The sequence below is a fragment of the Crocodylus siamensis genome, chromosome 5 (genome assembly GCF_052110815.1).
Source record: "Crocodylus siamensis isolate JL-2025a chromosome 5, ASM5211081v1, whole genome shotgun sequence".
NCBI classification, from domain to species: domain Eukaryota; kingdom Metazoa; phylum Chordata; order Crocodylia; family Crocodylidae; genus Crocodylus; species Crocodylus siamensis.
The window spans coordinates 37844446-38116935 of NC_143399.1; the positions used below are offsets into that span (position 1 = coordinate 37844446).

General features: G+C 55.1%; 19 protein-coding genes, 1 non-coding gene and 1 pseudogene across 45 annotated transcripts in view; 13 read left to right on the forward strand and 8 right to left on the reverse strand.

Moving 5' to 3' along the window:
* Positions 1 to 4678: 4678 nt before the first annotated feature.
* On the reverse strand, positions 4679 to 33199 carry GRIN2D (glutamate ionotropic receptor NMDA type subunit 2D). The gene is given in 14 exon segments (XM_090047460.1): positions 4679 to 8397; positions 8399 to 8715; positions 10667 to 10899; positions 11808 to 11995; positions 12363 to 12523; positions 16342 to 16571; positions 16844 to 16969; positions 17148 to 17301; positions 17817 to 17985; positions 18257 to 18468; positions 18725 to 18839; positions 19163 to 19755; positions 21839 to 30874; positions 32306 to 33199. Coding segments are annotated over 13 exon segments (4122 nt in total). The 5' UTR covers positions 22214 to 30874; positions 32306 to 33199; the 3' UTR covers positions 4679 to 7148.
* A 4649-nt stretch (positions 33200 to 37848) lies between these two features.
* On the reverse strand, positions 37849 to 38038 carry LOC149863758 (U2 spliceosomal RNA). The gene has a single exon (XR_016442782.1). It is a non-coding gene; the product is annotated as a U2 spliceosomal RNA (small nuclear RNA).
* A 216-nt stretch (positions 38039 to 38254) lies between these two features.
* On the forward strand, positions 38255 to 44070 carry KDELR1 (KDEL endoplasmic reticulum protein retention receptor 1). Its single transcript, XM_090047700.1, has 5 exons — positions 38255 to 38496; positions 40119 to 40219; positions 40934 to 41092; positions 41887 to 42139; positions 43109 to 44070. Exons 1-5 carry the CDS (start codon positions 38406 to 38408, stop codon positions 43141 to 43143), a joined length of 639 nt encoding a protein of 212 aa, XP_089903826.1. The 5' UTR covers positions 38255 to 38405; the 3' UTR covers positions 43144 to 44070.
* Positions 44071 to 44206: 136 nt separating this feature from the next.
* Positions 44207 to 60108, forward strand: TMEM143 (transmembrane protein 143). 5 transcript variants are annotated; one of them, XM_090047697.1, is made up of 8 exons: positions 44207 to 44679; positions 54812 to 55007; positions 55319 to 55426; positions 56079 to 56273; positions 56733 to 56863; positions 57457 to 57736; positions 58199 to 58388; positions 58802 to 60108. In XM_090047697.1, the coding sequence occupies exons 2-8, from the start codon at positions 54813 to 54815 to the stop codon at positions 58981 to 58983; spliced, it is 1281 nt and encodes a 426-aa protein (XP_089903823.1). In that variant the 5' UTR covers positions 44207 to 44679; position 54812; the 3' UTR covers positions 58984 to 60108. The 5 variants fall into 5 exon arrangements, with proteins under 5 accessions (XP_089903823.1, XP_089903822.1, XP_089903820.1 ...); XM_090047696.1 differs by lacking the exon at positions 44207 to 44679 and adding an exon at positions 53840 to 53913; XM_090047694.1 differs by lacking the exon at positions 44207 to 44679 and adding an exon at positions 53921 to 54477.
* SYNGR4 (synaptogyrin 4) lies at positions 45280 to 52338 on the reverse strand. Its single transcript, XM_090047699.1, has 4 exons — positions 51914 to 52338; positions 49501 to 49738; positions 48229 to 48365; positions 45280 to 45600 (listed from the first exon to the last, which is right to left on the reverse strand). The coding sequence occupies exons 1-4, from the start codon at positions 52007 to 52009 to the stop codon at positions 45370 to 45372; spliced, it is 702 nt and encodes a 233-aa protein (XP_089903825.1). The 5' UTR covers positions 52010 to 52338; the 3' UTR covers positions 45280 to 45369.
* Positions 60109 to 60357: 249 nt separating the features above from the next.
* On the reverse strand, positions 60358 to 67483 carry EMP3 (epithelial membrane protein 3 (MAM blood group)). 2 transcript variants are annotated; one of them, XM_090047701.1, is made up of 5 exons: positions 67341 to 67483; positions 62626 to 62711; positions 62273 to 62375; positions 61602 to 61742; positions 60358 to 61371 (listed from the first exon to the last, which is right to left on the reverse strand). In XM_090047701.1, the coding sequence occupies exons 1-5, from the start codon at positions 67363 to 67365 to the stop codon at positions 61202 to 61204; spliced, it is 525 nt and encodes a 174-aa protein (XP_089903827.1). In that variant the 5' UTR covers positions 67366 to 67483; the 3' UTR covers positions 60358 to 61201. The 2 variants fall into 2 exon arrangements, with proteins under 2 accessions (XP_089903827.1, XP_089903828.1); XM_090047702.1 differs by lacking the exon at positions 67341 to 67483 and adding an exon at positions 65240 to 65353.
* Positions 66661 to 66815, forward strand: LOC149863763 (U2 spliceosomal RNA; annotated as a pseudogene).
* A 1198-nt stretch (positions 67484 to 68681) lies between the features above and the next one.
* ODAD1 (outer dynein arm docking complex subunit 1) lies at positions 68682 to 79410 on the forward strand. Of its 3 annotated transcripts, none has more exons than XM_090049248.1 (18): positions 68682 to 68804; positions 69317 to 69448; positions 69931 to 69958; positions 70097 to 70138; positions 70720 to 70799; positions 71751 to 71850; positions 73083 to 73272; positions 73748 to 73870; positions 74400 to 74513; positions 75062 to 75129; positions 75386 to 75573; positions 75803 to 75937; positions 77038 to 77120; positions 77203 to 77371; positions 77669 to 77832; positions 78134 to 78237; positions 78524 to 78620; positions 78769 to 79410. In XM_090049248.1, the coding sequence occupies exons 2-18, from the start codon at positions 69388 to 69390 to the stop codon at positions 78856 to 78858; spliced, it is 1836 nt and encodes a 611-aa protein (XP_089905374.1). In that variant the 5' UTR covers positions 68682 to 68804; positions 69317 to 69387; the 3' UTR covers positions 78859 to 79410. The 3 variants fall into 3 exon arrangements, with proteins under 3 accessions (XP_089905374.1, XP_089905376.1, XP_089905375.1); XM_090049249.1 differs by having other exon boundaries at positions 68749 to 68804; positions 69386 to 69448; XM_090049250.1 differs by lacking the exons at positions 78524 to 78620; positions 78769 to 79410 and having other exon boundaries at positions 77203 to 77367; positions 78134 to 78242.
* A 2138-nt stretch (positions 79411 to 81548) lies between these two features.
* On the forward strand, positions 81549 to 87403 carry MYADM (myeloid associated differentiation marker). 3 transcript variants are annotated; one of them, XM_090049205.1, is made up of 2 exons: positions 81549 to 81685; positions 85395 to 87403. In XM_090049205.1, the coding sequence occupies exon 2, from the start codon at positions 85406 to 85408 to the stop codon at positions 86306 to 86308; it is 903 nt and encodes a 300-aa protein (XP_089905331.1). In that variant the 5' UTR covers positions 81549 to 81685; positions 85395 to 85405; the 3' UTR covers positions 86309 to 87403. The 3 variants fall into 3 exon arrangements, with proteins under 3 accessions (XP_089905331.1, XP_089905328.1, XP_089905330.1); XM_090049202.1 differs by lacking the exon at positions 81549 to 81685 and adding an exon at positions 81994 to 82147; XM_090049204.1 differs by lacking the exon at positions 81549 to 81685 and adding an exon at positions 83610 to 84594.
* A 2711-nt stretch (positions 87404 to 90114) lies between these two features.
* Positions 90115 to 97286, reverse strand: LOC149863766 (beta-2-glycoprotein 1-like). Its single transcript, XM_090049432.1, has 8 exons — positions 97171 to 97286; positions 95734 to 95895; positions 95436 to 95621; positions 93260 to 93368; positions 93105 to 93181; positions 91407 to 91586; positions 91070 to 91267; positions 90115 to 90909 (listed from the first exon to the last, which is right to left on the reverse strand). Exons 1-8 carry the CDS (start codon positions 97241 to 97243, stop codon positions 90845 to 90847), a joined length of 1050 nt encoding a protein of 349 aa, XP_089905558.1. The 5' UTR covers positions 97244 to 97286; the 3' UTR covers positions 90115 to 90844.
* A 653-nt stretch (positions 97287 to 97939) lies between these two features.
* Positions 97940 to 114193, forward strand: PRKCG (protein kinase C gamma). 2 transcript variants are annotated; one of them, XM_090048789.1, is made up of 18 exons: positions 97940 to 98631; positions 100225 to 100256; positions 102746 to 102828; positions 103987 to 104098; positions 104590 to 104721; positions 106111 to 106267; positions 107489 to 107623; positions 108213 to 108300; positions 109079 to 109108; positions 109422 to 109565; positions 109935 to 110108; positions 110298 to 110389; positions 110618 to 110680; positions 110834 to 110972; positions 111283 to 111363; positions 111642 to 111749; positions 111889 to 112029; positions 113022 to 114193. In XM_090048789.1, exons 1-18 carry the CDS (start codon positions 98465 to 98467, stop codon positions 113211 to 113213), a joined length of 2070 nt encoding a protein of 689 aa, XP_089904915.1. In that variant the 5' UTR covers positions 97940 to 98464; the 3' UTR covers positions 113214 to 114193. The 2 variants fall into 2 exon arrangements, with proteins under 2 accessions (XP_089904915.1, XP_089904916.1); XM_090048790.1 differs by having other exon boundaries at positions 111889 to 112162; positions 112194 to 113153.
* Positions 114194 to 116777: 2584 nt separating this feature from the next.
* On the forward strand, positions 116778 to 129015 carry CACNG7 (calcium voltage-gated channel auxiliary subunit gamma 7). 2 transcript variants are annotated; one of them, XM_090048823.1, is made up of 6 exons: positions 116778 to 116852; positions 121126 to 121358; positions 121854 to 121940; positions 123149 to 123289; positions 123767 to 123912; positions 124783 to 129015. In XM_090048823.1, exons 1-6 carry the CDS (start codon positions 116824 to 116826, stop codon positions 125038 to 125040), a joined length of 894 nt encoding a protein of 297 aa, XP_089904949.1. In that variant the 5' UTR covers positions 116778 to 116823; the 3' UTR covers positions 125041 to 129015. The 2 variants fall into 2 exon arrangements, with proteins under 2 accessions (XP_089904949.1, XP_089904950.1); XM_090048824.1 differs by lacking the exon at positions 116778 to 116852 and adding an exon at positions 117041 to 117336.
* A 6313-nt stretch (positions 129016 to 135328) lies between these two features.
* Positions 135329 to 151351, forward strand: CACNG8 (calcium voltage-gated channel auxiliary subunit gamma 8). Its single transcript, XM_090048840.1, has 5 exons — positions 135329 to 135614; positions 140880 to 141564; positions 141939 to 142022; positions 146009 to 146149; positions 146814 to 151351. Exons 2-5 carry the CDS (start codon positions 141342 to 141344, stop codon positions 147440 to 147442), a joined length of 1077 nt encoding a protein of 358 aa, XP_089904966.1. The 5' UTR covers positions 135329 to 135614; positions 140880 to 141341; the 3' UTR covers positions 147443 to 151351.
* Positions 151352 to 152490: 1139 nt separating this feature from the next.
* CACNG6 (calcium voltage-gated channel auxiliary subunit gamma 6) lies at positions 152491 to 162573 on the forward strand. Its single transcript, XM_090049563.1, has 4 exons — positions 152491 to 152997; positions 155937 to 156011; positions 156255 to 156392; positions 157672 to 162573. Exons 1-4 carry the CDS (start codon positions 152670 to 152672, stop codon positions 157899 to 157901), a joined length of 771 nt encoding a protein of 256 aa, XP_089905689.1. The 5' UTR covers positions 152491 to 152669; the 3' UTR covers positions 157902 to 162573.
* An 11637-nt stretch (positions 162574 to 174210) lies between these two features.
* LOC149863771 (suppressor of cytokine signaling 3-like) lies at positions 174211 to 205879 on the forward strand. Of its 6 annotated transcripts, none has more exons than XM_090048468.1 (2): positions 174211 to 174338; positions 204547 to 205879. In XM_090048468.1, exon 2 carries the CDS (start codon positions 204623 to 204625, stop codon positions 205247 to 205249), a length of 627 nt encoding a protein of 208 aa, XP_089904594.1. In that variant the 5' UTR covers positions 174211 to 174338; positions 204547 to 204622; the 3' UTR covers positions 205250 to 205879. The 6 variants fall into 6 exon arrangements, with proteins under 6 accessions (XP_089904594.1, XP_089904592.1, XP_089904593.1 ...); XM_090048466.1 differs by lacking the exon at positions 174211 to 174338 and adding an exon at positions 202259 to 202413; XM_090048467.1 differs by lacking the exon at positions 174211 to 174338 and adding an exon at positions 202265 to 202413 and having other exon boundaries at positions 204544 to 205879.
* Positions 205880 to 210007: 4128 nt separating this feature from the next.
* RPS9 (ribosomal protein S9) lies at positions 210008 to 213787 on the reverse strand. Its single transcript, XM_090049299.1, has 5 exons — positions 213763 to 213787; positions 212115 to 212231; positions 211748 to 211870; positions 211313 to 211499; positions 210008 to 210259 (listed from the first exon to the last, which is right to left on the reverse strand). The coding sequence occupies exons 2-5, from the start codon at positions 212209 to 212211 to the stop codon at positions 210082 to 210084; spliced, it is 585 nt and encodes a 194-aa protein (XP_089905425.1). The 5' UTR covers positions 212212 to 212231; positions 213763 to 213787; the 3' UTR covers positions 210008 to 210081.
* A 7344-nt stretch (positions 213788 to 221131) lies between these two features.
* On the forward strand, positions 221132 to 237887 carry LMTK3 (lemur tail kinase 3). The gene is made up of 15 exons (XM_090049719.1): positions 221132 to 221841; positions 222958 to 223088; positions 223328 to 223478; positions 225800 to 225876; positions 226310 to 226428; positions 227170 to 227257; positions 228127 to 228275; positions 228672 to 228756; positions 228838 to 228959; positions 229279 to 229428; positions 230732 to 233602; positions 234062 to 234422; positions 234683 to 234851; positions 235408 to 235641; positions 235975 to 237887. The coding sequence occupies exons 1-15, from the start codon at positions 221754 to 221756 to the stop codon at positions 235989 to 235991; spliced, it is 4812 nt and encodes a 1603-aa protein (XP_089905845.1). The 5' UTR covers positions 221132 to 221753; the 3' UTR covers positions 235992 to 237887.
* Positions 237888 to 238261: 374 nt separating this feature from the next.
* On the reverse strand, positions 238262 to 254353 carry LOC149863774 (BAR/IMD domain-containing adapter protein 2-like). 9 transcript variants are annotated; one of them, XM_090050180.1, is made up of 14 exons: positions 253196 to 254353; positions 249533 to 249608; positions 249329 to 249415; positions 247357 to 247418; positions 246812 to 246883; positions 245586 to 245723; positions 243421 to 243573; positions 242376 to 242588; positions 241962 to 242205; positions 241192 to 241393; positions 240724 to 240795; positions 240319 to 240493; positions 239959 to 239999; positions 238262 to 239544 (listed from the first exon to the last, which is right to left on the reverse strand). In XM_090050180.1, exons 2-14 carry the CDS (start codon positions 249561 to 249563, stop codon positions 239472 to 239474), a joined length of 1563 nt encoding a protein of 520 aa, XP_089906306.1. In that variant the 5' UTR covers positions 249564 to 249608; positions 253196 to 254353; the 3' UTR covers positions 238262 to 239471. The 9 variants fall into 9 exon arrangements, with proteins under 9 accessions (XP_089906306.1, XP_089906304.1, XP_089906311.1 ...); XM_090050178.1 differs by lacking the exon at positions 253196 to 254353 and adding an exon at positions 252756 to 252912 and having other exon boundaries at positions 242430 to 242588; XM_090050185.1 differs by lacking the exon at positions 253196 to 254353 and adding an exon at positions 252756 to 252911.
* On the forward strand, positions 254353 to 261181 carry LOC149863775 (uncharacterized). The gene is made up of 4 exons (XM_090050176.1): positions 254353 to 254872; positions 256098 to 256171; positions 257336 to 259767; positions 259981 to 261181. The coding sequence occupies exons 2-4, from the start codon at positions 256121 to 256123 to the stop codon at positions 260141 to 260143; spliced, it is 2646 nt and encodes an 881-aa protein (XP_089906302.1). The 5' UTR covers positions 254353 to 254872; positions 256098 to 256120; the 3' UTR covers positions 260144 to 261181.
* Positions 261182 to 261350: 169 nt separating this feature from the next.
* Positions 261351 to 268030, forward strand: LOC149863776 (neuronal pentraxin-2-like). The gene is made up of 5 exons (XM_090050186.1): positions 261351 to 262323; positions 264828 to 264972; positions 265662 to 265909; positions 266358 to 266537; positions 266658 to 268030. The coding sequence occupies exons 1-5, from the start codon at positions 261517 to 261519 to the stop codon at positions 266865 to 266867; spliced, it is 1590 nt and encodes a 529-aa protein (XP_089906312.1). The 5' UTR covers positions 261351 to 261516; the 3' UTR covers positions 266868 to 268030.
* Positions 268031 to 268920: 890 nt separating this feature from the next.
* CYTH2 (cytohesin 2) overlaps positions 268921 to 272490 on the reverse strand; it is a 14223-nt gene continuing 10653 nt past the window's right edge. The window contains exons 10-11 of one of the 2 annotated variants that reach the window (XM_090048523.1): positions 272027 to 272181; positions 268921 to 271601 (exon numbers count right to left, since the gene is read on the reverse strand). In XM_090048523.1, coding sequence (XP_089904649.1) covers positions 271514 to 271601; positions 272027 to 272181 — 243 coding nt within the window. In that variant the 3' untranslated portion in view covers positions 268921 to 271513. The remainder of the gene's footprint in view (positions 271602 to 272026; positions 272182 to 272490) is intronic. The other variant, XM_090048522.1, reaches the window with a different exon arrangement.

Sequence of the window (272490 nt, forward strand, 5' to 3'; positions counted from 1 at the left end):
CATATACACAACCATACACAGGCATGCATGCACACAGACAGATATATGTGCCTAAAACCTGCTGGACACTCCTGGCAGCTATGATCTGGGCAGCACTAGCTCACCCCTCTGGCCCCTGACATGCCGCAGCACAGGGCACAGGGCCAGGGCCCCGGAGCGACTCGGTCTGCCAGCTGCCAGGCAGTGAGGAGCGCTGACAGCGGAGGTCAAAAGGGAGGGAAGGGATAAAATGAAGCTGGGCTGGAAAAGGGAACAGCCAAGGGTGTGGCGCACCCAGCACTGGTGGTGGCTACTTCTGGGGTGGGGTCTCTGGGGTGGGCAGGGTTGAGTAGGGGGACCAGGACTCTGGGATTCTGTCCTGGTCCCTGCATATCACCCCAGTTCTCGACTTGGGCATGTGCCAGTCATCTGCCCCCCCACACCTACCTCCACTCCATCCCTTCTTCACTCCATCTGGGCTCCAAGGAGAATTGTCCACTGGGTCTAATCAACCCCCTGGCCCCTCAGTGCTCCCCGCACCACTGACCCAAGGGCCCCGCTTCCTGAAGCTTCATGCTTTGCCTGGACATGACGGCAGACCTTAGGCACTGGGGAAAAAGGGGGAGGGGGTACATACACAGACAGACCCATGGTCATGGACAAACTGACACAGGGATGGATTCACTGATACAGAGAAACAGACTCATGCATGCAGACACACCTGGACACAGACATGCTACAATGGACAGAACCACAGATGCATGTCCAGAGGATGATAAAAAGGCAAAATATGTGTATACTGAGCGTCTGACATCCTCTCCCCCCCAACATGTGCTGAGGGGCACATGCATATGCGCTGGCATGGATACGGGCATACCCCTGCACTGACTGACACCTGCACTGACTGACACATTGCCATAGAGGCACATGTGCTATGGTGAAGTGTGTGTGTGCGCGCGCGCGCACACAGGTACACACACACACACATGCCTCTCAGAAGAAAGCAGCTGGACAGTCACACATGGACCTGGACATCCACATGCTGTTTCCAAATAGGCCTGAAGCCATGGTCCAGCCTCAGGGGGCACTGGCAGGGGCAGGGAGTAGCCTTCCTCTCTTGGTGCTAAGGCATCTCTCCTTGACTCTGGGGGCGGGGAGCATTTGGCAGGGCTGACAATCCCTGTGAAATGGGATTAAAGGCTTCACATCCTGTGATTTCTATTAGGTTTGAGTGGGGAGAAGGTGCGGGGTGGCCATGCAGGAGGATGGTATTGTACTGGGCATCACATCCTGGCTGCTGCAGCCCCAGCAGGGGGTGCTGTGGAGGCCCTTGGGGCAGGAGTAGTGGTTGGGGGTGGGGGGGACAGGAAGAGCCCCTAGCTTAGTGCTTCCCAAACTTTTCCTCAGTATAACCCCATTTCCTCAGCATGGCCCCTCACTCCCAACCCACACCCCCGCAGCCCCATCCGCTGATGTTGTGACCCCATTTGGGGTGGCAACCCACAGTTTGAGAACCACTGCCCTAGCTACTCCTGGCCCACCTCCCAGCAGTGGCTGGATCCCAGCCCTGGGGCTGACTTTGAGGAGGGTGAATGAAAGGAGCTGCCTGGGCGAGAAGGCTTTGCTACATCCCAGCAGAGCCTGGCTCATGCCGCTGCCCAGACGATCATGGTGGGGGGCCGGGTGCCGCGCCCAGAAAGGTGTTGTAATGAAGACATCAGTGACCTAGTTGGCCAGAGCAAGCAGGGCTGGGAGCCAGGATGCCTGGGTACTATCCCAGCTCTGGGAGGGCCGTGGGGCCTGGTTAGAGCCAGGGGGGCTGGTAGCCAGGATGCCTGAACACTATCCCAGCTCTGAGAGGGCAATTGGAGGCCTGGTTAGAACATGGGGACCAGGCTCCAGGACGCCTGGGTTCTAGCCCTCATTGCCACTCCTGCCCTGCTCCATCTCGTGCCCTAGTGTGCAGTGGTGGGGGCTGAGTGAATGTCCCAGAGGGCAGAGAGTGAGCTGGTGGCAGACTGTGAGAAAGGGGCTGCACAGATGGGGGCAAGAGGGCAGCCACCCTCCACCTCAGGGGACCCCCTTCTGCCCCCCGCAGCTGCACTCTGAGGACCCTGCCTCCTGTCTGCTGTGTAATGCCTCAGACTCAGCATTACCCCCAAGGCAGCTGGGATAGGACTGCTTCCTCCAGCTGATGGGGCCAGGCCTGGGGCTGGGGGCCAGGGAGAAAGCTGGTGCCAGTGCCCAGAGCGGTCAATGTGCTATTTACACACCCGTTGCGGTGTGGGCATCAGGCTGGAGCCGGCAGAGCCATGCCATATGGTCTGGCCCACACTGCCGCCTGGAGAACAGCTTGCGTTTACTAACAGCCGCATGGTGCTCACTCTGTGTGTGTGTGTGTGTGTGTGTGTGTGTGTGTGTGTGTGTGTGTGTGTGTGTGTGTGTGTGTGTGTGTTCCTGCCACTCCCTTGCTGGAGGGGACAGGGCCTATGCTTGCTGTCTGTGTGTACCTGTGTGTGATGCATGTGCCTTTCCATGTATGTGCGTCCCTACCGCCCCCTGCTGGAGAAGATGGGGGCCTGTGCTCTGCTAATGCGCCCGTGTACATGTGTGTCTATGTCCATGCATGAGTGGGAACATGTAAATCCCCACTTCTCTCTGCTGGAGGGGTCTGCCCTGGCCCAGGCTCTGTGGTGAGGCTGGGTCCCTTCCCCCACTCCCCAGTCCAGTTGTGTTTGCTCAGGACCAGTGTGGAGTTCAGGGGCAGGTGATGCTGCAGATAAGGAGATGGAGACAACAGAACTGGCAAGTGAGGACCTGGAGCTGGAGCACAGCACCCCCACTCCGACTAGGCTGCTGCCCTTCACTGCCTGCCTGCAGCCCCTTGCCAGCCTAACCTGCAGCCCCCTGCCAGCTCCCCTCCTCTGCTAGCCCTGCTGCTGCCAGTTTGCAGCTGCCGAGTCACCCAGTCCAAATCAGCCAGAGATGTGGCTTGGCACTGATGAGCATATGATTAAAGAACAGCCAGGCCTCAGCTGGCAGGGGGCTGGGGGGGAGGGGGGGCACTGGTAGTCCCCTTCCCTCTCACTGTGTGCGCTGAATTGCAGAGGTAACCAGCACCCTCTTGAGGCATGTCCTAGGCACCTGCCTGCTGCAGGGGCATGGCCCTGCTGGTTCCCTCCCAGCAGGTTATGGGGGTGGGGGGGGGTGTCTCTGGCTGTCCTCTGTGTGGCTGTAGAGCTGCAGGGGTGCAGAGCAGCTGTGTGAATGAGCTTCTGCATCCGCAGGCACCACTGGATGACTGTCTGGGTGTGCATCTGTGCTCTTCTGGGTGTTGTCGGGGGTCTGACTGTAGCTGGGGATAAGAAGGGGTTGTTTGGGTGGCTGTGCACTTGGAGGGTGAGCTCAGGACATATCTCCATTTGTGTAGGTACAGCCCTCCACAAGCTTGTACTCTGGGAAGATGTATTACAGGTGTTGGTTAGCTTGTGGGGTTGTGATGCAGTTGTAGGTTTAGGTGGCACATGGACTGTAAGCATAGGGTTGTGCTTCTGTGCAGGGGTGAAGTTGGTGCTGCTGTGCAAATCTGTGTGTGTGTGTGTGTGTTGCTGTCTGGTACTGCAATGTGGTTGTCCGGTGCTGGTGTGATATATACATAGGCTTCTGTCGTTGTGTAGCTGTACTATAGCCATGCTTACAAAAATGTGTACAAATGTGAAGCTGTGATGTTTTTTACATGCTGTTGTGCAAGTGTTGACAACGTGTGTGTTTCTAGGCTGATGGCAGAGCTGTGCTGTTCTGGAAAGGTGTCACAATATGTAAAGCTGCATGCTTCTGTGGGTGTGGACTTTATCTTGTTTGTGACTATACCGTGTGTACATGTCCTTTGCAGGTGTTGGTTATGTATGTGTGCACACTCTCTGAGGAGCAGCACGTGTGTATCATGGGTGGTTGCATGTCCACGTGTGTCTCCAGAACAGGGCTGTGTTTGTGCGTATATGTGCCTGTGTGCATGTGGCAGAGGGTGCAGAGCTAAATGTGTCCCCAGTGCTCTCCCCAGCACGGCTCCAGGTCCTGCTTTAATTACATTTTCTGTCTGAATTACAGATTTCCGCACTAATTTAATTTTTAATTTCTATGTAAATGAACTTTTGCCCAAAGCGCCAACAAATCGCAACTGCTCCGAAACTACTAGAGTCCTGGTTCCCAGCCCCCCTCCCACTGTAACTACCAGACCCCACTCCCCTCCTGGAGCAGGGAGAGAACCCAGGTGTCCTGGCTCCCAGCCCTCACTTGAACCATCAGTTCTCACTCTCAACCCAGAGCTGGGCTAAAACACAAGACTGGGTTAGAGCAGGGGTGGGGGATGGGGAGGTGAGCCAGGACCCTTGTTCTAGCCCAGCTCTGGGAAGGGAGTAACTTCTGGTGGCCTTGAACAGGTTGGGGGCTGGGAACCAAGATGCCTGGGTCCCATTTCTGCCAGGATGGGCGGTGGGAGGGTGGTATGAGAGCTGGAGGACACGGCCTGGCTCCTATTCCAGCTTTAGCACATAAGAGGTTGCTCCGAGGTGTTCCAGCCCCGGCAGTGCTGGCTGTAGGGCCTTGCACAATGCCCTGGTCCTGCTTGGCTGCACGTCTGTCTGTGTGTGCATCAGGAGGATAGCAACATGAACCACACAGTGAGGTGGGATTAGAAAAGCCTTTATTGGGAATGCACCAACTGTATTGGAAAAGCCCTAAGAGCCCCAGCCCCCGTCTGGGGCACACAGGGGCCCCTTTGTCCCCAGAACTCCTGGGTTTTATGGCCCCTGCTGCTCCAGTGGTCACCCCCCTGAGCTGCCCCCTTTCCCATGGCACCCAGACCATCGGAGCCCTCCCACCTCCCCCTCCATGGCTATAACTTAGAAATAGCAGTTCCCCACAGTGGGCACCAGGCCCCACCCCTCCTGCTAGGCCCTGCCCCTTTCCATATCCAAGGCCCACCCCTATCCCAGTGCAGGGGTACTTTGTGTCACGGCCCCCCCCAGGCCCTAAATCACGCAGCGCCCTCCTCCTCCCCCCTGAATCCCAGAACTGCTGAGAAAGCAATGGAGGGAGCAGAGACAGAAGGACAGATATGAGGACAGGGAGGAGACTGACAGAAAGGGGCACTGAGAGGGGACAGAGAGGAGAGATGTTTGGACAGATGGGAGAAGGGCAGACAGACAGACAAGGGGTGGAGGAGAAACTGGGAAGGATGGGAAAGAGACATGGGGGAGACGTGTGCACGCACACACATACACACACACACAGTGGAAGGACAGAGACACAAGGAGAAGGGATGGACATGGACTGAAGAGGGGAAAAGACAAACTAATAGGGGGAGGAGGCTGGGCAGATGGACGTCGGGGGCAGGGGAGCACATGAAGGAGGGAAGGAGAAAGAAAAGAGAGAAACCCGAGGAAAGGGCAGCACATAGGAGGTGAAGCGGGGCACAGGGCTGCAGGGGCAGGTGCCACGTGTGAGCGGATGGGCTACAGGGGCATTGGGGGTGAAGGTGGAGGCCGCGGGGGCAGGCACAGTGGGCGAGAGCCATGGGGGCTTCAGGTGAGGAGTTGCTGGGGGTGGGCACGGTGGGCAAGGTGCCACGGAGATCACAGTATCAGTTCCGTCGTGTGGATCACAGTTTCGTCTCCCTTTCCCCTCCCTCCCCCCATCCCCAAAAAATAAAGTTTAAAAAGTCTGAACAGCTACGACCGGTTTGGGTGTGTGAAGGGGGCTGGGAGGGGCAAGCCCTCCAGCGCCCCCTGCCGTCTGAACACAAGAGATGCCCCCTCTCCACCCCCCAGGGCTTGTGGGTGTGTCCTGCCCTCCCCTCCCCAAAGCAGGCTGACCCTTCAGGGCTCTGGGGGTAAGAGTCCTACTACTGTCCCCACCAGTGGGGATACCCCCTTGCCCCTATTTGCCATGTGCTTGTGGGTCCCACGCACCTCCTCCCCACCTCATGCTGCATGGAAAAGCCCTTTGGAGAAAAAAAATCACAGCCTAGCCATGGGACTGCTAATAGCCCTCCCCTCTTCCCCAGCTGCCACTGCTATGTGCTGGAGCAGCTGTTGGCCAGCGGATGGTGCCAGCCCATCCTGTCTGTTGGACTGGGTTCAGTGTCAGCTGGAAGGCAGTGACTAGGCTGGGCTATGGCCCATGTCCGTGGTCTCACGCCTCCTCTTGCACCCAGCTCAGCCTGTGGCCTCAGTGGTGGAGGGTTCTGTGGTATCAGTGATGCTGGCTATGTTGTTTGCCCCTGGTCCATGGTACCTGTGGCGGCCCCTCCTACGGCAAGTCTGTGGGTTTGGGGGTCAGTGACACCTTGGCAGGATCCGTGGCCCTGTAGTGGCTCCCATGACCCTTTAGCTTAGCTACAAGGTCAGTGGAGGGCCACTTCTTGCTGGCTCTGTGCTATTGCTGTCACGGCTCCATAGTATTAAAGGTGCTGACGAAAACCACCCTCCCCAGGCTGGAGTGCCAATGATGGTGATGGCCAACTCTGCTGGCTGTGGTTGTGAAGCCTTAATTTTCCTTGTCCTATGTCCATGGCTTCAGTGGCAGTCACCTCAGACACTGGTCCGTGACATAGATGTCCCATATGGGTTGGTCCACAGTGATTTTGTGCCTATTGTGTCCATGGTATCAGTGACTGTGCCCCGCAGGTCCACAGGATTGGCATTTGTGGTACCATCCCCCCCCCCGCCTCAAGTCTGCAGCACAAACCGCCATGACTGTATCCCTCTCTGGCATCTGGGTCAGCAGCCACAGCATCCCCCTGCTTCTGTTATCAATCTGTGGCAAAAGGCCCTTCTCCCCAGGGTAGTGGCATCATTAGCTGCCATGTCCTCCAGGCCTGTGGCATTCATGAATGTGGTGCTGCTCTTCTTGCCTATAATCTATCCCTCTCTTGACAGGATTGTGGCAGTAGCAGCCACGGTATCAATCCACTTATCCCTGGGTCCACGGTATCAGCAGCTATGGCACTGTCCACCCATCCCTGGGTCCCTCCCTCTCCTTGGATCCATGGTATCACCAGCCGTGGTGCCCCCTTGGTCTGTGGCATCAACACTCCTGACATTCCTCCCTGCAGGTCCATGGCATCAGCACCCCCACCCCCTGTCCCTTCCCCCAGGTCCACGGCTGCGTCATACCTCCGACTCCAGGCTGGAGAAGTGTGCGGAGCCGTGCCGGGTGAAGAGCTCGCCACTGCGGCTGACACGGCGTGGGAGCCACTCAGAGGGGGAGAAGCCGAAGCGGTGGGGTGTTACACCACAGCGCACCAGGTGGCAGGAGCTGAGGTCCTCCAGGCTGCGGGAAGTTGGGTGCAGGATGGAGCTGGCAGGGCCCAGCTCACAGGAGTGGTGGTGATGGCAGCGCCGGTAGAGGCCATGGTGGTGCCGAGGAGCCAGGCAGCTGTAGTGCCCACAGCGCCGGTGCTCCCAATCTAGCCGGCGCTCCAGACGCTCCTCTGAGCAGCTGAAGTAGCGGAGAGCCTCCTTGCGGCACGGTGGGGTGGGAGGTGGCAGCAGCTCCAGGCTGGCACAGTGCTGGCACAGCCCATGGCAGGAATGGCAGGGGCCCAGTTTGTCGGCAGACCAATAGCGCAAAGGCTTGTGGGTGCTGAAGAGCTGGCGCTCTCGGGACGGGTAAGTACAGAAGTAATCAGGGGGAGAGTACCAGCAGCTGTGCCCATCGCCTGGGGGCGGGGCCGGGGGTGTCGGGGGTGAGGCCTCGGGGCAGGGTACCTCTCGCTCACACACCTCCGAGTCTGAGTCTGAGAACTCCACGTAGCGGCTCTGGCTGGGAAAGCTGGCACTCACGGCCAGTGGGTGTGAATGGCTGCGGCAGATGTGGGCACGCCCCCCACTGCCACTGCTGCCCCCTGCTCCTGGGCATGTGGGGTGCAGCAGGGGCTGGGTCTCCCCGTCGGCACCACTCCGGGCCTCCTCAGTGTGGCGGTAACGGCGCTCACGCCCACAGGGGGCTGGGGCCAGCGGTGGGGTGCGCTCATCTTCATAGGACAGGCGGGTGTAGCCGTAGCGCCCCGTCTCCTTGCTTGGGCGCCCACGCTCCAGCTCACGGGGACCCTTGGGGGCATAGGCCCCACTCACGCCAACCCCGTGCTTCTTGGGTTCTGGTGTCCGGCTCCCAGTTTTGCCTGCCTGGAAACTCTCATATAGGCCCCGCAGGGACTTACGATGCCAGGCTGAGGCAGGCGGTTCCGGCCCTTCCTTCTCCCGCACAATGGCAAAGTAGGATGGGGGGTTCTCTAGACCTCTGGCGGGAGGTGGTGGGGAAAGCTGGCAGGACGCCATCTTCTTTGCCTGCCCTGGTGCAGCCATCCCCACTCCAGCACCTGCACCCAGGTGATCTGACAGCCCCTCGGGTTCAATGGGGGCCATAGAATCGGTGGAAACCATCGGTGAAAGTGCTCTGGAGGCCGTGGCGGGAGCTAGCTTTGGCCCCGGAGGGCTCAGGGGGACCAGATGGTGCATACAGGTCCTTGTAGCAGTTGGGGCTGCGGGCGTGACGCCAGCGTTCCACGATGCGGCGCTCCCGGGGCAGGAAACTGCTGCAGGGCAGGGGCGGGGCGGGGGGGCTGGGTAGGGCTGGTGCCCCACCGCGTTGTGGCCCATAGCTATGGTTCAGGATGGGCAGCTGCTGCTGGTCCTTGGCCTTTGGATCCTCACTGCTGCAGCAGCTGTACATGCCCTGGTGGGGAGACAAGGAGGACACAGGTTTGTAGGGGGGGTAGAACTAAAATGCATGAGGGAGACACCCTTATGACAACACCAGCCCCAACACTGTGGCATGGGGTAGGGGGAATATTACTGCCCCAGAGAGCTGCTGGGGGGTTACTGTTCATGGGGGTAGAACCAAATATACCCCCACCTCTACACAGAGGGGATCTCTACAGCAGAGACACCATCCCACTGTGCAGCAGGACAGACCTATGTGAAGGGAGGCTATTGCAGTGACACAGCTGCACTGAGTGTTCAGCAGGGGGAACATTATTGTTGTGACACCACTGCAGCAAGTACTAAACGGGGAGGGGAAGGTTATCACTGTGACACCACTGCAGCAAGGACTACACGGGAGTGGGGGAAAGTTATTGTTGGGACTCCGCTGCAGTGAGCAGCTTTTATATTGGGCATGGTCCATGTGGTGAGACTGGCTTCTAAGTGGGCTACAGGGTCTTCCTGCTCCTTGTCTCCAGACCTCCTTCCCCCCCCCCCACTGACCCTGGGCTGCCACATACTTTGAGGGGGTCTATGTCTGTGTGGGGGTCCATCCTTGAGCTTCCCCATTAACTCCCTCCCAGTGCCTTTGTCACAAGCATTTGATTCCTAAGAGACAGCAATACAACATGCTGCAGGGAGGCGGGGACAGACAGACAGACATGCAGGGGATGGAGAGAGCTGCAAAGGGGAGAACAAGGAAAGGGAGGATAGGACAGAGTGTGTGTGTGAAGCAGCCAGAGGAGCCCAGGAATTGTGTGCATGTGGGAGATGGGGAGGGAGGGCAGTGCTGGGAACAGTGAGGGGGAGAGGTGGGGAGAAGAGAGGGCAGGGAAGCCAGTGGGACCAGGAGGGCTGGGAGGGGATGTGGTGGGTATCAGGTTGGGGAGGGTGTTTCCTGGTGGTAGGGGAGGCTGGGAAGACTGGGGAGAATGCAGGCTGAGGCACTTTGTGAAGGGGCAGGTTAGGGATGGAAGATGGTGGGGTTGTTGGTGAGGTGGGGAGTGTGACAGGGATCAGGGGACACTGGGCTATGGGGAAGGCCAGGAGCACTGGCAGAGTAGGGCCTCAGGCTGGGTGGACAAGTTGGGCAGGTTTGAAGGGCACCAGGTTGGGAGCAGGGGGAGGCCAAGAGCTCAGCCAGGGAGAATGGGACTGAGGGAGGGGCAGGACAGGGGGCCAGGCTGGGATGGGGGCGGCTAAAAGTGGGTTTGGGGCACCAGGATGGGAGGGAATTTGAGAGTGCCGCAGGGTGGGAACCTCTGGGAATGTTGGGTGGGTCATGCTGAGAGTCTGGAGGTAGCAGGATAGGGCTGAGGGCTGCCCGTGAGCTGGGCCCCCTTTTCCAGGCTCCCTCCAGGCTGATGTGGTGCTTGGGGCTGCCCTCTCTGACCTGTCACTCACCCTGAGGGGCCCAGGGAACAGCAGGAGCCAACTGAGCTGGAGGTATGGCCAGAAGGGGCCTCAGGGGGTGTCCTGGGGTGACTGCAAAGGTGTCTGCAAGGGCAGAGATGGGGGAAGGGAATCCTGAAAAGGGGAGACAACTGAGGGAATGAAAGATAGAGGAAGGCGAAGAGGAGTTGCTTTCTGGGAGAAGGGTAGGAAGGCAGGAGGGGCAGTGCTGGGGTTGGGGGTGTTGTGAGAGAAAAGGGCATGGGACTGGGGACTGTCTGTGCTGTATGGGGCTTCCAGGATCACTCTCAATGTCAGCCTGCCTATGGTATCTAGCATGTGCAGAGCAAGGTCAGGCGGGAGGCAGAGGGAGGATGTGTGAAGGATGGAGGTGTGTGGGGGTGAAGAAGGGGCATGTGGGATGGACATATGAAGGGGCCAGGATGGAGGAAGGAGGGTGGATGGAAGGAGGTGTGTGGGGATGGACAAATGCCTAGGGACAGATGGCTGGCTGGGCAGGCATGAGTGCTCACCCTGCTGAAGGCCAGGAGGAAGTCAAGGCGGCCGGCATGGCTCATGCAGTGGCGCAGCTTCCAGTAGATGAGGTGCTCCCAAGCAAAGACCAGCAGGCTCAACCCCATGGCCACCAACAACATGTAGAAGACACCCGCCATGTTGTCAATGTCCAGCTTGCTGCTCATCACCTCGATCTTGTCGTTGTGGCATATTCCCGATAGCCACAGCCGTTCCAGCATCTCGATCTCATCTACAAGGGACAGGGGCTTTGTTGGACCCAGGTGTCCAGGCAAACAGCAGCAGGCCCTGTTCCCCACTACTAGACACCTATACCCTGCCGCACAGCTGGGGATGGAACCCAGGAGGCCTGGCTCCCAGCAATCCCGTGCCCTAAATCGCCAATCTCCACTCACCTCCTGCACCTGAAGGATAGCACTCAGATGTCCCAGCCCCTCCCACTAGACCCAACTCACTTCTCTAAGCTGGGATAGAACCCAGCAGTCCTGTCCAGGTTGGGGAATGTCTTTGTCTCTCATGGCTGAGTCCCTAAAGGAGGGACCTGCACTGAAATACCCTCACCAGGTACATTGTGTCTGCAAAGCTGGATCTCACACAGCCTTGGATTGTTAATTACACAACACTGGAACACAAGCCCAGGTGGTGGTGCTAATCACACACACACACACACGCCAATTGTGATGCTGATCACACACACCCAAGCTGGCTGTGAAGCCAACCAAACATCCCCGCAGGCAGCGATGCCCATCACACAGATGGGCGCATTGTGATGCACATCACATGCCCATACACCAGTTGTGATGCCAGTCACATGCCCCTTTGGGTTGTGATGCAGGTCACACATGCCCTTGGTTTCTGAGCAGGCCCCACTCCCTGCTTCCCAGCTGGGAAGGCTGTGCTGGCAGCACCTGATCCTGGGCGTCAGTCCCAGCCCTTGCCAGGAACCGAGATCAGAACCACCCCCAGAGCAAACCCCACTGCACCCCACAGCCATGCTCTGGGGCTGAATCAGGACCAGGCAGGATGCCAGACCAGGATCCAGAACTGTGATGGAACCCAGATGTCCTGGCTCTCAGCCCAGTGTCTCTACCCCCTCCCGCATCTGGGATAAGACCTAGGCATCCAGGATGGGTCACGTACCGTCACCCAGAAACTGAAGTAGGGCCAGGTCGATGGGACGCTTCCATTTGGAGCCCTTCTGCAGGGCAATGCCATAGCCAGTGGTGGCAAACACCTTGCCACTGCCAATGGTGACAAGCTTGCAGCCCTCGTCCTTCCGTGCCATGTAGTTGAGCACCGCTGCATCATAGATGAAGGCATCCAGCTTCCTGAACCACACATGGAGCCAGGACCCAGGGGGAGGGGAAGGGAGCAGAAGGGAGAGTCAAATCAGCCCTGATCCCTGGCCCTAATCCTGCCACCCAGAACAATCCACTCCATCCGGGCCCTGCCTCCTGTTTCCTCCACCTCACCTGCTTCGTCCTGGCCCCACCTCCTATTCCTCTGGCCCCTCCCACTCTGGCCCACCCCACCGCTTCCAACCCTGCCATGCTCCATTTACCCAGCCCTGCCCTCTCCCTTGGTCACCTCCCTCCCCCTGTAACCCTACCCCATTCCCCATGTCCCCTGCCCCGACCCTGTCTCCCCTGGGCCACCCTCTCCCAAGGGCTTGCCCCATTCCCTGCCCCCACTCACCCTGACTTGAGGTGCTGCAGAGCATCCTCCACACTGCGCTGATTGTACTTCACCATGTAGGTGTGCATGTCGGGGTAGTTGCTGCGGATGTTCTTCTCAGTGCTGCCATTGGGCACAGTGCCAAATTTGAGCGGGGGGTACTGGTCCTGAGGCTTCTGGAACTGTGGGGCATGGGTGTCACCTAACATTCCAGGGGGCCAGGTGATGCCAAACACCCCACAGGAAATCACCTACTAGTCCATGGGGACAGATACCACCAGAACACCCGACAAGGCAACACTCATAGGCCCCACAGGGCCATATTCCCTACACTCCCATCAAACTATTGTCAACCTCACTTTGCCAGGGGGATCAAAGCAGTGGAAAGAGTTGGGGCTGCCCCTCAGGTGTCGAGAAGAAAGGGGGAGGAAGGAGAAATGACTAGAAATGGAGAAAGGGGACAGACTGAGAGTGGTGGTGGATGGGTCCTATGCGACCGGGAGGGATGTGGGCAGTGGGGTCCCCCAGGGGTTGGTACTTGGGCCTGCACTGTTCAACATCTTCATCAGTGACTTGGACGAGGGGGTAAACACCCTGTTCAAATTGGCAAACGACACTAAGATGTGGGGGGAAGTGGGCATGCTAGAAGGGAAGAATAGGCTGCAATCGGACCTAGACAGGTTACAGGGGTGGGCGGATGAGAACAGGATGGGTTTCAACACTGACAAGTACAAGGTGATGCACCAGGGGAGGAACAACCGGCGCCATACCTACAGGCTGAGGAACTCCCTTCTCATCAGTGCAGAGGCAGAAAAGGATCTTGGAGTCAACATTGATGCCAAGATGAACATGGGCTGGCAGTGTGGGGATGCAGTCAGGAAGGCCAACCATACCTTGTCATGCATCCACAGATGCATCTTGAGCAGGTCCAAGATCCTCCCCCTCTGTGTGACACTGGTCAGGTCGCAGCTGGAGTACTGCGTCCAGTTCTGGGCACCGCACTTCAGAAGCGATGTGGACAGCATGGAGAGGGTCCAGAAGAGGCCACTCGCATGATCGGGGGCAGCAGGGCAGGCCCTACGAGGAGAGGCTACGGGACCTGAACCTGTTCAGCTTCCACAAGAGAAGGCTGAGGGGGGATCTAGTGGCCTGTTACAAACTAGTCAGAGGGGACCAGCAGGCACTGGGGGAGTCCCTGTTCCCCCGAGCACTGCCAGGAGTGACTAGAAATAATGGTCACAAGCTGGCAGAGGATAAATTCAGATTAGACATCCGGAGGCGCTACTTCATGGTCAGGGCGGCTAGGATCCGGAACCAACTTCCAAGAGAAGTGGTGCTGGCTCCTACCCTGCGAGTCTTTAAGTGGAGGCTAGATAAACACCTTGCCAGGGTTGTTTGACCCCAGTACTCTTTCCTGCCATGGCAGGGGGTTGGACTTGATGATCTGTTCAGGTCCCTTCCAACCCTACAAACTATGAAACTATGACTGAAGGGACGAGAAGAGCCAGGAACTCATTGGATCCATCTAAATCTGTGGATCTTGCCTGACTGAATCTGGTTCAATCCACTAACTGGATCACCCAGGACAGGGTCTGCTTGGATTCACTGCTGGGAACCACCCATCTACAACACAGGAAAATGGGACTGGAAAGGGTCTCCTGGGCCAGCAAGTTCAGTCCTCTGTGTCCCAAATCCCCACTGTGAATGCCCCTCCCCACAATCACAAGGCCTCAAGCCCCAAGCACCAGCACTACCCTGTAAATGCCCTGGGGAGACAAGGGCAGACAAGGTTCTTTGGGTGAATCTGATATCTTTTATTAGACCAACTTTAATAGTTGGAGAACAATTTTTAAGCTGCCAGTGGCCTCCCTGCAGCTACAGGGAAGGCATCTCTTTATATGTGCTTAGAAGATCCTAGGAAAGGACCATGACCTGCACAACGGACAAGGCAAACCACCCACAGCTTGGCCCAGTCTGACATGGCGGGGAACAACCCGTTCTTGACCCCGACCTTGGTGACTGGTGAGACCCTGAGTAGCAAAGCAAAACTCATTAGCCAGCAGCCTCTGGCTATCTAGTCCCAGCAGGAGTATCAGTGCACCTCAGCCAGCCCTCCATCCTGAGCTGTGGCCAATGTCTCAGAGGAAGAGAAACCTTCCTCCACCTCCCCCTCCAACAAAGCCAGTAGCCATGAGCCTCTATATGAGATCAGCCACAGCCCTGAGTCAGGGGCCTACCAGATGCTTTCCATGCTACACAAGTTACTTCCACTCCCCAACCTGGGGATGGTGGATGATGCATGACTTTGTATCACACCCACTGCTTGTTGAGCCAGAGGTGCCCTGTCCCACCACACCCTCCATCCTGAAACTTAGCCAGTTCAATCCCAAAGTGATTCGGGGTCCTTGCCCCATGACCAGGCTTAGACCTGGCTCAGACTTCACTCTTCTCCTCAGTAGAAATCTTCTAGTTTTCCATCTAGATGTATCCCTAGCTAGTCTGGAGCCATCTGACTTTGTTGCCTAGCCTGAGAAGTTCTCTCCTCCGCTGATATTTGCCCCACTTGTGTGCTTGAGCAAAGGGATCACACCCTTCTTGGTCCCAGTCTGGCCTGGGTCAGTCCAGATCGACCAATTCCTAGCCACACAGCAAAGCCTTGATATGGCCAAGGGCCACAGAACACAACACCCTGGTAATGCAGGTTGAGTCCACATCCCACCCCCAGCACCTATAATGTTGTAGTGGTGAATGGCTTTCCTGTGAGACACAAAAGAAAATCAAAATCGAAAGTGAGAGACACGTGTCTTATCCAATGACTTCTCCTTCCTCAGGACCTGCCTGCTCTATGCCAACTGGCAATGACCAGACCAGGCATTCCTGGCTGTGCTGACTGGCTTTGCATCCATGGCTGGTTTGAGTCTCTGTGGCCCAGCTCTGTCCAGCCAGGTGAAGGGCCCATATTAACTCCAGCTGCCTCTCTGCACCCCCAGGCGCTGCCCTGGATCTGGCCCTGATAGCCATTCAGCCAGCTCTTCCAGGCTAAGCCTCTCCCCAGCCCAGTGCCATGGAAGGCCCTTCTCCTCTATCCTGGCATGGTGGCACAGCCATCCAGAGACCAGGGGCCCATGTGGGCACGTGTTGAGGATGGGGTCAACCAACACCCAGCCTAGACACGTCCAGAGATAGTGAAGACAATGTTAAGTCGACAGGACCCAGATGGGAGGAAGAGCACAGTGGATTTCCCCAGGCTCACAGTGCTAGAAAACCACAAGTTTTCTAGAACTTTCCAGACAGATGACCCAGGTTTCTGGAGCTTTCTACACCGGGAACCCAGCACATTTCTCAAGCTTTGCAGACAGAGAATCCAGGAGATTTCTAGAGCTTTCCTGACCTAACTAGAGCCAAAATCAGCAAAGCTTTCTAGAACTTTCTAGGCTGATGCAGACTGAGGGCAAGCAAGACTTCTAGAGGTTTCTAGACCCAGAATGCAGCTAGATATTAGATTTCTAGACCTCACAAAAGCAAAGCGAGGAGACAAGCTTTCTAGTCCTCTTGACAGAGGTTATGAGGAACTAGCAGATTTAATGTGGTTTCGTAGGTAGTGACCAAGGCAGAACGCTCCACAGATAGAAACAGACCCTGCTAGAAAGGATGAGATCTCTAGAGCTTTCTGAAGGGAGATGCAGCTGGGGTCAACCAAAGAGAAACCTTCAGGTCCATAGACAGGTCTGGAAAGAGACAGGTTGAGCTTTGGGAGCTCACTGAGAAGCCTCTCAGCTCCTTTCTAGATGTCCAGATGCAAACACCTTGAGGCAAGGACAACCGGGGGCAGGAACCTGCCATAGCACGGCCATCCCGGGCAGACAGATGGATGGATGGGGGGAGGTGACTGAGATGCTGGAGGAGGGGTGCAGGTGGGGGTGATGCTGGCAGTGGAGGGCTTGTTGAGGGGGGGGCAAAGCTGGCAGTGATGGGTTCCCCAGCCCCTGCTACCCCTCACCTTACGATCACTGAGCCCCGAGACGGTGTCCACGTACTCCTCTTGGATCATGAAGGCAGCCAGGTTGGCCGTGTAGCTTGCCAGGAAGATGACAGCGAAGAATGCCCAGATGAGCACCATGATCTTGCTGGTGGTACCCTTGGGGTTCTCCACAGGCACCGAGTTGTTGAACACCAGGGCCCAAAGCAGCCAGATCGACTTCCCGATGGTGAACTTTGACCCCCCCGCACCTGCAAAACATCATGGGATGGCGTCAGTCCCCAGCACCACAGGGACAGGTGCCGCACAGTTGCCATAAGCCAAAGGGACTGGTTGGCTCAGGAAGAGTTGGGTACAGGGGTGCCTTGACCCCAGCTCTGCTGGTGCTCCTTGGTCCTGCCCCACAGCCCCCTTGCCCCTGCCTGGGCTCCCCCCAGCCCTGCTGATGCCTCTTACTCCTGCCCCACAGACCTCTGTTCCCCCGCGCCCCAAGGTGGAGCCAAGTCAAGGGGCTGGGACTCACGTTTACCAGCAGCAAGACTGCGGTTGTAGCCCACAGGGCTGAAATACTCGAAGATGAAGACAGTGACGGCGACAACAGTGAGGCACATGACGAACATCATTACCCAGACGGCCGGGCTGTAGGGCTCTGTGCGGGAGGGGATAAGAAATCAGCCCCAGGATGCCTGGGTCCCCTCCCCAGCTCTGGGAGCGGGCCAGAGGTGAAAGACAGGGGCTGGGATGGGCGCCATGCCCAACAGCACCTTAACCCTAACCCTACCCCTCCCCACATGGTGCCCCTGCTGCATTGCCCCATCCCCACTCACCAAGGAAGGCGGAGGGGGAGACGGTGCCGTTGCTGCGGGACACCATGACGCTGATGCCAGTTTCCACGAAGGGCACAGAGAAGTCAATGATCTCAGAGCGCTCCTCATTGATGGTCAGCGACCCGATGGCCATGTCCGCTCGCTCATAGAACACCTGCACCACGGGGAGGGGTTAGTGCTGGGCAGGGCTGGTGGCAGCAGCGCTGGGGGCAGGATTAAGAGTGAAGAGGTATGGGGCTAGCGCAGAGGGGGACTGGGACTGGACTAGAGCTACTGGGAGGAAAGGAGGAGCTAGGGTAGAGTTCGGGGCAGGGCTAGTAGGGGAGGATGGGGCTAGGCCAAGTCAGTGCTCTGGGGGGTCACTAAAGGAAAGCACTTGCAGAGCAGGCAGCAAGGGAAAGATGCCCTGGCAGATATGAGGTGTCCAGGGATTATTACTGGAGCTCTGCACCCCCGACTCTCCTGCAAAGCTGTGGGGGCCTCGAGAAGGCTGGTTCCTCCACCCCCGTACTGCCACTTTAGGAGTACTTGTGGGCTAGAGCAGGCAGTATGGAGCCAGGATCCTAGCTTTGGGAACAAGGTGGAATCTAGCGTTTAACTGAAGGAGCAGGGCTAGGAGCCCAAACTCCTGAATTAAGGGTTTTGCTTGGGGGGGTGGTGAGCTCTCACCTCCCCAATCATGCCATTCCACACCCCATCAATCTTCTTGCCATGCTTGCCATTGGTGACCAGGTAGAGGTCGTAGGTGAAGCCCACTGTCTTGGCCAGGCGCTTGAGGATGTCAATGCAGAAGCCCTTGCAGCACTTCTTCTCGAAGAGCACTGGGTCCAGGGAGTAGCTGTGATGGGGGAGCAGAGCAGAGACTGTGTTGGATAGGGAGAACAAGTAGGCCCCACCCTGGGGTGTAGCTCTGAAGGAAGCTCATGATACATGATCCCCTGCCTGGGGTGGGTGGCACTGTCATGGCAAAGCTTAGAGCCCTGGGGAATCCCAAGGTGAGGGCACTGCTGGGGGAAACTCACAGCAGGTGGGGACAGCACACGTTGGTGGGGGGGTAGCTGAGGGTGAGGGGAGGGCACTGCTTGAGGGGAAGCTGGCAGCACACTCACCTCTCGGTGTGGTTGAGCTGCTTGCGGCAGGGTACAGAGTCACGGATGCACGTGCCAGTGGCTGGGTCGATGTTTTCCACGATGACAAATGGGCGCTCCTCCAATGTGGCCACTGTCAGGTGCTGGTCGTCGTCCACTGGCTGCAGGAATTTGCCGTAGCGCGACCACACTGGGTACTTCATTCGCAGGATCTGGTGCTCCCAGCTCCCCACCTAAGCCGGGTGCAGACACGTCACTCCCACCCCCTAGTAAGGGCTTCACTATCCCCCGGCCCCCTGGGGAGTCATTCATCGCCAGCAATCCATGACATAGCACTGACCTTAGAGGTGTCATTGTGGTCTGTGATGTCTGACCCTGGACCCACAATCCTAGCTGCCAGTTTTGCCCTCCCCAGACTGGCCCCATACTCCTGTGGATTGTACTGGGTGGGACTCTGTCAGGGGTTAGGACAAGGAGACATGCACTCACCACCTCCCAGGTACGTTCTTTGTTGAGGGAGATGACGACAAGCGAAGGGTTAATGAGGTAGCCATCCTCATTAAAGGAGAAATCCTTCTGCCCCCATGTGATGTTCATGAAATACCTGGTTTGGGGAGGGAGGCAGACACATTAGTGGGAACCCAGGCCCCCCATCCTAGCTCTGCCCCTCCCCTCTGCCACTCCTGACCCATAGCACCCTGCCAAGCCAGCCCAGGGATCCTTCGCCCACCCTGCTGAGACCTGCACCTCCAACATGATGCTCTCATGCCTCATTCCCACCCCCTGAGTTAGCCAGTGTCCCCTACCACCACCTCATCAGCTGCTCTCTAATCCATAAGTGGTCCTGACCTGATTTCCTCACACCTGCTCCATCCCCCTGCCTCCCCCACAGGTCAAGCCCTGTTCTCCCCTGAAACCCCTGCTGACCGGTGAAGGTTGTCATGGATCTGGGTCATGTTGGGAGCCCGGCAGTCATTGTTGAACTCAGGGATGAAGCCGTAGTCCCGGAAGAGCGCCTCAGACCCCTTGGCAATGATGGCCACCCCATTGTGGACCCGGCGATGGAGATCATCCCTCCAGCCAGCTGACAGCACTGTGAACAGCCCCACCGGCAGGTGCTCAGGCAGGTAGTCAGTGCCCCCCAGGTTGGTCCCCACCATGAACCAGATGTAGCCGGGCCCGGTGAGTCCTGCCTCCCGGGCAGCCCGGAAGATGCTCTCAGCCTCCTCCCGGGAGCAGTAGAGCAGGCGGATCTGGGCGCTGATCTCTCGCAGCTGGCGCTTGAGGCGGGAGCCGTCAGGATCATCAGTGAGGTTCAGGGTGATAACGCCCCGGTGCTCCCAGCCAATGAAGCTGCTGTCGGTCAGGACCTCAATGTAGTCGATGAAATCCTCATAGCCGGGGAAGAGTGTGGTGAGAACAGCAAAGGCTGTCCAGTCATACTCCTCCAGCACCTCAAAAATCACCTGAAGCTGCTGCTCCGTTGAGGACCCCAGCTGCAGGAAGGTGGAACCTTTCTCCTAGGGAGGGGCGGGAAAGATGGAATCACAGAGACATTGGGCTGGAAGGGACCTCCAGAGGTGATCTAGTTCAACCCCTGCCTGAGGCAGGGGACAGTGACCTGGTGCCACTCACCCCTGCCCTGCAGCCCCCTCCCACCATGAATATAGAGGGTGCCCAGCAAAACCAACCCCATTGCCCTACTGCCTTCCTCACCCTCATTTCCCTGCTGCCTTTCAAGTCTGGGTTGTGTTGGGCTGAAACTGGTTTAAGTGGGTGTTGGGTTGGACTCAGGGTAAGTGGTGACTGGGTGAGTTGAGCAAAGACTAGATTTGGTAGGATCAGAGCTATGTTGGAATTGTGATTTGGGATGAGCTGGTTCAGTAGGTATGAGAGGCGTCTGGCCTGGGTGAAGACCAAGATGGGTTCAGATGGAGTTGGGTTGGAATTTGGTTGTGTGGAGCTGGGGCTTGGGCTGAGGCCATGGTGATTTTAGATCCTGATGAGTTTGAGTCAGGTTGGTTATCCAGTGGTTGGGTTGTCGTTTGCTTGGGCTCGGTCGGGGTCTGCCAGGGGTGCTGACAGGGAGCCTGGTTTGGACTAATTGCCCAGCTGGCCAAACCTGCCTGAGGCTGTAACAGGTCCTCACCCTGTCTGAGGAACCAGATGGTCACAGCTAAGGCTTAGCTGCTGGGGAGAGCAGGCTCCCTATTTAAGCCCACCTTTGGCAGCAGGCTAGAGGCCAGGCAGCAATTCTCCCTGATGGCTTGCTGTGGGAAGCCTCCCTGGATCGTGTGCTCTCTGGCTTTCTGGCCCCTGGACTGTAGCTTCTGGGAACTCTGCTCAGCTTTAGTGATCTGGTCTCTGCCTCCTGGCAGCCTGTGACTTGGACTCTGCCTCTGCATTTCCCCCTTGGATCTGGTAACTTGGTCCCTGACTCCTGACCCCTGACCCCTGATTTGGCCAGTGATTTGGACTCTGCTCCTGGCTCCTGTTCTCCCTTAGTGGCCCAATCATTAGGCCAGACTGCCTATGATCCAGTCCTTATTGCGTTGGATGGCACTAGGATGGAGCTGTCTTTGGATCATACTAAATTTAGGCTGACATGTATTTTGCTGAGCTACACTTGGGTTGAGATGCATCAGGTAGAGGAAGAGCTTGAATCACAGTGAGTTTAGGTTGGCTTTAATTGAGTTTGGGTTATGATGAATATTTGGGTTTGACTGGAAATAGTTTGGCTGCGTCAGTTGGATGTGGACATCATGGTGAGTCAGGGTTGGGTTGAGTTGGGTTAGGATGAGATTGGGTTTGGTTGAGAGGACACAGGCTGGGTTGCATTTGATTTGATGATTTGAGTCCATTGGGTCAGATGAAGGATGGGTTTAGCTTGTGATGAAATCAGGTTGAGTTTGGGTCCGGGATGGATTGGGATTGTGGCAAATGGGGGCTGGGCTGAGATGAGCTTAGGTATTGCTGTGAAGGGATAAGATAGAACCAGGGCTGTGGTGACAGTGTAAATCTCCTACAGCCTGGATCAGCTCTGTAAAGCTCAGCCAGGTTCCTGCCCTACAGCTTTGTTAAGTGCAGCTGACCCACTTGATTAGCTAATCAACACCAACTGACCCCCAGCCCCTTCCCCCTGAATGGCTTTGGGGCTGACTTAAGGATCTCCTCCAGCACCTGAACCTTACTGTACAACACACTAGTCTCCAGTCTCTGAGCACCTCCTGTCCTAGCAACACCTCTGGCTGTCCTGGTTCCAGACTCTGTTTTTGGCTTTGGATTTCCCTGCAGATCTGTTTCCTGGCTCCTACCCCCAGACTGGCTTGTTCTTGGACCTCGCTCTGTGGATTGTCCTTCGGATTTGGTAACTAGGCTTCTGATCCCCAGCTTCTGACCCTGGCTTGGTATTTGGCTCCTGACTTCCTGACCCCTACTGCAACCATCCCTGATCACACTCCTGGCTCTAACTACTAGGCTGCCTGGCCTGGTGGACCCTAACAGACAGGAATAGGGTTGGGTTGGGTTTGGCTGAACTGGAGCTGTTCTGGGTTGTGACTGGAGCACGTAGGGCAGGAGAGGTGCCAGGGCCCCACCACTCACCTTGGGTGTGAGAACAATAGCAGATCCCCCGTTGATGCCAATGATGGGCACAGAGGTCTGGGCTGAGATGAAATCGAGGATCTGGGCCACAGCCTCAGCCCTTGTGTCATCCTCAAAGACCACACCATGGATGCGCAGGGAGGAGAGCACGTCACACAGGCGCACGATCAGGCTTCGCGGATTGGTGTCATTCAGCAGCACTGAGACAGGGTTCACCTCCAGTGAGAAGTTGCGGAAGGCGGTGGGTGATAAGCGGGCACTCTCGGGGGCATAGGAGGAGCCACTGAAGATGATGGCCACGTTGAGCGAGCGTGGCCCATCTGGGCGCAGGTCCAGGAAGGGGCTGGCACAGGCCAAGGCCAGAACAAAGAGCATCCTAGCGGCAGCGGGGAGGCCGGAAGACAGGCTCATCTCGTAGGGACTCACAGACCCCCCTGCAATGGGGCAGGGGGTGGAAATAGCCATGGGAGAGGGGAAAGGGAAGAAAGGAAGGTTGCAGGGGGTGGGAGAGGAAGTGGGGAAGGAGATGAGAGGCAAGAGAGTTGGGAGAGAGAAGGGAAGAGAGAGAGAAATTGAAGCCCAGGTGACTCTGCCCAGCTCCATACCAGCCCTGAGGCCTGTGAGACCCGCTAACACCTCTGCTCATGGGCCCAAAATGGCCAAGATGCAGGCCTCGGTCCCCTGTAAGGAGGCCTGGCTGTGAGGAGAAGCGTGCAAGGAGGCATCTGGTTCCCAGGGAATGAGAAACAAGGCTCTTGGATCCTTCCCCTGCTCCACCTGATATCATGAAGAGACTGGGCCAGGTGGTCCTGGGGGCTGGTTCAGGGCAGGGCAGGGGAGCAGTCCAGGTAGATGGGCCCATTGGACTACTCTGGCCAGGGGTCTGGTCAGGCCCATGGCTGCCCTGGGCAAGGAGCCCGTGGCACCGGGCAGGAGGAGAATGCTGTCCAACCTTGACGAAAATGCAGGCAGCTGAGCTGGGGCCAGTGCTGATGCATGCAGTCCCAGCTTGGCAGGGCCCCAACGTAGGGAGGGCCAGCCCCACCCTGCCACTGCACCCCAACCCCCACAGGCCCTCGCTTCCACCTGACCCTGACCCTGACAGTTCTGCCCCATTTCCTCTGGGGACATCCCTCAGGTCCCCGATGCAGCCTCGTCCCCCAGGAGAGGTACTGGGGGAGGGGACCTGGCCACCCAAATCCCACCAGCCCCTTCCTCTTTGCCTGCAGCCTTGTCTCAGCTGCCATCTGTCCAGGGTGTGAGTCAGGACTCCTGGGTTCTCTCCCTGATTTGGGAGGAGGGTGGGGTCTGGTGGACTAGAGCAGAGCAGGTGCTGGCAGCCAGGGTACCTGGGTTCTGTCCTGGCTCTGAGAGGGGCATGGAGCCTGTTGGGGCATGCCAGTCATGTGGTATAACACAAGTTTCTCTGATGTTTGGGGCTGAGGGAGGGAGGCAGAACCCAGGTGTCTGGGATCCCTCCCACCCAGGGAAGCCCCCTCCCTTATTCCCTCACTCCCATAAGCCAGTCAGTCCCCATTGCTCCTAGAGGGGAAAGCCACTCCCCCTCACCCAGTCAGACCCCCCTGCCCCACTACAGCCCTACAGAGGGAGAAGACCTCAAGCCACATCCCAGGGGTGTGGCACAGAGCTGAGGCTTACGCAGGGGCCAGCGCTGCTCCAGCCCACACTGTGCCTGCTGGGCAGGGGCCAGGCTCAGTGTCCTGCCTGGGCTGCTGGCACGTTCCTGGGGCGCCGCAGCTGGTTGGGCTGGGGAGGGGGGCTCGCTCACACAAGGTCCTCATTAGCAAAGTAAACTGCTGGGCCTGATTACACACCCGGGAATAGAAACACTTCTGCTGATTGTCAGCTCCGGAAATTACTGCTCGGAAAGACAGTGCGCTCCATCCCCCTTGCTTAACCCCTCCACTGCCACCACCTGACACACTCCCCCCTCCCTCCTGGACAGCCCACAGCCCAGCCAGCCTTGTATGGATCAGCACCATGGACTGGTACCCTGGTCCTGCCCTGCCCTCACCCAACCCACAGGCCCACTTAGCCCTGTGCCCATTATGGACATGCCTACAAATATTATCAGGTCTCCCCAAACTTCTGAAAAGACCAACCTCCAGTCCCATAAATTCTGCCCAAGCAAACACATTGTTTGTCTCATGCATGTGTGCATGTGTACATACCCATACACACACATGCATACCCGCGTGCACACGCACACACTCACCCATCCACCCACCCTCAAATATTTTATTTTCTCTACAAGATACTTTTCACCCCATACAAACACCCCTGAAAACTGTAAATTGAAACAGACAGAAAACTATATACAAACACTCCTCACCTCAGAAATCCTCTACATACAGCTGTTTCAACACCAGTGAACCTCCCAGACACACCATCACTACACACAACCAGTTCCCCACAATGTTAGACTGATGCATATGCACGCATACAACTACACACAAATGCACCCCCTGTACTTCCCCACCCACACACCAAACTACCTTAAAGATGGATAGACAGATATATATAATTAATACAGCATTCAAAGGTACAAATGTCCTCCACAATGCAGCCTGACACAAGATCGAATATACTACACAAACACATGTACACCATCCCTTTAATACAAAAACACACACACATGTTCTTCTGGACACACACCCTGAAAAAACATGCACAGAGATCACATTAAAACCTTAAGGATGAATATATATCCCATGGGAATAACACACAGAACCAAAACTCCCACCATGCACAGACATCCACTCACTGCTACACCCCACCCCACAAGATGACCCTCAAAGAATACCCACACCCACTGAAAACAATACACCAACACTCTGCACCCCCCCCACCCCACACACACACTCAGAATTCAGATACCCCGTAAATAACACTGACATGAAACACTCTCGTGAGACATGCACAGCTGCCCAAACAGCACACAGCCACACCATAAAAGCAACTCCCCATTCAGGGACACTCCTGTGCCCCTCTCCACACTGAGCCTCCACAGCAAACCAGACAGCTTCCCCAAAAACAGCACATGCTGGACAGAACAACACAAGGAGCAACAGGAACACAGCTACCCTGCACAGCCAGCCCCTCCACCCACAGTCCCCAAGGGGTGGGGGCCACTTTCCAAATGGGAAGCTGATGCTGGGAGAAGGGTAGGGACATGAGCATGGTTACCCGGTAGGGTGGTAGCAGAGCTGGGGATTGAGTCCAGAGCCTCAGAAAAGTGTTTTGCCTAGTAGGCCATGCTGACTTCCCACAGCTTGAAAACCCATCAACCTGCCAGGACATGTGACAGGCCCCAGCACCAAGGTTTGCTCCTTCCAGATATACGACAGTGCACATGGAAAACATATGTGTGTGCATGCAAGCAAACATCCACAGACCTCACACCCCTCAGTGAGTTGGGACAGAGACCAGGTGCTTGGCCTCCACCCCCTGCTCTAGCCCACTTGACACTATTTCCATTGCTGGGATAAACCCCAGTGACCTCCTGCCCAGAACCCTTTTCACTGCCTTGCTAGGCAGCCTGCCCCTCTTCTTGATTCCTCATTCATCTCCCCATACTCCCTGCTCCTGCCCCCTCCCTGCCCCCCTGCTCCTGCCTGTCTCTCCACTTCCCGCTCCTGCCAGAGCGTATTGATTTCTCTGCCTTTTCGAGCTCTACCCCCTGGGGCCGCGTCGCCTCTTTGTCCTTCCTCCCTTTCATTTTTCCCTGTCTCGTTCTCTCTCTTGCGCATGTCTCAGCGGTGGAGAACATGGAAATGTACACGGCCCTGGGGTGATGGGGCAGCCTGCCCCCCCCAGCCCCTGTGCCCTGCACTGGAGGCAGCTGCATCTCAGTGCCCAGTGAGAAGGTCCCTGTATAACCAGTCCCCTGATGTGCCCCACCTCAGAGGCAGTTGCGGCTCAGTGCTGAGTGGGGGTCCTAGGGACAGGCATGTGCCTTGCTCATGGTTGTGCAGTGAGGGGTCTCACAGCCTCCCCTTTACCCTCCCTCCCCATTTCCTGGACCCCACTCAAGAGGCTGGTGCAGCAGCTGCAGCTGGTTCAGCCACAGCCCCCTGCTGCCGCTCCCAGCAAGTCACCACTCACGCCTCCTCCCCCAGGGCCACTGGAACCTTTTTGTAAATGCCTATTAAAGGGTTATTCTGGGAAATGCCTATTAGAGGGTTATTCTGCAAAGGGGCGGAGGGCAGAGTCCATGGGGAAGAGGAGAACACACCCATAGGCACCCTGAGAATATGAGATGGATGGGGAGACATGCAGTGGAGGGAGGGCAAACAGGTGGTGGGAAAGACAGGCAGAACATCAAAGGGTTGGATAGGGTAACAGGTACAGGGGATAGGTGAGAAGAAGCTACTATGTGCTGAGCTGTCTGTGGGGTGTTGCTAGATGGTGAACATGTACGATGGGTCTAGGAATGGCCCATAGTGTCACTGTGGGCCCAATCTGAAGATGAGTATCTACACATGAAAGCACATTTAGGAGGGTTGTAGGCACAGTCTGTGGGGGATCAAGTTACTATGTGAAAGTGAATTACACCTTTATGCAGATCCAGTCTTAAGAGGCATAGAAAGTGAAGATACAATGTAAAAGCATGTTTAGGAGGGTGTTTGAGCACAGTTGGAGAGGGTGCTCCTACAAGCTTAAGAGGTGTGTATACACTGTGAAGTATATTTATGTTGTGTAGATAGGGTGAAAGTATGTAGCTTTACACTGTAGATGTGCTGCTACAGTCTGCAGGCAAGTTTACAAAGTGGGACTACAGTGTGGAAACATCAGTACAGCATGAATGACTGAGCATGAGGGTGCAAAAGCACTGCCTGAGCTTGTCTGATTGCAGCCTGACATGCATTTATTATGGTGTGTAGATATTATGGAAAAAAGGGTGTAACTACACAATAAGAATATGTTGGTCCAGGCTGGATATGTAGCTACACCTTGGACAGTTGTTGGTACAGCTGAAGGGTATTTATAATGGGATGTAGGTGCATGACAAAAGGTTGTTGCTACACTGAAAATGCACAGGCACAGCCTGAGAGTGTATTTGGGTGTGCAGCTGCACTGTGAAGGTATATTAATGAATATCAGTAGGTATTGACTAAGGCTATGAAAGTGTGCATGTGTATGTATATGACCAGACAGGATATGTATAAGGGTGTGTAGGTACAGTTTGTCAGCACATCAGTACAACCTGAGAGTTTAGTTACAAAAGAAAGCTGCAACAGCATGCAGGTGTGTAGGCATAGTTGAAAAATAGCTTTATAAGCATGTGTAGCTACAGTATGTCAGTGGGTAGGTACCACTCAAACATATATTTTAAGAAGTGTGCAGCCACAGCATGGCAGTGTGTAGCTACCGGCTGAGAATGTATTAATGAAGGTGTGCAGATACAGTCTGAACATGCATATCCCTTTCACAGCACATGGAGTATCTGCTTCTAAAGACCCCCTTTCTGTATACAAGTGTAATAGGAGCATCATGCTGCAGGTGGAGCTGTGATATATTGAGTGGAGTGGATTCAGGGAGTGGATTACACACCATGTTGGCGATGTGTACACTCCCATTGTACTGTGCAAGCACAGTTATACTTTGCTGTCAGCTACAGGTGACTCTGACTGACATCCCTGACTGAAGCATGCCAAAACCTCCCAAGCTTTCTGGTGTGACAGCCTTCCTTCCATGAGGCAGTAATGCCCTGGTAGGAATCTTACACTGGTAGGAAGGAAGTGGCTGTTGTGTTCTCACCTGGATACAGTTGAACTAGGAGGAAACACAGGCCACTGTGATGTTCATTATCCCACCTTGGGGTAGAAGCTGCAAATTCCAATTCAGGTCCCAGAGTTTAAATTCAAGTAGGTTCAAGTCTGACTGTGCATGTAACAGTGCCTGTTTCTGGACTTCCAGGCATGCGTGGGGATATATTCCACCCAACAATGCCCCTCACGTCTCCTGTCCTTCTTGCTAGGACAGTGGGGGAACAGTAAGAACCAGGAATCCAGGTGTCTTAGGACAGGGCCAACCTTAGAGACTGTAGAACCCAGGAGTCCAGGTGTCTTGAGAAGAGGGAGAGATGAACTTAAGGATAAGTGTGGGTGTGGTCACAGGACCCAGGAGTCCATGTGACCTCAGAGGATGGTGTTGGAAATTTTCCTGGGGTGAGGCAGGGAGCAAGGGAAAAGGAATTAAAGAAAGTCCTTAGAGAAGGAGGAATGGGGACCAGATTCTAGCTGAAGACAGCTGTTCAATCATATCTAGTCAGCCTTTTCCCCCACCCCACAGGTCCTTGGATAAGAACAGTCTGGAGACAGACCACAGCAGCCCTTGACAGTTAGATCGTAGACTGGTATGTGTGTGCAAGCACATGCACACACTCACACATAGAGCAGGGCTTGTCCCCTCCAGCAGGGGGCAATAGGGACACATGCACACATGCGCGTGTGCACACACACACCATTACGTGCACACACACATATGCACACAGCCAGAATTCTCCTACCCTGGAATACCAAAACTCTGCAACAGTCGGGGCAAATATTAGATAAAGGCAGACAGACCGGCAGAGACACACAGATCCCCAGATAAAGCATTGCTCAGAACACCCTGACAGAGACAGTCAAAACCACCATGATCACCTGCATGGACAAGCAGACAGACATAGGTACAGAGACCCACTGCCAAACCAATGTTGAAACAACCCTGGCTAGACACTCCCACTCTACCCCTGCCACTAGAGGCAGTTAGCTCCAACACACCCAGACAGATAACCCCTCGCTCATACAATTACCCAGACCTGAACAGCACCAATCCCAAAACAGACACACATGCTCAAGCACACACAAAAGATGCATGGACACACCTTGCACACGCCTTCAGTCCACTTCAGTGCATGCATAAAATCACGTCCAGCACCCTACCACACACACGGACTCCCATGAAAACAGTCAGCTCCTATTTCCCACTCCACAATCAGCATCGACATACACAGACAGATAGTTGGACCCAAAACTCACTTGCTTACACCCACAGCAGGGCAACTCTCAGTCCAGAAGGGGCAATGCAGTGAGCACTGGCACATGTGTGCATACACACTCATGCAGAGTGGGGACAGTTCTGATCTCACCAGCAGGGGCAGCATCTCCCCTCCCCCCCCACCTCCACAAAACACAAACTGTGATACAGTGTCTCCCCACCCACCCTGAGTTTAAATCCTCTCCATACAACAATCTCATCCCCTCCACCCCACCAAGGTGCTGAATTCCAGAATCCTCCCCGTGGGGTTAGGCAGGAAGAGGACCTGGACACCGCCCATCCATGCTGCTGGGTAGGGCTGTGTGTTTGCAGTGGAGGGTGGGAAGTGGTATCTTCCTTCCCAGCAGCAGCAGTTACTCCTTTGTCCATCTAGACCCAACAGGGAATAGTAGAAAGGGACCCACAAACCATGATGCAGACCTCTGTGATCTCCCCTACCCAGGGAAAGATCTGCCTACTCCCACCCCTGGGGCTGGTTGTTCCCTTTACCCCGCCCACAGTGTATAATGCTGTCTGCAGGCTTTCTAACCTTCCCCCACCACACCAGGGGGCCTGAGACAAGGAGGGCACATGTGATGGGAAGCTGGGAGCCAGGACTCTTACATTCCAGCTCTGCTCTGGGAGGGGAATGGGGTATAGTGGGTTAGAGAAGAGGAGGACTTCTGGGTTCTGTCTCTAGGTTGTTTGGGTCTTTGTGTCTTTCTCCTCTCTGTGCCTCAGTTTCCCTCTTGTAAAGTGGGCACCGTGCTGCCACCTTGAAGGAGCCTCCTTTCCCCACCTGATGAGCAGTGATCAGGTGACAAACTGTTCCTGTTTTTTCTACTGCCATTCAAATCCCTCACATATGCACACTTACCTATAATGACCAGTAATATGGACCCCCTCCCCAAGCTCTCAAGGTCTTGGTAGGGGCTGCCTCTCTATACAGACTGGCTTCTCAGTACCAGGTCCCCAACCCAAACCCCTTCCAGGTTCAGGGCTGGGTATATTGACTGCTGCTTTTTGTATGGGCCACTCCAGCCCCATGGAGCCCATAGGACCCAATTATACAGACTGTTCAAATGGACCATTCCACCCACCTCTTCTGAGGGAACCTTCTTGCTTAGAGACCAGTTATATGGACTACTTTTATGAACACTTGTTTCTGCTTCCGTAGGGACCAGTTATACAGACTGCTCATACAGGTGGTTCCACCACTTCAGCACTCCCTTTCACTCAGCGACCAATTATATGGACTGACCCATCTCCATAGCACCCCCACTCATAGTGAGACCCATTACATGGACTGATCCATCCCCAGTGACTCTTCCTGTGTAAAACATGGGTTATATGGACTAGTTTCATGCTATCCACCTTGGAAATCCCAGCTGATGCTAAGGGTTGGTTTCTCCCTTTGCTCATTGGCACATGACAGCCTGCCTGCATAGTCTTCTTCTATATGCACTGGAGTAGATATAAGGACTGCTGTGCAGATCTGAAAGAAGCCCTGCTTGTCTCTCTCATATGCACTGAGCCCCCAGTCCCCTCCAAAGGCCATGTCCCTTGCAGAGCTATTCTTCAGCTCCTCTGCAGTTTGCTAGAAAGATCACCAAGGGTACATGGACCAGCTGAGTCTAGAGACTGTTCCTCTGGGTGCTTGGGCAGTTGAGTCAGTGTGGGAAGGAGAGGGACCTTCCCACACACCCCTGGGCATTAAACAACCATGCAGCCCTAGAATACAGACCAGACCACAGTGTGGGGTCAGCTAGGCTTGTTTCCCCACAATCCTTCACCTCTGTAATGCCCCCATGCTTTGGTGCTGCCTACAGGGATCCCCAAGTCTCAGTGCTACCCTGGCTAGCATGTTGGGGAGACTGTGCCCAGCCTTGAGCCTGCCTCTGGGGAGGGGATGGGGCCAGGGAGAGCTGGGAGAGAATCTGAGACCCCTAGGGGGAATTGAGATAGAGTGGGGACAAAGAAATCGTATGTGGCCTGGGGGTGGGGTGGAAAGAGCATCATGGAAGAAACCATGAATGGACAGATGGATGGAGGAATAAAGGGAGAGATGGATGGCAAGATTGGGGGTTTAGATAGATCAGAGGGATGGAAGAGGTACATGGCGGATGGCAGGGAAGAGAGGCGAATGGATAGGTGGGTGTGTAGGGGGATGGATGGGGGGTGGACAGATGGACAGATGATAGGAGGGTGTGGGGATGGAGAGATCAAGAGAGGAGGAGACAAGGGGAAGCTTTGCTGGAGGAGAGACATTCTTGGAGCTCCCTGGGAGCCAAATCGCTTCATCACAGCCGCGGACACCCCCCCCCCCGGGGCAATGCCCAGCCAGTGCTCTGGGCTAGTCCACCTGCAGAATACTAACAACAGCCGGGTGTGCGTGTGCCTTTGTGTCTCTGTCTGCTGGGGGAGGGTGCATGGGGGGGGGGTCTGTAAAGGGGTCTCTGGGGGGCTCTGTCTGTCTGTGAGGGGGTCTTCTGGGGTCTCTGTGAGTCTGGGGGGTATCCCTGTGCCCTATGGGGGGCTGTGTATGTCAGGGGCTGGGTCTGTATCTCTGTCTCTGTCTGTAAGGCGGTCTCCTGAGGTCTCCTGTGAGTCTGGGTGAGGCATCTCTGTGCTGTGTCTGTTGGGGAGGCAGGTCTGTGTCGGTGGGGGGAGTCTCTGTGTGTCAGTGGGGGGGCTGGCTGTGTGTGCTGGGATCTGTGTGGGGCTGCGTATATCGGGGCGGGTCTGTGTGTCTGTGAGGGGGGCTGCGTGTGCATGGACTCTGTGTGGGGCTGTGTGTGTTGGGGGTGTGTGTCTATGGTGGGGGTCGCTGCCTCAGTCTGGGAGTCTCTGTGTGTGTAGGGGCTGTGTCCAGGACTGTGTCCGAGGGGGCTGTGTGTGCGAAGGGGACAATGTCTGGGGGGGCTGTCTGCGTATACAGGGGCTGGTTGTGTTGGGGTGCACACACTGATCTACTGGCACACACACTGATCTGTGGGGCTGGTACCTGTGAGGCGGGGGTCTTTGTGGGGATTGTCTCTATATGTGGGGCTGTGTGTATTGGGGATGTCCATCTACAGGGAGGTCTCTGTGTGGGGCTGTGTGCCTAGGAGGGGGTCTCCATGTGTGAGTGGGGGGCTCTGTGAGGGGCTGTGACTGTCGGGGGAGGGGGGGCCAGGACTGTGTGCATGTAGGGGGGGCATCCTCGTGTGCGCTGGGGCTGTCTGGGCGCAGGGGGGTCCCCTGGGGCCGCGCTGGAGTCTGCCTGCCTCCGTGCGTGGGAGGGTCTCCCCTGGGTCAGCGTGTGCTGGGGGGTGTCTCGGTGCCTGTGAGCAGGGGTTGCTGTGCCGTGTCAGCGCGGGCCGGGGGTCTCCCCGGTCTCTGCTCGGGGCTGGTCCCGGCGGGCGGAACAACAGCGTCTCTTACCTTCTCATCACATCTCCGGATCCGGCTGCTCCGCGACCGCCACCGCCACTGGTGGGGGGGCGGGGGGAGACCGGGAGGCCCCCTCCTCCCTCCTGTCCGGGGCTCCCCCTTCCTCCGCCTCTTCCTGCCCGGATCCAGCCGAGTCTAAATCCCCCGGCGGGGCGAGCGCGGAGGCGGCGGCATCGCCCCCCAGCCCTGCCGCGTCCGCCCCCCTGGGCCGGCCCGGCCCGGCCTGGCCCGGCCCGGCCCCGGCCCCGGCCCCCGCCGCGCAGCCTGCGCCGCTTCACATGTTGCTTTCAAAGTTGGGCTGCGAGCGCCGCGGTCCCGGGCGCCGGGCTGGGGGCCGAGCCGGGCCGGGCGGCGGGGGCGAGGGGGGGCCGGGCCGGCTCCTGCCTCCTTCCAGAATCGCCGACGTGCGGAGGCTGTTGTCTCTCCCCGCTCTTCTCTGCGTCTCCGCGTCGCTCCCGGACACGCGGCGGCGGCGGCGGCGGCGGCTGGGTTTTTCCCTCTGCCTTTCTCTGGGTCACCTTTCGGTGGGTGGGCTGGCGCGCTAGCCGGCGCACACACACACCGCCCGATCAGGACACACGCGCGGCGGGTGTAGACATACACACGCGCAGAACCAGACACACACACACCGATCAGGACACACACACAGCCCCACACACACCCCGAGCCCGATCAGGGCACATGAGCGGCCGGTGTAGACATGCATATGCACAGAAAGAGACACACACGCAGCCGTCAGGACACAGGCGCCTCCTTACACAGACACACACACACGCACGCACACGGCGAGCAGGACACACACATGCAGACAGCCGGGAACACGCGCCTGTACGCGCACACACCGCCCGATCGGGGCACACACGCGCCCGCTACACACATTGAGACCGGGACACGCGCGCGCGCACACACTCACCCGGCGCGGGTCATTAGCATTCCGAGCCAGCAGCCGCTCATCCCCATTCCCGCACCCGCCCGGAGCGGGGTTGCGAGGCGCCGCCAGGCGCGCTGCAGTCCCGGCAGCTGGACGCCAGCCCAGAGCACGGCAGAAGCCCTACGGGTCGCCTCCCCATAAATTGGGGGGGGGGGCGGAAACAGAGAAGAGAAATCGCCCCTCCCCCCAACGGAGACGGGGGTCCCTCCGGGGAGAGGAGGAGGGCGGTCCTGGAGGAGGAAATGTGGGTGAGGAGCACTGGCCCCCCCCGACCACTAGCGCGTCTCCCCCGGGTGTAACTCAGCTCCGGGTTTTCCCTGCACCCGCGGATGCAGAGCTGGGACAGAGAGAGAAGACACCTAGGAGAGCCTCCCCCCAGCATCCTAGGGGAGGAGGAAAAGCCTACTGTTTTGACCCTGTTGAGCTGCTGTTTGCTCTTGGAAACTAAACAGAGCTCAAGCAGGTTTGGCATGTGGATGGGTGACTGGCAAGCAGTAAACATGGGGGAAAGTCACTCCTGTCTGGAGCCGATGGGGGGCTCAGTAGGGGGCGTTCTCTCCCAGTCCCAGTCAGTGCTGCAAACCGTGTGTTGGCGGATGCTCACAGGCAGTGCTGACTCCTAGCCCTTTGTAATGGAGTCCCTCAGTCAGCAACAGTAGGGAGCTGTTATCTTCTGGATAAATGCAGCAGGGGGTGCTGTGCTGTTCTGTGCTGTGATGAAAGCCCTCCTGGGACCCTGCTAAGGAAAACCAGTGGCAGTGTGGGGGGTCACCTACTTGATGGGGCTGAACGGGTGAATAAGCCTGGGCAGGAAGGAAGTCATAATGATACAGGGCTTAGAGGCAGAGTTTCCTCTGCAGGTCTGCCCCCACCTCCAGTCTGAGAGGCCTGGACTGCAGCCCTCTGAGATAACAATTAGCAGTAATAGATTCTTATCTTACAGGCAGTGATTTGAACCACAAGATCTAAGGCACAGCAGCCTGGGCCTCTGACTTCTCAGCTGGGGTTCTTATCTTCCCAGGTGCTGCCTCAAAGCCAGCGGTCCACAGCAGGAGCAGTTGTAGACTGTTATATTTTCCTAGGAAGAACCCACTATTGAGAACAATTTGTTCCTAGGGCCTCCTATGCTTTAGAAGTTTTTTTTCCCCAGGTGTTTGCCCACAGCACCATCACATTTGCATCTTTAAGATGACAGGGAAAGTTAACAACCACACCCAGCTTCATACAGTACCTGTGCACATGCATGCGTGCGTACACACACACAAACAGACAGATGCTCAAATACACACAGAGATTCACATAACACATTTACACAATCATACATGTGCACAATTTATACAACACACATTTATACACAGAACCGACTACATAGATTTGCACAATAGACTTGCATAGATACACAGCCACACAACACACCCAAACATGCAGACTTATACCAACTCAGGAGATAGGAAAAGAATCCAGGTGCCCTGGCTCCCAGCACATCTCCTCTAACTCATGAGACCCCATTCCCTTTCTAAAGTGGAAACAGAACCCAGGAGTCCAGATACAGTAGGTTTTAGCACATGTATCGCCCTATCCTTTAACCCAATCAACCCCTGCAGCTCCCTCCCTGAGGCACAGCTTGCCTTGTCAAGACCTCTGCCCCACTGCACAGCACAGTGTACCCCATCTAGACCCTGCACCACTGCCCATAACATGGTCTCTACTGTATCTGCCTCACTCCTGCCAGCATGGTGCCCCCAAAGTCCCTCCACTCCCTGCAACATGGTACCCCCTATCACCCCTCCTTACTCCCCACAGCAGGGGGCCCCCAGGACCTCTGTCCAGCAGTGCTTGCTCTCAGAGGTGCTCCAGACAGTCCTCACACCACCATGGGCGTAGGCATGGGCATGAGCAGAAGACTGCGGCTGAGGCTGGTGGGCAGCGGCAGGGAGCACAGCAGCACAGAGGAACAAAGGCCCTGTTCCTGCTTGTGATGCTCATCCTCCTGTCAGAGGATAAGAGGAATAAAGAAGAAAGGAGGAAAAAATAGACATGACAGGGGGAAAGTCCAATGACAGAGCAGCAATGGGGCCCAGGAGCAGCATATGGAGCACAGGATGAGGGAGACAGAAGATCTACTTGTTAGAACAGGGGCTGGGACCCAGGTTTCATGCCAGCTGTGGGAGAAGAGTGGGGTCTGGTGGGTTAGAATGGAAGACGGGATTCCTGAGTTCTGTCCCAACCCTGGGATAGAAGGCAGCATGGAGTCCCTGGCACCCCCTAGTGGCTGCATGCCACAGGCTCCTGCACCTGTGAGGACTCCTTGGTCTCCAATCTCTGCCTTGTTAAGCCCTCCCTTCCTCCACAGGCAACTGGTTTAAGAGAAGAGGCAACTGCATTTCAGTTTCAGATCTGGTGAGAGATCCTATATAACAAGCCCCTGACATGCCTCACCCCAGAGACAGCTGCATTTAACAAAACCAATAAAAGATGCACAGTTAAGAACATATCTCCAGCCTGTTTAGACTCTCTCTGAAAGCCTCTTAAAAACATCTTGGATTTATTCATTCAGTACCCCCAAATACTGACTTCCAACCTCCCAGCTCTAACCCAACAGAGCTCACTCCCCTCCAAGCACTGGGTATGGAACCCTGGTGTCCATTTCTCTTGTTCTAAACCACGAGATCCCACTCCATTCCCAGCGCTGGTGATGGAACCCAGGAGTCCTGGCTTCCTCCTTCTTTCCCTGCCCCTCCCCACCCCCTGCACTCCACCAGCTGGCTCACTTGTTTGCCATTCCACTCATGTGGATCTGAGTGCATCAGGGAGAGCAGTTAACATCATAATTAAAAAGCGGGGACCCCGGATTGCAAGAAGATCAGCTGCATGATGCACAGAATGGGTAAGGGAGGGTGGAAATGCCCCTGCTGCAGGCCCTCTCCTCAGCATGAATACCCCGCTCCCACCAACCAGTTCCCAGCACCAACCATCCTTGGGCACCACCAGCCTCCTTTACCATCCAAACCCCTGGGCCCACTGTGCTCTAGGGTGTTCATTAATGCCAGTCAAAGGAAAGACAAGAGAGACTGGGTTGTTACTGCAATGGCAGGATGGGAGTCAGACACCTGGGTTCCACCTTGGTTCTGGAGGAGGAGCAGGCTGCCATGGCGGGGAGGGGGGAGGGAGGGAGAGGGACAGGATTCCTGTGACCCCACTTTGGTACGGCAGTGCAGTCAGGTGGCCGAATTTGGGGGGGTGGGCTTGGAGCCCTGCTGCCCGGCATCTCTGGCATGTGCTGTGGGTGAGGTGACCCATCCTGCACTCAGGACCTCAGTTTCCCTAGGCAGACAAGGTTCTTTGGGTATGCGCCCCCTGACGGGGCCCCTGGAAAGGAGTCTCCAGCTAGACTGCCAGCCGGGCCAGGACGGCTGCTGTACCCATTGCTGAGCATGTGCTGCCCTCTGCTGGCCGCCAGGGGTATTGCCGCGTGGCTGACAACCAAAGCTGTGTCCTTTCCCCAGGACAGGGAGCTGAGGCTAGTTAGTGTCTGGAAGACATGTCATGCAGTAGGGTCTTGTTGACTTCAGTTCCTGGGGGCCTGCATGGGCAGGCTTTTCCCTCACTTCCTGTCCCTAACTTTCTACACAGGTATTACACAGGGGGCAGCAGCCACACGTCAGCACTGGGTACATTTGCTGGGTATAGGAGTAGGATATCAGATTTCTTTCAGGGAGTCTGGGAGCAAGGACTCCTGGCTTCTATCCTGGCCCTGGGAGGAGAGGGGATCTGGTGGATTAGAACAAGAGGGAGCCAGGACTCCTGGCTTGTAGCCCACATCTATGAGGGGAGTGGAGTCTGGTGGGTTGTGAGGGGGAGGCCTGGGAGCCAGGGCTGCTCAGACAGGTCCTTCCTTGCTAATGGCTCCCAGTCACAGTGTGGGGTAGGGCAGGGTGACTCAGGACACTGAACACCCCTGCCTGACTGTGGACTCTGCCCTTGCTCAGTCCAAGGGTACAGGGCTGGGCAAGCAGCCTGAGCTCAGAGCTGAGTACAAGGGTAGTAGTACCCCAAGAAGCCTGTGTTGGAAAGGGTGATCTCTTTGCCCCTAGTTGAGATCAGGCACACTTGCTGCATTTCATGTTCTCTCCCCTGTCTGCTGTACCCTTGGGGGGGCTCTGCTCTGCTCTGGGCTGGCAAGGCCCTGCTGGGCAGCTCTCAGGATAAGACCCTGCTGCTATCACCTCCCCAGGCAGGAGGTGGATGGGGGACATAGGGGTCTATCCCCACCTGGGAAGCTGGGATGGGCAGGAGATCTGAGTGCCAGCTCTCTACCAGAACCCAAGTGTCCTCTCTTCCAGCTCCTCTGCTCTATCGCCCTACACCCCCACCCCTTTTCAGGGCTGGGCTACAACCCAGGCCTCCTCTTTTCCAGCCCCGCTGCTCTAAACACCAGCCCCAGCTCCCCTCCCCGAACTGGGATAGATCCCAGGTGTCCGGGCCGCCCCTCCCCTGCTCTATCACTGCACCTCTTCTCCCTTCTCCGAGCAGGGACGGGACCCAGGGATCTGGGCTCCCGCTGGATCCTCTGCTCCAGGGAATATTTTTTTTTTTTTCTGTTTTTTTTTGCACCGGTCCTGGAAGCACTGCAATACCAGGTCAATGCATGGAGTGGATGGAGCACGCTCCGGTTCCACCACCCAATACCAAAAAGAATATGCTCAATATAGACCTCCTATGGAGGACATATCAGAGACAATTACCCTGGGGAGCTCGCCTACGTGGTCACGCTGCTTCCCCCAGGGAATAACCTGATTGACCCAAGCAAGCCCCTTCCTCTGGGCCGCAGGGGCAGGCACAGCTCGCAGCCGGACGCCTGGATTCCCTCCCCGCTCTGGAAAGGGAGTGGGACTTGACATGTAAACCGGGGAGGGAAGCGGCTGGGAGCTCCGCCGCCTGGGTCCCCTCCCCGCGCTGGGAGTGGCTCTCGGCCCGGCGGTGGCCCGGCCCAGCCGGGGGAGGGTCCTACTGTCCCCGCCCCTCGCTGCCGGGCTGGGTCTCGTTCCGCGTTGCCTTTTCCAGGCTGGACAATAAGGGACCCCCCCGCCCCTCCCCGGCCCGGCTCCAGCGCCTGCACTAGCGCCGCCGTCTCCCCTGGGGCCTGCTCTGCTCGGGGCCATGAATATCTTCAGGTTCCTGGGGGACATCTCCCACCTACTGGCCATCATCATCCTGCTGCTCAAGATCTGGAAGTCCCGGTCCTGCGCGGGTGAGAGCGCCTCACGCCCCCTCTGGGACCCCGTGGAGCCCCGCACGGAGCCCTACGCCCCCATGGACACCCCCCCCCCGAGCTTCCCATGGAGCCCTGCACCACCATGGGCCTCTGCTAGCTCAGCCCAGCCCCTGGGTCAGCAGGAGTGGAGTCTGGGGAAAGGCAGGGGGTGCTGGATATTGGGGTTCAGGTTCCTGGGAGCTGGAGGCTGCTCCCTCCGGGGCAGAAGGGACTTCTTCCCAGGACCTGTGAGGCTCCCAGGCAGATTTGTGGTGTAGGCTGGGGAGCCCAGATCAGCTCTCTCCCAATAGACTGCCCCATCGTGGAGCAGGGTCAGTCACCCAGTAAGATGGAGTTGGGGAGGAAGGGGCTGGGGCTGGGCCCTGGGGTGTGGGGGGCAGTGGTTGTGTTTTGGAGTATAGTTGAAACCTTAGGGGGAGTATTAGAGCCCTGATCCCTCTCCCTGGGAGGGGACACCCTGTGAAGTAAATGCCAGCCTCATACCCCTGCCCCTTTGAGATAGGAGCCCTCTGATTCTGAGATCTCAAATAAGTGGGGCTCCTTGGGGGAGCAGGGCTGAGGGTCTTGGGCTGCAATGAGGATTTCTCAGGCAGTGTGATGGGTGATCTCTGGTGCTATGATGGGGCTCCCAAAGCCTGGCATGAATTGAGGAGCTCCCCCCTGTAGTGTTGGGGTACTGGGCAGAGGAGGTGTCTCTGACCCCTGAGGGCTCTGGGCTGTGGGGAACTGGGGTGTCCCTGGGGTATCTGTGCTGTGGGGGGAGGGGAGGAAGGTGGTGACGTGGAACCCGGCAAGGGGCAGGGCTTTGGAGCCTGCTTGGCTCCCTCTTCCCCCCCACATCCTCTGTATTGGGGATCCCCCACCCTGGGTGATGTTCCCTGGACTCACACTCCCCCTCACACACCCTGGGTGGGGACCCCTCAAAGGGCTGGGCATGGGGAAGGTAGAGGCCTGTGGTGTGTGGAGCAGCATGGGGCTGGATTTGGTGGCTTCCCCTGAGCTGTGGCATGATCTCTGGGTAGGAGAACTGGGAAAGGCCCTGGACGGGGTAGGCCTGGAGCAGCCTGCTGTGCCCCCTCACTTTGCAACACAAGCAGCTTTGTTCTTCCCCAGCCCTGCTTGTGCCTTGTACCCCTGGCTCCCACCCTGCTCTCTTCCCCAGCCCTGCCGGTGCCCCTCATTCCCCCCTGCTAGACCTGAGTGGGCTTCCCTCCCAGCTCTGATGGTCCTGAATTCCTGCTTGTTTCCAGCCCCCGTCTCTTCTGCCCTGGGGTTCCCCCTCACTCTGGGATTCCTGATGCCCCACAACCCCTTGGGTGCCCCCATGTTTGTGCCCCCCATAGTCTCAGTTCCCTTCTCCATGCCCTAGCCCCCTCCCACTTCAGTCCCATTCAGGATTTCCAAACACCCCAGACTCTCCTGTGATTCTTTGCATGTCCTAGGGCTTCCCTTCCTGCTCCTCATCCCTCAAAGGCTGCTCCTGGTCCCCTTATAGCCCCTGGGGCTCCCCCCTTGTTCCAGACCCCCCAGGCACCCCAGTCTCTTCTTGGGTCCCCATCTATCTGCCTGTCCCTGTCAGGCATCTCTTCCTCTCGCAGGTATTTCTGGGAAGAGCCAAGTTCTGTTTGCTGTTGTCTTCACTACGCGGTACCTGGACCTGTTCACTAACTTTATCTCCCTGTACAACACCTCCATGAAGGTAATGGCCTGTAGCCTCAGGGCGCTGAACCCCCTCCTAACTCTGGGGTCCCTCTTGGTACCTCTGAGCCCAGATTCTCCCTCTACCTAAGGCTTTTTCCTGCTCCAAGCCCCTGAACCTCTGGAGCTCCAGCACTGCCTTTAGCCCCTCAACATCCTAAGTGTCCCTATGCCCCCCACCCCGCAAAGCTATGCTCCCCTTGAAGCTGTGGGGTCATCTAAGCAAGGATATCCTGGGGGGTATTAAAAGGAAGCATTGAGGGGAAGTACTGTGGGAAGTTACTAAGCTGGATGAACCTGTGGGACAGAATGAGGGTGGGATACTGGGCTGGATGGGCCCTGGGAATGATTTTGGGTAGGGATGGCATAAGATCCTGGGTTGCATGGGCCTGTGGGGCTTATTTGGGGTGCCTGGGAGATGGGCTGCATGTGCCCTTCAGAAGGGGGTGGGCCATGAAGCAGTGGAGAGTGTTCTTCCTCGCTGACCCCCCACTTCCTTTTGTATGTAGGATTTTTCACTGCCAGCCCTAAAAGATGGTGCATTTTTTCCTATGTGGTTTTTAGACCTTCCCAGCTCCCAAAGGCAACTGCACCTCAGCACTGGGCTCTGTGGGGCAGGGTGGTCTGTCTGTGCAGACCCAGGGCTGTGCCAGGGCAGTACTTATGCAGCGGTGGTGACTTCCAGTCCTGAATGCCAGGTTTATCCCTTCTCCAGGTAGTGTACATTGCCTGCTCCTATGCCACAGTCTGGATGATCTACAGCAAATTCAAGGCCACATATGATGGGAATCATGACACTTTCCGGGTGGAGTTCCTAGTAATCCCCACAGCTGTGCTTGCCTTCCTGGTGAACCATGACTTCACTCCCTTGGAGGTAACCCACAGGTGTTCTGGGGGGTGGGGTGGGCATTGCATGACATTCCAGGGGTGGGGCAGCTGTGGAGGGATACTCCCTACCCCAAGGGGCATAGCTAGTGTGTGCCTGCCACATGTGGCTGTCTGTTTCCCCTACAATCTTGTGGCCAGACCACAGCTAGCATGTTGTTCATGTGTGTGGCCTCTGTTAATAGGCTGGGTCTCCCCTCTGGTAACCAGGCCACAGCTGTGGCACTGTTCTACATTGGTGCTTCATGGGTCCTCCTCCTGTTTGGTAGTTGGGTCACGGCTGGGTCATTGTCTAGAATGGTGGGCCACACTAATGCACTGCCCTATCCACTTTATGGTAGCTGGGTCACAGCTGGGGCATTGTTCCAAGTTAGTGCACTGTGGCTTCTGTCCCCTGTCCAGTTGCCAGGCTATGAGGCACCTTGTCAGCAAAGGTGCCCCACCCTAAGGTGGGGTGTCCTTCCTTCTGGTAGCCAGGCCATGGCTGGGGTACTGCCTGCTAGTGTGCCTTATACTAATGTCCTATGGCATCTTTGTCCCTGTACGAGTCAGGATATGTCTTGGCCATTCACCTGCTTTGATGTGCAGTGGCTCCTCTGCTATCTTGCCAGTGGCCACGTGATGTGCTGGTGTCTTTTTTTTGTGGCCCCTGATGTTGAGCATCCCAGGTCTGGTCCCTACAGTGGACCTGTGCCTGGGTTCTGCTTTAACTTGTTTTCTCCATCTCCATCCTCCCCTTCTCCTGCCCCTACCTTGGCTCGTGTGTGCCATGGCTGCCCCAAGATCCTCTGGACCTTCTCCATCTACCTGGAGTCGGTGGCCATCCTGCCACAGCTGTTCATGGTGAGCAAGACAGGTGAAGCAGAGACCATCACCAGCCACTATCTTTTCGCTCTGGGTGTCTACCGTGCCCTGTACCTCTTCAACTGGATCTGGCGTTACCAGTTTGAGGGCTTCTTCGACCTCATTGCCATCGTGGCCGGGCTGGTGCAGACCATCCTCTACTGCGACTTCTTCTACCTCTACATCACAAAGGGTGCGTGCCAGCTGCCAGAGTGGGGTGTGTAGTGCTTGGAGCAGAGGTGACTGAGGACTAGATGTATCCTGGCTCTGGGAGGAGAGTGGGGTCTAGTGGTGAGAGGGGATGGTTAGGGAGTTGGGACTTCTTGGTTCTATCCCAGCTCTGAAAAGGGAGTGGGGTTTGGTGGGTTAGAGCAGTAGTGGAGAGGCTGAAAGGCAGGACTCTTGGGTTCTCTTTTCACCCTGATATTATCTTGCTGACCCAATTTGATTACTCCGCTCTGTGCTTTCATGAGTTATCCTGCACAAGGAAAATGCTAAACTTGTTGCTTGGACTTGTCTGGGTAGTTGGGGCTTCTGGGTTACTTGGGGATCATCTCTTGCAGACATGACCATGGTTGCATTTTGGCCCCAGGGGGCGCTATGCTATTGGAAATGGTGCCTTTCCTGTGAGGCACAGACTTGCTGTGCAGTGCCAGCCTCCATTCCTCCTCCCTGACTCACCTGCTCTGCTCCAGGTGGTTACAACAACCAGTGTTTTTCAACCATGGGTGCCCAAATGAGTGGGCTGTTTTTTAGAGGCGGCTGGTACTTGTAACTGGGTACAGTGAACAGGGCCTCCATTGCCTCTGGTAATCAGGTACCTACATTTTAGGCCTTTGATTCCCTTAATACTTTTCTAGAGCTGTCCTGCTCCACCCCAGAGGTAGCTGTACTGAGTAAAGACTTCTGTTACATATAGGTGCCATGTCCCACCACAGAGGTGGCTGCATCTCGCTACCCTGTACAACCAGTTGCCCTGTCCCCATGTGGGAGGTGACCACATCTTGGTTCAACTGGATCTTGGTGCTGGATGAATGATTTCTACATACACAGCCGGTGTGTCCCGCCCCAGAGGCGGCTGCACATCAGCAGAGAGTGAATATGTAAAATACCTCACTGATATCAGAGAAACTGAAAACCTTTTCTTCCTTCCTTCCTGCAGTTCTGAAGGGAAAGAAGCTCAGTTTGCCAGCATAGTGCTGACCCAGTATCACTGCCCTCCTTTGACACGTGAGGAGGAAGAGGAGGGGAGACTGATCTTACAAACTACAGACACGTACCATTTCTGACACTTTTTTCAGTTTTAGTTTTGTTTTTTGTTTGTTTGTTTTTTTACCAACAAAACCAGCTACAAGCCGAACTGAGCTCTTGTCTTTTCTGTCACCAGGAACTTTTAGCTACTTGAGCAAGAGACCACAGTGATTTGGGTTGAAATAGCGGACGCATCTTTTCTTTTCTTTTTTTTTTTTTTTTATTGTCAAGAAACTGGTCTCTGGGTTTGAGAGTTTGTAGTTTCTGCCTTTTGGATAAAACAGTCCCATCCCATCTCAACCCCTCTCCCTTCTCTTATTTTCCTCTTTTGTTATTTTTATAAAGCGGCCAGGGATATTTTAAATGGGCATCTCCTCTTCCTCTTGGTGAATTCCACTTCTAATACTCCTCCCTGCACCCACTCCTCGGCTGGGTAGATAAAGACAGACAACCTGAGGACACCACTGCCATGAAGAGAGGTTCACCAGCCTGCTGTGCTGATTGCGTGTTCAGAGGTTTGCCAGGTGCTGAAGTGCTGTGTGCTAGCAACATAGGGTGGGGTGGGGGTGTATTTTTTTTAATTCTAAGGGGAAGGCATTAAGCCTCTGGTTCCTTTTGTTATAGATCAGTTTGGGGTTTTTTATTTTGCTTTGAGGTGGGAATTGAAACTCCTGGTTAGTTTATTCCTTTTTTTAATGGCAAAGTGGGTGCGATAATATTAAAAACTCAGATCTCCTCGTTTTGTACATAATTGATGGTTAAGTCCTTGTTCACTTTAAATAAACAGAAAAAACAAATTTCTCTCTTTTTTTTTTATTTTAATTGATTAGTGCCTTTTTGGAAATTTTCAATAAAATAAACTCCTGCTTTGTTTTCCTGTTCTATGTGTATTCACCTCTTTCTGTTTCCCCCTTTGTTTTAATTGGATGCAGAGCTTCTCTTCGCTTCCTGTCCTAAGCTGTTGTGTGGTTTCGTTGCATGCTAAAGAGCTGTTTTATACCATGGAAGATTTTAGACATTAACTATGTTTTGATGGAATTTTTTAAATGGAAAATTGGCCTGATTCAAGAAGTCTTCTGTGAAAAATGTCATTTTCCAGGGAAAATCCAAATTGTTTTTGTTTTTCATTCAAAAAATGAATGCACAAAACCTGAAATGTTTTGATCTGGAATCCACTTACATAGTGCTTCCTGGGCCCCATTTGCCTGTGTGAGCTGGGCTCCCTAGAGGCACATCATATTCCCTTATGCACTGCAAGAAACCAAGATGCATTGTGACAAAGCATAACCAAGACCCAAAGAAGAGAATAGGAGCATGAGACTCTGTAGCAGCATTTCAAATATGAAATAATTTGTGTGGGTTTTTTTGTATTTTTCAAAATGAAGAGCTGAACTCTTCCATGGAGAACAGAAATTAATTTTTGTCCCTTGTAACCCTGGAATCACAGAGGAAGGCCTGTTGTGGGGATGACAGATACACAAGGTAAGGTCACTTTGTCTGCATCGAGCATGACACATTTAGACTCTACGATCACAGCTTTTGGTTTTGTTCAAAAGAAAAGGGAAGCTTCCAGCCCTCAGGGTTGCGAGGAGAAACTTTGTGTGATCTGAATGTAAGACACAGCGATGCTTAGCTGAGTCTGCAGGCAGCTTGATGTGACAGCTCAGAGAGCTTTAATTCTTTGTCCATTAACCTCCTTGAACTGTCAGCTGTTCCTTGCCACAGGTTGTTGTTGATTGTTTTTGCAGAAAGTGTGGGTGCATGAAAGGGAACGCAGAGAAAAGAGCTGAGCTAGGGAGGAGCAGGAAGGAAATGCAAGGAGAGAAATAGCACAGGTCCCAGTGGAGTAGTGCATTCTCCCAGCGACTGATTTTTATCATGAATATAAAGAACCACAACAAATAGTTACTATGTAAAGATAGATTCTGTCTGTTTCCTTGGTGTAAACCTCTCTCTGCCATCAGTGAAGTCGGGGCATGCCCCTTTCCCTGCTGAAAAAATGGGAGCTGTTCCCTCCCCTGGGCATTTGGCAGCCATGCCTGCTGGCTTTCATCTCCTCTCTGCTCCTCTGGGCCTCAAGTCACCCTCCCTCTTGCCTTGTGACTTGAATTAAATCACATTCTGGTTCAGAAAAAAGCCTCTTTATTTACTACAGCAAGAAAAATAATTTCCCTAATTGTCATTGCTGAAACTGAGTCGGTGTGTAGGGGGAGTCTTTGGGTTATGGGGAGGGTCAGTAGGGGGAACCTCAGTGGGGCTGTAATGCTCCCCACTAATGGGAATGGAAGTGGTGGTGACAGAGGAGAGAGTGGTCAGTGCCACAGCTCCCTCATCAAAGGATCGTTGGTAGGGAACAGGTGGCTCAGCCCACAGCTCCTTCAGGGCCCGATAGCCCAGGTACACCTGTATGAGAGAGAGGAGAGACATGTTGGATATGCATGATTTCTGGAAAGCATTTTGTGTATTTCCAGATAGAACAAATGTACTGCAAAATAATGATTGTATAGAATTATAGAAAATGAGGGTTGGAAGGAACCTCAGGAGGTCATCTAGTCTACCCACCTGTTCAAATCGGACCATCCCCAACTATATCATCCCAGTTAAGGCTGTCTAGCCTGGTCTTAAAAACCTCTAAGGAGATTCCATAACTTCTTTGGGTAACGTGTGCCAGTGCTTAACTACCCTTCTGGTGAGAGAGTTTTTCCTTATATCCAACCTAAGCTTCCCTTGTTGCAACTTGAGACCATTGTTCCTTGTTCTGTTCTCTTCCACTGCTGACAACAGTACAGCTCCATCCTCTTTGGAACTCCCCTTCAGGTAGTTGAAGGCTGGTATTAAATGCCCCCTGGGTCTTCTCTTCTGCAGATTAAATATACCCAGTTTCCTCAGCTTCAGACCAGTTTCCTCAGCCAAAAATCATGGGCCCCAGCCTCCTAACCATTTTTGTTGCCCTCTGCTGGATTCTCTCCAACTTGTTCACATTCTTTCTGCAGTGGGGAGCCCAAAACTGGACACAGTACTCCAGATGTGGCCTCACCAGTGCTGAATAGAGGGGAAGAATCACTTCCCTTGATCTTCTGGTAATGCTCCTACCAATGCAGCCCAGTATGTCATTAGCCTTCACAACAAGGGCATGCTGCTGGCTCATATTCAGCTTATTGTCTGGTGCAACCCCCAGGTCCTTTTCTGCAGAGCTGCTGCATAGCTAATCGGTCCCCCACCTGTACCAGCACATGGGGTTCTTCTGTCCTAAGTGCAGGACTTTGCACTTGTCCTTGTTGAACCTCATGAGATTTCTTTTGGTCCAATCCTCTAGTTTGTCGAGGTTTCTCTGAATCCTAGCCCTACCCTCCAGCATATCTATTACTCCTCACAGCTTGGTGTCATCTGCAAGCTTGCTGAGGGTATGTTCTATCCCATCTTCTAGGCTTTTGATGATGAGTCCATGTCCATGCTCATGTACTGCCCAAGGTTTTGAGGATGTCCCCCATGGTTCTTGGTGATGTAGCAAGCTGAGTTGCTCTATGATTTTTTCCCTAGGAAATTAAAAAAAAACTTGTCTGTCCTTTCTGGGCATATGGGGGGGGGGAACTATGGGAAGACACTAGAGGACTATGGGTTTTGGCAGGAGCTAGCTAACATCCATGCTATTAGATGGCTAAACCATGCTTACTTGGGTTATAGCTTATAACCTCTCTCAAGCCAGCACTATCAAATTAAAAACCCTGTTGCAGCTGAGCTAAATTATTTTGTGTGTGAACAGGATTTGATTTGGAGACATGCTCAAGTAATAAATGAAGTTAACTTTGCAGTGAATACAAAGCCAGAGAATGGCCTCTACAGCTAGCTCCCCAGGCAGTGGAAATCCATGGAGCTCTGGTGACCTCAGTGGAGTGATGCTGAATTGGCACCAGCTGGGGAACTGGCCCAGGCTTTAGAAAATGGTCAGATTTTACTGACTCACCCTTTCCTATGGCTCCTGAGCATTTCTCTGGTTCCCAGATGTAGCATAACTCTATGGATGGCTAAGCCCTGACTCATTCATCTGGGCTGTGCCAGGGCTAAACGAGTGAGCCGGAGAAGGGCTGTCACCCTTGTGTGAGAAGGTATTTCCTAGTAGAGTCAGGGACTGTTCTGACCTTCTGCAGCACATGGGCCAGAGGACTGCCCCGAATGAGATTTTGCCTGAGCTAAAAGCAGGGGTTCTTGAAAAACCTCCATTGCAAGCAACTAGATCTGCAGCTCTCTGTGGAAAGTGTGAGTCACCCATTTGTGGTGAGTGAACAGATGGTCTGTTTTGTGGCCTGATCCCAGAAGGGCCCAACAGCAGAACTCCCTGTGAAGTCAACAGTTTCAGAGGTGTTTCAGGATTCAAGGCAAAAGTGAATAAGGTCTGAGCCCTTTGCCCTGTCTTTGTGTAAGCACCTTGTAAACTCCTGTGCCTATTTCACAAGGTCTCTCCTTTGGTGCATGATCAGAAACTGTCCAAAGATACTGGGATCCATTACAGCAGAATGTGAAAGGAGGAGCTTAGTCTGAGAGGTTGTTGGGTCAGGGTGGGAAGTCAGCTGTGGTCAGTATCCAGGTGGACAAGTGAATTGAACACGGATTCTGTCAGCAAAAGAACAAGGAACTCTTGGTTTAAAATCATAGTTCTGTACCTAAAATGCCTCACATGCCTCAGTTTCCCCAAATACCTGCTCGTGTGTGTTAAAAGGGTTAACTGCTTTAGAAATGTAAAGTGATGCCTTCCTTTTAAATTGTTAGAAGGATAAGCCCTTACTGTAAATGAAACAATCAAGCAGGGAGATCCCAGAAATGCTCCCAGCCCACTATACTTTCTCAACTAGAGCTCAGTTTCCTGGGAAGGGCTTGGTTAGAACTAGGAAATGACCCCTTGCTCTCTCTCTGGCAATGAGGTACACCTGGCATGAGGCAATGCAGTGGAAGTTTAACTGCAATTGCCAAATCAAGTGGTTTGTTTTTTTCTGAAAGGACTGGAGCTAAGAGAAAGTGTGGAAAATTTCTTACCCAGCATGGGATGGAGAAGAAAGCAAAAGAGATGCTAGTACGGGCGGAGCTGCTTCCCACCAGGTAGTGATGAACAGACTTGTTCCACTGATTGGCCAAGAAAGAGAAGGCGACAAACCATACGCAGGACCAGATGACTAGAAGGGTGGGGAGAGGAACGTGAGGAGGCAATTCAAACAGGAGTAGGAAGGTCATGAGGTGAGAGCAGAGCTGTATTGCACAGGTCAAACCTCCTCAAAGCAAGTAACTGAGGCAATGGAACTTGGCTGGGAAGGATAAAATAGCAGAAAAATATTGCAGCAGTGGTAAGGATATAAACCAAAGGAGCAGCACACATGGCAGGAGCTCCTACTCCAAGGGGTGAACCAATTGCCTGAGGAGTTTGGGTAGTATAGCTTTCAAAGTGCAGCAAAAATGCAAGAAGCACCACTTGTCTGTTTTTATTGGTCCAAATTTATAGCTGGGAAAGATGTTAGATAAGCTTTTGGGTACAATATGCCTTCCTTCAGGTTACCCAAAAGCCTGTCTAACATATAACAGCTTTCCCAACTACAAAGTTGCCCCAGTACAACATATCATCAGGAAACTCATGCACCTCACAGGGACTGGGGTGGATTTTTTTCTCTGGTGGACATCTCTGGACAATTGGCACAATGTGTAAAGAGGTGCTTTGCCTTCTGGGTGTCTTCAACTGAACCTGAGAGGGAGAGAAGACACCAGACGGATTAATGGTCCGATCCAGTGTGGAAGGGACATTTGATGAAATGGGCTAGCAGGGTGGCCTACCATGACAACATACTAGCCTAGATGGATCATTAGACTAATCAGAGGAGCCAGGGATATGACTAAATGAACCACCTGTCTGATCTGGAGCAGTGGGGCAACTGGCAGGGGTAGCTCTTCACTGAGAATGCTTGGCAACCTGTGGATTCATTGTATTATTGGCAGAGGATCTGTTCAGGGTAGGCAAAAAGTGGGACAGCAGATGAGATGTCTCAATGCCAAGATTTCCAGCCCTCTGGCTCTGGCCAAGATGAATGGGCATGAAAATCTATGAGCATAGCTGTTTTTAAGGATAAACAGCTAGGCCATTTTTCAGAGCTACACTTGGTCAAGTTAGTGCCAATCACCCAGGTGGGAGCAGGGGGCTCATGACTTAGGTCTACCTCAGATCCCTCCATGAGGGAAGAGGGATGGGTCATACTGCAGGGCTGGGCAGTGGTACCATTCTGTCAAGGGAGAGGAATTTGGATTGGTAGGGAGGTTACTCACTGGAGAAGATCACGTCCAGGATCAGGATGGCGGATTTGACCCTGTGACTAATGCTGACAATGTCAAAAGCATCGAGGCCAAGGAACAAGAAGGACTGCAGGAATGCCAGGACCCCAGCCACAATGGCATAGCTGCAGGCTGCCCCATTGTCGTTCAGCACGCAGCGCAGCTGGGACGAAGCTGTCAGGTTCTCATAGCCATCAGTCATCAGGGAAGCAAAGATAATCAGAGAAAAGAGCTGTGACAGTAGAGGTCAAAATTGTTAATGATGTTTAGGCAATGCCAATTATGCACAGCTGAGGCATGAGCTGATTAAAATGGCTGCCTTGCCAGCTCCTCTGCTCGCCTGTAAGATCTCTGGGACAACTCTGTACTGCACTCAACACAATGGGGCCCCAACTCTTAGGAGGGTATTTCAGTAACTTGCCTGATTAATTTCATAGGGCATGTCCAGATGTACATGGATGTTTGGTTCCCTGGGGACAAATAGTGGCGGTATACCTTGTGCTGCTGCTACTTGTCTCCAGGGAACACCCATGCCACACATGTTTTGGCGCACAGCTAATTACCTGGGGTAGGGTAGGGTAGGGTAGGGGAGGCTTGGGCCAGCTGACCCCAGGAGTCTTACCTGAGGTCTTCCAGGGGCTACAGCTGTATCAATTCTGCTGAGTGGAACCTGGCCTACAGCAGAGCACAGCTCCAGCTGGCCCAGCTCTGCTTTTCAGCAGCACATGCTGGCTGAGTGTGTGTTGTTCTGTTCCCCAACACGCCCCCCCCCCCCCACACACACAGGTTTTTTGGGGGTTTTTTTGACCCCTGGGCATCCAGGGGTCAAAAATATTGTGGAAAAAACCCCGGGTTCAGTTCACACTCAGTCAGCACAACCTTGCCGCATGGAAAACACCAGACTGAGTGGTATTGCCACACACTGCACAACTGTGCCCACAACTGTGCTTGTGTAGATGCACCCATAAGGTGCAGAGTACTCAATCTGTCTGGGGCAGAGACTGCTTTGTTCCCAGATGTAGCATAACTTTTGAAAAGTGTTAACGAGCACCCCATTTTGGACAAGCACAGAACATAAAAGCAGCCTTCAGCATAAGTTCAGAGTGAGACCTGAATTCATGCCTCTGGAAACTGTTACAAAATACCTTATCTGATCAGCCACAGCCACCTGATAAACGGTAATAATCAACTCTGATTTACTTCAGCTTACTCAGGCCATGTATGAGGCCAAAAGACTGTTCCCTGGGCAGGAAAATCTGTTTCCTCTATAAATCAGGTACCCTTGGGGTACCTGCACTCTGTAGCAGTAAAGACCAGGCCATGCTATCATGAATGAGAGTTTAGGGCAGCAGACTGGAAAACGGTAGGTTTAAGATTAGTTCCAGGCTCTGGGAGACTTAGGGCAAGCTGGTATGTATAGCTAACCTGGAAGATGAGGATAATGATCCTGTCTTGTCTGTTTAAAGACTGAGAAACAGTTCCCACCTCCCAAAAGCTTTGCAGCGTGTTTTAAGGCCTCAAGGCCCTTTTGTGGTACAAACAATGAATGATGATAATAATAATTTCCAGCCCTGAGTACTTGCAGTGATATTTGCATCACTGGGAGTGAGAAAAGATTAATGAGGCTGGGGGAATAAATTGCTAGCTGATAAATCAATGGGGAAAAAAAATGTAATTATGGCAACAGGTGGGCTGGGCTGCCTTGGATGAAATATGGAGAGACCAGATGCTCTGCCCTGAGCTTGAACCAAACTCTGAACAGGTTCATTACTCTGTAGTATTTATATTCTCTGGCGCCTTGTTTCCTACAGAACAGGAAAGCAAGGGCGGGGGGTGTAATTTGTTCATACATGTCCTGTGAATAGAGGACATCACTTTGTCAGCTCTCCAGGGCTCTATCTGAGCATGTACAGTGCCCAGCACAAAGTGGCTAAACCTTTACTGGGGGTTTTGGTCCTTATTGTCAGGTCAATGTTTATGTTTTTTGCTTATATCACACACTTTTTATCAGCACTAGTTTTCCTCCATCTAGTGCTAGTACCAAGGTGGCCTCTGCCTATGTAATGCAGATGACTTAGAGCAGGTGTAGCCAACCTGTTCCATGTGTGTCACAAGTGGCACAGGCAGCTTCTGTGTGTTGGACATGGTAGATCAGGGAGGGGACAAGCAGCATAGCAGCAGATAGGGCATGGAAAAGAAAGCAGAGCAGCAGACTGGGCATGGGACAGGGAGTAGGAAACAGATCAGCCTAGGGCAGGGGCAGAAAGCATAGCAGTAGGTGAGGCAGGGGAAAGGAATCAAAGTGGCACTCAGGGAGGGCATGAGGCTTAATTTGTGACATGCCTGCCAAAAAGGTTGGCCCCACTGACTTAGGAGTAAGTGGCTTATTTCTCTTGGTTTCTCTCACCCCAGCAAGTATCCTAGCAATGGCCTGAGGTTTTTTCAGGAACTGGACCACATTGTTCTCCAAAAGATTCTGCAGAAAGGAGCCCCCTTGCTTCATCCTGCTGTTGTCCTTTTACCACGTCCCCAGGGGAAAACAGAGACTTTAGAGTGCTTGAGGGAAGGAAAGAAACAGGCAAGAAATTAGAAGCAGTCAGGTCTGGACAGAGGCTGAGGTTTGGCAAGGCAGCCATGCGAGGCATGCTGCAAGCCTACTTAAAGGGAACAGGGCTCAGAACAGAGAGGCTGGTTTTCAGAGGAGTGCATCCAGTTGCCTGGTGTTACCATAAGGTGTGCTTCGGTCCCCCTGCTCAACTCTATCCTACAGAGGGCTCATTGCTGAAACCCACTCCCCATCTTACCAGCCCCACTTCCCCTAAGGCAGAGCAGGTTGCCACCTTAGAGACTTACTGGTTCAGAGAAGCAAAAGTTTTCAAAGGTGACAACCTCCTTTGCCAGATGGTCCATTCATGATAGGCTGCTTTGTCAGATTGTATCTACAAAAGCTCATTATTGCCAGCGCTCAAGATTTACGGTGTTGTTCTGAAAGCCTATGCTTTGGGAATATGAAAAACTTAGCTTTTTCTTTTTTATAGATCTATATTTATATTTAAAAAAAGCTAAGTTTTTCACATTCCTGAAGCACAGACTTTAAGATCAATGCCAAAAATCACAAGAGTTGTCAACACTGAAACTTATGCTTTTCCAGTTAGTCTCCAAGATGTCACCCTGCCTTGCCTTATGCCTGACATCAGACGAACACTGCTAACTACTTTTCCTCAGTTCACTGGGAAGGAGTTAATGTAATCCTGGCTTTCCCCTCACCCACATCTGAATAACCCTGCCGTGGATTTGATACTACGCAGACTCTAGGCCTTCACATCCAGGCGTTACTGCAGTGGAGTTAATACGACATGAATTTCACCCTCCAGGAAGGGTATCCCTGATTCCTGTGACTGGTTGCAGGCAGGGAACTGTGACTATGTTAAGGTTCATGTGCAGAAAAAGATAGTTGACTGTGTTAGTCTGAAGTCTAGTCTGAAGATTTGCACTTCATAGACTGATTACATCAGAGATGTACAGCATAAGCTTTTGTGAACCTCAGCTTACTTCGGAGTCTCAGGCTCATGAAAGCTTAGACTGAGGTTCATGTGACCATCTCAGCTTGGCTAGCTCTGATAGCAGTAGAAAGGGGGCACTTTCCTCAGACCTCTCCCACCATCATTAGTGGGGCTGATGTGACTAGTTCAATCCCAGGACAATTCTCTGACACTGAAGGGGCATTTGGCATGACTTCCTCATCTCCTAGCACTGACACTAGGGGGACTGACGTGACCCCAACTGAGCCTTTTGATCCCTCATGACCATAAAGGGCTCAGCACAACCATAAAAAGCCAGCACAACTCCAGCTGTGCTTCCTCCTCACACTCTCTCCAGAGGGCCCCTGGAGGAGGTTTAATTGGAGCTCAGGAAGGCTTCTGGTCCTCACCCTCCCGTATTCCCCTTCATAGACCAGCTCCCTCCTCACCTCCCTTTAACCCCCGCTCAGTCTCTCCTCAGCTCCCTTTTCCCTTCACGAGCGCGCCACACCCCCACATCCCAGATGGGAGGGGGAAGCGAGGACAGAGAGAGTGAGAAGCTCGACGCCTGATTCGCTAGGGTCAGGCCACGCCCACGCGACGGTTAGCTTAGCCTGTCGCCAGGGTGGGGGGAGGGCGGCGGTGCTGGGTGGCAGCGCGCGCAACATTTAAATCAACCGCGCAGGCTGACAAACCACACGGAGTGGGGAGTGGAAGGGGTGGAAAAAAACCCTACTGCTCACGCGCCGCTTGAGCCGGGTGTGCGTTGGAAAGGGTGGGGGTTAGAGCGCGGCGACTGCGCATGTGCAAACTAGAAAGGGAAGGCGGGTGGAAGAGGGTCCTACTGCGCATGCGCAGGTGCTCGACGTCAACAGCTTTGCTTAAGGTTAGGATTTTTTTTACACGGAAGTTTCTTTCAGTTTGGGCCGTTGTAACCCCCGATTCCAGACAGATCTGTCATTTCGTTAAGAAGTCCCACAAGATTGTTATTGATGGGCGTGTCATGCTGAAGAGGCCCACGCTTTGGGGTCCAGAGGCCCATATAATGGCAAGTCTGGATGAGGGCAACACGGAGTGACCTTGACCTTTGCACTGCAGTCAAGCCATCTTTACTGCTCACTCTGGTGCACTCTGACCTCTGCCCTGCTGTCAAGACACTTTGACTGCTGCCATGGTGTGGCTGGTGACCTTTGAACTCTGCACTGCAGCCAGAACAATTTTACCTTTGCCAAGCCATGACCAGTGAACTCTGAGGAAGCCGCATCACAGCCATTAGCTTCCTCCCTTGCTGTTTAGGGGAACGGATTGGATTAATGGTGCCATGGAGAAATCTTAAGTGTCTCCCAAGAGCTGAGGCTTGGGGATGGATGCAGCAAAGAAACATGCTCTTACTGGTGGGGAAAATGGCTACCAAGGGGCAGGGGACCGGATATGGGATCTCTCCCTCTAGGTGACCCTGGGTTCAGTCTGGCCCTGGGGAGGAGGAACTGACTGGCTTGGGGTGCAGGGTTGGGGCAAGGGTCTTTCTCCTTTGAGGAGTGCTAGCCTGGATCTGGCCAGGTCAGGGGCACTGGCTGGTTCAGAAGGTGGGACTAAGACAGGGGCTTTTCCCCTGTAAGAAACTCGATGCCATATGGATGTGCGTATGTATGATTCTTAATGGCAATAGGGCAGTCACTCCAGGAGTGGCCCTGTGGTGGCCACAGAGCAGCCATGGATGTGGGGCTCCCTGTTTCTTTCTACAGGGCATGGCAGCTGACGCTTCTCTTTCTGCCCCTTTGCAGGATGTTGTGCATGGGACGGGCTGCTTTGTGCATGGGTGTACTGGGGCCACCCTCCCGTGGTGTGGCTTCCCTGGCTACCAAGATGGCAGAATACCGAAGGATGAGGAAGCCCACAGAGCCCCAGGGATGGGCAGAGCAATATCAAGAGCGTTTCATCCCTTTCTCGAAGGGGCATCTGGTCAGCACACTGCTTAAGGTATAGATTAATCCAACCTCAGGCTGGGTTTGGAGAACATGCAGGAGGGGCAGTGGAAGCAGAGACTGGCAGGAAACAGGGGAAGGAGTCAGTACAGGGATAGTCCCTTAGGAGTCATGGTGTGCTTCACCCCCAAAACAGCTGCATCTCAGCAAGGGGGTTCTTGTATAAACGTCCTCCCCAACCAGGAGTGGTTGCAATATAGTAGAAGGCCGTTGCACCTGGTAGGGCGTAGAAGTGTATGGAGCTCCAGGGTAGGGCACGTGGCTGAGTTGTATCACACTGAACACCTGTCTGTCCTTATCCCTCAGGAATTCCACTCTACTTCTGATGCTGATCGTGCCTCATTCCTGTCCTTTGTGGCTCGTGTGGACTCCTCTCTGCTGCATCACTACCACTCTGTCATGGGGCATTTGCAGGTAATGTGGCCCTCCCTCCCACATCTTTTCCTTTCCTGGGGGTGCCCCTGGGCACTGGGTGCCTTAGGGAGGTTGGGAATATTAGCCAGGCTGAGTCTGGATTGTGAGATGGACTAAACCCATTGCGCTGCCAGGGGACCATGGCAAGCATGGTAGGGGCTCAGCAGGGTAGCCATGCTTCAGGAAGAGGACTGGGGTTTGGCAGAAGGGGCTGTGCTGCAGGGAGTGGGGTATGGGGCACAGCAGGGGTACTGTGCTTCCAGGAGGGGAATGGGGCCTGGTAAGGCTTGCTTAGCAGCAGATCACTTGCCACATCTTATCCTCTGGCTCTTTCCCTAGGAGCTGGATGTTTGCCCAGTGCTGGCATGGGCCATGTCTCAGCCTTGGAGGCTCCATATTTCCTCCTTTGCTTTCCCTTTCATGCCACGCTTTCCTTTATTTAAGTGTAATGCAGTATCCCTGTGCGGTGTTAACGGTGTCACTGCATACTGTATTGTCACTGTGTGTGGTTAACCGTGTCTGCTCTACTCCAGAGGTGGCTGCATCTTGATGCTGGGGGAGGATCCCTTCCCAGGCATGGTGCCCTGGGACTCTGTGGCTGGGTGTGCTAATGGTTGTTCACCCATGGATATGGCCTTCTCCTCCTGCCCAGGCTCTGTATGACCCCATTAATCCAGACCGGGACACACTGCAGGAATGGTCGTTGACAGATGCCCAGCGCCTGGAGAACGAGCAGCAGGTGTTGGCTGCCCTGGAGCCTATTTTGGAGCAGGCCAACTTCAACAGCCTGTCAGAGGATGCACTGGCCTATGCCCTTGTGGTCCATCATCCTCAGGATGAGGTCCAGGTGTGGCCACCTTTTGGGAGGGGAGCATCAGTCCAGTAACCCCCTGTTGTAATGTGGGGAAAGGGAGCTCTTAGACTTCCCTTATTCCATGTCCCATCCCATCTCAGGGCTCCACCTCAGATCAGCTCCTCTGGTCCCCTCAGCTGTATATTGTAACTGGGGGCAATAGAACTTCTCATGTCCCACCCCAGAGGCAGCTGCATCTCAGTACCAAGTGAGAGGTCCCTGCATAAACAGTCCCTACACCCCGCCCCAGAAGAGCTGCATCTCAGCACTGGGCAAGGGGTCCATTCAGAAACAGCTCCCCAGTGCACTTTAACCTGTAAGTGGCTCCATCTTAGCATTGGGTGTGTGGTCCCTGTATAACCAGCCCCTACATCACACCCCAGCAGCAACCCCAGGTCTCACTGTGTTAGCAGGCAATGGTCTGGAGTTGCAGGTTCTGTTTTGCTTCCCCAGGTGTTGGTAAACCTGGACCAGTATGAATACATCCGGTTCTGGGCCCTCGGTCAGCGCATTGGGCCTCTTCCAGTGAAATCCACCCTGCGGACCCAGCAAGGATTTTTTGGCACAGCCCCCCTCATGCCAAGGCAAGGAAACCTCGGTCTTCTCTGTCTTCTCTTCCTGGTCCATCTGTGACCATTACCTTATCAGGCCAGAACACCAGAGGACAGAGCAGCTTGGGCATGAGAGGGTGTTGTGGGACAGGAAGCTTAGTACTGAGCATGGCGACGCTGGGATCTGGGTGCTTTTCTCTTGAGAGGCCATACTACCTACTGGGAACGTTCCATTTAGGCCTGTAGCGTTGGTCACCCTGCTCTTTAACAAAGATGTAGCAAATGCAGTTAACCCCTAACCTGTTCCTGGTGTGAGGTGCTCTGTGGCTGTGGTTTCAGATGACCCAGGACTGGGTAGAGGCAATGCGGAGCCCACATCTTGACCTGGCCACCCTCTGGCTCTGGCACCATCCTCATGCTTTGAGAACCAAGCTAGTGACATGGGACCTGCTCTTTGCCTCCTTTGCCCCCCCCTCCCCATCCCGAAGACAGGTTGCCAGGAAGATGCATCTAGTATAGTGTAAGATGCTCATGACTCTAGGAGCTACAGTTTTGCCCCTTTTTCCTTCTTGGCCCTCCCCCCTCTCCTTGTCCTATTGACAAGCCCCCTCCTCTGTCCTCGGCAGGCGCTATTTCAAGCGGATGGTAGTGGCGGCGCGGCCCAAGAATGCTCACCTTGTGCTGAAGTGCTTTAAGGACATCCCACTGGAGGCACTGGAGCACCTGCTGCCCTTGGTGAAGATCCGCACCTCTATCTTCTACCGGGCTCTACTCAACGCCATGCTGGTGGTCAGCGGGCTGGCCCTTTTTGTCAATGTGGGCATGGTGGTGCTGTCTGACCTCAAGGTCGGCACCACCTTCCTGCTTCTCTGCTTTGCCGCTTTCATGAGCTTCCGTGCCTGGAAGGTATGTCTTGGGGGCAGGCGTGCTGGTTGCTTTGGGAACCGCACAGATCCCACCACCCATGCTGAGGCCTTGATTGCCCTGGGTTCTCTCCGTGGCCCTCCCCTGACCAGTTCAGGGCCTTCACTGTGTTCTGAACTGTACAGAACCTGATGGAATGGAATCGCTGTTGTGCTGGGCACAGCACAAGCTGAGTGGGAGGAGGAGGATAGGCCTTGCCCTGAGGAGCTCATGGTTTCCAGACAGGAGACTCATAATGCAGGGGGAAGAAACTGAGGCACAGATAGGAGAAATGGATTGACAAAGGTCAGCAGCAGAGCTGGGCTAGAACCCAGGAGTCCTCCTCCCTGCTCTAGCCCACTGCATCTCCTCTCCCAGTGCTTGGAGGGAACCCAGGAGTCTGGGCTGCCAGCCTTTCTTTGAGCTGGAGTGAGACCCCAGTTCCTGATTGCCTTTCTCACACAGGTATTTGGGCGGCGCCGCAACGTGCACTCACTGGAGCTGGTGCACATGCTCTACTACCGCAGCACCTCCAACAACTCGGAACTGCTTGGAGCACTAGCTCTGCGGGCACTGGAGGAGCATGCCAAGGAGCTCATCCTGGCAGACAGCTTCCTGCGGCGCCAGTCAGGCCTGCCTCAGCACCGCCCTATAGGTAGGGCCAGCAGGGAGTGCTGTCTCACAGGCAGGGCCCAGGCTGAGTGAGGGCTGGCCAGCAGGGGGCGCTCTCACATTGGCAGGGCCCAGGTTGGACAGGGTCATCTCAGAGGGGGCCCTGTCACAGGGAGGGACCATAGGGTAGAGACTGAGGAATGTTGCTCTTCCTAGGATGGGGGGGAAAGGCCCCCAGGTCTGGGACTGTGTTAGGGGTTCCTAGAGGTAGGTACTCCCAGTGGACTAGGAGATCCTGGGCTAGAAGCAGGGTGGGCAGGAGTGGGGGCTTGGCAGGGCTTCAGAGCTGGGGGTACTTTCTGTGGAGTGAGGGGGGAAAGGGCACTTCAGAGCCCAGAGGTTGGGGGGGCTCAGAGCAGGGGGTGCCCTTGGCTCTGTCTTCTCTTGTCTCTGCAGATGCCCAAACAGTGGCCCGGCTTCAGGAGCAGATCCAGGCATGGCTGCATCTCCATTCAGGGCTGCACATCTCCTTCTGTGCTGAACGTGCCTGCCAACACCTGCAGAGTTTTGAGGGGGCCAGCCCATGCCCCACGGGGGTGCCCAGTCCTAACCCCACTGTGATGTGGGGGTCACACTGACCCCTGGGACTCTACCTGCACTATGGTAGGAGCACCCTTCCCTCCAGGATGCTGCACTAGCACTTATATCTTAGTTGGGGGTGAAAGAGGAGGGCGTGCCCAATCCCACTTGGCCAGGACTGTGCTGGGGATCCCCCCCTTACATGCTTGTTGATTTTTGTTCCCAGTGCATTCTGGGAGTCCTGCCAAGCTCTGTGTATGGTATTGCTCTGCAGCTGCCTGGGGATTTGCTTGCTGCCTCTGGAGCTTTGTCAACCCCAGCCCTCCCTCTGAGCATCCTACAGCCCCTCGTGTAAGTGCTGGGGTCCACAGTGATGAGGGGACACAGAGCTCTTGGGGGCTATGAGGAGAAGGATGAGGTGAGAGAACATACACAGCAGGAGATGCCAGGAGTACCACCACCTTTTGCTTACCAAGGGGAAGGTGCCCAGCCCCCAACCCTGCCTCGCCAGGCCCTGCTCATTTCTTGGAGTTGGGTTAGAGCCCAGGAGTCCTGGCTCCAAGCCTGCCTGGCTCAAGAAACAGGAATTCAGTCCTTCCTGGAGGGTCCCCGCTCTGACAAATGAGTAGCTATGAGTTTGAAGGGCTGTGGCTGTAGCCAAATGGGTCCAGTCACCAGTCTTCTGCTGGGGGTTGCTGGTTGGCCGTCTTCGGCTGGGGGCTGTCAGGGCACAATCCTGTCCAGCAGTGCTGTGCTCAGACCTGCTGGCCTGCCTGTTCCCTGGGCTGGGCCAGTGCCCTGCCTAGCTACTTTGCCCAGTCTTATGCTAAGGAGAGCCCCATGTTATTTCTCTGGCGACCTTCACCCCTTGGTCTGAAAGCACTTTACAAAGGGAGGACAGCAGATTTTATAGATGTGGAAATGAGCCCAGATGGAGCTGCAGCCAGTCTACAGCAGTTGAGCTTCTGGTCCCACTCCCCTCCCTGAAGTGGGCAAGAGCCCAGGACTCCTAGCTCCCTGGTCTGACCCTTAGCCCATGCTTTGCCCCAGAGCTCAGGTCCCTGCCCAGGCTGGTTATGGTTTGCTGTTGCAGTGCAAGGAGCTTCGTTCTGGCATGAATGTCTTAGGGGGTGGGGTGAATTTCTACTGTATTTTCAGCGCAATAAAGATGTTTCTGTCTTTGATCCCTGTTCCCTGCTATTGCCTTGCCCACAAAATGAGCTCTTATGGCAGATCGGGTGTCCCACGCCCAGTGGTGCCACAAAGAGCGAGTGTGATGCCAGAAAGCCAACCACCCTCTCATTGGGCCCCACCTTACCCACAAGCCTGGTGTGGGAAAGTCACACATGGGCAGCTGTATCCCAACCATGAGTCTCACGCCTAGACCTACCCACAAGCCCCTTGGGCCTGTAATGAGCACCATCAAACCTATGGCATTGCCAGATCAGCTCTTTTATTATTCAAATGTATAAAATATATAGTTCAGGTGGGGGAAGTGGGGATGGGGCCAGAGCATGCTGGGACGTAACATTGATGAGGACCTGGAAGGAGCCACCCGTCACCCCCAACCACACGGAAGCCCGGCTGCAGGGGAAGAAAAGGCATTGTCCTCCCATGAGCTCTCTCCCACGTGGGATAAGAAGGTGCTACAGCTAGGAGTCCTCATGTGGACAAAAATCAAAAGACATAAGGGGGCATGGCCTGGCATAGGTCCCCACAGTTTGCAAAGCAAAAGGAAAGAGGTGAAGCTTGGCTAAGGCCCTCCCTTTCCCTTTCCAGGCTAGGCCACGTCAGCGAGGCTGTGGTCATATGTGAAACACCTTAGCTGACAGGCCAAATTGTATGGGGTGGGGCTTGATTAAGTCCCTCTCTCCTTGATTAGATGGTTATATTGCTTTCTGGGTAGAGTATCAGCAGGCTCCTCCCTGTCATGTGGCATGTCTCTGGTGCCACTTCCTTCTTATGTTATGTGGCAAGGTAGGGCCAGGCACCCAAATAGTGAAGGTTGGTGACAGCCATGGACCTTGGTGAAGGGGCAGCGTCCTGACATTGGGGTTAGCCCAATCCACCCACAGGGACTCCCCTGACACAGGCAGCGCAGTGGGAATGCCCTGACACTGTGGTATGGTGGTGCCACAAGGTCCCAGGGGTGGGGCAGGGCTGGTGGAGGGAATGAGCCCAGCTTGGCAGTGTCCTGTTGGTGGGCAAGAGGGAGAGGGACTGCCTCATTTCAAGGACTTCCCTCAGGCTCCCGGCATCCCATGCAAGGGGCGTGGGTCACTCCCGCTTCCGGAGGTGGATGTACATGATGCTGCTGATGAGAGACAGGGGGAAGGTGAGCCAAGCCAGCACGAAGCAGTACCCAAATCGCCCACCTGGTGCCCGTTTCTGGTGGAACTCGCTGACGTGGACAGTATAGATCATGGCAGCCGTGAACACGGAGAGACCTATGTCAGTTGGGGGAGTAGAGGGAGCAGGGGATGAGAGCAGCCCAAATCCACAGAGAACCCAGGAGTTCTGGCTCCTAGAAACCCCCCCCCACTTCTAAGAAGTAAACCCCACCCCCCTTCAGGGCTGGGGTAGAACCCAGGCATCTTGGCTCCCAGCCCTCTCCTCCTCCCTGCTGTAGCCCAGCAGGCCCCCACCAACTTCCCCTAGTGCTGAGTTGGGCACTCACAGGCAAAGATCTGGAAGATGCCAGTGGCATAAAAGAGCCCTCCCCGCTCCATGGTGTAGAGCTGGCACATGAAGAGGATGAAGGAGAAGCTAGAGAAGAGCAGGGCCAGGACCATGAGGGCCTGGACAGCCACAAGCCATTCTACAGTCACCGGGAAGAGAAAGATATGGTGTGAGGGACAGTGTGCAGGTGAGATCCATCGTCTCTTGGGTAGGATGCATTGGGGGCTGGTAATGTAGGAATTCCTTGCCCTGCACTGAGATGCAGCCACCCCAGAGGTGGGGGGTGATAGAGATGGAAGATTGGGGCAGTAGTATTTAAAGGGAGTGACCAAGGCCTCTGGGTGTTGAGTCCCATGGTCCATCCATCCGTCTGTCCTTCTCTCCCTCTCACAAAATAGCACAACCTGTCTCTGACTATAAAGGGACCCCCATTGCCCCCACCTCCACCCTACCCTTCCTGCCTGCTGTCCCAGCCCCCTGCCTGACCCCTCCGCTGCCACCGAACAAGCCCAGCAGAATGAGATGCACAAGTTCATAGCCCCTCCTTCTGCCCCACTCCCAGGAACTCTCAGCCAAGATCAACCCACATAGATGCCACCCCTCCATCAGAACTAGCTCATACCGTCCCCCAGGCAACTCCCACCCTGGTGGGAGCAGTCCCAAACTCACCGCTGTTAGACACAGAGGAGCAGACCCAGGTCTGGGTGGTGTTGTTATACAGACAGTCATACCAGAGGTTGACGCTCTCCTCGTCAGGTAGCACCCACCATGACTGTGGGCACAGTGCAAGCATTAGTGGGGTTCCTGGAGGCCTGGATGATGCCCTCCCTCCCCACATGCTTGGGTCCAAACCCCAGCTCTGGGACAAGGATGGAGTCTACACTGGGGCAGGGAGGGCAGGGAGCCAGGACTCCTGGGTTCCACCCTCAGTGTACAGTGATCCACATCACAGCACACTCTCTGCAAGCCTGGATCCCCCCACCCTATCCCTCTGCCCCAGGTAGGGGGAGGATGTGCCTCACCTTGTCCAGGGTGGCAACAAAGAGCAGCACAAGGATGAGGACGTGCAGGGCTGTGACCCCAAAGAGGAGGAAGCTCATGATGATGCCTGATGGGGGGGCAAGGGGGGCAGGGCAGTCAGCATGTGGCAGGGCCAGCCCCAATACCCCCATGACCCCTGCTCCTTTATCCTGTCCCTTAGGTAGGGGTTCAGCATGGCCCCTCCTCCCCCCTTAAGCAGGGCCCCAGCTCTGCTTCCCAGATGCCCCCAGCTCCCTCTCCTGCACCTGGTTCCCTGTTCCCCCCAGCCCCAGACTGTGAGCCCCCCTCCAGGTCCACACAATCCAGCCCTGACCCAAGGAGTGAACCAGGCTGCTGTGACATGGAGAAGGGAGGGACACTCCCAGCTCCTCACCCACCCTTCCCCACTGTCCTGCTCTGCTAATGAGTTCCAGATGTGACTGTCATGTGAGCACAGCCCGTGGGCCTGGTGGTAGTGGAGGCCTCCCGTCTCTACCCTTGCTGCCTTTCCACACAGAGGCCAGGATCATTGCTATTGCCCCCACCTAATCTCCCCCCATTTCCTACTCCACAGCATGACTAAAGCAGGATTAGTTGATCTGAAAGCACAGTTTCCTGCACTGCATAGGGGTGGGGAAAGGAAGGGGACAGGTGGAGAAACTGAGGCACAGGCAGCACTAGGAACTGAACAGGCCCAAGAGGCAGCAGGGAAAAGACTAGGATAAGACCCAGGTGTCCTGACTGCCCACCTCTTCTCCTAGACCTGGGATAGAACTCAGGAGTTGTGGTTCCAGCCCACACTTGCACTCCAGTCCACCAGACTTCACGCTTCTTCTAGACCAGGGGAATCGAACCCATGAGTCTTGGCTCCCATCTAACCTACCAGGCTTCACTCCGCTCCCAAACCTGGTATGGAATCCAGGTGTCCTGACTTTCAGCACGTTCTGCTCTGAGAAAAACTGGCTTGGGGGCAGAAGATAGGGCTGGATGGACCTGTGGGGCTGCCCTGGGGTGGGGTGCTGGGTGGACAGGCCCATCTATTTCACAGTAAATAGGCGCTGGCCATGGGTGGATGGCATTTCTAAATCACCAGGGATTTGGAGGCACATGGGGAAGATCCTCACTTAATACAGAGGGGGGCAGGGAAAAAGAGGCCAAAGCCAGAGATGTAGCTGCCTCTGGGTCAGGGTTTTATTGGGGGCTGTGTTTATAGGGAACCTTTTCCCCCAATGCTGAGATGCATCCACTTCTGGAGTGCAGCACTGCACTTTGTAAAGGGCAAGAGAAGAATTTGAGAACAGAAACTGGACCCAATCCTGCCTCCAGCTGAATCTGCAAGGAGGACTGAAGGACTCCAAGGGGCATTGGCTTGGATTAGACCAGGACACGAAGGTTCTTTCCCCAGTCTCTGCAGAAATAACAGGGGATCTTCAGAGATCAGAGAGGTGGGATATTGTCCAATAGGATAAGGGATCCAGGACACAGTAATCCCTACCACTGCCCAGGGACCAGTACTTGAGATGGGAGGTACCCCCTGTTGGATCTCTCCCCTCAGCAGGATGCCCCCACAACCCCCCTACTATGCTGCCTGCAACCTGGCACCCCTAGCATCCTCTACACACTCCCCAAAGCACAGTGCCCCCCTTCTCAACAGCTTGGCACCTCCAAGCATCCCCTGCTCTTTTCCCTATCCCACAGTGCCTCCTCCCAGCTCCCCCAGCACAGCAGCCTGTGCCCTCCCAGGCACCAGGCCTGAGCCCAGGTCCCTCCCCAGCCCTGTACGGTGAGGAAGCTGCTTGGCGCCTGGCCCTCAGCAGTTTGGCCACAAGACTTTTCCTGCTCCAAACCAAGGCTTCTTTGAAAGGGAAAACAACCAGCCATTGATTCCACAGAGCCGGGCAGGCGGGCTCCAGGATGGGGCAAAAACTGACTCCCTCCAGGGGGGGCTCCAGCCCCATCTACCCAAGGCGGGTGTGGGGGTGCATACTGGCTAGCTGAGGGGGTGGGGATGGGACAGGGACCTGTCCCTTCTACGGGGTGCCCATCTCTGCCTCCTTGGTCTCTGGCCACGTGTATGGTGTCCACATTTTCAGTTGTGCTGCCCAAGGGCTGTAATTGCAGCAGGGAGGGCAGGGTTTGGACAGGGCAGGGATAAGCTGGGGCTGGCTCTCTGAGCTGGGGTGAGAGCAGTGTCTCTGCTGGAGTGGTGTGCTATGCTCTGTGCTGTGGGGTTGGGTCTCTGCAATGGGAGGTGGGGGGTGCTCTCTTTGTGCTGGCACCAGCTGTGGCTTTATGGAGGTACAGATGCCTCCCAGATGGTGTATGAGGGTGGGGGTGATAGCAGCCACCTAGCAGTGGTTTAGGGGGTGTGTGGGGGAGGAGGGGATTTTTCTCTCCCCTTTCCCAAAAGCAGCAGCAGAAGGAAACACCCAGCACCCGCGAGCCCCCTTAGCACCTCCCCCTGTGCAAGTAAAGCCAAACTTTGAGACTTTGCAAAAGCACATTCCTCCCTCCCTGACAGACAGACAGCTATCCCCATACCCACCCAGACTAAAAGACAGGCACCCACCCCACACCAATGGGAACTGCAAGGGGCAGCAGTAGGGAGCAGGGTACCTGGGCAGGTCTGGACACTCCTCTGAGATGCAGGCTGTGTCGCTCCCTCTCTTCCTCTCCCTTCCCCTGTCTCTGCGTCTCTGCCTGAATAAATAGTAACTCCCCCCACACCCCTGGCAGCAGCCCCAGGAGGGAGGGGCCAGATGGGGATGTGGTGTGTCTGCTGGCTGGGGGGCTGGAACATGGGGCCCCATCCCCGAGAGAACACCCTCCCCAGCTGGCACCACATGGAAGGCACTAAGTCCTTGCCTTTGCTGTGTGTCTCCCCACCAGGGAAGGACCCCACCAGCCCTCCACCCTCTGTTCCTCTCAGACCATTGCATTGCAGGCACTGCCAGCCCGGGATTCCCTGGCATTGCAAGCTCCCCACAGATTGGCCCAGATTGGGACCTTGGTTACTTTCCCAATTTTGGGAGAGGAATGAGGTCTGGTGGGTCAGAGCAGGAAGGCTGGCAGCCAGGACTCCTGGGTCCTATCCCAGCTCTAGGACAGAGGTGCCTAGGGATAACAAGCAGGGGGGAGAGCCTGAGATCCATCCCAGGTGTGGGAAGGGAGTGAGTGTCTGGTGTGCTAGAGCAGAGGGGCTGGGGGCCAGGACTTCTGGGTTCTGTTGCAGCTTAAGGGGTAGCAGGGTGTAGTCTTGTGGATTAGCATACCACTAGGAGCTAGGACTCCTGGGATCTCTCCCAGTTCTGGGAAGGGACAGTAATTGGCCACCTACTCAGAAGACAACTGGGTGCTGGTAGTTTAGGACTCCCCCAGACTGAGAATACTTGTCATTGATTGTGGAAGAGCTTTGGAAAAATGGGAAATATTCAGTTGTCTTCCTGCCTAGAGCAGGGGGCTGGACCCAAAGATCTGTGAGGTCTCTTCCAGCCCCTAACAAACTATGAATCTATGAATAGAGAATCTGGACATTATAAATCCTTCAAATAAATTTGCATCCTTTTGGTATATCACTATAGACTGAAATTGTATAGATGTTGGCTGAGGTTGTGGGGGAGGGGTGCACCTCCTCTCTGATTGGCAGAATGAGGCTTGGACCACAACACAGTCCCTGATTGGCTGAATGCTTTGGAACCTTGACTGGGGTAGGTCATTTAGCATTTAATTTGCTGACAAATTTGGAACTTTGACAATCATTATCTAGGGGGATGTAGCTCAATCTGCTGATTGGTTGATGGGGAGGCCAAGTTGGTTGTTCCCTTGGTCTTAAAATAGGACATGTGGTCTTCAAGCCTTGGTTTTATGCTCCCCGGCACCAGCAGGAACCTCCAGGTGATGGCTGGGAGGGAGAGCTGCACTCCCATCTGGGGCTCCTCCCTGCCCTTTGCAGGTTACAAAGCCCACCACTTGGTATACCTGGCAGGGGAAGCAGCGTGACCACGTAGGCGAGGAAAAAAAAACAAAAAAAAAAAAAAAGAGCTCCCCAGGGTAATTGTCTCTGATATGTCCTCCATAGGAGGTCTATATTGAGCGGATTCTTTTTGGTATTGGGTGGTGGAACCGGAGCGTGCTCCATCCACTCCATGCATTGACCTGGTATTGCAGTGCTTCCAGGACCGGTGCAAAAAAACAGGAAAAAAAAAACAAAAACCACTTGGTATATGTATGTGTATGGGGGTTCTCCCTAGAGAAATACACCTTGTCCCTCTTCAGCAGTTGTTTCCGCCAGGGCCTCTGGCTTCCTCTCTATTTTTGACAAGTCTAAAAAGACAGCCCCAACCCTACAGTCTCCCCAGTTCCTCTGGCAAACTCAGGGCACCAGGGTAGGGAGTTGGGGTGGAGCTCACTGGAGGTAGGGAGGGGCTGGTAGCATTTAGTCTCTACATCCTGCTTTGTTCAGAAGCTTATAAAGGAGCCACAGAAAACTGTGAGGGGCCAGGGCAGACCCTGATAAATTTATAGGGAGACAGAGCCAGATGAGGAGACCCTGGGGAATGTGGGGGCAAGAGGAGAATGGACCCTAGGATAGATCCCACTGGGTCACCCCAACTTCACAGTGTAGCCCCAGAATCCTGGCTGCTCCAGGGAGCTCCCCAGAATGTCTGCCTCTTCCACAGACCTCAAACTGCAAAGAGAAAGAGAGCATGGGTCTTACCTGGCAGGGGAACCAGCGTGACCATGTAGGCGAGCTCCACAGGGTAATTGTCTCTGATATGTCCTCCATAGGAGGTCTATATTGTGCAGATTCTTTTTGGTATTGGGTGGTGGAACTGGAGCGTGCTCCATCCACTCCATGCATTGACCTGGTATTGCAGTGCTTCCAAGACCGGTGCAAAAAAAACAGAGAAAAAAAAAAAAAAAAGGTCTTAGCTGTTGAACCCCCAAAGACTCGCTAAGCTCTTAAACTCAGAGCCCCCCCCCCATACACATTTCAGGCTGTCTGAGCAGGTGCCTTTCCAACCAAACTACCCTTCCCACCTTCTACACTTATTCAGCTGCTCCTCAAAACAACCCCTGGAAAAACTTTATCCCAACCCAGTGGTGTGAAGCCAATAGCTGGAGGTTTCACACCATGGCAAAGGAAGGAAACTTCCCATTTTGAATGGAAACCCCATGGTTCATAACGTGACACCTTAGTGGAGTGTCTGATGGGAAGGGCTGAGGTGGACAGGAGTCTCCTGAGCCAGACAAGGATCTCCACTCCTGCCCACCCAGCTGAGGTGAGAAGGCTCCCACTTCCCCCCTCTAGGGACACCCAGAAACAGAAACACAAGAGAAGGAAGTTGCTCGTTGCTGGGGAGAGGTTGCAACAAGGGAGGGCTGTGAGCCAGGACACCCCAGTTCCACCTCAGCTCTGGGTGGGGAGTGGGGTCTGGTGAGTAAGGGAGATGGGGAGCCAGGATGCCCAGGTTCCATCCCCCTGGGCCAGTCCCTTAGCATCCTAGCAGGAGGGTTTTGGAGGGGGGGCTCCCAATTGGCAACACCAGACAGAGCAGTGCGAGAGCCTCCCAAACCGTACATCTAGCAGGCCCAGCTCGGGCCCGGGGGGTGGGCAGGGCGGAGACGGGAGGAAGTATCGCCTTCCGCTCCCCGGAAACCCCTGCCCACTCAGACGCCTGGTGCCCTGACAACTGTTGCTGTGGTGCCCTGGCAACCCTTGTGATGGTACAAACAGACGTGGGGGGGGGGGTTGTGGTTTGGCAGCTTCCTGGGCCGGGCTGTGACGTGCCGGAGGAGTCTGGCCTATGACTCACGTGGCTACAGCTCGCCCATAAGGCTTCGTGGGGCGCTCCATGCAAATGAGCTGCCCCCCGGCCCCGCCGCGGGCACCCAGCCGACCCCCCGCGCCTGGGAATCCCTGGATAGCCTCATTCCCCTCCCGCCCAAGCACAGCCAGGCGGCGTGACGCGCATGCGTAATATGCGCTCCGAAGGGAGGAAGGGGAAGCAAATGGCGGGAGAAGCAAGGGGCGGGGCCTAGGCAGCGGCGGGGCTTTGGCGAAGGGAGGGGAAGGCGTTGGCCTGGCGCATGCGTAATGTCGCGCCTGGGTCCTCTTAGGAAGGAGGGGGTTCGACCTCCCCAGCAGGAGGTCATAGTTGGCCTCATCGGGCCTGACCTGGTGAGATTTCCCTCCCCTCCTCCCGCACTGGGCTGGGCAAGACCTGCTGTAGCCTTGATGTGACCTGCTATAGCTCTGGCATGACCTGCTGTGCTGGGGCTATGCTGTGTCCTGGGGTGGGCACTGCCACTCTGTGGCCCAGGGGACCCTGTGTTGGGCTTGGCTGTGACTCTCTGTACCATGTGCTGACCCAGGGGGGCTGTGGTGTCACCCAGCTTGCTGGGGTCCTGTGACCTGGCACCTTCCTGTGGCATTTTGCCTACATGTGGCTCCATGGGGCCCTGGTGTGATCTGACCTAATGGGCCCTTGGTGTGAAAAGGTCTGATGTGGCCATGGCATAAGCTACTGTGGCTTGGGAATGTGATGGGACTAGAGCCACCCAAAGTGGTTTGTGCATTATTGGGTCTTGGCGTGAACAGATGCCTGGGCATTACCCTTGGCATTATGATGCAGGCATGTGACAGGGCCTTGGCATGGTCTGATGGGGCCTTGGTATGGTCTAATGCTGCAGACTTGTGATGGGGCCTTGGCATGGCTGGTGGTGCCAGCTGAACTGAATCTTCCTCCCTGCTTTGAGCAGTGATGGTGCTGCTTGTCCGGACGGAGTGGCCCCTACCAGGCTGCGGTGCCCCTTGGGATGAGGGTAGGGTTATGGGCATGCTTGGGCATCACCTTTCTTTACCCCACACTCTGCATTTCCCATCTCTGTCATGCCCTAAATCCTCCTTCCTCCCCACCCCCCGTCATCTGCACCAGAGCTGGGGTGTCCAGGGAGGGGGTGGCAGGGGAGTGTGGGACTGAAGGAAGTCGGGGGGAGGAATTTGGTTAGGACTGAGAGTAGAGGTAGAGGTTGGGGGTTACATGGGTGGAAGGTATATGGATGGATGAGGTTGGAGTGGGGAAGGGCAGAAGAGAAGTCATGGGCGGGCTAGGGATGGACTGAAGGGGGTGATGGGGACTATGGAGGCATGGGAGAGGAGTGGGGATGGGCAGCCAGGGAGGAGTGGCATTGGAGGGCTGTTGGGGTGGGGTGTGAAGGGAGGGGGGGTTATGGGGGGAAGGGAGGGAGTAGTGGGAGGGGTGTTCAGCCTACATCCATTCTCCCCTGTCTGGCTCTGCCCCCAGGCTCTATCCAGCTTCTCCATAGGCTGAGGTACCTTCACTTCCTGGAGACTGTAACTAACAACTGAGTTGGAGGCGGGTTGGAGGAGTGAGTGATGCAGAGACAGGGAACAAGTGCCAGACTCTCCTGCACCCTTTGGAGTCTGTGACCTCCCCCTCCCTCTGACAGTGCCTGCTTGCAGCCTTCAAGGACCATCCACAGAAGACCCAGGTATCCCCTGCTGTAGGCTCCAGGGAAGGCAGGGTTAGGAAGGGCTGAGAACAGGATTGCCCCATACCCACCCTGAGCTGACACCTTCTCCCTAAACTAGCCCCTTTGACTCGCACCAAATCCCCAGCCCTCTCCAGAAATCACCCTCTCCGCAAAACAGCCCCCCAGCTTTCCTACCACCTTAACCCCCAAGCACAGTGTGAACCAGTTGCTATTTTGCCTCAGTTTCATCCCCAATGCTTCCCCTTCCCTCAGCCCAGCCCAGCCCAGCCCAGCCCAGCTCCTTTAGCTTCTGTATTAAGTTCAAGGGCACAGCTTCCTGGGAGCACAGGGCTTGTGAGAGGCATTGTTCATACCTACTGTGCTGTGTCCCAGAAGCAGCCACCCTCTGAGGCAGTGTAGAGAGCTCCAGTGTCAAACCAGACTCCTCTGCTTGTCTGCCCCACATGTGGTGCCCTGTGCTGCGTGGAGCACCCTGACATAAACCCCTGTTAAGATGCCCTTAGTGAGACCAGCAGCCTAGGAATAACTCCACAGTGCCCAGTTAATCTCTGTCTCCCTTTTTTGTGCCCCCACATCAGTGAGGAGGAGAAGATGCCGCTGCACCGCTCTGCCTTGAGCAACCGCTCTGACAGCAGTGACTTGGACCTGGATGGCATTGGTAATGGTTTTCCCCCAGGACCTCTGTTGGGCCCTGTCCTGTCACATCTTTGTCCTAGGGACATGATGCCCCACCTCTTAATTCTCAGCCCATGAGGGCCTCTGCACAGCACTGCCCCTTTTCATGCTCCTCCCAGCTGGCCCCAGATAACCCCAAGATTTTGATTTGGAAGCCAGCCCTTGTCCCATAGCCCCTGGGGCACCCAGACATAACCTCACCACACCAAGGCACCCCATACCCCCGGCAGGACAGACTACCTTGCATTATGTCTTGGATCCCCACCTACTCCCCCTGGGTCTGTGGCAATCACCTGGGTCAGGGCAGTTCCTTAGCACCCTTAGGTGGGTATTGTGTCCCTTGCCAGATCCCCAGGGTGGTCAGAGTGGGAGAAGGGCTGCCAGAGCCTGGTGGGAACAGCTTTGGGGGAAAGAATATCTGGTGGGGGGAGTCCGGGAACGTTGTGGGGGCAGTGTCTTGATAGAATATCTTGGGGTCTGGGCATAAGGTGTTTACGTTATGGCATATATCATCTTGTGATGTCATGGGCCCATGCTATGATCTCATGGGATCTTGGCATGATCCTGGAGTCTTGGCATGAGGAAGTTATGCAGTGGCAGACAGGGCCTTGTATAATGTCATGGGATTTTAATGTGCTGTCATGTGGGCTGCCTGTGAGAAGGTTGGGATGTGGCAGGGATGGCCTTGGTGTGATGTCATGTGGCCACAGTGGGCCTTGGCATATCATGGGTCTTGTGTATGAGAATTTGGGCCATGATGGGTCAGGGTCTTGGTGTGATATCATGCGGTCTTGGCATGACATCATATGGCTGGGCTGCAAGGGTGTTGGGCCACATTTTGGATGTGTGGGAGGGGCTGGGCCATGGTGGGCAGGACCATGGCTAGAGCCCTTCTCTGATGCCCTTCTCCCCGTGGCTCTTCCTGGCCCTTCAGCTGAGAGCGAGCTGGCCAAGCTGCAACGCCAGTTCCGCCTGCTAGAGGGTGACCGTCGTGCCTATGCCCAGGAGTCACAGGAGACCATCCGCAGGCAGCTGTATGTACCCCTGGGTGGGAGGGGCCCAGTACTATACCTGCAGGATCAGCTGCACACGGCACATGCATGCACACACGCACTGTTCCTCCCATATACTGGGCAGCACAGATACACTCCCCCTAGAATGCTGATGTATCACTGACATCACACACATTCCCCTAGCAACTCACCTGGAACGAGCCCTCCACACCAGGCTGCATCACTGCACTGCACTGCACACAGGCACTTACACACATGCGCACACACCATCACACTTACATACCCACAAGGTCACGCAAACTCACATGAGAACTTTCACATAAGATCTGCTGCTCACATACCCTCACCAGGTCTCACACATCAGTCTGCACGCTTACCTGCAGGCTCATGGCCAGGATCTCTCACACTATAGGGACATCAGGTGCACATGACCTCCCTTGCACTTGCACTCACAAGACTGCATGCTCACATTCATTCATTAATGAGGTCACACGCACAAAATCTTGTGAACACTCAGTGACACGCCTGTGACATACAAGATCCCACACTTGTGCACAAGATCACATCTGAGATCTTGTACTCCCACCCAGGATTGTATATGCACAAGGCTCCACACCCACTCAGCTACAAGACCATACATGCGCAACAACTTGCAATCTCATGTAAGACTGCATACACACAGAGGCGCACACACACAGGCACGCTTACACAAGATCTCCGATACACATGCTTGACTGTGGGATCTCTGATGCACAGGTCACACTTGTATACAAGACTGCACACATGAGATCATACTCTTGAGATTACGTGCATAAGATCACTCAGACTCAAGATCCAAAGCCCACCAAATCTCACCCTTGTGAAGAAGCTCACACATTCACCCACATGGATGGTCAGCTCAGGTATCTGACACATGGCATCCTGTGCTCACATGGGGACTCTGTGTTCACAACCGTGCAGTGAGACTTCCTTACCCTGCTGGGCACCCTGGTAGTCATGACATCCTAGATCTCAGCACAATCCACCAGTTCACTGCTGCCACACATCTAGCATCACTACTCTGCCCTCTCCTTGTCTTAGCTCTGGGTCCCCTTTCCTCTTCTCTTTCTCTCTCATGCCTGGCACTCTCCTTTTGACCTCATCATCCACTAGTGGAACAATCTGGCACCCCCCCATATCACCAAGATCCCCTCCCTGCCCCACTACCCCTGCCTGCCACCCATTGCAGCTGGCCAGCCCCTTGTTTTGGGCAGGGCTGAAATCCACAGGCTGGAGAAGGAGCAGGAAGGGCTGCTGCAGGAGCTGCAGCTGGCAGAGAGCAGGGCCAACCAGCTGCGGGAGCGGGCACAGGCAGGCAGCTTGCGCACCATGCTGCAGCAGAAGGACCAGACGGAGGAGCAGGTGGCCCAGGAGAGGAGGACACTGGCACGTCTGGATCTGGAGGTACCAGCTGGGCTGGGAGAGGGGGCCAGAATGCCTGGGTTCTACCCTGGTTACAGGGGGTGGGGGTCCTGAGGTGTGGGTTAGAGGAATGGGGCTGGGAGCCAGGACACCTGGGTTCTATCCCAGCTCTGGATGGGAGTGGGGGTCTAGCAGATGAAAGCATAGCGGGGGAATGTGCTGTGCTGACCAGACTGGCTCTTCCTGGGCTTCTATTATGTCTCAAGATAGAAGACTTCACTGTAGCTCTCAGGCAGTTACCAGCAGTCCCCTGCATGATGCTCTGGGACATCCCTGAGTGCTGTGGGCAGCAATATCTGGTCTCTCCCCAGTGAATGGGCAAGTGGTTGTGAGCAGTGGGACCATCCTGCAGTGCACTACAGATGATTACCCAGCAGCCACTGCTGCATTCAGGGGGCACACCTGGCTGAAGTATGTGAATCTTACAGGCCCTGGTGCCCACCTTTTTGCCTGGCAGATCCAGAGCTGGGAAAAGCGGCTGGCGGAGCTGCAGAGGCATATGGGCAGTGTCGGCATCACTGAGCGGGACAAAGCCCGGATACAGAAGAAGGTGCAGACCCTGGAGAACCAGCTGAACAGGGTAAGGGGACAAGAGGGACACAGCAGCTGGGCAGAAGTGCCTTGTGGGTTCATGTTGTGGGGAGGGGGCTGCGAGCCAGGACTCCTGAGTCCTATTGTAGCTCTGGGAGGGAAGTGGGGAGTGATGGGTTCAAGAGGTGGGGGAAGTGGGGCTGGGAGTCAGGATACTTGGGCTCTATTCCAGCTCTGGGAGGTTGTGTTTGGTATGATGATTAGAGCAGGGAGGTCTGGAGCCAGGACTCCTGGGTTCTCTCCCAGCTTTGGCAGAGGAGCAGGATTAGGAAGGAGCAGGAGCAGCTGCTGCAGGATCTCCAGCTGGCAGAGAGCAGGGGCCCAGCAGCTGCAGGAGTGGGTGAGTTAGAGGAAGGAGCTGAGACACAGTCTCCTAGGTCCTGTCACTGGCTCTGGAATGGGAGCGGGAGCTGTAGTTTTTGGCAGAAGAATGAATACTGGGTTGAGCAAAGCAGGGGGCATTCTCTAGTGCTGGGATTCCGCATACACTGTGCCCCTCTCATCCCTCTCTTTTGCAGGCCTTGGCCAAGTTCAACTCCCAGCTGGTGCTGAATGCCCACCTGCGTGAGGAGCTGGAAACCATGCGCATTGAGCACAGCAGCTTTGAGCAGCTCTGCCGGCGGCTGGAGAGGGTGAGTGCATGCCCAGGGGGAAGAGGAGGAGGGCAGAAGGGGCTTGGGCCAGGTTCCCCCAGCTCTGGGAAGGGCATGGGGTTTGGTGGTTAAAGCAGGGGTGGTGGCAGTTAGCCTCTCTGGTTTAGTGGTATGGATCCAGGCAAGCACTGCCAAGCTTATTGTGGGAAACTGAGGCACTGATTGGGGCTGAGGGAGAAGCATAAGGGGGAGGAGAGAAAAATGAAGAGTCCTGGTAGGCTGAGGTGGGGCTTGGTGTGGTGTTGATGGCAGTGATTGGTCAGGACATCTTATGATGGAAGAGAGAAATCTGACTGGCTGCTGCAACACCTGTTTTGTAGTCGGTGAGATATGGCAGGATGTGGGCGGTCAGTGAAGATCCATTTGTGCCACTGTGGGGCAGGAGATGGGTGCGATTGGTTGGGGATGTCTCCACAGTGCCCCCAGGACAGGATGTAAGGGTGTGATTGGCTGGGCGGGATCCCACTGTAACCCCAGGACAAGATGCAAGGATGTTATTGGCCGACACCCCCTTCTGTGTTTCCCAGGAGGCGCATGAGAAGCGAAAGGAGATTGGTGCCCTGATTGACACATCCTCCATGGCTTATGATGCCAGGTAGGGCCAGGCCTTGCTCTGACCCCAGCACCCCGTACTGGCCTCCCAGGCACTGGGAATGTGGATCACTGATTGATTGTGTAGACACCAGGTGCCCCCTGGGGTTTAGAGCAGGGGCTGTGAGCCAGGACCCCTGGTTCTATGCTGCCTCAGGGAGGAAATGGGTTGGGGCTGGGAGCTGGGATGTCTGGGTCTTCTCCCAGCACATTCTGTAGCCAGGAAGTGTTGGGTCCCCAGTGACACTGCTGCCCCACAGGGATGAGGCACAGGCCAAGCTGGGGCAGCTGCGGGAAAAAGCGGAGAAGGATGTGGCACAGCACGGGGCTGAGATGAAAGAGCTGCAGCGGGTGCTGAACCACGACAGGTGCCTCCGCCAATTCCTGACCATCAAGGCACAGGAGCGGAGCCTTACCCAGGAGGCGCTGGAGGCCCGTCAGCGGAGAGGTGCTGGGGGAGGGTGGGAGACCTGAATTTTCTTCCAGCTCTGGGAGGTCAGTGAGGTCTTGTGGATTTGCAGCGGGGCATTCAGAACCAGGACTTCTGGGTTGTGTTCCAGCTCTGGGAAGGGAGTGAAGTCCGGTGGGTTAGAGTGGGGAGAGGGGCTAGGAGCCAGAACATCTGGGTTCTATTTTGCACATATTGTGAGATCTGAGTGTCTGCTATGTGCTCCCAGCCCAGGAGTTGGCTGAGGGGAAGCGCCGTGACCCCGAGGAAGAGCTGTTGGAGTCCTATGAAGATACTTTCAGGCAGCTGCGGGAGCTGAAGGGGGAGGATGACCTGGACCTGCTGGTGGAGAAATTCCTAGAAGGTGACAAAGCAGCAGGGAAAAGGGCTTTCAGGCAACCCCATGATAGGGTACTAGCTGGCTCTGGAACTGAGCATGGGGTGGGGCCTGTCCCTTCCAGGGGGGACCTGCCCCACAGCAGGAGCCTTGGCCATGTTGGGCTGAACAGCCAGTTGAGGGGGTTTCTGTGCTGAGGGGAGTCTTTTTAGGGGTCTCATTATATTGGTGCTGGGTGAGGTGTCAATGGAGGGGCTGGGGGCATGGGCAGATCTAGGATTTTGAAAAGTGGGGTGTAGATAGTGGTGCACCATCACCTATAACAAAACACACATTTTTTTCCAGTTAAGGAGAAACTAGAAGACTTACTAATGTGGGAGAGAGCTAGCACTATATATTATTCAGTTTAAGATCAAAGCAAATGGAAATATAACTTTGTAAGAATATGCACTGATTTGCCAGATTTTATATATAAAGGTTAAAAAAACACAAAACAGGCAAAAATAGTCAAAATACATTATTTTATTAGGCCTATAGTTATTATATTTAAATCTTATCTCTCATTCAGATTTGTAAATCAAAATGCAGTCTTCCCAAGCATCTTGATAGTGCATCCAGTACTTCACTGTCAGTCACTTTCACACCTGAGTTAATGTTTCCTTGAATTAATAGGACCACACTTGAGTTAATGTTCCCTTGTATTAATTAAAAGGTTTAGCTAGAGCTAAAAACATCTGCAGAACTGTGAAACAGAAGGGAGATATTACTAGGAGTAGCAAACAAACAGCAAAATTGTAGAAGAAAGGATAGGCTGATTAATGGAACATCAGGTTGTTAACACCGGTGGAGTGGAGAAAGATTAGCAGGAATTGGAGAGATGATAATGAGCCATGATGTCAATTGAGTCCCTCAGGGCTATCTGAATAGAATAGAAATGCTGCTGTTCCTTCAGGGAGTTGGTTTTAAAGTTTGGGTGGAGCAAGAGTCAACGGGGGATGTGACTGCACCCTGCCTTGGATCTGCCCCTGGCTGGGGGTGCAGTGTGTGTGTGTGTGTGTGTGTGTGTGTGTGGGGGGGGGGGGGTTCTCCCCAAGTCAGGGGGTCTCTGATGCTCTGTTTCCCCACAGAGGAAGATCAAAACTTTGCTGAATTCAACTACATCAATGAGCAGAACAGTGAGCTGGAGCGGCTGGGGGAGCACATTGCCCAGGTGGGGACCTGTGCTCTGTTCCCCTGCACCCCAGGGCCCTAGTCAACCTCTTACCCCTGCTGTGTGGGCTCTACCCCTACAGCTGCAGCAGGAGATTGTGGCAGCCCAGGCACAGGAGGAGTGGGCAGAGCAGGAGCACCGGGCAGAGCTCCGGGCTGTAGAGACCAAGCAAGAGGCAGCTGTGCAGGAGGCCGAGCACCTGCTTGCCAAGGAGAAAGAGATCATGAAGACCCTGGAGCATGTTAAGGCGGGTACGGAGCAGGGGAAGGGCTGGGGTGTGCTCCCACTGGTAAGGGCCCTGGGGCTCTCCCACATGGTAGATCATAATCCTGGCTCTTGGAGTTCTCCAAGTAAATGCAGTTCCTTCCCTGAGCCAGGAGAGAACCCAGGCATCCTGGGTTCCAGTTTCCCTAATCTGATCCTCCTTCCCCACTGCCCTTCCAGAGCGGAGAGAAAACCCAGGTGTCCTGCCTCACAGCTCCCCTGATCTGGGTGGGGGGCGGTGTTTTGAGGCAGGCAGGGAGATAACTGGACTTGTGTATCTGCAGGCATTAGGGAGCTGTTTGAGGAGCTGGGCTGTGATCGGACAGGGTTGGATGAGGTGCTGGGTGGTGGGATCGTGGTGCGTGACTCCACCTTGCTGCTCTTCCTGGGGCGGATTGAGCAACGAGCCACTGAGCTGATGGCCATGCACTCCTACCTGGCCTCCAAGGTGAGTGCAGGCCTGTGCCAGGTAGGGGCTCAGAGCCTGGTGTGTGCCAGGTGGTCTCTGTGCCAGATGAGGGTCTCTATAGGGTGGTGGTGGCTCTGTGACATAGGATGAGAATCTGGGTTGAGTCAGTGCCAGGCAGGGGGCATGGAGGTGTCTTTGTGCCAGGCAGGAGGGTTGGGGGCTGTTGGGGATGGGTCTGTGCCAGATGGTGGTGGGGTGGGCTCTAGGCACAGGGGACTTGGTGTCACAGGGTAGGTCACCCCCTAACCTTCCTTGCTCTCCCTTTTGTTTGTCTGCACAGAACTTTCACGACCCTTACGACCCCTCAGAGACAGCATGGCTGCTGCTGGGGCAGACGGAGGGTGTCCCTACCCTGCCCCGCCCCCCACGACCTCCCACTGCCAGGTAAGGCCCCCTGTTCCTACAGCCCCACAGCGACAGAGCTGGTTACTGGGTTTGCTAGCCCAGACAGAGCCACCCTTGCCTGCAGGACCTTAGTTAGAGGTGATGTGGGGCATGGGTAGGTCAGACTCCTCTCCTGGGTTCTATCCTGGTTGTGGCAATGGGAATGTAACACATTAGAAGGGGGTGGGTTGGTCCTTCAGAAACTAGGGTTCTGTCATTAGGGAGGCGATGGAGCATGTGCCCACCCTTCACCCCCTCACTTGCTTCCTCTCCTGTTCCTGTGAAGGGAAGACCATGACACTGAGGAGGCCCTGACAGACGGGATCGAGGAAGAGGAGAGACCCCTCACCCACAGTGAGCTGAGGGAGCGCATCCTCCAGGAGGTGAGTAGGGGCTGGGGATGTAAACCTGGGGTCTATCCCAGCTCTAGAATGGGAGTGGGATCTGGGGGTTTAAAGTAAGTAGGGCAGGGAGCCGGGACTCCTGGGTTCTATCCAGTAACATGCTGTCTCATGTATCTTCCCACACCAGGTGCTGAGCCGGGAGCAGACACTTCCCTCTAAGAGGAGCCTGGACCCAGAGCAGGCTGCACGGCGTGCACTGTGCCCCATGGAGGCTTGATCTGAGGGCTGAGGTCTCAGGCTCTGGGTGTGGAACAGCCAGTGTGCTGGGCAGATGGACGTGGGGACAGTTCCTCCATCCCAACGCCAGGGCCCCCCATCTCTGTCTCCACTCCTCTCTCCCAGGACTGGACCCTCCCCTATAATACCACCTGGGGCCTGGCCTGCCTGTATCCTGGACTTGCCGGTGCAGGGGGGAGCCCCCATTTCTGCCCGTAGCTCCACATGCCTGCCTACCCACCCCTGTTCCTGCTGGAGTGGCTGATTCCCTGGCCTGCCATCAAGGACATGGGTGTCTGGGGGAGCCTGGCCTCTGGGATCCCTCTTCTCTGGCAATCTTGTCTCTCATTCAAGCCCCCGGTTAATCATGGATCAAAGCTAGTTCCTATCCTTGGTGTGGCCCCTGGCAGGCCTTCCCAGGGCAAGCACAGCATGGGTACAAGGGCCCCTGGGGCTGGCTTGTGTTTCTACCCTCCCTGGCAGGGCTTGCTGTACCTGCTGTCACCATACATGGAGCAGCAATAAATGTCCCCAGCAACATGGTGTGTGTGCCTGTGTGAACAGTGATGCTCCCTGCTGGTGGGGGTTGTGTATGAAAAGGGATCTGTCTGGGGCAGTTCACCCGAGTACAGAGATGCATCTACCTCTGCAGATGAGCGTGGCAGGGGTTGGCTATACACTGGCATTTGGCCTGGTGCTAAGATGCAGCCATCTCTAGGGCAGGACATATTGGAGAGCCCTCCAGGTCCAGATGGACTGTGAGTAGGACCCCCGCCCAGCACGTGGTGCCAAGGGCCACACAGAGACCCTAGGCCTAGGTGCTCCAGGGGCTCCTTTGGCACCACAGCTGAGATGTGGCTTCCTTCGTAGTGGCCCCTCCCCTGGCCCATCCAACCCGCACCTCACAGCCCCTTCAGTCCTAGACAGGGTGTCTTGGCAGTGCCAGTTCCTGCCACCAGGGGACAGTAGAGCCCCAGAAATGCAGCAACAGGAGTGACAGGCCTGGGCAGGGGCTAGTGCTTGGGTGCTGGGCACCAGCTGGGCTAAGGAGGGGGTGGGGTCTGGGTCAGGGATGGATATGGCCGTAGGTTGCCAAGGTATTCTCTCTGGTCTGCAGTGGAGCCCTTGACCCTGCCCAGCTCAAGTGTGGTGGGGGCAGCCCAGGTTGTGGCACACGTAGCTGGTCCAGTGGCTCCCCAGGCATGCAGTGGGGCTGGGGCAGTGCAGTAGTTGGACTCACTACCCAGCAGCTCCCAGGGGTCCTTCCAGCTGCCATCACCAGTTGTCAATGCCAGCCCTGGCCCTGCTGCTAAGGCACCCAAGCCTGTCCACCCTACCCCATCCCCATCTGGGGCACCACACAGAGTGGATGGGTGGGATCTTCATGGAGACCCACTGGGGCTGGCCTGGGCAGGCAGCCTGGATGGGGCTGCAGATGGGTGGGGAGTAGCATCTGCCTGGGTGTGGGACCCTGCTTTCCACACCCCCCCCCCATGCACCTAGTGCACCCTGCCTGCAAGGTTCTGGCTGGGCTCCCACTCCCTGCGTGTCTCTGCCTGGAGAACTGGCATCTGTCGTAGGGGTGTGTGGGCAGCAGATTGCAGCTCTGCCCTGGCTCCTGGACATGGCTCCCTGCCCACCAGCCTGCAGCCCCATCCCATCCAGCCAGCTGCTCGGGTAGTTTTGGTAGCTGTGGGGTCAGGGGGGACCTGACCTGGCCTGCAGCCATTCACCAAAACTCTCAGTGGCCCATGGGCCCTAATAATTGCCCACCCCTGGTCTGGGGAGTTGGAGCAGGAGGTTGGAGCCTGGGTTCTCTACCACCTTTGGGAGGGAAGAGCAAGCCAGAGGGTCAGAGGAGGGCTGGGGACTGGGTTTTCTCCAGCTGGGGAGTGGAGTTGAGTGGGGGTGGTCCTGGGAGCCAGGACACTTGGGCTCTGTCCCCTCTCTACCCACGGGCTGGCTGCAGCTGTGCCCTCCCCTGCTGCAGCAGGCAGGGTGCTGCCCCAGCTTTGCTATTTCTGCTGGTTTCTGGGGGCAGCAGTAGGGCACTAGGCTGAGTTCTCGCAAACTCATTTCCCGCGGGTTTTGGGGTGGGGTTGTCCGCAGCCGGAGCCAGGCCCTGCCCTCGCGGGCAAAACTTGCGCCTGGCGGTGGATGGGTGGAACCCAGGCGGCGTCCTGGCTGCAGTCCTGCGAACAGCAGCCGCTCTCCCAGCCCTGACCCGGCGGGGCGGGGGAGCCCAGGCTTCCCAGCTTCCAGCGGCCCGATTGCGGGGGAGGGGCATCTCGGTTTGCCCAGGCAACAAAATATTTAGGCTCGAGGGGCGTGGCCTGGGGGCAGAGCCTCTGGCACTGGTGGGGGGGGAATCACTTTCCCCCTCCCCCTCACGCCAGATGTCAGCTCCAGCCGCGTGAGCTCGGAACCCCCGGCCCTGCGTCTCCGTGGCAACCGCAAACAGTCCCACCAAACAGCACTTGAACCCGCGGCCACCGGTCGGTGGGCAATGCTGGGGGGGGGAAGCTCGCAGCACTGGGACATTGCTGGAAGGAATTTACAGTACTGGGGCACTCCCCAGCTGGAGGCACTGCTGGGAGAAGCTCGCAGGCTGGGACACTGTTGCGGAAGCCCGCAGCCCTGAGGCACGGCTGGGAGGAAGCTCACAGCACTGGGGCACTGCTTGGGGAAGCTCGCAGCACTGGAGTTGCACTGGGGCAGTGCGGGCGGGAAGCTCGCAGCCGTGAGGGAGCGGTCAGGAAGCCGCGTTTGGGCGCCCCGAGGCGGTGTTCGCGGCCCCATCACCCGCCCTGTGGCAGGAAGTCCCCCGGGTGAATAACAATAACAACCAACACTGGGAAGCGGGTCTGCCCGGAGACATTTCAAAGCGGGGGGCGGGGTGTTGTGGGGTGTCTGTCTGTAGCGTGGAGACTGCTGCGTGCGTGTATATTGGGGGTAAAGTCAGTGTGTGTGTGTGTGTGTGTGTGTGGAGTGGGGTCTATTGGGTCAGTGCGTGCGTGTGCGGAGTGGCGATTGCTGAGTGTGTCGCGGCGGTGTGATATGTGGGTGTCTTACGTGGTGCGTGCTGTGGAGTGTGTGTGTGTGTGTGGCGGTGGCAGACGGACAACCAGCGCTCGGGGCGGTGCCGGGGGGTGTCTGTCCGCCTGTCCTCCTCGCCCCGCCCCGCGCCCTCTTCCTCCCGCCACCCGCCACACCCGGCCCGCCTGCCCGTGCGCCCCGCGCCGGTACCGACCCCGACCCCGACTCGCGTCCAGCTCCGGACCCCGCGCCGCGTAAGTGCCTTGCCCGGCACCGACGGGAGCCTGGGGCGAGCCCCGCGGCTGCCCGTGCCCTGGCTGGGGGAGGGGAAGCGAGGGGATCAGGGCTTTGCCGCATCCTCCGGGAGCTGAGGGCACCGCCCGACCTCCAAGCTAGGGGAGAACCCAGGCGTTCTGGCTTCTTGCTCCAACCCACCGGAGCCCGCTCCCCTCCACTCCCACAGCCAGGGCTGGAACCCAGGGTCCGGGCTGCAAACCCGACCCACCAGGTCCCTTTCCCCAACCCGAGCCAGGGGCGAAGCCAGGCGTCCTGGGCCGTGCCCCACCCTGCTCTAACCCGTCGCAGGTCTCCCTGACAGAGTCCTGCTGCACTCTTCTCCCTGGGGGGGTCATTATAAGGGGCTCGGGTTGTCAGCACCCCTGAAACAGGAGGTGGCAGTAAACTCCTAGTCATTTCCCCCCAGACTCCCTTGGGAAGGGCAGGGTGTGTGTGTGTGCATACACGTGTGCCAGGGCATGGTGGGGTGGAAATGCACCCTGATATTCTGCTCCCTAGTACAGCCCTTCCCTGCCTCTGTCCCCTTGTCGTTGATTGTGGGTCTGCTGGGGGGGGGGGAGGAGGGATCCTTGTTTCTGCACTAGTGTGTGTGCACATGTGCACGTGCATAAGGGTGTGGTGGGGTTGGAAATGCACCTTGATATTGTAACCCCATTGCAGCCCTTCCCTGTCTTTGTCCCCCTTTCAGTGACTGCAGGGATTCTTGGTGCAGGGGGAAGGAGGGAGTAGCTCCTTGCTTGTGCACTCGTGTGTGTGTGTGCATGTGCATGCGCACATGCACATGTGCATGCATAAGGGTATGGTGGGGGTGGAAATACATGCTGATATTCAACCCCCCAATGCAGCCCTTCCCCATCTCCATCCCCCCATCTGTAATTGTGAGGCTGCTCGGGGTAGGGGGGGCTCCTTGCTTGTGCATGTGTGCACACGTGTGTAATTGCTGCCCAGCCCCAGAAAGTGTGGCCAGCTCCCCTGACCCCAGGGCATTGGGTTAGGTGAGGTATGAGGTATCTGGTGCCCATGGTTTTGGCAAGCATGCAGCACTTGCACCCCAGCCCTCACAGGCACCAGGGTAGATGACTGGAAACTGAGATAACTGGAAACCAAGTTTCCTGCTGCAAATAAGAGCTCTTGGAGGGGGGGGGGGAGTTACACGCGCACACGGGGGAGGGGGGTTCCTCACACACAGGACTGTTACAGTGGGTGGGGTGCAACCGAGTCAGGACACTTGGGTTCTGCCCCAACTCTGACAGAGGAGTGGTATGGAGCTGGGAGGGAGCTGGGACCCAGGATGCCTGGGTACTGTGTGGGGCTCTGCCAGGGGAATGTGCATTTTTACATGTGTTTGTGTCTTGGCTGATGCATCTGTGTATACAGACGTTTCCTGTCTGGGGTGTGTCTGTGCTTGTGTGTGTAGCTGGTGTGGGTGTATATGGGGCTGCATCCTAAAGGTGTGTGTCTGTGGGGCTGGGGTTGTCTGTGGGGCTAGGGTGAGCTTGCCTCTGTGGGGTGGGTGAGTCTTCTTGAGCTCTGTGTACACGTGTATGTACATGGGGCTGCGTCCTAAAAGTGTGTAATATGGCGTACACGTGTGATGACCCCCTTATGCCCATGCCTGGGCTCCTCCACCTCTCCCCCCCATGGTAGGGCCTTGCCCCACCCCAGCTCTAATTTCCGGACTGTTCTTGGGCCAAAGACACTTGTGAGCGCTTGTGCAAACCCTGTGAGGCGCAGGCACACCTGTGGGTCAGTCTCCTCCATGTCTCCAAGCTACCCGTGGACAGAGCCCTGCATCCAGTCACGCCCAGCCAGGGAGTCTGAGCTGCCTGGTCCTTGTGTATGGTGTGGGGGGAGGGAGGCTCTGATCCACCCCCTAGGGATTCTGCAGGCTTTAAACAGCCCTGGCACTGCCCACCCTCAGCCACACCCTAGTGCACATCTCCCTCTAGCCAAGTTGGATCAGAAGGATCCTGCCTTGTTCATGGTGTTTGTGTTTGTCATGGTAACCCTCCAGGGACATTGAGCACCCAACCTGGAGGAGAACCCAGGCATCCCGGCTCCCAGCCCTGCCTGCTCTGACTACTAGATCCCACTCCTGCACCTCCCCAGAACTGGGGAGAGAACCCACGCATCCTGGCTCCACCCTGCTGAACAGAAAACTCCCAGAACAAGGAGGCTCTGTGCTCTGGTCCTCCCCCCAAGAATCAGGGAAGCCCAGGGCTGGTCCCAGCCCTGCTAGGTTGAACTGGGATTGAGAATAACATCCGGAGGGGAAGGATTTTCTGTCTGTCCTTATATGGGCTCCAGGCTGCAAGCAGTTCCTTTCTAACACCACCCTCTGGCGCCCTGCCGGACACCACTGGGGCCTCGCTGCCTCTAGCCAGCGCAGGAAGTGTACCATTGGGTAAGATGGAGTCTGGGAGCTAGGATGCCTGGGTTCTCTCCCTACTTTGGGGGTGAGTGGGCTCTTGGGGGTTAAAACTGTGGGGCTGGAAGCCTGGATACCTGGGCTCTCTCCCAGCTCTGGGAAGGCAGTAATATGGCAATTAAGCAGCAATGAGTAATCATTAGTAAAGTGAATTGACACAATATAATCTACAGTATGTATGAACTACAAGATCACCTTTCCATTGACATGGGGAAAAAAATTGGCAGTTGCATTATTTAGCCATGTACCACACACCACTATAGTCTGACCTATAAAGCACAGACACACCCCACGTGCTGTGTGGCTATAACATCCCCCATCCTAGTACAACAGGATGCCTGGGTCCCAAGGTCTGTGTGTGTCTCCACTAGGCCTGATGAGGGGGATGCTGTACATCTCCCTCCCCCACACCAGGCCTGGGGTGGGGAAACAGTGAAGGGGTTGGGGAGGACATTATAGATGGGTGGGTGGGAGTGGGGCTAGGGATGTGGGTGTGGGAGTGAGAACCAGCGCCCAGTTGTGTGTGCAATGGTGCTGCCCCTTACTGTGTATATGCGTGTGCGCCCTATTCTCTTCTACCTCTGTGCATGCCCCCTGACCCCTGTGTGCCCCACTTCTCTCTAAGCCTGTTTGTCCCCCTGTTTGTTGTGTGTGTTTGTACACGCTGCCCCATGTGTGTGTTAGCCTATGCCTGTGCCCCTTGCAGCCCACATGCACATGTTCCCCATGCACCCCTTGCCCTGTGCACACTTACGCTCCCTCTGTCTGCCCTCCAGGTGAACCAACCATGCCAGTGCAGCGCTCCAGCTCAGTGGGCAACACTCAGGTGCTGACATCTTCCGTAGGCATCGTTCGCCTGCTGGAGGCCCTCTTCACCTGTGTCACCTTCAGCCTAGTGGCCAGCCATGGGGGCTCGGTGGGTGGCAATGGCGATTGGTGTATGTTTTCGTGGTGCTTCTGCTTTGCCGTGACAGTTGTGGTGCTGCTGGTGGAGTTTATGGGGCTCCAGCACCGCATACCTGTCTCCTGGAAGAACTTCCCCATCACTTTCGCCATGTATGCCGCCCTCTTCACCCTCTCGGCCTCTGTCATCTATCCTGTCACCTATGTCAAGGACAAGCAGTCCTCTTCAGGGCAGGACTACCGCATTGCTGCCACTGTCTTCTCGTGCCTTGCCTGTGTGGCCTATTCTACCGAGGTCACTATGACTCGTGCCAAGCCAGGAGAGGTCACCGGCTACATGGCCACGGTGCCTGGGCTGCTCAAGGTGGTGGAGACCTTCATCGCCTGCATCATCTTTGTCTTCATCAGCAAGCCAGTGGTTTATGATCAGCATGAGGCCCTGAAGTGGTGCCTGGCTGTGTACTGTATCTGCTTCATCCTTTCACTGGTTGTCATTGTGCTGTGTGTCGGGGAGTGCACTGGCTGGCTGCCTTGTGCCTTCAACAAGTTCCTCAGCGGATACACGCTCCTGGCTGTGCTCCTCTACGCCACTGCCACCGTCCTCTGGCCCCTCTACAAGTTTGACAGTAAGCATGGGGGGGAGCCCAAGCGGCCCAGCAACTGCCAGTATAATACCTTCTGCACCTGGGACAAAGTGCTGGCCATCGCCGTGCTCACCGCCATCAACCTGCTAGTCTACCTGGCCGACCTGATCTACTCTGCCCGCCTCATCTTCATTCAAGTCTAGGCACTTGCACTGCTTGGGGGAAAGGACAGGGAGGGGGCTGTGTGGCCTGGCACCTGCTGCTTGCCAGGTGGGTCCCACCCTGGGCTTCCTGCTGCCTCCAGCCCCTTCCCCCCACTCCTCTCTGGGACTTGCCCTCTCATGTCCCTTCTTTTCTCTTTGCCTCATTCATTCTTTTTTCTGCACTCATTTTCCTTCCTATCTGCAGTTTCCTTTATTCATTCCTTCTCTTCTTCATTTTCTTTTCCCCCTCCCTCTCTCTCTTCCTTCCCCCTTTTCATACCTAATTGCTTTGGATACACCCCTGCCCCACCTCAGCCTGGAGGTCTTATGAGCCAGAAGCTGCCACATCCCCTCCCTGCACCACAGCAGTGTCTGATCTGGGAGGGGGAATTCAGGCTGATTGCTGGTTCTTAGCCCTTTACCCCAGTGGCAGCAGTAACCAGGGCAGGTCTGGGGACTGACCACGAGGACCAGTGTAGACCAGTAGGTCCAGCATGTGTTGGGACTTAGAAGCCAGTGCTGCCAGTCCCAAATAATTCATCATGGGCAAAAGGGCAGGGAGAAACTAAAGGAGAGGTGACAACTCCCCTTTACTGAAAAGATTTGTCTGGAGGTTGAAAGGCTTGCTGGCTGGCTTCTTAAAGGTAATGGGCCCACTTGGTCATCTTGCTGCCAAAGGACTTTCTTGGTTAAAGAGAATTAGCTTTTAATGACAATATTTATCTGGGGGTCAGAAGCATTTGCCTGCTAGCATCTTAAAGGTGAATCACTGAATCCCTCCCCGTGCTGGAAAACAAACATTTGCTTCATTCCTGAATATTTATCCAGGTGTTATAAATTATCTTAAAGGTAATGTCCCACTTACTGCAAAAATCCCATGCCTCACTTTGCTAGAAGTTAGCTAGACGCTTGACTCTTTGTATCATTCATTGGATTTTTGTATCTTTTTTTTACACTCCTGTAAGCTCAGAGGAAATCCAAACAACAGCTTGTTCCATCACGACTGAGTTACCAAATTGAGGAGTTTTTATATCCATATCAATATATAGAGGGGAAAAAAACCCTGATAACAGAACAATAAAAGTGTAAAATGTTCTTTCTGTCTGTGCTTTCTGTCTCTTGGGTGTGGCTGGGCAGCACAAGCCGCCGATGGGGTTCTTATGGCTTCCTCAGGGGGAAGTTGGTGTTGGGAGAAGTTATTCACTGTGTGCAGAGGCCAGCTGGCTCAGGGCTGGACTAAGGAAGGGGTCTTTCCCTTCTGGGAGGTGGGGTGCTGGCCCAGGCTGGGGCACTGGCTGGAGGCAGGGAGGAGGGGTCGAGCTATGTCACTGGACAGTCTGCATCTGTCTAGAGTCTGCAGCTGAGCCTCTGGGGAAGGGAATGGAAACTCCAGCTTGTGGCTCCAACTCCATTTCTGCTCCAGGGAGCCCTGTGAACACAGCTGTTGTTCTCCCCACTGGGTAGGGCCTCAGGATGTGACATGCCACAGGTTGGCAAGACAGCAGTGCTCAGCCCTCCTCCACCTCCCATGCCCCACCCTAGAGGTGGCTGCATTTCAGCGCAGGGTGAGGGGCTTTGTATAGCCAGGCCCCAACACGCCCCACCCCAGAGGTGGTGCCTGAAGGCAGCTGGCTGAAGTCATACCTATATATAGCCTGCAACCCTGGGTTTTCCAGGCCTGGGCAGGCGGGTCCTGTTGGCTCCTGGGCTTCAGGTGGGGGTGGGCGGGGATGGGATTGCTGGCTGCAAGGCTGCTGCTTTCCAGCTGGACTGCTCTTAACCTCTTCTCTCCCTGCTATCCCTCTGGGAGGGACCCAACCTCCTTTTCGTCCCTGAGCCCTCCCAACTGAAGCACGCAGTGGAGTCTGGTGGGTTAGAGCTGGGAGCCTGGACTCCTAGGTTTTATCCCATTCCCAGCAGCGCCCTGAAGCCAGGCACAGAGGATGAGCCCATGGAGGACAAAGCCAAGAGGCCGGGGAGAGACGAAGAAAATCCAGGTGTCCTGGCTCATAGTGCCCCTCCTCCCCAACCTGCTCCCAGAGCTGAGATGGGACCCAGGCACCCTGGCTCCCAGTACGGCTGCCAGTCCTTCAGGATTGCCCTGGAGTCTCCAGGAATTAGATATAAATCTACAGGAGATGGCTGAGAGTCACCCAGGAGATAAATGAAAAGGCATTCATTAAAATAAATATTAGATGTTGAATCCGATTTATACAGCAGTCCAGTGGGTTTTGTTAAATGTAATAATAACGTGCATTTGCCTTCCTGACGTAAAGTCTATGCACTGTAATCCGTAACTGATACGCATAAGCACACGGGAACATTTGCGTTGTGTGTCATGGGCACGTTGGTGTTTCAGAAACTTCCCGGAATAGATTCAAACGGTTGCCAACCCTAGCTCCCATCAATCCCTACTGTCTCCTCTACTGCATCAGCATGCCAGTGCATTTCCCAGAGCGGTGTGTGGCAGGACAGATGGATGTGGGTGCTATCTACCCTGCTCAGCTGTCCCCAAGCACCATGTCCCATCCATGAGCCCTGCAGGGTGGGACACAGTGCTCCAAGCTGCAGAGACCAGTCTGCACAGGGGACTCTATCTAGTCTGCAGACAGTGCTTGTCTGCCTATCTATCCAGCCCTGTCCGCATCTGCCTGTCCCCACCCACACCCCTGTCTGTCTGTCCTCACACACAGCTTTGTCTATTCTCATAGGTACCATCCCTCTCTCTGTCACCCTACACAGCCTTGTCTGTCTGTCTGTCTGTCCCTGTACGCAGCCCTCTGTATCTGTACCCACCTGCCTTTCCTTCCACATCCACTCCAAACTGTGCCCCTCACAATGCAGTCCAGATGCCTCCATCCTCAGAGGGCTGCTCACTCTCATCCTTCAGGGACCACTCATCATAGCCCTCTGATACCTCGAGCCCCCCCAGCTAGGTTGTACCCCAGCTCTAGGAAAGGACTGGGGTGGGTGGGTTCCCACCTGCCTCTCAGACACCAAGCACAGCCCTCCCTGCTGCACTAGCTCAGTCCCTAATAATTAACCCTGGAGGCACAGGGTGGGGAACACACAAGATGAGACACACCCACTCACCCCTGCCCTGGGCCCCTACCCCTGGATCCCAGCTCCTTGCTGCATCAGAAGACAGCCCAGCCCTGACCCCTGGTGGCAAAGGATAGGAATCTCTCCCTGTAGGGTCCCCTATGGCTACTCCCACACTTGTCTCAACTCTGGGTCAGAGGGAGTTGGCCCTGCTCTTCCTTTTTCTGGGCCTCGTGATTTGCTCTGGGCTCTGGCAGCAGGCAGTTCCTCAGGGCAAAAGGGCTTGGGTGTCATGGGGTGCAGTTGGTCACTGCTGCGATCTGCTCTGCAGTACAGACAGGCGGATGAGTGTGGGTGTGGGGCTGCTGTGTTGCAGCCCCCACCCCCCCATGGCCTTTACCCTCTATCCCTTCATAATCCTGTGCAAACACACCCAGGTCTTTGCCCTTGTGTTCCTGGCTGGGCCCCAGACAAGACCAAAACAGAACATTCCAGGAAACCACCCCAGCGTGGGGCACCATGTCCCTGCTCCAGGTGGGGCCCTGTAGTGGGAGGCCTCCTGTCCCCCTCCCCCCACACACACATGGCCTAGAGGGAGTGATTGTCCTGTGGGGGCTCCCAGTGGCAGCCCACAGAGCTGCCAATCTGACCCTCTCCTTTAGCCAGTGGGGGGAGATCCTCAGACAGGGGCAGTGGGGAGTCCCAATATGGTCCAGACCCACGGGCCCCCCAGTCATGCTGCCCTAGAGGATTCTGGGCTGGGGTTCAGTACCACACTCAGGTTTATTTCTTTAATACAAATGGTGATTTCACAACAAATAAATACAAGGGGCATGTTGGCCCCCACCCCAGAAATGCCAAAGAAACCCTCCTCCCACCCCTGCTCCTCACACACTGAGGGGCTTGGTGTCCATTCCAGGGACCCGGGCCAGGACCTGCTGTGTCCTGGGAGGAGAAAACCTGGCACTACATCCTTCCTTGTGAGTTGGAATAGACTGAAATGGGTTCCTCTCCAGACAAAGGACTGGCAGGAGGCACCCTATGGTGATGGGGGAGAAACCTGGGACTGGATGTCCCTCAGGATGAATAGAAAAGGGACTGAAGTGGATAGCTGTTGACCAGCCCTGGAATTGACTGGCTGCCCATGTCCCATATGTGGGGGGTACTGGATTTCCTGGCAGCTGGGGGTGGATTTTGGCTGTCTTCCATCCTGCTGCCTAGAGTGGCCCATAAAGTGTTGGGGGGTGGAAGGGGGGGGGGGGGGGGAGGGAGGGGGAAGCAGAGTCTAAAGCCAGGGCTGGATCCCTTTACTGTCTAGAATGGACAAAGCAGGCCTACTCCTTGCTGCCCTCTCCCCTCCTGCAGCTAGGATGGGTCTCCTTGTTCAGTGTTGCTGGCTCCGGCTCCTTCCAGGTTCCTACCCCCGACCCAGCACCAGGGTTTTTCTGTCCATTCATCTTGGAGGGTGGGGGGATGTCAGGGATGGGTGAGGGTTCAGCAGGATTGGATCTCAGAGACCACACGCTTGGGATAGAGGGTATACTGCAGCCAGGTGGGCTCTGTAATGAGACAGGCAGGGTCAATGAGATGGAAAAGAGGGGACCCTGACCCTCCCTCTCCAAGCCCAATAGATTACCTCTTCCTTACCCACAGTTCCCTTCCAGATTCCCACCTGGCTGTTGCACATCTCTAACAATTCCCTCCACCCAGGCCACTCACCATTGTAGCACACTGGCAGGGGCAGGACCCCGTCGAAGCAGCGGGTTGATGCCAGGTAGCTACAGGTCTGGTTCTGGTTGCGGCAGTAGAAGCTTACAGTCTCTCCATGTTGGACCAGCCCCTCAGGGATCTCCTGAACCCACAGCTTCATGCCCTGGTACAGCACACGGCTACGCTTGGCTGGGACCTCGCAGCGGGCTACAGAGGCAGGATGCTGTGCTAGATAGGCCTGATGCAGGGCAGGAGGGGGTGGGATACTTCGGTAGGTGGGGCTAACCCTGGGGGGAGGGGAGCTAGGTGGGCTCTATGGGCATTCCAGGTCTGGGCCGGGCATTACCTCTGCAGAAGGGCTGCGGGGACCAGGTGCCATTCTGGAGGCACGTGACGCGGTTGGAGCCGTCCATCAGGAGGCCTCGTTTGCAGAGGTAGTAGATCACCTCTCCTGCCCGGTACTGTGCCTTCTTCACCGCCACCAGGTAGCCCTTGGCCACGGCCTGTGGCGGGGGGCAGAACATGGCTGGAGGCACATGGACAGCAGGGTTAGGCAGACAGGCAAAGGAGTGGATGTGTGAGTGGGGGATAGATGGGCAGGGAAGGTGGGGATGGATTGATGGATGGATGAATAGAGTCCTAGTTGTAGGGAACTCGGCCTGGAAGGCTCCTCAAGGGGGCATCTAGTCCACCCCCATGCCTGAAGCAGGATCAGACCTCTCCAAATCAATCCCTACAAATCCATTGTTTAACCACTTTGTAAAAGTACTGACACCACACAGGATGTAACACCTGAACCTGTCACTGGTAAACCAGGAGGACCACGGCAGCCAATGTCCTGCTGCCATAAAAGGTTGTTAATATACAGTCAAGAAATCCCAGGTAGAGGCCATGGCCCTACTGTAGAAGAAGGCAAAAAACCCCACAGTCTGCACCAATCTGACTAGGGGGTAAAATTCCTTCCTGATCCCAAATATGGTGATTGGTTTGACCCTGAGCAGAGGACAAGACCCTTCAGTCAGGAACCTCCAGCTTTAAGTCCCAGTAAAAGCATGGGCACAGCCCAGCCCAGCCAAAATCCCCAGCCTTGGAAGCAACCAACAATGTGTGGGGCTGGACAGGCAGGTGGAGGGGCTGATGGAGGGGTTTATGGGTGGTGTGTGGGGACTGCCAGGAGTCAGGGCAGCAGGCAGACTAAGTTGCCCCCAGATGGCCATGGTTACTCCAGTGGGCCTGGCTGCCTGAAGCCTGACAACCCCCAACTGGCCCCAATTGCATGGGTGTGGCTGCCTGGTTATAAACTAAAGCTGGTTCAATGCCCAGAAGGCTACTGGACTGGATGGGGGCTTTGGGCAACTCTGGGCTGTGATGCCTTGTTTATGGTTTCTGCTTGTTGGCTCCCTGCTGGCTGACTCTGTTCTAGACTCCAGCCAGGGCCCCTGAGCTCCAGACAGATGTGCTGGTCCCTGACCCCTTTTCCTGCCCCACCTTTTGCTCCTGACTTCCCCAGACCCCTGTCTTCTGACCATGAGCTCCTCACTCATGGCTGTAGTTTAGCCATCAGTCACCCATGTTCTGGTTCTTTACAGCTACAGCTGCTGGCTCCAGCCCTCTAGTTAGTGACTCTGGTCTCCTGACCAGCACCCCCAGCTTGTGGCTCTACTTCTGTGATCACCCACATTTTGGTCCCTTATGGACCTTGGCCTCCTTACCTACCTGCTCCTGATCCCCTAATACTGGACTCTAGTCTGGACCCTGTGTGCTTCTGGTTCCCTGGGTTGTGAACCTCTGGGGTCAAGCCCTGACAGGGGCAGATGGGAGGGTGGATGGTGTGTGGAGATGTGGGAGTAGGTGGATGCAAGGTGGTGACAGGATCTCTCACATCCCGTCCCAAGAGCATGGTCCCTTGTTCTAGGTCTGGGTTTTCCTCCTGGCCTGCAGCCCTTCATCAGGGCAAAGGCAAACCCTGAGTCAGAGCCCTAGGGACTGGATCAGAACGGGGCTCCCCTGGACTGAAGTGACCCCTGGGCTATGTTCCACTTACGGCGGCAGACAGGTGCAGGCCCAGACCATCCCTGGTTCTCCTGGCACCGGAGGGTGTCCAGCCCTTCCAGCTGGTACCTATGGGGGAAGAAGTGGGAAGTGAGACACAGGCCATCAGGGCTGGAGGGCACTGAGGGGGTGGAGTGGGGTACTCACCCCCGCTTGCACTGGTACTGCACTTCCTGGCCTGTCCTATAGGAGGCACCGTGGTGGAAGCCGTGGTCTATCTCTGGCGGAGGCCCACAGGATGCCAGGCTCAAGTCTCCTGCAACAGAGGAACGGGGAGGTATTGACTGGGGATACATCCTTGAGAGCCCAGAGTGCCAGATAGCTGCTTCCCCCAACCCCCACCAGACACAGAATTACTGTCCTCCAGACACAACTTGGGCATTAAGGGTTCCCAGGTGGAAACCTAATGTGGTCCCTACACCAGCACGGGATGATGGAGTCAGGGATGCCCCCCGCTCTTTAAGAGAAATTACCACCCACTCTATCTCCTGGAGCATGGCCCCACCTCTTTCAAGAGGCCACACCCACTTTTCCTTTGCCCCACCCTTTCCCTGAATACCATTCTGCCCAACCTGCCCTCACCTATTCAGCCCTGCCCCTCCCCTCCCCTCCCTGTATCCCCTCCCCTTTACCCAGTTGGCCCCTCCCTCCCACTTTCCACAGCTTTTCCTTGGAATTTGTTGGCCCTGCCCATTCCCTACAAGCTCCTCCTCCCCCACTGGCCCCACCCCCTCCCTCCCTATAAAACCCTCTCCCCCCTTTTTCCTGTTCTGCTTCTGCTGTTTCCTGGGTTCTGCCAGTTTGGTGGGATGCCTCATGCTGCCACAAAGGGTAGCTCTCTGCTCCCCCCAAATAGGGATGGAGGCATGAGGGTGCTAGCAGGGGTTCAGGACACCTGGGTTCCTTCCCTAGAGATCTCAAGGCTAGGCAGCAGTGGGGTTCAAAGTGTGGCTGTGACATCAGGACAAGAGCTCGGGGTTGGAGGCAACAGTTTCTAAGTTACCTTGAGAGGTCAGAATCTCAGGCATGGAGGGGTCCTTGTACCTGCAGCACTGCACCAACACCCAGGGCTGTGATAGAACCCAGGTGTCCTGGCTTCTAGCCCTACTCACTAGGCCACACTTCCTTCCATGAGCTGGGATAGAACCCATGCATCCTGGCTCCAAGTCCTCTTTCCCTCCCCTCTCTTTTCCTTGCTATAATCTGCCTGCAAGCTGCCTGGTAGCTGTGTTACACCTGGGTAAAGTTTCCATGAGGCCCCAGGCGCTGCCCCATGGGAGGTGACCCCCTAACCCCCTTTAGCTCCAGGCGAGCTATCCTGGGAGGCCCTGGGAGGGCAGTGGGACACAGACCAGGATGGCTGCGGTGCCTCCGAATGTAGGTCTGCTCCCGCCAGGGATGTGTTCCCCTTTGCACCTACCGGCCCAGACCCTTCCACCCACCCCTGCAAAACACCATCTGGCCTGGGCTGCCTGGCTGGATGCTATACGGAAGGGAAGCATGGGGACCTGGGAGCCAGGACACTTGGGTTCTACCCTAGCTCTGGTGAGGGATGTGGTGGGTCAGAGCAGGGAGGTTGGCAGCCAGGACTCCTGGGTTCTCCCAACTCTGGGTGTATGTTCTAGTGGCTTACAGCCAGAGCCCAGACAGCCTGCACTCCTGGGGTCCATCCCCATGCATGGTAGGGGGCTGTGGCTGGGTGCTATCAAGGCCATTGCTTCTTGTGTGCCTGAGCTGGAAGCATGCCCTGAGGCAGGGAGTGGATGTGGTGAGTGACCTGCGGGGGTACCTTGCGAGCTGAGCACACCATTGATGGTGTTGGTGTGGGCTGTGCCAGCAGCAGATGGGCAGTGGGGTTCATGGTGGTTGTGACTGCTGACTTGCTGGTTGGGGTTGGGCATTGTAGCTGGTGGCAGGTGTGAGGTTGGTGGGCAACTGTGCACAGGACCAGCTGGTTGCTATGGTGTCTGTGGCAGTTACTGTTGGTTGGCGCCACTATTGGCAACTGGCTCTTGGCAGTGGGTGTTGGGGATCAGTGAAGGTATTGGCAGTGGGGATTGGTGGCCAGTGACAGTTTTGGCAGTGGGGCTCAGTGGCCAGTGATAGTGTTGACAGTGAGGATTGGTGGCCAGTAACAGTGTTGGCAGTGGGGGGTTGGTGGCCAATGATGGTATTGGTGGAAGGGTTTGGTGGTTGATTGGTGGTAGACGGTAGGGATTGTTGGTCTATTATGGTGTTGGCAGTGGGAGTTTGGTGGCCAATGATGGTGTTGGAAGTGGGTATTGGGGGCTGGCTGCTGAGGCCCTGGGGCCCAGGCCCTTACGTCGACATGTTGGGGTCAGGCTCCACCTCCGGTCTCCCTGGCATCGGCTGAGTGCCGCCCCCTGCCCGGTGCCCATGATGAAGCCTGTCTGGCAGGTCACCTCCATGAGGGCTCCAAAGCTATGAGTGTCCTGGACCAGGTGGGTCTTGGCGTTCTCCAACTTCACTGGCCATAAGCAGCTCCGGCCTGGGGACACACAAAAATAGCAGGGTTGAAAGGCAGGACTCGTGGGTTCTCTCCCCAGCCTGGTGGGGTGGGAGCAGGCAGGTGGTGGGCCATGGGCTAGAAAGGTCCTTACCAGGCATGACGCAGCTGAGCCCACAGGCACCATCACACAGGCACTGCCGCCGGCCTAGGCAGTTGCGATCATGCCGGCAGCTGCGCTGGCAGGTCTGGTTGGTCAGATTTGCTGTGGCACTCTCCTCTCTCCAACCTGTGCAAGGGCCAGGCTGGGTGGCACCTGTGGGGGCAGAGACATTAAAGTGGGGAATACCTTGGGGTAACTTCGCTTGTCACCAACGGGGAAACTGAGGCCCAGCAGCTAGACAGAACTTGCGGCCACCAGAATGCAGAAGTCCTGGCTCCCGGGCCCCACTCCCCTCACGGGGCTGAGCTGGAACCCAGGAGTCCTGGTTCCCAGGCTCCCCCTTACTTTACCCCACCAAGTCCCACTCCCTCCACCCCCTAGAGCTGGGATAGAACCCAGGAGTGTGGGCTGCCGGTCAGCCATTTATACGGGGGTCCTGGCCCACCTGTGTTTCAAGTCCAGGAGGGGCAAAGTGATAGTGAGTGGAGGAGGGGAGGACTCTCCATCCTTCCCCTGGACAAGGGGACAGGGCATCCTGCAGTCCCTTCAGTGACCGGTGAATGGCAGGTCAGAGCTAGGAGTGGGGTTGAGAACTTGGCTTGGCTATGCCTGTTCTGTCTGTCTGTCCCAGCTCATCCTCATGCTTCGTCCTGTCGACTTATCTCCTGCTGTGCATGTCTGTCTGTCGACCCCCATGAGTACCCCCTATCTGTCCACCTATCCCTGGAAATGCTCCTGCCTGTCTGCCTGTTTCCTGCACATGCTCCTCCAGCTGTCCAACCCCAAGGGGAGCCAGCCCTCTGTCTGGCTATCCATCCAACACCATACACTTCCCTGTCTATCTGTCCATAGCCCCCAACCTGTCAGTCTGTCTGTCTTGCACAGACTGACTGGGCCCAGGATTGGGCCTGTTCCCAGAGCTGCCTGAAGGCTATTTACAGCCTACGGCGTCCCCTGGGTGGGGAGAGAAAAATGAGCTGGAACCAGGACGTGAAGGGACAGAGCGGGCACATGGCGGCCCAGCCCCCAGCCTGGGTTCTACCCCGCTCTCAGTAGGGAGGAGGGTCTAGTTATTAGGGCAAGGGGTGGGGGAGGCTGGGAGCCAGGCAGGACTCCTGGGTTCTCTCCTAGCTCTGGGAAGGGAGTGGGGGCTGGTGGGCTGGAGCAAGGGGCAGCTGGAGAGCCAGGACTCCTGGGTTCTGTCTCAGCCCTGGGAAGGGACAGGGACCTGGTGGGTTTGAGCAGAGAGAGGGGGTGGGATTTAGGAGCCAGGACTCCTGGGTCCTTCCTGGATGGAGGAGGGGATCAGTACAGGAAAGGGAGCAGGGAACAGTGAGTGGGGAGCGCCTGTAAGCCTGAGGTGGGGGTGCCAGCCTGGCATGGAGGGCAGAGCTCCCAGCCGGGGGGGATCCCATCTAGGGCCCATACCTTTGGCTTTGTTGCCTCCCAGGGGCAGCAGCAGACAGAGCAGGGCCAGGAACAGGGGGGCGCTGTGGGGCATGGTGGGGCCCGTCCCGTCTGTGTGACACTGATGACTCGGGGCCTGGGCGTTTGTACCCCCAGTTACTGATTAACCAGGTCCTGCTGGTGCCAAAGGGCAGGATGATCCTGGAGCAGCCGCCCCCCTCCCGCCATGCCTGGACCTCTGACCACCCTTCTCCCTGGCCTTGTGCCCCACTGCACAACAGTCCCACGTCATTGCTGACGGTCAGCCACAGGCATACTGCCCACTGAGGGACCCAGGCCTCCGGGCTCCCAGCCCCTTTCCCCATGCTGAGCCACCAGACCCCACTCCCCTCCCCATGCTGGGGATAGAGACCAGGTGTCCGGGGTATACCCTCCTCCTCTGCACTTAACTCACTGTGCCCTGTTTCTTTCCTGGAACTGGGAGATCACCTAGGCATCCTGCCTCCCAGCCCACTAGACCCTGCTGTCCTCCTGGCCCCAGGCTGTGGCCGTGGGTGGGTTTGGCTCTGGGGGCTCCTGTGAGGGTGGGGTGGGGACTGTGAAAGGGCACATGGAGAGTGGGGATCAGGCAGGCAGTGTGGGCGTCCCCAGGGCTGGCTGGGGGTGGAGGGGGACACTTCAGGCCTTGCCTGGGGGGACCCCCCCCCGCACTCAGTCTCCTTTAAGGCAGACTCCTCCCCCCAGAGCTGTCAGAACCCCTCCCCCGCCCCCGGCTCCCCCTGCCAGCCCGCAGCCCCGGCGCACGGCTCTCGTGCCCACCTTGCCTCACTGGCACTGCTGCATCTCGCGCCTGCTGCCTCGCCCCCGCCCACCAGCCCTCCCCATCCTCCTGCATCCTGCCTGACTCGTCTGTCCGTCGCTTTGGGTATCCTTCACCCGCCGTCTATATCTGTGCATCCTTCTGCTCGCTCTGTCTTCTGGTCCGTCTGTCTGTCCATCCACCCATTATTTCTCCACCCGTTGGTCCATCCCTTTCCCCCTGGGTGCGTCTATCTGGTCTGTTCAGCTCATCTCACATCTGTCTGTCCATCTGTTTGTTTGTCCATCCCTGCCACCCTTCCTTCATCCATCTGCCCACCCCGTCGTTCGTTGTCTCTGTCTGTCTGTCCATCCATCTATCTGTCTGTCTATACATCCCCCTGTTTATCCATCCGGCTGTCCATCCACCCATCCATTCGTGCCTCTTTGCCTGCCTGTTGGTGGCTCCATCTGCCTGTGTGTGGGGGTCACCCGCCGGGCTGTGGGGCGTGGGACCATGGCACTGGCAGGGTCCCCACCCGAGCTGGACTGCCGGGCCAAGCCACTGTTCTGCCGCAAAGGGGCGCTGCGCCAGAAGGTCGTGCACGAGGTCAAGAGCCACAAGTTCACAGCCCGATTCTTCAAGCAGCCCACGTTCTGCAGCCACTGCACCGACTTCATCTGGTGAGGCCCCTGAACCCCTGCCCTGGCAGCCCTCCAGTACCTGCCCTGCACACTTCATCCCCTGCCCTGTACCACTGCCCCTGCGCCATACATTTCCCGCCCCCACCCTGCATCCCCCATCCCCACCTCCCCAAATCCTGCATCCCCAGCCCACACATATGCCCTGCCCCATGCACACCCACCATAGCTCTGTACGCCCCCACCATGGCCCTGCATCTCCCGCCCTGGGCTCTGCATTCCCTGCCCGTACAGCCCCCTCCCCTACCACACATTCCCTGCCCCTGCTTCATACACCACTACCCCATACACCCCCACCTGCATTCCCCACCCCTGCTTGGCCTGTCTGGCAGCTGGGGAATTTTTGCCTGGTGAGACCTCCCTGTAAATACCACAGCATTGCCCTGGATCCTTACTGGGCATGCATCCAGTCCAGCCTACCTCCAGCATACCACCTGTTCTGGTCCCCTCAGCAACCTCCTGTCCTGTGAACACCCCCCACCCACACACCAATGCTCACCAAGTGCCCCCAGCACCTGAGGGAGCATGTGGCTGGGTGGGGGCAGACACCCCCAAAAGCACCTGCCTCACTGCCTCTCTGGGGGGGCTGTCCCCTCCAGGCCCCAACAGCCCCGCAGTGCTCTCACTCCCACCTGCAGCCTCCTTGGGTTGATGACACCCCCACAGCCAGAGGACTATGCCCACCACCAGTCTCCCTAGCCCAGTGATGTACCTGGCCCATCAGTGGCTGCACCTGGACCGTGGGATGGGGAGATTGTATGGGGGTGAATCCTAGTGGTTAGAGAAAGCGTGGAAGTGGGGGACAGGACACCTGTGGTTTTTTAAAGTGCTGGTTTGGTAATGATTCTGATGGGTTAGAACAGAGGTGTCTGGGAGATGGGACCGCGGGCCCTATCCTTGCCCTGTGATGGGGACAATGTGGGGACTTCAAGCCCTTCTCCTTGGGATATCTGGACCCAGTCTTACTCTGGTACCCCATGCTAAGGGGGCTGAGGAAGACCAGGGCCTGGGTGTGGCCTGATGTGACGGCCAGTGGAACAGGTGACCCAAAGACTCCTCTCTCTCCCCCTCAGCTACTTGTACCCTCCTCCCATCCGTGAGGTGCTAAGGGTTTAATAACAAATGCCACCGCAAAACAGGAGCTCTGGAGCCAGCCCCGGGGGTGGGAGGGTGGGGGCAGGGGCGGGGTCTAGTGGGTGGGAGAGGGCTGGGAGCCAGGACTCCTGGGTTCTCTGTCTCTCTTTCTCTCCATCCCAGCTCTGCCAGTGCCCCTCATCCCCACCCGGCAGCCCCTTGCCAGCCCAGCCCAGCCCAGCCCTGGGCTCCCCTTCCATCAGCAGCTTGCCCAGCCCTGGGCTTATCAAGCACTTCAAGCACTCAGAGGGGCAGAACGCAGGAGTTCTGGCTCCCAGCCCCCATCCCTTCACAGAGCTGGGATACAACCCAGGCATCCGGGCTCCCAGACCCTTGTGGGAAGGGTCTGTGCTCCACCCAGCTGTTGGGGTGGACTGTGTGCATATGGGCAGAGGTGCTGGTGTCTCCCCAACTAATGGCATACGTGTCTCTTGCTTTCAGGGGCATCGGGAAGCAGGGCCTGCAGTGTCTGGGTAAGTGCCCCCATGCCCCCGGCACCCCCACTCCACTTTTCCCCTACCCCCAGCGTACTGGGGTCCTGTCTCCCACCCCCATGTAGGGGAACACAGCCCCAAATAAGCCCCATCCCAGAGCCAGTTGCAACTCAGCACTGATGAGGGGCCCTGTATAAGCATCCGCACCGCATGATTGGACCACTAGATCCCACTCCCCTCCCAGAGCTAGGGGAAGAACCCAGGAGTCAGGGCCCCATTTCTTAAACTGGTTGTGTGACTGAGGGAGGTCATTCACTGGCATGTGTTGGGGTTCAGGGAAAAGTGGAATTTTCCAGGCGTTCTTCTAAGGACAGTCAGAGATTTCAGACCAAGTATTAAAACAAGGGGCAGGGGGATGGGGAGCTGGACTCCTGGGTTCCCTCCCAGCTCTGGGAGGAGAGTGGGGTGTAGCAAGTTACAGTGGATGAGGCAGGGAGCCAGGATTCCTGGGTTCTCTCCTTCCCACTGGCTCCAGCATCTCCAGCACCCTGGGATTGTCCACATCTCTTATCCCCTTGGGCTTTATTGCTGATGTGTCACAAGTTGCCAGGTCTCAGCCCAGTTCTGTATGTGGCAAGTGGTTCATTTCACTCCCCTCTCACTGCCTGTGGTGCTGTGGGGTCCCTTGGGGCACAAGTTCATGGGAGGGGGCTGTGTTGTTGGGGGGTCACTGTGGGGGAACAGAGGGCATCTTTGGGGTGTCAGGCTTGGGGAGAGACTGCTGGGGGCTGTAAGGGAGGGGCTTCTATCCCTCCCCTCCCCCCCTGTGGGTGGACATGGCTTTGGGGGTGCCCCTGTCCTGGCTGAAGGCGTGGCTCTGCTTGTGACTGGCAGGTGAGGTAGGGCCCTGGGGAAGGGAGGGAAGGGGGCTTCGGTTGCTAGGCAGCATCCATGGCAGCTGCTGGTGGGGTTGCTAGGCAACGAGGAGGTCTGGACTGTGAGGCTGGGGGATGTGCTGGTCCTGGTTGGAGGACGGGAGGGGATCTCCATTAGGGAGACATTTTTGGTGTGCCCCCCAAAGGGAAAAGCCTGGAACCAGTGGGGAGGGATCTTGTCATTGGGGGTGGGGGAGGTAAGTGTGTGTGTGTGTATGTGTGTGTGTGTGTGTGTGTGTGTGTAAGAGCATGGGGATGTGTGCCCATGGATGGGCCTGCAAACATGCACACACATGTAGGCATGCGTGGACACCTGTGTGAGTGCACTGAGGTGCCTGTGAGCTCGTGGGTGCACACACGTGTGTGTGGCAGCACATGTGTGTGTGGCAGCCTGCACGTGTGCATGGGCATATCCCTGGAGGTGATGGTTCATGGAGGGGGCCTAGGAGTATGTGTGCAAGAAAGTGTTTGCTCACGTGTGGGCTCAGGCCCAAGGGAGCAGGGCGTGTGCAGACACTTGTGACAGCAGCCACACATGCAGGTTTGACAGGTGGCAGTGTTGGGGGTGGGGGAAGGAGGGTACACATCTAGTGCATCCATGTGCAAAGGGACCTTGTTCACAAGACTGTTTGGGGAGGAGCTGTAGGTGTCCAGGTCTGTGTGTGTTGCCAGCCACTGTTACATTTGCCCCAGGCTAGTCATGCATGCCTTCCCCCACCCCCCATGCACACAGGCTCTGCTGTGACTGTGGTGTGCATGTGTGGGCATGAGGCTGCCGCCTGTGCCTGGCTCTCTTCTTGCCTCCTGGCAGTTGTCTGGCCTGGGAGAAGCCTGCAGGAGCCTGTTGCTGTGAAAACAACTGGGCAATGGGGGCTGAGGGGTCGGCATACATGGGTCTTCCCCTGTGGGTGTAGTGAGGTCTCTGGGTCCCAGCACAGACCCTGCATGCTCTCTTGCCATCAGGTCCCAGGAAGAGAAGCCAAGTGATGGTGGAGGCTGGGAGCCCAGATGCCTGGGTTCTCTCCCAGCTCTGGGAGGGGTGCAGGGTCTGGTGTTTTGGAGCTCTGGTGTGGGGCTGTGGGTGGGTGGGGGAGAGGGAGCCGAGTTCTCACCTTCGTCGCCCCCTGCCCCCACCCCCCCCGCTCCTCCCCGTGCAGTGGATTCTGCTGCTGCCCGTTTCCACGGCAACCCATCTCCCAAATATCTCTCTCTCACTCCTCCAGCATCATTAAGGTATTGCAAAGGGGGAGGTATGAGGTGACCACCCCCCCCACATGATCTCCTCATACTCAGTCACCCCCAGCTTACCTCTGCCTAGGCCTTTCACCCGTGGCCTGGATCTCCTCACACTTGGCCCCCCATCCAGTCACCCCCCCAGCTCCCCATGGCCTGGGTTAATGGTGCGTACAGGGGCAGCGCCAGGGACCCAGGAGTCTAGGGTTTCTGCATCCCATATCTGGGGGGTGTTGGGAGGGATCTCAGCTAGGGTTGGGAGGGGCAGGCAGTTTCTGCCCTGGGGCTTCCTGTCCTAACTGCTCTCTCCCGCCCTCCGCTCTCACCCCATACCTCTGCACCTGCCCCCACCCCCTCTAGTCTGCAGCTTCGTGGTCCACAAACGCTGTCATGAGTTCGTCACCTTTGAATGCCCTGGTGCCGGGAAGGGACCCCAGACAGACGTGAGTGCCACCTCCCGGACACCTGGGTTCTCCCCCAGCTCTGGGAGGGGAGTGGGGTCTGATGAGTTAGAGTGGGGGGCAGGGGGTGAAGTTAGGATGCCTGGGTTCTCTTCCAGCTCTGGCTGAAGGGCCCTGGTGGAGGCTGGGCTGGTCATGTTGCTCCCCCAGTCCCATGTGTGGGGCCCCCCCCAGGTAAACGTCCCAATTTCACCTGCTATTTTTACTGCCCAGGCAAGGAGGGGTGTGGCGGGGGAGGTGGGGCACTGACATGGCCCAGATTCTTCTGTCCTTGGCCTGGAAGAAGGAAGAAGAAAGAGAGGAGAGAGATGGAATGAGAGAGTGTCTTTATGGCTCACACTTGTGTGCACTTCCCACTCCCCGTCTGAGCACATGGGGGGTACATGTAGACACACACATGCACTCCCTGTGTGAGCTTGTGTGGAACATGCAGACGTATATGTGTACCCCCCTATGTAAGCTCATAACGCGCAGAGACTCACGTCTGCATCTGCTGTATGAGCTCACACGGCACATGCAGACACATGTGCACCCCCATGTGAGCTCATGGGGTATGTGCAGACACATGCATGCACCCCCTGTGTGAGCTCATGGCACAAGCAGGTACATGCATGCACCCTCCATGCAAGCTCACATGGCATGCACAAACGCACCTACACCCCTTGTATGAGCTCACATGGCACTTGCAGACACACATGTACACTCCCTGTGTGAGCTCATGTGGGCCATGCAGACACGTGTGCAGTCAGCCAAGCTCACATCCCCATCACCTCCCATTCACACCCCTTGAGCACGTTGGTGCCCCTTGACTGTGTGCATGCCCTGATGAGTTCACCCTCTTGCTCCGGGGGTGTACTCATAGTTGCACAGGTTACACATGCAAGTGTTCAGGCCTTCCCCCATGCAGAATTGCCTCTCACATTTTACCTTTGAGAGCATTGCCTCTTACCTTCAAGAGCAAATTGGATGCTTATCTTGCTGGGATCCTATGGTCCCAGCTGACTTCCTGCCCTTTGGGTGGGGGGCTGGACTCGATCTTCCGAGGTCCCTTCCAGCCCTAATGTCTATGAAATCTATGAAAATCTATGAAATGTGTGTGTGTATGTATATGTGTGATCTTCCTCCCACCCCCCATCCCAGGACCCCCGGAACAAGCACAAGTTCAAGATCCACAGCTATAGCAGCCCGACCTTTTGTGACCACTGTGGGTCGCTGCTCTATGGGCTGGTCCACCAGGGCATGAAGTGCTCCTGTAAGTGTGTGGGGAGAGGCTGGGAGTGGGGGGCAGGTCTGGGGGGCTGTGAGGTTGTGAGGGGGGAAAAGCTGTAGCATGGGGGCAGGGATGTGGGTTGTAGGGCATGGGGGCAGGCCTCGATATTGTGGGGTGGGGAAACACCTGGAGGCCTGGCCTGAGAGTGGGTGGAGCAAGAGTGGGTGGGCATAGCCAGTCTGTAAGGGGTGGGGCAAGACCTGGTAGGCAGGGCCAGGTTGGAGAATGGAGGGGGTCTGATAGGTGGAGCAGGGAATCTGGGGTGGGATGAGGGCAGAGTAAAATCTGGGAGGTGTCATGGGTAGGCTGGCAGTGCCTGAGGTCAGTGGTGGGCATGGCAGGTGTAAAGGGAGGCTGGGAGACAGGCCCCTAGGTCTAAGGGTGGAAGACCTGGATGGTGGGTAGGGATCGGGGGGTACCCAGGGCCACAGTCAGGGCCACAGCCACTGCTCACTTGTGGCCTGGCCCCACAGGCTGCGAGATGAATGTGCACAAGCGCTGTGTGCAAAGCGTGCCCAGCCTGTGCGGTGTGGATCACACAGAACGGCGTGGGCGCCTGCAGCTCGACATTGAGACCCTCAGCGGGGATGAGATCCGCGTCACTGGTACAGCCCCGGGGTGGGGGGCTGTGTCATTGGGATGGCCATTGGGTGGGGGTCTGTGTCACTGGGATGGCCACAGGGTGGAGGGTCTGTGTCACCAATACAGCCATTGGATAGGAGTACAGCCATGGGGGGAGAGAGTTTCTGTCACTGGTATGGCCATGGGGAAGGGGTCTATGTCACTGGTATGGCCACAGGATGGGGGGGTCTATGTCACCAGCATAGCCATGGGTTAGGGGTAGAGCCATAGGGAGAGTCTGTGTCACTGGTACAGCCATGGGGCAGTGTTTTGTGTCACTGGTATGGCCAGGGTGGGGGTGGTCTGTGTCACCAATACAGCCATAGGGCAGGGGTCTGTGTCATCGATAGGGTCACTGGGAGGGGGGCCACCAGCATGGCCACCAGCACAACCATGGGGTAGGGTTACAGACACGGGGAAGAGGTCTGTGCCACTAGCACAGCCATGGGGTAGGGGTGGGTACAGCTAAGGTGAGGGGCTCTGTGTCACTGGCAGGACCACAGGGCAGGGGCCACATTACCAGTACAGGGCAGGGGGGGTACCAGGGAGGGTCTGCAGCCGTGCAGCAGGCCGCAGGGGGTACTGGAGCCAATCTGTGCCCATGGGCTGGGCTGGGGGGCAGGCTGTCATTGCTGGGATGGGTGTGGGGTTACATAGACAGGGGCTGGGGGCAGCTTAGACTGCAGATCCATCAGCCTGTGCCCTGGGCAGGCTCCAGCCCTCTGTGTGGCTGTTTGGTGTCTGCTGCTCCCTGGTGGTGACTTGGTTCCCTCTCACTGGGCCCAGCTGCTGTTCCCAGGTGCTGGGGCCCTTGCCCTGGGGTTAGGAGATGCTGTGAGATAGACCTAAGTGGGATGGAAGCAGGGGGAGCAAGGTTTGGGATCCCTGCGTAAAAATCTTCAGGACACCTTTTAGCTCTGGGAAGGGAGTGGGGGGTAGGATCTAGTGGGCTCGAGCAGTGGGAGCTGGGAGCCAGGACACCTGGTTTCTCTCCCTCTCAGCTCTGCAGCTTTGCACACTCCACACTTCCTTCCACACCCTCCCTTGCTCTCTGAGAAGGGGCTGGGAGTTGAGGACTGTTGACACCATGGCCATAGCCATAGCCACAGTCCTCCACAGCATGTGGGGTTAGTGTGGGATATCCCACAGCTTAAACTGAGGGTAGAACCTAGGCATATTGGCTGCCAGCCTCACCCTGCTTCAACCTACCACACCATGTCGGACTCCCATTCCACAGCTGGGATGAAACCTAGGCATCCAGGCTACCCCTAGAGCAGGCTCAGCTGCAGTCACTCCCTGGACTGTGTGGGGCAGGGTGATCCCTTTTCTGGCTAATGCCTAGTATGCCTCCTTCCCATCCCTCTCCCTGGCAGTGGGTGAAGCCCGGAATCTGATCCCCATGGACCCCAATGGGCTGTCGGACCCCTATGTGAAGCTAAAGCTGATCCCAGACCCCAAGAATGTGAGCAAGCAGAAAACCCGCACCGTGAAGGCCACGCTCAACCCTGTGTGGAACGAATCCTTCATTTTGTGAGTGCTGCTGGCATCTGGGCACGGGAACACAGGCATGTGAGACCTCTCTCCCATGAGATGTGCGCATGGGGGTGAGATGCAGGCATGCAAGATCTCTCACGAGGTGTATACATGGGGGGTGAGACACAGATGTGTGAGAGCCTCCATGGGGTGTGCACAAGGGGGGTGAGACATAGGTGTACAAAAGCCCCCACAGGGTGTGCACATGGGGGTGAGACATGGATGTGCGAGAACCCCCACAGGATACACTCATGGGAAGGACACATGGGTGTGCAAGAGCCTCCGTGAGTGTACATGCATGGTGATAGGGCTTGCGAGCATATAAGAGCCTCTCTAAGGTGTATGCCTGTCACTACAACACGTGGGTGTGTGAGAGCTTTCACAAGTGAATAGGCGTGTGGATGTGACACGTGGGTGTGGGCGAGCCTCCAGCAACGGTGCATGTGAGACATTGCCCAGGTGGCTGCTACATAGATTGGGTTTGCAAGGGTGAGAGAGGTTATAGGAGTGGGCGTGCTTATGGGTGTGACACCTGGCTGGGCCACAATGTGCAAGATCTTGCACATGTGCACATGCAAGTGGAGGCCTGGGTGTGCGACCACTTCTATATGTGGGTGTGCATGTGAATATCCATGTGTGAGAACTTCCTGGAACATGTGTGTGCACAAACAGGAGACCTGAACATTCCAGCATAGGGCACATGGAAGCTGACATATGGATACTCAGTCGTGCAAATGGTTCCATGTATGCACAGACACGCACATCCCTGTTTGTGAGTTCCTGGGCATATGTGTGAGTGCTTCTGCAAATGTGTGGCCATACGCCTGAACCCCAAGGATAGGTGGGCATGTGACAGTTCCCAGACACAGACACAACATGTGGGTGTACAAGGATTCCTTGGAGGGGGAGAGGCGGTGCTCTCAGGAGACCATGGACATATTGGAGGTCTGTTAGCTGGGGTGAGCTTCCCTCTTGCACCAGTGCTTGCACAAGTGACCCCTTCCCCCACCCACAAGACACTGCACACTTCTGTGAACCCATCTCACACATGCAAAATAGAGTGTGCAAACCTGTGGCTTATGCAGTAGGAGATCTCTACTCTGCAGCTGCAGCAGCAGCAGTAAGGCTTTTATGAGCTGGAGGACAAAAATTCTCCCATGCCCTTAAAGAAGTGAGCAAGTCAGATATGATGGGTCACCCCCCTCAACTTTCCCACAGCACCCTGCGGCCAGGTGATGTGGACCGGCGCCTGTCCATCGAGGTGTGGGACTGGGACCGGACCTCACGCAATGACTTTATGGGCGCCATGTCCTTTGGGGTGTCAGAGCTTCTCAAGGGCCATGTGGATGGATGGTGAGTGTGGTGGGGATGGAGCACCGTGCCAGCCATGTGGGGCCTGGCTAAGAGGTGCGTGGAGGTGTGAGGCCCACAGCTCACTCTTGCTCTCTCTCTCCGTCGTTCTGTCTGTTCTGGGTATTTGTCTATGCCCGCCGGGTTGTGCCCCCACTGCTTCCGGGTCCCTGGCGCCCCCTCATTTCCCTCCACATGGCTTGCCCTCCTGGCTTGCACTTTGCACACTTTACACCTGCTTTTCATTTGCGTCTCCCCATTTGCATGTCTGCCTCGTGTCTCTCCTTGGATCGCACGGATTTTCACGGTCTCTGCCCCCTCCCATTATGCTTTTATTTCCTCCCCACTTTCATTGCACACCTTCCCCTTCACACATTTGTTCCTGGGTCTTTTTGCACATGTCCGATGGGCTGGTTCATTCCTTGCATGTTTGTGGCGTTCATTGCACTCTTTTGCATGTTCCCCATTGCACGTTTGGTTGTGCTTTCCTGGGTGGCACTTCTCGCACAATTTGTCTGGGCACGGCTGCCTTCCTCCTTTCTCCTTCTGTCCCTCTGCCATGGTGTCCTGCCTGTCTCCGTCACTGTCTCAGGTACAAGTTACTCAACCAGGAGGAAGGGGAGTATTACAATGTCCCCGTGGCAGATGCTGAAAACTGTGGGCTGCTGCAGAAGTTTGAGGTAACCCCACGGCCCCCCAGGCCCTTTAGCTGGGCTGAGCTCCTCACACCCCTCCAATGATTACAGAGAGGATGGAGACTGGATTTTCTCTGTGATCACAGGGGACAGGACTAGGAGCAATGGCTTCAGGCTGCAGCAGAGGGAGTTTAGGTTGGATATCAGGAGGAACTTTTGGACTCAGGCATTGGAACAGGCTGCCTAGAGAAGTTGTGGAATCTCCATCCCTGGAGGTTTCCAAGAGCAGGCTGGACAAGCACATGGCTGGGATGGTTTAGTCAGGGATGATCTTGCCTTGAACAGGGGGCTGGGTTAAATATGACCTCATGGGTTCTCTTTCACCCTGACTTGCTTGTGAACCTGTGCATCCTTCACAATGGACCTCGCTCACAGGCTGCTGTGAGGACCACAGCTCCATGGGCTGAGCAGGACAAGAGGCCAAGGGAAGGGGGCTCTATGTGAGGCTACTCTATCCCAGTGGTGAGCACAGACCTCCTTAAGGGGGTGCCAGGCTGTGGGGAATGTGGCAGGGCAGGGCTGTGCTGAAGGCAGCGAGGGTGGGATCTCAGCTGGGGCAAGATTGGGGGTGCCATGCTGTGGGGAGTGGGGGCTCTGTGCTGCCGGGGCTCATGGAGCCCCGAGTTGCTCCAGTCATGGGGCAGGGGCCCTGGCATCCTGCCACCTCCCTGCATCCCCTCAGAGAGGGAGGCCCTAGGGCTCACCTGCTGCCCACCTCCTCAGCTGAGGACAGATACTTACCTTATGCCCCTTCTTCTTGCAGGCCTGTAACTATCCCTTGGAGCTGTACGAGGTAATGCCAGGCTGGGTCTGCTTGTGGGGGGAGCGGGGGACACCTGGGAAAACTATTGCCTGTCTGGCCACCAGAGGGCAGCAGAAGAACATCAGTGCCCTCCCAAAACGGGAGAGGGGTCTGGTGGGTTAGAGCAGCCAGGACACCTGGGTGCCAGTCCAGCTCTGGGAGGGGAGTGGGTCACAGTGGGTGTGGACTGACTTTTGCAGTCCCGCAATTCACATCCCCATAAAAATGTACCTTCCTGGCATCTCTGGTGCCCCCCTCCTCAGAGCTGGGGCCTCCACTGACCTGCTGCATCTCTGTCCCCCAGAGGGTGCGTCGTGGCCCTGGTCCCTCATCCAGTCCCAGCCCCAGCCCCACCGACTCCAAGCGCGTCACCTTCTTTGGCAGCAGCCGCTTTCACATCTCTGACTTCAACTTCCTCATGGTACTGGGCAAGGGCAGTTTTGGCAAGGTGAGTGTGCTGTGCCTGGATGCAAGGGGCCCAGGCCACCAGGGGGCAACAGGGAGCCTGCTGGGTGGGAACCAGGATGCCTGGCTCTATCCTGGCCCTGGGAGGGGAATGGGGTCTGGTGGTTAGAGCAGAGGGCTGGTAGTCAGGACACCTGGGTTCTGTCTTGACTCTGGGAGAGGGAATGCAGTTGGGTGGGTTGCGGGGGAGAGCCAGGACTGCTGGGATCTCTCCTGAGCTGTGGGAGGAGAGGGGGTGTAGTGGGATTTAGCAAAGGGGAAACCGTTTGCTAGACATTAGCACTGGCTGGTCAGCATGGAGGGGAGGGGCCAGGGCCTGTCACCCCAGAGGTGCTAAGCAGGACTCCTGCAGGTGATGCTGGCTGAGCGCCGGGGCACGGAGGAGCTGTATGCCATCAAGATCCTGAAGAAGGATGTGATCATCCAGGATGATGATGTGGAGTGCACCATGGTGGAACGACGGGTGCTGGCCCTGGGTGAGCGCCCCCACTTCCTCACCCAGCTCCACTCCACCTTCCAGACCACGGTAGGTAGTTGAGGGCAGGTCTGGGACAGGGTGGGGTCATGATGTCAGGGTCAAGAGTCCTGGCAGTCTGGGATGGAGCAGACAGCTGGGTTGGATGCGGCAGGGATGGGGCAGAGCCTGGTAAGGGCAATGGCTTGGTCTGATCTCTTCCCATGTTGTACAACCGCCCCCACCCCCGCTCTCCCGCAGGACCGTCTCTACTTTGTGATGGAGTACGTCAATGGTGGAGACCTCATGTACCACATTCAGCAGGTTGGGAAGTTCAAGGAGCCCCATGCCATGTACGTGCACCTGAGAAGGAGCTGAGGGGTCATGCATTGAGGGCACCTTGAGGCAGCTGCATCTGTGTGGGCAAGAGGGTCCAGTATAACCAGCCTGTGAGGTGGCTGTGCTGCAGTGACAGGCAGGCGGTGCCCATAGGCCCCTGCCCTTGTGGGTATGGGGGTGTCCCATCCTGTGCCATCCTTGGGCTTGAGCCATGTGCTGAAGGATGGTTCCTCCCTCGGCAGGTTCTACGCAGCCGAGATCGCCATTGGGCTCTTTTTCCTGCACAACAAGGGCATCATCTACAGGTGAGACCTGCCCCCCCATCTCTGCTATATTCTCCCCCCTAGGGGCAGAGTGGAGTCAATTCCCCTCAGGGGGAAGGACCCCTGCCCCATCCCCCCCACCTCCAGCCTGCCAGGAGGGGCCCCTTGTGACTGCCTGTACCTCTTGCCCTGCAGGGACCTGAAGCTGGACAACGTGATGCTGGATGCTGAGGGGCACATCAAAATCACAGATTTTGGCATGTGCAAAGAGAACATCTTCCCTGGGGTCACCACCCGAACCTTCTGTGGCACCCCTGACTACATTGCCCCAGAGGTACCTCTCCTTAAACCCGGGAGAGAACCCAGGAGTCCTAAGCACCCACTGCCCCCTGCTCCAACTTACCAGGCTCACTCATTTCCCAGAGCTGGGATGGAACCCAGGTGTCCAGGGCCCCAGCTACACCCCTCCTTTAACCCAGTGGACCCCACCCCTTCCCAGAGCAGGGAGAGAACCCAGCAGTCCTGTCTCACAGCCCTATTCCTGCTGACCCACTGGATGGCACCCCATCCCAGAGTGGAGAGAGAACCCAGGTGTCCCAGTCCCAGGGCACCCTCCTATTCTAACCCTCCCCCACACCCCCCAGATCATTGCCTACCAACCCTATGGGAAGTCAGTGGACTGGTGGTCCTTTGGGGTGCTGCTCTACGAGATGCTGGCTGGGCAGGTGAGTGCAGAGCCAGGCGTGGCCACCAGGGGGCAGCAAAGGCCAGGCTAGAGGGCATGTGCATGGTGGGGCATGCGGGAGAGCTGGGGCAGGTGGGGGTGGCTGTCACTGGGTGGAGCATGGAGGGGGTGTGGGGGCTGGGCTGGGTCTGCGGAGGGCACAGGGCATACTCCCTGGGAGGGTTGTGATGTGTCTGTAGGATACTGAAGGGAAAGGGGCTGGGTGGTGCCCCCTGGGGTGGTGCCCAGGTCCTGTCTCTGCCTCACGCTTCCCCACAGCCGCCATTTGATGGTGAAGACGAGGACGAGCTGTTCCAGTCCATCATGGAGCACACCGTGTCCTACCCCAAATCCCTGTCCCGTGAGGCTGTCTCCATCTGCAAGGGGGTGAGTGCTCCAAGCATGAGGGGTGGGGAAGCACTAGACGGAAGGATGGGGGGCCAGCCGATGCACAGAGCCCTGGGGGTGGGGAGTGTGGGCCATGGTGCTGTTATGCTGTCTTGGGTCCATGCGCCTGTCTGTGCAGTTCCTGACAAAGCACCCCCTGAAGCGGCTGGGCGCAGGGCCCTCAGGGGAGCAGGACATCCGGGAGCACAGCTTCTTCCGTTGGTTGGACTGGGAGCGCCTGGAGCGGCTCGAGATCCCGCCCCCCTTCACACCCCGCCCTGTGAGTGCCCCCTTCGTGCCTCGCCCCGTGCTCACTACAGCCCCTGTACTCCTCCACTGCCCCGTCATGCTCTGCCCACCAAGTGTTGCCCCCTCCAGGAGTCCTCCCATGAACCCCTACCACACCTCCCCCAAAGCCCCATGAAACCCTACCCCACCTCTCCCAAGCCCCTCCTTGCCCCCTTCTTGCCTCACCCCTTGAGAGTGCCTGTGGCCCCTGCCCCTACCCCTGCCCCTGCCCTCCCTCCCCAGCCACCCAATGAGTAGCTACAAGACCTCCCAGTCCCCTCACGGCCCCTTCACATGCTTCACCATTGCCCCCACGTCCCCCCACCCTTCATGGCTCAGGAGAAGGTGGGGGTCACCTACAGGCTCTGCAGTGCCTGTGTACTCACTCTCACCCCCCCAGTTCTCCCCTTCATGCCTCACCAGCAGCTGCATCCACAACCTCCCATGCCCCAGGGCCTGCCCCCTAGCTCCCTTCATGCCCTGCTCCATGGGTCCCCACATCTCTGTGCTCTTCTTGGCTTCCTTCATGTCCTGCCCAGCAACCAACTGCCCCCCACAGCCCCAACCCTCTGCCCCCAGCAGCTGATGCCTCTGAACCCCAGAGCCACTGGAGAATGGGGGCCTGAGGGAGACCTGGGAGGATGGGGAAACAGGGGAGTTTGGAAGCCCCCCCAGCCTGGCTTACCCCACCACACCTTGGAGATGGGGGCCCTGGGACCCTGGAGACAACCAGGTTCATCTTTGTTTAATCTTTTCCTCCATCTTTTTTCTCCCTCCCTCCTGGTCTGTTTGTCCATCTGTCTGTCCGTCCATCTCTCTTTCCACCTGTCTGTCTTCTCATTCATCCCTTGGTCTCTCTGTCTCTCTCCCTGTCCAACTGCCTGTCTTTCCTCCGCCTCCTCTTTGTCTGTCCACCCATTTTTCCATCTGTCTCTTGTTCCCCCACATCCCCCATCCGTGTGTTTGTCCGGTGGCCGGGTGCAGTGTGGGAAGAATGGCGAGAACTTTGACAAGTTTTTCACGCGGGCGGTGCCAGCACTGACGCCCCCCGACCAGCTGGTGCTTGCAGGGCTGGACCAGACCGAATTTGAGGGCTTCAGCTACATTAACCCTGACTTCATGCACCCCTCGCTGCGCCCCCCCAGTTCCCCCATCTCACCTGTCTCCCTGGTGTGACCCCCCTGGCCCCACCCTGGCACACCCGCCTGCCTCCAGCTGACCCTGCCTGCACTGTGCATGCCCAAAAGCAGCTGCCTCTGGCGGGGGGTATGTTGGGGGCCTCTTGAAGAGCCGCACACAAGCGATGCTCAGGGCTGCCTGGCCTCAGCTAGAATCAGCTTCTCTGCTTGAAGACCCTGGTGGGTGGGGGGTGCAAGGATGGGAATGTGGGGCCCTGTGTCCCTGCCCCCACCCCCCAGCATGGCACCCCCCTGCTGAGCCCACCCCTCCAGCACAGTGCCCCCAGTGCCAGGGCCTGAGGGTAGTGCTGCCTGCGGTGCCCTGTCCTCCATGGTTTTGGCAACACCTGACCCAGGGGATGCTGTGCATTTGGGGTCAGCCCCTGCTTCCTCTGCCCTCCTCTCTTCCTATCTGCACCCCCAACCCCACACTTCTGCTCTGGCTAAATGGATGCTTTGAGCTACTGCTCCAGCAGGGGCTGGATGCACCCTCTGACCCCCCATCCCTGGGTGCCACCACAGCTGTGAATCCAGAATCCTGAGGAACCCCCTGGGTTGGGGAAGAATCCCTCCTGCTCCCAGCCCCCCACCCCCCAAACCTCAGGGCTCATTTGGATGAGCTGAAGGGACCCTTGTGGGCTGTAGATCCATTTGGGGCAGGAGGGGGCAGGATCCCTGGGTTTTTTCCAGGCTTGGTGGGGTGTGGGTTCTGGTTAGAGAGTAGGGCTGGGAGGCAGGGCACTTTTTTCTTCAGTGCCAGTGCTAGAAATGGAACCCAGGTGTCCAGCCCCACCCCCACCCCCACTGCAGTGTCACAGGACCCCTTGGGGGCTGCATGTCCAGCTGTAAGCTGAGCCCCATCCTGCCCCATGAAGAAGTCCCCCAGAGTCCACCCTTTCCTTCCCCACTGTTTCCAGCTACTGCACCGCGTTGTAAAGACCCCAATGGCCAACGCACTTCAGGATAAAAGAGATTTGCCAACCAGCAGTGCCTCAGTCTGTCTGTCCGTCTGTCCAATGCTGCTCCACTGCCAGCTGGACTGGGGGAGGGAAGTGGGGTGCTGTGGTTACAGTTGTAGGGGATGGGAGCCAGGATACTTGAGTAGGGGAGAGTGGGTTAGAGCTGGGGGAGGGGGGCACAGGATGCCTTGGTTCTGCTTCAGCTTTGGGGGAGGAGGGGATCTAGTAGGGGAGAGGAGGGGCTGCTGAGAGCCAGGACTTGGGGTCTGTCTTGACTTTGAGAGGGGAGTGGGCTAGAGCACTGGGGGCTAGGAGCCTGGATGCCTGGGTTCCAACCCAGCTGTGGGTGGACTGGGGTCCAAGTCAAGGCTGGCAGCACTCCCTGCCCCACTGTGCTTCCTGCCCCCTGGGGCTGAAAGCGAAAGCTTGCAGGACTTTGATGAGGGGAAATGTGGGAAACCATCCAGTCTGTGGCCTTTTCCTCGCAGGAGTGCCAGCCCTGACTGGCCACAGAGCAGGGGTGTTGGCAGGCTGGTGGAGGGGAGGGCAGGAACCTTTCTCCTGTAGAGGGCATCAGCCCCCCTCTGACCCCAGATATCTTGAAATCATCCTTGGTGTGTGACCCATGTGTGCAGTGAGTCAGTCAGGTCTCAGCTGCAGTGTCTGCACACAGACAGCCCCCCCCTCCCCTCTGTGCTGGGTATGGGTCTAGCTGACCAGGAGGGGACTGTGGGGAGGCTCTGTAGAGGGAGGCTGTGGTGGGTTGGGGTGGGGGGGGCTATGTATGGTGTTGGGAGGGTTGAGGAGGCAGCTTTATATGTGAGGGACTGATGCTGTGGGGGAGGGGCTGGTGGTGGGGGAGGTTTTTTGCATGGGGTGGATGGGTGGGGGGCTATATGGGGAGGGCCTCTGTGGGAGTGGAGTTTGAGGGTCCTGTGGGGGGAATGGTACTGTGGGGGGAGACCTGGAGAAATGCAGGAGGATGGGGGGGGTGAGATCCTGGGCAGGGGTGGAGGGGCCTAGAACGGGGTTTGAGTTTCCCAGTGACAAGCTGGAGGTTGGATGTGGAGGCACCTTGAGCAGAGGACTGTGGTGGGACAGGGGTCTGTGTGGCAGGAGTGGGGGACTGGGATGGAGGCCCATGGAGGTGGAGGAGTCAGGGCTGGGCATCAGGGCAGGGACAGCATGGGGAGGGGGGCTCTGGCTGTAGAAGGAGCAAGGCGCTGTCAGGGGTGAGAGTGGGTACTTGTGGGGTGGGAGTATCGTGAAGGGGATGGGGGTGTAGTGAAGTGGGTTGTATATGGGGGGGCAGATATGAAGGGAGGGTATGTGGGATACGGCTTTGGGGCTCTGTGCTCGGAGATGGGGTTCTGAAGAGAGCTGTGGGCAAGGGGATTGTGAGGCCTCTCTGTGTTAGGGAAGCTGTGATTGGAGACCTACCCTCCACAGCTGCCCTCCATCTGGTTCCCCCCCATCCTGTTCCCCTCCAGTCAGTAATGGGGTGTCTCTGGTGCTGTCTGGAGGCTGACAGCGCAGCACGGCACAGAGCCATGGCATGTGAGGGGGGAACACACTCTGGGGGGACTGGGGCGGGCGGTGGTGGAAAGAGAGGCAAGGAGAGAAGAGTGCGCTCAGCACTTCAGGCCCTGCAGTGCTGAGCTATGGGATATGTAACACCCACCTTGGTCCTGGGGCTGGGACAGCAAGAGCTGCAGGCTGAGAGTGAGGGGGAGTCTAGGGCTTGGGGGTGGGGCACTGTGGGTAAAAAGGAAGGGGCATTGCCCAAGGCTGGGGGGGGGGCATAAGTGACGGGCACCAGGAGGGCTGAGTGGAGCTAGGCCTGGGCTGAAGGCTGGGTGGAGATGAGGCATGCCCTTTCCCCTCAGTCCCTCTTTGTCCTATATGTCCCCTCCATCAATGCTGCTGTCTCAGGGCTCAGGTTTCCTGGTGTCTCCATCCTTCTTCCCTCTTGCAGGCCAGGGACATGCTGGTGGTTGGCTGTGGAGACACCTTGAGCAGCTCAGGCTGCAAGGTAGGGAGCACAGGGCCTCCTCTGCCATCAGGTTGGGGCCCTGGTGTTAGCAGGAGACCACAGGGCTCCCCAGCATCCAGCCCTCCCCCCACTCAGAGAGACAGGGCCCTTCCAATGCCCTGCCCTGTAGCTGTGAGCCAAGTGTTGGTTCCAGTTTGGAAGACCCCAGCAGAGGACAGTGCCTTGCACACAGAGAAAAGAGACACCCCCCAGCCTGTGCCAGGTTTCCTCTGCCCTAAGCCAGGCACCTGGCACGAACCCGAGCGGAAGAACAAGACCCTTCAGCCAGTGCCTCTGAGGGAGCCTAGGTCGCCCTGGGCCTGGGCAGCACCTGGTGCAATGGGCCCCTGTCTCACTGGTTTGCAGCACTTGTGCTGGGCAGAGATGCCCCTAACCCATCATTTCCAAGGTCCTCATCTTGGAAGCTGGGGCTGGGGTGAGGGTGGGAGTGGGGCAGGGCTCTCCACCCCATGCACCAGGGGAGAAAGGGGGTTCTGAAGCCACCTCCAGCTCATGGGGGCTCTAGTTCCCTGCTACCCCCTTCCCAGGCCCCAAGTGGGAACTGAAAGTCGGCGGGGGGGGGGGCGGGAATCTTCTCCAGCAGCAGGACCTGGGAAATGGCTCGGCGGGATGCAGAATTTAAGCGGTGGGTGGTGTTGGTGGGGAGGAGGGGGTACAAATTGAACCCAAGCGTCCGGGCTCCCACCCCCACCTCTAACACGCCTGATCCCCCGCAGGATAGAACCCAGGCGTCCCCCGCCCCCCGCGCCGGGGAGGACCCGGGCGTCCCCGGTGTGCGGCGGGGGGGAGCGGGGCGGGGGGGTCTGTCGCTTTAAGCGCGGCCGGTGCCGTGACATCACGGTGTCCACGGGGGGCGGGAGCGGCGGCTCGAGCGCTGCGTCCCGCGCGGGGCCGGGCCGAGCTGCGGGGGGCGCCGGAGCCAGCGCAGGGCCGGGATCGCAGCCCGCAGCCGCGTCCCGCAGCCGCCGCAGCCCGGCCTCTCCCGCAGCGCATGGCGCCGGCCGCCCACCGCGGGCTCCGGGCCGCCTGAGCCGGCTCCGCCGCGGCCGGGATGCGGGAGCGCAGCGGGGGGCAGCGCCTGCAGCAGCCGCCCCGCGTCTGAGTGTCCGGTGAGCCCGGGGCGGGGGCAGGGGCGCGGGCGTGTACGAGCCGGTGTGTGTGCGCGTGCAAGAACGCAGGTGTATGCGAGCCGGGTGTGTGTGTACGTGTGTGCGCGCGAGTCTGGTTGTGTGTGTGTGTGCGCGCGCGCGCGTGAGAGCCTAGCTATGCGTGTGTGAGGGTGTGTGCACAAGTGTAGGTGTGTGCGACCCGAGCTCTGTGTGTGTGTGGGCGCGCGCGCGCGTGCATGGAAGAGTGCAGGAGTCTGCGAGGCTAGTTGTGTGTGTATGTGCTCAAGAGTGCAGGACTGCAAGTCTGGTTGTGTGTGTGTATGTGTGCGCCCAAGAGTGCAGGAGTGTGTGAGCCTGGTGGTGTGCTCGTGTGTGCGCAAGAGGGTTTGTGTGTGTATATATGTGAGAGACCCTGGATGTGTACAAGTACATGTGTACCAGTGGATGTGTGGGAATGTGGATGTATGTACAGGTGTGTGGATACATGTGAGCATGGGTGTGTGGGAGCATGGAGGGGTGTGTGTACAGGTAGCTGTGAGAGTGCATGAGTGTGAAGGTGTGCAAGCATGGGTGTGGGAGTGTGTACATGTGCCACAGTATGGATGTGTGCAAGCCTGTTTGGAAGCTTGTAGGCACATGTGTGGAGAGTGTGATAGTGCAAGTATGTGTGCACGTGCACCTGCATATGTGAGTGTATAGATGTGTGCATGTGCAAGCATGTGAATATGCATCTGTATATGTGCCATTGCATGTGCACATGCATCCATGCACCTGGCTGCATGTATGTGACTGTGCACCTGTATGAGAGTGCACAGGAGTGTATCCTTGTGGGTATCCATGTGTGTTGAGAGTGTGCAAACAAATGCATATAGGTGTATGATCATACATACATGAATGTGTGTATACATATGTGCAAATGCAAAAGCATATGTGTGTACATGTGTTTGCTCATGTGTGTTTGAGTTGGTGTGTGTCTGCAAGTGAGGGTGCATATATAGGTGTGCTGGCTTTCCTGTGTTGGGAGGTTCATGTATGAAAGAAAAGGTGTGTGAGAGACTGAGTGTACTCACATGTGCACACATGTATGTGAAAGAACTGTGTGAGTTGCTGTGTGGCTCTGCATTTGTGTGTGTGACTATATATGTATCGGTGAGAAAGATGTGTGTGTCACAGTGCATATCTCTGTGTGCTTGTATGTACATATGTGACCATGTTCATGTGTGTGTGCCATAAAACTTGTGATAGTGTACATGTTTTTGACATAAGAGGGAACTGTGTGTGACCATGTGCACGAGAGTGTGACACAACGTGTTATTCTGTACACATGTAGGTACAGAGAAGAGGTCAGTGTGTAATTCTGTGTGTGCTTGTGCGCTAGAGGGAAACTGACTCTTGGCATGTAGTCTGCTATGAGCTTATGTTAGTGTAGATCTGTGTGTGTGTATGTGTAGCGCTGTCCCCTTCTGTGTGTTTATGCCTGTGTGTCTGTCTGTCCTCACTAGGCCACTTTGTGCTGTTCTGTCCCTGAGGCTTGCGGGTGACTTTTACTCTGCGTTTTTTCCCCAACCCATTTTCTAATGCAAGGGTAGATGTAAAGAGGGAGAGAGAGAGAGAGAATGCCTTGCTTGCAGTTGCTATATACAGTATACTATGTATGCTTTGTATGAGTGAAGGTGTTGTGTTGGTGCATGGGGTGTTCTTTAGTGCCCCTGAATGTGTTTGTGCATGCCGTATGTAGTCTTGCTGTACAGTTCAGTGTGTGTGTGTATGTTGCTTGCAGCTTATGATGCACAGTAGACTGTATCTGTGTGTTGTGCTATTGTGTGTTCTTTGGCGCCCCTGTGTGTGTTTAGTTTGTGCAGCTCTCTTAGGTAAGTTGTGTGGGATTGTATATATTGTTCAGTGCTGTTGTGCTTGGGATATTGTGTGCCTGCTTTGGTAGTGTGCCTTTGTGTATTGTGCTAATGTGCAACATTGTGTATTTGTGTGTGCTATGTGCAGTATGGTGTGGGTTATTGTGTGTGTCGTGTTCCTGTATGCATGTCCCTCTGCATTATTTAGTTTTGTTGTATCCAATACGTTGTCTGTTGTGTTCATTTTTTGTTAGTGCTGTATCTATCTTTACATTCCTTCCATGCCTCTGTGTGTGTGTGTTTGTGTGTGTGTGTGTGTGTGATTCCATCCTGGATGTGTTGTGCTGGCATGTGTATGGGTGTATTGTACTAATGTACTTACTCTCATTGTATCTTGGGTGTGTTTGTGTTAGGCTTGTGTGTTGTGTTGGTGTGGGTTTATTTCTGTTGCTAGTGTGTGTTGTCATCACTGGGCTTTGTGTCTCAGCAAGGTCTCTCTGAGTGACCGGTGTGTTCTGGCAGGATACATGTTGTGCAAGTGCATGTTGTCAGCGCACTGTGTTTGTGAAGCAGCGTGTGTGGTATGACTGTGTGCTGTCACACTCCCCCCTCTATACAATGCAGGCTGTATTTTAGTGTCTGTTGCACATGGGTGCTGCCCCGTGTGTTGTGATGCAGCACAGGACATGTCTCCATGTGTCTGCCTCTGTGTTGTCATGTCTGTGAGCTCTGGCAGTGGCCGGTCCATGCGTTGTGATGCAGTGGGTGCTGGCAGCATGTGCCGGCAGTGCGGCCTGTGTGCATTGTGCTGCGGTGGGCTGTAACTGTGTGGTGCTGGGGTGTTGTTGTGCTGTCCACGCGGGGGCTGGGGGGGTATCTGGGGCCTGCTGTCCTACAGTACGGGATGCAAGGCTGAGGGGTTTGGGGTGGCGGGGGGGACAAGGACTGCACAATGCGAGAGGATCCTATGCTGGTGGGCAGGAGGATGCTGCGCCGTGGTGATGTAGGGGGGAGGGAAGGATCCCTCCAGGTGATGGTAGGGAGGCTGCGCGGTGGAGGGAGTGTGGGGGAGGTCCTGTGCGATGTTTGAGGGATCCAGCGTGAGGGGTAAGGGGAGAACTGGCCTGGTGTGAGTGTGGGGGGAGATTCTGGGGAGAGGGGGTTGGACAGTGGGACCCTGGTGGCAGGACAAAGGGGCCAGCAACCAGGATGGTCCAGGGGCCATGTTGGGGTGGGGATTGCATGGTGCTTGGGGCAAGGGAATCAGTAGGTATGAGGACACCCCAGGGCCTGTCTGCCTTGGGGAGGCACTTGCATGTATGGTATGGGTGGGGGGGGGTGGACATAGGATGCAGGAGACTGCACAGACTGAGTGCAGAGCATAGAGGTGGGGGGAGCCCACAGGGCTGTGGGCTGAGCAAAGCTCTGGGCACAGCTGGCATATAGAGGCAGGATGTCCCAGGGTGGCTGGCATGTGTTGGCCAGTCTTTGCCAGTCACGCGGGCTGTTGTCATAGGGTCCCCGGGGACTGCTGTCGTGTTGGGACAGAGCCTGGAAGCATGTCAGGCTGTGTGACTAGGGTGTGGGGGCAGGTGTCTCATGTTGTGTCGGGGACTGTTGTGGGGTCTCCTGGGATCACTGGTTTGTTTTGAACCCAGCTGAGGAGCTGTCAGACCCCTGCCTGCGCCCACAGCACCTCCAACTTTCCCCCCTCCCCCCCAAACCCCCTGCACGCTGCACCGTGAGGCTGGGGAGGCCAGTCACAATGTGAGGTACTAGGGGCCAGGACTCCTGGGTTCCATCCCAGTTCAAGGAGGGGAGTGGGGGCTGCTGGGTTGGAGCAGGGAGCTAGGGGCCAGGACTCCTGGGTTGCATCCCAGTTGTGGGAGGGCAGGGGCCCCAGCAGGGTGGTGATGGTCATGCTCTACACCCCCAGGTCCTTGTGCTGCGCTTGGCGCCCCCCGGCCCCTAGGATGAGTAACTGTAGCAGTCGGGCGCTGACGCTGCTCAGTAGCGTGTTTGGGGCGTGTGGGCTCCTGCTCGTGGGCATCGCCGTCAGCACCGACTACTGGCTGTACATGGAGGAGGGCATCGTGCTGCAGCAGAACCAGACCACCGAGATCAAGATGGCGCTGCATGCCGGGCTCTGGAGGGTCTGCTTCTTTGCTGGTGTGTGCTGTGAGCTTCCCCCCAGCAGTGCCCCCAGCCAGAGACTCCCCACTAGTGCTGTGACTTTCCCCCCAGCAGTGCCTCTGCTGGGGATTCCCTGGTGTTGTGAGCTTCCTTTCTGGGATTATCACCATTGGGTACTTCCTGGCATTGAAAAGTTCACCACAGCAATGCCCCCAGCAGGGAATTTCTGGTGTTATGATCCTCTCTACAGTAGTGCCCCCCAGCCAGGGATTCTCATGGCTGTGAGCTTCTCCACAACAGTGGCCAGCCACTGGCTCCAGCACTGCAGTCTTCCCCAACAGTACCCAGGCAAGGACTCTGGTGCTGTGAGCTTCCCTCCAGCGGTACTTAGCTGGGGACTACCATGCTGTAAGGCTCCCCACAGCAGTGCCCTTAGCTAGGGACTTTTTAGAACCTCAGGCTTCTGTATGGTAGCGTCCCAGCTGTGAACCCCTGATGCCTGCCTCATGACCTCTCGCTCTTCTACTGCAGGTCGGGAGAAGGGTAGATGTGTGGCATCTGAGTACTTCCTGGAGCCTGAAGTCAATCTGGTGACTGAAAACACAGAGAACATCCTGAGTAAGTATAGTACCCCTTACACCACCCTGGGTGGAAGGGTGTTTTGAGGGGGTGGGGGACAGCAAGCAGTGTGTTCGAGCAAGAGGGTGTACATGGGGAGAACAGTGTTTCAGCTGTGACCCAGCCAAGCTAATAGGCTTTGCCATGCTTAGAACTGGGAGTGGTACAGAGCAGTGCTTAGTTAAAACTCAGCCAACAGACTCTGGGAGCCATCAGCAGGCAGAAAAAGGGTATTGGGGGTAGAACTGTGGTCTGGGGTGCAGTGACCTAACCATGGAGCAGTGTGGAAGGGGGCAGAGGGAAGATGCTGTGTGTGTTTGTGTGTGGGAGACACCGTGTGTGTGTGTGTTCGTGTGCATGTAGATGTGTGTGCTCTACTACTACCCCTACTGAATGCAGTTAGAGCTGACCCCCTTTGTGCTTTCAGGGTGAGCCTGCAGCAATGGTCTGTGTTTGCCACCTGCATTCTCAGGCGCTTGGAGATGATCAGTGTGTGTATGCAGCTTGTGCTTGTGGTAGGAGGTATCTCTGTGTTGGGGTGTTGTTGGTGTGCATTGGGGGGTAGGTACTGAAGAAACTGTACCTGTAGGGGTACATATATGCAAAGTGTGGCTGTACTGAGAGGCGCTGGAGGCAAGAGTGTGCATAGGCATGTGTGGACGCACAGGTGTCAAAGGGATGATGGGGGTGTGGGGCACAGTAGATGTGTGTACAACAGGGCAGTCAAGGTAACTGCTACTGGGATGCAGGGGTGGTTGGATGGGGGTTCTGCTCCTTCTCACAACCAGTGGGGGTAGGCCTGTCATTGGGAGGTGTAAGTGTGTCTGGTTCACTTTGGGGTGCCTGTGGAATGTTGGGGGGTGATGTGTGTAGGACTTGGGGGCAGCCATGATTCTAAGGGGGTTGTGTGTGTATTGGGGTGTTGGTGAAGTGCATGTGGGTTTTAGGGCAGCAGTAAGGTGTCTAGGTATCTTAGGAACTGGTGTGTGCATGTGTGTTTGGGAGGTGTTTGTAGCATTTAGGGCAGTGATGAGACTAGTGTGTATGTGTCTGGATAAATGGTGTGTGTGCATGTGCATGTGTTAGGTTGTGTGTGGGATATGGGTCTCCCATGAGGCTGTCTTCAGCCTGTCTTGATGGTCAGGGTGTGCTGGGAGACAGGGGCTGGGACTCCAAGAGGTCCCATCTGACCATGTCTGGTCCCCCAGAGACTGTCCGTACGGCCACACCCTTCCCCATGGTCAGCCTCTTCCTTGTCTTCACGGCCTTCGTCATCAGCAACATCGGACACATCCGGCCCCAAAGAACCATCCTGGCCTTCGTCTCGGGCATTTTCTTCATCCTCTCCGGTGAGGGAACAGGAAGGGGGCTTAGGGCTTTTTTGGGGGGATGTCATACTATGGGGACTGGGTTGGGGGTTTTGGTGGGAGGCACCATGGGGAGCAGGGCAGGGGTGGGAAAGCAGATACCATGTTGCCAGGAATGAAGAAGTGACCTAGTGAGGGGAGGGCGATGCTCCTTTTTTCAGGTTGGTGTCTTCTAAAATCCCATCTAAGCTTTTGGTTTGGTGCAGAATTCACTTCGACTTCCTGTCTCAAACTTCCAAAATTCTTTCATGTTACTGTTAAATAACGCCACATCCCAGAGGCAGTTGCAACTAACTGCTGACTGAGGGATCCCTGTGTAATAATCAGCCCCTGATATGTCCCACCCCAGAGATGGCTGCATCTCAGCACCTTATGCATTGGTGCCCTGCAAGGCGTCCCTGTTTAAGCAACTCAGAGGCAGCTGTGTCCCAGGAGCTGACTGTGCCTGGTCTCCCACAGGTCTGTCACTGGTGGTTGGCCTGGTTCTTTACATCTCCAGCATCAACGATGAGGTGATGAACCGCCCCAGCGGGTCTGAGCAGTACTTCCACTACCGCTATGGCTGGTCCTTTGCCTTTGCTGCCTCCTCCTTCCTCCTCAAAGAGGTTTGTGCCCCAGCACCCCAAAAAGCTATGTCCACCCTTGCAAGCCCCTTCCAGGCATGTGCTGCCTCCCTTGAGACTTGAACTCCTGCCCCTGGGACTACAGTGTAAGTGAGGGAGAATCCCTCCCTGTATGGGTGTCGCATTAGGGCTTGGATATAGGGCAGATGGCCTCTTGCAGAGGGCAGTGGGGCACGTATGCGCACACACACACACACACACACACGCACACACACACACACGCACACACACACACACACACACACACACACACGCTCAACCCAGTGCCATCCCACCAGGGACCAGGGTGGAAAAGGAGTAGATTGCTCCCAGCTCTAAGAGGGGATTTGGAGATCTTGCAGCTTAGTATGAGGATGATAGGAACTGGGACTCCTCGTCATTCCTAAATGACCCGTGAGTTCAGTTTGACCAGTTTGGGAAGTCACACCTTTGTTTCCCCCTAATTATGAGTTAGAATTAATGAGCTTTAACTAAGGCTGAAGAAATGGGGTGGGAGGAACCCTCCCTGTGGAGATACCTCCATCTCCACGTGGAGATGAAGGTAAGGGACAGAGTTTCAAACTGCTGGGGTTCTGTGGCTGACCCCTGGTGGGTGGCTTCCCCTGGTAGCTGTGGCTTCCCCTGGTGGCCAGCCCACCACTCCAGGATTCCTTTGCTTGGATCCTGGGGTCATAGGACTAGGGTTTGAGCCCTGCTTGGGGTTGAAGAGGGACCATGGAAGAGGGGCCAGAAATGGGTTTGCCAAAAATGGGACCTAGCAGTGTACGGCATGGAAGCTGCAACCCCGTATTGTCTGCTTCTCCTCTGGCCCCACTCCTTCCCCCCTTCTCTTAATGTTGTGTGCCCTTGCAGGGTGCTGGCGTGATGTCTGTGTACTTGTTCACCAAGCGGTATGCGGAGGAGGAGATGTACCGTCCACACCCAGCCTTCTACCGCCCACGCCTCAGCGACTGCTCTGACTACTCGGGCCAGTTCCTGCACCCTGAGGCCTGGCACCGTGGGCGCAGCCCCTCTGACATCTCCAGTGACGTCTCCATTCAGATGACCCAGAACTACCCGCCTGCCATCAAGTACCCTGACCACATGCACATATCCACTTCGCCCTGCTAGACTGCCTACTGGGCCGTCCCCAGAGACTGCTGGCTGCCCCCAACCCCCAAACTGCCCCCTGCCCATCCCCAGCTGGGTGATGCAGTGACAGTCACTGCATCGAGATGGCTCCCCTTTGTCATTGCCTCCACACTGTCCTGGGAGGTGTCTCCCAGTTGCAGGGAAATGTTGGGTGGAGGAGGGGAGAGGTTTACCCCATCTGCCCCAATATGGCAGGAATCCTGACAGTTGTATTGTTTGTTGTGGGAAGATGGTGGGAATCCTGACAGGAATTTGCTCCTATTTTGGTTGTTGTGGGAAGACAGGCAGATACCTGACAGGAAGTCTCCCTGTCAGCCATTTTGGTTGTCATAGGAGAACCATCACAGATCCTGACAGAAAAGTCACCCTGTCAGCCATTTTGGTTGTCACTGAGACAGCCATGGATTCTGGCAGGGAGTGGCTGTCCTGCCATCTTTGTTTGCCTCATAACAGCCTACCCTGACAGGAAGCTGCTTCTCCACTGTTTTTCTTTTGCCACACTAGTCCCTTTCCCTTGTATCCTGTCTCCCTTTATCATCTCATCTGTTGCAAAATGGCCACACCTGACAGGAAATTGCTCACCTGCCATTCTGGTGGCTATTACATCAGTGTCCTCTTCCCTTTCCTGGATCCTGACAGGCCATTTCTCCCAGGTCCTGACAGGCAGTGATTCTGCCACCATCTTGCCACTCCCCCCACAGTGGTCGACTCCCAACAGGAAGTTGTGTATTGGCCATTTTCTGTGTTGCCCTGCCAGTCCCTTACTCTCATTTCCCAGTTCCCCACCAACACCTTTTTGGTTTCCTAAGCAAACTGCAGCCTCTGGGGTGGATGTTGGGAAAGCTGCGGCTACAAGTGTGAACCCAGAGTACACTGGGAGCAGAGAGCAGTGGGCAATTTTTTTCTGCATGAAAAGAAACTTGAAACAAGAGACAAATTATGGGGCTGAGAGGGATGGAAACAGATGCCAAGGACAGGCCTAAAGCAAACGTGTCTTTTGGCCAACAATGCCTCATCGTATGAGACCACCCCCTCCTCTGAGCACAGACACTGGGTCCCGGCCCCTTTTCCATGTCTTCCTGATGCTGAAGAGCATTTAAAGAAGCCAAGACTTTATTGTGAAGTGCGTGCCCTGCAGCCACAACTCCTCCATGTGGGTGTTCACAGGGCCCTGGGCAGCTGGTGATGGCCATTGTAAGCCACTTGCAGAATTACTGCCTCTGGGCTCTGCTTCTGTGTCCTCCTTTTTCTGTTTCTTTTTTCTGATTCTTTTCCAGCTTCTTTCATTCATTCATTTGTTCATTCATTTTCCCTTTCTCTGCATTTTCTTTCTTTCACTGCTCTGTTGCAAAATATGGAAGTTCTTTCCTTCTTTTGTCTTTTTTTCCTCTCTCTGCATTTTCTCTTCTGCTTTCCTTTTCATTCGTTCATTCTTTGCCATTTGTTTTCAAAGTGGACATTCTTCCTTTTTTTCTTTTCTTTCTGTCTTAGTCATTTCCCCATATTGGTAGTGGGGAGAGGGGGGAAGGGGTCTCCCAGGCTGCAATTTATTTCACTGCAGTGACTGTGTGAGTGAAGGAGGAGCATGTTGCCTTTGTAGCAGCAGAGGAAGGTGGAAATACAGCCTGTGGAGGAGAGAGAGCCCAAGGGAGAGAAGGTGATATAAAGGAGAGCAAAAGAAAAGGAGGGGAAAGGGATGGGGGGAGGAGTGCAAGGGGTTTTAGGGATATGGCCTGGGCCAGTGGGGGTAGGGCAGCGGGGGCAGGTAGGGGGGCCTGTGCAGGACCCCCTGCTGTCCAGGCACCGCTAATCCTGTCCCTAATGCCCTGACAGGAGGGTGAAGTAAGTGTATCTTTCCTGGACTCCTCTGGCAAGGTTATCTGCACACATGTTCTCTGATGCAGTGAGCTTCCCCACAATAGTAGAAACCTGGAAGTTTCTTATGCTGTGAGCTTCCTCATTGCAGTGCCCCAGATGGAAATTCCAGCTCTACAAACCAGTGTTGGGGGCTTCTGGCACTGTGAGTTTTCCCAACACCCCACAGCCTCAGGGACTCAGATTCTCTTGCTCCAAAAACATCTCTCCCTACCAGGCTAGGGGACAATTCATTTTCTGCTGGTAGCAGTTGGGGAGTTATGACACATGGGGAGACTGCAGTGGAGACAGCATTCCTGTGGGGGACAGCATGGGGAAGGGTTTCTGGAAGGGGTGGGGTTGGGTCATGAGGTGGGGGAGAGTTCTGGAGGGGCAGCAGGAGGAAAGGGGGCTGGAAGAGTACCTGCTCCTCCTGTTGGCAGAGCAATGGGTCACCATCCTCACAATCCCTCTTCTCAGACTCAGCTGCAGTCTATCCAGCTGTGTCAAGAGTTGGAGAGCAGGAGGGAGTGAATCCAGATTGACTCCAGATGGACCTAGCAGAGCTGAGATCAGGATTTGGCCCTGGCCCTGTCAAAGTCCAGGAGTGATGCTACATTGGGCTATTCCTGCTTGTCCTCATTTTCTGAGCAGCTGTTGGCCTTGTGACCTGCCACAACCCACTTCTTCTCTCCCCTGTCCTTCCTTGTGGCTGGTCCACACAGGAGATAACAGCCTCCTACTGCTGCCACCTGGTGGCAGGGCTCTTTCTAGCACAAAAGGCAGCAGGCCTGGATTTGTATTTTTGTGTTGCTGATCCAGGCCTTCAGTCCTGCCCTCCCCCTTCTGGGAACCCAGACCTGGAGGTCCAAACCCAGGTGCTTCCCTCTTTCAGGTGAACTTCAACCCATGTCTAATAGCCCCCAAGGTGACAACCCCCCTCCCTTCCCACCATCTCCCTCTGCAATGGGCACAGTAATGCAGGAATCCCTCTGGGGTTTTAACTTTTCTGTGCCTGGAAATGAGGGGCAAGGAAAGTGGTGGGACGATGGTGTGGAGGAGGGCAGTCTGATTAGCATGATGAACCCAGGAGTCCTGTCAACCTCCTCCTTTGGTATTAAGTTCTTTACTACGCATTAAATACAACCCAGAATGGAAAGGTAAGTTAGGAGAGTAGTGGGGTCTGGTGGGTTAAGGCAAGGCAGGATGGGAGCCAGGACTTCTAGGTTCTATCCCAGCTCTTGGAGGGGACTGGCTCTGGCCAGTTAGAACAAGGGAAAGGACTGAATGTCAGGCCAAGAGACCCTGTGCCTCTCCCTTAGAGGACCAGGTGGTTCTGGGACAAGAGTGAATTCAGGAGCAGCACAATTTCCAAGCAAGAATGGGGGTGGGAAATAGTAACTAACAGGACCTTAACTCCCATGCCTCCAGCTATGCCCTGTTCTGTACTAGAATGAGTGATATCTGGCGGGGTGGGTGGGGAAAAGACTGGGTATAGCAGCTCCTGGTTTTGCAAGGCTTCTCGATACACCTGAGCCATGAATTGAGCCAGTGATTGGCTGTGCGGGGGTAAAAGACTGGCCCTTTCCTTTCCCATCCCTAGGATCATCCCAGGAGAATGTTGGGGCATGGCAATTAAAGAGTTAACTTAGGGCTTTTGCCCCTCCAACTGCAGTGGATCATTGGGGGAGGTCATGGTGAGCATTTAGGGATTATGGGAATGAAGGAGTTAACTTTTTCTATTGCCCCCCTTGGTGCACAGGGGACTCTGGTAGCCTGTAAGGTAGGCATCAGCTTGGCAGAAATGCTGAGGGGAGAACTGGGGGAGGGGGAGGTGATGCCTATTTTCTTAGTTTGCATTGTAGGTTGGGGGCTTGTGGTGGGGTGGGGAAAGGGGCGGGTGGGAGTGGGACTGCATTATAACCGATAGGGCTCCTGTTTTTATTGCCAGACTTTCCTTTGTAGCCACCTGGGCCCCTTCCTTCAGCCGGACAGGCGACTGGGGTCCCTATGGGGTGCTGGGCTCCCTTTCCCCTGCAGGTACGCTGTACAATATGTAAATAGAACTCAAAATGACTTCAATAAACTGGATTTCAAACACACCAGGGCCCTGGCCCTGCAGTCTGTCTGTCTGTCCATCCCACACAGCCATCTGTGTGTCTCCTGTTCAAGCCACTGCATGCCCCTCCACCTTCCTATCCATCCCTCTTGGCACGTCAGTCTCTAGTCTGAAGGCCCTGACTTCAAGCCTCTATCCCCATCCCCTCTCACCCTCTCCCCTGCTCCTGTCCCTTTTTCCCCAGCTCCGTCTCTGTGTGTGGAACTCCAGGTGCCCCTCACCCTGGTTCTGGGGCATCTCTCACCCCTTGGGGAACAGGGCAGGGCCAGGCCTTTTGCTTCCCAGGGAACCTGTAGCTGGGGGGGCGAGGGGAATTGTCTCCTGTGGATTAGGACTCCTGGGCTTTGTAGTGCATTACAGCAGTAAGGTTGGAAGCCAGGATGCCTGGGTTCTATCCCCACATTGGGACCTGGGGGGCTAGAGCAGGGGGCTGGGAGCCAGGACTCCTGGGTTCTGCCTCAGCAATGGGAGGGGAGTGGGGTCTGGTGGGTTAGAGCAGGGGGCTGGGAGCCAGGACACCTGGCTTTTATCTCCCCCTGGGACCTGGGGGGGTTAGAGCAGTGGGGCTGGGAACCAGGACTCCTGGGTGTGTGCTATGCTCCTCCGCAGTCCTGTGCCTCTGTTTCCCTGCGTGGAGGTGGGCAGGCCTCAGCTGCGCGCCTGTGTGGGAGGATGCTGGCAATGGTGCAGCAGCCGGGCCTCCATCCTGCACGGCGGGCACTAGCAGTCGCCATGGCGACATGCTGGGCCTGGTCCCTCGGATGCTTGCCCAGGGTTGGAGCTGTGGCGCCCGCCTGGCACTGCGCGGCAGAAGCAGGGGAGGGCTGGGGGGAGAAGGAGGGGGCAGGGGTGGGAGGGGAGTTGCTGGGGAAACAGTGGAGGACTTTGCAGGGGGAGGAAAGTAGAATGACAAGGAGAATTGGAGGAGGGGGAGTGGGGGTGAGATGGGAATGGGGAGAAGATGGGGAGGGGGATGCAGCATGAGAAGGTGGGAGGAAGGAGACAGATAGGAGTGGGGCAGGAAAGGGGCATGAGGGCCCTGTGGGGGGGCTGCTCTGCTGGCCCCTCATGTCATGGCGGGGGGGAGGGGTGTGTGTGTGTGTGTGTGTGTGTGTGTGCATGTGCATGTGTCTGTGTGTAGGGCTGGGGGTTTCTAGCTTCATGGTGTCATTGTCATGGCAACCCCAAGGCAGCTGTTCCTTTAAATTGCCTCCCTCTCCTACCCACTCCCAGTCATTATGGATTTCCCTCCTTGCATCCCTCCAGCCTGCAGACCCCTCCAGGGTGCAGACCCAAAGACTGACACCTCCACAGGATACTGTTACAGAGGAGCTGCGGTAAAAGCCTTGGCCTGGGCTCAGGATGCTGGGGTTCACTCCCTAGCTTACACACGCACTCTCTGTGTGACTGTCGGCTGGTCTCTGTGTTTCTCTGGGCCTCAGTTTCCTCTGTGTAAAAGAGGAAGAGTAACTCCTGATCTCTGGTACTTTGGGCTTGGCCAACTTTGTTCTTTTGGCATGCTTCAGTTTTGGGGTCTGATTTTTTTCAGCTCTGATGTTCCAGTTCTCTCCAGCTTTTCCTCTAGGTAGGTTTTATACTTCACTGGAAGATCCATGGCTCTCACCCCACCACTTTATAAAAGTACTCCCCCAGCTCCACACAGTTGTCCAGCATGCTAGGGGCTATCACATTACTGAAGTGCTTGTACCTCTAGATCAATGGTTTTCAGTGTTTTTTCATTTGTGGACTCCTTTGGAAATTCTGAATGTATGTGTAGTGTTTCCTCTAGAACAATGTTTCTCAACCTGTGGGTCACGACCCAAAAGTGAGTCAAAGAATATATGAAAGGGTCACAAACAACATTTAAAAAAATGTATCAACAAACTTTAAAAATGGTTTCTCCTTTAAAGGAGAAAAACATGGGAAATGGTGGCTTTTCCCTTGCAGGATGGCAGAGTTCCAGCCTTCAAGGGGATGCCTGGGGGCCCCTGTAGCTCCCCCCCACCCCACACACTGAGGGGCTGAGGCCTGGGTGTTGGAGGCAGTGGGTCAGGAATGAGGGGCACTGGGTTGGGACTGGCCATCAACGTTTATGAATGGGTCCCGGTACAAAAAAAGGTTGAGAACAACCGCTCTAGAATACCAGAACCTTTCAGTCCAGTAGCCTTTTAGCTCATTGCTCTAGAATGCAGCAGGGTGTGGGGATTTTGCTCTAGGAATGAATGGCATGTGTTAGCCTCATGACTCTGGAACGCCGTCAAATCTTAGGGTGACACCCCCCCACTCCATATTATTCTGCAGTGTTTGGGGTTATTTGAGCTTCCTGCTGTGTATTGGAATTGTTTCACTAGAATACAGCTCTGCTTGGAGTTGTTGCTCTAGAACAGTGGTTTTTAACCTGTGGTCTGCAGACTCCCGGGGGTCTGCAGACTGTTTCAGGGGTCTGTGAAAGATGACTATGAACAAAGAAAAGTACGTGAATACCCAAGACTTACAATTCAAAGTAGTCCACACCTCCATTGGAATTTTTTTTGGGATCCACAAATGAATAAAGGTTGAAAATCTAATAACTGTCATTTCGTGGATCAAACCCATAGGTTCATCTTGCCCAGTCTCCTGTGTCACGCAGGCCCAGACAGCAGGTGCTGAAATGGAGGGTGAGCAGGGCATAGCCAGGATTTTTTCCTCTGTTCCTCTCACACTTGCAGCCTCCAGCATTTAAAGTCCAAGAAGTTGACTCGGAGGCCGTGCCCCTCGCTCCCATTCTAGAATGCCCATTCTGCTTGAGGGCACCTCAGCATTTCAGGGCATTTTATCTCAAATCATACAGCATTTTGGACCCTTGATGTAGACCACAGCAGTATTTAGGGTGGTTGTTTTAGAATGCTACAGCAGTATGGATCATTGCTGTAAGGGCCACAGTATTTTTAGAGACTTGTCCAGAAGACTGTAGTATGATAGGGCTGATGCTCTAAAAACCTTCAGTATTCTAGTAATTGTTCTAGAGTGCAGGAGTATCTAAGAATGGTTGCTTTAGCAGGCTGCAGTATTATTTAGCACTGCTCTAGGATGCTTCTGTGTGTTTTATTTCCACTCTAGAACATGTCAGTGTTTCAGGGACATTGCTTTAGAAAGGTGCACCATTGGGGATCATTGGTCTCAACAGGTGCAGTATTTTGCATTGTTGCTGCAGACTCCAGCAGTGTTTGAGGATCATTGCTCTGGAAGGCTGCAGCGTTCTGAGCTGCAGCTCTAGAAGGCTGCAGTACTTTAGGGCTGTTGCTGTTGGTCTCAAAGGCTGTAGTACTTCTGTGTGGTTCCAGGACTCTGTAGTGTTCATCACTGTTCACAGCACTGGATGGGCTGCTCTGCCAGGAGGTGGTGGACTAGAGCACAGCTGTTACCTGAATTGCTGTTCTAGAGCAGAGTTGGCCAACCTTTGTCATGTATGCCACAAGTGGTGTGGGCAGTGTACGTGTGGGGCATGTGGCAAATCGGGGGGAGGGCAGGAAATGGAAAGTCGCATAGCAGCAGATTGGGCAGGAAGCACAGAGTCAAGAGCAGAAATCGGAGCAGCAGATTGGGCAAGGGAAGGGGATCAGAGTGTCACACAGAGAGAGCATGGGGCTAATTTATGGCACACCTGCCAGAAAGGTTGGTTCCCCCACTGCTCTAGAGAATCCATGGTACTAGACATATGGCTGTGGAGCGCTGCAGTGTATCATAGCATGACTTGTAGAAAGATGTGAGGGCTGGAGGTGGTAGCTTAGAACAGTGCAGGACTGAGGTGCTCAGCCAGATTCCCACTGGGCCTGAGTTGGTCACATGAGACCAGCGGGGGCCAACCATTTTGGCACATCCTCCCTGAGTGCCACTCTGAGACCGTTCCCCTGCCTGATTGGGTGCTCTGCTCTCTGCTCCCATGGCCCTACCCAATCTGCTGCTTTGCTTTCAGCTCTCTGCCTTATGTGCTGCTGTGCTGCCTGCCCCTTGCTCAGCCTTCCAGTTGCACACACACACAGGCTGCCCACACCAGTTGTTGGCCACCCCGGTCTGGAAAATCAGTCTTTGGGGCAGCTGCCCCATGACACTACAGGATTTTAGAGGCATCACTTTGAAGCAGCAGAGGCCAGGCAGTTTCATTCGGGAGCGATGCACTACCTGTGTACATTGCTTCAGTGTGCTGCACAGCGACAGTATTGGGGCTGAGCTGCTCTAGATCATTTCCCGGGTGGGGGACGCAGGCTACGGTGCTTTAGAAATCATGCAGTCTGTTCATGCAGGTTCTTCCAGAGCCCTCTAGGCATTGACATGTGTTGCCCTAGGAGGACTCTGCAAGGGATCTCCTTCCTCTGGAGCGTGTTTCTACTTGGACACCAGGAGTTGGACCATGGTGGTAGTCTGGATGCGTGGTGCAGCACTAGTCTGGATGCGTGGTGCAGCGTGTCTTGCTCTAGAAAACCGCAGAAAGGAGATCCAGAACACCTCAGAAACCCCATGCCTGGTTCTAGACAGTTCAAGCACCCATGCCCATTGCTCTAGAATGGGGCTGCTTTTGGATGAGACACTCCAGAATGGCCTGGCTGTCCTCTAAGCCATGGTGCTAATTAGTGGCTCTAGAGCAGCAGCTTGCCATGCTGAGTGTCTTCTTCCCCCAACCCCCTGAGCTCCTTATGGGGGGGAGGGAGGACGGGCTGTGCCGTCACAGTGCCGCACAGCACACAGCCCGCCTGAGCATTCCTGTTGGCATGGCAACCGAAGCTGGGGAGCAGGCAGGGGGAGGTGAGCGGATTGCTACTGCTGGGTACAGCATCGCTGTGCCTGTACCAGGTCCTAGGCTGGGCATGAGTGCTGGGCATTTCCACACATTTCCTGGGCACTGTGCGAGTTTGAGGGCCCAGGTTGGTGCGTTGTGTGTGTGAATCATATGTCCACAGGCACAGCACATGTGATGCATGTGCATGATGTGTCTGCCTGGTCTCACACACAACACCCCTGAGTGGAGCACTGCTGCATGGTGCATATACAATGTACACTCATTGCTCAGTGCAGCACACAGGAGCTGTGGTTGTGCAGTGCCTATGTGCAATGCATAGGCTGTGCACATGTGCACTGCACCGGCACAATGTGTCCAGTGAATATACATGAATGGCACATGTGCACACAGGTGAGATGTACATGGGAGGCATAGAGTACTCTCCTCGTCAACATGCACTGAGCAATGTTGCATACACTAGAGTGCAGAACAAGGCACATGCGATGTGTCCAGGCCACGCACATGGGAAACACACAGACCTACACAAGAGTCCTAGCTTCCTAGATTCTCAGGCCAGAAGCAAATATAGTTGAGACATCCTGTAAAGCTCAGACCATAGGACTCTCCTCATGGCTCCTGGCTTGTGCATTGTGTGCACGTACACATACCAGGTGTGTATCCTGCATGCCCATTGCACTTCCCTACGTTACATGGGTGCTTAATATGTGTGACATGCATTCAGCAGGTAGGCACCATGCATGCACAACTCGTGTGCATTGTTTTCATGCACCAAGCTTTTGTGTCACCCATAAGTGTGACACATGGGCTGTGTGTGCGCATGGGGACTTACTGGGCAGGGGCTCTATGTGTGCAGCATGGGAATTATCACTATGTGTGAGTTGTCCAAGTTACATGTGTGCAACATGCCTGTTTTGCATGTGCAGCACATGTGAATTGCTTCCATGCCCTATACATCTGTGCCTCATACGTGTGCTTTTGGAAGCATTTCCAGATGGGCCTTACTATGATGCAGCAGCTCAGCCTGCCCCCAGTCATGGCCAGACAGGCTGGCCATGCTTGTGTGGTGAGACCCACTGACCTGTGCAGTAGGTTTCTTCCTCATCAGACTGGCAGCGTGATCCATAGCCTGCACACACGGCACACATGGATGACATCTTCAGCGTGCACAGGCGTCACATGTGCACACATATGGGAGACATGCAAGTGCCCTGTACACAACAGTGCACTACATAGCCACAGATAGGCGCACATGGCTGCCTGCCTCACCCCCTCCCCTGTATGTCTGTATGTCTGTATCTATCTATCCCCTCCTCCACCCCTCCTCATACACCTTTCTATCCTCTATATTCCTTTTATTCACTCAATTTTCCCCAACACTCCCCCCTTCCTGGTCCCATCCCCTTCCTGTCCCCTCTCCCCATCACCTTTTTCCTCTTCCCCAACTCTTACCCTATAGCCTCCTCGCTTCTCCACTGCCTTTCCCCTCCCCCACCCCTCCCACTCCCCATCCCCTCTCCCCGCTTGGCTCCCCCCTCCCCTCTCTCCTCTGTTACTTTTCCGACTCACCCAGTGGTTTCTCCCAATGACATAATAACAGGATGCTCGGAGCCCGCGACTCCTTTTCTGCAAAATAACCCTTCTTCATAGAAACGCCATTTAACAGAATCTTCTAGGGCACAGACCAGGACACAAGACCTGCACGGCAGGGCACTGTCAGGCCTGGACCCCCACCCGGCCTAACCGCACAGGATCCAGTCCCCCCTCCATTTGATTTGACTTGGGGAGATTTTTTTTACGGTAGAGGTAAGGCACTCCTCTGCTTAGGGACCCTGGGCTCTGGGTGTGGGGTGGGGTGGAAAGAGCTTGGCAGGGGGCAAGTGTGGGGGCAAAAGGGTATGTGTATGTGTAAGGGGGGTCTTCCAAAACCAACATGTAGCTTGCATTGATTTTCAGCTGTGTGGAAGAGACTGGAGGTTTTGGAGAGGGGTGAATGGATGGAGGGATGAATGGATGGGCAGATGGATGGAGGGGCAAAGAAGTGGATGGAGGGAGATGGGGTGCACAGATGGGCAGATGGATGCATAGATGGAGGGGTGAATGAATGCGCAGATGGAGGGACAGCTATTTTATTCAGAGCCCTCATGGAGAGAAGAGCAAATGAATCTGAAATATGCAACAGATCGCGGGTCGCCCCTTGGCTCTGCTCTGCCCCCAGAATGTTTTGCCCAGAGGATGTGTGCAGTGCTGGCTGATTGAGAGCAAGCTCATCTTTGCTGGGAGGCAATTGTTGCTTGGAATAGCAAGGGGTGGTTTATTTTACAAGCTGGGGCATGGTGGCTGTGGGCTTTAGGGGGTTGTGGGGGAAAGGGGGAGTCATTTGGGTCCCGGATGAGTGCAGCAGGCACCTTGGAAGGGGCGTTTGGTGGCAGGCAGGGTTGGAAACAGGCGACGCAGAACCTCAGGGCCAAGGTGCAAAAATGCACCAGAAGCAGGCTGGGCATGGCGGGGGCAGGGCCGGGCCATGTGCGGGGGATGCTTTGCGGTTTGGGGAGCAGGAGCGATTGCTTCTCCCTCCAGCACATGTGTGTGCGTGCACACAGACACAGAACCACACACAACCAGTCAGAGCTTGGGAAGACATTGATTCACGCAGGAGGAGGCAAGATTTCAGTAACAGGCATGCTTTTCCAGCGGGATGCTCTGTGTGTGTGTGAGTGGGTGCATGTGTTTTTGCAATGGTCTGTGTGTTTTGGTGTGTGTGCATTACTGTATGATACACTGTGTGTGATCGTGTCTGTATGTGTGTGTCTCTCTATAAAGCTGTGCATGTGTCAGTGGGGTGTTATGTGTGTGTATGTGTGTGCATGTGTGTGCACCAGCCTCTGGTGAAGCTGTGTGATGCTGTGTATGTGTGTGTCCATTCACTCTTCTGTTTTTCTGCGTGTGTGTGCAGGATGCTGTGTGCATGTGACTGTGTGGCACTTTCTATATGTCCATCTCTGTGTAAAGATTTGGGTGTGTTTCTCACTGAGTAGATGTGACAATGAATATTTGTGTGTCTATGAGTGCAGTGCTCTGCGTGTGTTTCTTTGGGGCTTTTTGTGTGTTTCTGTTTGTGTGTGATGCATATGTGTGTGTACATGTTTGTGTGCTGTTCTCCATTAGCCTGTGTATGATGCTACATGCCTGTCTGTATCTCTTTGTGTGCGAAATGCTCTGGATGTGCATTTGTGTGTGTTCTGATGTTGTGTGAGCAATATTCCATGTATATGGAATGTTTCTTTGCATGTGCAGCTCTTTGGATGTGCATTCATGTGCGTACATGTGTGTTCCCACATGCTTGTGCTTCCTTTCAGAGTCACCTGTAACACCAAGGGGTGTGCGACTCAGCATGAGAGCTGGGGCTGATATGATTGGGGAAGTCAAGAGGCAGGAGGAACTGAAGGGACCTGGCTGGAGACCCAGCAGGAGTGTGATGCACAAGTGTGCAGTGAATGACATGTGCGTGTGTGCACTGGTGTCCTTATAGCTGGAGCTTTTCTCTGGAAATGACGCACATGTGCATACTGGGTTGTTTGATCTGTGGCTTGTGGCAAATGGTTGTGTACAGGACGTGTACGTGTGTGCACAGGGATTGTGGCTAATGGGTGTACAAATAGCGTGTGTGTGTGGGGTGTTCTAGCCAGGGATTATGGGTAGTTATTGTGCAAAGGACACACATGTGCGCATGCATGTTCCAATCATGGAAAGACACACACATACAGGTACATTCTCATTTTTTGCCATGGATACTGGCTGTATGTGTTTGCAGTTGTTCACACCCTGTTCTGGGTGTGACTCAGAGCTGGCAGTTGTGTGAGGGATGTACATGTATGTGCACGGCTTCTCCAGCTGTGGCTCATGGTTAGCAGTTGTGTAAGTGACACATGCATGGATGTTTTAATGGTGGAACATGGCTGGTATTTTGTGCTGCAAATGGTGCATGTGTGCCAACATTCAAGCTATGCATCTCAGCTCAAGGGGTCATTTAAAGGACACACCCAGGTATGTGTGGAAGCTGTAGCTGTAAATGGTGCCTAACAGTTGTGAGTTGTGCAAAGCAGAGGGGTGACTCCACAAATATCCTGGACATGTGCTGGGTATCTGGGAGTCTGCAAATGACACATGCATGCATGTGCATGGCCTTTCTAGACACAAGCAATGGTTGTGCAAATAGCACACAGGTGTGTGGATGGATATTCTAGCTCACAGCTCACATATGCTAATGACACATACTGTTCACAGCCATTCATGCTAGGGATTGTGGCTAAATAAATCTGTGTAAATAACATTCATGTGTGGATACATGAACATTGTAGCTGAAGATTGTAGCTAGCAGTTGTGTAAGTGACACATGTATTTGTACCTAGGTGTTCTAACTGTAGATCCTGGATAATGATTGTGCAAGTGACACAGCCATGTGTGCGTAGATATTCAAGCCATGGATCACAGAAAATGGCTGTACAAGTGACACACACACTTGTCCACTCATGGTCTAACTGTGGATCATGGTTGGTGGTTGTCCAACTGACCCAGCAGTGTGAGTGTGGATGTTCCAGCTGTGGGATGTGGCTGGTGGTTGTGCAGATGGTGGGTGGATACTAGTTGTTCTTGCTATTGATCGTGACTATCAGCTGTGCGAGAGACACACGCGTGTGAGCACAGACATTTTAGCTGCAGCATTGGTGAGCGGCAGATGGATTAAAGAAAAAAATCCCTCGTCTCTAAGGGAACAGAGATCCTGGCTCTTTCCCCTGCACATGCCCAAAATGCCAGGGAATGAGATGGGGTTGTTTTAACGGGGGGGGAGGGGGGGGATGTCCCACAGCCTGGGGAGAGAGGCCCTGGTGGACAACCAGGGGAGAGGAGCAGGTGTGGGGGGTGGGCACTGCTGGGAAATGCAAGGGGAAGTTCCAGTAGGGAAAGGTCAGATTCACTAAGGGTCCAGGACAGTGGCTTGTGGACCCTTTTGTATTTGCTGGTCTGTCTGTCTCCATCCAGCCCATTACCCCTCCTTCTGATCTGCATTCACTGTCTCCTTCTGTTGGTCAGTGGGTCCATGGGTCAGTTGGGCAGACATACCATTGCATTATATTAAAATGGGGGATGAGAGGGGACGGGACAGGAGGCAGGATGGGGCTCTTGGGAGGGCATGCCAGCTGATGCAGCGTCCCTATTCCATCTGTCTGCTCCTATTCCTTGGCCTGTGAAGCCAAACTGCAGTGCTTTACCCCAAGGATGAAACAGCTATGGCTTTATACTTCAGCTTCTGCTTACTGCCAGTCAGAAGAGGACAGACTGAACTCAGGCCTGGATTCAGCTGATCCACTATAAACTACCCTCCTTCTGCCTTCCTCCCCTGAACACACACACTTTAAAGTACTGGAACTGCTCTTGCTGTCCACTCCCACAATCTATGTATCTAGCTGCCTCCATACAGTGTCTGTCTGTCTATCCATCTACCATCTTCTCTCTCTCAATATATGTACATTCCCCTGCTCTGCTGCTATCTATTTATGCCCATTCATCCGTCCGCCCATCCATCCATCCATCCATCCATCTACCCTTCCTGCCTGCCTATCCATTACCATAAATCACATCTATATATCTATCCATCCCTTCATCCCCATACACTCCATCTACCTCTATACCTAGCACTGGATGACTGTTGCCATGATGGCTGAATTCACTACATGTACCTGGAGTCCCGACACCCCCAATCCCCATCCTCCCTGGGGATCCCTGATCCCCCCACATCTCAAGGATTCCCTGTAGTCCCCCGTGGTCTCTCCTAATGCCAGGAACTCCACCCCTCCTTTCCCTCTCCTAGCGCACCCCACCCCTCCTTCACACTCTGCCCTGCCATTTTGTCTTCCTCAGAGTTGGCAGCTGTAGTCATTTGGGGCATCACATGTGACCCTTTTTGGTTCCCTTTGGGGCAGGGGTACATTAAGGGGAGGGGAAATCAGTGAGGGGGTCTGTGGGGAAGTCACTGGAGGGTTGTGTGTGGAGGACCTGTGTGGAGGTAGTGGAGGCTCTCCTGGACTGTGTGTGGTGGGGCAGGGGGTAGGACTATGTGATGCATTGTGTGGGGGAGCTCTGTAAGGGAGCAGTGGGGGCAGATTGTGGGGGCCCAGGAGGCAGCAGTGGCAGGGGACTATGCTCGGAGGGGTGGTTGTGAAGGCCATGGGGGGACCGCTGGGGGCTATGTATGAGGCAGCACTGTAGGGGTGCTAGTGGGAGCAGTCTGGGGGCTCTGTGTAGGGCAGAGGGACTCTGTGTGGGGCTGTATGAGGAGCTTGGTGAGGGGTAGGACAGCTTGGGGAGCTGTGGCAGTAGCACAGGGTTTCTGGGGGCTGTGTGAGAAGGGAAATGGGGAAGCTATGGGGGAGTGAGTGGAGTTCTCGGTGAGGGACAGGTGGGCAGATGTGTGTTAACAGGAGGGACAGTGGGGGACCTTTCCAAGGGGGCAGGGTGTTTGGGAGGGCTGGGTGTGAAGGAGACTGTGAAGGTAATATGAGGGACTTTGGGCGTGTGGGAAATTGCAGGAGTCTGTGTGAGGGGTCTGTGGCGTGGGCTGTAGGAAAGGGGCAGGGTGGGGCTCTGTTCCCCGGCTCTGTAAAGGGGAGCTGTATGAGTGGCCTGTGTATATACGCTGGGGGGAGGGGGTTATAGGGAATTGTAGGAGGGAGGCTTGTGGGGGTAGTCGTGGTAGGGGGGGAGTTCTGCAGAGGGGTTGTTTTTGAGGGGCTTATGGGGAGGCTGTGAGGGAGGCTGCTGGGCATTACATGGAAGAGGGGCTCTGTGATGGGTGTATGGGGACTGTGGATTGAAGGGTGGTAGGGGAGGCTGTGGAGGTCTGATAAGTGCATGGGGCTGCATGTATGTGGGGGTGCTGCATAGCTGGGTGTGTCTTTGTGTCCTGTAGGGGTCCCCTGGCTAGACTTGGCCTCATGACCTGGGGATACATTTTCTCTGGCTATTGCCTGCCTCCCCTTTTGACTGATGTCTCCCTTTCTCCACCTCCAGCTCCCACAGGACCCTTGCTTGGAGAAGAACAGCAGGGAAACCAGGCCTCTGCCACTGTGCTGGCCCACGCTGAGTGTCTCCATCCATGGAATTGCCCCAGGGGCTGGTAACACATGAGTCACTGCCCCCAAGGTCCCAGCTAAGAAGCGGGTGCTGAGGACAAAGAAGGAGACACCAGCTAGGGAAGGAAGGAAGGAAAGAAAGAGAGAATCCCAGCTCTGTGCAGGCAGTGAAGTCTTGTGGTTATCAGAGTGGGGAACCTGGGAATCAGAATTCCTGGGGTCTGTCCCAGCGCTGGGAGAGAAGCAGGGCTTAGTAGGTTAGAGCAGGGGGGAGCTAGGAGCCAGGACTCCTGGGTTCTATCCCAGCTCTGTAGAAAACTCCCTCTGTCTCCTGCTGTGGCTCGTGCCCCCCATTACTTCTGCCAAGCTGGAGTCCCTGAAGCGCTGGAATGAGGAGAGAATGGTGTGGTGCGAGAAGGGGGTCCAGATCCTTCTGACCACTGTGGGGGCCTTTGCGGCCTTTGGCCTTATGACCATTGCCATCGGCACTGATTACTGGCTCTATGCCCGCGCCTTCATCTGCAACACCACCAACATCTCCAGTGAGGAGACCCAACACAAGGACAAGAAGGACCCAGGTGGTTTGACGCACTCCGGGCTCTGGAGGATATGCTGCCTTGAAGGTATGTTCATTTGGGGGTCCCTCATGGTGATCTAGCCTGAGTCCCCAGCTGGGCACTGAAGTGGGGAAGCTCACAGCACTGAACACCCCTACCAGGACACTACTGTGTGGAAGCTCACAGCACTAGAAACCCTCATCTGGGCACTACTGCAGGGAAACTCATATCATTGGCATCCCCAGCTGGGCACTGTCTTGGGATGTTTACAACACTGGATTCCTTGACTGGGTGCTGCTCTTGGGAACTTCATACCAGTAGGCTCCCCCACTGGGCACTGCTGTAGGGAAGCTCACAGCTCTGGAGTTCCAGGGGGCAACAGGAGAGAGAGACCTGGGGAGAATGTAGTGTGACTCTGGTTTTCTCTATCTCCATTTCAGGTCTGAAGAGGGGAGTGTGCCTGAAAATTAATCACTTCCCAGAAGACACGGATTATGATCATGACAGTGCAGAGTACCTCCTACGTACGTACCAACCGCGCTGCCACAGCAAGCTGACTCAGTGCCACAGCTTGCCACTGTGCTCATGACCGGGGGACAGAACTGGGCCAGGCTCTGCTCTCAGCACTGGGGGGCCCAGGAACTGAGCTATAGCAGAAGGGTTGCAGTTATGTCTTCCTGCTGAGGGCCCCGGGGCTGGGCTATATCAGAGAGAATGCAGTCAGCCATTTTTGGCTTTCAGCTCTCGCTGCATCATTGCAATCCACTGCCAGTTCATGGGCACAGAGTTGTATTTTGTATCAGAAATGTGGATTTTATCCCAGTCTTTACCTAGCTCTTCCTAGAGTTGCTTGAACTCTTCACCTCCCTGTTGTGGTGGTGTTTTTATTGCTCTGATGCTTCTGAGCTAGTGGCTGGAGACTCCTGGCTGGGTTTTGGTCTTCTGCCTTTGAAATGCCAGGCAGGACCCTGGTGAAGTTTGGAGATGCTGTCCCTGGAATGGAGAAAAATTTGTTGCAATACTGGGGTTTTTTTCTTTTTTTTAAGCCTCACTGGAGCTGGAGCCATCTAGGACTCCAGAGCTGATATTTGGCAGGGAAATTGCCTTCAGGCAAGTCTAGTTCTTTTCCCCTCTCCCTGTGAAAATCCATTGTGATGTGGCTGAAGGTTGCATATCCTTAGCTACTGGAATAGTTGTCTCTGGCCTTGGTTGGCTGGGCCAATAGTTAGATTTGGGGATGGGGGAGTTAAGAGGTCAGAGGCAGAACTGTGTTTTCCTTAAAAAATACCCTCTCAGCCTAGGGAATTCCTCTTCCACAAATACGAGGCAAAGATTGGGACAGAAAGACTTGGACCAGCAAAAGGAAGTATTAAAGTGTCAGGAGACACAAGTTTGACCTCAGATCCACATATAGGGAGATGGTAATACTACTACTTCATTTCTCTCTGTTGGGATCAGTTGGCTGATTGCTTCAAAGACTGACTCATACCATGTATCTGGGCAACATCCAGAACAATGGGGGCTGCAGCTGGGCAGTGACTAGTGGGACAGGGTTTTAATCTCGGCAATTTGGTCTGGGCAGCACCTGACTAAATAGCACCTCTAGTCACAAATGAACTCTAGACAATAATAACAATGCAAGTAGCTAAGATCTCATCTGGATGGTAATAACTATGTTTCAGAGATAGCATCCCTGCCCCCCCAGGGCGAGTTGGGGGCATCTCACACATGTAAGACCTATTGGCAAAGGCCCTTTGTAGGCACAACCATGGTCCAACACCTAGTTTTTCACTCCTTCCCATGTTCAGAAGGTTAATTACATGCTTATTAATGCCAGAGATTGTGACTTAAAAAATCAGAACTAATAAGCTGACACAACTGCTGGTGAGTTAAATAAAAAAGAAAACCCCAATATTAATGCATTTACAATTAGTATGGATGAATGAATGGATGCGTGGCTAGCTAGGTAGATGTGGGGATGGGCTGGCTGGTTGGATATATATGAGAAGAGACAGAGAGGGTTATGTTAGGATGGATGGATGGATGGATGGATGGATGGATGGATGCAGGAAGGAAGGATGGGTATGTACCAGCAGGACGGATGGAGGTACATGTAGGGATAGATGGATGTACTCTTATCTCTCTGTCTGAAAGAATAAACATGAAGTCATTGCTCTGCTGTAGTACTGCTTCTTTATGTTATTTTATTTTGGTTTGGGAGACTGCTAGCAACCCAGTGACTCCCAGCTATGTTTCCCTCCCATATACCTCATCAAACAAGATTTTTCTTTCTTTACTTATTGGATTTTTGGTCCTCCCCCCCAAAAAAGGCTCAGGACAGCATATAATTTAAAACACATAAATTATAAAACTGGATAAAATGTTTAAAGAAATGAAAAAAGATAAATGAAGTGAAAAGAAATAAACCAACTCCTTGATGCTTCAAACAACTCCCACAAACTTCATCCCTCCTGTGAAACACCAGCCCAAACAAAAAGGTCTTGCAGTGCTTCCAAAACAAGTCCAAGCTCAGGGTCTGATGGGCCTCAAGAGGAGGAGATGGGGGGCAAATTCCAGAGCTGCAAAGTGACTACAGAGAATGACTTCCCATGTGTTTTAGCCAAATGAACTTGGTGCACAGATAGAACCTGTACGTGGTTGTTCTGACCTGACCTTAGGGATGACAATGGCACAGAAGGGGAGGAAGCAGTCCCTTATGGAGAATGTGGAGCCCAGATCACGTTAGGTCCCAGACCATTTTCCAAAGAACAACATGGCACTCTGCTTTTAGCTTAGGGTGATGTAGACAGCTTTAACTCTGGCTTCTGCTGACTTGTGACAGCATTCCTTTGAACATAAGATCCTCAGGACTGCCATTTACTGTAGGTCCATCTTTCCCAAGCTTCTGTGTCACACAGGGACAGAGAGTGGATGCTGAAACAGAGAGTGAAGAGGACATGACCAGGGTTTTTTCTGCTATTCCTTTCACTTGCAGCCTCAAGCATTTAAGGTCTAGGACAGTGGTTTTCAACCTTTTTTCATTTGAGGACCCCTAAAAATGTAGAATGGCGATGCAGACCCTTTTGAATTATAAGTGTGGGTATTCATATACTTTTGATTGATCATAATAATCTTTTGCAGGCCCCTTGGATATAGTCTATGGACCCCCAGGGGTCCATGAACCACAGGCTGAAAACCACTGGTCTAGAAAGTTCTGATTCAGAGGCTGTGCCCCTAACTCCCAGGCTCACCTAACTCCTATGCTGCCATTGCCACTTGAACAACCCAATAACTCATCCCCGTTCCCCAGCAAACGTTCTGCAGCTCACTTTAGTGAATTATGTTTTAAATGACTGTATTATGTTTAATAAAAAAATCTTTGAAAGCAAGAAATATGCTTCCCCTTCCGTCTGAGTTGTTATAATAGAACTTTCCACCAGCTCTGAGCCACTCAGATTGCTCTGTCCCTCTCTCAGATTACCTTGGATGGTCAGTAATCCTTCTGTGACGAGGGCTCTGGGAAATCCTGCGCTTTCAATGGCTGATAGCTTTAAAATGCCAAATGGTTCTGGTTGCTGATTGGTTGGTGGGTTTGAGAATAGTGAACAATGCTAGTGCTGATAGGCTGGTAGCATCAGAATACTAGGAGATCCTAGTTTCTGACTGGCTGTAGTTGTAAGAGCCTTGGGAGATCCATGGATGTGATTACTGTTAGCCTCACAGTGCTACTGGTCTAGACCTTGGTCTCTGAGTGGTGAGGCATCTTGAGTTCTGATTGGCTGGCAGCTTTGGAAGTTGGGGAAACAGTGGATTTTGATGGGCTGTGATCCCACAGTGCAGGCAAATCTGGAATGTGAATATACGGGATCAGAGCTTTGAGTGATCCTGATTGCTAATAGGTTGGTTGGTTGAGTGGCTTGAGCAATCTTGGTCTTTATTAGCTGTTGGCATCTGTGTGCTGGGAAACTGGATTTTTCCCATGCCTCAGAGCATAGGAGACTCTGATTTTCATTGGCTGTTAGCTTGAGAGCACTTGGTTGCTATACTAATAAGAGCCTTTGAAAGCTGCGAAATGTTGGATTCTGACTGGTGCTGAAATTCACAAACATAGGAATCCCTGGATTCTGATAGGCCATTGTCTCAGTGAATCGAATAAATCCTGTATTCAGACTAGCTACTGCCTTCTGGTTGCCTGTGCAGTCTAAACTTTGAATAACCTTTGGCCTTAGGATGCTGGAGAGCCTTGAATTCTGATTGGCCATTGGCCTCAGAGAACCAGAAACTTTAGATTCTGAGTGGCCATCGGCCTGTATCCCTTGCATTATGATTGGCAACTAGCCTTAGAAAAACCAGGAAATCCTGGAGTATGATCAACCATAGATCTCAATGAGTTAAAACTCCTGAATTCTGATTGGTTACTGTCCCTAGAGTGCCACCACCTCCTTTTGGCTGAGTGATCAGCACAGTGAATCCCTCCGTTGACTGTGACATGTCTGTCCTTCCCTGGCAGGTGTGGTTCGTGCCTCCAGCATCTTCCCTATCCTCAGTGCCATCCTGCTGCTGCTGGGAGGGTTCTGCGTGGCTGCCAGCCGTGTCTACAAGTCCAAGCGCAACATCATCCTCGGGGCTGGGATCCTGTTTGTTGCAGCAGGTGAGTGGGGTCAGTCCGCCACAAGCCTCACACATCCACCCAAACCAGCATGGTCTGGCATAGGAACCTGGCCCAAGGCATGGGCCTTGCCATGGGCTATGTGGTGTCCACTGGGGTGGGGGTTGGTGTAAGTGGGGGGGCGGGGGCATGGCTTTGGGGTTTCTTAGATCCTGTCACGTCCATATCTTGAGCGGACTGAGCTTGACCTGTTGTTGTCCTAGCAGGAAGGTGGGCCAGTGTGGGTGAATGGATGAGGCGTATATGTGACAGGCTGGGGCGCTGGCTCCCTCCCCATCCACTGGCACGGGGCACCTTTGTCACTGCTGCCCTGGAACATGGCTGTCAAGGGGCTGGGATGGGATCAAGGAAGGTGTTGCTCCTTGCTGGTGACAGGGACTACTAGGTTCCAGGGGAAGGAAGCAATGGAGTGGACTCCCTAATGGGTCTTTCTGCTCCTTCCTTCTCCTCCCTCTTATCTCCAACCCCTACAACTGCCTCCCAAATCTCTGCCTTATCACCCCTCTTATCCCCTCTCCCCAAAACCCTTCTCTGCCGCTGTTATTCTGTCTCACCTCCCTGCCCCCGCTCCCACCCCAAAACTCCCCCAAACCCCATCCCTGTCCCCCTGTCTCCACTCCATCCCCTCTACTATCCCCCTCCCTAGGCCTCAGCAACATCATTGGGGTGATAGTGTATATCTCGGCCAACGCTGGTGACCCAGGCACGAAGCGTGATGAGGATAAGAAGAGCCACTACTCCTACGGCTGGTCCTTCTACTTCGGAGGCCTGTCCTTCATCCTGGCTGAGATGATCGGTGTTCTGGCTGTCAACATCTACATTGAAAAGAACCGTGAGGCCCACTGCAAGAGCCGGACCGAGCTGCTGAAGAACCCATCTTCCTCCTCCTCAGCGGCCATCTTGCGCCTGCCCAGCTACCGCTTCCGCTACCGCCGCCGTTCCCGCTCCAGTTCTCGCTCCACTGAGCCATCACAGTCGCGGGACACCTCGCCTGTGGGCCTTAAGGGCTTCCCCTCCACCGACATCTCCATGTACACGCTCTCGCGGGACCCATCCAAGGCCAACGTGAGCAGCCTCTATGGAGGCGAGAGGGAAGCTTCTGCAGGGGCCAGTGGGGCTGGCAGTGGGTTCCTTCAGCTCCACAACACCTTCCCCAAGGACCCCGGCGTGACGGTGACGGTGACGGGTCCTGGTGTGGCTGGCGCCACTGGCACCCTGGGGAAGGATGCCTCCTCCAACACCAACACGCTCAACAGGAAGACCACGCCGGTGTAGGGAATGCGGCAGGGAGGCTGGGGGATGGGGTGGGGATGTGGGCACAGGGATGTGGCTGCCACAATGAGCCACAGCAAGGGTGGCACAGGAGGGCATTAGCCAATAGAGTGTTTCTTCAGGCATCTTTCCAGCCCCACTTCCTCTTTCCTTCATTTGTTCTTCCTTCTTCTGCCTTTCTGCTTCTGCCCTTGGCTCCTGGCCTGCCTTCTTTCATCAGTGCTCAGTTATCGTTCTTTCATTCTCTCTTTCTGTGGAGAATCGACCATGCCCCTCTTTTCCTGCTGGCAGGAAGTCCCTTCTACCCATTCTCATATCTCAGGGGAAAGGCGGCATAGGGATTGAGCCTTGGGAGGGGAGGGAGAACATTGCAAAAGAATTGGGGTGGGGGTGGGGGAATACCAGAGCAGTGAAGGAGCCATTGGAAAACTTTCCAAGTCTTGAAATCTAGGCCTTGTCTGGGTGGGGGACTATTCATGTCTCAGCATTGGGGGCTGGGCTATAACAGGGGGCTGCAGTCATGTCTTCTCTCCCTCCCCTGTTACCCCCACAGATGACCTCCGTGACCCCATCTGAATCCTTCCGTCTCCAGTCACAACCACCCCCAACCCCAAACCTCTCCTCATCTGGGAGGGGGCAGTGACTGGGGTGGAACCAGATGTGTGTGTGTGGGGGGCTGAAATGCTCCAATGCCAAATTCACATGTGTGTGTAAATGTGGGAGGGGGAATTTCAGGAGAGGGGGCTGTGTGTGTCCCCTTCTCCCCTCCCTCTACACCCTGCCAAGGGCTCATATTTGTGCCAAACTCCAGTGCCAAACTTTCTCTCCCAGTGCCCCTTGCCAGTGGATATAGGAGATTCTATGTGCCAATTTTTTTCTTGGCTGGGGGGAGGGTCTGTCTTGTTGCCTGCTCCTTCCTTCACCCCATGCCTCTCTGCCCCCTCAGCGTTTGTGCCTGGAGGCTCCCTGGGAATGGGGGAAGGGGCCCAGGTGCCATTTCCTGGGCTAGCTTCTCTTTTTTGGAGCCCCACCCCAACCCAGATGCACCCCCAAGATACCTCCATATGCAGAAGCCGTGAGTGAAATGACTCCAAGATCCACTAGGGGGCAGATTCTTCCTCTGTGCCACCTTTCACAAGTGTGGCAGAAGGAAGAGGAGTGCCCCCCCCCCTCCCCTCTCCCTACCTCCTGGGCACAGCCATTCCTCAGGCAGCTTCCACCCAATGACACCCCTCCTTTGAGTGAAGTCCGAAGCTTCTCTGGGAGTGGGAGAGGGTTTGTGTCTCCCCGGTAAAGCTGGCTGAGACCTGTTAACTCGTGTCATGCAGGGATGGGCTCTGGGATGATGGCTTAGTTGTGAAGGGGCTGTGCAAAGTAGTGTCTTCCTTTCCTTTACTGTGCCCCTTCCACCAGTGGCAACTCCCATTCTGTGCCTCTGCCCCCTTACTTGGCCCACTGAGGGCAATGTTTTGCTTAGCATTGGTGGGATGCCTCATGCCAGCCCTGCTCCAAGCCAGATAACTTAGACCAGGGCCAGAAATGCTCCCTGTGAGCACCTCCCTCACCTCCAGCTCTGGCCCCCTCCCTCCAGGCCTCATGAACATTCACACCCCTTTCTGAGCTGTGGCAAAGACTCTTATAGTGCCCCCTGCAGCTTTGTGTCACCTGCAATGTGGACCGGGTCCTAGGTAAGATCACTTATTTCATACACAGCTCCATCCTACAGGGTGGGCCCTACAAGGCCCCTGTGGAATATGGAGCATATAAACAACGCCCTTCCCATGCAACATTGACTATATAATGCACAGTCCATCATGGCACAGCCTCCCTGTGGGGAACAGCTCCCTCTGCAACATGGCCTGTGCAAGAAATAGTCCTGTCCACTACAGACCATAATATTCACTGTACCCCCATGCATTGTAATGAACACGAGCCTTGAAGTGACGAGCTTCCCCCCATTAGGCAGGCTCTATACAACCCTACAACAGAGAGGCCTCCCAGGCCATTAGTGAAAACGGCCATCAAAGAAGCATTTTCTCTGGGTTGTATAGGTTGTAGAGCCCTCAAAGGGAATAAAAGACATGTTTCCAGTCTATATGGGGCATGGTCTGACCAGCCTTCCCCAGCCATATGGACCATGGTAGCCCTTTCAGGAAATATGGACTGGAGCAGAGACGGTCCTGCCAAGCCATATGGACCAGCTTCTGTGCTACATGTAGCCCTTCACACCTAGGCCACTGTCCCATCCACCTCAGGTCCAATGCTGCTCCAGGAGGCTTTGGGCATCAGAGCAGTTGGGGTTGAAAACCTGGTACGGATGCAGCTGCCTCTGGGGTGGGGCACACTGGGGGTCTCTTTATACAGGGACCCCTCATCTGGCACTGAGATGCAGCTGCCTCTGGGGTGGCCCAGCTGTTGAGACAAATGCTTCCCCTCCTAAGCTGAGAAATGCTCCTATTTCATGCTGGCTTCCAGAAACTCATTTCCATTCCAAATCATTCCTTTTGCAATAAATTAATTCCATTAGATTTTTCTTTAAATCTGCGCCCCGCCGCCCCCCCCACCTCCTCCCAAATAATTAGGAAACATTTTGGAAAGCCTCTCTCACTCCCCGAGACAGTTAAAATATAGATATATATATAGATATATATATATATAGATATATATATATATAGATATAGATATAGATATAAAATATCTATATATATATATACACACACACAAATGTAGACACACACACACACACACATATATATAATTATATATAGATAGATGTATCTATATGGAAGAGGCTAGTGAATCAGTTGTGATTCTTTCTTGGGCTTCGGTTATTTTTTGTTTCCGTCGATAATGGGTTTTGCTCTGTCGTGTTTTTCTGGCAGGGGGTTGAATTTATTTATTTATTTTTGCATTTCTCTGGTTTTGCGACCTGTTTTTGACGTATGCATGTGTCTTGGGAGCAGGATGGGAAAGGATGTTTGCTGGTTCTGGAAGGGGTAGTGGGGGAATGAGAGAGTGGGGGAATGAAGAGAGAGGGGCTCTCTAGGGTCCAGAGGGTTGCAAGTTTGTTGTTATCACCTTGCGGTTTACTCCTGGTGGTCCCCAGAATCTGGGAGTCTCCAGCTGAGACTAGGCTGGGATGGAGCGGGACTGATGGTTACAACCTCCAAAAACTTTGCCCGTGGACTTTAGAAGGACTGAATTGACCAATCCAACTGGGGATCAGCCATGACACTTCTTTCTTCCTAATGCTCACACTCCCCAAACTCCATGGAAAATGTGTGCCCCTGCCCCACCCTCCTTTCCTGCCTTTGATGGAGTGGTTTGAACATAGGATTATTTATCTATTTATTTATTTCCTCTTTCCCTACCCCCTGCCGCACAAACCACTTGGGAGTTTGTTCAATTCCCACAGGGCAGTTGGTGGGGGTGGGGGAGAGGGGAGGAAAGAGAACATGATGGAGATAAGCTGGTTTTTCTTTTTTGTTCTTCTGGTTTTCATGGTGACAAAATGGAAAAATGGACTACAAAGGACATGAGAATTTTTGAGAAAAAGCAACAAAAGGACAAAAAAAATACTCAAAATAGGTCCGAAAAACAAACAAAAAAAGCAGCAGCAAAAATGTTGTCCTTCCATCAAAGTACCTGTTTCCAGTGTGATTCATATGAAAGAGACATAGGTTAAAAACAAAGAATAAAAAAAGAACCAAGAACAGCAGTGGCAACAACAAAGTTACACACAGACACACACACAAACACACACAGTAAACCTCCTCTGTTGTGTCCTTGGTGATTTAAAAGGGAGAATATTATGGAGTTGAGTATGAAAAATTATGGGAAAAAAAAAAAAAAAGGATCCCTTCCCCCCCAAATGCATGAATTTTTACTGGAATCTCTCTTTAAAAAAATAAAGTCCCATGAAAAATATGCTCAGGTCTGGTGCTTTCTGACAGATTTCTGCCTCCGGGATGTTACCCGTGCTTGTCGATGCGAGTATTTCCTAATTGCATTGGGCTGTTTCATATTGATTCAAATTGAGGCCTTGCTTGCCCTGCCCCAAGACAAGGTTGGGGCAGATGCAGCTGACTTTGGGGTGAGTCATGGGGGCTGGTTATATAGGCAGCTCACTTATGTGACACCCCTAGTAGCAGCCTGAGGCGCTGGGGGGACTGCAGCCCCTACCCTTGCTGCCCTCCTGCCTCCCTCAGTGTGATGCCCCTACTGCACCTGTCACTCTGCTCCCTGTAGTACAGTGTCCCCTGCCCACCCTGGGGTGTTCCTGTGACATCTGTCCTGAGGTGCTGACTCAGGCTTCTTCCAATTAGCAAGCGCTGATCTCCAGCCTCCTGGGGCACTGGCAACAGATGTTGGTCTGGGTGCTGAGGGGGGCCAAGCTACAACGCCAGTTCCATGCCTGCTTAACTCTTTACCCTCTTTGTGAGAGGCTGCCACATCCCTGGGCTGGCAGGGGGGCAGCCCCCATTACCACCCTGCAGCAGAGGGCCCTGTGGGCAGGATCACTGGCTGTGGAGTGGGAAGAGATCCCAGCTACTTCAGCCCCAGAAGGGGCACTGAGGGGCTGTGGGGCAGAAGCTGGCTACAGCCTCATGGGGGGGAGGGATGGGGCATGAGTACTGGCTGTGGGGTGGGAACTCCCAGCTCCACTGGGAGACACTTGGGAGCAGGGGCTGGCTCTGGGGGCAACTGCAGCTCTAGCAGGGGGTACTGTGGGCCTGGAGCTGGCTGTGGGGGAGCTCCCAGCTGCTCCAGCCCCAGCAGGGGGTGCTGTGGTTGGGAGGGGGGGTGGTGCATGGGGCAGGACCCCCCTGCCTGGTGTCTGAGAGTGTTGTGGGCTCCCCCCACTGGCCTGTACCACTTTAAAACCATCACACACATTTCCCCCCCCCCCGCAAAACCTTAAAATAACCCGACTAGCCAGGCGCCGGGTGATGCCTGCTAACAGGTGCACAGCACATTGGCTGTGGTGGGGAGGGGGGTGCATGCGCCTCTGTGTGTGTGTGTGTGTGTGTGTGTGTGCGCGCGCGCGTGTGAGAGTGTGTGCATGCGGGTGTGAGTGCACCGCCAGCCCTGCTGGGGTGCAGAGGAGCTTGGCACCCAAGCGCCTGACCTAAATAGCCTGGCAGGGAGGCACAGAGCGGCTAGAAGAGGCAGTGGGGAAGGGAGGTGCGGCGCTCAGCTGGGCCAGGGCAAGGGGCCGGTGGGGGTCCAAATGATGTGGCCCAACTTCTTCCTCCAGGAGGAAGAGCAGCGGGTGGCCGGCTTGCGGGGGCGGGCAGGTGGCAAGCGGCGCAAGCCCCTGACGGATGCCCAGGAAGGCAAGATCAAGCTGGCCTTCTTTGTGGCCATCGTGGGTGTCACGCTGACTGTGCTGGCCGTGGGCACCGAGTTCTGGGTGGAGCTAAACACCTACAAGCAGAACCATAGCACCATATGTGAGGCAGCCCACTATGGGCTCTGGAAGTTCTGCTACAAGCGCCTCTGGGTGGAGGACATTGAGGAGGAACGGAAGACCTGTGGCCCCGCTGAGCTGCCTGGCGGTGAGTGTGGCTGGCACTGCAGCCCCTGCCCTCCCTCCCCCGTCCCCCTCACCAGGAGCCCAGGCCAGGCTAGTCTGCCTCACCCTACCCCACTCCATGCCACCCTTCCCCTCCCCTCCCCTCCACCTGCTAGCATGTGCCCCCCTGCCTGCCCGGAACCCACCAGGAAGCCCCCAGCCTGTCCCCCCAACCAGCCTGTTGGGACCTGTGTGAGGTACCTCTGATCTGCCCCCTGCACCAGCCAGCACAGGACCCCCCTACCCTGCCTTGTCGCCTCAGATAGCCCAGCTCCCCTCTTAGCCAAGTCCAGGAGCCTCCAGCCTGCCTTGACTCCTCCGATAGCCCTGCTCCCGTCTTGGCCAGCCCTAGGAGCCCCCAGCCTGCCTGGCCCCCCAAAAGCTGCCAGCTCCCCCTTTCAGCTGCCAAGCCCCCCCCGATCTGCACCTTTTCCTGCCTGTTTGTCTTTCCATCCGTGTCATGCCTGTCTCTCTATCTGCACACCCTCCCTGTACCTATTGCTTTGTCTATTGGTCTGTCCAGCTGTCGGTTCCCTTACACACATCTCTATATCCACCCCCATGTTCTGTCTGTCTGTCCACCCCTTGCCCCTCTTCTACTAATCCATCCTCATACACTCCTGCTATCCATCCATCCATCCCCCCTCTATCTGCCTGTCTATTTGTCTGTGCCCACGCGCCCCCCTGCTGTTTACATTCCCTTTCCCCGTCCCTCCCTCACCCCCCAGACTCCAATGCTGGAGGGTCATAAATAGCCCGGTGACGTCACTTGCGCGCTGCCAGCTGGGGGCCTGCTCCCAGCAGGGTCTGCGCAGGGAGCTGAGGGGGGAGACCAGAGCCCCTGGGATTTGCTTGAAGTGTTGGGAGTGGAACAGGGGCTGGTGGGCCAGAGCAGTAGGAGGGGAGGGGGCTGGAGCCAGGATGCCTGGGTTCTATCCTATCCAGGCTTCATCTTCCTTGCAGGAGAGCTTCAGAGGTCTGTAAGAGGGGGTGAGGTCTGGTGGGCTACAGCAAGACACCTGCATTCTCTCCCCATTGTGGGGTCTTGTGGCTAGATTGGCTGGGAGGTCAATAGAAGTCTGGATTCCTGGGTTCCACATCTGGCTCTGGAACGGGCACCTACTGCGGGGAGCTGCAGGCACTTTGGGGCTCTGTCTTCCTGACGCTGCAGCCCCTGAGTCCCTGTCAGAGAGGGATGCGAGTCCGGAAAGGAACCGGGGTTTGGTTACCACAGACTCCAGCTGCTGAGGATCCTGGCGCGGGCTGGGGTAACCCGAGCTGCCATAGTGCTGAGTCGGCATGGCACTTGCATGCAGCCCATGGTGGTGCAGGCCCTGTGCCAGCTGGCCTATGTACAGCCACACCCCATGCCTGGGTCACACCCACCATGGTCTGGACCAGGGGCTGTGAAGGAGCCAGGTCCTGGTTTGCACTACGTGGAGTCTGGCTGAAGTGGCCTCATCTCCCCACCCTGTCCCCTCAGCCCTCCTCCCCTCCCCCAGCCACCCACAGCCCCACATTCCCACCCACCTACTCATCCATCCATCCATCCACCCCTCCATCCAACCCTAGAGCCAGTATCCCTCTGTCTGTCCTTTTGCCCACCTCTGTCCATCCTCCCATCCATCATTGTGCAGAACTCTGTGCCCATTCCTCCCCTCTGTCCCATCTGTCTATCTGTCCTTGCTTTGTGGGAGATCCAGACTGGCCTGCTTATCTTCCTGGCAGGGGTGGTTCTGGAGGGGGCTTTGGCTTGAGGGTGGATGGATGTTAGGGGTTAGGATGACTGTGGAAGTAGGGGGGAGCCTGGGCAGTCCATTTTGCCGTCAGGATGCCCTGAGCCTGGTCAGGTTTTGGGACTAGGGGTGCGAGTACAGTTGGAGTTTGAGGCAAGGCCCTGCCTGGGGGCTGGGGCTGCTCTGCTATCTTGGGTTCTGCTTTCTGGGTGATATCTTGGGAAAAAGTTTAGGGGGTCCACATGTGCATCCCAGGGCACCTCCAGAACACAGCTTGCACGCTTCTGCACAGCTTTGGGCAGCAGGCTGAGTTTGGGGATGGGGGCTCTGGAAATCCCACAGCCATTCCCTGTGTAAAGTGGGACCCAGGGATCCCTCCTGTCTTTTCAAAGAAACCCAGAGTACAGCACCCCTGTTTGGCTGGATGCCCAGGGAAACCCAGCAGCTGCAAGGGACTGGACAGGATAGGACATGTGTGTGAATGTCTGTGAACACTCCCCTACACATGTGTACACACCCATGTGCTCACCCACCCCTGCATACACACTTGCACCTATCTACCCACATACTGCCTCTTGCACAGACATACACATGTGAACACACACACAGAGCCCCTGCACATATGTATACACACACAAGGCTTTGCATACATTTTTGCATCTATCTCCACCCACACACCACCTCTTGCACACACGTGCATGTGAACACGTTGCCTCTGTAGATACACACACACAGAACCTGCCCACATGTACACGTGCATATGCACACAGAGCATACACTCTTGCACTCTTGCACCTATCTACATTGACAAGCTGCCTCTTGCACACAGATACATGCATGTGAACATGTTACCTCTGCACACGCATGCATGCACACACATACACACAATCGCTGTGCATACACCTGGCTGTGCTCTCAGCCCCATGCCGTGTCCTTGGACACATGCCACCCCCCACCCCAGTGCCATGCAGCCAGCTCCCAGCCTGCCCAGGTCACCAGGGTGGTGCTGGATCCAGCCTTGGCTCAGCAAACTTGGAGTGAGGGCACTTGCCCCTCTAATGCCTCTCCCCACAGTCATGCACTGGCCTTGTGGTCAGACGTCGTCACTCCCCATTCCCTCCCGTCCATGTTTTGTCCCTTTGTCTCTTCCTTCCTCCTCACACTTTGCTCATTTCTTCTTCCTCAGAAGCCAACTGCTCCTACTTCAAATTCTTCACCACAGGGGAGAACGCCCACATTTTCCAGAGGACGACAAAGAAAGGTCAGGAGTAGCTCCCCAGGCCCACCATCCCCAGTACCCGCTTCCTGCCCCTGACCAGCCCCATGGGCCCATCTGCCTCCGTACCTTACCTCCTCCCTGCCCCACATTCCTCCCCCTCTATCTGGATACATTGTCCTCTCTCTGCTCCCTGGAGCAGCCCCACGGACTCATCTAGCTGCTATCTCTGGGGAGGGGTGAGTTTCCCTCCTATAGATCCAATCAGCTCCTGCCTCCCCCCTGCAGAGCTGAACATCACAGCAGCCGTGGTCTCCCTGCTCAGCATCACACTGATGGCCATGGGCTCCCTGTGTATCACCATGGCCCTCAGCAAGGGTGTGGAGTTTCTGCTCAAACCTGCCTCCTTCTTCTTCATCATCTCAGGTAAGGAGATCTCCACCCTGTTCCACCCTGCCCAGCCCCTGTTCTGCCCTCCCCAGCCTCTGCCCTGCTCCCCCCAGGACAATGCCCTGCCAAGCCCCTGCTCTTCTCCCGCTTGTCTAGCTACCTCCCTGCTCCCCTGCTCATGGCACCCTAGTGCCACCTGCCCCATTGGCCCATCATGGCTCCCCCCTATGGCCACCTGCCCTGCTACAGCCACCAAACCCCTGTTCTCTGTAGCACAATGTCCCCTAGTTCTGGGGTGGGCAAAATCCAGCTTGTGAGCTGAATCCGGCCCACGGAGGAATTTTGCCCAGTCTGCACTGAGGTGCTGGACTCCATTTTCAGGCAGCTCCAACAGCGGTGGCTCCTTCTGGTGCTGCTGTTGGGCACCCTGGCCTGTGTCCTGCACCCTCTGATGGGAGTGGGACTCACAAGGGCAGGGCCCACTGTTGGGTGGCTGGGATGGGGCTGTGGGCTGGTGGGCAGTGGCAGCTGGGAGCAAGATGGGTGGGTGGGGGTGGGGAGACCCCAGGATCTTGGGGCAGTGACAGTACAGGGCTGGGGCCAGGGCTCTGCCCCAGCCCTGGCCGTGGCCCTGGACCCATGCTGTCATGGCCCTGGGATCCTTGGGTCTCCATGAAGACCGGAGGAGCTAGCTGCACAGGCAGGGCTTGTGGGCAGGCAGGGAGCTGTGTCTGGGGCCAGGGCCAGGATCTTGGGGTGGTGACAGTGTGGGCCCAGGGCAGGGGCAGAGCTGTGATCTGTTCCCTGCATGCTCCTGCCTGTGGAACTGGACTCACCACTGGGGTGTGCAGTGCCTTGGGCCCCAGCCCTGCTCTGTCACCACTCCAAGATCCTGTGGTCTCCGGGGCCCCGTCTGCCCATCTTGCTCCTGGACACCACTCCCTGCCAGCCCATGGCTCCCTGCCCATCCCAGCCACCCAGCCATGCATCCTGCCCGTGTGGGTCCTGCACCTTGTGCTCAGTATGGGGCAGATGGGTGGGGGTGGCTGAGCAGCAGGGCTGGGTCTGGCAATGGCAGCCAAAGGAGCTTCCAGGGCTGCTGGGAAATGGAGTTTGGCTGCCTTGTCATGGGATGGGGAAAATACCCCCATAAGCCAGATCTGGCTCATGGGCCAGATTTTGCCTAGTGCTTCCGCTCCACTCCCTACTTTGTGGCACCCCTTCCCAAGTCCACCCCCTCCCTCCCAACCTCTGCCATCCCCTCATTCCTCCCAGCGCAGCACTCCCTGCCTAGCCCAGTCTCTTGTCTCTGCAGGGCTGATGGTGCTGGTGAGCGTGGAGGTTTTCCGCCACTCGGTGCGGTGGCTGGTCAGCAGTGACAGCAGCGTCCCGCTGGAGTATGAGTACTCATGGTCCGTGGCTTGTGCTGTGGCTGCTGGCATCATCCTTATCTTTGGTGGCGGCTGCTTCATCTTCTTGTCCCTGCCGGCCTTGCCCAAAAAGCCCTGGGAGCTCTGCCTTAAGGGGCCGGGGAGCAGCTCCTAACAGACGTGGCCCCGGGACATGGGGAACAGTGGAGCCGAGAGGGAGGGACTGGGGGGGGGGTTCCACAGGCCCCCTCCCCACCCCCACCCAGAAGGAGGAGCCCTGCCTCTTCCCTCCCCTCCCCTCCAACTGCCCTTTCCCCTGTCCCCTCCCCAGCTGGGACCTGTTTGTAATTTCCCACCTGTAAATACGACCCCCAGGGTTCATGCCCTTCAGGGGGAGGGGGCAGAGATGCTAAGGAGAGGGGCAGCTACGCTAAGGAGGGACAAGTGGGCTCATGGGGCAGGGTGGGGGGTTGGAGTGGGTGGGATTGTTCATAACCTCAGCGGGTCTGTACCAAACCTTGGTTTTTATAAACAGCTATTTTTTAGCCTCAGGGGGTGTGTTTCTCCTCTCAGCTCCCCAACCTCATCCACCCGGCTGTGCCCAGTCACCCCCCTGCCCATCGCAGAGTCACTCCTGATTGCAAGGCTGCACCCTGAACTCATCTCCCTTGGGGTTAATCTGGAGTCACTCCGGATATGGAGTGGATACAGGGCCTGCTGCAGGGCTATGAAGGCTGAGGGGGATTCCCGCTTCTGGTGCCTGAGACAGGTGAAGCTTGCCTGAAATCTGCCTGCCGCCTCGTGGGGACCCAGTGGAGGATACAACATGCCCTGTGACAGGGGACTGCCCCCCACACTGCGCCCCACAGGGCACCTGACTCCTTGCCCAGCAGCACAGACCCAATGGAGCAGCCCAATGGAGTGAGCGGGTTTGGAGCAAGAACCAAGGCATTGATGAGGAGTGGCAAGGGGAATGCAACAGCCCAAGGGCTGCAGGAGCCTCCAGATCATTGAAGCCAAATGGGCCAAGATCCTAGCCGCACTCACTGGGAGGAAGGGCTGCCAAGCAGGTCACACACACACACATCTCAGTTCATCCCTCCAGTGAGGGGTAGCTAACCACCCCCACACTTACACACACTCTCTTTACACACTCTCACTCATGTGTACACATACTTTCCTACACACACGCACACAGAGGACTCATTCCTTCCAGCAGGGGACAGCAGGGACTGACACACTGTATCCCACACATAAGGACACACCACACCTTAACTCATAGCCACACAGACACACGACATCCCCCGCACTCACACTCTCACACAGACATGCACCCCCCCACATGCATACCTACCTTAACTTACACTTTGTTTCTCTCTCTTTCTCTCTCTCTCTCTCTCTCTCTCTCTCTCTCACACACACACACACACACACACACACACACACACACACACACACACACACACACACACACACACTTCTTAACTCACTCTCTCCCCAGCTGCCCCTTAGCAGGTGCCCAGGACCTCCAAGCCCAAAGCTCCCCTGCTTCTAGCTCATTGTCCAGCTTCAATACCACAGGCCAAGACTATCTGGGCAGCTGTGGTGCCTAAGACAGTCGCTGTGGAGATGGTGGTGCTACACCCCTCTTTCAACACCCCCCACTCTCTGGTCACACTGGCATTTCCCTGCCCACAGCTCTCCCACCCCAAGGAGGTCAGAGACATGCCTAACTCTAGAGCCAGCACACCAGGCAGACTTTCTGCTGTGGTATTGGATTTGTGCTGGTGGCCAGAGGCCATAAGAGGACGTGGAAATTGGGAAGCGGAAAACCAGTGAGCCTTGGGCACCATGCACCATGGATTTTGTTGGGGGTGGGAGGGAGTTGGCAGCTCCTGTTACTACTTTTAGGGGGCACTGGCTCTGATTGGGCCCCGGGGCAGGGGGCACTGGCTGGCTTCTCAAGTAGGGATGGGACAGGGGTCTTTCCCCTCCAGGGGTGCTGGCTCTGAGTTGGCCCCATGCCAGGGGACACTGGCAGGCTTGAGAGGGAGGGCTTATAGGATTTGGGAAGTGAGGGCAGGGTTCTGCCTGCAGTTGAAGCAGAGATGAATGGAGGAAGGTCTATAGAGGTCTGGGGTGGCTGGGAGCTTGTGGGGCGGGGGCATGGAGAATGCGAGAAGGAGCCACATCTCCTGCAGAACAGCGTGTGCCCTACAGGCCAGTCGGGGGCACACAGCAGGCCCCAGCTCAGCCAGGCCCCGGCTATTCTGGGCCAGCTCTGGGCTCTCCAGTTACAGTGCGTGGTGTAAACAGCTCTCGGGTCCTGACCCAAGTTCTTTCCTATACCAGAGCTCCAGAGGAGGAGGGGGCTGCCACCCACCACCCCCTCCCAGATCTGGCATCCTGGCACCTCCTGCTCTGACCAACCAGACCCTGCTCCCTCACCCTCGCTACTCTGCATGGGGACCCTGTGATTTGCAGCCAGGGTGTGTGCATAGAGGGAAGCAGATTGCACAGTATGAGCAGGAAGAGGAATGGGGAACGGTGAGTTAGTTCGGGGGGCTGTAAGCCCAGATGCTTGGGTTCTGTCTCAGCTCTGGGAGGGGACACTGGGTCTGGTCTGGAAGTGCAGGGGGGCTGGGAGCCCAGACACCTGGGTTTTCTCCTATTTCTGAGAGGGAAGTTGGGGGTATGATGAGTTAGTGCAAGGGTGAGGGCTTAAAGTGCTGGGAGACAGGATGCCTGGGTTCCCTCCTGGGTCTGGCAGGGCTCTGTGCCCCGCTCAGGCTGGGGGAGGGGAGTCTGGGCCATTGTGCACGGCAGCCCCAGCTGGGCTCTGCAGAGCGGAGACGCTGACTGGAATGAAAAGTAGCCAGGTCTGCGGAAGCTGACGTCACTGCGCGGGTGCATATGCACACGCGCGCGCACACACATACACACACACATCTAAATAGCCACACACACACACACACACCATGCATGCATGTGCACACACACATACACACAGGTCTGCACAAAGCACTATGCAGACAGATGCATACAAGTCCACACACACACACACACACACACACACACAGGTTAACACAAACACTCACATAAGCCTATGTATTCCTCACAGGTACACACAGTTGCACACACAAAGCTATGCTTCACAAACACAGACACCCCCACCTTGCACAAGTCTGCACATGCACCACACCCCTACACACCCTGATCTGTGTACAAGCACATGCACATACGCACGTACACGCACAGTGCCAGTGGGGTTGCCCTTGGCCATGCGCGTCGCTGGTGCCAGCCCCAGTGTCTAGTGCCCTTCCCAGCTGCGTCCCCTTTAAACCATATCTTGGGCCCAGGAGCAGCAAGCAGCTCATTTCCATTTTGCTGAATTAACGAGGCTTTTGCCAAGTCCTGGAGGCCCTGCCAGAGGCTGGGGAGGGGAGGGAGAGGGGGAGTGCAAGCAGCAGAGGAACGTGGGTAGCTCAAGGGCACAGCAGGGCTGCTGCCTGCTGTCCTGCCCTGCCAGATGGACAGGGGGCCTGGGCTGGTTCATCTGTCCATTCACACCCGTCCCTGTTTGTCTGTCTGCCTGTGTTATGATGGGGTGGGGGCAGTGGGACATCAAGTGACCTTGTCTTCGGGGAAAGGCCCCTGGTCTGGGGCTAGTTCAGGGCTGGTATCTCACAGAGGGGAAAAGCTCTGCCCCATGCCCACCCTCTGTCCCAGTTAGTGCTCCTGCCCTGGGGCCAGCACCCACTGGAAGGGACATGCCCAGGTAGGTAGTTCCCACACTTTGGCATCCCCATCTCAGCATCATCCCCCTCAAAGTGACCTTCACAGCCAAGCACAGCCTGGCTGCGTCAGCCACTATCTGGGCTGGAGCTGCATGGGACAGGGAGGTCCCCAAAAACCATGGGCTGCAGGTGCCCTCTAGTGGGGAACCCTGCCCTCCTTGGAGCCACTGCAAGAAGGCAGACATCAGTGGGCAGTGGGTGTAAGTGTGGGCGATTGATGGGTTCTGTGCAAGTGTAAAGGGATGGGAAGCTCTGTGTGTTTGTGTATACCTGTCTATGTTATGTGTCTGTGTGTGTATGTCTGTGAGTGCCTATGTGTGCATATGGGTGGGAGACAGCTGTGCTTGTGGACACATTGATGTCTTGTTTCCCTGTGCACACGGGTTTGTGGAGGCACATATGCATTTGTGGCAGCAGATGTGCATCTCTGCGTACAGGAGGCAGAGCATGTGTTTGTGTGTGCAACAGTGACTGTGCTTACACAGTAGTGAGTGTGTGCACATAAAGTGGCATTTTTGCACTTGAGCAGACCTATGTTTATTTGTGTGTATGTGTAACTGTATGTGCATGTATGAAATTGTGTTTATGTGCTTGGGGGTGGGGGTGTATGCAAATGTGCACATGTTTGTGCAGGGATTCTTTAGACCAGTGCTTCCACTGTGGAACAGAGTCCTCACACAGTCCAATTCCTCCTGCTGGGGCACTAAATAGGTAGCAGACCTCAGACCTTAGTGCTCCTTCCCCCTCCACTCCTGACTGTTTGGCTGTATGAGGCACTTACCTCCCTGGCAGGCTGTACCCAGGTTCACCCAGGGACATGCACCTGTGGCTTTTTCCACTCTAGGCACTTTAACATAATTCTTGTCATTTTAGCTACTCTTTTGAAAACCACCAGCTCCTGGAGGCTTCAGCTTTACAAAAGAATCTCCTTTCATTAAAAAAAAGTATTTCAGGTGCCCAAACTAGCAGAAAAAAACTGTAATTAAAGAAAAAACCTAATGAATTTTAAAATGGTGACATCTTGATTAAATCAGTCTCCGTATTTTAAAATCAATCTCTGAGTTTTGAACCCAAACTTGCTGTTTGAAGTCAGTCGCTCACCTTTTTACCCAGCTATGTGATTCTTCATAGTCTCATGGGTTTTGTAAACCTATTTAAATCCCTTTTTAACTTCAGCTTCCTTGGATTTCCGAGCTTTGAGACAGCCTGTGGTCAAAACCTCATCTAACATCTCTCCCAACTATACAGCTGGTCCCATAAAAGATATCATCCAAAAAACCCCCCAAACAAACAAACCTTTGCTTCTCATATATTTCCTAGACTGTCACAGGAGACTCATAGTTTCATAGTTTCATAGTAGCTAGAGTCGGAAGGGACCTAGGTAGATCATCTAGTCCGACCCCCTGCCTTGGCAGGAAAGAGCACCGGGGTCAGATGACCCCGGCAAGGTGCTCATCTAACTTCCTTTTAAAAATCCCCAGGCTAGGAGCCTGCACCACTTCCCCTGGAAGCTGGTTCCAGGCCCTAGCCGCCCTGACTGTGAAGTAGCGCCTCCTAATATCTAATCTAAACTTACCCTCCGCCAGCTTGTGACCGTTATTCCTGGTCACTCCTGGCAGCGCACGGGGGAACAGGGACTCCCCCAATACCTGCTGATCCCCCCTGACCAGTTTGTAGCAGGCCACAAGGTCCCCCCTTAACCTTCTCTTGTGGAGGCTAAACAGGTTCAGGTCCCGTAGCCTCTCCTCATAAGGCCTGCCCTGCTGACCCTTGATCATACGAGTGGCCCTCCTCTGAACTCTTTCCATATCGTCCACGTCCCTCTTGAAGTGTGGCGCCCAGAACTGGACGCAGTACTCCAGCTGCGGCCTGACCAGTGCCGCATAGAGGGGGAGGATCACCTCCCTGGACCTGCTCGAGATGCATCTGTGGATGCATGACAGGGTACGGTTGGCCTTCTTGACTGCCTCCCCACACTGCCGGCCCATGTTCATCGTGGAGTCAATGACGACTCCAAGATCCTTTTCCGTCTCCGTGCTGGCAAGAGGGGAGTTCCCCAACCTGTAAGTGTGGTGCCGGTTCTTCCTCCCCATGTGCAACACCTTGCACTTATCAGTGTTAAACCCCATCCTATTCTCATCCGCCCACTGTTGCAACCTGTCAAGGTCAGCTTGTAGCCTATTGCACCCTTCTAGTGCACCCACACCCCCCCACATCTTAGTGTCATCAGCAGACTTGAACAGGGTGCTTTCTACCCCCTCATCCAAGTCACTGATGAAGATGTTGAACAGTGCGGGCCCGAGGACCGAGCCCTGCGGAACCCCACTGCCCACGTCCTTCCAGGTCGAGAAGAACCCATCCACTACCACCCTCTGGGTGCGGCCCTCCAACCAGTTGGCGACCCATTTGACCGTGTGGGCATCGACACCACAGTCTCCCAGCTTTTTGATGAGGACAGGGTGAGAGACAGTGTCGAAAGCCTTCCGGAAGTCCAGAAAGACTACATCCACAGCAACCCCTGCGTCTAATGATTTGGTGACCTGATCGTAAAAGGCCACCAGGTTGGTCTGACAAGACCTGCCACTGATGAACCCATGTTGGTTGCCCCTGAGCATGCATTCCCCCGCAAGGCCCTCCTGGATGTGTGCCAGGATAATTTTTTCAAAGAGCTTACCCGGGATTGAGGTAAGACTAACTGGCCTGTAATTTCCCCGGTCCTCTTTTTTTCCCTTTTTGAAGATAGGGACCACATTGGCCCTCTTCCAGTCCTCCGGCACCTCGCCAGAGCACCACGAGTGCTCATAGAGCCGCGCCAGGGGTCCCGCAATGACCTCGGCCAGTTCCTGTAGAACCCTAGGGTGAAGATCGTCCGGACCAGCGGACTTGAACACGTCCAGCCTCTCCAGAAGTACCCTAACTAACTCCTCGCTAACCCCTGGCCCAGGCGTGTCTCTCCCGGGGCCCGAGGGGGGCCCAGCAGGGAGGTGGCTGAACTGGTCCCTACTTAGGAAGACAGAGGCAAAGAAATCGTTAAATATGTTAGCTTTTGACTCAATCAACCCTGCTTCAAAATTTTAAGCAGCTCTCAGCATTTTTAAAAGAGATACTTAACCCAGACTTGTGACTCCTTTTGTACCATGGCATCACCAATAAGTCTCACGTTTTATAAAAACAAAGTGCATATATTTAGCCTCATCTTATGAATTTTAAATAAGTCTTGAATTTTTAAGCTCCACTTTCAGTATTTGGAGAGAAGGGCCTTTTCATTATTCTTATCATCATCATTAGTATTGTAGTTGTAACTGTTATTATGATAACAGTTACAACTACAATGATCTCGCATGATCAGGGGTCAGCAGGGCAGGCCCTACAAGGAGAGGCTACAGGACCTGAACCTGTTCAGCCTCCACAAGAGAAGGCTGAGGGGGGATCTAGTGGCCTGTTACAAACTAGTCAGAGGGGACCAGCAGGCATTGGGGGAGTCCCTGTTCCCCCGAGCACTGCCAGGAGTGACTAGAAATAACGGTCACAAGCTGGCAGAGGGTAAATTCAGATTAGACATCAGGAGGCGCTACTTCACTGTCAGGGCGGCTAGGATCTGGAACCAACTTCCAAGTGAAGTGGTGCTGGCTCCTACCCTGGGGGTCTTTAAGAGGAGGCTAGATGAAAACCTTGCTGGGGTCGTTTGACCCCCAGTACTCTTTCCTGCCATGGCAGGGGGTTGGACTTGATGATCTGCTCAGGTCCCTTCCGATCCTGCTAACAATGAAACTATTATTAGTGCTGTTGTGGTTATTGTTATTATTATCCACAACAATCCTCCTCCTCTCAATTTCCAAGCCAAGGGGTTCTGTGTCTGCTATAGGAGGCACCTGATATTTAAAACACTTTCATGGTGTTGGACGCACTGGTCACAGAGTTAACTGCCACTTGCCTCTTTCGCAGCCACTCTCAAACCGGCAACAGTTTTTGTCTTGTTTTATCCTATAACAAGGGGATAGGGGCTATGTAGTGCTGTGGTGGGTGCCATCTCAGCCATAGTTTTAGCTCTGCCTTACAGATATTAAAAAGTCTTGTTGCTAAGCTCTTCTCTTGGTATTCTGAAGGAAACAGGTTGCTGTTGATGGTTCCTGTTGGTAGTTGGCGGTTGTTGTTGTAGCAGGTGGTGCCGGGTGGTCCTTGTTGTTCCTTGCAGTGTCCAAAACAGTGGTTTCTATTTGTGCCTAAGAGAACCTCCTTATGTCTAAAACACTTTCATGGTGTTGGAGGCAGCCATCATGAGCTGCCAGGTCTCAGAGAGTTTTGAACCCATATCAACCTAATTCACAAAGCAAATCCTCCCTTTGGGAAAATTGATCCCGCCCCCCATGGAAGGCCCCCAGGTCAGCACATTTCCAATGCCTGGGGGCTGGCAGAGGTTGCTCTTGTTGCCCAGATGGGGCCAACACAGGCGAGGAAGATCCAGGGGCACTGAGGGGACTGTAAGGGGTTTTGTTCCTCAAGGGAAATGTCTCTGCCTTGTGCTGAGTGGGTGACTCCCCAGTGGGCCTGCACTGCCATCTCGTGGACATGATCCTGTCACTGAGCCCAGGCTGAGTGGCTGTGGTTCATGGGAGGGTGGTTTCCAAAGAGCCCTGTGATTTTCTATGGGGACAGAGGATGGAGTGGAGGAGTTAGGGCCTGTTTAACACACAGGTTGGGGCCTCACTAGAGCCATCAACTACCCCTGCGGCAGGCAGACAGAGCCACCCCTTAACCTGCAATGGAGTGAGTTTACATCAGTGAAGGGCTGGTAGAGGCCAGTGGAGGGCAACTTTTTTGGCAGGTGTGCTACAAACTAGCCCCTCACCATCCCCTCCCTAAGTGCCAATCCCATCCCCTTCCCTTGACCACTCTGCTGCTCTGCTCCCTGCCTGATCTACTGTTCTTCTTTCTGCTCCCTGTCCTCTCCTTAGTCTTCCATATGTCCCACACACAGCCTGCCCATGCCATGTGTGCCCTCATGCTGCATGATAGCCACCACCATCTAGCCCTCCCATGCCCTGGGTTTGGGACTAGACTGGAGCTATCACCCCCCGAACAGAAATGCCACTGCCCCACCCCTTAAGACAGCTGCTTCTTCTGCCATGGGATTAAAATGGACCTCTCCCAGAGCTGGGATACACCCAGGCAAGTCCATTTGGACTAAAAAGTTGGAGTAGGCAACAGTCTTTCCTAACAGTGGACTTAGGGTGACACCCATCCCTGACTGAGTGGGACAGTGCTCCCCCAGATTTGTGCATGGGGCAGGGGTGGATGTGAGCTGCCCAATGCAGGGCTTGGGGCTTCCTGCCCTGCTGCCTTTCCCCCAGGGCCCCCATGGGTGGGACCCCACATGAAAGGCCAGAGTGGGGTGGGAAGGCTCACTGCTGCTGCCTCTGGGAGCCCCATGCCAGCTGTGTTGAGGCACCCCCTGCACAACTCTGCACTGCTGCCACCGCTGCCACCCCCACTGCTGCCCCGTGGGCAGATGACATCTCCCATAATGGTGTGGTTAGCACAGGGCTCCTGGTGGTGGTGGCAGCACCAAACCTCTCGATCTTCCCATGGATCCCCTCTGCTGGCCCACAGAGGCCCCTGAGGAGGGCAGCAGGTGTGGAGCCTTGAGACCCACAGTCAGCAGCCTACATCCTCTCCCACCCCTCGTGGGTTCCACTCAGCTTGCTCCAGCCCTATTGCCTGCAGGGAGATCCAAGGGCAGCAGACAAAATGGCAGCTACCCCCTCTTCTCCCCAGTGGAGCCTCTCCTCCAATCAGCACTGAGTGGCAGGGCAACACGAATAGCAGTCAGCAATAAAGGTGGCAGCTGGCTACTCGTACCCACACCTCTGGGAAGTATGGCTGGGCATGGGTGGATCTAGGATTCAGAAAAGTGGGGTGAACATGGGGAGGTGCATCATCAGATATAAAACAACACACTTTTTCTCTAGTTAAAAATAAGCCAGAAGCTTTACTAATAGGCTAGAGGCCTGGGGCTTTATTCAGGTTAAGTCTGATGCAAAAGTAACAACCATTTCATTGAAATGAGTTAAAAACAAATCTGCAGGGTTGTGAAATAGGAGTTTCATTACCAGGAGCAGCTAACCAACAGCAGAATTGCAGATGAAAGGGCAGTTTGATTGGTGGGCCATCAAGACTATTAAAAAGAAAAGAGGGTCATTAACACCTGTGGAATGAAGCATTTAGAGGGGATCAGGGAGATGACAATGAGCCATGAAGTCAGTTGACTCCCTCAGTGCTGCCACACTGATGAGAAATGCTGCTGTGACAGCCAGGCAGTTAGTTTTAAACAATAGGAATGAAACAGGGGTGCAATTGTATCCCCCTGGATCTGCCCCTGGGGCTTGGGGAGGAATATGTATGTTCTGACCTTCAGTTTGTAGCAATCATTCAGGATTTCTTTGGCTGGTTTCAGCAAATCCAGTACCACATTTATGGCTATTGCTGTCAGGACCTTCAGTCACTTCCATATTAGAAGATTACTTTATATTCCTTTGTAGTGGTGTGTGATGGAACCATTTGCACAGAGGTTTTTTTATGAGGAATACACACCTGGTACACAATGGGGCTGGCCATCCCTGTAATCAGCTAAAGTCTCTTTTAGCCAGGACAAAGAGATTGTGCTGTAGATCAGTGGTTCTCCAACTTTTTTGTTTTGCGAACCACTTAAAAATGGCTGAGGGTCTCGGCGGATCACTTAATAAACTTTTTTTTGTTCTACAAATCAAAACACACGGCTCATATTTTAATATCAGTAGTCTTACCTTTCTAATGTTATGGATATGCCTGTTTTTTTGAGCAAAGTTCTGGGAAGTCAGGTGTAATGTTTGTCAGCTTTAGCCTTATGTCACCTTTCTGTGGACCACCTGAATAGAGTATGTGGACCAGTGGTGGTCTGCGGACCACAGTTGGAGAACCTCTGCTGTAGAGCAATGTAGGTGTGACCATTACTTTCTCTCCTAGGTCAAGTTCAAAAACCTTTGTGTGAGTGAAGAGTTTTGCCACCTTTCTTTGCTTTTTCCTTTGGTGTCTGGCTTCTTGTCATGCTAGAATAAACCCTGCAACCCCAGTAACTGGCTGAAGAAGCCAAAAGGAAGGTTCCCAGTTTTATACAGAAAATGCTGGGGATTGGGGTCACAAGCCAATGGGATAGGGAAAAGTAAACAGGATACAGACAGATAAACATTAACATTAAAGAACATACACTTAGAAGCTGAATAACAGATAAGCAGTAACACTGTAGGGCATTCAGTCAAGAACAGGTAACTACTAACACACATGTAGAAAACTGTTAGCTCAAGGAGCCTGAGGACAGTCTGCCAGCTGAAGAGGGTGGGAGAAGTCTGCAGACTGGTAAAACCAACAGCCCAGCTGCAGGCAATGAACCCTGATTAAAGGCTGCCTAGGAGGACTGGACCACCTGATACAAACAATAAACTGGCCCACAGGAAGTTAAGAGGGCACCTGAGGAAAGGAGCCAGAGAGAGACAGCTTGCCAGAGACAACTCAGGGGGAATGTTAGGTTCCTAGAGAGTGGAGTCCAGGACAGGTAGACAGCTGAGGGCTGAGAGCCTGAAAGCCCAGGTAGGCAGATAGCTGGGAGTGGAAAGCTGAGAGCCAGATAGCTGGGAACCACAGAGGCTTGAGATCCAGAAGCGGAGAACCTGAGGGCTGGAAGCTGAGAGCTGAGCAACTGGGAAGCTGAGGGCCACGATAGCGAAAGCCAGTGGGTCAGGTCAGTGATGCCTGAGGAACCTGACTGGAGTGCCTTTCTCCTGGGAGTTGGACAGGGACTGTGAGTCCAGCAGATACTGTATAAGGCTGGAGTAAAACTGGGTGGTCTGCAAGAAGACAATATGTGTGTAGTTTGCACTGGGTAAAGTGCTTATACTGATTGACTTCTGCCAGGAGTGAGCTTACTCCAGGGGAGTTCAGACAATAAACAGAGGCGGTGAGCAGGTGAAAGGATACTGAAGGTCTGTAACTCAGCTACTTAATCCCAAACCCACTAAAACGCACTAGTACTGAAGTACAGGCGTTCAAAAAACCCTTGTACCCTCCCACACTCTCAGCCTGTAGTCTTGAGACAGACATTACACATAAAGTAGTTTAAGTGATCATAAACTGGTTTAAACCTGTAACAGAACAGATATTCAGTGCACATAAACCAATTTGAAAATGGCTGAAACCAGTTTGAGATAAGTCTTATTCTACATTAAACCAGGTTTAATTGATTTGGGTCAAACTGGTTTATGCAATGTCTGTCCCAGGCCCCTTGCTTAAGTTAAACCAGACTCCCCCAGTCTTCTGGCATGGGCTTTCAGCTCCACAACAGAGCTGGCCCCTCCCTTCTGCTCCCCAGCTGGAGCTCCAGCAGAGACTGAAGTCACCTCCCTGTCTTTTCCCTGCTTCCCTCCCCCTCCCCACCACTCTCTTCTGCCTTACACAGACACCTCTCAGCATTAGCTAGCGGACCACATGCTGGCTAAAGTCCATGCTGTGGCAGACAGGACAAAGGCAGATTCAACAGGTAGCTGGTAATGTCCCTCTGGTGTTTTCTTAATGGGGTGATAAACACTTGAGTTAGGGGTGATAAACACTGTGTTATCAATTCCCTGCTAGGCTGGTCAGAAGAGGTGGGGGGGAACCCCTTCCTAATCAGAGTGTCTTGCCAGGGCCTGGCCACGCCCCTGTCAGCTCAGCACTGTAGAAGGGAAGGGAGGGCTGCTCTACTGCTCCTCGGCTTCTAGCCAGAGTCACTGCTTGCATATTTTTTCAGTACAGGGAACACACCTGTACGGTTACAAATTGGTTTAGTCTAGACAGGTTAGACTAACTTGGAAAGATCGAATAAATTCAGGCTCAGGCTTTTTGAATGTCTGTCTCTAGCCCTGTTGTTCATATATCTGTGTCCTACTGCTCCAGTCCTGGTTTTGTCACTCCTCTGGAGTCTCCAGATATGCGTATCCCTTTTGCTGCTGTGTCTGTGCTCTGCTGCTACTTCCTGCTTCTTCTATCTTTTGATTCTCATCTCCCAGAGTCTGTTGTGGGAGTTGTAGTTATATGCAGTTAGCACAGTTTTGCAGTTCACATTCAGTTAGCAGGGCTGCTCTCCCTGCTGTTGCACATCTACATTGCAGTGTATTACATTTAGCTTACCCAATCTATTACAGTGGTATTTCCTGTAAGTGTGTTGTTAGTTTTTGCAGGAATATTATCTGTTTAAATTCTTGATGAACAGGAACATTCTGTAGTTCAATAACTTCACAGTGCAGCCTTTCATTAATTCAAATGCAGAATATATGGTTCCAACATTTCTGGTGGTTTTCAGGGACATCAGAATAAACTGCAATTTCTTATCCCTTTCTTTTTTTTCAGGATCTGAGAAGTTTGGCATGGGGATGTGTGTCTCAAAACCCAAAATGCAGCATTGGGCTGAACTGGCCCAGGCTCACACAGTTAAGCATGATCCTTAACTACTGCTGGGGCTGTTTCCAGATGACCAAGCAGCATTTGGACCTGGGGAAGGGGCCTGATCAGCAGCCTCTGGACCCCCAGCTGGGCCTCAGGGCTCAGGACAGGGCCTGGCTCTGAACAGTCAGTTCACTGGTGCAGAGACCTACTGGAGAGCCTGGCTGTGGGGTGGGGATCCCTGGCCAGGCTCCTCACCTGTCACCACAATTTCCACAAGGGTGCTGGGATATGACAAGACATATAGTTCTCCCAGGGGGCGGTAGCTGCATCTGTAGCTCCCTCTGTGCTCCCAGGTCATGCTGGGGATGAAGAACTCAGCCACATCTCCCATAGGCTGCAACAGCTCCTGTTCTCCATCCTTGTGTAGGAGGAACATTAGGGCCCAGCGCTGACACTGACAGTCACAGCGGATGGTGACATTTTGTCCTAGGGCAATCAGCCAACTGGAGCTGAGAAAGATTGTGGGTCTGGGATAGCTGGGATCTAAGTGTGGGAGACAGGTGGTGAGACAGACCAGCACAATGACGCAGCCTCGTCCTTGCTGTCTGAGCTGAGCCACAGCGCAAAGACAGGGGCCTGTCTCCAGAGCCTCATTGGGAGATGGGGAGTGGCTGCCCCTTGGTCCAGGGGCTTGACCTGGACATTGAGGCTTGGACAATAAGTTGGGCCCTCACCTCTCACCACCAGCTTCACAGTGTCACTAAGCTCTGACCAGTGGCTTTTGTTTGTTATGAGGTGATAGTCGCAGGTGTAACTCCCTCCATCTTCCTGTCTCACGTTGGTGAAGGGAAATTCAGCCATGTTCCCTTGAGCAGCTCCTGCAGGTAATTGTCTCCACTTTTGTATACAAACAATCTCATTCCTGTGAACAAACCCTCGCAGCGAATGGTGACTTTTTTGTCCAGCACCACCACCCAGCTGGGGATGGCAGAGATCAGGGGTTTCAGGTATATTTATTCTGCTTTGAAAGGAAGAGATGGGAATTACACAGTGAAGATATAACCTCAACCCGCTGGTTCCAGCCATCTGTCTTACTTTTTCCTCCCTTGGGCTCTGCCCCACACCCTCTATGACTTGTGCCCTGCCTGCCTCTTAGTTTTGGGGTGAAGCTCCTACTGCTGCCCTTACCCATGAATAGCCGTGGTCTCAGTTGTTGGAGAGGCCGACTAGCCTTGCAGCCCCATGGAGAAGTCTGAGCTGTGAGGATGCTGCAGCTCTGGATTTTGCCCCTGGTAGACTTGGACCTGATCCCAGTGACAGCCCTCATCTCTGTGCCTATCATGTTAGTGCCCATCTGCAGGCTCTGGGCTAACACCTGCACTAGCAGTGCCTAGAGCTGTTTCTTCCTGCTAAATTCACATGATACCTGGCACTGGATGGCCTGGGCAAGACTTGGGGTTGCCCAGTGCCATGGAAGCACAAACACTGCTTGGCCCTCACCAGGGAAGTCAGAGGAGCTGGACTTGGGGGGAAGGTTCAGGGCACAGATCCTCTTCTCCCCACCACCATCCATCCCTTCCTGTGTTAACCACCCTCTCTTCCCTGCCTCAGACAATACTCACCACCCTGCACCCCGCTGTGCCTGGCCAGCCAGCATCCTGCAAGGAGAAAGTTCATTAGTGACCAGCACTTGGTTCAGAGATATAATTTCTCCCTGAATCCCACATGGATCCTGCTGGAACTGAGGGGTAGAAGGGTCAAGAGACTCCAACCACAGGAACTGGGGGTTCCCACACTTCTACAGTGGCATGTGCTGCCCTGATCTTTGACCCCTTTCCCCTGCCATTGGCTAGTGGCAGGGACCCCCTCCCCCTGATTCGCGAGTGCCCATACTCACCCAGGAGGACAACAGTGACAGCAGATGCCATGACAGAGGCAGGGAGAGGGCTCTCAGTGCTCCTACCAAGGCCCTGGTCCCCAGCTCCACTGAGCTCCAGAGTCAGAAGGAAGAAGTGAGCTGGGGCTGCACCTGCGGGGGTAGGAGGTGATATGTTTATTTTCCATACCATCAGTGGTTTCTTAGTGATCTTCAGACAAAACCTACCAGGGTGAGAGAAAATGAACACCCTCCGACGTCCAGCTAAACACTTCCTCACACTGCTGCCTGCAGATCATCTCTCTGAGAAAGTGAAATTCAGTCTTATATCAAATGCAAACTCAGTCTCATATCAAAGTAGCCCAGCACAAGGAGAATTTGAGAAGGCACCAGGAAGTGCCTGAGGTGTCCTGACCTGGCCCACAATCTCTGCCCACCTGGCACATCAGACCAGCTCAGAATGGGATGTCAGTCATCCATATGCAGCGCATTAGGTGATGCTCTCCTGTAGTGATATAACAGTGAGAGATTAGAATTTAGAGACTGTCCCCTAGTGCTATGAGTGTGGAAACTGGGAGATGAACCCTGAGGAACAGGAAAACCTGAAGGATTCAGTTTGTATCAGTTCTTCACAACTGTTTATAGAAGTTTCTTTCTCCCTTATCCAAGGCCTGCTGGTGTCTCCTGAACCATAAAGAACATTTTGCAGGGTCAAGTGCTGACAGAAGATCAAGCTGCAGTCATGTTGTTGCTTGTTTCAGAACCAATCAATATTTCCGAGAAGTAAAGCTGGAAGGGACATCAAGAGCCCAACTGTAGTCTTGGTGTTGGTAGCACCACACTCTAAAAAAATGAACTAAATAGCAGCATGCTGATGTAACACAGAAAATGTACAAGCAATTTTGCACTGCAAAGTGTGTTCTAATTTCATGTTACTGTGTATCTTGTTTGTACTGCAAAAGTATGTTTTGGTTTGTGTTGCTGTTAATATTGTTTTAAACTGTTAAATATGATCATGTTTAATATGTGTCTGCTTTGCTGTATATACTCATGTTTTCTGTATCTTGTCACCTCTCCTCTACCTGTTGATGTGAGGAAAAGCAAGGCTGGCTGAACAGATAGGCAGGAAAGCCCCTCTGCAGTGTCCTGCTACCTGTGGCCTATTGTTTTAAGGCCCCACTGCTGTGTGCCTGGTTTCAGTTATCTACAGCATGTAAATCAGATATCCAGGCTAATTGGTTAGACTGGGCAGTGTTTTTTAAATTGATTGGGTGGGAAAGAGGCTGGAAGCCTAACAAAGCCTAACTTGGAAAACTTGGTGTGATGTCATGCCGAAGTATATAGGAGTCTTTAGCTGCAGCTAGAGAGGGCTACAGGACTGAAGACCTGAACTGCAAACTGGGGGAAGGGCTCCTCATGTGGGGAAGGGCTCCCGGCGCCTTTACTGGAAAAGCAAGCTGAAGCTATGTTGAAGGAGAAACCTCAGGTAAAGAGAGAGAGAGAGAGAGTCTGTCTTAGCATTTGGGATTCCTCTTTTATTCCACTTTTTTCCTCTTTTTTGTTTTCCTGGGTTTGAGTGGGATAGTGCCATGGAGGTATTAATCCCTGCAGCAAACTCACAAGTTTTGAAGCCTGGCAGTTTTTGGTCAGGATTGAAACTTGGCTCTTTGCTGCTATTGCAGCTTTTATCTCCCAGCTGAGCAGTATGGTTGGGCCCTAGCTATAGTCCAGGCCCTGGGGCAGATAGGCCTGGCCCCTCTTTGAGTCCTGGCCTACAGCTGTCCTTTTCAGGAGATGAGGTGTCCTAGGGCGGCTGCCAGCTTCTCTGTCCCTACCAGGAAACAGGGCCCAGTGTTCACCCTTTCTATAAAGGTGCATGCCTATAGTCCATGAAGGTACATCTCTACCCTGCCTTCTGCCTGCCTTCGGACTAAGCTGGCTAACTACCTTTCTCTGCTCATGGATGGCACTGGGCTCAGCTGAATGAAAAGGACTGCAACCTATCTCTGCCAGAAACTTGCTCAGGTTCACTTAGACATCCTCTTCATGACCAGATGCAAGCAAATGAATATTGTAGCCAGGGCCTCCAGGGGACCAACCCACTAAGTTATGGTTTAAGCAGGGACTATGGATTCTTAACCCATTACCTGGATTAGCTTTTTGTGACCCCTTTGTTCCTATGAGTTTTTTGCTGGTTTGCCTCTCACAGCACTCTCCCGTTTTCCTCCCCTCCTTCCTCTCCCTCCTGCTTCCCCAGCAATGGTGTTCTAATCACCCACTTTATACTCAGCTCTGTGCTGTCCTCTCACAGCATCTGATGAAATTAACCTGGGTTCACCTGGGCTCTCTCTACATCTCTTATTTGGTCAGTCTATAAAGATGCATAGCTGCCCGGCCTTCTGACTACCTTCAGACTAACACAGCTAATTACCTCTCTATCTTACACAGCAGCTTTCAAGTTCACAGTGGTTTTGGACTTGTTTTATCCCATAACAAGTGGATGGGGGATACATAGTACTGTGGTATGCTCAGTCTTGTAAATATTAAACAAGTCACATGTTCTTAGGCTCCTGTCCTGGTATTCTGGATTATTATTATTATTATTACCATTATTAATATAACTGTTGTTGTTCCTCACAGGGCGCATCAATATATGTGCATTTACTGCTCAGTAATCAGACGTGCGTGCCTGTACTGCGCAGTAATTATGGTGACTTATGCTGACTTGAGTATGAATTTGATACCTGCATGATGCATTATTGCACAGTAACTAATCAGGTGTAAATTTGATACTTGCCTTACTGCGCAGTAACCCTGTGTGTGTGGACTGATTTGAGAACAGCTTTAGTTGCAAGTCCACACACAGTGTTAATGCGCTTTAACACCTGCACGTGTAGATTCTGGCCTATTCCTGCTTATTGCACAGTAACTTACTGCGCAGTAATTTCAACCCTGCATAAATGCATGTGTAGACATGCCCACAGTGTCCAAGCCAGTGGTTTCTATTTGTGTCTAAGGGAAGCTCCTTATGTCTAAAACACTTTCATGGTGTTGGAGGCAGCTTTCATGAGCTGTCCAGCTCTGAGTGAGTTTTTAGTGAGTTTTGAAGCCATATCTCCCTAGTTCATAAAGCAAACCCCCATTTGGGACCCCGCCCCACATGGGAGACCCCCAGGCCAGCACATTCAGTTACAGACTGGCAGAGGCTACTCTTGTTGACCAGGTGGTGCCCACCATGGGCGAGGAAGATCCAGGGGCACTGAGGGGACTGTAAGGGGTTTTGTTCCTCAAGAGAAATGTCTCTGCCTGGTGCTGAGTGGGTGACTCCCCAGTGGGCCTGCACTGCCATCTCGTGGACATGTCACTGAGCCCAGGCTGAGCGGCTGTGGTTCCTGGGAGGGTAGTTTCGAAAGGGGCCTGTGATTTCCTAAGGGGGCAGAGGATGGAGGGGAGGAATTGGGGCCTGCTTAACACAGGGGCTGGGGCCTCACTAGAGCCACCAACTATACCCCCCCCCCATCAGGGAACTCAAAGGCTGGACTGGCCCCTGAGACAGAGCCACACCCTAACCTGCAATGTGACATGAGGGTACATCAATGAAGGGCTGGTGGAGGCAAGTGGAGGGCAACATTTTTGGCAGGTGTGCCAAACTAGACCCCACACCATTCCCTCCTTGAGTGCTCCTCCCATCCCCTTCCCTTGACCACTCTGCTGCTCTGCTCCCTGCCTGATTTGCTGTTCTTCGTTCTGCTCCCTGTCCCTTCTGCTGCTCTGCTCCCTGTCCCTTCCTCAGTCTTCCATATTCCCCATACACAGGCTGCCCATGCCTGGGGCTAGATTGGAGCTATTGCCCCCTTAGCAGAAAGGTCACTGACCCACTCCCCACCCCCTAAGCCAGCTGTTCCCCCAGTTGTGGGACTGAAAGGGACCCCACACAGAGCTGCGATAGAACCAGATACCCTGGTTCCCAGCTCCACTGTGGACACACCCCCTGGCTATCTCTCATACTGACCCAGGAGAAAGACAGTGAAAGCAGATGCCATGGTGGGAACCCCCTTTCCCTGTCATGGAGCTCCCACCTGTGTGGGTTGCAGTGGAGAGGGGACATCCACCGCATTGTGCTAAGCTCAACTTTGTGGTATCTGGGCCACATTCCCCAGGATTAATCAGCCCACACTCCTCCCTCAAACAGCCCAGGCCATTGGGGGCCCCTGGGCACAGCTCCACAGGCATAAGGAGTTTGTCTCTGTTCCTGGTTTTTAAGGAAACTTCCCCTGGCTCTGTTTCTTGTCCCAGTGCTCCTTGGACAGGTCTGATGTGTCCCCATTCTTGGGGAAGGTGTGGAGGTGGCTCTTGCCACTGCATGTATCCCAGGAGGGCACAGGGGCATATGCCCCTGGATCTGCGTGCAGGGTGAGGGTGGGCTGCTGTTGCAGGCTGAAGCTGGGGCAGTGCCAGGCTCTTCCTGGTGGGTGGCTGGGCTGGGCTGGGCTGGGCTGTGCTTGGGGTGAGCAGCAGCAGTGCTGGGAGGCGGGCTATGGGAGGGGCTGCAGCTACCCCAAAATTCACCGTAGCCCACCCAACCCTCCTTCCCATCGCAGCTTGGCCAAGCTCCTGCTGGGAAGCCTGAAGTGGCAACCTGCCCTTGCCCTGCATACAGATCCGAAGCCACATTCCCCCCGTGCCCTCCCAGGTTGCATGCAGGGGCAGGAGCTGCCCCCCCATACCCCCAGACAAGCTGTTTGCAGCTCCATCCCCCACTCTGCCCCAGCTGTGCAGCTCCTGCCCCTGCCCCTCTCTCACTGCTGTGGCATTGATCTGCCTTCCCCCTCCCCACAAACAGACTTACCAGCTGGACCCAGCTGCTCTCCATGCTGCCCAGCTGCACTCCTGGCCACCTGCGTGCTGTGCTGCTGCTGTGCACAGGCACAGGGCATTTACTGGGGGCATTAATCAGCCACATCAGCCAAAAAAAGCTGATTGCCAATACAGTCAATTTTCCTTATATTGGTACTAATCCGATATGGGACTGATGTATTGATGCACCTCTACTTTCTGAATCTGGCTGTACTGTCAGCTTCCACAGCACCTAGTGGCAACAAGTTCCACACTTGAATTACATGCTGTGTGATGAAAGAACTTCCTTTTGTTATTTTTAAACTTGCCACCTATTAGTTTCTTTTTATTATGGCCCCTAGTTCTTGTCTTGTGAGAGACAGTAAATAATAATCTCCTGGACTTTCTATCAGGGACAAGGACAAATACATCGTGGAGTGTGTGGCCCTCTGGATGTGATGGTTTCACAAGGGTCACTCCACAGGTGAGGGTGAGCAGTGCTATGTCTGGTTCCAGTATAGCTGCTGGTAGTGGCTTCTCCTGAGGGTGAAAGGTCCATTTGGATTAAAAAGTTGGAGTAGGCAATGTCCTTTCCTAACAGTGGACTGCATCTCCATTCTGCACTGTGCTCCAGAGGAAATGTCATATTACACCATTGTCACCACTCGGGGGTATAATATGAACACAATCATCCTGTACAAAGAACGGATTCTGTTCTACCCAGCCCAGAAACGCCTCTTCCTTGTCCACTGTGGTGGAGGAAAATCAGAGGTTTTCACAAATCAACCAGTGGAGGCCAGCATACTGCAGTCCTTCTGTTACTTTAATTCCTCCATCCTGCATTTGCCAGGTTACTGCAGAATCTGTTCATAGTCCAGCGCCTAGTAGAGATCATCTGGACTGGATTTGTAAGCCTGTGGAGTACAGTCTTGCTGTAAAATCAAGACCATCCCAAAGGACAGAGGGTCGTTAACACCTCTGGAAGGAAGAGTTTGGAAGGAATGGGGTATATCTTAATGAGCCAGGAAGTCTCTTAGTGCTGCTGCCTGACTAGAAAGCCTGCTGCCACAGCCAAGCAGTCAATTTTGGGGCATCCCTTTCCATTCACAGGCAGCCAGCTTTGTCTGACTGCATACTGCACCTTACCAATCTGTGCAGGGGGGTTGTTTGGAGCAGGGTTACATGTGGAACCATCATTTTCTACCTGAAATTCTGTTTCATCAGTTCCAGCTGGTAGAAAGGCCTTTTACTTCTTCCAATTAACCTTTTCTCCTGGGGGAGCTCAGTCTCCAATCTGCATACTGCTTACCAGGATTCCAATGCTCAAGGTCAATGAGTGTCTTGCTTTGGTGACTGAGACACACATTGTGACTTAGCTGGGCTTTTATATATTAGATAGCATTCTTGTGGCGGGGGGGGGCATATACATATAATATTCTGACCCCACCCCCAAGTGCAAACTATTGATGTCAGATGTTTTCCCCAAGAGAGATCTGCATCCTTTCAGACACAAAGATTAACAGTTCCTAATTAGAAATAGTTGTGGTTCTCATGCTTATTTTGCTCAACTGTGAGAAGTATCACTTTTTGCAATAGCTTCTTTCTGGGTGTCAGCCTGGTTGCAAGCTTCCCTCTTTTGGTGTGTAAGTTACAACTGTCTTTTAATTGATGGGCTTGCCCTCTGGTCACACCCTTATGTTTGGACATTAAATTGAGAGATGAAAATTTTTAGAAATTACCTCTGGGAAGTATGGGTGGGCATGGGTGGATCTAGGATTTAGAAAAGGGGGAAGGTGCAGATGAGGAGGTGCATCTCCAGGTATAAAACAACACAAGCTTTTCTCCAGATAAAAATAAACAGGCTATTCATAAGCTAGGGGCTGGGGCAGTATTATTCAGTTTAAGATTGAAGCAAAAACCACAACCACTTCATTGGAATGAGTTAAAAACAAATCTGCAGGGCTGTGAAATAGGAGCTTCATTACCAGGACAGCAGAATTGCAGAACACAGTGCAGCTTGACTGGTGGGACATCAAGACAATTAAAAAGAAGAAGGGGTCATTAACACCTATGGAATTTAGGGATCAGATGACAATGAGCCATGGAATCAGCTGACTCCCCCAGTGCTACCACTGATGAGAAATGCTGCCACAGCCAGGTAGTAGGTTTTAATCAACAGGAATGCATCGGGGTGCAAGTGCACCCACCTGGATCTGCCCCTGGGGCTAGGGGAGGAATATGTAAGTTCTTATCTTTAGTTTGCTGCAATCGGTCAAGATATTTTTGGCTGGTTTCAGCAAATTCACCACATTTGTGGCTATTGCTGCTACGACCCATGTTAGGAGGTTACTTCACATTCCTTTAAACAGTTGCAGCAGTGTGTGATGGACCATTTACACAGAGGTTTTTTATGAGTAATACACACCTGGTACACAATAGGGCCAGCCTATCTGTAATCAGCTGAAGTCCCTTCTAACTAGGACAAAGAGAGTGTGCTGCAGAGCATTGATGTCTGACCATTACTCTGTCTCTTAGGCCAACCTCAAAACCTTTTGTGTGAGTGAGGACTTTTACCATCTTTTTTTGCCTTTTTCCTTGGTTTCTGGCTTCTTGAAGTGGTGGTATAAACTCCACAACCCCGGGAACTGGCACAGAAAGCCAAAAGGAAGGTTCCCAATTTTATACAGAAATTGCTGGGGATTAGAATCACAAGCCAATAGAGTAGGGAGAAGTAAACAAGATATGGGTAGATAAACATTAACATTAAAAAACATACACTTAGAAGCTGAATAACAGTTACCAAGCAGTGGGGTATTCAGTCCAGAACAGGTAACTACTAACACACATGTAGCAGACTGCCAGCTCAAGAGGTGGGAGAAGTCTGCAGACTGGGAAGGCCAGCAGCCCAGCTGCAGGCAATGAACCCTGATTAAAAGCTGCCTCAGAAGGATGGACCAGCTGATACAAATAATAAGCTGGCCCATAAGAAGTTAAGAGGGCACCTGGAGAAAGAAGCCAGAGAGAGATTGCCAAAGAGAACTCAGGGAGAGTGTTAGGCTCCAAGAGAGAGGAGCCTAGGTCAGGTAGACAGTCAAGAGCTGAGAGATTGAGAGACAAGGTGGCCAGACAGCTGGGAGTGGACAGCGGAGAGCCAGAAGTTGAGAGCCAAGCAACTGAGAAGCTGAGGGCCAAGATGGAGAAAACTGGTGGGTCAGCATAGCAGTGCCCGAGGGCCCTTTCTGGAGTGCCTTTCTCTTGGGAGTTGGTCAGGGCCTGTGAGTGCAGCAGAGACTGTATATATGATCAGAGTAAAACCAGGTGGTCCAGGAGAAGACCACTTGATGGTAGTTTGCACGGGGCAAAGTGCTTATGCTGACTGTTCCCTACCAGGGATGAACTTACCCTGGGGAAGTGTGGGCAATAAACAGATGTGGTGAGCCAGTTAAAGGATACCAAGGGACTGTGAGTGAGACAGTTAAAACGCGAACCTGCTACAACACGCTAGTGCTGACGTACAGACACTCAAAAAAACCTTGTATCTTCCCACACCTCCAGAGGGGTCCCAAACCAGCCTCTAAGCCTGAGAGTGCTCAATTGCTGTCCACACATCTGCATGAATGATTGGTGCTGGGGGGCATTATGGCAGCTGGGGGGGCATTATGGCAGCAAGTGGTGAGTGGGGACCACCAGTGGCATACTGACAAGGCAGGGGGCAGGGCAGGAGAGGGCCATGGCCCCCAGGCACCGGCCTGGGGGGAGGTGTGCTGGCTGGGCTGAGAGACAGCGGCGCCTTCCACGTTTGGTTTATAGCCCACCCACCTGTCTGATGGGTTGTACGTTTCTTTACCCATTACAGACAGAAATTTTGGCCACTGCCCCTCCTCCAGCATCCAGTGTGCCACGATGTCAGTTTCCCCATGGAAGTGCCATGGGGCAGGAGAGGGGGCCCTTCACCCTGCTCGGATTGTCCCGGGGGGGGTGCAATTGCAGGACATTGGTCCCTGGGCACTGAAGACCCATGGTGCACCACTGGGGGCCACCCACAGCCACCAGTGGTGGTGTTGGTGAGGGTGAGCAGTGAGCGGGGACTGCTTGCTGCCACCGGTGGCAGTGGTGGGGCGGGGGGGTGGCAGCGAGTGGGAGCCATCTGCAGACGATACCGGCCACGTCAGCAGTGAGTGGCAACAGCCTGCAGAAGCCAGCGGCGGCTTCATCAGCAGCCAAACTGAGAGGGGGACATGTGCCCACACTACGCGTTGCCTACGTGTCTGTGTCCTGCTACTACAGTTTAGTAGTACTGACTATATCACTCCTCCGGAGTCTCTGGCCATGTGTTTTTCTCTGCCACTGAGTCTGTGTTCTGCTGCTGCTTCCTGCTTCTTCGATCGTTTTCCTTGCAGGCCCAGGGTCTCTGGGCGTATTTACAGATGTGCTCTGGAAGGTGAGGAGGGGGCACTTTAATTAGTATGGCTCTGAGAGCTTCAGTAAATAAAGTGCCCAAAGTGTCATGTGTATCAGCATCCCCACACTGAAAAATGGTGGTGCTTTAACTAAAGCTCGTCAAATGAGCTTTAGATAAAGTGCCCCCATCGCCATTTTTCAGCACAGAGATGCTGATACATATGATGCTGGAGTCTGCTCCGATGCCTGTAATTACAACATGTTGGAACAACCTCCCTACATGTGTATAGGCTATGCAGTTAGCACAGTTTTGCAGCTCATATTCAGTCAGCAGGGCTGCTCTCCCACCTGTTGCACATCTACATTGCAATGTATCACATTTAGCTTACGCTGTCCAGTACAGTGGTATTTCCTGTAAGTGTGTTGTTAGTTGTTGCAGAAATGTTACCTGTTCAAATTCTTGATGGAGTTCAGCATCTTCATAATTCAGTTTGTTACCAATTCAACGCAGGAATATTTGTTTCTGTCGTTTCTGGTGGCTCCCAGGGACATCAGAATAAATAACAAATTCTCATCCCCATCTTTCCTTCAAGATTTGACATGTTTGGCTAGCCCTTCTTTATGATTTGATTACAATTTTCCATTTGTCCAGTGGGCTGGGGCAGGGAGCTAAGGGTGAGGCCAGGGCCATGCACACAGTGTGGCCCAGGGGACCCGTGTGCAGGCTCTGGCTACTTAGAAGTTGGACAGCCCTGGTGTAAAACACTGGCAGCTGTTTCCTGCATCCCAAGCAGAGGCCTTGTCATCTCTGAGACACCTATGGTCATTACAGATGCTTGGGGGTTGGTGGGAGCTGACTCAGGCAGGGAACCTGCAGACTGGGGTGGGAGTTTAAGAGGAAGAACTCTGAGGGAACTCTGTGCAGTCAGTCCACAAGCTTCAGCACTGGGTTTAGTGCACTTAATAATGATCCAGCTGCAGCTGTTTAAATGGAGTATCTTAATTATCCTTTATTTTTGCACATGAGACAGATGGATTTTGTTACATTGGTCCTTCCAGCCCCATCATGAAGACCTGACATCATGGTGCTGAGGGTTACAGCAACTCCACTGCTCTTCCCTGGTGCTAGCTCTGTCGGGCTGTTCTGAGGTTCGGCTACAGCCCCCACTTCGCCAGCTGTACATGGTCTCAGTCATGATCAGCACCAAAAGGAGCAGGACCCCGATGCCCAGGCCAAGACGGATGATGTTACCTAGGATGTAATCTAGAGGTGACAGAAAGGAGGGGAGAGTCACTCCCAACTCTCTCTGCCCACCTCAGAAAAGGAATATGGTATCCACCCATCCCTGTTGGAGACTGCCAGTCCCTGCCTCCATCTCCACAACCCACCTACCAGTCCCATTCCCTGTGAGCCCTGCTCCCTGTTATCTTGGCCTCGTCCTCGGGGATATACTGCATCCACCCAACCCAAGCAGCCTCAGGCCTTGTGGCTTCCCAGTGGCAGCTCCTGGGACAGGTACAGATACATCTCTCCACACGCCAGTACCTCTCTTTGTGTTCCCTGGGCTGGTTAGGGTTGGAGCCGTTCCAGTGTCGGGTTAGTTCCCCCTGCAGAAAGAGAACCAGCATCTGCCAGGGCAGATGGGGAAGGGGCATGGGGATGTGTGTCTTATACAACCCAAAACACAGCATTGAGCTGAGCTGGCCCAGGCCTTACACTCAACCTGATAGACCAATGGAGGGTCACAGTGAGGCCAACACATAAGGGCTTTAGGACACCTGGTCCAATCAACTCCCCAATCCCAGGGAACGTTCCCAGCCCCAGTGACAAGAGCCTACAGCTATGGGGGAATGGGGAAAGTGGAAGTGGGGAGGCAGTGGAGAGAGCCCTTAGGTGTGGCCAGCACAACCTCATTTCTGGGCAGCTGAGAGCATGCACAGATCAAAGCACAAGGCAGTGCCCCTGCCCCTGGCAGAGGACTCCTCATTACTCTTGCTGCCATTTACAAGGCTGATCATGGGCTGAAGACATAGGCCAGAAGGCCTTGGCTCCAGAAACCCAAGCCCAAACATGATCCCTAACTCCTGCTGGGGCTGCCTAAAACTGAGTGAGCAGCAATTGGGCCTGGGGGAGTCCCAAGAGGATTCCCCTAAGAAAGGCTCTGCAGCTGGCTGTGAATGTGCAGGGACTATTGCGCCCCAGCTGGACATACCCACAGCTGGGCCCAAGGGCTCAGGACAGGGTCTGGCTCTGAACAGCCAGTTCACTGCTGCCTGGGGCCCTGGCTGTGGGTGGAGGTCCCTAGCCAGGCCCCTCACCTGTCACCACAATATTCACAGTGTTGCTGGGGTATGACAAGACACATAGTTCTCTCTGGGGGCGGTAGCTGCAGCTGTAGCTCCCTCTGTGCTCCCAGGTCATGCTGGGGATGAAGAACTCAGCCAGGTCCCCTATAGTTTTCATAGGCTGCAGCATCTCCTGAGCTCCAGCTTTGTGCAGGAAGAACTTCAGGTCCCAGCACTGACAGGTGCAGTGGATGGTGACATCTTGTCCCGGGGCAATCAGGCAACTGGAGCCGAGAGAGATTCTGGGTCTGGGATAGTTGGGATTTGTGTGTGGGAGAGAGATGGTGAGACATGGACCTGCACAGTCATGCTGCCTCGTCCTTGCTGTGTGAGCTGAGCCACAGGGCAAAGACAGGGGCCTCTAGGAAAAGACTCTCCCTATGACCCCAGTCTCCTTGGAGGCCCAGAACCCAGCCCTGCAAACAGGGCTCAGGAGATGCAGGGCTGAGAGAATGGTCCCCTGTTCAGCATTTCTGTCCATCCTCACAGGTCCATGGGCATCTCCTACCTTGTTTACTGCCCCTAAAGAAGGAACAACTCACTGCCTCAGGGTGATCTCTGGCACTCAGCACTGCAGCATCTGAATCCCCTGCATATCAGTAGACTCATCCTCTGGGGCCTCTTTGAGAGATAGGGAGGGGCTGCCCAAGGGTCTAGCTGTGTGCAGGGCTGGTAGTGGGAATACTGAGCAGGGTCCTCACCTCTTACCACAAGCTCCACATGGTCACTAAGATATGACCAGTGGTTCTCATTCATTATGAGGTGATAGGCGCAGGTGTATCTTCCTCCATCTTCCCGTCTAACGTTGGTAAGGGGAAATTCAGCCACGTTCCCCCCAGGCACCTCCTGCTGCAGATGGTCTGTGTGTCCAGCTTTGTGCAGATAGAACTCCATATGTGGGTACAAAGCCTCTCAGCGAATGGTGACCTTTCCCCCCTCCCCCACGTGGCTGGGGATGGCAGAGATAAGGGGTTTAGGGTATTCGCTCTGCTTTGACAGGAAGAGATAAGAATTACACAGGAAAGATATAAGCTCAACTCCCTGATCCCATACATCTGTCTCACTCTAGCTCACATAGGGCTCTGCCCCGTGCCCTCCCTGGTCTATGACCTGCTTGGACTTTGGGTGCAACTCCTGCTGCGGTTCTTGCCCATGTGGTGTCAGCTTCTGGAGGGGCTGTCTTATGCTGCAGCCATGGCTGAATGCTGTGGAGGAGCCTGAGCTGGGAGGGAGGACTCTGCAGCTATGGGATTCAGCCCTGCTGGTCTTGGAGCAGGATCCATGACTGCTGGGCCTCCTGGTGCAACCAGAACAAACTCCATTGGCTGGCTTAGCTCCTCCTCTCCTAGTGGTGGCCGAACCCAGTGATGCCCTCCTCTCTGCTGCCATGTCTCTGCTCATCTGCAGGCTCTGCACTGACAGCGCCCAGGACTGGGGCTGTTTCTTCCTGCTATGTTCACCTGACTCCAGAGAGCTGGGGCAAGGCTTGTGGCTGCCTGGTGTTACAGAAACACAAACACAGCTTGGCCCTCACCTGCACTGCTTTCTATCCTCCAGGGCATTATGGGGCTGATTAGAGAGGGGCCAAGTTTTCAGGGGAAGTCAGAGGAGCTGGGCTTGGTGGGGAAGGATCAGGGCATAGTTTCCCTTCTCTCCACCCCTCAGTGCTGACAGTGCTCTCTTTGCTGCCTGGCTTAGATCATACTCATGACTCTGCATCCCACTGTGTCCAGCCAGCCGACAGCCTGCAGGGAGACAGCTCATTAGTTACCAGAGCCTGGACCAGAGATGTTGTATTGTCCCTGAATTCTCTGGGACCAGCCACATAGATACTGCTGGAACTGAGGGGCTCCAAGTGCAGGAACTGGAGGACCCCTCATCCTACAAGGACACACATGCTGGCTGTCTCCCATACTCACCCAGGAGGAGAACAGTAAGAACAGACCTCATGATGGGGGCAGCAAAGGGCTCTCTGTGCTCCTACCAACACCCTGGTCCCCAGCTCCAGCCAGCCTCGGGCATGGTGTGCCTGAAGGAGGAAGTAAGATGGGCTGCAGCTCTGGGAAGATGGCAATTACTTCATTCTGTTTCTTTCCCAGAACGGTAATTTCTCAATGGGAAGCAGCCAAAATTCAGCTGGGGGTTAGAGGAATGGCACAGCCTGCTACAATCAGCAAACCACTTCCTCTTATGTGGTTAGCTCCAATTGCTTTGCTGCCTGTCGGGAACAAGATCATGGGTGACTGGTGCCATCTTAGTCAGGGAGGGCACATGTCCCCCCCCTCCTCCCCCCTTGTGACCAGTCAGCGACTTGGGGTGGGGGGCACCCTCCGCAGCCAATCTCACTGACTAGGCAGGGGAGGGAGTGCATACCCTCACGGCAAAACTCACTGACCAGGAAGTTGCTGCGGTGCTCCCAGAAGTGGCTGTGGCGCTCCTGGAAGTGGCCACAGTGCTACATCTTGCACTCCCACTCCCTGGCTGGCACTCACAGGGTGGCACCAGTGCTCTTGCCTGCCCACCCTGCCCATTACCTAAGCTGGGAGCACGACCTGTCAGGGGGTACACCAGCGCTTTCAGGGGTGCACATGTACCCCCGTGAACTTCCTGTATGTTGCCACTGAACAAGATCTCAGTCTCATGTCTGAGTTGCCAACTATAAGAAGAATCTGAGAAGGTGCCATAAGCTGCCTCAGGTGCCCTGACCTTTTTCTACGGCCAACTTAGCTTGGGGTCCTGGCCTGCCTGATATATATGATCAGCCTGGAGTAGGACTTCTGCCTTCCGTAATGTAGTGTAGTGAATGATGTAAGTGAGTCTGAATTTAGAAAGAGTCCCTTATCTGTGTTGTGAATTTGGGAATTGGGAGGTGAACAGGAAAAGTTGAAAAGTTCCAGTTTGAAGCTGTCCTCTGTGACTATTAATAGAAGGCTTTGTTTCTTCGTTATTCAACATCTGTTATCTCATGGACTTACAAAGATCATTACATGGTGTCAGAAGTGCTGAGTGAAGAAGAATCTACAGTCATGTTGCTGTTCATTCCACTAACGCAAGCAGTATACAAGAGAAAAGAGATGTGCATGTATACCAGCAAAGGACATGAAGACTAGTGTGTTTTGTGGCCATAAAAAGTTATAATTTAGAAACACTCTCTAATTTACACGAGTTGGGAATTGGGAGATGGTCCCTTAGGGGAGATGAAGAACCTGCAGAGGTTGCCTGATACTCCATAATTAACATCTGTTGTTTAGTTCTTCTCATTCATTGTGTACCACATTTATTGAAACCAAGAATCACTGTATATTATATGGATGAAACCATAGCTATGCAGTTGTAAGGAGAACAAGAAGCTAAATGGACATGTAGCCACATCTGTCTAGCCTGCTTTTGTCAGGAATACTGGAAATTTTCCAGTATAGATCTGAACTCTGTTTTGGGGCCAAAGGGGTAGTGATCAAACCTGGTAACATGAAGTCATCAACATTTTTGCATGTTGGAGAAGAAGCATGGGTTCTTGAGAACATGTTCATGTTTGAAGAAGATTAAATCATGCAGTCCAGTGAATTCACAGAATAATAGAGAAATGTTGTATGCCCAAAGGAAGAAGACCTATGAAATATGCTGTTTCTGGGTTCAGTAGAGGAGCTGTCATTGACTTTCAAGGACAGCTTAACTTCACTAAGAAATAAATTGAAGGAGAGGGATGGATCAGGGAGCCAGCTCTAACATCCAGCTGCCTGGATCCCCTATTCCTAACCAACTGCCCACAACCAGGTCTCTCCAAGCAGCATGACTCCTTTGTGCAAGCCTCTTAAAGAGCCATAATCCTTACATCTCTGTTTCTTCATTACACAAAACCACAGAGGTTAGGGGCTGGATACAGGCTGTAGGGGTGGGTCATCCAACCCGCTGTCTTTTCCTGGCATTTCCTTTTGCAAGCTCAGCACCTTCCAGGAGTGTAATATTAAAATAAGAGTTAAAGGTGGCTTCACTCTCGCTCCTCACGAAATCAGATGATAGTGCTCTTTGTTAACCTAGGTCACAGCCACAGAGCTCACCCCCAGTCTATGCCTGCTCTTTGTCTTGTCTTCATCATTCTCCCCTTTTGGATTCCTTCTTCTTTCTTTTGTTTTGTGTTGGTACTTGCTGATAAGGAGCTTGTCTTGGTCTTTGCCTTTCAGTCTCTCAGTCTGTCTCGTCTCCTTTCTATGTTTTGCCTATTCTCTATCACCTGTTAATACAGCTAGAAATGAAAACACCAGAGAGGTGGCCATAAAGATATCTTTTGAGAAGAAAGAACACTGGAATATTGTAGACATTTAGATAAATAGCCAAGCATGATATATAGTGGTTAAATGCAACAGGTTGTTGTTCACAAGCTGATGGTAACTGGCAAAGTGCTGAGATTGGATGTGTGAGGTGAATGTGCATAAACATGGTTGGAATAAAATGTGTTTGAAAGTGCAAAGGTAGTGTTATTATTTACAAGACTTATGCCCATGGTTGTAACAATATTATTAGTTATCTCTTGCATAATAAGCGAGCGTAAGAAGCATCACATCTTTTATACTCGGATTAACTGTAAGTGAGATATTTTGGGTGAGAAGAAAAGTGGACAAGCAGTGCCATGTGTTCCAAGAGAAATGGAAGCTCTTATACTTCATAGATGGGAATGGAAAGCCTGTGTGCATGATTTATAAGCAAGCCATGGCTGTTTCCAAAGAACACAATGTTAAAGACATTATGAGTCATGACATGGTGTCAAGTATGACAAGTTTACTGGGAAGCTGCGTAAAGGCAACCTGAGTGAATTAGAAGAGTCAGTGGAAAAGCAACCATCTATCCTCACACAAATGCGATATGTAAGTAATGGAGCAGTGACGCTTAGCTATGCCCTTTCCCAAGGAATAGCTGTTTTTGCAAAGCCCTTTGCTGAGGGAGAAGTCTTAAAGAAATGTATGGTGAAGGCTGCAGACACTGTGTGCTCAGAGAAGTGGCAAGCTTTTGCCAACATCAGCCTCTCAAGACAAACAGCAGCCAATGGAACCTGTGACTTATCTGATAATTTGCAGTCAACTACAGAACAAGGCAAAGACATTTCCTGATAGAAGCACAGATTGTGTGAGTGAGGTTGCACAGCTAGCAGTGTTTGTTTGGGGAATTGATCAAGATATGAATGTGACCAATTAATTCATGGAGTTCAGGCTGATGTAAGGACAGAACATTTTCAATAGTGTGAACACAGCTTTGGAAAAATTAAGTGTGGACTAGAAAGGGCAGTGAGTCCTGTGACAGATGAGACTCATGGTGGGAAAGGAGGCAGGGTATGTGGTGAAACAACAGCAGAGTGCAGTGTTGATCTAGGGCGGCCATGAGTTTTGTGTAGAATGCAATATAAAAAGCACCAGGAAGCTCTCTGTTGCAAAACTGAGCAAAAATCACACGATGAAGATGGTGGTAGAAAAAGGTGAACTTCACTCTAGTCAGGGCCCTCAGCCATCAGCAGTTTAACCAGCTTTTGGCAGAAGGCAGCTTTCAGCATGGACTGCTGTTTTACAGTGAAGTGCACTGGCTGAGTTGTGGGGCTGTCTTCAAATGCTTCTTTGAACTGCACGTGACACTGAAGCATTTGTGAGCAAGGAGAACGACAACCCTATGTCTGAACTGTAAAATAAAAAATGGTTGCAGGAACTTCTTTTCTTATCATGCTAGGGCCTGGGAGTCACCCAGGGTCAGAAGAAGCAACCAAGATCTGAGGAGAGTGTGCAGAGGTAAAGTCCAAATGCCAAAAGATCCATCTGGGGAACTGAGTCAGAGATTCAGAGGGTTGGGCAAGGCGTGGGGTCAGGAGATCAGCCAGGTCAGGTATCTGGGAGATCAGACTAGGGGTAGTTTAGGGAGCCAAAGGGTCAGACCAAGCTTGGGGCAAGCCAGGTCAGTTAGCCAGAGGATCCATCAGAGAGCCAGTGCACAAGCCATGGGTGAGGCAGCCTGTGTACAAGATTGAACTTTAGTGCCCAGACATTTCCTTTTCCAGGTCATGGGTCTTTTATGGGAAGGGGTAAAGGCCCAGCTGAACCTGGTTGCCAACCCCAGTTGCAGGGTGGTGGGTAGGCCCAGCTATCGGGTTCTGACCACTTTTGTCCACCCCGACACCCAGCTGAGGAGGTGGCAAGCCAGGGATGAGCAGCCACAGCAGGCAGGCTGAGGCCGCAGCCTACAACTTCTTAGTGGATATAACAGGGCATCTCAATACTCTGAGCACAAGAAAGCAGGGTCATTTGCAGCAGTGTGCATGCCTTTGAAATGAAACCACCTCTTCCGGAGATGCAGCTCTCAGTGCAACGTAGCACGTTTCCCCACTTTGAAGTCACTGCTCGATGGCACCAGGATTGAAAATGGTGACAGCTTCGAGAAGCATGTGGTCAATATTTAGGCATGAATTTCAGGACAAGTTCTCTGGCTTTTGGGGTCACGAAACAGAGTTCAAACTTTTTAGGCACGTTGTTCTCCGTTCCTGTGGAAAATGGGCCCCCGCAGGAGCTGCAGATAGAACTCACTGCTCTTCAGTGTACTGCTGTGCTGAAGGATAAGTTCTCACTAGTTAGGATTCATGGATTTTACTGATACCTGGGAGAAATCTATCCAGCAATAAAATCCTTTGCATCAAGGATGTCAATCCACATACACAAGCACATATGCCTCTGTGAATAGATCTGCTCAGTGACAAACATCAAGTCAAAACTACACTCAGGACTAAGACCTCCTCTACATGGGCAGGTAAAGGTGTGATTGGATCTAATGTGCAATTGATACAGTTGTTCCTCCTGTCATGCCCCATGTGCATGGCAGGACGTGGGACTGTGGGATTGCTCATTAGATCCCATCACTCCTCCTTGCTGGTGCAGGGGGAGCCTGATCCTGGGAAAGATGCTGGGCAAAGTCTCCTTTTCAATGATCTTGATGTTCCACTATTCAAACTAGCCTTTCTCCTGCCGTTTTGCTATCTGTTTGCCATTCCTAGTAAGGTTTCTCTTCTATTTTGCAGCCCTGCAGACTGTTTTTAGCTCTAGTTAAACATCTATATTCAGGTATAGCAATATTAACTCAGGTGTAGAAATGACTGACAGTGATGTATTGGAGGTACTGTCAAGATACTCAAGAAGATGAGATTTGCTTTATGAATTTGAGTAAGATCCATACATTTAACTGTACATTTTTTACTATTTTGACCATTTTTGCCTGGTTTATTGTGGTCTTCTTTATGTTTATATATAATCTCATAAATCAGTGCACATTCCAGTACAGTTACTTCACCTTAAACTTTTGCTTTTGTCTTAAATTGAATAATACAGTGCAAGGGACCTAGCTTATTAGTAAAGCTTCTGGTTTCTCTTTAACTGGAGAAAAATACAAGTTACATATGATGATGTGGCAACCATCCACACCCCACTATTCAAAATCCTAGGGCCCTGCTACGCATTACATATATTATACACTTAACTGGTTAATCGCACAATAAATGTAGAACAGCCACACATGCAAAAGTAATTGTCACATGATAACAACGTCTATCCAGCTACAAGAAGAGCCAACAAACTATAAAGTTAGAGCTTGAAACTGTGCAAAAACTCTCTAGCTGGTGTCTATCCAGTTTTAATTTTAACATGTAGCAAGGTCCCTAGATCCACCCATTGCCTCCCTAGTTGCCCCTCTAAGAACAGCTGGGCCCAAGGCACTGGGGACAAAAGGGTGTCACTGCAGGTGATGCCTGTTTCCCTACAGCCTCAGGGGATGAACTGCCTTGAACCTCTGATTGGGACCGGCTGGATTCAGGGCTCTGATGTGGGCTCTTTGCAGTACCCCACATCCTAGGACAACCTCTGGATGCTTTGGAACCAAACTTCTCTGGATGGGCCTATGTCAGGATAGACCAGAAAATATGAAGTCACTCAGTGTTACTATAGGCAAACCACGGTCACACCAGGTACCAGTTGCAGCCTGAAAAGGCCAAGGGTTGAGGCAGTATCATAGTCAGAGCAGAAGGTAGATCAGAGTTAGAAGGTCCAAACAGAGCAGGGGCGGGGATTGTGGTAAGGCTGGGATCAGGCAGGAGCAAAGGCCCAGGGTCCAAGGAGCACACGCACAAATTAAGCTGCTGGGACAAGTCCCACAGGAAGTAGGAGAGGTTTTATAGCTCTCTTCTCAGAGGCTTGTGGTGCCTATAGGTTCCTCCTCATCACCCGACTCCTCATTAATGTCCTCATGGGAGGTACCAGGCTGGGGCTGGGGCTGAGGCTGGTGGGTGGCACTGAGGACCCAGCCTCTGCCTACTGGCCCTACTGCCTTGGGTTTGAATCCATGTGGTCCAAACTTGATGGAACACTTGGACTAAGTTGGGGGCATGCATGTTTTATCAAGGGTTCCCATAAACTGTCCACCAATCTGTTACCTTTCCAGTTCATCAGATACTGGAGCTTCCTCTGTACCTTCCGTCTGTCAAGGATTTCTTTGATTATGAATTCCTTCTGTTCCTGGACCAGCATAGGTGGGAGAGGCGTAGAGTGGAGTGGCCCAGAAATAGGTTCTCTGTAGATAGGTTTAGCATGGAGATGTCAAAGATGGGGTGGACCTACTTACAAGCATTTAGAGAAAGAAAGGTTGATCATGAGCAGCCAGCAAGAATTTACTATGAACAATGTGTGCCATACAAACTTAATATCCTTCTTTGGCAAGATAACTAGTTGGGTGTGTGATGGGAATGCCATGAATATAGTATATAGGCTGGGGATTTTGACTGGGCAGTGTCAGTGCTCCTGCTGGGACTTAAAGCTGGAGGTTCCTGGGTTGAGGGCCTTGCCCCTCTACTTAGGATCAATTGCCATAGCTGGGGTCAGGAAATAATTTTATCCTATGGTCAGATTGGTATGAACTGTAGGTTTATGCCTTCCTCTATAGCAGGGGAGTGGCCTCTACCTGAGATCCCTTGAGCATATTTTAACAACATTTTACAGAGAAGCAGGATGTTGGCCTCTGTGGTCCCTGTGCTTTCCCTGTGGCAGGTATAGGTGTTATGTCTTGTGCTGTGTCAGGGTTGACAGTAATTTTACGTAGAGTTTAGATCGGAGCAATGTGTAGGGGGTGTACATGGGTGCATGTGCACCCCCTGAGCATGGCAGTGCACCCCCTGCAAAAAGGTGCTGCTGACACTGTCAGCAGCTGCTGCTGGCAGTGTCCGTGGACAGTCTGTGATTCCCTCTGGCCGCCACTGACACAGCTGGTAGTGCCTGTGGGAGCTCTCCTGCTTACCGCCAGTGGGCTTCCGCTGCTGTGCCCCTCCAACTGCCACAGGCACATGCCGTTTATGATGTAGATTATGGATTTGTAGGGGATGGTTTGGATAGGGGTGATCCTGCGTCATGCAGGGAGTTGAAATAGATGTGACCTCTGGAGGTCCCTTCTAGCTCTGCTTTCCTATAAGTCTATGATTCTATGACTTCAGCAAGGCTTTTTGACAAAGTCCCACATGACTTTGTTTCATAAACAAATTGAAGAAATGTGCACTAGACAAAACTATGACAACCCCACAGCTGTAGTAGATGACTGGATGCATAGTCAACAGGCTCCATAGTTGTAACTGGCTGTAGAGTGGCAAGACCAGAGGGTAATTATAAATGAATCCATGTTAGAGTGGTCAGAGGTTTCAAGTGAGGTTCCACAGAGGTCTGTTCTGAGGTGGCAGGGCACAGGCAGCAGCACGGTCCCTCCAGCTGCTAGGACCAGAGCTACTCATGGGCAAAAACAGTAGTAGCAGCTGCACCCAGAGACCAAAAGGCAGACAGGGCACAGGCTGGAGCGGGCATAGGGCAGAATCCAAGGGGGCAGAGTGATGGACAGTCAGACAAGATCAAAAGGTCAGAGTTATGTCTGCCCGATGGAATTCCTAGCTCTTTTTTCTCAGCAGGCCAAGAATACATTTAACCCCTCCCCCATCGCTGCGATCCTCAGTGGGGGGTGATACTCAGGGGAGCCTGGTGCACCTGGTGCTTGTGGGGGAGGTGGCTGAATTTCTCCTGACAAAAATCATAGAAAATTAGGGTTGGAAGGGACCTCAGGAGATCATTTAGTCTAACCTCCTGCTGAATGCAGGACTATCCCCAACTATCTCATCCCAGCCAGGATCTCAAGCCAGGCCTTAAAAAAACTCCAAGGATGGAGATCCCACAACCTCTCTGGGTAACCTATTCTAGTGTTTTACTACCCTTCAGGTGAGAAAGTTTTTCCTAATATCTAACCTAAACTTCCCTTACTGCAACTTGAGCCCATTGCTTCTTGTTCTGTTATTTGCTACCACTGAGAACAGCCTAACTCCATCCTCTGGTCAGGAAAACAGATCTTACGATGACAGGCTGAGAGCCATGGGACTCTTTAGCCTGGAAAAGCGCAGGGTCGGGGTGATCTGATGGCCACCTATAAGTTTATCAGGGGTGACCACCAGGATCTGGGGGAACGTCTGTTCACCAGAGCGCCCCAAGGGATGACGAGGTCGAACGGTCACAAAGTCCTGCAAGACCGTTTCAGGCTGGACATAAGGAAGAATTTCTTTACTGTCCGAGCCCCCAAGGTCTGGAACAGTCTGCCAGCGGAGGTAGTTCAAGCACCTACATTGAACACCTTCAAGAGTAAATTGGATGTCTTGCTGGGATCCTATAACCCCAGCTGACGCTGGACTCGATGATCTCCCGAGGTCCCTTCCAGCCCTAATGACTATGAAATCTATGAAATCTGTGTAACCACCCTTCAGGTAGTTGAAGGATGTTATTAAATTTCCCCTGTCTTCTGTTTTCAGACTGAATAAGCCCAGTTCCCTCAGCCTCTCCTTGTAAGTCATGTGCCCCAGCCCCCTAACCATTTTCCTTGCCCTCTACAGGACTCTTTCCAATTTGTCCCCATCCTTTTTGTAGCAGGGGGCTCAAAACCCGGCACATATGTGGCCAGGTGTACTCCAGATGTGCCCTCACCAGTGCCAAATAGATGGGATGAGGTGGGATGATGGAGAGAGCTACCCCTGTGACTATCTTCCCATAGTGGAGTGGTCATATGCCAGTGACCCCATGGAGCTGGTAGGAAGAGGTGAGGGACTGGGCTCAGCCTCCCTTCTCCTAGCTTCAGTAACAGCCAGGCCCTCAGAGGGTCTCTGTGCCGATGGGCTGATGCTCAGAGGCAGGCTCACCCTTGAACCCTAGGGCTCTACAAAGGAGACATCCAAGAGCGGAACAGTGGGGGCTATCTCATCAGGATAGGTCAGCAGCCCCTGCAGATTCAGGGCAGGGCAGGGTTTGCCACCCAGAGGAAGCAGCTGGGTGGGGGGCTTAGGGGTTTGTTCTTGGGGCTGTCCCCTCTCTGACAATGCATACAGCAGTCAGGACCCAGGTGCTGGGGGGCCAGAACCTTCCCCAGATGCTGAACATCTGTCATCTCTCACTCTCATTAAATACAAGCCCCAACACATGCTGATTGCACAGGTACAGGGCTGATTGCTGAGTTATGTGAACAGCTCCAGGCTCCTGCTCTCCCAGTCCTGAGATGGTTTTATCCCTACAGGGGGTATCACCCTACCTCAGCATGAGCCATCCACAGCCCCCACCCCCATGAGGGACACGGGGTCAGGTATCGGGGCAGGGAGCTGCTGAGCCATAGCATGAGGGGACTAGGCCCCAGCCAGCTGCCCTGGCAGGCAGTGGGGCTGGGTATATTGAGGAATCTACCACAAGGGCTCAGGCAAGGACCCAAAACCTGTTTAGGACATGACCTGCCTGTGACAGAATCAGATGTCTTCTGTGATTGGGTTATTCTAGCACTGGCCACTGGCAAGGGGTGGTGGGGTGGTGAGGAGAGACCTGTACTGTCCTGGGACCCCCTGGGCTGGATCTGGGACAGGAGACAGGGGGGCAGGATACCTAGATGAGCCCCTCAGTCTGATCCAGGATAGCAAATCCTACATCTTGCCAAACTGCCATGAAAAAGGCACCACTGAAAACACTTCAGACACTGACAAACAATGGCAGGGGTGGCAGCTGGACAGCCAGAGGGCAGGGAGTTCCCCTGTGGAACAGAAACTCTAGTCTTACTGCTACATACAGCGGAGCTGTTATCATCCCTCTGCAGTGTCAGTGTCTGCGGTGGTGCTGACCACCCTCCTGCAGAGGATGGGGCACTGAGGGCCTGTGGGCACTGTCATCCTTTGCACTGACTTCCAGCCTCCTGATTCCTAGGAAATTAGGGGCTGCCGTGTCTCCCAGGACAAGGCAAAAACCAGGGGATTCTGGTAATGGGGATGACATGGAGCTGGGGTACAACCGCACTGCACCCCACAAGCTCTCTGGTAGTGACCTCCACTTCCTGTTTTACCCAGAATCCTTCCCTGCTCCCACTTGCCTTTGCCCTTCTGAGTTCTCAAGGGACTCCAGGGCCTTCCACAGTCCATCTTGCTGTGGCCTGGAGCCACTGGTACATCCAGGGGTAGTACCTGGGCTGGGAGGGGTGGGAGCCCCAGGTGTTCCCCCAGCTGTTCCCAGCCCTCACTGCCTGGCTGTGATTTTCAGGCGCTGGCGAGAAAATAAAACAGGTCACCCCCACTGGGGCATGTGTGGCTGCCTTCCTTCTCTTCTATTTCCTCACTGGTTTTGTCTGTTACAGAAAAACTGAAGCAAGTAAGTGCCACTCCCAGGGAAGGAAGGGTTAAATCTGTGCTAAGCAGGGCTAGGACAGGATGGAGCCTGGATGGGAGACCACTCAGGGGCTGGGGCAAAGCAAAAGGATGTGGGTGCTGACTAAAATGCACCCATGAGGCCCTAGAGGGTGCTGTGCTGCTGGAAGGAAGTAATGGATCTGTGGAGGGTGCTATGTGCTCAATCCCTGAAGACACTGTTGTCCCAACCTAGAGGCAGTTGCATCTTGGTATTTGGTCAGGGATCCCTCTACTACCAGCACCATATACCTTGGGCACATCGATCCCTGAGGGATAGAGGAAGATGCTGGTTTCCCTGCTCTTCCCCAGTTTGTCCTGTGCTCTGATCCTGCCCCTTGCTGGGCAGTCCTAGGGACAGCATGTCCCAGCCCTATGTGAGATTCAGGATTAGCACAAGGAAGAAAAAGGGCTCTGTTCCTGTGTGAGGGGATCCCATGTGGTGGGTTTCGGTGTGGGCTGACTCATGCAGGATTCTCTCTCTGCAGGGAAAGTCCAGGCACTGATCTATATGGAGTAGGCTGGATCCTGGCTGCACTTTCCTCTTTCTTGGCATTGCCTGGGTTGTATCCTGGCTCGGGGAGGGGGCCTAGAGTCTTGTGGGTTAGGATGGGGGTGGTGGTGGTGCTGTTCCAAGTTCGATCCCTTTCCCCCCTCCTACTTAAATATCTTGGGGGCCCTTCACCTGGAAGGTGAGGAGATGAACGTTTGTTCACCGGAGCGCCCCAAGGGATGACTAGGTCGAACGGTCACAAACTCCTGCAAGACCGTTTCAGGCTGGACATAAGGAAGAATTTCTTTACTGTCCGAGCCCCCAAGGTCTGGAACAGTCTGCCAGCGGAGGTGGTTCAAGCACCTACATTGAACACCTTCAAGAGTAAATTGGATGCTTATCTTGCTGGGATCCTATGACCCCAGCTGACTTCCTGCCCATGGGGCAGGGGGCTGGACTCGATGATCTCCCGAGGTCCCTTCCAGCCCTGATGTCTATGAAATCTATGAAATGAAGAGCCCCTATCTCCCAACACCCTCCCCCCAGCTCTCAACTCTTCCCCCCAGACAGCCCCAGACTCCCCACCTGCACATGGAGCCCACAGGCCCTGAAGTGAGAGGAGATGTAGGAGTGAGGACACCTATATACCCAGCCCCATCCATACCTGCATTGCATGCCTGGTTCATTGGAGGGAGCTGCAGGGCCAGGTTGGATCATCAGGGAGCACCGAAGACATTCCCCTGCATAGAGCTACCTGGCTTGTGAGGAACCCCGCAACCTCTGTCCCCCCATATCCCCCTCCATCCCGCTGGGACCAGGAGGGAACTGCACTGGGAGGGGGAGTTTCACCCAGGCAGGTTTTGAATCCTGTCTGATCTAGCTTTATTGTAAATACAGTAAGTGCTGCCAGTGCTGAGATGTGACCACCTTTGGGATGGGCCATGTCAGAGACTGGTTGTACAGGGCCCCCTTGTCTCATATTGCAATGCAGCTGTTTCTGGGGATATGCTTGGTGGTGGCTATTCCCTTGCAGGGCCCACTGCTAGGGGGCAGGCAGCTGAATGGCTGTGCTCAGGACTGGGCAGCTCCTCCCAGCAAAGACAAGGATCCCAGCACTCTGCCAGTCCTCAGGACACAGGGCCGCAGCATGCTAGGGGAGGGCATCACAGCTCCTGCCTGCACGCTGGGAGGTGCTACAGGGACAGGGGGAATCCTCACTAGCTGGGGGCTGTATGGGGTCTATGATACCCAATGAGGAAGTTCTGACACTATCCAGCAGGGGGAGGATCTTACACACACACACACACACACACACACACACACACACTGTTGCACCATCACCCCATGTCTGAAGCCAGGAGGGCACCAGCAGCCTTTTTACCCCCTTCCACCTTTGGTGCAGCAAACACCTCTGGGCAAGCAAGCCCCCTCCTGTCCCCACTAGTGTGATGAGCTGCCAGGTCGCAGCACAGAGGCTCCAAGCAGCTGAGGGCCAACAGGATACACCTCACCCCTCTGCTCCCATAGAGTCATTCCTCAGGACTGAGAGGAGGAGGGAAGAATATGGGGAGGGGAGGGTCTGAGCCAGCCCCCAGTTTGGGGACAGCCAGGGGCACTGGTCCACCCCCCCACACACCTCCCCCCCCCACAGAGGCTGTTTAGCATGCTGCCGCATGCCTCCTAATGGCTGCTAGGAAGCTAGCCGCCCTTCCTGGCAGCAGAGCCCCTGCCAGGAACAGCCTCACTGTGCTCGTAAACACGGGGCTGGCCAGGAACACCTCAGGCTGGGGACATGGAACAGCAGACAGCCCCACTGGGCCTGTGCGTGCATGTGTATGAGCACTGGGGGGCAGCCTGGGCACAAAAATCCCCTGTCTGCCCTGTCCATGCATGTGTGTGGCCCCTATACACATGCACATCTTCCCACATGCAATGGGGCTCAGCACTCACACTCAAGGAAAGATCCAGTACAATCACTCAAACATACATACACACACACATGCATGCCCCCAACACCCACCCAGCACACAGGTAACTAATGACATGTATCCATGTGTACACACCATAGTGTCTACCACATATGCATTCACATGGCCACACGTCAGGATTTACCCTCCCACACACTGCCAATACCCACCCAACACACAGTTAATCACGTGTCCATATGTACACACCATAGTGTCCTCTACATGCATGTGGCCAAACACCGTTGGCCGTGTGGCCAATACACAGTTAATCACATGTACACACATATGGTACACACAACAGTGGACCATACATACACATGACTACACATGACTACACACCAGTATTTACCCCTTCCCATACACACACCACCAACACCCACCCAACACATATGTCCATGTGCACATACCACAGTGCCTGCTACACACACACACACGCATACATGGCCACACATCAGGGTTTACCTTCCATATACACCCCCTCACCAACACCCACCCAACATACAGTTAATCACATATATCCATGTGTACACCCCACAGTATCTACCATGCACACACGGCCATACACCAAGGTTCATCCAACACACACAACATACCACACACAAACAACACAGGTTCTATCAGTCACACACACACCACCCCTGCCATGACACAAAGACAATCACGTACAGTATATATATGCACTGTCACTAGAGTGTCTACTGTGTACATTTATACACATGGCCAGCCCCACACACGCACCCACAAGATCCATTACATGCAACACATGATCAATCAATCATGCACATGCACAACCACCCTGCTAACAGAGTACAGCTGTCTCACACATGTACAAGTCCCTTTGGGGCCATGTCCCTGCCCCTGGAGAGGGATTTGCCCTCTATTGCCTATCCAGCATTTAGCATCTGTGTGGAAAGCATGGTGGGTGGGGAGATTGTCCCATGGGTGCCTGTGGGGGGAGTAGGGGCAGCACCACGGCACTGGAAAGGGGAATGAGACCCAGCAAACTCATTACACAGGAGTCAGAAAATAAATGACTTATTGTATTTGTCTCCGTCGGGTAGGATCTGGGCTGCTCCCCCTAGAGGAGACAGGCCCCTACTCTGCCTCCTGAGCCAGCCAGCACCCCCCAACCCTCAGACTGGATCCAGGGTGTTATCCCCAGGAACTGAGAGGACTATTTCCCTGTAGCCCTGAGGCTTCAGAAAGGCATGGAGGGCGTGGAGGGCAGCACCGCTGGGATGGGACAGGGGGACTGCAGGGGCGGGGTGGGAGAGTGAGCGCAGGGACTGGGACCTGGGACTCCTGGGTTCTGTCCCAGCCCTGGGCGGAACTAGGATCGGACGGGTTGAGTGGGACAGAGTGGGGCTGGGAGCCAGATGCTTGGTTTCTTTCCTAGTACTGGGAAGGGAGTGGGTCTAGGGGGCTGCGGTGGGGGGCACGAGGCAGGGCGCCTGGGTTCTTTCCTAGCTCGGGGGGGTTAGGAGCCAGGACCCCCGGGTTCTCTGCGTGGTTCACTGGGACAAGACCCTCCCAGGCGCCTCGTTTCCCCAGCTGCCCCCGGGCAGGAGGGTCCCGGCCGCTGTGCGGCGGGCACTGGGCGGCGCTCCGGGCCTGCCCTGCCCGGCCCGGCCCGGCTCGGCTCCGGCGCTGGAGCAAGAGGAGGGAGAGGACGAGGGCTCCCGGCAGGGACTTCCAGTAAGCGCTGCCCGCTGCGGGTTAACGCTTTCCGTGCCAGGGGCAGCCGTGCCGTGCCCGCCCCCGTCCCCCCGGGGGCCCTGCACAGCCTCCCCCCGGACGCCTGGGTTCTTGGCCCCCCCGCCCCGGGCCGCTGTCGCTGGGGCGCGGGGGTGTCTCAGGCGGCCCCCTCGGCTGCGGGAGGGGGAGGCGGGGCAGGGGCTCCCAGCCTCTCCGCCGCCCCCCGCCCCGCACCGGCCGCGGCCCCACGGGGGGAGCGCGGGATCCCGGCGCCTTCCTGGAACCACCCGCCCCGATCCGCACGCGGCCACGCGCCGGGACAGACGTGCGCACACACATGCACACACAGAGGCATGCAACCACCCCTGCGCACGCATACACAGACACACAGACCCATACACACACGCACACACGCGGGCTCTGACCCCCGCCTCAGCGAGGGCCGGGCCGGGGGCCCCACGGGTGTCCCGGCTGCGGCGGCGTGGGGGGGCCAGGGCCAACGCGCGCGTGTGTGCGCGAATCCCTGTGGGGGGCAGAGACGGGGGGACTTGGGGGTCAGACACAGGCGAGGACTGGAAACAGCCGGGACGAGCTGCGAGCAATGGAAACCCCCCCGCAGCTGCCCCCAGGCCGCGCTGGGCCGGGGGGTCTCGGGCTGCCCCCCGCCCCGGGCCGGACTCCGATTGCCGTCCCCCCGCCCCCCGTGTCCGTGCCTGCGGCGGCGGGGGGGGGGCCAGTCCCTGCCTCTTACCAACATCCCCTCCCTCCGCGTTTCCAGGAATCGCCCGACGCGCGTGGGGGGGGGGGGAGAGGCGGGGCCAGCCGGGTTCAGCAGCCAATCAGCGGCGCCCGGCGGGGACGGGGCCATTCACAAAAATAAATAGTGCTTCTCCCCCACCCCCCAGCTTCGGGAGGGGGGGAGGGCGAAGCGACTCCGGAGTGACACCCCCGCTCCCGCGCCCCCCGGCCCGGAGCAAGGGCTGCTCCCGGCATGCGGGGCCCGGCCGCCCCCCCCACAGCCCGGCCGTCCCTCGCTGAAGTGGAGCCGGGATCGGGGCCAGGAGCCGGGAGCAGAGTAGGGCAGCGCTGCCCGGCGGGCCGGGCCGGAGCGGGGCTCGAACCCGGGCCGGAGCTGGGGGGGACGGGATCGTGGGGGATCCCTGGGGCGATCGCGGGGGGACCTCGAGGCGATCATGGAGGGACCCAAGGGGAGCTCTCGGGGGATGCGGAGAGGATCGCGGGGGAACCCTGGGGCGAAAGGGGCGGGGGGGAGGACGTCGAGGCGATCATGGGGGGATTCCAGGGGCGATCACGCGGGATCTCCGGAACGATCATGGCGGAGTATCCCAGGGGCGATCGCAGAGGATCCCAGGGGCGATCCCGGGGGAGATCCCGAGGCAATCATGGGGGAACCCGGGGGGGCATCGCAGGGGGAATCCGAGGCGATCGTAAGCTACCGGGGCTGGTTCGTTTTCCTCGCCCTCCCTCCCCCCCCCCCCCGCGGAGGCTGCGGCCGGACGTGGGGCCGGAGTGGGGAGCCGGCTCCGTCCTGCCTGGAAGGGTTTTGTCTTCACGGGGCTCGAACCGGATTCCCGGAGCCTTGGTCGAGTCAGCTGGGCTGTGAGCAGCGTGCGTGTGTGTGTGTGTGTGTGTTGAGCGCGTGCATTTTGGGAGTCTTTGTGAGTGATAGTGTGTACATTGTGGGAGTTGTGTGTGCTTCGTGCATGCCTTCCGGGCATATATGAGAGATCATGTACATTGTGTGTGTTGGGGATTGTGTGCCCCAAGTGTGTGCATTTTGGGTGTGTATGGGAGAGATTTGGTACATGAGTGTGTGTATATCTTGGAGTTGACTGTGCATTCTGGGTGTATCTATGAGGGACTATACATTGTGTGTATATGTACATTGTGTGTAGGTGGGATTGTATGACCCATGCTTGTGCATTGTGGATGAATATATGAATGATTGTGTGGATGAGTGTATGTGTCTGTACATTGTAGGGGGCTACTGTGTGTTTTTTGTGTGCATTCTGGGTGTATATGTGAGAGATTACATTGTGTGTGGGGAGGGGATTACATGTGCCATGTGCGCATTTTGGGTATACATGAGAGTGACTGTTTGCATGAGTGTGCTTGTGTACATGGGGGGGGTGTATGTGCTGTGTGTGCATTTTGGGTGTACCTTGTAAGGTACCTTATGTGTTGGAGCTTGTGTGTGTACAGTGTAGGGTATGCTGTGGAAGGATTGTGTGTGTACTTATATGTATGTTGCGATCAGGAATTACGTGTGTGCATGAATGTATGCATAGAGTGTATGTAGGCATTGGGGGGTGTTGCATGTGTCCACAGCATGCATAAATACTGTGTTTCTATAGTGTGGGGGTTATACATATCCATCGTGTGTGTGTGTGTGTGTGTGTGTGTGTGTATCTGTCTAGATATATATATATATATATATATATATATAAAAATATAGATATAGATATATTTTTTATATATATATTGTGTATGTGTTGTGTAGATGGGAGGCTTACATGTATCTTTATACCTCTTTTTCTTCAGTGTGTCACACACATATATCTACATGTATGTATTGTGTGTGTTAATACATCTGCAATACATGCACAGAAAAACATATACATTGTGTATGTTGACATGTACACATTTTTGTTTTAGGTGGAAAGTGTGAGTGTGCATTTTTGCATTTGATAACCCTGTGAGGGTACATTGTGCATGGATATGTTGTGGGTGGCTGGATTTGTGTTTTGAGGATGCATATATAATTGCGTGGCATACACAGTGTGAGTGTGAGAGAGAGAGAGAGAGAGAGAGAGAGAGAGATAGGGTGTCTTTGTGAGCCTGTACTTCCATGGCACCCTGTGTCTAACTGACTGTGCATGTACAGAACACATGTGCTTGTGTTCTGAGCCTCTCTGCACAGGGATCTGGTATACATACACATCCCACTTCCTGGCTATGACTTTAATACTAGACAGAAGTTAAACCATGAAGGAAAGAAGGGGGAGATTCAGAAGCCTGGAGTCCTGGGTTCTAGCCCAAACTCTGGGAGGGGAGGACTAGGACCCAGGACCTCTGGGTTCTTTCCCAGGAGTGGGGCCCCATGGGCTGGGGCAAAGTGCCTCTCCCTACACTTAGCTCCACTCACTCCTTCCCCCTGGTTTTTTCCTACCTTCTCTTGTCTCAGCAGATGATCCCACAGGAGGGACCCCGGTGACTGGGAGACGCCACGGGGGCACTGGACTCTCCAGGGGGGTGCCAGCGCGATGTTCCCGCTGTGCTGGCCTGGCCTGCGCTGCTGCCCACCGTGCCCCTCCCCGGCCATGAACAGCCCTCCCGGCCCAGCGCCCCCCAACTCCTACCACTACAAGAGCTTCTGTGGGGACTTTGAGCGGGTGGAGACAGTGCTGGAGCGCCTGGAGGCCAGCGGCTTCTACTGGGGCAGCCTCTCAGGCACTGAGGCCAAGCGGTTGCTCAGCCCCCACCCACCAGGTGCCTTTCTGGTGCGGGACTCTTCTGACCACCGGCACCTCTTCACGCTAAGCCTGCGCACAGGCACTGGCATCACCAACCTGCGCATCCAGCAGCGGGGCACTGCCTTCCACCTGGAGACACTACCTGGTGCTCCCCCACCACCTGCCTTTGCCTGCGTGGTGCAGCTAGTGGAGCACTACCTGGCACAGGGCAGGCATGGCGGACCCTGCTACCTGGAAGCCCAGGGGGGTGCCCCTGTGCCCTTGGCCCTGGCTCGCCCACTGCGCTGCAAGGTGCCTTTGCTGCAGGAGCTGTGCCGCCGGGCTGTACGTGCCAGTGTGCGGGCTGGCAGTGGGGAGCATGACCTCGAGGGGCTGCCCATGCCCCGGGCCCTGCGCAACTCTCTGCTGTACAGCTGAGGGCATCATGGGGAGGGGGGGAATCCCTGCACATCCAGGAAGGGAGGACACACAGACCCCAAGGATCCTCCTGACCATGGTGGCTAGGGACCCCCTCACAGTTGGGGAATCTGGGAGTGCTGGGACAGGCTGCACAGCCTGGGGACAGGCTAAGGGGGGATAGGGGACATCCCAGAGCAGCAGGGAGATAGGGGGATCCTGTCCCATATGGGGCTCAGGAAGGGAACTCCGAGCCTAGGCCCTAGAGATTTCCCTCATTCCCCTCCCCCAGATCAGGGCTGCAGGGGACCCCAGGCCTCTCTGCAGAGCCAGGGGTGACGTGACCTGGAAGGCCCTGCAGGGAAGGGGGTCCGCTCCAGAACTGGCCCCCGTTTTGTGCACCGCCCCAGATGGGGCCAGAGGCATGGGGGTGTGGGGAGTTGAGTCAAGAATCCAGGGTTCCCTAGGAGGGACTAGGCCAAAAGTCAGTCTGTTCCCTCTGTAGCTGGAGCTGCAACCCCCACACCCCCACCATGGGCCCTTGGGTGCCTCTCCCAAGCTGTCTCCAGGAGCATATCCTGGGCTCTGTTAACTCCATCTGCACTCGCGGTCAGGGGCCCCGGGAGTGAATAAACACCACCCTATACCACATCCTGCTATCCAGTTTCTGCTTAGAGAGGGGGAGGCAGCCCTGGGGTGTGACCCCCCATCCCTGAGCACTCCCAAAAGGGGGGAAGGCAACATCTACCTCCCCAATCAGAACCAGCACCCTGAGAGGAGAAAAACCCCAGGGCCTGACTACCCCTTTCACCCCCGCATCTGCATCTCAGTACAGTACTATGGCCGGGAGGCAAGGGTCTCAAATAAGCAACCACTGTGCTCCCAGGCCAGAGGCAGCTGTATGTTGGGGGTGACCTCACCCAGACCCATCACTCCCCCTTCCCTCGGTCATTGCCCTGGTGCTGGGGTTTTCTCGTAACTGGCTTGGCATCAGAAGTGCTGACTCAGGGGCGTGTGGTTACCGAAAACGGCCTCAAAGGTTCAAGAAACCCCAACCCCATTGGCCCTGGTGGCTTCCTTTTCCTTTGCCATCATCTCCAGTGTCTCCCTCCGTGCGCAGCTACAGGCACAGGGCTGGGTTGAGTGGCTGGGGGAGGGGGAAAGGGCTGCAGGCTTGCAGGGGAGTCAGGGGCATCTCAGGGCTGGGCTGGCAGGTGTTGGGGGTCAAAAGCGAAGGGCACCAGCAGGGCAAGGCTCTCTCGTGTGCTCTCTGTGATGCTACCCATCCTGAGCTGGCTCCCCATGGATGAGTTTGGATATCCTCCATCCCAGATGGCTGCTCATGGGATGATGTGTAGGGTACAGATAGGTCCTGTGACCTTACCTGGTACAGCATGTGAGCATGAAGGGGGGCCTCACCAGCCCAGCCTGGCCCTGGAGTGGAGGGGGAGGTCTGCACACTAGAGAAGGGTGTGCCTGTTCACCTGGCTGTCCATCTGCCCACCATGCCCCCTTGTCTGCTGCCATAGATGCCTTCACAGCCTTCAGCAAGGAGTCACTTGCCAGCACTTAGCAGGGCCCTGAGAGGAACATCCTGCCCAGCACCAAGCCCTACTCCCCCATCCCTGCTGTGTGTTTGCCTAGAGGCTGACCTCTTCTTGTGTCCCACCTGAGACAGCTGCAGCTCAGAGCTGAGTGAGGGATCCTTGTGTAAGAAGCCCCCAGAGGAAGTTATGCACGGTGTGTGTAGAGCAGGGGGTAGCTGGATAGGCTAGCCCCAGCCTGCTGGTTTCTCCCCAGCAGGCTGGGGCTCAAAGGGTTAAAGAGGCCTGTTGTGCTGCTGGGAAGTCCAGGAGGTGCTAGGAAGCAAGAACTAACTGAACAGGTGCCAAGGTAAGGGAGGGGGCGATGGTTATGGATAACATCCCCCCTGGCCTGGGCCAGACCCACAGGGATTCCCAACCAGTGGGTCACAGAGCCCAGCACTGGCCTGCAAGTAGGCTGCTGGGTGGCTGTGGCACCTGCCCGTGGGGCAGCTTTGGCAGGGGCCAGGGTGGAGGGGAGCATTGGGAGATACCCCACTGTAATACCCAGCACCTAAACCAGGGAGCTCAGACAGGTCACCACTGGAACCCAGGAGTCCTGCTCCAAGTATTCTGCCCCGCACCCTACTGAAACAGCTGGGAAGGCAGAGCCCAGCTGAACTTGTAGACAGGTGGGGCAAACAGAGCAGAAACTGGGGACAGGTTGGGGGAGGGGTAGCACTCTTCCCCACAGAGGTACCCTGTACCATCCCAACTCCTGTGTGACCCCCTCATCCTCACCTCAGAACAGTTTGGGGTGCTGCAGCCCAATGAGCGTTGGCCAAGTCCATCAGGTCCTGAAGCTGCCCACAGACACAACCTAACCCACCAATGACAGCTAAGACAGCTGTCTGGCCACTGCAGCCCATTGCCTGTGACAGTCCTTGGCACAGTCTAACTGCATTGCAGCCAGCTCCAACCCCAGGCACTGGCTAGAAGGTCCTCGGCAGCTTTTTCAGCTGATCCCAGAAGCCTGGGCAGTGCTTGAGCCCAGAGCAAGGGGAGAGCAACAGTGATCTAGATGACCTAAACAGTGATGCTGGGCAAGCATACACTGCTCCTGCTGGAGGGGACACCACCACAGTAACAATGCTAGCATCATACTGATAGCAGTTCTCCAGGAGGCCAGGTTGGAGCATACTGGAGAACTCAGGAGGCCTGGCAAGGAAATCTAGTTTGGGGCATGAGCAGCTAGCTGTGGAGAACACAGGCCTGCCTCAAACAGGGGAAGGTTTCCCAGGCACCAAAAGGCACATACAACCCCTCACACCCATGCAGTATTTGGAGGCTACTGGAAGAGGACTATGCAGCCAACACACCACCTGCTTGCTAATGTTCCACAGGGTATGAATGGGCTCCCTCTCCCAGGGAACTAATCTTCTTTAACATGTTATTCTTGCATAAGGTCCCAGCCTCAGATTTAGAGGCCAGCACATGCTGGCTCGCCTCCAAAGGCTGTTTCTGATTGCTGCAGATTGTGTGCCCTCAGCCAAGATCTAGGAACAGTCCCAAGCTCCTTTGGCTGCTGTCATGTGGGGGCAGACTCAGAAGCAGAAGAAATGAGCACAGGAACAAGCCTGGGAAGTAACAAGTTGTGGCACCCAGTGGGACACTGAGTGTTAAGTTAAAACTTTAAAGCACCCCTACTGCCATTTTGAAACACAGGATGCTGAATACACGAGACAGCACAGCACAGCACAGCACACTGGAGCATTCCAATTACAATGAGAGCATATGTGGAAGTTCCCAATGAGTATAACAAATGCTTCTTCTGGGTGTTTCCCAGGGGTCTGAATTAATTTGGGTTTCTAACACCAGGTAAGCTGGCACAGAACATAAGCCACATAAATGCCCAAGGCTGGAGAAGGCAGCTGAAGTCCGTGAAGAGGTAGTGCCACTTGCCCAAGTGCCACTGCTTGAAGGGCCACTGTATGCAAGGAGAAGGTAACAACATGCTCCCAGCACTTCCTTGAGGCCAATTACTTTATAGCAGTGATTCTCAACTGGGAATCAGAAAATGAGGGTTGGAAGGGAACTCAAGAATCACTCAAGGTCAAGCACCTATATTGAACACCTTCAAGAGTAAATTGGATGCTTATCTTGCTGGGATCCTATGACCCCAGCTGACTTCCTGCCCTTTGGGTGGGGGGCTGGTCTCAATGATCTTCTGAGGTTCCTTCCAACCTTAATGTCTATGAAATCTAATAGTTAGCCTAAACTCCCCTTGCTGCAACTTGAGCCCACTGCTCTTTGTTCTGTCATCTGCACCACTTAGAAGAGTCCAACTTCATCCTCTTTGTAAAAAAAAAAAAAAATCACCCTTTAGGTAGTCGAAGGCTGTTATATTGAACAAGTGAACTGATTTCTAATCCAGCAAGTTAAGGCACCCAAGAGCCTCTAAAGGGCGCTACAAAATATAAGAAAATAAGTAGGTAAGCATAGGTTCAGGCTTGTCTCTGTGTGGTCAGTGCCCCACACCAATTACCCAGGACCTCCAGGAAAAGCCTAGTACTATAATAAGTTAGTTTTTGAAATGGGTACCACTCAGAGAAAGGTGCTTTGAGGCTTAAAACTAGGACTGACTGTTTTAGAGGCAAGGGGTTGTGAGAACAGCGGCCTTAAAAATCGTTGAAGCCTAGCAACGTTTCAGGCTTGCTGTTATCTAGGGGCCCATAAGAGTAGAAGACTTCACCCCCCCAATTAACATATTCAATCCATTCTTGTGAGCTCTAGATGAGCCAGTGTGTGATCTTGATGGATGCATCTTTGGTCCCCTAGTCAGCAGGCCATCACTAGGGATTTTCAGGACTTGCACTGGAAGTGCAAGACATAGCAGTTTCTTTAAGTCTGGAGTTTTTCCCATGCACCCCTCTGGCACTGATGGGGAGAAAGTTTCACACTTGAAACCTGATGGCTGGGAAGCAAAAACTGCAGCTGCATTTTCAGATGCAGGTAGTGGGTGACAATCAGCAGAAAAGGTGCAGAAGGGAAATCTCCAGAATTAAAGGAGCTGCTGTGCCATGAATTTCTAGAGATCCCTAGCCATCACTAAACCCAAGGCCCAAAGGCCCTGCCCCCTACCCAGGTTGCCATGAAGCTGTGAGCACAGTCTAGGCTGCAACACAGGTAGAGGGAAGGGGGCACAAGCAGCTGGATTCTGCAACCCTTAAGCTCCCAGTACAGACCCAGACACAGCCAGGATCCCCCATTTTTTATTGGGTCTGGTAGAACACAGGCCAGTCTCTCACATAGCCATGCTACACCACACGCTTAATCCTCCTCTTCGTCGTCCCCACCGCCAGCACCACCCTGGCCCTTCTTGGCATTCTTCCTCTTGACACGGCCAGGCCGGCCACCCCCATAGGGTGAGCGCAATGAAAAGTCGATGTGTTTCTGGGAGTCCAGGCGCACAATGAAGGATGGGATGTTCACCACCTGCTTTCGGACGCTGGGGAAGGGGAAGAAGCAAGGTGAGGGTAGGACACGATATGCCCCAAACCCATGTCCTTGGGCTCTTTAACCTCCCAGGGCCAAAGGATACATTCACAAAAGCCTACTGAGGAGCTCTGTGGTTCACATGCAGAACAAATCCCTACCCAATTGGTACCTTCCTTTCCCCCAAACACTCCTACCCTCAGCTCCTTTGATTATTGGTCACGCTGGAGTCATGGAGATCGTAGTAAGGGGAGTAATCTACCACTATGAGAACAGATCTCAACCCTCCCATCTGCTCATTCATTGTGCACCAATGCAATAACCCCAGAAGTGCAAGACTGGCTGGCTCTGGTGGAGCAGAGACCAGATCTGATTCTATCCTATTGCAGAGGGCCATTCTCTGAGGGCAGTGCAGTCAGATGACTATTACCTGTGCCTTGACCCATGCGGGAATCCCAGTGGGACAGGACAGGATGGATCAGGCCCTTCGCAAGGTGTACGGCACTGCCGCAGTGAGCCTTGCCGAGCTCGCAGGGCGGGGGTCTAGCCGGCTTGCATGGGGCTGGCAAATCCAGGGACCCCAGTGCTCTGGAGGCTCACAGCTACCCCAGATCCCCATTTGTAATGCTATGCAAGACACCAAGAGTAAAGCTTTAGCAGGGCAGGGAGGGGAGGGGAAGCACTGGTTCTGCTTTGTCCTCAGACAGGGTTAAGCACCTGACATGGGGGACAATGACCCCTCCGTTAAGAGGCCCTGCATACAGCTCTAAAACAGCAGAATCCTCTGACAGTAAGTTTGTAACCCAACTGTGTCCTATATGGGGCACAGCCAGTTGGATGACTGGGAGCCAGGATGCTCAAGTTCTCTATGATCTAGCCTGGACCCTGCTGCTTTTCCAGAGCTGGGATAAGACCCAGGACAGAGGTCCCCCAACAAAGCCTCCATTCTTTCACATTTGACCCCCCCACTGCCCTCTCTGAACAAAGGACAGAACACAAAAGTCTGCCTCTCTGACACTATCCCACTTCAACTATATTCCCCAGTCCCCCTGCCTGGCAGACCTACCGGATGTGCCTCTGACGGATGAGAACCCGGGCATGGTGGATGGATTTGGCCAGGCCCAGCTTGAAGACCTGGGTCTGCAGGCGCCGCTCCAGGAAGTCCTCAATCTTGAGGCCCAGGATGTAATCCAGCTTCATCTTGCCCTCATCCAGCACCCCAATACGCACCAGCCGTCTCAGCAGGGCATTACCTGGGAGGCAGAGGAGTCTGTCAGAAACAGGTCCTTATGCCCCCTCTCCCCTTCCTCAGTCATTTTCAACCTGTGGCCTGCAGACCGACTACTTGGAAGTGCACAAATACCCACACTTACATTTCAAAAGGGGTATGCACCTCCACTCAAAATGCTTTGGAGTTTGCAAGTGGAAAAAAAACAGAACAACAAAAAAGCTACTGCCCTATGACAACCAGCCCTTCCAGGATGCCCGAGGCCCTGCTTACCTTCAAAGAGGCGCCTGGGATCTTTCTCGTCCAGGGTAAGCAGCTCTCGGGCTGCTTTGCGGATCTTGGCTAGGGTAAACTTCACCCGCCACACTTCACGCTTGTTCCGCAGCCCATATTCACCTGGTACAGAGAGAGTTCATTCACAGGGGGACTGTCTTAACCAGTCCAGAACATAAGAACACAAGGAGCAATGTCTGCAGCCATTTATCCCAGCTACTTGCATCTCAACTATAACACACCACAGATGTCAGAAGAGGACTCCTTACTGACAAGCACCTGGTTCAGCCACAGTTATAAGCTGAGCTACTGTTCTGAAGCCCCCATTGGCTGATGGGTGCTTAGAAGCCTTCCACCATGAACTTACCAATGAGTTTCAGCTCCTGGTCAAGGCGGGACTTCTCAAAGGGCCGTCGAGGAGTGACATAGGTCTTCCGACATACCCAGCTCCTGGCAACGGGCATCCTGGTCTAGAGTATGGACTCTGCACGTGAGGAATGGATCAGGTGGAACAATAAACAAACAATCTGAAAGGATTTGGGGGGGGGAGGGGAGAAGCATTTTAATTGCAGTCACACAGGGTGCTAAGAAGTGCTATGAACAACAAAACCCTCCACACATCATTCAAACCGAACAACTCATTTGCTAACAAGATGGCGATTCCCACCTCCAAGGCAGCACCATACTATGCCTCTCTATACCATCAGTGCCAGCCTTTGTGCCCTCCTTTGCCAAGATGTCTGGCTCATGACTTGACATAAGGAGGCTGCAGTGGGCCAAATACACTGCATAACCTTGCTGCTTGCATCACAGCTTTATTTATAGCCAAGTGTTCAAGATGCAGAGCAGGGGCTTACACAAACCCTGACCCAAGGAGGGCCAGGACTACAACTGAGGCTGTTTGGCACCAGAGCAGCATGCCTGCCCATACCCATCAGAACTTGAGCTCACCAGAACTGGCCAGGAAGTAGGCCACCTCCCCTCAGTGCAAAGAGGGAGACCAGCAAATATGGTTCCACATGTACCAGCTTTTGGCAGCACCTGCTGTTCAGTCTAGGGCACAGACCCTCCCACTGTATCACAAACGGGCAGAACAACAATGCAAATGCAAGTGTTTAGCTCAAGGAACTAGGCAAAACCTTGGAGCAAAGGAGCATGGGTAGCAATTGAGCTCAGGAGTGAGGAGTACAGCCTCTGAACCTGAGCTTCAGCCCTGAAATGCTGGAGGCTGCAAGTGAGGGGAACTGGGGGGGAGGTGGCAGGGGGAGCCCTGGTCATGCTATGTTCACCCCCCTTTCAGCACCTGCTCTCTGCTGCCATGTGACAGCAAACACCGCAGATCTATGGGCTGACCCTGTCAATGGCAATTCTTGTGTTCTTAATTCTTAAGCCACAGAGGCTTGAAGCAGGCAACAAGGTGAAGCCAAGAGGCTCATGCTACTTCCCTGGGGACAAGCCCCAGGTGTCAAAGCCCCTCTATGTGGTACTTGCTGGTGGGGCAAAACTCTCCTCTGAAGGAAGAAGTGACCAGGCCAAGCTTCCACAAGCCAGCAGGGATAGACTGACTTTGTCTCCAGTCCCAGGATCCTAAAACGCCCAGGACTCAGAGCTGGGCAAAGAATCCAGCATGCACAGACGCGGGGCAGGGTAGGGGGCGCCCCAAATCCTTGGGATGGGCCAGCCTTGCGCCGCACCAGCCCCAACATCAGCTCCAGCCCTCTGAGGAGTGCAGCAGTACCCACGTCCCCGACCCCGGTCCCGCGCTGCCCACGCACAGGCACGCGCCAGCAGCATCAACCGCGCATGTGCCATTGGCTTCGCATGCGGCCCACGCACGCGCAGAAAGCGCCACCCCACTCATGCCCAGGTGCTCCCTCGCCTCGCTGCTCACTCCCACTAGTGGTCTCGCCCCGCTCTCGGGAGCCCTTCCGGGTGCCCCCCACCAGCAGCCGCCGCGAGCGTCTTCCCGCCGACCCCCAGCCAGGCCGCAGAAGTGGGCTTGGCCCTGCGCTCACCTCTCGCGAGTACTGAGTGTAGTAGCAGAAAGGAAGAGGGTGGTCTGCGGCGCGGCCTTATATAAGGCAAGGGAAAGCACCGCCCCCCCCGTGTTGGTCACTGGCCAATCCCGGAGCGCTCCCAGGCCATAGAGGGGGAGCGCTAGAGCGTCTGCCCGCCCCATGTGCAGAGCAGACGATGGAGTCCGCTATGGGAGGGTTAACCCTTTCTTCGCCGGCGTTCTGCCACCCAGGCGATGGCGCTGGCGCTTTCCTCCTGCGGGGGCGGGGCAGGCGGTGTCGTTTTCACTGGGAGTCTGCCACAGGCCCTGCCACTGCTCCAGTCTGAGCCCGTGCTTCAGCTCTTGTCCCTGCCCCTCCCCTCCGCCAGGCCCTGGCTCTGTTCCAGCCCGAGCCCCTGCCCCAGCTGCGATCGGGCTCGGGCACTGCAGAGCTCCATGGTGAGCCACCTCTTGTGAAGTCTGCACAAGCAGAGGGGAAACTGAGGCAAGGTGACTTGACATTGGCACCCAGCTGCCCTTTGCCCGTTGCTAGGTTGAGCTGCCTCTGTGCCATGTGTCTGGCATTGGGCTTGGCCCAATCCTGCCCCTATTGGAGCCTTGGGGAGTTTGGGCGCTGGTGAGAGCAGGCTCAGGCCTTGGTTGCCTGAGGGGCTGTTGGCATGAATCTGCCTGGCCCTGTCAGAGGCAGTGGAGCGGGAGGCAGCCAGTGGAAGGGCAGGGCCATGCCACAGACATGAGCAGCCATCAGGCTGGGCCCCTGGTTTAATTAACTGAGCCAGTTCGATTGGTGTTACAAGTCCCACCGGGCACAGGGCATGCATCTGTCCCCTGGTGTGGCAGTTTTAATTACAGGCTGACAATGCAGTCGCTCCCTCCAGCTCGGCTGATCCTGCCTGTGGCCTTGCTCACTTTCCATCCTCATGTGCTCTGTCTGTCCCAGTGCACCGGCTGTATCAGTCTGTCTGTCTGTTAAGCAGGGAGAGGGGGTTGTTGATCTCTTTTACTGGACTAAATGTTGAGAGATATTAGACAAGCATCCAGGTGCAAAGTGCCCTTCCTCAGATCTGGGCTATGTTGTGCATTTTGTGCTACTTTTGGGGCACTTTTTGCCTGAAAGATTATTCAACTGTACAGTCAATTCAGTAAAAGATACTATGAAAATAACCCTTCCTTGCTTTTCACCTATTTCCTGGCCGACCAGAGATCAGCAGTACAGCCACACTGCAAACTTATCTATTAGACACTCCTCACCCTAAATTTGTTTCACTTTTGCAGCCTTTGTGTCCATCTTGGGGACTTTTTATGTGGAAAGGAGCAGAGAGAAGAAGAGAGAAACATTGTTTTTATCAGGAGGGAAAAAAACCCAGGATGAGAAAGGGGAAGGGTGAAGGCAATTAAACAGGCACAGAGAGCAAAGAGACTGAGAGATGTAGGGACTGTGGTAATTACCCCTCCCTCACCCCAGACTCCACTTTGACCTTCATGATTTTTGCACCCCCTGCCATGACCCCAGCGGAGCTGAGATCAGGTTCTGGTCCCAACCCAGGGCAGTCAGGGTGATGCTGAAGGACCCTGTCCTTAGCCTCCTCAGTCTGGCTCCTTATTCCCTGCTGGCTGCAATCAGTGGCTGGTGGCCAAGGCTGTGCCCTGTGGAGCTGGCAGGGCCATAAATTTTCCTCTTCATTAGACACTTTCATTCGGGAAGCTGTAAAGTGCCGAGGTGCAGAAAATGCAGGATAAATTAAGCTGCTAATTTACTAGGTAGGTTTCTTCCTAAGCTACAGTTTGTGTGAGAATCTGCTTATGCCTGGATTCCCCCTTCTGTACCCTATCAGACCCCACTTCTCTCCCAGCTCTGGGACAGAATCCAGGAGTCCTGGCTCTCAGCCCCACTCCATCCCTCCAGACCCTGCTCCCTTCCTAGTACTGGGAGAGAACCCAGGAGTCCTGGTTCCCAACACCACCCTTCCTTTAACCCACCAGAACCTACTTGTCTCACAGAACTGAGACAGAACCCAGGAATCCTGGCTCCCAGCTTTTCCCAGTCTAACCACTACACTGTCTGGTTGTCTTGCACAAGGCTTGAATTTTGCAGTGGGGCTATATCAGGTCCAGTGTGCCTGCACACCAGTTCACACAGATGCTGCCACGCACCGACTGTACATGAGTCTGTAGGGGTATGTGTGGACTTGTGTGCTTCTATGCCTGCAACTGTAGGGATTCTTGTGCATCTCCTTGTTTCTGTGTACATGAGCATCAGTAGGTGTGTGTCTGCATACTTATTTATTTGTATGTATGGGTATCTGTATCATGTTTAATGGAGTACCTGTGTGTCTCGAGTATTTCCATTTGTTATGGGGGTATATGCATTTGGAGTAGTGTATGGGGATTTCTGTGTGTATCTTAGGGACTGTGGGGGTATTTGTGTGCATTTTGGGTTGTGGCTGTGGGTATTTCTGTGTGTATATGTTTGGGGTTGTTTGTGTGTTTGGTGGTATCTGTGTTTGTCTTGGTGTCAGGTATATATTTGGAACAATCTGTGTATGTATTTTTGGGGTAGAATGTGAATGTGTTGGGGCATCTGCCTGTGTTCAAGCGTATCTGTGTATTTGGGTGTATTGGGGGTGAGGTACCCCCAGGGAGGCACTTGGTGCTTGGTAGGTGGTCATGTGCTCAGCACATGGAGCTCAGCACAGTGGGTGGCTCAGCACAGGAGCACCCGCTATTGGCCTGGCACAGGGGTAGCTATCTGTATGTGTGTTGGGAGTTCCTGTCTGGGTGTGCTTGGTGGTGGTGTGTGTGGGCAGTGTTTGGGGAGTACATGTCAGTCTGTTTGCTGATGACACTAAGATGTGGGGGGACGTGGGCACACTAGAGGAAGGAATAGGCTGCAATCGGACCTAGACAGGTTACAGGGGTGGGCAGATGAGAATAGGATAGGATTCAACACTGACAAGTGCAAGGTGATGCACCTGGGGAGGAAGAACAAGCACCATACCTACAGGCTGGGGAACTCCCTTCTTGTCATTGCAGAGGCAGAAAAGGATCTTGGAGTCATCATTGATGCCAAGATGAACATGGGTCAGCAGTGTGGGGATGCAGTTAGGAAGGCCAGCCACACCTTGCCATGCATCCACAGATGCATCTCAAGCAGGTCCAAGGAGGTGATCCTCCCCCTCTATGTGACACTGGTCAGTACTGCGTCCAGCTCTGGGCACCGCGCTTCAGGAGGGATGTGGACAGCATGGAGAGGGTCCAGAGGAGGGCCACTCGCATGATCAGGGGGCAGCAGGGCAGGCCCTACGAGGAGAGGCTACAGGACCTGAACCTGTTCAGCCTCCACAAGAGAAGGCTGAGGGGGGATCTAGTGGCCTGTTACAAACTAGTCAAAGGGGACCAGCAGGCATTGGGGGAGTCCCTGTTCCCCTGAGCACTACCAGGAGTGACTAGAAATAACGGTCACAAGCTGGCAGAGGGTAAATTCAGACTAGACATCAGGAGGCACTACTTCATGGTCAGGGCGGCTAGGACCTGGAACCAACTTCCAAGCGAAGTGGTGCTGGCTCCTACCTTGGGGGTCCCCTGGGGGACAAGGCTAGACAATCACTTTGCTGGGGTTGTTTGACCCCAATACTCTTTCCTGCCATGGCAGGGGGTTGGACTTGATGATCTGCTCAGGTCCCTTCTGACCCTACAAACTATGAAACTATGGATGGTGGCTGTGTTTGGGGATACCTGTTTGTTGGGATGTTTGGAGGCATTGTCATGAGTGATGGGGCGTGCGTATGTTTTATCTGTCTGTCTTGGGGGATGTAGTTGAGGGTACATGTCAGTGTATGGGGCTATATCGTGTGAGTGTGTGTTTGCACACCCATCAGTAACTACATGACATCTCTCTTGGCAGGACATCTGTCTTTCCCGGACCCAGCTGGAACATGACTCAGCTTGCACAGCCCTCTCAGCTAAATTAATCCTGTGACTATGCTCCATCCCCGAGAGCCAAGATCAGCCTCGGGTCCTGATTCCTCCTGCTGTGGGGACACTGTCATTCCTAGCTTTGCCTATGCCAGGCAGAGGGGTGTACCAGGAGAACAGAGAGGCCAGCCAGGTTCCCAACCTGTCCTTTAGCACCAGTTTGGGAGTCCTGGACTACCCCACAAGTACAGGTGTGGGTGGCAAGGTCCAGGACAAAGGCACATAGCCATTGGTGAAGGAGCTGCCTTAGCTCAGGCTGGGGAGGGTTCATAGATTTCATAGACATTAGGGCTGGAAGGGACCTCGGGAGATCATCGAGTCCAGCCCCCTGCCCAAAGGGCAGGAAGTCAGCTGGGGTCATAGGATCCCAGCAAGATAAGCATCCAATTTACTCTTGAAGGTGTTCAATGTAGGTGCTTGAACCACCCCCACTGGCAGACTGTTCCAGACCTTGGGGGCTCGGACAGTAAAGAAATTCTTCCTTATGTCCAGCCTGAAACGGTCTTGCAGGAGTTTGTGACCATTCAACCTCATCATCCCTTGGGGCCCTCTGGTGAACAAACATTCCCCCAGATCCTGGTGGTCACCCCTGATAAACTTACAGGTGGCCATCAGATCACCCCTGAGCCTACGCTTTTCCAGGCTAAAGAGTCCCATGTCTCTCAGCCTATCATCGTAAGATCTGTTTTCCTGACCTCTGATCATGCGCGTGGCTCTCCTCTGGACTCTCTCAAGCTTCTCCACGTCGTTTTTGAATTGTGGAGCCCAAAACTGGACACAGTACTCCAGCTGCGGCCTCACCAAGGCCGAGTACAAGGGGAGAATAACGTCCCGGGATTTGCTCGAGAAGCATCTATGGATGCAAGCCAGCGTTTTGGTCGCTTTACTAGCCACAGCATCGCATTGCAGGCTTATGTTCATCTTGTGGTCAATGATGACCCCCAAGTCTCTTTCTTCTGTAGTGCTATCCAACATAGCACTGACGAACCTATAAGGAAGCTGCAGGTTTTTCCTCCCAAGGTGGAGAACCTTGCATTTTTTGGTGTTAAACCCCATCAGGTTCTCGTCTGCCCATTTGCTGAGCCTGTCCAGGTCAGCCTGGATCACCCGCCTATCTTCTGGCGTGGATGCTTTGCCCCAGAGTTTGGTGTCATCGGTGAACTTGGCCAGTCCACTCCTGACTCCAATGTCCACATCATTAATGAAGATGTTGAACAATATGGGTCCAAGGACAGAGCCTTGAGGGACCCCACTGGTCACAGGGCACCACGATGAGTGACTGCCATCAATTACAACCCTCTGGGTCCGACCAGGAAGCCCGTTTCCCAGCCAGCGGATCGTGGTGGAGCCAAGGCCACAACTGGCCAGTTTGGCCAAGAGGTGATCATGGGATACCAGATCAAAAGCTTTTTTGAAGTCAAGATATATGACATCAATCTCTTCTCCTTTGTCCAGGTGATAGGTCACCTGGTCATAGAAGGAAATGAGATTGGTCAAACAAGACCTACCCGCAACAAACCCGTGCTGGCTATCCCTTAGGATGTTAGCCTGGGCCAGTCCATCAAGCATGGCCTCCTAAATAAACTTTTCTAAGATCTTCCCCAGGATAGAAGTCAGGCTAATGGGCCTGTAGTTAGCTGGATCCACTCTCCTCCCTTTCTTGAAGATCGGCACCACATGGTTGATGGGGGCAGAAGAGAAAGGGTACACAATATGTGCATATTAGCGTGTTTAACATGTTTGTATGTGTACGGTAGATTGTATGTGTGTGTACAAACTGCATGTGTAGATGTGTTTCAAGATCACATGTAACGTATGTTTGTAAGGATCTAGCTTACAGGTATGTTTACATAGGTGTTTGCATATACATATGAACATATGGTTGTACATGTGTTTGCATGTAGGTGTCTCTGGGTATTTGGATGTCCATAGTCCATGTGATGTATGTGTGAGAGGTTTCATAGTTTCATAGTTTCTAGGGTCGGAAGGGACCTGAGTAGATCATGTAGTCCGACCTCCCGCCATGGCAGGAAATAATACTGGGGTCATTTGACTGGGTTGTGTGATGGGTGCTTGTAGTGTGACATTGTATGTGTCCATGTGTGGGAAATACTCTGCATGTTATTACTCTGTGTCTGTGTAACACTGTGTATATGACACCGTGTGCTTATGTGCATGTGACACTGCATGCAGTAATGGACTTAGGATGTAAACTCTTTGGGACCATTGCTTCATCATATTTGTGTCCAGCACCTGATACAATGGGATCTCTAAGATCAACTCTAATATCTACACCACGTGTGATTCTGGATGCTTGTGTGTGTGTGGATGGGGTCACTATATACAAACCTGTCACTGTGTATTTGACACTATTGGAGTGTGTATGTGGATGGCATCATGGGAGACACCATCAGGATGTATGTGCATAACACCGTGCAAGATTAGTTTGTATGTACATCTGCTGTATTTATGTATGACAGCCTGTGTGTTATGCTGTCACAGTATGGCGCTGTGTCTGAGATGCTGTGTGTGTACGCAACACTGTGAGTGCCACTATGTGATGTCACTGTGTCAATGTGACATTGTGTGTGCAACAGTGCCTCTGTGTGTGTGTGGGGGGGGGGAGAGAGAGAGAGAGAGAGACATTGTGTATGATGGTGTCAGTGCATCTGAAATTGCATGTGATACTGTCAACTTGTTTGTGTGTGTGAGGCATTCTGTATGTCAGTGCTGCTGGTGCTGTCAGTGAGTGTGTGATGTCAGCATGTCTGTGTGACACGGTATGCACAACACCGCCTGCATGTGTATGAGACAGCCCAAGTGAGAGGCGCTGTGTGTGATGCTGTCAGTGTGTGCGAGACATTGTGTGTGGTACTTTCAAGGTGTGTGAATGCTGCTGGTGTGTGTGTGTGAGACATCGTATGTGCGACACTGTCAGGCTGCGTATGAGATACTCTGTGTGTGTTCATGTGTGAGAGAGAGAGAGTGTGAGAGACACCCTGTTCGTGTCTGTGTATAAAGCATCTCACTTGCCCCCACACACCCCCAGTCTCTGCCTGGGGAACCCCCCTCTCACCAGAACCTCCCTGCCCACCCCCGCAGTATGCTGGCCCCCACCCCCAAATCCCACCATCTCCCCAAAATAGAGCCCCCCCCCCTCCCACAGTCCCCTGCTGCTGCTGATGCTGCTACCAGGGAGAAGGTATCCATGGAGACACTCCCCCCACCCCCCCATCTCCTGCATCTCTCTGCCCCGCCGCCTTTCACATTCCCTTCTTCTCTAGGCTTCAGGCCCTGACTGACAGCTCTGGAGTCCAATCAGTGAGGCTGGTGGGGTTGGGGGGGTCTGTCCAATGGGAGGACCCTTGAAGCATCAATTCCAGCAGCCCTGCTACCCCCAGAAGAGAATCCCCAATAACCCAGCCTCCTTTCTTCCCTTCCATTGGGCTTTCTCTTTCTTTTCTTTTCCCTTTCCCCCCCTTCCCCGACCCTCCACCGCTTTGAAAAAACCCCAGACACTCGTCCTCTTTTTAGTCCCGGGTCCCCCCTCCCCCCCTTGGCTTCCCCCTCTTATGTGAAGAGCCCCCATCCATTGTTGCCACATAGAAGGAGAGAGAGATGTACATTTTTATGACCACGACTCCTTCTCTCCCCCTCGGCTGGTAATTTTTTTTCTCCTCCTCCCCTGCCTGTCCTCAGCACCGTGACAGGGACGCGGAGAGGAAGATGCCTCTGGATGGGGACCAGGGAGAAGCCAGCTTTGCAAAGCCACAGATTCCCAGAGATGCCAGCCCAGGAGGCCCCGGGGTCCCGTTCGACCAGGAGCGGTTTCAGCCTTTCTGATGTGTGCAGCTGACCGAGCGGCCCCCCTCCCTCCTCCGTCACTCTCCCCCGTTCTTCTAGCTGGTTCTCTGCTGTGTTTATTTATTTCTCCCTTCTCCCTCCCTCGACCTGAGTCGTCTCCCCCTCCCCGGCACCCTGCTCCCCCCGATCGATGGTTTCCCACCCCTTAAGATGCTAAGGCAGGGGCCGCTCATCTTCCTGGCTGCGTCTATGTCGTATTTCAACCCGGACAAAGCCCTTGCAGCGCCGGTGGACCAGGGTGAGCATTGGGGGGGTTTGGCCTTGGGGGTCCATATTTGTGGGGGTAGAGCTCCCTCTGGCCATATCTCTCCTCTCCATCCTTCCTTCCTTCAGTGGTGTTGCTTCCTCCCTGACCACCTGTTTGGGAGCCCAACCCTTCAACCTCCCCCCCAGTCTGTCACTTCTTTGTATGCCTCTTCAGGGGTGGAGGGGCCTGGAGGGTGGGGGGCCTGGGAGATGGGGGGCGCGGTTTGCGTGGTATCAGCTGGGTTATAAATTTATCTCCAGAGGCATCTGGATCATCTCATCGCAGGCTGGCATTCCTGCACATGGAGGATTAATTAGCACAGGGCTGATGACCTGGATCTCTTGAGAGCCAGTGGGGTTGTGTGGCTGCAGGAGGGTGGGAGATGGGGGAAACATTAAAAAGGGTGTATAGGTACTGAAGGGGTGGGATATGGCCTCTGTTACTAGTAGGTTTCTGGCTCTGGCCAGATGCTGGTGGAGATCTGATCAATGGAGGCTTGGCATGGTGTAAGTTCATAAAGTCTGGGCCTGGTTTGTGGCTTGGGAGTTGGGGGCATCCAGACCTGGCTCCAGAAACAGGCTTGGGGGGTGTCTTGGCTTGGTTGCTGGCAGGTGATTTCAGAGGGGGTTGGGCTCAACTCCTGGTGGAGGAGGGGGCTGGTTTGGGGTCTGGGCCCTGGTGTCAGGCAGGGAGTTTGGGTCAGGGCCTGGGCCTATTTCCAAGGTGGTGACTTTGGTACATGGGGTGGGGATTTGCTCAAAGTTACACAGCGAGGAGCTGGCAAAGTAGGAAAAGAACCCAGGAGTCCTGTGTGTCCATATGTCCACTGTCACATCAAGACGTGTCATTATTTTGTATGCATAATTATCCATCCTCTAAAACTCCCTCTGCCTGTGTATCTGGAGATACACATAGCATCTCCGCATTTGATGCGGGGTGCCTGTATCAGCAACCCCCATGTCCCACTCCAGAGGTAGCTGCATCCCAGTACTGGGGCCCTGTACATACAGCCCCCAGCTCAGAGGTGGCTCAATCTGTTCATCTGTGCTGCCTCTAGTGAGACTGAAGTTCTGGATAGCTTCCAACAGCTGCTTTTGCCTCCCCCAGGTCTCTCCCAGGGCCGGGTCCCTCTCGCTCCTCCCTATGCCGTGGTCCTGATCTCCTGTTCAGGTCTCCTGGCCTTCATCTTCCTTCTCCTTACCTGCTTGTGTTGCAAACGGGGAGATGTCGGGTTCAAGGTGAGGGATGTCTGAGGTGACAGCTCCTGCTTGGTGGGCTGGGAGGAGGGTAGGTGGGAGGTGTAGAGACAGGGTGTGGTGGGGTATGCTGGCCTTTAGAACAAGACTTGCCTCCCTAGAACCAGAAGCAAGGCATTGTGGGATTGCAATTCCTCGCTCAGGTGGCATACAGGCAAAACAGGATGTTGGGGGCTGGTGTAAGAGCCTTGGCCTCTTGCCACCCTCTCTGTGCCCTCTAGGAGTTCGAGAACCCAGATGGGGAGGAGTATTCGGGGGAGTACACGCCACCCGCTGAGGAGACCTCGTCCTCTCAGTCCCTCCCAGACGTCTACATCTTGCCCCTCTCAGAGGTCACACTCCCACCTCCCAACCAGCAGATACCTAAGACAGGTAAGAGGACACCTTAGCAGGATCCAGCCCATGTCTGCCATCCCTCTGCTGATTTGTGCCTAGGAAGTGATGATGTAGTGGGTCTGGAAAGGATGTTCTAGGGCAATGTTCTCAACCAGGGAGCTGTGGCACCTTGGGGTGCCTTGAGATATTTACAAGGATGTTGCAGGGTGCCACACAATGTTAGGTGGGCTGGCATGATTCACAAGATAAACCCAGAGATTGCTAATAGGAATTCAGAGTGTCAAAAAGCAGTCTAACCTGTTTGGGTCTTTCTGAGTTCTTTGCAACAGAAAATTTGCTCTATTACTTTTCTGTAGTAAAAAAATGAGTGGAAACTAAGAAGTGGCATTTTCTGAGGTGGCCCTTGAGTCTAATAAGGGCTTCTCTGGTTGTAAGGCAATCAGTGAGTGATGGGAAGCTCTGGTTCTAGATCTATCAGTGGAATTGGCGTGCTTCTGGTTCTGAGCTAGTCAGCTGGTGATGGATGCTTCTAGGTGTGGCCTAGTAAATGGGCAATATGTGTCTCCGGTTCTAGGCTAGTCAAAGGCCGTCAATGCCACTGGTTGTAGTCTTGTCAATTAGCAATGGGCCTCTGATTCTACACTATGCAGGTCATGATGGAATGGGTCTGATATGAGAATAATTAATTAGTGACAGACACTGCTGTCACATGGTGATGGAAAGCTCTGGTTCCAGGTTTGCTAATGGGTGATGAGAAGCAAAGGATGCTCAGACAGCTCCAGCTCAAGGCTACTCAGTGGAGAGCTCTGGTTGTAGGCCAGTCACAAAGGTTCTACTTTAGCTGGGAAGGATGGATGGGCTATATTTCCAGCTAGGGTCGTCTCTAGGTAGGGGTGAATCGAGGTGACCGCCTTGGGCCTCACACTTTGTGGGGCCCCGCGGAGCTGGGTGGAGCCGTGGCTCTAGGTCCAGCCACTTGCAACCTACCCCCTCCAGCCCCCCCCCTCCAATCAGCATCAGCAGCTTCTTCGGGTCTGGGGACATGAGATTGGAGTGGAGGCAGGGCCCTGCATGGGCTGATTTGCCCCAGGCCCTGCAGCCTGCACCCTGTTTGGGTCAGCTGTTCCCAGCCTAGCTGATTGGGATATAGTGGCACCAAAAATGAATTTCTAAACAATGCAATGAGAGTAGAGTGACTGTGCTTGTGGTTACACTGCTGTGGATAAAATGATTCAAGAAGTCAGGAACTAGAGCAACCACTGATGATTTAGGTGGTCTAAACTAGACTAGTCAAAGGGACTCCTTGGGGAACAGTGGCATTGGAGAGCATATTCTAGAGCCCTTTTCAGGATCCAGTGATTCTAATCCTGTCATGGTGGAGTGTGGGGGGGTAGTGACAATTCATTTTGTGCTATATACCAATTAGCAGGTTCTAGACTAGCCATTGTGAAAAAAGTGACACTGGGAAACCGTATCTAGAATAACCAGTGTAGATGCAGTGACTCTAGAATGCAAATTTGCAAACTACATCATTCTAGAGTAATAGAAGGTGGAAAAAGCCATCCTGGAGGTCACATTCCAGACTCAGCCATGTCAAAGCAGTGCCTCTAGCAAGTTCAGAGCCTAAGTGACTGGCTTACAACCAGAACTCTCCATTGCCAGTTGAGTAGCCTTGGACTGGAGCTGTCCCAACATCCACTGACTTGTCTGGAACCAGATTGTCACATCACCCATTGATTAACCTGGACCCAGAGCCTTCCATCACCATGTAACAGCACTGTCTGTCACTGATTGCTTATCCTTATACCAGACTCATTCATTACCACGTGTACAGTTTAGAATCAGAGGCCCATTGCTAGTTGACTAGGCTACAACCTGTGGCCTCAACTTCCTTTCAGATCAGGTTGGTTCCAGATTGGATAAAGGGATGATGTCCTCCTAGGGATCATGTTCCAGACCAGCCAGGGTTGATGCATCATCTCAAGAAAGATCATTCAAGATCAGAATGGTTTTACATCACCTGGTGCAGGCAAAGCCATGCTGGAGGTCATGGTTTGGCTAGCTCGTGAGGCTGGGACTATGATGGGAGCAGTGTTCTAGACCACTGAATAGGGGATGCGGTGACTCTAGAGAGCTGGTTCTGGATGATCCTATTGCTAATCAGCGTGGAATGGAGCATTTGGTTAGTTTAGATGAGCCAGTGGGGTGTCAGTGATTCTGGAGTCCACATTCTGGATCCATCCTGGGAAGCAAAACCAGCTGTTGGCAGGCTGTGGTGCACCCTTGGAGCCCCTTTCCCTTGTAGAGAGGCTTGGCAGCTTTCAGCCCCTGGCTTACTCTGTCGCCCTCTCTTCCAGATCTGGTAAAGCATTTGGGTTTGAGCCGTCAGCACCTCAGCTACCTGCAGGAGATTGGCAATGGCTGGTTTGGGAAGGTGAGCAGAGTCTCTCCACCTCCTCCCCATCTGGGGCCCCAGCCTACGTGAGTCTCACTACCAGGGGGCTCCCGCTTCAGTTTAGCCTTGGGACTGAAAACAGGCTGGTTCAGGAGGTGGGAAATGGGGTAGAGACCTTTCTCCTCCAGGGGGGCACTGGCCCCAATCTGGCCACAGGGTAGAGGGGGATGAGCTGGCTCATGGAATGGGATCTCTTGCCAACTGACACCACATTTATGGAGGCATCAGTGAAATGATCTTGCTGGGCCTCAGCCCTGTTCCTGTATGCCTATTTCCTCAACCATCATCAGGGCTTCTTAACCAGCACGTGCCTCCCAGCTCCTTCGGACTGAATGAGACTTAGCACCCCCCCGCCCCATGATCTGGGAGGCAGACCCTGTTGGGTCACAGTGGGGTCTGCTCTGTGTCCTAGGTAATCCTTGGAGAAATCTTCTCGGACTTCACTCCAGCCCAAGTGGTGGTGAAGGAGCTGCGGGTCAGTGCGGGGCCCCTGGAGCAGAGGAAGTTCCTGGCTGAAGCCCAACCTTATCGGTAATTGGGGGTAGAGCCTCATCCTAGTGATGAACACAGCATCCCTGTATAAACAGCTCCTGATGTGCCCCACCCCAGAGATGGCTGCATCTTAATGTGAGGCAAGGGGTCCATGTATAACCAGCCTCTGATGGGCCCCACTCCAGAGATGGCTGCATCTTAGGACTAGGCTACAGTCAGAGATGACCTTACTATGTAAGAACTGAAGAGGCTCAGCATGCCTCTCATGATGTAGTGGAGAGCAACCCCCCACAGCTGATCCACCCCAACCCCTCTTACTCCAGTAGCAAATTACAGACCATCTCCATATTGCACCCTTGGGAAAGGGCTGGTTTTCCTGCCTTTGTGGGTAGCAGGCACAAAGGTGGGGTTTGGGGCTTAGTGTTCAAGATCCGTTCCCCAATGTCTGGGTTCCCAAAGGGTTTTTTCCAGGCACTCATTAAATACCCCTCCTGACCCCAAGAGAAATGGCAATTTTTTGCCCTGTGCCCATAACAGGGAAACTGAGTCACAGGGAGACAGGGACCTGCTGGATCCCAGGGTCATGTAGTGAGTCATGGCAGAGCAAGGAGAGAACCACCCAGGAGTCCTGGCTCCCAGCCCACTCCTGCTCTAAGCCACTAGACTCTACTCCTCTCTTAGAGCTGAAGCAGAATGCAGGCATCCAGAACCTGCCATGGTCAGGGGAAATATCAGTGTTCTCAGTTCTTCTCCCCCCTGTCTCCTGCCCTTGGTTTTAAGAAGCCTCCAGCATCCGAACATCCTGCAGTGTTTGGGGCTGTGTACAGAGACCATCCCCTTCCTGCTCATCATGGAGTTCTGCCAGCTGGTGAGTGTTCATGTGTGTGTGCGTGTGTGCATATGGGTGCCCGCGTGCACTCATGTGCCTGTGTACATGTGTGTTTACTACATGTGTGTGTACAAGAGAACCAGTGGCCCCAGGTGGATGGAATCAAAACTACCCCACTGTGTATAAGCAATCAGGGCTCATGGTAGAGGTGGTATCTTTTATTAGACCAACAAGATTTTTGCAAAAAGCATGGATGAAGGTGTGTTCATGGCTATATGTGATGGGGTGAAGGGGTGACTGGCTTGTTTGTGAGTGTGGATGAATGTGTGTCTGTGAATATTTTGGTGGGTGCATGTGTGGGCATGGAGGGAACTGGGTGCAGACACGTGTGTGTGTGTGTGCGCATGTTTGTGGGAAGAGGCTGATATGTATGAGGGTAGATGGTTGGGTGAGGTAGATGGTTGCCGGCCTGGCTGTGCATGTGTATAAGTGGTTGTGTACATGTGTGTTTGGGGGTGGGAGTAGAATGCACCTGTGTGGACACATGGTTGTATGCAGGTGTGATTGATGTAGAGACGGTTATTTGTGCGCATGCGGGTGTTTGTGTGGAGCTGACGTGTGTGTGTGTGTGGCTGTGAGTGTATATGTGCGCTTTGGAGGTGCACACAGGCGTATGCACATACTCTGCTGCATGGCCAGTCTCAGGGGGGCCTCTTGGGTTTCATGTGAGGGTGCTCTCTGCTGGTGGCAGGGAGCTCTGCCCAGCTGTTTTGTCATAGCCCCATGGTGCTGGGTGGGGAGTCCCCAAGGGGTACCTTCTTGTTCTCTGGGTGTGGGGAGGTTGTTGCTCCACAGGTGCCCTGGGCCCTGCCCTCCTCACCCCCTCTCCTGGTGCTTCCTCCCCACAGGGTGATCTGAAGCGGTACCTGCGGGCACAGCGGAAGGGGGATGGCCTGACCCCTGACCTGCTGACCCGTGACCTGGGCACGTTGCAGCGCATGGCCTATGAGATCACCCTCGGGCTCATGCATCTGCACAAGAACAACTACATCCACAGGTGAGCCAGGCTGTTAGGGGCAGGATGCCTGGGTTCCACCGCCGGGGTCTGGTGGGTCAGGGCTGGGGAGGCCTGGGAGCCACGACTCCTGGGTTCTATCCCAGCTCTGGGAGGGGATGGTTCTCTGCGGGTGGGTTACTACAGGGCTCTGCTCTCAGGAAGATGGGGCAACCTTGCCACCAGAGGGAACTGGCATCTGTGTGGTACCTGGGCTGGCCACACCCCATCCAGAGACAGTTGCACACAGGTGTCCTCAGCCCCCAGGGAGACACACAACCATGTGCACATGCCCTGGGTGGTGTCTGTGTTTAGGGACGGGTGTGACACCGAGGGTTCCTGGTGGGGAGGGAGAGTCTTTGGGTGCTGCTACCCAGGTGCTCCCTTTGCCTCCTGCAGTGACCTGGCGCTCCGGAACTGCCTGCTAACCTCCGACCTCACTGTGCGTGTGGGGGACTATGGCCTCTCACACAACAACTACCGGGTGAGAGCCTGGGGCAGGGGCAGTAGCTGGTTCCATGGTGGGCTCCTGCCCAGTGCTAACCCTGTCCCTTCATGCTTTTAGGAGGATTATTACATCACTCCCGACCGGCTGTGGATCCCCTTGCGCTGGGTGGCCCCTGAGCTCCTGGACGAGACTCATGGGACCCTCATGGTGGTGGATCAGAGCAAGGAGAGTAACGTCTGGTGAGGCCTACACCCACCCTACCACCTTTGGCCTGGCAAATGGGCCCCCCTTTCCTGCAGAGATTGGCTGAGGCTGTCCTAGGGAAGGGGGAGCAGCTGCTGTCAGAGACAGCTCAGGGGAAGCATGTGTGAGTGTCTGGTATCTCAGTCCCAGAGCTTCTGTCAGCTCCCGCATCCCGTTCTATGATGCTGTTATACATGTGCTCGCTCAGAGGCAGCCGCATTTCAGTGCTGGGTGTGGAGTCCCAGAATGAACTAGCGGCAGCTGCATCTCAGCTTTGGGCAGTAACCAGTAGTTCTGTGACCTGGTCCCCCACAGGTCCCTGGGGGTGACGATCTGGGAGCTGTTTGAGTTTGGCAGCCAACCCTACCGGCACCTCTCTGACGAGGAGGTTCTGACCTTTGTCATCAAGGAGCAGCAGATGAAACTGGCCAAGCCCCGCCTCAAGCTGCCCTACTCTGACTATTGGTGAGTTAGGGGCCTGCCCCTCAGCTCTCTGGGGCTGTGGGTCCCAGTACGAGGTCTCCAGAAGGTCAAACTGGGTGAGTGTCCTGGTTGGCAGGGCCATCACCTTATCCTTGTACAGACATCCCCACAGACTGAGAACCACCAGACCAAAACGGGTTCCTCCTCCTCTGGGTGTGTCATGACTGGCCTCATGTCTGTCTTTAGCCCATCTCTTTCTCCAGCTTTTTCTCTTCCTACTTCCCACACATTTCTCTTGCTGTTGTTTTCTGACTGTTGTTGTGTCTCTGACTGTTCCTCTGTCTCCACAGCTGTTTTTTCTGGCAGTTCTTCTGTATCTACAGCTGTCATCTCCATCTGTTCCTCTGTCTCCCTCCAGCTACTATTTTTTGGCTGTTTTCTGCCTCTTTATATTTTGCCTCGTTTGTTTCTTTCTGGTTGTTCTGCCACTATGGCTGTTTTCTGATTGTTCTCTCTCTCTGTCTCCAGCTATGGTTTCCCTGCTGTGTTTCTGCCTGTTTCTGGGTGTTATATTCCATCTGTTGTCTTTTTACTCTCTGACTTCTCTCTTTACAGCTCTCTTCCTTGATTGTGCAATTCTTGGATGTAACTTTAAACAATTTTAAAAGGGAGGGGAATTTGCCACTTAGGAATGTGCATGAGCTGTTCTAATTCAACTGTTATGTCTCTTTGCTCCTACAGGCAAGCGAAACAGGTTTAAACAAAACCAGCTTAAAGAGGGGTTTAGCTCTACTTATACCAGTCTAGACATGGACAGACATAACATTTATATCAGAACAGCTTATTCGAAGAACACTTAATACTAGTACATCTGTTACCTCTGCCCATAACTTTCAGCTGTTTTTCTCTCTTCCACAGGCTGCTATTTTCTGGCTGTTAGTCCATCTTTTTCTGACTGTTCTGTCATATATTCTGATCATTTCTGATAATTTCTCTGGCTGTTCTCTCCTTCACTGTTATTTCCTGATTGTTTCTCAGCTTCTCTCTGACTGTTCTGCTTCAGTGGTTATTTTCTCTGACTGTTTCTGTTTCCCTTCAGTTGTTATTTTCCAGCTGTTTTGCAGTGTCTCTCTCCTGCCTGAACAGCTCTCTTTTTTACTGTAGGTTTGTCTCTCTGGCTGTTCTTATCTCAACTACCAGTTGTTATTTTCTAGCTGTTCTTTGGTCTCTCTCTGCCTGCTCTGTCTCTGTGACAGTTCCCCTCCTGCCAACTGTTTTGTCCATTTTGGGGCAGCTGTTCTCTGACTGTTCTTTCCCCTCTCTCCACCTGTTCCCCTCCCTGCAGGTATGAGGTGATGCAGTCCTGCTGGCTCCCGGCCCTGCAGCGGCCCACACTGGAGGAGCTGCACTTGCAGCTGACGTATCTGCTGACAGAGCGTTCCAATGAGCAGGCGGAGGAGAGCTTCGAGTGGCGGTGGAATGCCCTGAAGCCCAAGCGCTCGCCTGCGGCCTCTCCCCCAGCAGGGGTTCCTCGCCGTCGGCACTCAGAGGAGATCTCAGCCTACCCACTGTTGGATGGATTTCAGGGGGCTGACATGGATGACATCCTGACTGTCACTGAGAGCAGCCGGGGCCTCAACTTCGAGTACATGTGGGAGAAGGCCCGGCTGGGGCGGTGGAAGGGCACTCCTGCCTCTGGCCCCTCCTCAACCCCTGCTGCCCCACCCCACAGCCTGGAGTACCCACCCAGCAATGGGGCGCTGGCTGTGCCGGGCACCAACCCCTTTTATGAAGCTCCAGCACGGCAGACCCTGGAGACACCCAGTGTGGTGCCTGTTATCAGTGCCCGCAGCCCCTCAGTTAGCAGCGAGTACTACATCCGGCTGGAAGAGCATGGGGCCAGTGATGGGCCAGAACGCTCAGTCTGCACCCCCAGCCCTGTCTACGAGCGCCAGTATGGGGTGCCTGGCTCCCCACTGGAGCCCCTGTTCCCTTCAGACTGGGACCCCATCGAGGCTGGGCAGGGCACCCCACCGCTGTCCCGACACCCTCCCCGACACCATCACCACCATCACCACCACCACCGTGCCCCACTTCTCCTGCAGGAGGGGCTGGAGACCTGGGCTTCTGGCAGCACCAACCCTTTCCTATCTGTGTCGCAGGAGCTGGGCCGCCGTGGGAACAACCCCTTCCGGGCTGAGGCGGGTGAGATCCAGGAGACATCCCTGACAGAGCCGCCCCCCGGGCTGGGGGGTGGCGGGGGAGATGTCTTTCTGGGAGACTCCCTGCTCCATGTCTACAGGGAGCTAGAGGACCAGCAGCGGAGCTGGGACTCAGACACGCTGGAGGACAGGGGTGCTGGGGAGACGCTGGCAGGGGACCCAGCCGAGTACCACTCCTCGCCCCCCTGGGACCGGGAGCCCTCACTGATGGAAGACCAGAGCTCAGGCGGCAGCACGGATGGGGAGGATGGGAGCAGTGGCGGGGGCAGGCGCCGCAGCCTCCTGCCCTGTCCTCTCTGCAGCCGGGGGGCCCAGTCACGTTGCACCTGTGCCGTAGCCCGGGGGGAGGTGGTGAGCGGCTGGAGCAACCACCCTGGCATCCACCGGCCTCACCGCGACAGCTACGGCACCGAGGACGACTCCTCACTCAAGGTGGAGCGGGGGTCGCTCTCCGACTGCCCCATTCTGCCCTCCAAGGACTTCGAGGGGGGGGAGGGTTTTCCCGGCGTGGGCGGGGCTGGCGAGGGTTTCCCCCGTGTGGGCGGGGCTGCTCTACTGGTCCCGCCCCCTTCCGCCAAGGCTCTGCCCCCTTCCTTGGAGTTCTACGACCCACTGATGGGGACTGCGGTGAAGAGCTACGACCTCCAGGACTACCCCAAGCGGGGCAAGGGGCCAGCGCCCCAGGAGACGGGGAGGCTGCCAGGGTCCCCTTTCCCCGGCATGGCCGTCGGATGCTGCAGCGTCATTGTTCCGGTAGAGATCCCACCACTGTCCACACTGGCGGAGAGCGCCGAAGAGGAAACCATCGCCATCCTGCCCGAGGCCGCGGAAGGCTTCGCACCCAGCCCAGACGTGCTGGGCCTCAGCCAGGCCCCACCGGGGCGGCAGAGGGGCACGCTGGACTCAGTGGACTCCCTGGACATCCCCTCCAACACCAGCTCATCAGATGTCTGCAGCCCGGCCTCCCATTACTCCTCACCGGGTCAGAAGTTCGGCGACAGCGGATACGAGACGGAGAGCACCTTTTCCCCCGAGTTCATCTTCAAGGAGGCCGAGGAGCGGCACGGGGACGAGGACGAGGAGGACGAAGAAGGCGAGGCAGGAGGCAAAGGCGGCACGGCCCACCTGCCACCCACACCCATCTCAGAATCCACCAGCGACCTGACGCTGTCGGAGGAGGCACCGAGCACCGAGGAGGAGGCAGCAGGGAGGGAGCTGGGCCTGACCACGCCCCATCGGGACTCAGCCTATTTCTCAGACGGCGAGATGGAGTGGGGGGCCCCAGTGGGGAGGCAGGAGGCCGAGGCCGGGGTGGGAGGGCAGGACCTCGGCGTAGAAGAGCCTCCAGAAGGCGGTACCGCCATGCCGCTGGCCCCAGCTCAACCACCGGCCAAGATGGAGAATGGCTTTGTGGTACAAGTCTGCAAGGAACAGCTGCTGGTCTCACTGAGGGAGAACGTCACCCGGAACTTGCTGAGTGGCCGCGAGGCCCCGGGGACCCCAGTGTCCGGGACCCCTGTCCTGAAGGACCAAGCTGTGATCCAGCCCTGGGTGCTGGAGCCAGAGGTGGAGCCGAAGATGCCAGAGTTGGAGTCAAAGATGCCAGAGGTGGAGTTGAAGGTGCCAGAGCAGGGGCCAAAGTCGCCAGAGCAGGAGTTGAAGGGGGCCGAGGAGGCCAAGGAGAGAGAGGAGGAGGTGGTGGTTGGAAACAATGGAGAGGCCCCAGGCAGCCACCCGGCACTGGGCAAGGAGGAAGAGGAGGTGGAGGAGGAAAAGCAGGAGGGGGAGGGAGGCATAGAGGTGGCCGACGGGCAGCCTGCAGAGCAGGAGGGACCGGAGAGCGAGGAGATGCGCCCGGACAGCCAGGCATCGCTGGAGCAGAAGAAGGAGGCCCCAGCACCAGTCCCCGAGGAGGGCAGCAAAGGTGTTCCAGCAGCCCCGGCTGTACCTGGACTTCAGCCCAACCATGAATCAAGGCAGCTTGGACATCAAGGGTAGGAGCCACCAGTAGGCGCGTCAGGAAGGGGGATGCTGTCAGGGCTGGACTAGGGTGGGTTGTTCAATACATGGTGGGGGAGCTCCTTTAGGGGAGGGGAGAGGAGCCAGGGGTGGGCACCAGGCTGCCTGCCAGGCTGCCGTGGGATCCTCAAGCTGCAGGCCTGGCCTGTGTAGTGCATTGTGAGTGCAATGCTGGGGCTGCTCAGCTCAGGGTGTGTAATTGGAGGGGGAGGGAATGGGGGCTCTTTGCCCCATGACCTTTGACCTTTCACTTCTGTGTCTTAATTCACATCCCTTGACCTTTATCTCTCCTGGTTGACCGTTGACCCTAACTCTGGCTTGTGTCCCTTGACCCTTGGCATTGACCTGGTAACCCCGGCCTTTGATCTTTCATCTTTACTTCCAATGCCTCCACTGCCCTGTCTTTGACCCCCTGACCTTTGACCTTCCCCTGCAGCCAAGGTGTCCCGCCTGTCCCTCTCGCTGCCCCCTCTGACCCTGCAGCCCTTCCCCAGCCCAGGGGGGCGGAAGCCCTTCTGGGAGGGGGCCAAGGAGAGCTGCGGGGGGCTCCCGGTGGAGGAGGAGCAGGAGGGGGGCCCGCGGGAGGCCCTGGGGCTGGGCGAGGAGGAGGAGGAGGTGGACGAGGAGGTTCTGGGGGGCGTGGGCGTCCCCATCGTGGTCAGCGAATCGGACGACGGGCGCAACCTGCGCGGCCTGCTCAAGTCACCGCGCTCGGCCGAGGAGGCCGCGGAGCTGGACCGTAAGCGCAAGATGGTGTCCTTCTTCGACGACGTCACTGTCTATCTGTTTGATCAGGCAAGTGGCAGCGGGGCCAGAGGGGTGGAGGCAGGGCCAGGGGAGGGAGCGGGCTGCCAAATTGGACCACCAGTCCAACGGTGATGGTGTCATGACCTACCAGTTCAACCTGGTGAGTGGGGCGGGGCCACGAGTTGGGGGCAGGGTCAGTGGGGCATGGCAGCACCTAATGAGGGAGCAGGGGACAAAGAATGGGAAGGAGCCAGCAAAGAAGGAAGGGAGGGGCCATGGCATGCTGATTCCCACCATCCTCTGTCCAGGAGACGCCAACCAATGAGCTGAGCTCCCAGAGTGCCCCGGAGAGTGATGGCACCAGCTCCATTACGCCAGGCACCGCCGGGGAGCCAGGTCTCGATGCCTTCTCACCTGCTGATGGCTTCAGTGAGCTGCCGGGCAGGCTGGGGGCAGGGGACAAGGCTGAGTGTGGGAGTACGCAAATTATTCACGTAGTCTTATTTGCATATTCACAAACAGCAATTTGCATGCAGCCCCCTACGTGTGGCTGTGACTCTCCCTTCCCCGTGTAGCTGGGGGATATGGGGCTGAGCACAGCTTGGCAAGGGAGGAGGTGGGTGGTGGGTGGGGGGAATGTCATGCATTACAGGATGAGCTCATTCTGGGCCCCACCTGCACCGGCCAATGAGGCTGGGATTCATGTAGGCACAAGGCCAAATTGGCCAATATGGTTGAGGTAGGGGACAGTGTGCATTGACCAATAGGGAAAAGAAAATGGGGCAGGGGACCTGGCCTGGTGGGTGAGTGGGGATGGGATTATGCTGACCAGTGGGGTGGAGGAAAGGCCTATGCTGACCAATGGGGTGGGAGTAGTGACTCATGGGTTCATGGCATAGAAGAGATGCTGACCATTAGGCCAAGGGCCGATCCATTCTGACCAATGGGGTGGGGTCAGGGTTATTCTGACCAATGGGGTGGGGCCATCCCTCCTCATTTTCACACCTTCTCTCCCCTTTGTCCCCCCTGGCAGGTGGCAGCTTTGAGTGGGATGATGACTTCCCGTTGATGGCCCAGAACCCATCCTTTGTCTCCATGGTGACGGACCCAGGCACGCTGCCCTCACCCATGCCGCCCCCCTCATTGCACCCAGCCAAGGGGGCCGAGCCCAGCATCATGGATGCCCTGCGCTTCTCCCGTTTCACTGTCTCCCCGGCCCTTGACCCACACTTACCCTCCCGCGAGGCTGAGCTGGCGGCCACGGCCAGTGAGTGAGGTTGCGGCATTGGGGCCCACTGGACTGACCCTGGGGTGTGGGGGGGGAGAGGTAGGGGAGGGGGGCGCATGGTCTGATCCAAGATGGGGAGCCACTTCTGGAATGGGAGGATCCATGGGTCCAGTCTGGGGGAGTTGAAGGGGGACGCCAGACTGGCTGAGCCCAGGGGGCTGATTAAGATATAGGGGTGTTGGGGGAAGGATATGGACTATTTGAGCCTGTGGGTCCAATCCTGGAAGGGCACAATGGCAGCATGGGGAGGCCAGACTTGGTCAGGGGAGAGGGCACCAGGCTGACATCCCCTCCTCCTTTCTTCTCTTCCAGATCCGATTGAAAACTGAGATGGGGTCCCCCCATTGCACCACAGGGCTCCCCTTAGCCCAGCCGTGACCGTCTGTAACAGGGAGCGGCAACACGCATGTGCCAGGCATGTTATGTGGGGGTACATGTCCCATCCAGGGGCTGGACTCACCCCCAAAGGACACATCACCGCTGAGCCACAGGGGGCTGGCTCTGAAACAGAGACCGAAAAGGCTGGGACACGTCCCAGGGGACCGGGGCATCCAACTGCCCCTGGCACAGCTCTTTTGGCACCCATGGGGACTGGCTGCTCTGGACAATTATTATTTTTTTTTTACTATGACTCAGATGCGGGAGGGGGCAAAACCAGCTTGCAAGGGGGTGGGGAGGGCTCATACTGCTGAATGTATCCCTGGGGGCCCTGCTCCCACAGTTCACACCTCCACCCCCACCTGCCACCTCCCTTGCCATTGATAGTCTGTCTTGTGCCAAACCTAATCTCGGGGTAGCTTTTTTTTTTTGTGGGAGGTGGGGGGGTCAGGAGTTGAGTTGGGACCCTCCCCTGACTCCTCAGCACCAGTGTGGGAACCTTAGCCCCATGTGCACCCATAGGGCTGTGGGGACAGTGGGGGCTGGAGACCGTTAGCCCATCCTGGGCTGGGTTGGAAGTAATGACCCCCCACCCCACAGGGGGAAGGGAAAGGAGACAGAGCCCGGCACATTGTCCAGTCGGCATCTCCACCAGTGGTTTAACCCTTTGTGTCTCAAGGATCCCAATAAATTCATCAGCAATGGGGGAACACCATTCCCCATACCCCACAAGCAAAACCAACCCTAGGAAAGTAGCACCCCTGCCCCCACTGCCACTGCTTCCACCCTCCTTCATTTTCTTGGTGCCAAACTCTGTCTAATGCAGGCAAAGTGGGGGACCCTATGCCAGAGGGAAAGTACCCCTACCCCTGGCTTCACAAAAAAGGGGACACAGCGTCCCCTACTGGCCAGCAGGAAAAAACCCAGAGGTGAGCTGATGTGGTCTAAGGCAGATCCCCCACCCCGGCAGTGCAACAGTGGGGGTGGCAGGCAACTCAGCGCAGGGCTGACACTGGGATATGGGGGAAGGGTAAAATATGGGTTGATTTCTTCTTTTTTTTAAAGACTAAAAAAAATTACCGGGCTATACTGGGGGGCAGATTGGAGGTCACTAATTTCTACTGGCAGTGCCCTGGTGCTCAGTGGCTTATACTGGGAGCATTCTGCAGACCAATAGCTTCTATGGGGCTTGCGCTGAAGGGTTCTGCTGGCCATGGATTGGTTGTCTCGGAGTCATACTGGGAGCAGTGTGCTGATAATGAGGTTATATAGGAGTGTCTGGCCCACCCTGGTGTACTGGGGATGTGCAATGCTGGCTTGGGCAGGGGAAGCGGTATACTGGGGGGAGCATTGTGGAAGACTCTGGGTTCCTGGAGCATGTTGAGAGTGAGTTGCTAAATGACAGGGCAATCTGCCTGATCTTGTTTGCCACTGTGAGCTGGAAAGACTAAGTTTGGGGGTCAGAGGAGGGAAAGGGGAGGGCAGGGGCCTATAATCCTAACCCAGGGTTCATGGTGGGTCCACCCTCTGCTGGTCCTAGGGCCCATCCAGCCCCCTCTTTCACTCCCCTCCTTGCCCCTCAGGCCCATGGTCTCCCATCACCTTCCTGCATCTGGAACAAGAGGTGAGTCTGAGTGAATCCCCCAGGTTAGACGTGGATCTTGGTGCTGTTCTGGGGGGTGGGTCTGGGCTGACTCAGCAGAGAAGGGTGGGGGCTGGCCAGGCCCTGCCTGTACATAGAGACCTGGGGGCCTTGGAAGGGGCCAGCACCACCTTCGCTGAGTTCTCTATTTGCCAAAATGAAGAAGAGATTAACAAAAATGAACAATAAATCAAAGTGTCTTCTAGCCAGAGAGCAAAAGCCTTACTGGGAAAGCAGGGGATGGTGTAATGATGGGTGGGTGGATGGAAAGCTGCAGCAGGGAGAAAGAGGAGTGGCAGGGGGAGGGATGAGTGGATGAAGGGCCTTGTGGGCAGGGAGGGATTGGGGAACAAGAGTGTTGGGGGAAGGATGGGTGGGGTAGTGGGTAGGCAAGGGGTATGGACTGGTTGTGGGAGGTGGATGGAAAGCACTGGAAGCTCAGCATTCTCTCTCGCCACATGCACGCACACATACACACGTGTGCACCTGTACATGCACACACACATACACACGTGTGCACATGTGCACATGCACAAAGTTCTGGGGAGTTTCTGATACGGTGAGCACCCATGGCAGGGAGAGGTTTAAATTAGTCTTTATTAATCCTAGGATGGGATGCAGTATTTCCCAAGATGCATAGATATGTACATGGCTCACCAGCCTCAGTCTCTGGCTGCACATGCACAGGGTAGGGCACATCCCCTCCAGCAGCAGCACATGTGCATCTCCCCACCACACAACTCAGAGTGTGCTCTTTCCTCCGGGGCAGGGAGAGGGGAGCAGGGACATGTACCACTCATGCTGAGACAGGGACCTACATAGGGGCATTTCATTGTTGGCCATCAAAGCCCCAGGTCTGGGGGTTTCCCTCCATCCCCTCTGCCCCAGGTACCCAGCTAGGGGGTACAGCCCTGCCCCAAGGAAGTGCTCAGGGTGAGTTTCTGCAAGTGCAGGGTCCCTGACCCATAGCCCAGACAGGGCCACATAGGGCCCAGAGGGGGTGGAGGAGGCACTTGGGGGAACATCCAGTACCGCGTGGGGTGAGAGAGAAGCTAGAGGGGCATGGGTGGAGATGACAACTGGAGAAGGTGCAGGGTGATGGCCAGGTCAGCAGGTAGAAGGGAGATGGCTGAGGACACAGATGGACAGCTATACAGAGGGCTTTAAAACATGGACGGACAGATGGCGCATGAGTGTGGGGAACAGATGGACAGGCACAGTCCCACAGCAATCATCCCAGGGGGTGGAACAGGGCAATGCCTAGTTACCTGTAGGGGGCAGCCGCTGTGTCTGGGAGCAGTCCCTGCCCCCACCTCCTTCCTGCACCTTCCTTCCTACCTCACCACATGCTCTGGCTCCCCCCTCCTCCTGGTCTGGCCATGAGGGCAGCTCTACACCAGGCCCCTCCCTACCTGCCCTTCTGTTCTACCTCTTTGTCACAGTCTCTGTACCTGCCCAGTAGCCTCTTGCTCGCTCTCTTTCTCCCCGTCCCACCCTGAGCTTCTGCTCCTACCCCAGCTGCCCCCTGCAGGTGTCCTGGCAGGATTTGAACCCATGACCCTCTGTGCCCAGAGCTTTCCTGTCTTGAGCCACACAGCCCAGGCACTTCCACAAATTGGCCACTGGAGGGAGCCTGTGAGTCACTGGCTCCAGGCTGTGCCAGGCCCTGGTCCTTGCCCTGGCAGGGTAGGGGTAGGGGTAGGGGTAGGGGTAGGGGTGGGGAGGGCACCTTCCTGACACTAGCTCCCCAGCCAAGGAGCAACTACAGCTTGGGGCGTAGCCAGGGGTCTCACTGGATCAGCGGGGCTGAGCGATCGTTGGTCACCGTGCGCTTCAGCTTGACGTGAGCGAAGGGGTTAGTCCTGGGGGGAGAAAGCGGGAGATGTGGGGTCAGCAGGTTGCAAGGGATTTGGGGAAGGGGCAGCGTGGGAGTCCTGACACTGGTGCCTGGGCAGCTGAATTGGGGAAGGGGGCTGAGTCCTGGGTCAGCTCCACCACTGGTGCCAACATGGGGGTTGGGGAGGGATGGCAGGGAGGAGGACACGGTGAAAGTTTTGGTAGTAGTGCCTAGCGCCAGGTCTAGGGGCAGGGGCTTGGAAAGGGGCCAGGGGAGAGAGGAGGGGGATCAGACAGGTGGGTGAGTCCTGCAGCTGGTGGCTTGTGGCCGGAGGGGCGGCGAGTCCTAGCACTGGTGCCCTACAGTACTGAGTCCTTCTGGAAAGGCTAGGAGGATGCATCCTGCCAGGGGGGAGGGCAGTGGGGCTCACTGCTCTTACCTGGAGGGGGAGGAGTTTGGGGTCCCAAATTCTTTAGCTAACTGGAAAGATGAAAGAAAGAATTTGATTAGTCTATGGTGGGGGGTGGTGCTGGGCTTGGCTGAACTGGAATTGCAACAACTGCACTCACCACCAGGAGGCAGCAAGAGGCAGGGGGCCTGGAAAGTGGGGATGCAGGGTGGGGTCACAGGTCAGGCACGCTAATGCCACCACATGCCACCAGGGGACAGCAGTCAGGGAATGGGGGTAGGGGTATGTTGGCAGGCAAGATCAGACACTTGCAATGCCATCTTAGGCTGCCAGGGGGCAGCAGGCAAAGGTGCTGAGGTGCGGCAAAGGGTGATGCAGGGCTCCACATACCTGTGACAGGTCGGGGTTCATCATGCTGTAGGGGCGCTGGCGGAAGGTGCTGGTGTGAGGCGAGGGGGCATAGGCCTGGGGGTCCCTGCTGCGGCCCCCCTCTGGGCTGGGGGCTGAGCTCCCTACTTTATCCAGGTTCCCTGTGCTGCTGCTGTTGAGTTTGCTCAGTGGGAAACTAGGGGAAGGAGAGACGAGGGGTTTCCAGGGAGCCTCTGTATCCCAGCCTGCTCCCCCACAGACCCCTGAGCCTCCCCCCAGCTCATCACCAAACTGCTTCACCCCTGCCCATGCTAGCCCTCAGGCCTCCGCACCCAACCCCCAGCTCCATCCCTGTTTCCCACCTAATCAGCACCCAGCTCAGCACTAATCTGCTCCCTTCTGCCCCCCATCCACAGCCCTGCTCACCTGCCGTGGGGTTTCTCAGGGGTCTCGGATAGGGTGAGGGGCCGGGTATAGGAGAAGGGAAACCAGCCTTTCCTGTGGAGAAAGAGGTCAGCAGGAGGGGACATCTGTCAAGACCTCCCCTCACCCCACTGGAGGCTGGCCACGGCCCCAGCCCAGTGCGACCAACGGCTGAGGGTCTCCGTTGCCTCTGGCCCTGTCCAGGGGAGTTGGGACCCTTGGCCCAGGGACACCGTACAGACAGGGACAGAGTGGATCAAACTGCCTGTGTTCTGTCCAGCCCCAATGGATTGGGGTTGGGGAGCTGGTATCAGGTGGCACCCACTGCTAGCAGGGCCCCAGGCTCACACCTCCAAGACTTCACTCTCTCAGTGCCCCCAGATTGCCCTCTGTGATGATTGGACATGGCATCCATTTGGGATGACTGCACCTGACATCCCCAGACCCCCACCCTTGCCCCGCGGTGCTCACATGTGGGTGGCCTCATTCTCTCCATAGTGCCAACCGTCCCGTGCCTCCGTCACCAGTAGGACGATGACGTCCCCTTCCTGGAAGTTGAGCAGGGTGCTGTTCTCACCGGCTGAATGGGAGAACAGAGCCTGGACACGGCGCCTCTCAGCCCGGGCAGGCAGCACTGACAGGGGCCCGATCCGCGGCAGGGTCTTGTTCTCAGCTGTGGGGGAAAGGAGGGTGGGGACAGTGGAGGGCTGAGGGGAGACAGAACTGGAGGGGCCCCCTGGAGGGCTCAGGGCAGGGACCCATGGGTGATAACCGACTCCTGAGGGAGGAGTAAGAAGTCAGTCTCCCCCTTCCTCCCCTGACTAATCCCATCTCATTCCCTGCCACGTCACTCCAGGATATGAGATCCAGAGCAAGATCTGGAATTGGTTTAATGTGAGGAGGATGCCTGAACCTGGGGAAGGGAGGATATAGGGCCAGGCACCTCCTCTGAAATGGGGCCAGTTCTTCCTACCAAGTCCCCCACTGAGCCACAAAGGGGGCCTGATGTGGGGAACAGGGGCCCGTGGATGGGGGAGGGTTGCAGGGCTGCACTGTGTGAGATGGGTTTGTTGCCTCAGCTCAATGCTTCCCGCTATCCCTGCCCCACTCCACCACCAGCATTCATATTGCTCTGAGCTTGGCTGGGCTGGCAAGGGGCTGTGGGTCAGGAGTGAGGCAGGGTGGGGCGGGGGAGCCCAGGGCTGGGCTGGCAGGGATAGAGTGGGAGGTCAAACACTTACCCAGTGTGGCAAGGCGGGTCTCTGTGGATGCCTTCCGTGGCATGGGCAGGGTACAGGAGTAGCTGTCGCTGGCTTTGGGCAGCAGTGGGGTCTGGTCAGCCATGGGCTGGGCAGGCTGTGGGGACAGCAGGCCAGGCACGGTGGGGACGGGCTCACTGGGGGGTGGGTGCCCCATGTCACGGGAGCCCCGGGTGCGGTGCGAGTCTCCATTGGGAAGGGGGGTCACTTCCTGCACTGAGGCACTCTGTGGAGGGAAAAAGGCATAAGAGGGGGCACTCTGCATGCTGGGGTGGGACCCAGGCATCTAGGCCACTGCCCTGGGGGCTCTGCTCTTAGGAGAACAGATGCAAGAGCCCAGGCAGGACTTCCCACTGGAGCTCACTGCCCTGCTATCTCTTGTGGGCACAAACATACATGGTTGAGGGCCAGGCCCCCGCCCCCCAGCAGAGGCGCCAGCTTGGGGGGCACCTCCAGGGGCTTGGCAGCAGGCAGCGGTTCAGAGATGGTGGGTGCAGTGGGGCTGTTGGCTGTCTGCTTCACCAGGGCCAGGGCACGCTCGGGCAGGCGTGTGGGCTGTGTGCAGGACTGCTGCCAGGCAGGGAGCTTGGTACCCAAAAGCTCCTTCACCTGGGGGGAGACCAGAAAGAGGTGAGGTGGGGAGAGGCAAGGGGCCAGGGGCCTGCACTGTTCCCATGTGCCCACTAGGATGCCACCCCCACCATGGAGCCCACATTCTCCCTATCTTCTTCACTGCACTTGGTGACAACCAAAGGGAGACCCCAAAAAGCTCCCCCCTACCCTACAGGGTTTGTCCTGTACCCCACCCAAAGTAGGGTCTGGGCCACCCCTTGCCCCTACCCAGGTCTTCTTCACACACTGTGGGTTCCCGCTGCCCCCCTCATGGATCCCTCACAGGGTAGAACAAGACAGCATGGGGGAGAGGGGAGCCCCCTTCCAGTATCCTTCCTCCCTATGAGGAAGAGAGGGGACTATTTTACTTTGTATCACTGCACCTTGCAAGGACAACCCTCACAGATGGGAGAAGATGGGGTCACTATGGGGTGCAGGGTAAAAGGGATACGGGGTAAAAGTCCTCTCCTCATTGTTCCAGCATGGAGGCAGTGAGGCATGTATCCTCCCCCTTCCACCCAATGCAGGGCAGAGGGCCACATAATAGAAGGATAAAAGATGTGTAGCACTCTCACTAAGATGGCAGAGGGATCCCATAGGATGGAGGGATATAGGGGATCCTGCTTCTCTCATTAGCTGGCAGAGGGATCTGGTGGGATGGAGAGATCCTTGGTGGAAGGGTGTTGGATGTTCAGCTCCATTTACTCCTGCTCAGTAGAAGGTGGTGGGATCTCATGGGTCAGAGGCATTCCACTAGTGGGACTAGAGGGATACACAGCAGAGGGCTATGGAGCATGTAGCTCCCTGCACTGGAGAGATCCAGTCTCACCCTGGCATGGTAGGCACTGAAGTGTCTGGAGACGGTGCACTGGCGGTCAACCAGGAAGGAATACCGACGGCGCTCCTCGGTCAGGGCTGCCTTGTATCCCTCTGCCACAAAGCGGTCCAGCTCGCTCTGCTTAGTGCTCAGCACCTCCACATACTGAAGGGGAGAGAAAACAGTCCTGAGGTGGTATCAGCCTGAGTGTATGTCTGTGGAGGGCAGCACCACCCCAGTATCAGACCTTGTCACATCACAGCTGGGCCTTCATACCAAGGCTGCATCACATCCTATATAAATGGGTCACCAGCCCCTAAATGGTTGATCCTTATAAGATCCTGACCCACAACTGGAGACACCACCCATACCCCAAATAACCCTATCAAGTCACAACCAGTCACCCCATATCAAACACTTGCTCCCTATTATATTTTTGGCTCCTTGGATCAGAACCTAGTACCACCCCCATCAGACTCCAGTCACCCCAGATTGGACCCCAACAGCAGGATCCAGCAAGGGAAGGGTTACCCACATCCCCCCCTTAGCTCCCCCCCACATTCTCCAACCCCCACCCCCTTGGCCTCTAAAACAGAGGCCGTGATCCCAAAGTAATGGTTGCCTCAGCAACGGGGCCGACAAAGGGGCCTTTCTGGAGCCAAGGTAGGGGTTTGTTGGGGGAGCGGTTGCCTGACATTTTAATGAGGAGGAGGAAGGGAGCGGAGGGCAGGGTGGAAGGCTGCTGGACGGTGGTGGGGTGGGAAAGTCACTTTCCAGACCCCCCACAGGTTTTACATGGTCAATGCCCTGCACACACTTGAAGAGTGTGCATGTATGTGCACATGTGTTGGGACAGACAGTGTGCACATATGTGTATCTGTACGTTTTTCAGTTCTTCTGGGTGTCATTCTTTGCATGACTGTCTGTCTGAGTGCATCTGTCTGTCTGAATTAGGACAGGATGTGTGTGCATCCGTTAGTCTCTGGCTGTTAGTTCGTATGTGTGTCATTCTGGGCATGTCTGTCTGAGTCTGTCAGGACAGGAGGTACGTCATCCATCAGTGCCTGCCAGTTGTGTGTGTCATTCTGTGTGGGCTTGTGTGAACATCTCTGTCTAGGTTGGGACTGGATGCATGAACATCTCTGTCTGTGGTTGTTTCTCTGCATGTAATTTTGGGTATCTTTTGAGTTGCGGCATGCGTGTGCACCCATCAGTACTGGAAATCTGTGTGCGCGTGTCACTCAGTGTTGGAACAGGATGCCTGTGTGTGTGTCCATCTGTCTGCATCAAAACCTGTGTTACTCTGGTGTGTACTAGGGCACAGTTTGTGTGGGCATGTGTCTGCTCATCCCTGGTGTACAAAAAGACCTGGTATGTATGCATGTGTTTGCACTGTGACAAGATCCATGTACGTCTGTGTTGGTTTCAATGTGTCATTGTGTGGGTGGGTCAGGTCATGGGACTTGTGCTTGAGTCCATCTGTCCCCCAGGGACCCAAAGCACCACTGTCTGTGCTGTGCGTCTGTTGGGATGTGTCTGTGTGGCCATCCCTTGTGGCTCCATAGCTCCTTGGCTGGGATTAGGGTTCCGTGCACAAGAGCTCACAAATGGCAGACCCCTACCCCAAATGGCAGACCCCTACCCCAAAAGTCTTTAACCCCTCAGAGACGCATCTTAGTGCCCAGGATCCAGCACTCTCCAATGACACCAAGACCAGCCTCTTGTAGCAAGTGGGTGCCATGGAGCAGAAGATGGCTGTGGTGGGGAGTTCCTTGCTGTCCTATCCCTAGCAGGGGCATTGCTGGCAGGACAGCAGGCTGTGGGGGACCTCCAGGACACTCCAGCCCCAAAAATGATTACCATGGGAGGCTGTGGGGCAGCAGTACTGGCTGTGAGGGGAGCTCCCAGCTCCTTCAAACTCTTCTGTAGGCCCTTGGTACTGACATCCTGCCAGGAAGGCTCTATCTGGAGAGAGTGAGTGAGTGAGTGTGTAGGAGGGGTTGGGTGTGGGGACCTCACTCTCCTGTGGGAGCTGGGTGATCCCATTGTATTCCAGAGTTTTTCCCTTCTCAGCCAGGGCCTCCGAAGGGGGAATGCATAGCACAAGGAATTCCCTTGGGTGTTCCCCCATGGCACTTTCTACCACATCCATCCTGCTGCCCTGCCCTCCCCCTCACCTGCACCTCACGATCTCCGTATTTCTGGGGGTTCTTGCTGCTCTGGCACTTCTTGCGCAGTTTCTTCAGTTCAGCCTGGCACTTCTCGACAGCCTCTGCCTTGGCGCGGTGTTCGCTCTGGTACTTCTTCAGCGTGGCCTGAGGGGTGAAACCATGGAGTAGGCTGAGCTCCTCTGGAAAGCCCTTGCAGCTGTAAGCAGGGACTGCTCCTTCCTTCAGCCAGGCCTGACCATTGTCTGGCCCCACAGTATGGGGACCCAGCACAGCAAGGGGACCTGATCTCAATCACTGTGTGTTGCCCAGATCCAAAGCCACCAGAAGACCCTGTTCCTGCATAGAGAGGCCTGGTCACTGCCTCGTGCCCCACAGTGCTTCCCCACTGCAGTACCATGGATGGCACCATGGCTGAGGGAGCTACAGTCTGGGCCTCTAGGGACTGATCTAGCACATGCACAGTATATGACCAGACCAGCCCAGGAGACCTATGCCTAGCTCCAGGGCATTTCTCCAACTGTAATGCATCTGTAATACAAACACCACCACCACCATTTCTGAGGATGCCTCTAACACTCATGGTCAGAGCTTGTTGAGTTTTGGGAGAACCCAGAAACATGAGGAAAGGAATAAGGGACCCCCAATGGTTTGTGGCCAGGACTGCAAAGTGACAGGATCTACAACAGTATTCTACATCAAGGATCTAGCTGAAAGCAGAAATTGATGGCTTCTCCCAGACGTGGCCCTGATACATGGCAGTGTGTCTGCTCCTTTTACCTAAGGGCAGCTTTTTTGCCAAAGAGCACAAAAGAAGAGGATAACTGGGGAAAGAGGAAGCAGGCAGGGCAGAGAGACCCTGTCATGGGCAGAACAGGGAAGGTTCTGGCATGCGAGAGAGGTTAGGGAGGGCCAAGAGAGGACCTGCCATGGGGAGAGAGGGTGCTGGATGGTGAAATAAGATAGATGGGGAAGGGCCCCCCTGGGAGGCGAAGGGGAGAAGTGGATGGAGTGTGTCAGAAGGCCCAGTGGGCGAAGTGCACCTTGTGGCCAACCAAAGGCAAAGCCCTCAGACACTGATGAGAAATGGGAAGGAAGAAAGAAAAGAGGATGTGGGAAAAAGCAGAGGGATGAAGGAAGAGTTGGGGCTTGACAGATGGATGCTGGTAGATAAGTGAGGAAAAGGGATGGCTGAAGGGAGGCTGGATCACGGGCTGGATGGAGAGCATGCTCACCGTCAGGTACTTTATGTCCAGCTCCAGTTTATGCTCCAGCTGGGACAGCAGCTCCGAGTGGAAAAGCTTCAGCTGAGACCAACCCATGGAGACAGAATGAGAGTGTAAGACAGGGTCCCATCTATAGCCCATCCCCACACTGCCTGGCTCTAAGAGCATCCCCAGCCAAGTCCCTGCAGCTAGGCTACAAGTCCTAGGGCTGCATGTCAGCAGAAGTGTGATAGGTAAGCAGCACCCACAGTACACTTGGGTATCACCATCCAGACCTTGCTGCCTTAGTGGAGTGCTCCTCCCATAGTGCATAGGGGCAATGCCAGGCCACCTGTGATGCTCTGGGGCATGGCCATGTCATCCTGGCAATACTCCCACGATGTACTGGAGCATGGCCGGCCATGGTAATCTGACAAAGATGCCACAATGCACTGGGGCATTGCTATGCTTCCTTTCCACAAGGCACTGGGGCACCACCAAGCCTCCCTCTCTGCATTCTTAGACCTCCCCTCCCACCCTGCGCAGTGGGATGCAGAGGGGACAACAGTACTCACAGTTTCCTCCAGCTGAACCTGGATCTGGCGATGCACCTCAGCCATCTGGAAAAGGGTGTCACCTGCAGGATGGAGAGACAAGGAGGGGGCTTTAATCTATTCCATAATCCCTGGGTGGGTGAAGAGGCCTATTGTGTGCAGCCAAATGGGATTATTGGTACCCAGTTAATCCCCCAGGCTATTAGCCACATCTTCACCTCCCCCACCAAGACACAGTCCCACACACACCAGCTCACCATCCACCCATGTGCTTGTCTGATGGACACAAGCAGCTTATGCACAAGCACTTCTGCGCACATATAGCACATACATGGAGGCATCCCACCCTGCCACACACTTCACATGCACAGCTCCCTGACATGATATGCACGTATATTCTCTTGGCATACACTCACCTTGTACATATGTGGAGTTGCCCCCCTCCCTGTGTTTTTCAGTGCATTGTGGTTTTCCCATGACATACACCTGGCACATGTGAGGACTCCTTGTGCCCCCCCCGCCTGGTACACACACGGTGTTACATACATAAGAAACTCAACTTCCAGCTCATGTTCTGCACTAGCAGGTACATACTTCAAGGTTGTGCCACTCTGCTCTCACATATCTCTCACTATTTGCAGGCCTCTCACAAACTCTCACTAGGCGGCAGAGTTCACACACAGACCTTCTGCAGCATATGCTCACAACCAAACACACAGAGCTCTCACACAACTACACACTCTCCATTTCCACACGCACACTACCCAAGAATTCCCCCAAGCCTCCACCTGCTACTACCCTTACACTCCAGTGCCACTTCACACTTGACATATAACTCTCACACACAGACTCACACTTTACACAAATTTATTTACATGTGGACATAAACAAACCTGTGTATGAATATAGCACACACAAACAGGCTGCTCTATGCACCCTTCACTTGTGTACCCCCATGATTTGTACACCCAGGGGCATGTGCACACAGCTTCTCATCCTTTATACCCACATTGTAAACACTTCCAAATTTCCGCACCCACTCTCACAATCTACATTCCTCTCCCCTCCTCCTTCCCACACAGTTTGCACATATCGCACCTGCGTCTACTGCCTCACAACATACACACATTAGACACTCATCTTGTTCACTCAGTTTGCACACACTGCCTCATGATTTGCATGTGCCATCACACACATGCTCATGCCCACAATTCTCTCTTACAACTTGGATGCATACTCATCACACTCTCCCTTTCACACACAGTTTGTACACACAGATCGCAGATGCTCTCCCTCTCTGCTGGGCACCCATTCACCCACTCCCATCATGCTCCCTCCCCAAGAGAAGGCATACTAGGGACAATGTCCCTCCCTCAGGGCTCTGACTCTGCCCTTTCACCCTCAGATAGTCCTGCCTTTGGCCCTCGATCTGCCCCACCTTGGCTCAGCCCCTGTCCACGAGTTGGGATCTGGACCAGGGAAGTCGAGTAGGGAAAGGCTGGTGAGGCAGATCTCAGGGAAGAGAAGATTAAAACTGGATTTCCACCCCTGCCTCAAATCTTGGATGGGGGGGCAGTTGCTAAGTGAGCTGGGGTTGGGGGGACACACATGTCTGAGCCTTGAGTTATGGTTGGGAACGCTTGGGGTGGGCTGGGGGAAATGCAGCTGGAGACACTGTCTCCTTTCCTCCCTCCTCCCCCAGTCAATCGTCCCTGCCAGCACAGGCCAAGCCAGGGGGTGGGGGCCGGAAACCAGGGCTCACATCAGGAAAACAGCATCTTCCTGAGGCAGGAAACCCCCAGCACGAAGACCTGGAGCCCAGTGGGGAGAGGGAAGAACAGGTTGGATGGGCCTGCAGGCCTAACCAGAGGGCTGGATGGACCCTGCAGCTGATCTGGAGCAGGGAGAGAGTAGAATATCGAAGCACGTGGGCCCAAGGGCCTGGTTCAGACCCAATACACACTCCTGACTACTGTGAGAGGCTGTCACCTACCGAGCTCCTTGGATCCTTGGCTATCACTGGCCAACTCCCCCAGCTTCACCAGGGCATCAAAATAGCCCTTGGCTGCGACCGTCACCCCTGCAGGGGGAGAGATGCGTCAGGTGACAGACACAGTCTGTCCCCTCCAAGGATGTCAGCCTCTGGTTGGGGGCACTGGCTGGCTTAAGGTGTGGAGACAGGGAAAGCAGGGGTTACCTGAGAGCGCTTTCTGGTAACTCTTTCCCATTGTGACGAAGCTCCTTAGGCTGGGGTTGAACTGGTCCAGGATCACCTGCCGCAAGCAGCAAAAGGGAGACTATCAATCTCATGGCATAGGTCAGGGCTATAATGCAACCATTGGGGTGTGTTGGGAGCCATTTAAAGCAGGGGTAGGGTGCCTGGATTTGCATAATGTCACACCAAAGTATCCTGGTGTGTAATCATTGTTCCCAGGAGTGACACTGTGCCGAGATCTGCTGCTTTTGCCCCCAGTCGCTAGCAGGCACAGACAGGTCCAGCTGTGGCAGGTCTCTGCACCAGGCCTGGTCCCAGTGACCTGACTAGCTGGAAGGGCCTCAGGTCTGACCCTCAGGGTGCTGGGCACTACTGGCTGAAGCCCATCAGAGGGTGGCACATAGGGGGAAGCAGTGCCAGGTCAAGTACATTGCCTGCCTAAATGTACTGCCATGTCAGGGAATGCTGGGTTGGTGGGGAAGACCCCAAGAAGAGCATCCCTGAAGAAGGCAGTCAGGATGCCTGGATTTTCTCTCAGCTCTGGGAGGGGAGTGGGGTCTTAGTGGGTTAAAGCAAGGCACTTAAGTGCCTAGATGCTGGGGTCCATCACCTTAGGACAGTGTCAGATGGGAAAGCTCTTGTGTCTAAACCAGGGTTGTGTCTAAACCAGGGCTAAACCAGCCTCAAGACTGCTGCAGTGCAGACAGGATGGGGAAAGCTAGGTTGAGTCACCCTCTGCTAAACAGCCATGACTCCCTTATATCCCGCCAAAAGCCCAGTGCTCCTGGAAGACCCTACAATAACAGTACAGCAGGCCCAACTCAAAGCTCACAATGGTGATCAAGGAGCCAGCCATGGGGCAGTGAGCCATGACCTACAGTGCCACCCACAGGGGCCACAGGACTGTGTGGACAGGGACAGGACAGCTCTAGGGATGCATGGAGGAATGTACGGGGAAACACAGAAAGCCAGAGGGGACATGGGGGTGGGGAAGAGATGGAAGCAGAAAGATAGAGGTGGTATGTGGGGGTGGATGGTTCATTAGAGGTGTTGTGGAGGGATGGAGGGGCAGATGCATACAGTGTATATCATGAAACCACTGAGCCCTTTGAGGTGTGGTAGGGGTGTGTCTAAGTCACCCCCTTGCTGGGGCTGTTCTCTGCCACCTCAGCACCCCTGGGGAGGGCCAAGGAGGGGCCTGCCTAGCACAGCTTGAACTTTCTCAGCTCTGCTCCTGGAGGCTGTTTCCTTGGGAACGGTTTAGCCTTGCAAAGGAATCTAATCTGGCCAGAAACTGCAGCCCGGCCTGGTCTAATTCCCCAGCCTTGGGTCAGCTGAGAGTGTCGAGCCAGGGCTAGCATGGGGGGTCATTTAAAGAGCAACTAACCAGAGCCCACAGACCAGGTTGGGAAAGGTAGGGGATTGCCTCAAAGGGACTGAGAAGGAGCAGTTCACAGCAGAAAGGTAGCAAAAGCCATCTCATGAATAGGTGGGTAGCAGCCTCCCACCCAGGAAAATCTGGGCAGACGAGAGACGTACAGACAGACAGACAGAGTGGGTGTGTAGACTGATGGATGGCAGACAGATGGATGGATAGATGAGCTACATTGGGATGGCTGGCAGATAGATTTGGGAACAGATAAATGGATAGATGCATGGAGGGATGTGTTTAGGGATGGACAGACCTAGAGATGTGGAGATGGATGGGGAAAGGGAGGGAGAAATGGGGGTTTTGGAGATGGCTAGAGACATAGGAGGAGACATTTTGGGATACAGAGATAGACAGATCTAGGGGTGGCTGGATGAGGAGGCTGGAAGCTCCCTTCCTCCCTGAGAACAACTCTAACCCAAATAGCCCTCAATGGCACGAGCCAAGCCTGTGAGGCACGTATCCCCTCAGAAGAACTGTGCTGCACCCACTGCACCGCAAGAGGGTACGGCCTTGAGGGCATAGCAATGGCTCCAGCTCCTAGCGGGAGAGCCACCCACATACCACATAGGCATCTTCACTCCAACCGTTGCTTCCCTTCCTCCACAACTTCATACTCCCATAAGGGGAACATCAGTTACACCCCACCACATTCAGACCAGCAGCCAGCTCCAGTGCCTATGCCAGCCCCTGGGGGTGCTGGTGCCCAGCCTGAGACCCTCACCCACCATGGCTCACAGCCCACATGGCTGGCACCCACTATGTCATGGGGAGGGGAGTCAAGGGGACGGGTGTCCATCCCAGCTGGTGGCAGTGCAACCTCAAGAAGTACTCAAGAAGCTCCCCAGTACCCAGCCTGGCTCCACAGCAGTCTGGGGTAACTCACCACCACCCACCAACTCCCCACACATGCACATCCCTCAGCCTTCCCCTGGTGCGGGTAGAAAACAGCCTCAACAGCAAAGAAAGGGAAGACGAGGGCCTATCTTTCTGTCTGACAAACTGACATCTCTCTATCCATCCCCCACACACCGTCATCCACCCATCTCTCCCCACAAGCACTCACCCATACACTGCCACTCCTCATCCATCCCCATGCACACCAGGCTGCCACCTGTCTCTCCATCCCCCCCACACATACCTGACCATCTACCAACAGCCCCTGAAAACCTCCTTCTTCTCTTCCTCCCCCACCCATCCCATGCTCAACCTCGCCCATCCCCACACGTACCTGCTCGCCAGCTCTCTCTCCCCACAGACCTTCCCAGCCACCCACCTGTCCGTGCATCTGTCCATCCTCACACACCCCCTTCGTTCCACTGCTCCATCCCCACATGCCCAATAACCCGGCCCCACATGCACACCAGCACTCACCTGTGCCCCTGCCTGTCCCCTCACGCCCTGCCAACTCCCATCCATCCCCAGGCCCTCCCCACTATCTACCTCCGTCCATCCATTGTCCACCTCTACTCACTTCCATCCATCCACTCACCCCTACTCCCCTCCATCCACCCATCCATCCACCCACCCACACACTCACTGCCCAGCCAGCCACTCACCCCTACTCCTCTCCATCCATCCCATCTCACCTCCACACCCCTCCCTGCCACGGGCAGACAGGCTCCCCCCCTTCTCCCCCCTTCCCTCCAACAAAGGGGCCGGGAGGCGGCGGGGTGGGCGGGGAAGGGCAGCGGCGCGGGCGCGGGGGGACCTGACGGGCGGGAGGCGCGCGGGGGCGGCCGAGGCGAGGCGGTGGCGGGGTCCGCCCGGCCTCACCCGGTAGACACTCTCCGTGAGCCGGTTCACCTCGTCCGAGCGGGACATGGTGGCAGGGCCGGGCCGGGCCGGGCCGGGCCGGGCAGAGCGGACGGTCCGCGGCGCGGCGCGGCGCGGCGCTGCCCTGCGGTCGGGGCGGGGCCGTACGGCGGGAGCTGGGGGGCGGGGCCCAAACAAATCACTTTCCAAAGCTCCGGCATGAAAAGAAACTTCCAGCCAATCAGGAGGCCGCTCCGACCCCCCTTCCAATTCCCCCGCGTTCTATTAGCAAAAAGGGGCGGGGCCTCATTGGTTCATCTCCATATTTAAAGACGCAGGAGTAGATGGATTGCACCCTTTTCCACGAAATGTTTCCTATCCGCGACTGCTGCCGGAGCTGGTTCGAGCAAGGGATCGGGGATTGCGGCGCCGCCCGTCGGCGCCCCTCGCTCCTAACTCACGTGGGGCCAGCGGCGCGTTCACAGCCCGGGGTGGGTGGGGCTTGCTGGACGTCGGCGCACTATTGCCCCGATGGTGGGGTGCTGTTCTCGCTGCCCCCTTTGCAGCTTGCTGGTGATCGGAGATGAACCCAGAGGGCAGGAAATTCAGTCTGACGCTAGAAGAGATTAGTGGGCCCAGCAGGGATGAGGATATTGTTGTTGTTGTTATTATTATTATCGTCATAATCGTCAATAATCGTAACAATAATACTAGACGTAGATAATAGTAATACTGAATGCTAGTAATGATAGTAATAGATAATAATAGATCATAAGAATAATAATAGTATATAGCGATAGTAATAGTAACCGAGGATAGTAATAATAGTAACAGTAATAGACAATAATGGACAATATATGGCATCCGTTCATCAGCGAGTGATGGTGGATACTGCAGCTATTCAGACAATCACAGATAATAATAGCACATAAATAATAACAGTAATAGATAGCAACAGTAATGGTAGTAGCAATAAACAACAGTAATAATAACAACAATAATGGTAATAAATAGGAATAATAGTAATAGCTAATGCATAATAGATCATAGTAGGAATAGTAGTAATAAGTAACAATAGTAATAGAAAATAATAGATTATAGTAATAATAGTAATAGTGGCAATAATAATAAGCAGTGATAGAAACAGATAATAGCTGTAGTAACGCGATGCTGGTCATGCAATCCGGTCATAATATCCCTGGGTGCCGGTGCGGGGGCTGCTGTCTTGGTCATGAACTAAGACCGAGGCAGAAGCAGCCTTGCTAGGGGTCTCCCTGCCATCACGCTCCCCCTCGTCCTAAATTCGGCGCGGGGCAGCTGCGGGCCGGGCGCCAGGGCTCCGCTCGCCGCCTCCCGTCCGTGCCGAGCCCCGGAGGGCGTCTGGAAGCCTGCGGCAAAGCGGGTTATTCTTCCGCGCATTTCCTGGCCAGACAGTTTGGTGTGCGCCTGCCAGCGCCTTCCCGAGGCTCGGGGGGCTCCAGGCCACAGGGAAGGGCGGGGCCTGTCGGGGGCGCTGTCCTAGCTGAGTACGTTCGTGTCCATGTAGCGTCGCAATGTATTGCTGAGGGGTGGGACAGCAGAGCGGGCACCGGCAGGGCGTTGGGGCAGGAAGTGAGGGGCACCGGCAAAGCTCTTCCGCCCCAGCCCCAGCCCCAGCCCCAGGCCCAGGCCCAGGCCGCGGGCTCCGGGGCGGGCTGCAGCCTGTGCGCGACGTGCCGGCAGCCTCCACGCTCCCCCCGTTCCGCACACAGGGCCCCTGGGCCCCGCGTTGGCAGCGCCTCCCCCGGGCTGGCTGGGCTCCCAGGCACGTCGGCCCTGGAGCCGGGCCGCAGCGCCGCGTTCCCACGGGCCCGGGGCCAGGCCTCCCGCGGGGCCGCAGCGGGGGCTCGAACCTGGGTTGAGCGGCGGGGCCGGGCCGCCCCCTGCCGCCCGCCCTGCGCCTCGCAGCCCCGGCCCAGGCAGTCCCGTCCCGTCCAGGCCCGCGGGGCTGCACTGCCCGCGAGGTGTCCGGCAGCGCCCCCTGGCGGCAGCCCCGGGCTGGGCCGCGAGTTTCGCCTGCCCGCGAGACGGGTGTGAGCGCGACGCAGCGCGCGGCGCCTCCGGGCGAGGAAGCGCCGCGGTCGGAGCGGCTCCGGCAGGTAGGAGCCAGCCCAGCCGGGCAGGGGTCGGGGGCTCTGGTCGCCACCCCGCAGGCGGGGCAGGCTGCAGCTGGGAGCCCCTTGCCCGGAGGCGCCCAGGCCCCTGAGATGCGGGAGCCGGGGGAAGGGAGGGCTGCCTGCAGCTGGTTTCGTTTTTGTCTCTGGGAAGGAAGAAGCTGCTGCTTTGCCACGGGGCTTGGGGGCCCTCTGGGGTGGCCAACAGGTGCGGATCCCGGTGCCGGGAGCCAGGATGTCCCCCCAGCACTGCAGGCCGGCTGCCCTCGCAGAGCTGGGACCCCTGTGGCTTCCCATGGTGCCCCACAAGCATGGGCCCAGATAGCTGCTCGGACAGCCTCCCCACACAGACAGCTCCCCTCACACAGCAGAACCCCCAGGTCCCTGTGGCACCCACAGCTCCTCCTCAAAGTCCCCTCACAGCTGGCCCCCATCCCTCACACAGCTCTCCTCAGCTGCAGCCTGCCCCACAGACCCCCTCACCTCCCCACAACCACGCTCCCCACACTGAACTCCGTGGCCCCTCCAACAACTACCCCCATGCACCTCTCTCCAGACAGCCCTCTGAGTGCACACGTGCGCACACAGCGGTTCCCGTGCAACCCCATCAGTACCCCTCTCTGCACGCAGAGCCTAGGTCCTGGTGTCTGTGGCTGGAGTGGGGGGTGGCCAGTGCTCAGGTGAAGTGGAGTGAGCTGTAATGTTGGGACTGGGCATGGGGCTGAGGCCCAGTAACCCACTGTACATGTGAGGCCAGTCTGTTGGCTGGATGGAGGCTGGCATCCCCTGGAGGGAAAAGGGCCTTGCTGCTCCCCCACCCCCCCAGTACTTCCCCCCTCACCAGGACTGGCAGTGCTTAGCTTTGACCTAACCTAGTGCTAGTCATTAACTGGGTGCGACTGGAACCCTTTGGCGCAATGACTATTATTTCAACACTGCCAAAGAGGAAGTGATGATGGGAAGTGACTGGTTCCACAAAGGGCACAGTAAGATGGGGAGGAGGGAGGGAGGGAACTGGGAGCCAGGACTCCTGATCTCCATCGCCAGCTCTGGGAGAGGAGCGGGGATTCCTGCTGTGATGCACCAGACCACACTCCCTTCCTGGAGATGGGAGAGAGAGAACCCAGGAGTCCTGGCTCCCCCCGCCTCTTGCCTCCCACCTTGCTCTAAACCACTAGTGACTAGACTTTGATTTGCTTTGTCCTTGCAGGGTTCTCCAAGCTAGGATTGGCCATGCCAGCCCTCAATTGCCCCAGCAATGAGCAGACAATTCCTGCAGCCCCAGTAAGAAGATTTTGCCCAGCGTAAAAGGATTTTCCCAGGTTTTCCTTTTTGCAAGTCCTGCTTGAACCACCAATCACAGAAGCAGGGGAGAAGCAAAGGCAGAAGCCCCCCTCCTCCCCCACAGTGGCCACTGACCTGTGTAGCTGGGGAGGTCTAGACTAGGGGTTTTCAACCTTTTTTCATTTGTGGACCCCTAAAACATTTTGAATGAAGGTGCGGACCCCTTTGAACTCTAAGTGTAGGTATTCACCTGCTTTTGATCACAGTTATCTTTTGCGCAGACTCTTTAGACATAGTCTGCGAAACCCTAGGGGTCCACAGACCACAGGTTGAAAACCCCTGGTTTAGACAGTAGGAGACAACAGTGTGTGCGTGCACTGGTTTGTGTGCATTGTGGGAGTGGAAAGAACCACCCCACACACATACATATACACTGTAGGGAATTTTGCTGGTAGACACCCACACCTTCCTCCCCACTCACACACATACACACATGCCCTGTAGGGGATTTTGTGGGTGGAAACACACCCATGCACCAGACACAAGGGGACAGTGCCTTATCACAGAACAGGAGACTGTGCAAGCACACACACTAATTGTAGACTGTTGTGCATTTTCACCATGTCCATACACACAGGGTAGGCAGGGGTGTAACTCATACAGAGAAATACACACATACACCCAGAGTAGGGGCTGAACACAGTTGGGGTTAAGAACACATACAGTAGATGGTTGTGTATGCACACACATGCAAGCAGATGGTAGAGGACGTGTGCATGTCTGCACATACATGAGATTGCACACGTAGCAAAGGATGTATGCACACATATGCCAACAATAGGGGTTGTGCATATACACACGTCCACACACACAAAGGCACACGTATCCCTTGGCCCCACTATGATCTCTCCTCACTGGCATCCCTTCCCCATTGCCCGATGGCTCTTCCTGGCTGCCTGTGTCCAGGGCGCTGGGGCCTATGGCTTTGCCCACTGTTCCCTGTCATTTGAACAGCCAGACTATGCCAGTTGCATGGGGCGTGGCATCGTCCAGCTGAGTCAGGCCATTGCTTCCCTGCCCAACACCACCAAGTGGCTCAATGCCTCCCAGAATGCCCTGCAAGTGCTGAACTTTAGCACCTTCGCCCACCTTCCCCACCTCCAGGAGCTGCGGTTGGACCAGAACCAGCTGAGCACCCTCCACCCTGGCGCCTTCCAGGGGCTGGCGGAGCTGATGCGACTGGACCTCAGTCAGAACCGGTTGGCGTCTCTGGAGCCTGCAGTGCTGGCAGGACTCACCACTCTTCAGGTACTGCACCTGGGACACAATATCCTTGCCACCCTTCATCCTGAGAGTCTGGCTTTGCTGGGTAGCCTCCAGGAGCTCCACTTGGCCTACAACCAGCTCTCCCAGCTTCAGGATGTGGCCATGGCCATGCGGGGGTTGGCCAACCTGTCCCTCCTCAATTTGGATTCCAATCAGATCTCCTCCCCATGCCGGAACTCCAGCCCGGTCTCCTTGCCCTTCCTGAAGAGCCTCAACCTAAGAAGCAATAACATTGTCTCTCTGGACCTCACCCACTGCTCTCTGTCCAGCCTGCGGAAACTCAATCTCACCCGCAACAACATGACTCAGCTGGTGGCCAGCTCCTTCTACACTGCACCTAGCCTGGAGGAGCTGACTCTGGATGAGAACCACCTGAACATCTCCCAACTCCTGGGGCTGTCTTTGCCCAACCTCACAACCCTGCACTTCTCCAGCATGTGCCCGGCACTGGAGTCCGACATAGGGATGGCTTGCCAGGTCTTACAGGGTCTCCCAGCACTGAAGGTCCTGGATATCAAGCACTCCAAGATCCTGTCCTCACAAGTTGCCTGGCTGGGCTCATGTACTAACCTGACCCAGTTGGATCTAGCCACCACCCCTCTGAACCACAAGGTCAAAATGAACTTCCATACCTTCCGCAGCCTGGAGTTCCTCTCACTGGACAAGTGCAAGATCCATCAGCTCAGTGGTAGCCAGTGGGGGGAGGGCCTGGCTCAGCTCCACACACTGGTCCTGCGGCGTAACCTGCTCACCAAGCTGGAGAATGGTCTTTTCAAGCCCCTGCCCAGTCTGACCTTCCTGGACCTATCTCGGAACCACCTGACCTACGTCTACAAGAAGAATTTCCTAGGCATGGCCTCCCTGAGGACCCTGCTTCTCCAAGGCTGCCAGTTGGCCTCAGTCACCCGCAACACCTTTGTCTATGCCCGTAAGATGGTGTTCCTGGACCTGAGAGAAAACAGCCTCCTCTACGTGAAGACCTTTGCCTTCCAGCCCCTCAACCACCTCCAGACCCTACTGCTGTCTAACAACAGGATCCTCACCATTCAAAAATGGGCCTTTAAAGGCCTCACCTCCCTTCGGCAACTCTCCCTGGCCCATAATTACCTCTACAAGGTCTCCAAGGGCTCCTTCCTTGGCCTCAAGGCCCTGGAGGTTCTGGACCTCAGTCACAACCGTCTGTTCTCTTATAACAAGCAAGACTTGTCTGCCCCCTTCACCTATCTCTTCAGCCTCTGTACCCTTGACCTCAGCTCCCAGGATCCCAAGCCTCCCATTGAGCTCCCAGTCAACCTGTTCCAAGGCCTCCCTAAGCTCCAGAACCTCAGCTTGAGGGAAAACCCCAGCCCTGCCTTCTTCAACCTCTCCTTCACCCCGCTGGCTGGACTCCAATTCCTGGATCTCTCTGACATTTATCCTAAAAGGGGAGATCCCTTCTGCCTCCACTCAGGGCTGTTCCAGGGGCTGGGCCACCTGCGATGGCTCAGGATGGATGGCACTTCCCTCAGAGACCTGCCCTTGGACATTTTCTCTGGCATGGAGTCTCTGGAGGGACTGTCGGTACGGGGAAACAAGCTGAGGAACCTCAGCCAGGCATTGCTGGGCAACCTGACTATGTTGCGGTACCTGGACGTCTTCAACAACCCCTTGGCCTGCTCCTGTGAGAACTCCTGGTTCCAGAACTGGTCTGTCAGTGACCCCAATGTCCAAATTCCCTTGCTTGGTTCCTACATCTGCTTGGGTTCAGGGCTGAGTGAGATGGGCTTTGAGAAGATGGATCTGACCTTCTGTAAGGTGGACATAGCCATCTTCTTCTTCCTGGCAACCTTTTCTGCCACCCTTCTGACAATGCTGGGCTCTGTGGTAAAGGCCAAGATGGGCTGGACACTGAGGCACACCTTCTACCTGCTCTGGGCCTGGGGCAGGGGCCGGCTGCAGAGGAACCGCCAGGCCTACCAGTATGATGCCTATATCTCATGCTGCACCCAGGATGAACCATGGGTGGTGGAGAAGCTGCTGGTGGAGCTGGAGGAGGGACAGCCCCATTACCAGCTGTGCTTTGGGCCCAGGGACTTTGCACCGGGTGCCTATTACCTGGACAATGTCCAGAATGGTGTCAGGAATAGCCACAAGATGCTGTGCGTGGTGAGCATGCACTACTTGGAAAGTGAGTGGTGCTCCCTGGAAATGCAGTTGGCCTGCTCCCGGACCTACTATCAGGGGCACGACCCCCTGGTCGTGGTCTTCTTGGAGGAGATTCCCAACTACAGGTGAGACCTAACCCAACTGGGGGTGGGGAGTGGCAGGTCCTAGCTACTCCAGCAGGGGCTGCTGGGTGGGGGATGGAAGGGGCAAGAGAGCTGGTGGATGGTGGTGGGGGCAGGGGTTCTAGCTACTGAGGGGGGGTGCAGAGTGGGGAACATATCCCAGGTCTTCCAGATGCCCTGGTCTCATGTCTGTTACTGTGCCCTGCCCTTCCCCAGGCTCACCCCCTACCATCGCCTAAGGAAGCTGTTGAAGCAGAACAGCTACCTGCACTGGCCGGAGGAACCTGATGCCGAAGACACGTTCTGGACCCAGCTGCGGGAGGCCTTGGATGCTGGTGGTAGCACCAATAAGTTCCATCAGTTTGATGTGATAAAGTAGCCTGGACCAGGCCAAGCCAAGCTGCTGGGATGGGGACAGAGGGGGTCAGAGGAGAGCCCCATTGCTGGTGGGCTGAAAAAGGGATCAAGACCCCTGGGGGAGCAGAGTGGCTCCATCCAGCAGGGGGCGAGGGTGTGTGCATGCAGTTGTGCATATGCACACACACACATACAGCTGGGCAGTTCTGATCTCCTCCAGTAGAGGGCAGCATTTTACACGCACTTACACACACAGATGGCTTATGGTGGCAGGGACACACACAGAGCTAGGGAATTCTGTTCTGTATGCAACACTGTACAGCGCACACCTTTGAAACAGGCATTATTTCTGATATCCAACATCCTAAACATGGTGTGTTTGTGTGTGCACGTGCGGTGGTAGGAGGATGGGGCTTGTGTGTGCGTACATCTGGGCATTCATGGGGAGGATGAAACAGATTCTGCTCCTGTTGACACTGCTGCCAGCCTGGGGTGGAGGCAGAGCAGGTCAGGCCTTTATCTCACTACAGCCCTAGAGGTGCAACTTCTAACCTCCCTCTGGGCTGATGCCACCTGCCTGGTTACTCGGCTGGGACCTGCCATGGCCCTCCCTTGTGTGCTTCTGGCTAGGGGTGCCAACCTGGCTCTTTCATGCTGGCCCTGCTCAGGCTTCGGTGTATCTTTGACTTAAATCTGGATTTGCTTCACTGCAGCCAGGGGGGTTCGGCTTGATGTGGTGGAGCTGAGATCAGGTCCAGCCTCAAACCCATGCCCCACTCTCATTTCTGCCCCCTTCCTGAAGCCCATTTTCCACAGGGCTTGGACCTGGGAGGGTGGGCGGCTGTCTCAGGGTGAGCACAGCCCCTGGCTGCATCCTTCTGTGATGCTTAAATCCCCCCCCCGAGGTTAGTTGCTTAGCAGTTTTAGCTTCTAAAGTCACTGATCCCCTGGGGTTTCAATGTAGGACACCTGGGTTTTCAGTAGGGGTGGAGGTGAAGAGGACCCAGGATGGGGGCTTTGCTGTGACCTCTTAAGTCCGTTAGCTCTCCTGTCTAATTCCCTGTTGCGCTGCATCACTGCGGATTTGGCTAATTAAAGAGGAAGGAACGATGCCGGGGGAGGGTGTGTGGGGGGGTCCTCAGCCGCTCCAGAGCCAGCCGGCTTTGGGCACACAGTCTGGCTGAGCAGCTGACATTACCAGAGGAGGGCTGGGGCATTCGTGAGGAGACTGCACGTTCTGGGCAGGCCCCAGATTGGAGTTTGCTGGTGTCTTGGCAGGGAAGGACCCAGATTCTCCCACCATCCGACCGAGCCGGGAAGCCCCGGCCACGAAGGGGGTGCTGCTCACTGTCAGATCTTGCCATTTCAGTCCATCTGAGGCCAGGGGGTGCAGGGATGAGGGTGCCCTGGGCTTTGCTCTGTGCCCTGTGTCTGCTGCCGGGGGGCAGCGGTGAGTACTCCCTGCCCAAGTTCATCTGCAGTCCCATGCCCTTGGAGATGGAGCACGGCTGCCAGTCAGCCAGCCAGCCACGGCATGGGGTGGGTGGTGGGAGCCACTGGGTGGGCACGCTGGAGGAAGCCAAGGAGACCATCTTGCACCTACGGGAGACAGTGGTGCACCAGAAGGAGACCATCCTGGACCAGCGGGAGACAGTGCGGGAGCTGACGGCCAAGCTGAGCCGCTGTGAGGCCCATTCCTGGGGCCATGAGAGCGGGGAGCACAGCTCAGAGCATGGCAGTGGCCACCACGAGGAGAACCACGGCCATGACCACCGGGCAGGTAGCCACCACGAGGACAACCACAGCCATGAGCATCGAGCGGGTGGTGGGCACCATGAGGATGACCATGGCCATGATCACCGGGTGGGTGGAGGCCACCACGAGGACGATCATGGCCATGACCACGACCACCGGCTCCACCATGAAGACGACCATGGGCATGAGCACCGGCTGCACCATGAGGGGCACTGGGCTGGCGGACACCATGATGGTGGGGAGCTACATGGGCGGGAGAATGAGTACCACCACTTTGGGCACCGTGAGCACCTGGAGCTGCAGGCTGGGCACAGTGGGCACGAGGCATACCGCAAGGGTGCTGCCACTGCCAACACCATGGAAGACCCACCCCGGGAGACGCCACCTGGTGCCCACCAGATGGAGCGCCTTCTGGAGTCTCTGAAGGAGCGGCTGGAGCATCTCCAGGTACCATGGCCACGCACCGGGCCCCTCCAACACCCCATCACTCACCCATGCCTGGCACCGTATCACGTCTCCTCCCTCCCACAGTGCCACCCACAGGTACCCTTTGCTCCTCACCCACTGCCTTTGTTACCCTCAACAGCTTCCCCCAGACCTCCCAGTACTCTCACAGCCCCCCTCAACACCCACCTGTGCCTTGCCCTGCACTGTAGCTCTCCAGCACCACCCCTCCATGGCCATCCCCACTGCCCCATGACCCTTCATTGCTCGCATCTCCCTATCACCCACCCATGGCCCTCATCAGCCATCCACTGCCCCTCAGCACTACAGGATCCCTCAAGCCATCCAGTGCCTGCATGGGCTCCCACCACTTCCCCAGCCTCCCAAACTCATGCCTCCCTACAGCAAACCCATGCCCTCAAGGTCCCCACCCACTCTCCTCAGAGCCTTCAGGAATCCCCCAGCCCCTGCCCTCCCATCTCTCCCTCCACATGCATCACCTACCCAGAACTGCAATGGCCCCATGACCCCAGAGGCCCCAGTCACCCCAGAACTGGCCCTGCCTCTGCTGTGACCCTGTGACTTTCCCCTCGCTCACCCCTGACCTGGTGACCTCTCAGTTCCCCTTTCATCCCCGTCTCTCCTGGGGCAGGCTCACACCCTGTGGCGCCCCTCTCTGCCACACTGTAACCCTCACACCCTGCCCCCCACAACTGCTATGTCCACTCCCCTGCCAGAGTAGGGAAAAGAATCCAGGAGTCCTGGCTCCGGCCCTCTGCTTTAACCACTACTTCTCATTCCACAAGTGCAAGGTGCTGCACCTGGGGAGGAACAACTGGCACCATACCTACAGGCTGGGGAACTCCCTTCTTGTCAGTACTGAAGCAGAAAAGGATCTTGGCGTCATCATTGACTCCAAGATGAACATGGGCCGGCAGTGTGGGGATGTAGTCAGGAAGGCCAACCGCACCTTGTCATGCATCCACAGATGCATCTCGAGCAGGTCCAAGGAGGTGATCCTCTCCCTCTATGCGGCACTGGTCAGGCTGCAGTGGAGTACTGCATCCAGTTCTGGGTGCCGCACTTCAGGAGGGACATGGACAGCATGAAGAAGGTCTCGCATGGTCAGGGGGCAGCAGGGCAGGCCTTGCAAAGAGAGGCTACAGGACCTGAACCTGTTCAGCCTCCACAAGAGAAGGCTGAGGGGGGATCTAGTGGCCTGTTACAAACTAGTCAGGCAGGATCAGCAGGCATTGGAGAAGTCCCTGTTCCCCCGAGCACTGCCAGGAGTGACCAGGAATAACGGTCACAAGCTGGTAGAGGGTAGATTTAGGCTAGATATCAAGAGGCGCTACTTCACGGTCAGGGTGGCTAGGATCTGGAACCAACTTCCAAGAGAAGTGGTGCTGGCTCCTACCCTGGGGGTCTTTAAGAGGAGGTTAGATGAACACCTTGCTGGGGTCGTTTGACTCCAGTAATCTTTCCTGCCATGGCAGGGGTTTGGACTAGATGATCTACTCAGGTCCCTTCCAACCCTACAAACTATGAAACTATTCTTCACCCCATGTCCAAGCTTCAGGGAGAGCCCAAGAGTCCTAGCTGCCAGATCCCTTCCCCCTCCAGTTCAACAGCACGGGCACCCCTGGAAGCTGGGGAAAGGACCCAGGAGTCCTGGCTTCTGGCTCCACCCTTCTGCTGGACCTAATTAAGTACAAACACCCCCAGATTGCTGGCCCAGAGGAATTAGACAATTGATCCTCTTTGCAGACCATCTGCCAGGGTCCCTTGTCCTTGAGCTGTGGGGACGTCCCTGAAAAGGAGCATTTCCTGGGGAAGCACCTGGGAAGTGGGTGGAGGGGGACATAGGAGTGAACCCCCATCCCACCCCGAGCCAGCCCATCTCCTGTCCTGGGGCCGGATCAGAGCCAGTGCCCCCTCGTCCAAAAGGGCTTATGTCAGACTCCATAAAGGACAATGCAGGGCAGTTGGGTCTAGTGAATTAGAGCATGAAGTGGGGGTAGAGGTGGAGAGGCTGGGAACTATCCTGGCTCTGATTGACTTGGCCAGTGCTGCCCTCCTCATGTGCCCCCCCCCCCTTCTTCCCCACCCTCACTCACACCTCTCTTCTCCTTGGAGCTGCCCCGTAACACATCTGTGGTACTGGAGCACGAGGGTCAATAGGAGGTGGCAGTGCCAGGGGCTGGTGGGATTAACGGGAGCAGATCAGATGCTGATCTCTTCCCCATGGCTAAAGATAGGCCCAGTCTCCTCCACCCCCACTCTACCCTACTTAGTGCCGTGGGGAGATTTGAACACCTGCTCCAGGGAGGAGGTGATTGGGGTCATGCCTGTGGGAGTGGGGGTGGGGTGGAATTAAGCTCCAGGTGGTGCTTAATGCATGCATGTGGCTGGATGGGCCCATGGTCTGGTCTGGGACTGGCAGGGAGTGGGGTATAGGGGAAGGCATGGTCTGTCTCACAGCTTTTCTGCCCCATGTCCTTCCCCAGCACAACCGCAACAGCTCAGTTTTCTCGTCTTCTCTGCGGGATGCCCTGCAGAAGAAGATCAGCATCTTGGAGCATCAGATCCAGGAGAAGTTCAATGCCACAGAGCCTCACTGGCATAAGTCTGACAGCAATGGTAGTGAGAAGGGTGAGACAGCGGAGTCAGAGAGCAGAGGGGGAGAATAACTGTTGAATGGAGGGGTGCGCACACTGCACGGGGTGGATGGATAGAGGGAAGGGTATAGGAGGAGCGGATGGATGGACTGTGGGGTGGGGTCATCATACAGCAGTTGGGCTAGTGGGGCCCTCTAGGTCATTTCTAGCCTAACCACCTGTTCATAGCAAAATTAGCCCCATGCAAACCATCCCATCCAAATGCCTGTCTAACCTATGCCTAAAACTACATCACAGCCTACTCACTCACTCACCAGGTGCATTGTCCAGGGGCACCAAGCATACCTGAACCTGCCACAGGGAAAGCAGGGATGGATGGAGGTGTGTTTGTGTGAAGATAGATGAAGGGGGGCAGGTATGGAGGAAGGAGGGGCAGGTGAGTGGAGAGATGTGTGGAGGAATGGATGGATGGATGCCCATGTGGGGAGGGAGAGGCAGATGGGTAGGTGGGCTGGTGTGTGTGAGAAGGGATGGAAGGATAGGTGGCAGGGGTTGCTGGAGCGATGGACAGGGTTGATGACGGGGCTGGGGGGAGGGACTATCTGGCTGGCTGGAGACAGCTGGATGGACTCGGGATAGCAGCTGGCCTTTGAGAACTGTCATTCCCTCCATGGCCATGCACGGGCTCACTCCCATGGTACTGAACCCACTGTCCCCATGCAGGGCACAAGGCGGACAAGCTTTCTGAGGACTTCCGGGTGGGCTTCCCACTCCGCACCAATTACATGTATGTCAAGGTGAAGCGGATGCTGCACCACGAGGTCTTTGCCTTCTCCATCTGCCTGTGGCTGAAGTCCAGCACTGCACCTGGTGTTGGCACTCCCTTCTCCTACTCAGTGCCTGGCCAGGCCAATGAACTGGTGCTCATTGAGTGGGGCAACAACCCCATGGAGCTGCTCATCAATGACAAGGTGGGGGGGGTCTGGGTAAGGCTGGGCTGGGGTGTGCCAAGTGGGTGGCCCACGGGTGTCTTGGGATTGCTGGGTCAGCACCTAGGCACTCATGACTCAGCACACACAGCACTAGGATTTCCTGCAGTCATGGTGCTGGTAACCTGTGCAGGAGGCACTGTGGGGCCTTGCACTGCTGAGCTGGGAGTTTATCAGCAAGGCTGATCCAGTGGCCCTGTGGGCACTGCTGGGGTGTCTGGGGGTGGGCAGTGGGGCTCAGTGGGGGCATTGTTCTGCAGGCAGTAAGACAGGAGCTCAGTGCGGGGCACTGTGTTGCAGGTAATGGGATGGGGGCTCATTGGGGGCCACCCTACTGGGGGTAGTGAGACAAGGGCTTGTGCTGTGGGGAGAGAGCAGAGGTTGTTCAGAGCAGCATCTTTTAACCCTTTCCCTCCCCCTCCCTCCCTAGGCTGCCACCCTGCCTCTTGCCATTAACGATGCCAAATGGCACCACATCTGTATCACCTGGTCGACACGGGATGGTATCTGGGAGTCCTACCAGGACGGGGTGCGCAGGGGCAGTGGGGAGAACCTGGCCCCTTGGCACCCCATCAAACCAGGGGGCATCTTCATCCTGGGGCAAGAGCAGGTACGAGGCCCTTCCTGGGGTGGTATCAGCCCTGGTCAGGGGGGACTGTTGCCTCTGAGGGGCTGGTGGGGCCATGCCTTCCTGTCCTGAGGCTGATCCTTCCCTGCCTTCCTCTCCCAGGACACACTGGGTGGCCGGTTTGATGCCACGCAGGCCTTCATTGGTGAGCTTTCTGACTTCAACATGTGGAGCCGCATCCTGACACCAGGCGAGGTTTACAAGATGGCCACGTGTGCCAGCCATGCTGGCGGCGACCTCATCACTTGGGTTGAGTCCTCCATGGAGCTGCACGGCGGTGTGGCCAAGCTGCCCTTCAACTCCTGCCACTGAGTTGTGAGGCCTGGAGTTGCCCGGGACTGGACGCCTGGATTCTCTTCCTGGCTCTGGGAGGGGCATGGGCTAGGGGAGGGGGCTGGATGCCTGGGTTCTCTCCCCAGCTACTGGGAGACGTGGAGTTCTGCGGCTTTCATCCCGGCCCCCTCTCCTGCCACAGATGGACTTCTAAGCCCTTCTCTGTCGTCTCCCAGTGACGTCCCTCTTGAGAGAGGTCCCAGAGTCCTCAGCTCTTCTCCTGCTGTAACCCCCCCCACCCCTCCTCCTGCCACTGGGCACTTGAGGGGGGCGGATGTCTTTGGGGCTGTCCCAACCAGCCCAGCCCAGCTACAGGGGCTCCTTGCTGTGCCAGGAAGGAGGTGTTTGGGGAGCACCAGCAGGTCATTTGCCCCTTGCCGGGGGGTGGAATCCATCCCAATCCCTGTAATGCCCCTGGGCAAGGTGATACACCCTCCCTTCCCCCAGCTAGGTCTGGCCTTAGGTAACCTTGCCCTCTCCCTGGGGGAGCTAATCCCTTTCTACACCCAGGCCAAGCTGCACCCTTGAAGCCAGGACAGAGCCAGCTGGTGCTGTGGGTATTGCTAGCACCTTATGCCCATCCTGTGTGCCTCAGGCCCCGGTGAGGAGGATCAGGGGCCAAGACCCCGAACTGGTGGAGAGAAGGCAAGGAGGGAGGCATAGGACACTGGGGTTTTCCTCCTGAATAAATACAACCTCCCCTGCTCCCTGTGTGACTGTGGGCAAGTCCCCATGTCTCTAGGCCTCAGGTTGGATTGAACCAGGAGTGCCGCATAGTGTCTGTGCACAGCAGGGCCCAATCTTGAACTGGGGGGCTTGGGCCCCAATCTTAGCCTCAGAGAGGTATAGGCAGAACCTGGCATAAAGGGGGAGGGGGAGGTCTGTGCAGTGGCATGTAAGCAGCACCCAGCACAACATAGTTCCCCCTCTTCCCTGCTGTGCTCTTCCAGAAGGCTAGAGCATGGTGGGGCTGGAAGCCAGGACCCCTGGGGCCCCTCCCAGCTTTGGGAAGCAAGTGGGGTCCAGTGGTTAGAGCACGGAGGGGAGCTAACTTTGTGTCCTGGTGTAGGGAGACCCATCTGCTGTTGTACATACCTATCTGTGCACCTAGCTTAGGGGTCTCGCTCTTTGTACATACTGTGGCCCTGCAGCCCTAGCTGGATGTTTGATACATAGAGATCAAAGCTATTTTCTTACTCTGAAAGCATTTAATAAACCTGCCAAAGAACCAGCAGCCGCTCTGGCTCCATCTATGGTTCTTCCCTCACTTTCCTCTGGGTCCTTACTCCATGCCATCCTCCACCCCAGAAGTAGCTACATCTTGGTGCCAGTTGAGTGGGGGGGGAAGGGGGGGCAGCTGCATGACCAGCTCAAAACTGTGCCAGAGTCGTGGAGAGAGGACTGCGGGGGAAAGGATAGAGACAAGACAGCAGCTGTGTCCAACAGGAACTCCCTGCCTGCAGCCCCTCAGCCATGCATGGATGTCAATCTGTCTGTGTCCCACTGGCTGGGGATGTGTGAGGATCTGCTGGTCTCTGATCCCCTTAGGCTGGCTCGGGGTGGACATCACGGCTTGACTGAGCAAGAGACAAGGTCATGGCTCCCACTGGACAGCCCTAATCCCAGGCCATGATCTGGGGCCTTTCCCTCCCCATGCCACCCCACTACCTGCAGGCTCAGGTAGCTCTGTTTTGTGCTCTACCCTGGGGCAGAGGCTGCCCAGCCTGGCACGGCCCCTGTTGGGGCTGACTGCACAGGGCTCAGAAGCAGAACTGGGGGAAGGGTTAAGAAGGATCATTCCCACCCCACCATGCACCCCTGCAGATCTGATGCCTCTGCTCATATGAGGCTGTTCAAGCCAACTCACTGCTCTGAGGCCTCCCTGGCTGAGGTCAGGGTTTATTGTATGCAGCCAGCTTCACTCCAAGGCTCCCTGCTCTAATCCACCTTCAAGAGCTAGGTCAGTTTGATCCCCCATCTCAGTCTGAAGAGCCACTTTCCCTCCCTCAACCCCACCCTGCCACTGCAAAAGGGCCCCCATAGACACCCCCGTGCCTGTCTGTATTCAACGCTGTAGTGTTTAATCCAGTCCAAATTTGTATACATTAAATCCTTAAATAATAATAATAATAATAAAAAACAAAGTATACAACTGGGAATAGCAAACGTCACATGAACCTCCAAACCCCACCCTGGTCCCAGACTTCGCCTTCCCTCAGGTGGGCACAGGGCTCACCTCCCCAGGTTATAACCTTGGAGGGTCATGCCATGGGGGAGAGAAGTCAGCTGTGGTTGGGCAGGGTGGAAGGGGCCAAGTCCTTGGAGGAAGGCCAATCCCCTTATGGACTCCATTAGCACCCTGAGCACATTGAAGCCAGCCCTGCAGTGACATGGGTGGAAAAAGCTGGTCTCAAGAGGGTTTGCCCTGGTCCCACTCAACCCAACACCTGCCCCCACCCCGCTCCCCAGGCCAGGATGGCATCAAGGCCCTGTCTTTCCTGCTTCCTGAAAGGGGTGTCAGTCTTAGGCTCATGGAAACCCCACAGATTCAGACTCAGTCCCAAAGGTTTTCCCTAGTCACCATGTGGGAAGGGGCAGAGATGGCACATAGGAATGAAGGGGCTACAGACTTCCCACAGCCCAGCTGCCCCCTTGTCAGTTTTGGAAGGAAAGGTGGGCAGGATGGACGGGGTCCTGTAGCAGGACAAGTGAAATGCTTTGGGCCAAGGCCCCCACAGCCACACCAGGGTAGAAGGATTTACCAATTAGCTGGTGTCTGGGCTAAGCTTAAGTTGGGAGAACTGAGGGGGGAGGGGGGCACTGCCCCCTGCTGGCACTTTTGCGGAAAGGAGCGAGATCCCAGCCCCAGGCAGAAGGCACCTGGAGGGGCAAAGCTGTGCTCCTCTGCCATATGGTTCTTTCTGCTGGCAGGTGTATGTGTGTATGGGGGGGAGGGGAGGCTGCAAAGTCTCTGGGGTCCACACCCACACAACATAGGCCTTGTAGGTAAATGCCTGTTGTGCCTGTTACCCCAGCAATGATTGGTGTTTGGGAGATAAGGCCTTTCTAGGCCACAGGCTGGTGCAGCACCTGGGGGCTGGGAAGGGAAAGGCTGTCCCCAGGTTAAGCTGGATACTGGTCCTAATCCAGAGGCTGCTCTTGCAGCAGATTCTGCCCATAGAAGCTGACCCCAGGATCTGGCCCTGACACCACTGCAGTCAGAGTAACTTGGCTGGTCCAGGAAGAGCTGAACTCAGGGACCAGCCCCTCTCAGCTCTCTCCTGATGGCTTTTGGGTGTCCTTGCTCTGCCTCCTTGCTACCAGGGCTCCTCCTCCATGTGCCCCTAGTTTAGAAACAAATGTGGGGCCTGGCCCAGAGCCTGCCCTGGCATAGCCCTTGCTCAGGGCTCATGGGTAAGGGAACAGGTAACAAGAGAGGGTCTTGTCCCAGCATGGCACAGCCTATTCCTCCAGACACAGGGGGGCTTCAGGTTGTATGACACTGCCCCCTGCTGGGTGGGAGCAGAATTACCCTGCCCCGTGTGTGCGCGAATGTATCTCTGTCTGTCACTGTCCCCCACTAGCTGAGCAGGGCTGCCCTGCTCTGTGTGTTAGTGCGCATCAGTCTGTCACTGATGCTGGCTGCCTAGATGCAAGGCTGCCCAGCTCAGTGTGTCTGTCAGTATCTCACTGCTCCCTGCTAGTTGCCCTGGTGTGCATGTACGTGTGTGTACATATATGTGAGCTTCTCCCTCCTGGCTAGAACAGCTGTGTGCATGTGTTTCGTTTCTTGGTTCCTAGTGGCTAGAAACAGAGTTTTGTGTATGCGTGTACCTCATTGCTCCCTGCTGGCTGAAGCAGAGCTGCCCTGCTGCGTGCATGTGTGTGTATATCTATCAGCCTCGCTCTTCCCTACTGCCTGGTAGAGCTGCTGGGGTGTGTGTGTCATAGCTGCTCTGTGTGCTTGTGTACTCACCTGTTTCACTGGTCCCTGCTGGCTAGTAGAGCTGTTTGTGTGCATATGTGTCTGTATCTCACTGGTCCCTACTGGCTAGAAGAAAAGGCTGTGTGTATGTATGCATGCATGTCTGTCCCTGCTCCTTCCTAGCGAGAAACAGGTATGGTCACTACTAACTACAAGCAGAGCTGCCTGTGTGCATGTGCATACATGTGTGTCTATCAGTGTCACTGGTCCCTACTTGCTAGAAGCAGCAGAGGTATGCATGTGTGTGTGTCACTGCTCCCTGCTGGCTGAAGCAGAACTGCCCTGCTCAGGGCAGACTACTGCCCCAGCGGCAGGGGCTCCTTGGCAAGATGGCAGCATGGTCCCACCTGTGTGCCTGACCACATCCTCCCTAGGGCCCCTACAGAGCTCCAGGCCAGAGTGGCTGTACTCCAGAGGGGGATGTGGTGCAGGTAACCCCAGGCAGGGGATGTTCTCCTTGCCTGACCAGACTGCTCTGAGGCTGTGACGCAGTCTGGGGCAGGGAAGGGGAGCCAACGCTCCTGTCAGTCTGTGACAGGGACCCCCTAGCTCCTCCAGGCCCTGGCAAGGGGCAGTGCAGTAGCCCCAGGGTCATGGCATGGAGGGGGGTGGCCCTGGAGAGATGACCATGGCCACCCCCTTATGCCTGTTCCTGCTTCTTCTTGACTGAGATGCGCTTCTTGCGGGCGGCCAGCATCTCGTAGAAGGGGTCCACGCTCACGGCAGCCCTGTGGGGGAGGCAGGAGATCAGCAGATGAGTCCCCATGCTGGGGAGGACCCTGCTGCAACTATGTGCTCTGGATGGGGAAGGTCCTGGTGCTGGTTATCAACCTTGAGATGGGGAAGCTACCCAGGAGAACCATGTTTATCCCTATGTACCTGATCACCCATGGGCATGGTAGCAACTGGGCTGGAGAATCCTCACTCCTTTTTGCCTCCACTGAGCCAGGAGCAATATGCTCCAGTCAGAGTGGAGAGGGGCAGGGCTAGAGCAAGGGAGCTGGGAACAAGAATGCCTGTGCTCTCTCCCAGCTCTGGGAAGGGAGTGGGATCTAGTGGACTAGACAGCAAAGGAGGCTGGGAGCCAGGACACCTGGGTTCTCTCCCAGCTCTGGGAGGGAATGGGGCCTGGTGGGAAGAGAGGTCTCCTCACTTGATGGATTTGATCCACTCGTCCTTCTCCTCCTGCGTGGGGGCTGAGATGCGATAGACCATGTGGTTCCCCTCCACCACCCGCCCGTCTGCCTCCGTCTTGCAGGCCTTGATGAGCTGCCCTTTGTTGTTGGGGATGTAGAGCTCAAAGCAGTTCTGAGGAAGCAAAAACAAAATCAACCAGGGCAGGGCACAGGGGTCAGCACTGGCATGGGCAGGGGCACAAGGTTCAGGTCAGGGTGGTCCTCTGGGTTGCTGACGCTACTGTGGCTAGGTGAAGGGACAGGAGTGGAGTGGCTTCATGGATGGGTGGGGGTGGATGAAGAGGCAGTGATGGGACACAGGCAAAGGGGGCAGGACACAATCAGGTGGATGGGGATGGGGTGGGGTCACGCTGGTGGCTGGACAGCCACAGAGGAGGGCGGACAGAAGAGCTGAAGACATGAATGGGATGGTACATTTGGG

What these genes read in the sequence shown, in the direction of transcription:
- CACNG8 (XM_090048840.1), top strand. Translation starts at nt 141,342, where the DNA reads ATGGTGTGGTGCGAGAAGGGGGTCCAGATCCTTCTGACCACTGTGGGG. An exon ending in GAGGATATGCTGCCTTGAAG is followed by an intron (nt 141,565 to 141,938) that starts GTATGTTCATTT and finishes TCTCCATTTCAG; the next exon opens with GTCTGAAGAGGGGAGTGTGC. An exon ending in CAGTGCAGAGTACCTCCTAC is followed by an intron (nt 142,023 to 146,008) that starts GTACGTACCAAC and finishes CTTCCCTGGCAG; the next exon opens with GTGTGGTTCGTGCCTCCAGC.
- PRKCG (XM_090048790.1), top strand. Translation starts at nt 98,465, where the DNA reads ATGGCACTGGCAGGGTCCCCACCCGAGCTGGACTGCCGGGCCAAGCCA. An exon ending in GGATGAGATCCGCGTCACTG is followed by an intron (nt 104,722 to 106,110) that starts GTACAGCCCCGG and finishes TCTCCCTGGCAG; the next exon opens with TGGGTGAAGCCCGGAATCTG. An exon ending in CTGACTACATTGCCCCAGAG is followed by an intron (nt 110,973 to 111,282) that starts GTACCTCTCCTT and finishes CACACCCCCCAG; the next exon opens with ATCATTGCCTACCAACCCTA.
- LMTK3 (XM_090049719.1), top strand. Translation starts at nt 221,754, where the DNA reads ATGCTAAGGCAGGGGCCGCTCATCTTCCTGGCTGCGTCTATGTCGTAT. An exon ending in GGGGAGATGTCGGGTTCAAG is followed by an intron (nt 223,089 to 223,327) that starts GTGAGGGATGTC and finishes TGTGCCCTCTAG; the next exon opens with GAGTTCGAGAACCCAGATGG. An exon ending in AAGAACAACTACATCCACAG is followed by an intron (nt 228,276 to 228,671) that starts GTGAGCCAGGCT and finishes TGCCTCCTGCAG; the next exon opens with TGACCTGGCGCTCCGGAACT.
- LOC149863776 (XM_090050186.1), top strand. Translation starts at nt 261,517, where the DNA reads ATGAGGGTGCCCTGGGCTTTGCTCTGTGCCCTGTGTCTGCTGCCGGGG. An exon ending in AGCGGCTGGAGCATCTCCAG is followed by an intron (nt 262,324 to 264,827) that starts GTACCATGGCCA and finishes GTCCTTCCCCAG; the next exon opens with CACAACCGCAACAGCTCAGT. An exon ending in TCATCCTGGGGCAAGAGCAG is followed by an intron (nt 266,538 to 266,657) that starts GTACGAGGCCCT and finishes TTCCTCTCCCAG; the next exon opens with GACACACTGGGTGGCCGGTT.
- RPS9 (XM_090049299.1), bottom strand. Translation starts at nt 212,211, where the DNA reads ATGCCCGTTGCCAGGAGCTGGGTATGTCGGAAGACCTATGTCACTCCT. An exon ending in TCCCAGGCGCCTCTTTGAAG is followed by an intron (nt 211,500 to 211,747) that starts GTAAGCAGGGCC and finishes TCTGCCTCCCAG; the next exon opens with GTAATGCCCTGCTGAGACGG. An exon ending in ATCCGTCAGAGGCACATCCG is followed by an intron (nt 210,260 to 211,312) that starts GTAGGTCTGCCA and finishes CCCCTTCCCCAG; the next exon opens with CGTCCGAAAGCAGGTGGTGA.
- LOC149863771 (XM_090048468.1), top strand. Translation starts at nt 204,623, where the DNA reads ATGTTCCCGCTGTGCTGGCCTGGCCTGCGCTGCTGCCCACCGTGCCCC.
- CACNG7 (XM_090048823.1), top strand. Translation starts at nt 116,824, where the DNA reads ATGGCTCGGCGGGATGCAGAATTTAAGCG. An exon ending in GAGGGTCTGCTTCTTTGCTG is followed by an intron (nt 121,359 to 121,853) that starts GTGTGTGCTGTG and finishes CTTCTACTGCAG; the next exon opens with GTCGGGAGAAGGGTAGATGT. An exon ending in CATTTTCTTCATCCTCTCCG is followed by an intron (nt 123,290 to 123,766) that starts GTGAGGGAACAG and finishes GGTCTCCCACAG; the next exon opens with GTCTGTCACTGGTGGTTGGC.
- TMEM143 (XM_090047694.1), top strand. Translation starts at nt 54,341, where the DNA reads ATGGTGCCATGGAGAAATCTTAAGTGTCTCCCAAGAGCTGAGGCTTGG. An exon ending in ACAGCCCCCCTCATGCCAAG is followed by an intron (nt 56,864 to 57,456) that starts GCAAGGAAACCT and finishes TGTCCTCGGCAG; the next exon opens with GCGCTATTTCAAGCGGATGG. An exon ending in TGAGCTTCCGTGCCTGGAAG is followed by an intron (nt 57,737 to 58,198) that starts GTATGTCTTGGG and finishes TTTCTCACACAG; the next exon opens with GTATTTGGGCGGCGCCGCAA.
- EMP3 (XM_090047701.1), bottom strand. Translation starts at nt 67,365, where the DNA reads ATGGTCACGCTGGTTCCCCTGCCAG. An exon ending in CACGCTGGTTCCCCTGCCAG is followed by an intron (nt 62,712 to 67,340) that starts GTAAGACCCATG and finishes CCCCCCCATCAG; the next exon opens with GCATCATCATGAGCTTCCTC. An exon ending in CTCCTCTGTGTCTAACAGCG is followed by an intron (nt 61,743 to 62,272) that starts GTGAGTTTGGGA and finishes CGGTGACTGTAG; the next exon opens with AATGGCTTGTGGCTGTCCAG.
- LOC149863774 (XM_090050185.1), bottom strand. Translation starts at nt 252,803, where the DNA reads ATGTCCCGCTCGGACGAGGTGAACCGGCTCACGGAGAGTGTCTACCGG. An exon ending in ACGGAGATCGTGAGGTGCAG is followed by an intron (nt 243,574 to 245,585) that starts GTGAGGGGGAGG and finishes TCTCCCCTTCAG; the next exon opens with TATGTGGAGGTGCTGAGCAC. An exon ending in TCAGTGCCTACCATGCCAGG is followed by an intron (nt 242,589 to 243,420) that starts GTGAGACTGGAT and finishes GTCTCCCCCCAG; the next exon opens with GTGAAGGAGCTTTTGGGTAC.
- MYADM (XM_090049205.1), top strand. Translation starts at nt 85,406, where the DNA reads ATGCCAGTGCAGCGCTCCAGCTCAGTGGGCAACACTCAGGTGCTGACA.
- SYNGR4 (XM_090047699.1), bottom strand. Translation starts at nt 52,009, where the DNA reads ATGAAGCAAGGGGGCTCCTTTCTGCAGAATCTTTTGGAGAACAATGTG. An exon ending in TTGCTAGGATACTTGCTGGG is followed by an intron (nt 49,739 to 51,913) that starts GTGAGAGAAACC and finishes CTACTGTCACAG; the next exon opens with CTCTTTTCTCTGATTATCTT. An exon ending in CCTGGACGTGATCTTCTCCA is followed by an intron (nt 48,366 to 49,500) that starts GTGAGTAACCTC and finishes CCACCCTTCTAG; the next exon opens with TCATCTGGTCCTGCGTATGG.
- ODAD1 (XM_090049248.1), top strand. Translation starts at nt 69,388, where the DNA reads ATGGTGCTGCTTGTCCGGACGGAGTGGCCCCTACCAGGCTGCGGTGCC. An exon ending in ACTCCTACCTGGCCTCCAAG is followed by an intron (nt 77,833 to 78,133) that starts GTGAGTGCAGGC and finishes TTGTCTGCACAG; the next exon opens with AACTTTCACGACCCTTACGA. An exon ending in GGGAGCGCATCCTCCAGGAG is followed by an intron (nt 78,621 to 78,768) that starts GTGAGTAGGGGC and finishes TTCCCACACCAG; the next exon opens with GTGCTGAGCCGGGAGCAGAC.
- LOC149863766 (XM_090049432.1), bottom strand. Translation starts at nt 97,243, where the DNA reads ATGCCCCACAGCGCCCCCCTGTTCCTGGCCCTGCTCTGTCTGCTGCTG. An exon ending in CAGTACCAGTGCAAGCGGGG is followed by an intron (nt 93,182 to 93,259) that starts GTGAGTACCCCA and finishes CTTCCCCCATAG; the next exon opens with GTACCAGCTGGAAGGGCTGG. An exon ending in CCCGCAGCCCTTCTGCAGAG is followed by an intron (nt 91,268 to 91,406) that starts GTAATGCCCGGC and finishes CTGCCTCTGTAG; the next exon opens with CCCGCTGCGAGGTCCCAGCC.
- KDELR1 (XM_090047700.1), top strand. Translation starts at nt 38,406, where the DNA reads ATGAATATCTTCAGGTTCCTGGGGGACATCTCCCACCTACTGGCCATC. An exon ending in GAAGTCCCGGTCCTGCGCGG is followed by an intron (nt 38,497 to 40,118) that starts GTGAGAGCGCCT and finishes TTCCTCTCGCAG; the next exon opens with GTATTTCTGGGAAGAGCCAA. An exon ending in ATGACTTCACTCCCTTGGAG is followed by an intron (nt 41,093 to 41,886) that starts GTAACCCACAGG and finishes GGCTGCCCCAAG; the next exon opens with ATCCTCTGGACCTTCTCCAT.
- LOC149863775 (XM_090050176.1), top strand. Translation starts at nt 256,121, where the DNA reads ATGCCAGCCCTCAATTGCCCCAGCAATGAGCAGACAATTCCTGCAGCC. An exon ending in AGACAATTCCTGCAGCCCCA is followed by an intron (nt 256,172 to 257,335) that starts GTAAGAAGATTT and finishes CCCCACCTCCAG; the next exon opens with GAGCTGCGGTTGGACCAGAA. An exon ending in GAGGAGATTCCCAACTACAG is followed by an intron (nt 259,768 to 259,980) that starts GTGAGACCTAAC and finishes GCCCTTCCCCAG; the next exon opens with GCTCACCCCCTACCATCGCC.
- CACNG6 (XM_090049563.1), top strand. Translation starts at nt 152,670, where the DNA reads ATGATGTGGCCCAACTTCTTCCTCCAGGAGGAAGAGCAGCGGGTGGCC. An exon ending in CCAGAGGACGACAAAGAAAG is followed by an intron (nt 156,012 to 156,254) that starts GTCAGGAGTAGC and finishes TCCCCCCTGCAG; the next exon opens with AGCTGAACATCACAGCAGCC. An exon ending in CTTCTTCTTCATCATCTCAG is followed by an intron (nt 156,393 to 157,671) that starts GTAAGGAGATCT and finishes TTGTCTCTGCAG; the next exon opens with GGCTGATGGTGCTGGTGAGC.